At 42.5% G+C, this 233,269-nt stretch overlaps 2 protein-coding genes across 2 annotated transcripts; one reads left to right on the top strand and one right to left on the bottom strand.

Moving 5' to 3' along the window:
• Positions 1–26,259: 26,259 nt before the first annotated feature.
• Positions 26,260–138,261, top strand: LOC120522960 (hemicentin-1-like). The gene is made up of 24 exons (XM_039743818.1): positions 26,260–26,390; positions 41,078–41,113; positions 41,471–41,749; positions 51,482–51,763; positions 52,020–52,316; positions 57,128–57,421; positions 59,302–59,574; positions 64,796–65,074; positions 67,610–67,900; positions 71,667–71,966; positions 76,353–76,637; positions 90,385–90,675; positions 91,186–91,461; positions 95,219–95,461; positions 99,016–99,291; positions 100,539–100,640; positions 100,732–100,791; positions 102,403–102,465; positions 121,082–121,144; positions 122,928–122,993; positions 125,410–125,472; positions 125,555–125,614; positions 129,158–129,217; positions 135,645–138,261. Exons 1-24 carry the CDS (start codon positions 26,360–26,362, stop codon positions 135,752–135,754), a joined length of 4,380 nt encoding a protein of 1,459 aa, XP_039599752.1. The 5' UTR covers positions 26,260–26,359; the 3' UTR covers positions 135,755–138,261.
• A 10,717-nt stretch (positions 138,262–148,978) lies between these two features.
• Positions 148,979–226,122, bottom strand: pip4p1a (phosphatidylinositol-4,5-bisphosphate 4-phosphatase 1a). Its single transcript, XM_039743807.1, has 7 exons — positions 225,957–226,122; positions 183,176–183,366; positions 178,470–178,576; positions 167,510–167,615; positions 158,114–158,166; positions 157,413–157,503; positions 148,979–151,670 (listed from the first exon to the last, which is right to left on the bottom strand). The coding sequence occupies exons 1-7, from the start codon at positions 226,072–226,074 to the stop codon at positions 151,527–151,529; spliced, it is 810 nt and encodes a 269-aa protein (XP_039599741.1). The 5' UTR covers positions 226,075–226,122; the 3' UTR covers positions 148,979–151,526.
• Positions 226,123–233,269: the final 7,147 nt, after the last annotated feature.

Below are 233,269 nucleotides of genomic sequence, written 5' to 3'. Positions count from 1 at the left end.
CTGGGAGAACATGAAACCTCCAACCACGCAGGAAAGACCCAGGAAGCAAACCCAGGTCTCCTAACTGCGAGGTAGCAGCACTACCACTGTGCCACCGTGCCACCCAATGACGTATCATCCCATCACAATTTCAGGTGATTTCTTAATTCTTCTTCTTTGCAAATTAAAGTGAAGCAGCAGATACGGGGCTGTATGGTGAGGGCACTGCAGTGACAAGAATGAGGAGCGAGAAGGTGGATGTGCGGTGGCTTCTTTGATTCACCCGTCCTTGTTAGTTAACCCTTCACTATGCAGATCCAGGAGGAGTGACGTGGATTCCGTCCAGGCTGTGGAACAGTGGACCAGCTCTTTATCCTCATGAGGATCTTGGAGGGGGCATGGGAGTCCGCCCAGTTGGTCTACATGTGTTTTGCGGACTTAGACAGGGGATATGACTTCTCTTATGTGATATCATCCAGCCATCCATCCATTATCCAACTCGCTATATCCTAACTACAGGGTCACGGGAGTCTGCTGGAGCCAATCCCAGCCAACACAGGGCACAAGGCAGGAAACAAACCCCAGGCAGGGCGCCAGATATGTGATATCATCTACTGTTAAATTCTACTTATAATGTTTTTATTTTACTATTCTATTGTATTGAGGGTGACTTGTGTTCTGTCCTGTGTATTGTGTTGTATTGGCCCCCCTTCTTTTTGACACCCACTGCACGTCCAACTTAGCTGGAAAGGGGTCTCTCTTTAAAGTGCCTTTCTCGAGGTTTCTTCCATTTTTATTCCTTTTAAGGTTTTTTTTTTTTCCTTGTCTTCTTAGAGAGGGGAGGCACGGTGGTGCAGTGGATAGTGATGCTGCCTCGCAGTTAGGAGTCCTGGGTTCACTTTCCGGGTCCTCCCTCCCTGCGTGGAGTTTGCATGTCCTCCCCGTGTCTGCGTGGGTTTCCTCCCACAGTCCAAAGACATGCCGGTTAGGTGCATTGGCGATCCTAAATTGTGCTTGGTGTGTGTGTGTGCCCTGTGGTAGGCTGGTGCCCTCCCTGGGTTTGTTTCCTGCCTTGTGCCCTGTGTTGGCTGGGATTGGCTCCCGTGACCCTGTAGTTAGGATATAGTGGGATGGTTAATGGACGAATGGATTCTTAGAGAGTCAATACTGGGGGGCTGTCAAAAGGCAGGACCTGTTAAAGCCCATTGCAGCCCTCCATGTGTAATTTTGGGCTACACACAAATAAACTGTATTGTATTGTATTGTATTGTATTGTATTGTATTGTATTGTATTATATATGACTGCGTTCCCTGAGGGATTCTGTTTAGGACGCTGGTGGAGTACAGGGATCCGTAGCCCCTAATAAGTTTAATCACAGCGGCTGTGGGTCTCCACCAGGGCTGTGCTTTGTCTCCAAACCTGTTTGTGATTTTTATGGACAGGGTATCAAAGTGCAGTCTGAGAGGGGAGAGCGTCAAGTTTGGTGGCCTGAGAATGACGTCACGGCTTTTGGTAGACAATGTGGCCCTGTTGGCTCATCGGGATGCATATGGGTTGCAACTGAGTTTGAAGTGGCAGGGATCTCTAAATCTGAGAGCCATGGTCCTCAGTAGGTAAAGGGTTGACTGTCTTCTCTGAGCGGGATGCAAATGACTGCCTCAGGTTGAGAAGTTTAAGTTCTTTGGGGTCTTGTTCCTAAGGGAGGGGGAAAGAGATGATGAGATCGACAAACAGAGTGGGGCATCAAGTGTAATTATGCAGTCACTAAACCGATATGTGATATGACGGAGTTGAGTCAGAAGGAGAAGCTCTCCATTTACCAGTCGATTTATGTCCCTATGTCACACACCTATGGTCATGAGCCTTGGGTAATGACTGAAAGAATGAGATCGTGGCTAAAAGCAGCCAAAATGGCCTTTCTCTGGCTCTCCCTTAGAGACAGGGTGAGACGCGCCGACATCTGGGAAAGGCACAGAGTAAAGCTGCAGACCCTCCACATTGAGAAGAGCCAGGTCAGATGGTTTGAGTATCTGGTTTTACAGGCACGGCCCACTGCGAGGAGACCCCAAGGTAAGACCCTGGGTCTCTTATGTCTTTCAGAGCACCTTGTGACCCTACAGTATGAGTCGGCAAGTGTGGCTCGGGAAAGGGCCTCCACAACCGTGTCCCAGTTAAGCAATGGATGGAAAATGAATGGATGAATTGTTTGTTGCCACTGCTAGGACAGAACTTACTACTGACAACAGCTTGGTTCTCTTTAGATAATGAGAGGTGACGACTCAGCTCATCGAACCTGTTTGGTTAAAAAAACGTCATGAAGATAATAAAATCAGATGACTTACTAGCTTTATTGCCAGGTGACATTTGTCAGTCATTCATCCGTCTCTCCATTTTCTTGTTCTGTCACAGACTGCCGAGGCCTACACCAGTAGGATCTAACTCCGAAATGAGACGTCAGTCCATCACTGGTCACACTGGTCAGTTTAGTGTCACCAGTTAATCTAACATGTACATGGACACGGTGCATATTCCAGGCAGTAGCCATCTTTAGAGATCACGCCAGTTTATGGCTGCTCACCCTCACTTCATTCCCATCCACCTAAAAATGCACACTTGGTCTGTGGGAGGAAAGCCACCAGCCCAGAAGCAGAACAGAGAAATGTGACAACAATGACCGGAAACTGGAATGCTGCCTGAGGTTTGTGGGTCAGCAAGATTCACAGCGAGCACAATGAGAAGGAACGCATGATAATTAGAAAAACCGCAATCTGCCGACAGGGCTGAAGGGAGAAGGTTGGGCTTTCAAGTGTGATGTGGAGCGATGGCACAGTGAAGAACAGATATGGCAACTCTTAACTGACAGCATTCTCAGGGATTTGTCACAAGTCACAAGTCACAAGTGACAAACACCTGAAGGCACCTCATGATACACTCAACTGAGAGACAACTTCAGGGTTGTTGACTTGCAGTTCAACTCTAAGCCAGGGGTTGGCGCTGCCTTGTAACATTTCTCCTACCCTTGTCACTGTAGATCTGGCGAGCAACATTCTAATGGCATACAATACAATACAATACAATTTATTTGTTGTATAGCCCAAAATCACACAAAGAGTGCCGCAGTGGGCTTTAACAGGCCCTGCCTCTTGATAGCCCCCCAGCCTCGACTCTCTGTGAAGATAAGGATAAACTCCCAAACCTTTTAGGGAAAAAATGGAAGAAACCTCGGGAAAGGCAGTTCAGAGAGAGACCCTTTACCAGGTAGGTTGCAGTGGGTGTCAAAAAATAAAGGGGGTCAATACAATACAATACACAGAGCAGAACACAAGTCATCCTCAATACAACACAATAGCGCAATAGAAATATTACAAGAACAAAATAGAATTCAACAGTAGATGATATCACATAAGACAAGTCATATGCCTTGTGTAAGTCCGAAAAACACATGTAGACTGACTGGGTGGACTCCCATACTCCCTCCAAGATCCTCATGAGGATAAAGAAGCATTCACAGGCCACCAAACTTAATGCTCTCCCCTCCCAGACTGCACTTTGATACCCAGTGCAGAAAAATCACAAACAGGATTGGAGACAAAGCACAGCTCTGGTGGAGACCCACAGCTGCTAGGATTAAACTTATTAGGGGCCACGGATTCCTGTACTCCACCAGCGTCCTAAACAGAATCCCTCAGGGAACGCAGTCATATACTGTACAATACAATACAATACAATACAATACAATACAATTTATTTTTGTATAGCCCAAAATCACACAAGGAGTGCCACATTGGGCTTTAACAGGCCCTGCCTCTTGACAGATAGATAGATAGATAGATAGATAGATAGATAGATAGATAGATAGATAGATAGATAGATAGATAGATAGATAGAGTGAAAGGCACTATATAATAGATAGATAGTGTGAACCCGGCCCGGATACAGGCAGGCGGACATGTTGTTAAAACACCACCACACGTTTATTTACACAATATTTACAATTACTGGTCACAAAGACCCCAGTTCAAAGGTCACTCAGACCCCAGTCACGTGCACAAACACCCCAAAACACACAATAATGGCCACTCAATGCCTTTTCTTCGGGCCGCCTCCACAGCTCCTCTGTGCTTCGTCCTTCCACCTCCCGACTTCAGCCTCGAATGATTGGAGACAGCCCCTTTTAAACAGTCCCCGGATGAGCACCAGGTGTTCCCGGCATTCCTCCTCTGGCCACGCCCCAGCATGGCGGAAGTGCCGGCTGTCCTCCCGGCTGCTCTCCAGGCGCCGTCATAAATCTTCCCCCCAGCACCTCCTGGTGTGGCAGAAGTGCTGGGGTAACAGGTCCCCAAGGCATTGGGGCGCCTCCTGGCGGTGACCACGGGCCCCTACAGGGTAGGGCTTCCATGCCCTGTACCCGTGGCCCCCAAAGCAACCAGGAAGGCGACCCCCACGTGATCCAGGGTGGGTGCAGACCCACATCCAGTCCTTCCTGTCGTCCCAGCCGGGTCATGGCCCCTGGCATCCCTGACAATAGATAGATAGATAGATAGATAGATAGATAGATAGATAGATAGATAGATAGATAGATAGATAGATAGATAGATAGATAGATAGATACTTTATTAATCCCCAAGGGGAAATTCCCCTACTCCAGCAGCAGCATACTGATAAGAACAATAATAAATTAAAGTGTGACAACAATGTAATGCAAGGTAAAAAATGCAAGGTGGCGAGTGCCAGGCAGGTATAACAGACAATAACTTTGTATAATGTTAACGTTTACCCCCCCGGTGGAATTGAAGAGTCTCATAGTGTGGGGTCTCCTCAGTCTGTCAGTGGAGCAGGATGGTGACAGCAGTCTGTCGCTGAAGCTGGTCCTCTGTCTGGAGGTGATCCTGTTCAGTGGATTCTCCATGATTGACAGGAGTCTGCTCAGTGCCCATCGCTCTGCCACGGATGTCAAACTGCCCAGCTCCGTGCCTACAATAGAGCCTGCCTTTCTCACCAGTTTGTCCTTCATCTTTATGCTGCCTCCCTAGCACACCACCGTGTACAAGAGGGCGCTCGCCACAACCGTCTGATAGAACATCTGCAGCATCTTATTGCAGATGTTGAAGGACACCAGTCTTCTTTGAAGTATAGTCGGCTCTGTCCTCTCTTGCACAGATCATCAGTATTGGCAGTCCAGTCCAGTTTATCATCCAGCTGCACTCCCAGGTATTTATAGGTCTGCACCCTCTGCACAGTCACCTCTGATGATTACGGGGTCCATGAGGGTCCTGGTCCTCCTAAAATCCACTACCAGTTCCTTGGTTTTGCTGGTATTCAGGTGTTGGTGGTTTGAGTCGCACCATTTAACAAAGTCCTTGATTAGGTTCCTATACTCCTCCTCCTGCCCACTCCTGATGTAGCCCACCATAGCATTGTTGTCAGTGAACTTTTGCACGTGGCAGGACTCCGAGTTGTATTGGAAGTCTGATGTATGTTGGCTGAACAGGACCAGTGAAAGTCCAGTCCACTGCGGCGCTCCTGTGCTGCTGACCACAACGTCAGACCTGCTGTTCCCGAGACGCACATACTGAGGTCTGATAGTCCACGATCCATGACATATTACAACATTACAAGAACAGAGCAGAATTCAACAGTAGATGATAACCCCTAAAACGATTTGGATTTGTTTAGAATCCTTGAGACCTCAGCCATCAAGCTGCCGCCCCCTATTGGCCACTCCACAGCTGAGTCAGCAATGGGCCAGCCAATCCGATGAAAGGACCCCTCAACTTGACAATTTCTATGACATCACTTCCATCCCTGCGGCTCCTGGACCTGCCCCTTCTCCCTGACTGACTTCATAACCGACACCACCGCCATCTTTCCCAATTCTTATGATAGACTCTCCTCTGTGAAGACGTTACGCACAACACACGTTAACTCGTGCTTATTATTTTTGTTCTGTAATATATAGAGTTTGCCTGTGGGTGCCCCAACCCTTTATCTTTGTTCTGTTTTTCATTTATAATAGAAATTAATTTGAATGAAATTCAGTCATGTGAAAAAGTAAGTACATCCCTTGAAATGTTTTATTTATTTATTTTTATTAACATATGTGGGCATAGTTAAGATTTGATCTTCATTTAAATCTTTATCCATCGTTAAACTACTACCAATTCCGTCTGCAGAACAAGTTAGTCCACCCCTGACTCTAATGGTTTGCGTTGCCTCCACAAGTTCCCTCTAACTGTCTAGCAGCCTCTGGCATCAGCTGGTGGAAAGTGTTTCCCACCTCTCCATGCAGAATCGTTTCAGCTGTGAAATGTCTGAGGGTGGTCTTGCATTCACAACTCCATCCAGAACATCCTGATGGGATTCAAGCCTAAGTTTTGTTTTGGCCTTTCCAGAAAACTCCATTTCTTTCTTTTCAGCTGAACCCTGGTAGATGTATTAGTATGTTTAGGGTCATCATCATGTTGTAAGGCCCACATTCAGTTGAGCTTTAGCCTTCTGACAGAGGGTCTCACATTATCCTCAAGCACCTACTGGTATAATGAAGAACTGCTGGTGGATTCTAAAATGGAGATCTGCCCAGGCCCGGATGCAGCAAAGGTTGGGAATCAGGTTCTTCTGCTCGAATGCTGTCTTTGGTGTCCACCAAACATGCTATCTGGTGCTGTGGCCAAATACCTCTATCTTTGTCTTATTTAAAGTCATGGCACATTGTGCTCTTTGTCTGGGTCTTCATGGTTAAATTCTCTGAAGTTCTTTCTGGTTTCTTCTCAGCACACCTCTCAGGTAGATCTCATCGATGCTGCCTCTTTCTAATGGCAGACTCGTTCACTTTGACATCAACAGTGGCCAAAGCTACCTGGAGATCCCATTGTGAACTTCCGGGCTTTTTCTTGGAGACTCCTGTCAGCAACTTGCATTCTGCTCTCAGACTTAACTTACAGAGATGCCTGGCTCGAACAAGTCGTCAGTTGTCTGAAATCTTCTCCACTTGTAGTTGATCTTCCAGTCAGTGAAATGGATGACTTCTAAAATGTTGGGAGATCTTTTTAAGTCCCTTTCCAGACTCATGGATATCTAGAAACTACTTTTTGAAGGCCTTAGAGAGCTCTTTGGATCTCAGCAGGTTGATAGCACACACACACACACACGTGTTCAACAATAGGTGGGTGGAGAGGAGGACTTTAAGGGACCTTCAGAACTCAGCCTGATGTTATTCTGGAAGACTTACAGTCTTACAGTGGACAGGACTGGCGACCTTTGATGCGCTGAATTGCTGGCCTTCTCTCGACTGACAAATCATTTTCATTTTATTATTGTGTCACTCTCTGGCCTTCACTATTTGTTGCAGATTCGATATTCTAAGACACGGTTTACAAAAGAATCTCCTTTCCTGATGGACTAAGAAAATGTATGCATTATGCAGTTGACTCACCAGACAGATCTGCAAAATCGGAATCTGGTTTGTTGATCTCATAAATGATCCTTGAAGTGAATGAAGTCAGGCAGCAGATGTACATAGTACTGTCCCTTCTAGTGGCAACTAAATACGTAAGACTGTCGCTATTAATAACAGGGCACTGATTTCTTTTGTAAAGTAAAGTAAAAAAACTTTGGGGGCTAAATTTACAGTATACCATACACTTCTCCAGACACCACTACACCACTGGCTACGTCAAAAGCTGAAACTCAGCAGTGTACTCTTGAGAAGAATGAGAGGCAAAGAAGAAGGGACCGGAGGATGAGATCTAAGTTTAAAACTCCAACCTCTCTGTGGTCAAAATGGAAATCAGGAACCTCAAGGAACCTCAAGTCGTAGTTGAAAAGTTCAAAGCACAAGTGAATTTCCCCTTGGGATTAATAAAGTATCTATCTATCTATCTATCTATCTATCTATCTATCTATCGATCATATAGTGCCTTTCACATCTATCTATCTATCTATCTATCTATCTATCTATCTATCTATCTATCTATCTATCTCTCTATCTCTCTGTCCGTTTGCCTCTTGATTGGTGTGGTCTGGGGTGGGCGTGTCTGTGTTTTCGGTCGTCGACGGCGGTGCGTGTTGTGAGTATCTCTCTCTTTCTTTTTTGTTTGTTTGTTTTAGTTTTACGAATACTTTTTCAGTTTTTAAAGAGGACGCGATAGCGGCTTTGCCGCTATGGCGGCATCTAAAGTGGTACGAGATGGCTTATCTCCAGATAGTTTTTCAGGTCTTTCCAGAAGGCACGCCGTAAGGTTGCTTGTTGATCCGGCGGTCTCGGTGGAGGCCTGCGTTATGGAGGTCAGTAGGGTGGTGGGGTGTAAAAATGTGCGGTCAGCCTCACGTATGAATAAAGCTGTAGTAATTTTTGTGGATGATGAAGCGCTGGTGCCCCGACTGGTCGAGCAGGGTGTTGTGCTTAATGGCGGCTGATCTCCGTGTTGCCGCTGTCAACTCCTGCTCGTAAGGTTATCATTTCCAATGTACCTCCTTTCTTGAGTAATGAAATCTTGCAGCACGAACTGCGCAGATATGGTGAAGTGATGTCTGCCATTACTATGATTCCACTGGGCTGCAGATCCCCTGATTTAAAGCATGTCGTGTCTTTTCGGCGACAGCTTTATATGATTTTAAAAAACGCAAATGATGAACTTAACGTGGCCTTAAAGTTCCGAGTGGAGGGTGTGGATTACGTGGTGTTTGTGAGTTCAGAATCAATGAAATGTTTCAGTTGTGGTAGAGCAGGCCATAAAGCGATTGACTGCAAAAGAGAGAATGTTTATTTAAGTGATGAAGAAAGTAGAGAGAGTGAGCCAGAGTCTGAAGAGGAAGAGGAAGAGGAGGAGGAGGAGTTTGAAGAAGGTGAGCTGACTGATAGTGTGAGTGAATTAGATGAGAAGGAAACCGAGGAGCAACTGGAGCCTGCTGACAAAGGTGATGCTGCAATAGACACTAAAAAAGAGCAAGACAAAAATAACAAAGGTGTGCTGGCTGAGGCTGGTGATACACCTGTAGATGAGCCCAGTGTCCCAGGTGAAGGAGCCTCCGTCTTATAGAAGGGCACAGCTGAGACTGAGGAGGCCCTCGCTGGTCAGGCTGCAGAAGTCTGCAGTAATGAGAATGTCACCCTGCTTCAGGATGAAGGGGGCTGTAATGATACAGCAAGAGATGATCCGTCTCCAAGTGGTGCAACACTGCCCACTAATAGTGAGACAAATGTAGTCATGCCTAATGTAGTTACTACTGAGGGCAATCTTGAGTTGGACCTGGGCACTGAACAAAATGCAAGCAGCAGCAACAGTAGGAAGGAAGTCAAAGGTGTAAGGAGAGCAGCAGTGAGTGAGGCAGACAAGATGGAGGTGAGTGTGGAGTCGAGTGAGTGTAAGGAGACCTCACAAATCACCACTAGGAAAAGAAAGGAAGCAGTGGAGTCCACCACGGCAAAAAGATTTTAATGTCAGACAATCGGTCCAAAAACAAATGGTATCAGTTAAAAGAAGGATATTGCAGATAGTGGTGAAGGTGTGGAGGGTGAAGAAGAGAATACCTCCGACATTTCTGATAACACCTTCTCAGTGTTTGGTTTGGAGCCTAAAGGGGGTTACAGCACTAAGAGCATCAGAAAGTTCTTGGAATATTTAGAGGGAAAGAGGGGTGTTCAAGTGCAGGATTATTTTCCAGACCTTGAACTCTTTTGAGCTCAGCAAAAATATAAAGCGCAATGCAGCTAATTTAGGGTTGGACCAAAAGGAGACCACCAGGTTAAAAAATGTAATGAGCAGAGTGCGCAAGATCCTTCAAAATAAGTCCTGATGGATACTGCAGTCATGAAAGTGAATCTCTTGGTCTTCTGGTGTGTTTTGTGTTTCTTTTGTGTTGTACCTATGGCTGAGTTACACGTGGGTACCCTAAATGTCAATGGCTGTCGAGATAATTTAAAGAGGACCTTGGTCTGTGATTTTTTAAAACAAAAGCACTTAGATGTGGGTTTTCTACAAGAGACCCACTCAGATCCACAGAGTCAGGCTGCCTGGGTGCAGGACTGGGGAGGGACAGGCTTTTTCAGTCATGGCACCAGTGTGAGCGCAGGGGTGGCGGTGCTGATTAGTAAAAATCACAAAGGTGACTGAGGTTATGGCTGGCAGACTTTTAGTTGTGAAGGCAGAGGAGGGCCCCCACTCGTTGGTTTTTATTAATGTTTATGCCCCCAATAACGGCACTGCCAGGGTGGATTTTTTTGAATTATTAAGGAAGGTTTTGGATGAATTTACAAATAATGAGATTGTCGTGCTGGGGGGGGATTTTAATTGTACAGAGGACTGGTTTATGGATAGAAATGGGGCCGAGCCGCACTTGGGGTCAGTTAAGAAACTCAAGGAAATCGTCGAGACCTATGACTTGGTCGATGTGTGGCGCTCTCACTTTCCAGCTGACAGACAGTTCACGTGGCTCAAAGGGAGCAGAGGGCACCTCTCGTTTGCTCGCTTAGATCGCTTTTACAGTTCAAAACGGCACCTCAATTTATTAACTAACACTCTCATCACTCCTGTCGCTTTTTCCGATCACTCTCTGGTTTCTGTTACTTTTCTCCTCCCATCTCCACAAAAATATAAATCTTACTGGCACTTCAACACAACTCTCCTTCAGGACAATCACTTTGTGGAATGTTTTAATTTCTTCTGGAAGCAGTGGAGTTCCACCAAACTGCAGTTCGGATCCCTGAGACAGTGGTGGGACGTGTCCAAAGTGCAGATTCGCCAGTTCTGTCAACAGTACACTGAACACGTCACCAAGGCCTGTATTTTAAAAATGAAGAAACTTGAGGAGGAGATCACCGAGATCCATCAGACTCTGCTAAATGGCTACTCTGAAGATCTGCTGAACAACCTGAGCACAAAGAAAACAACACTACGGGATTTATTGGAACTTCGAGCTCACGGAGCTTTAATACGTTCTCGATTTCAAAAACTTAACCACCTCGATGCACCTACAAAATTTTTCTTTGCTTTGGAAAAGAAGGAAGCCCAAGGAAAAGTTATTCATGTCCTCCAAAAAGACACTGGAGAAGAGCTGAGAGAGCCTGAGGACATCCGGGACTTTGCTGTGTCTTTTTACGAGACTTTGTTTTCAAAGGAGCCGCTCAGTTTCTCTTCTTCAGCCACTTTGCTACAAGGACTGCCTCACATTTCTGATGATTTAGCCGAGTTTATGGACAATGACCTCACTTTTCAAGAACTCACAATTGCACTCGAGGGTCTAAATACTGGGAAGACGCCGGGAATTGACGGCTTACCGTTGAATTCTATAAACATTTTTGGCCGTTATTAGGTTTGGACTTCTTCGAGGTGGTACAGGACAGTTTGCAAGCAAGGGAGCTTCCGGTCAGCTGTCGCCGAGCTGTAGTCACGTTGCTACCTAAGAAAGGCAACCTCTGCCTTCTGAAGAACTGGCGGCCCGTGAGCTTACTCTGCTCAGATTATAAAATCATCTCGAAGGGATTAGCGACGAGGCTGAGAAAAGTGATGGGCAGCATCATCAACCCCTACCAGTCCTACTGCGCACGGACAGACAAATCCACGACAATATATTTGTGCTGAGGGACATCATTTCTGCATCGAAAGCTCTCAATATCGATGTTGGCGTTCTGTCGTTAGATCAAGAAAAGGCTTTTGATCGGGTCGATCACAAATATTTATTTACAACTTTAAGAGCGTTTGGTTTTGGTTTACATTTTATAAGGTATATCAAACTGTTGTATTCCAACGTGTTTGGAGTATTAAAAATCAATGGGGTGTTAAGCCGGCCATTCGCTGTGACCAGGGGGATTCGTCAGGGGTGTCCTTTGTCAGGGATGTTATATGCCATCTCCATTGAACCTTTTCTTAGGCAGCTTGATAAACACCTGCAGGGATTCACAATTCCGCTGTCTAAAAATTTAACGTTTAAATTTCTGGCCTATGCAGATGACGCGTGGTGTTTGTGGATTCTGATGCAGACGCTCCGCTGTATGTAAATGTTTAACACTTTTGAAGGAGCATCTTCTGCTAAAGTTAACTGGGAGAAGGGGAATGCATATTTATCAGGGGACTGGGCACATCATCCTCCACCAGTCTTGCCATCAGGGCTGGGCTGGAGTAGGAAAGCTTTCCGTTATCTCGGGGTTGTGCTGGGTGGTGAGGACACTGAAAAGGACAACTGGGAGGGCTTTTTACAACAGATTGACTTGAGGTTAAAGAAATGGCAGTGGATTGCACCTAAACTCTCTTTTAGAGGAAGAGTTCTCATTATTAACAATCTCATGGCCTCCATGCTGTGGCACAGACTGAGGAGTGTTGACCCGCCAGCAGGACTTTTACACTCCATACAAAAATTATTAGTTGACTTTTTGGAATGGCATGCACTGGCTCAAGAAAGGACTCATCAGTTTACCGGTGGAGGAAGGAGGACAAGGGCTGATTGATGTCTGCTGTAAGGCCGCTAGTTTCAGGTTGATGGTTTTACAGCGCCTGTTTTTTTCTTTGGAACCCTTAATTTGGAAAAACTGGCTCTTTCATTTTTCCATAAGATTGAAAATTTGAGTTTTGATGTGCAGTTATTGCTAATGGACTTGAGCAGGTTTGATCTCACTCAGTTACCCAAATTTTATAAGGGAGTTTTACGTACTTGGAGTTCCTTTCTTCAGAGAGTGCCATCCAAATCACCTTCGCTTTTCAATGAACCCCTCATTTTAATTCTTTATTCACATGTCCACTACTTTTTAAAATTAGTTTTGTAAAGACTTTGATTAAAAGTGGAATTGTGGTTTGTTCTCAATTATTGGAGGAAGACAACAAGAGTTTTAAAGATTCAACTGTGTTGGCTTCAAGGATGGGCATACGATCAATAAGAACGGTCAATTATTTACTGTCCTTTATGGCAAAAGACCTCATTAGGCTTAGAGAAAATCAGGGGAACTCGACTTCAGTACATCCAAAGATGGAGGAGGAGGAGGAGGAGGACTGTTTTTCTGATCTGGAGGTGGAACCTAAATTAGACATGAATGGTGTGAGGGAGGACTCGATTTTAAGGTTTGATAGACAAAAAAAATGTTTTTTTCGATCTTTAACTAAAAAAGATATGTATTTGTACTGCATTAAAGTTTTTCATTTTCCAAATCTAAAAAACACCATCATGATGCCCTGGACTGAAAAATTAAATGTAAAGGCGGAGGTCAGGCCAGCATGGAGAGAATTTTATAAACCACCTAATAATAAGAGAGCAGGCGATCTCCAATGGAGAATCGTACACGGGGTCATCGCTACTAATGTGTTTTAAGTAAAATTCAAAGTGATGTGAGCGATAAATGTGCCTTCTGTGGGAGAGAGAGACTGTATATCATTTATTCTTGTATTGTACGAGACTGCAAACTCTGTTTATGTACTTTCAAAAATATGTGAAAATTTAATGTTTCTTTTGATGATCAGAAATTTATTTGGGGCATGAAATACAACAAAAAATCAAAATCAAAACTTCAACTTTTAAATTATTTATTTGGGCAGGCAAAATTATCCATTTTAAAAAGCCGTAATAATAAACAGAGTAGTTTGTTACCAGATGATGTACTGTTTATTTTCAAATTTTATGTAATTTCAAGAATTAGGCTGGAATTTACTTATTATAAAACAATGTGTAATATTGAAGAATTTGAAAAAGTGTGGGGAGTGAAGGGGGTGCTGTGCTCTATTGAGGAGGGGCAACGAAAAATTAATTTGGAATAACAAAGAAGAATAGCGGGTCAGCGATTGTTATGTTAAACATTAGAAGGATTAGACAGAGTACTGAATACTAAATACAGACTTGTGTACTTAACTTAATGTGTGGGGACCGGGGAGTAGTGGAGGAGTAAAAAAAATAACTGGGAATAAAAAGTATTGGTAGGCATCAACAATATGTTTTAATGTGCGGAGTAGGAGGAGCGTAAAGGGGGAAGTAGTGGTGGTTGTCTGATATATAACTTTTTGTTTTATCTTGAATATTGGGATTGTTTGTCTTATGACTGTATATATTGTTAATGTTCAAAATAAAGGTCATTTTAAAAAATAAAATAAATATCTATCTATCTATCTATCTATCTATCTATCTATCTATCTATCTATTATATAGTGCCTTTCACTCTATCTATCTATCTATCTATCTATCTATCTATCTATCTATCTATCTATCTATCTATCTATCTATCTATCTATCTATCTATCTATCTATCTAGTAGTAGTAGTAGTAGTAGTAGTTTATTTATATAGCGCCCTTCACAGACAAGAGGTCACAGAGCGCTGAACAGCAAATACAGAATAAATACAAACAGTTGAAGGAAAAACATAAACAAAAGCAGTAAAAAAAACAATAAATAAACAAACTGGAACTATTTAGCACTAATTAAAAGCTTGTTTAAAAAGAAATGTTTTTAGTTGTTTCTTAAAAGAATAAACAGACTCGACTCCACGCAGACAACAAGGCAGGCTGTTCCATAGTCTTGGTGCCACAGACTGAAAGGCACGATCCCCACGGGTTTTTAGCCGAATGCGTGGGACAACTAAAAGGCCCTGTTGACCAGATCTTAGAGTCCGGCAAGCTGTATGGCGTTGGAGCAGGCTGGTTAGGTACTCAGGGGCCTGTCCATGCAAAGCTCTAAAAGTGAGTACCAAAACTTTAAAATGAATTCTATAAAACACTGGGAGCCAGTGCAGTGTGTCCAGCATGGGGGTGATATGATCACTCCGGCTAGCACGAGTTAGGAGCCTAGATCTATCTATCTATCTATCTATTATATTGTGTCTTTCATATCTATCTATCTATCTATCTATCTATCTATCTATCTATCTATCTATCTATCTATCTATCTATGGCTTTTGGAAGACATCACTGCTCAGTAAGGTTTGGAGTTTCCATCTGCAACCTCAGATAATCAGGAACTGCACGGCACTCACCTTCATGCTGTCGTGTTATTAATGTCACGTGTCACACACTGTTTAAAATGCAAAACTGTTATCAAAGTACACAAAATGGTGACACTCATAATAAACATCAATGGTGTTCCAGAAAGACAGGAACTATTTTTAACAATAAAGAAGAACGCTTTGAAAGTGAAAGCAAATGTTCGTTACCAATGTGCTCTTCAAATTTCAAAAACCTCAGACAGAAGCCACATTGGACATGCAATACATAATGAACACCAAAAAAAAAAAAAAAAAGCGATAAAGAAACCCAAATCATAGCAAAGAGAAGCAAATCTAAAAACAGAATCCAATGATCTGCTTACTGCTCGTCTATTTATATAAAAATGAATTTCTACCTGTCAGTTTGAGCGTCAAGTGAAACCATCAAACCATCACAGCCCTTGAATATGAAACATTGCAGCCTGACTTAGAACAGGAGCTCAGATGATTTCTGATTTTCTACATATAAATAAAACACGAGACCACCACAACTAAAGGATTCGATTGCCGTTTTTCAAGCCAAAGTTATTTCCTCACTGACATGCTTTATATGCATTTGTCATGAAAAGTTGTGTTCTAAAGTTAAGTGTTTTCTATAATCTATGGAGGAAAAACACTTAAAAACGTACCAAATGCATCCATTTCTCAAGCCAAGACAGTTGTCACATATCAGTTCACATCTTGAGATTACACACACACACACACATTGTAAATTAGTTCATATGTGACTCCAATATTACGAGATTCTGACATTTTAATCCTTTAAAATCTGCCTCATTTTTGTCTGTTTTCTGCTGCTTTGATTTAACAAACCATAAAAGGCTTATGGCTGTTTTAAGAGAAGCCATAAGCCTTTTCTTCCTGCCCTAAATTATCCGTTGTAAAGCTCCATTGTGGACAAGGTACATATTTTTTAGTTTATAGTATTCCATCCATCCATAAGAGGACTGTCCAACAAAGTCTTTTGAACTTTCTGATGAGTTTTTCCATACAATGCAGGTCTGTAGTCAGGCTGTCTGTGTCAGTTTGAGAGACACACACAATCCTCATATCAGGCCATAAAACTACACCCTGTTGTAATGTGTTCAATTTTAGTGTGAATTTAACTTCCCATTCTTGAAAACAGTTTATCCAAAGATCTTGACCGGACATTGCTCTCCTTTCTTGCTAAATGAATCTTAGCTTGAAGAGGTCGTCACACACGTGCGAGTAGGAGGCAGCTAAAGGGCCTGAGTAGTTGTAATACCACCACCGACCAGGCGGTGGCAGAGTGTACTGACTGCCTTTCTCAGTTACTTGCAGACCATTCCCGGGAAATCCCGCCAGGTTCCGTTACCCTTGATGACATCAAATCCGGTCCCGAAGACATCACTTCCAGGTCCAGCCCCAGAGATAATGTCACTTCCGGTCCCGCCCCTAAAGATGACGTCACTTCCTGAATGCGCCGTTAAATCCGCCATCTTTACTATATGTGATCAGTTCTGTTTTGGGCTCCGTCTTGTCAAGAACTCTTTACAAATGTCTCCATTTGCAGCCAGGACACATTCTACGGGTGGCTGCCCCAAACCTTTGTGATGTCTGGTGTGTTTATCTGTGACAAGGTCTGATCATTTTTTACATTTAAGATGTCTCACTTAAAGGTTTTCTAATGTTGTATCTGTCCTGGTGTGTATATAAGCACAGGGAACTCCAAGTTCTGTGCTACGTCTCGCCTGAAGAAGGGGCCTGAGTTGCCTCAGACTTGCATATTGTGATCTGTTCAGTTAGCTAATAAAAGGAGTCATTTTGCTTGACTTCTTGCTACATTTATAATGGCTAACATGGTACATCACCCTAGTACTACGGCGCAAGCTGAAAAGCAATGGTGTCCATCATCTGAACTGTAGTTTTCAGAAAGAAGCCGTCCCCACAAATGACGTATCATCCCATCACAATTTCAAGTGATTTCTTAATTCTTCTTCTTTGCAAATTAAAGTGAAGCAGCAGATACGGGGCTGTATGGTGAGGGCACTGCAGTGACAAGAATGAGGAACGAGAAGGTGGATGTGCGGTGGCTTCTTTGATTCACCCGTCCTTGTTAGTTAACCCTTCACTATGCAGATCCAGGAGGAGTGACGTGGATTCCATCCAGGCTGTGGAACAGTGGACCAGCTCTTTATCCTCATGACGATCTTGGAGGGAGCATGGGAGTCCACCCAGTTGGTCTACATGAGTTTTGCGGACTTAGACAAGGGATATGACTTCTCTTATGTGATATCATCCAGCCATCCATCCATTATCCAACCCGCTATATCCTAACTACAGAGTCACGGGAGTCTGCTGGAGCCAATCCCAGCCAACACAGGGCACAGGGCAGGAAACAAACCCCAGGCAGGATGCCAGCCCACCACAGTTTATAGTATTTTAGAACACAATTTTGTATGGCACATTCATATATAGCATGTTTTGTGACAAAATGAACTCTGGCTTGAAATTTTCCAAAGTTATCCTTAAAACTTGCCGTTTTCTCTGGACCATTATGGCTTCTAACCATAATATCTTCAGAACACAACATGATTTTGATGTGACTGTCACAATTATATGCACAAGACATTGAGAAAGGTTTGGAGCAGCCACTCGTATATCGTGCCCTGGCTGCAAATGGGCAGTTCATTTTTGAGTTGTTCACAGGTCTGAGTCCAAAGCAGAACTGAGGGAGGTTGTTAAAGATGGCGGCTTTATTTGCCAAAACAGGAAGTGACGTCATCGGGGCCCCGAAACCGGAAGTGACGTCGTCAATGCTGGTACCAGAAGTGATGTCATCATAAGTGCCAGAACCAGAAGTGACATCACCATAGGCACCGGAAGCGACGTCATCGTAGGCGCCGGAAGTGACGTCATTGTAGGTGCTGGAACAGTGTGCGATTTCCCATGGATGGTCTGCAGAGGACTGATAAGGGACAAAGTCAGTACACCTCGCCACCCCCTGGTCTGGTGTGGAACTACCATTATTCAGGCCCTTTAGCTGCCTCCCAATCGCACGTGTGTGACAATTGCTAGCTTAAAAATGCAATACAACTGTGTAACAAAGCAATGTCAACTTTATGTTTTTATATTGATCACAAAAATTATTGAGAATTTTAAAATTTTTAAACACATTGAAAAAGAACAAATATTCGGCACCCAATAACTCTGACTGACAGCTCATTTTATGTTGGACAAAACAAATGTCCCATTCAATTTTCCTGTAAAACAAATGATACGCCAGGAAATGATCTATTTGTGATGAGATCGATCCATGCTTGAGCTCAAGTAACAAAAGTCTTTTGAGACGGTGGGACTCTTGGTGGAGAGCCAGCAGATGAGCTGTTCAGTGACGAATTGGGCGCGTGTGCCACTCAACCCTCACTTGTCTCTCAGTGGTCGAGTTGTACGTTACGACTGTGGTGCATTCTACAGGCTCTGAAACATTTCAATATTAGTACGGGACTTTTGAAATAGTTACTGTATTATTACTGTCCCGCAAATTGTTTTTTGCGCAGAATTAATTCTATTTCTCTAAATCCATCTATCCAGTATCCCACCCGCTGGGTCACGGAGGTCTGCTGGAGCCAACAGAGGGCGCAAGGCAAGAAACAAACCCCGGGCAGGGCGCCAGCTCACCACAGATTTCTCTAAATCTTTACCACTACATTTTTCATCCCTTAGGAAAAAAGGGTGTGACCACTAGGGGTCGCTGATACCCCTTTAAACCCAACATACAGAGACTCAGGGCGCAGGGTAAAAGCACTGAGAAGTATTTTTATTTCTTTTCTTCTCAGAATAGTGCCCTAAGCACCACAGCCACAATAAACGGGCAATTAACACCACAAGTACAATATTCTTCTCTCTCTTCTTTCTCCTCCACACCTCCCAGTAAGCCTTGTCCACCTCCAGCTGACTCTGACTCGTTTGTTGGGTTCCCAACAGTCCTTTATATAGTCCTTGACCCGGAAGTGCTTCTGCTCTTCTGTCCACGTGACTTGCCAGCACTTCAGGCATCAGATGGAGAATTCAGGGTCTCTAATCAGTACTTCAGGGCTTCCGTCCTCGTGACTACCGAGTACTTCTAGGCGACAAGGGAAGTATGACTCCCAAGGTCCTTTCACAGCACCCCCTGGTGGCACCCACGGCACCCAACAGGGCTGAGAAACCAAACTCCAAGTCCCAGGATGCCCTGTGGAAATCTGGGGCACCGCTACACTCCTAGGGGAGCTGCCGTCTAGTGTTTTAGTAGCTACCTTCCCCTATCCTTCCATTACAGGGGCATCCCGGCCGGGCTGAGCTGCCAGCCGCCTTTCACGAGGGCTTAACAATTTCTGAAGCACTACGTGCTAAATAATACAAAAAAGATACACATCTTTATACCTTGACAATAAGGTCAGATCTGCCTTTTACTTATTTTGCACATGTAATGTATATTTTGTTATTTTTATTGGTGAAGTTGAATAGAACTGCTAGTTATTAATATAAAGTGATTTAATGTGTTTCCATTCAAGTCTTTTTCATGTTTGTGTTGTAATTATACTAAGGACAAACTCTACACAAATACACATACAAACATATAAATAAAAGGCTAACCATGTGCTGTGCAATTTATAGAATAAATAATAACGTGCAACCCTCAAGAAAATGTCCAACAGCGACACCCATCCCTACATCGGTACTGACTGTAATTCAAGTGACATTTCTTGATTTGGACACCTCTAGCTCTGGGGGGGAACATTCAGGGGCTTTTTAAAAAGTAGCAGGGCTCTCATCATAAGACACAAAACTAAAAGTAAATTAAACTGTGAGATGAATCTGAACTGCTTTGTCATCTTTGTAATTTTCTGCTAAATGAAATTCCCAAACTTTTCTCCAAGATGGTAAAAAAATGTATCCAAAAACGCTTATATTTGTCACCACACACTTGTGCAAAGGGTGCAGATGGAAAAGGTGCAATTCCAAAAAGATTGCGAGAGCGGCATTTTCTTCTGTAGCGATGGAGTCACAAGGCCATGCCCACTGTGTCCTGTGCCAACAGCCTACGGTACAGCTTGATACTGTGACCATCTTGGATCCTGGAACAACAGAAGATTATTGGCCAAAAAATATAAATTGAAATGCACAGAGAAAAGCTCAAAAACATCAAAAAAAAAACAAAACATGGGTGATTTATTCTAAAACCTAAGACCTTAATGTGTTTAACTCTAATGAGCAGTAGATCAATCATCTCAAGTCCTTAGATCATTTGTAGTAACATCATGGACCCCGTGATCATCAGAGGTGACTGTGCAGAGGGTGCAGACCTATAAATACCTGGGAGTGCAGCTGGATGACAAACTGGACTGGACTGGCAATACTGGTGATCTGTGCAAGAGAGGACAGAGCTGACTATACTTCATTAGAAGGCTGGCGTCCTTCAACATCTGTAATAAGATGCTGCAGAAGTTCTACCAGACGGTTGTGGACACCTCACGCCTGGACAAACTAGTGAGGAAGGCAGGCTCTGTTATGGGCACGGAGCTGGGCAGTTTGACATCCATGGCAGAGCGACGGGCGCTGAGCAGACTCCTGTCAATCATGGAGAATCCACTGCATCCACTGAACAGGATCATCTCCAGACAGAGGAGCAGCTTCAGAGACAGACTGCTGTCACCATCCTGCTCCACTGACAGACTGAGGAGACTCCACACTATGCGACTCTTCAATTCCACCCTATCTATCTATCTATCTATCTATCTATCTATCTATCTATCTATCTATCTATCTATCTATCTATCTATCTATCTATCTACCTGTTATATAGTGCCTTTCACTATCCTATCTATCTATCTATCTATCTATCTATCTATCTATCTATCTATCTATCTATTATATATAGCACCTTTCACTCTATCTATCTATCTATCTATCTATCTATCTATCTATCTATCTATCTATCTATCTATCTACCTGTTCTATAGCACCTTTCACTCTATCTATCTATCTATCTATCTATCTATCTATCTATCTATCTATCTATCTATCTATCTACCTGTTATATAGTGCCTTTCACTCTATCTATCTATCTATCTATCTATTTATTATATAGCACCTTTCACTCTATCTATCTATCTATCTATCTATCTATCTATCTATCTATCTATCTACCTGTTATATAGTGCCTTTCTATCTATGCAGGGAAAGCACTGAGGCCCATTATGAACCATCAGCCAGGCTCACTAGAACTTCAGACGTGAACGTGCCACTAGCTCTTTATTAATAGTAATAGTAGTTTATTTATATAGCGTCCTTCACAGACAAAAGATCACAGAGCACCGAACAGCGAAACAATACAATTATGACAGTTAAAACAAAACCAATAAAAGTAATAAATACACAAACAGAAACTACTCAGCGCTGACTAAAAGCCTGGCTAAAAAGAAATGTTTTCAGTTGTTTTTTAAAAGAATGAACAGACTCGGCTGCACGCTGACCATAAGGCAGGCTACTCCATAGTCTCGGTGCCACATCTAGAAGGTCCCGTTGCTCAGATCTGAGAGTCCACCAAGCTGTATGGCGTTAGAGCAGGCTGGTTAGGTACTCAGGAGCTCATTAAGTAAGTAATCCAAACTTTAAATATAAAACACTGGGAGCCGGTCCACCGTGTGCAGAATGGCGGTGCTATGATCAGTCCTGCTAGTGCGAGTTAGCAGCCTGGCAGCATGAAGACGTGAGAGAGAGGACTCGCTCAAACCCGTATAGAGAGCATTACGATAATCAAGTTGTGAGGAAATAAAAGAATGAACAAACATCTCCAATTCTGATTTTGAAAGCAGCATTCATTAGATTAGAAAGAATTCTTAAATGAAAGAAACACGAGCAGCTGACTGATCTTACATGTGCATCAAACATCAGAGACTGGTCAAAAATAACCCCAAGGTTACATAAACTCAACTTAATAACAAGAGAGACAGAAGATCATTTCAAGCTGATCTCAGAATAAAGAAGAGGAGGAGCAACAATTGGCACCTCAGTCTTTCCTGAATTCAACTGCAGGTAATCAACTACTGAGCCAGTCGTTAACCTGACAATCCACCAGTGTGACCAAAGTATTAATTTGGTTAGGTTGAAATGGAAAATAAAGGAGTAAATCATCTGCATAGAGATGATACGAGATGTCCTTAAAAGAGTTAAGAATCTGTGATAGGAGAAGAATATATAAAGAGAGACGTGAAGGTCCAATTAATGTAATGAATGTGGTGCACATTGACAGGACTGAGGGTACAGTGGACATCTAATAGTGCTGGAAGGACACAGTAAAGTTAAGACTGACCAAAAACCCCAAGTCGCCACCAGTCAAGTGGTCCTCAGACTTCTGAGGTGCTATATTTAATAAAAATATATTATTTTTATTATTCGAGGGTGTTACTGGGTGCTTCTGTGCTGTCACCTTGTCACAAGCTCAGGGCTCAGGGAATGAGCACAACTCAAAGAAAAATGCAGAAAACGCAGTAAACAGAAACGATCTGCCGACTTCAGTGCGCTGACTTTAGGCGGCTCAAGTTCTCCTTTCACAATTACTGCAGCAGACTTTTACAAGCAGATTCACTTTTAGTCAACTTCAGCCACACAGTTTAGGCTTTTAGGGGTTTTCATGCTTTTGATGAGAGCAGCAGTAGAGTTAGTGAGAGAGGTCAATAGAATGTCATCTGAAGCACACTGTGACTAGACGGGCACAATGAGTTCTGTGAAGAACACCTCACAAAGGTAGCGAATCAATGCCTCGGAGACGTTTCACAAAGAAATACGAAAATGAAAAAGAGCAGTCAGACGGTGCAAGAGAAGAGAGGACAAGGAAATACAAAAAGAGTTAGGACACCAAACCAAAAAACTTCCCAAGAGAATAAGAGCAGCCCCGATAGATAGATAGATAGATAGATAGATAGATAGATAGATAGATAGATAGATAGATAGATAGATAGATAGATAGATAGATGGGCACTATATAATAGATAGATAGATAGATAGACAGTAATGAAAGGCACTATATAATAGATAGATAGATAGATAGATAGATAGATAGATAGATAGATAGATAGATAGATAGATAGATAGATACTTTATTAATCCCAAGGGGAAATTCACATAATCCAGCAGCAGTATACTGATACAAAGAAACAATATTAAATTGAGGTAACGTCTTGTGCAGGCACAAGTCCAGTATGCCTGCTGTGATGGGCAGCACACATGGGTGGGGCAAAGCTCCTTACCTGGGTGGAAGGCCAGCCCTTCAGGAGCACAAAAAGGAAGTCGAGGATCGTCCAGCCTCAGCCAGGAGACAGGCAAAAGATGCCAGCATGACAGTGGGTACACTGGCATCCCCATCTCTGCCAAGAGAGTGGTGTGATGGAAGGACAAGGGTAGACAACCTGTCAGGGCTACATGCTCCCTTGACGTGACTCATGAGGCATGCTGGGAACTGAAGTCCCATAGGGCAGTCTTGCTGAGTTCCATGGGTGCCGCCAGGGGTTGCCGCAGAGACCCATTATTCCTTCCATTTGACCCAGTAGTGCTTCCATCGGGCTGTGCCCTACCACCAGAAGTTCTCCTGGGTCTAAGATAATAGAAGCCGCTCGACTTCATCCAGACGAGCTGGAGTCGAGTGGAAGGACAAAGCCTGCCTGGGAGGAGTGCAAGGAGCATGGAGAAGAGTTGTAGTTGTGATCTGAAAAGCCTTTTTGGAAGGTATTTGTGTAATAAATGTTTTTATTGTATCACAACGTATGTCATGGTGGTGGTGTATGGGGCGTGGGGTGCTGCAATGCCCCCTACTGGTCACTTCTGGTGGTGCTTCAGGTTAAATAGGTGTTGAGGTGGAGGTGGAAGTGATGTCAGTGGTCCATCAGTCAGAGGTCCTCGGATCTGAAGACATAAGAAGGAAAGATGTGAGCAACAGCACCAACACTTGGATCAGGGTGGGTGTACAGAAGCCCTGAAGATGCCCCCTATCCTATCCAGGCATGTATGACAACAGTTATTAAAAATATTACGTACTAGCAGAAGTATCCAGCAAGCCCTGGGTATTACTAAATGGGGAAAAAAATGTCTTTTGAAAATTCAACCTGGCTAAACACAACTGACAATGAGACAATAGGATGTCCTCTTAGGCAAACACTCTACTCCAGCGATACAATGACATTTTTATCTAAATGAGTTGATAAGAAAATGCTTTGTCTGCAGTCTTAGGTGACCAGTACAAAGCTGATAATGGTGTCCTCCCATCAGCCCCAGCACACTCCTACAACCTGATGGGAGCTGAAGTCCCCACTTGGGCTGCCCATTACACCCATTACACCCGCTCTCCCCGCATGGTCTGTATTTTAGGTTTGATCAACAGCAATGCACTCGGTTGAGCCATTTTTGCGTGATTGCTGAACAAACAAACAGACATCCAGACATCTTGTGATTTCATGTGCACATTTCAAGAGGAGGACATGATGGTAAGTGCTGCTGCCTCACTGTTCTAGTAATCCGGGTTCAAATCCCAGCTGTTATGAAGGTGGAGTCCCAAAAACACTTCCAACATGTCCCACTAGAGGGGGATGTCACTGTCAAACCCTGGCTAGCAATAAGAGCAAAGAATCTTAATAAATTAAAAGATGTATTCTTCACAAACTGCTTGCAGCAAGAATGAAGCTCCGTAGGAGCACAAAAGGCAAAAAAGAAGGAGTTGCCAGTAACACCAAAGGCAATCGAAAGCAAACGAATCCCAATGCAGATATTCAAAAAATCTTCAAAACACAAAGTCGAGGGTCGAAAATCTGGAAATCCAAGAAATCAAATAAGCACAAATAAACTCTGACTCGGCAGGAAAACAGGAGAACTGATTACAGGAGTAAACTGGGAGGAGCGGGCAAAAGGCAAAACATAATAAAAAATAAAAATTAAAACCGTTGTGACCCTAACCCAGATGAGGGGAAAAATCAAATAACAGGCAATAGAAGAAGAGGAAACACAAAGAGATCGAAATGAAAATGAGGTTCTGAGCGCCAAGCTGACCTTTTATGCTGGTCGTTAATTAAAATGAGGTCATAACCCCAGAGACCCCACCCCTAGAAACAAAGGATGTGACAACCATACAATATGGATATATTTATATATAAACTCTAATATATTCAAATAATATATGGATAATAATAATAATAATATAATAATAATAATAATATATGTATATAGAATATGGATTCGCTTAAAGATTAGGCTACAAAGCATCAGTTTTCAGTCTAAGTCATGACACATTCGAAATGAACCTGTGGGAGACCCTCCAGATTTATAGGGTGGATTGCAGACCCTAGTTTTGAATGGCAGGTGGTCCCGCCTCTTGGGGAACCTCCCACAAAAAACTTGGGACATAACACAAGCAGCTTACACACAAAAACAATCCATCCATCCATCCATCCATCCATTATCCACCCCACTATAACCTAACACAGGGTCATGGGGGCCTGCTGGAGCCAATCCCAGCCAACACAGGGTGCAAGGCAGGAAACAAACCCCGGGCAGGGCGCCAGCCCACCACAGGGCACACACAAACACACCAGGGACAACTTAGACTCGCCAATGCCACCTAACCTGCATGTCTTTGGACTGTGGGAGGAAACCCACGCAGGCACGGGGAGAACATGCAAAGTCCATGCAGGGAGGACCTGGGATGCGAACCCAGGTCTCCTAACTTCAAGGCAGCAGCGCTACCCACTGTGCCACACAAAAACAAAATCAAAACAAATCATTTTTAGCATAATCAACAAATGTAACATAACCAACATTGATGTAATATTCAAAAATGACATAAAACAAGAATTTGAACCCCAGCTAGTGGAGGGTATCCATGACACCAGCTTGATCACACGTCTTGGTGGGTGTTTCGTCAGGTATCCCGGCTTTTCTTGTGTCATTTAGGCTAATTGTCACCTCTACATTGGCCCAGTATGGCTGACTGCGGGCTCGTGAATGTGCCCTGTGGTGGACTGGCACTTGTCTAGGGTTGGCTCACTCCTCACAGCAATGGAAGTCTCAGCTCCCTGCCCCACTGGAATGGGTTTGATAATAGAAGGGTGGAAAGACGTTATGAAGTTTGAGTCACCTGTGAAGAGGGCCAGTGACAAGTGACAAGTGACAGGATCTGGGCTGAACACTCAAAACACAACTGAACAATAAGAAACCTCAGAGCCGAGTCCTAATGTGGCAGCAGAAGCATCAAAGGTCACCTGATTGGAAGCCCTCATGACATTTGAAAGAAACGGTGAAAAGAAACCAAAATATTCACATTGAAGACGAAACCCTAACAGGAAGTGCGACGGCCAGACGAGAGTATAAACCTGCCAGGAGTGGCCGCTCATTTCTTCATGCGCCTGCTCGGCTGGTCCTCTCACAGTCGGCTATGTGGTCTCGGGGGCTTTTCAGAGTGCGCTGTGAGTATTCACGCCAGTTTAAGGCTTTTTTCAATTATTATTTTTTGTTACATAAAGTGAGCCTTCAGACTTAACTTTTATTTCTTTAACTATTTATTATTGCAGGGGGTGACCCTTTCTTTGGGACGCCTTCTGTATTACATCTTAATGTCTGTTCGGCATGACACAAATTCTGGGAAGGCCATCTGATAGTTTAACATTATTACATTAGAAGTTTAAAAATGATCTGAAGGCTTTTAATTGTATTTATTGTTCAAAAATATGAACTTTGTTTGATAAAGCTGACAATCTTGAAATGCATGATGAGATCTCATATTTGAAATAAAGACGTATATCTTTTTTTAGAGGACGTGATAATAAAAAATGTTAACTTACTGACAAAATAAGATTTTATCTCAAAAGTAAAAACATAAACCTGTTTTGGTTGATTGGCTTAGCAGACTTTGGTTGTTGTTGTTGTTGGCTTTAATGAATTGAATTTTATTAATCAGAGTCGGACAGCCAGCGCTGCATGGATTTTTAACAAACCTCCTGCCTCTTGGTGACATTTTAAACAACACTTAGTGTGACAAAGCAGAACAATGACAGGTCAGGATGTGACACAGACGTGAAGGTTTCGTTATTAAAATGTGATGTGAATTTTAGAAGATAAATTCAAAATAGAAACCTCAGTGTTACAAAGTCTAAAAGAATGAAATTCAAGTGTGAGACGTAAGGCGTGTTAATAACAGCAGCATCAGTATAAAAGGCGACTGACGATTAAAACACCTTTGGTGTCACATTTGGTGACATTGGCGATGCTGAGTGTTATTCAAGAAGGCGCAATCAAGCAGCAAAAAACGTACAGAGATTATCAAACTACAAGCAACTTCACAATCAAGGAAAACAAAAAACAAAGAAAACAAAAATGTAACCTCTGTGAATTTAATATTTAATATTTATATTTAAAAGGTATAAATGTACCATGACATTCCAGTAGCTCTCAGTCTTTTGATCGGATTGTTTTTTGGTCCGATGATCAATCAGCTTGACTCACAGGTGATCGCACTTCAAGAGCTCACTTTAGCTTCATCTTCTTCTTTTTTATTTTAATTAATCTATCTACCTATCTATCTATCTATCTATCTATCTATCTATCTATCTATCTATCTATCTATCTATCTATCTATCTATCTATCTATCTATCCTTTTGTTCTTTGCTTCAAAGTGATAATACCAAGGGAAAAAAAAGGCACGTGTTTGTTTAATACTCACCGTCAAGATAAAATGAGCTCCCTTTAAAATCAATCAACCACCTCTCACTGACCTCGTGGACGCTGGCTTGCACCTTCCATTGATATTCACCTTCATTTTTATCTAATTTAAGTTTACCCTCTTATTCGTGTAAAATCTTCAACAGATGAAATAAACCGATGTTCCCCTAAGACGCAGGAGTGCCATGTTTACTGCCCCATCTTCAAGTTTTCTCCATGTCTGTCTGAACGGCCTTCTCTGTGTTCTTCCTCCCATTACATAGAAGACCTGTGTGGTCGATTAATTGGTGGCCCTAATGTGGCCCAGTGTGAGACTCGTGGACTGGCATCCTAGCCAGGATTGAACGCTGCACACAAAGCAGCCGAGAGACCCCAGCGCCCACCTGTAGCTTTGTATCAAAAAAGAAATTTAAGAAAATCCATGGATAGAAATGCGTGAGGGGGACAGATGGGACAAAGATCTACAGTACGTCTCTACACCAAACAACAACTGTTCAGCCTGTTTGAGTTTTAGTGAATCTTTAAATTAGGAAAAATAAAGAGTGTGAAAATTGAAAAAATCTGGGTATCTAAAATGTAAGCTTTGAACTTCAAACCCTGAGGCCAATGGTTCGGATCCCACTATTAATACCATTGTGAGACCCTGAGCAAGTCATTTCACCTCCAACTGGAACAGCAAAAGAAATGAAACCAGCGGCATCTCAAATGGTACAAGTCACCTTGGGAAAAGACGTCAATCATTAAGTAATAATAAACTTTTAGATTCAGAGATAGAGTGATGTAAAAGGCACTATATAATAGATAGATAGATAGATAGATAGATAGATAGATAGATAGATAGATAGATAGATAGATAGATAGATAGATAGACTCTTTGTCTCCTCTATTTGAAGAGGGCTGTTGGGGAGAGCGTATTCAGCAGAGATGTTTGCTCCCTAGGATTGCATCCCTTTATAGAATGCAGGACATACTTCAGCCTAGATATACTGTATGCACACCTTGAGTAACCATGGTGAAAATAATCAGACAAAAGAAGTATGGTACAAATATATACTGTATATATATATAGACAGTATATATATTTGATACGGTACCTGCCAAATAATACAAAGAGTACACAACGTGTGTTTCGCCCTAATTGGGGCTCAGCAGGTGTACGAACCTTTGCTTTCCTTTACAGAGATTGAACTTCAGACACCAGCATGTGAGGTGAAGCCTCTGACACTGTAGCCTTACTGACATGGTGAAGATCGCCGTATTACATTCATTAGTCTGAATTGTAATCTGATTATCTGGAAGGTTGCCCACCAGGTAATGCATGTGGTTGGTCAGCAAGTTGGCAAAGATCCTCCAAGTCCCCTCAGCTGCTCTCAGACTGGAACTCTTGGTATTATTTGGCTGGTACTCTATCACATATCTGTGCACTGCTTCTCGCAACTGAGAGGATATGGCAGATTTTTTTTGCAGACTACCTGACCAATCAGAATCATTATCTGGTAGGAAACAATCAAGATAATCACATTGTGATTCAGTCCTTTGAATAATATATACAGTCATAAAAAAAGTTTGGGAACCCCTCTTAATTCTTTGGATTTTTGTTTCTCATTGGCTGAACTTCCTTCTAATATCTGACATGCCTTATGGACACAGTAGGATTTCAGTAGTGACATGAAGTTTATTGGATTAACAGAAAATATGCAATATGCATCATAACAAAATTAGACAGGTGTGTAAATGTGGGCACCACAACAGAGATATGACATCAATACTTAGTTGAGCCTCCTTTTGCTCCTTTGAGCCTCTCGACGCTGTCCTCCTATAGCCTGTGATGAGTGTCTGGATTCTGGATGGAGGTATTTCTGACTATTCTTCATACAAAATCTCTCCAGTTCAGTTCAATTTGATGGACAGCCTGCTTCAAATCATCCCATAGATTGTCGATGATATTCAAGTCAGTGGACTGTGACGGCCATTCCAGAACATTGTACTTCTCTCTCTGCATGAATGTCTTTGTAGATTTCCAACTGTGTTTTGGGTCATCGTCTTGTTGGAATATCCAAGCCCTGCTTAAGTAACTTCAACTTTGTGACTGATGCTTGAACATTATCCTGAAGAATGTGTTGATATCGGGTTGAATTCATCCGACCCTCGACTTTAACAAGGGCCCCAGTCTCTGAACTGGCCACACAGCCCACAGCATGATGGGACCTCCACCAAATGTGACAGTAGGTAGCAGGTGTTTGTCTTGGAATGTGGTGTTCTTCTTCCGCCATGCAAAGCGCTTTTTGTTCTGACCAAATAACTCAATTTTTGTCTCATCAGTCCAAAGCACTTTGTTCCCAAATGACTCTGGCTTGTCTAAATGAGCATTTGATACAACAAGCGGCTCTGTTTGTGGCGCGAGTGCAGAAAGGGCTTCTTTCTCATCACCCTGCCATACAGATGAGCTGAATTGTACAGCGATGTACAGATACACCATCTGCAGCGAGATGTTCTTGCAGGTCTTTGGAGGTGATCTGTAGTTGTCTGTAGCCATTCTCACAATCCTGCTCATATGCCGCTCTTGTATTTTTCTTGGCCTGCCAGACCTGCTGGGTTGGTTTAACAGCAACTGTGCCTGTGGCCTTCCATTTCCTGATTCCATTCCTGACAGTTGAACCTGACAGTTTAAACCTCTGAGATGGCTTTTTGTAGCCTTCCCCTAAACCAGGAGACTCAACAATCTTTGTTTTCAGATCTTTGAGAGTTGCTTTGAGGATCCCATGCTGTCTGTCACTCTTCAGAGGAGAATCAAAGGGAAGGAAGCACAACTTGTAATTGACCACCTTAAATACCTTTGACCACTCATGATTGGACACTCCTGTCTATGAAGTTCAAGGCTTAACGCGCTCATCCAACCAAGTGATCAGCATTGAGCAGTGACAGGCATTCAAATCAGCACAATGACAAGGGGACCCACATTTGTGCACAGCCAGTTTTTCACATTTGATTTAATTTCATAACTAAATACTGCGTCACTAAAAATCTTTGTTCAGAAAACACCGCAGTACTCCTAGGAAATGAAAGACACACCACTGTTATCTTTGTTGTTGAAAGGAGAGTCAGTTATTATGCAGGCTGAGAGGAGGTCACAAACTTTTTCATATGACTGTTTATATATATATATATAGGCTACCTGCTATATATATATTTATATATATAAACTTGCTTTAAAATGTAGTTTCAATGCTAACATACATTGTAATCATTTATATATTGTGAGATGTTCAGCCCGGACACAACCAAGCAGACACCGACAGTTCATAAAACACACATTTTTATTATTCAAAGTGTCCTCAAACACAAGTCCCACACACACACAGTGCTCCAGCACCACAACACCCTTACTCAGGCCTTCAACTGTCCATGGGCCGCATTTCTTCCTCTCCTCACTGGAGCTTCATCCTGCTCCCTCTCCCGACTCTAGCTCTCCAAATGTAGGAAGGCAGCCCCTTTTATATCCACCCTGATGTGCTCCAGGTGCTTGCTGATGACCTTCCAACCTTCCGGAAGTGCCGCACGAGCACCCAGAAGCACTCCGGGCATCCCTGGAAGGTCCTTCCTCCACCTTCCCTCATTGCTCCATCCGCGTGGTCCCTACATCATCTAGGGCGCTTGACCTCTCGTGTCCCTGGGGATGTATAGACCGCCTCCCGGTCTTTGCAGGCATCCCGGCTGGGCCTGGCCCCCAGCCTAGTGCCACAACATATAAATCCAGACCAAAGAGAAGCCACTGGAGTAGTACAATCATCATCCAGTTCTTCAGTCGGGAGAGCAGATGATTGCACATGTGGTTCAAAATTAATAAATTCTCTGTGCTTTATGAACTTATTTTAAAATATTACTGATTAGATCCTGCCATGTTTTGAAAAAAGTCTGTACAGATCCTCTAACTGAGTATTTGATTTTTTCCAATTTCAAATTATATAACACATCAGTTTCCCACTGACTTAAAGAGGAGAGTTTGGGTTCTTCCAGTTTATCAGAATGAGTCTGCGTGCCAACAGTGTAGTGAATGCAATCACAATTTGTTTGTCTTTCTCCACTTTAAGCCCCTCTGGAAGACCCCCAAACACAGCTGTTAATGGGTTAGGAGGGATTGTGAGTCCAAGGCTGTCTGAAAGGTAATTAAAAATTTTGGTCCAGAATAATGTTAATTTGGTGCAGGCCCAGAACATGTGACCTAGTGAGGCTGGGACTTGGTTGCAACGTTCGGGTTGGATCATGCCCTGGAAACATTTTGAGAGTTTTAGTCGAGACAGATGTGCTCGATATATAATTTTGAGTTGTATAATTGTATGCTTTGCGCATATGGAGCTTGAGTGAATTCTCTGCATTGCTACTTTCCACTCCTTTTCTGATATATTAATTGAGAGATCTTTTTCCCAGTGTCCTCTTGGATCTTTGAAAGGAAGGGATTGTAAAATGATTTTATATATTGTAGAGATGGAGTCTAACTCCTTGAAATTGAGCAATATTTTTCCAGCATGGATGAGGGTGCAAGATGAGGAAAATCTGGAAGGTTCTGTTTAACAAAGTTCCTGATTTGAAGATAGTGAAAGAAATGTGTAGCTGGAATGTTAAATTTGGAATGTAATTGTTCATAGGATGCAAAGACGTTGTCTATATAAAGATCTCTAAGCAAGTTAATTCCAAATTTTTCCAGATATTAAAACTGCATATGTTTGTGAGGTTGAAAGAGGTGGTTCTCTTGCAGGGGTGCCACAGAAAGAAGCTTCTCCGTCTTAAAATGCTTTCTACATTGGTTCCAGATTCTAAGTGAGTGGAGCACAATTGGGTTATTAGTGTATTGCCGATAACGTGTGTTTATTGGAGCACAAGGCAAGGAATACAAAGAAGTACTGCAGGATTTTACTTCTATTGGGTCCATGCCTGTGTATGTTCTTCTATTTGTGTCCAGGTTCTTATCGCCTGTATATTTGCTGCCCAGTAATAAAACTGGAAGTTAGGTAGAGCCATGCCGCCTTCTGCCTTTTGTCTTTGTAGGGTCGCTCTTTTGATGCGTGGATGTTTTGAATTCCAAATAAATGAGGTTATTGTTGAATCTAATTGCTTAAAAAAAATATTTATTAATGTATATTGGTATGTTTTGAAATAAAAAAAGGAGCTTAGGAAGAATATTCATCTTAACAGTGTTAATTCTTCCAGCTAGTGTGAGATGAAGGGTTGACCATCTATGCAAGTCTTGTTTAATTTTTTCCATGCAGACGCAAATTTTGTTGATAAAGAGCTTTATGTTTACTTGTGATGTTTACCCCGAGGTATTTAAACTGTTCTGCAATGATAAAAGGTAGGGTGTCTAATCTAATATTATATGCTTGAGAATTCACTGGAAAGAGTACACTTTTATTCAGATTAATTCTGAGACCAGAGATCTTTTGAAATCCTGTGAGTGCTGCTAAGACTGGGTCCGAAATATACAGTACCATATCATCTGCATATAATGAGATTTTCTGTTCCAGTCCTTCTCTGCTAATCCCCTTTATCTGATCAGTATTTCGACAATGTATTGCCAGTGGTTCAATGGCAATTGCAAACAGCAGGTGACAAGGGCATCCTTGTCTTGTGCCACGCTCTAGTTTAAAGTAGTCTGAGCAAATGTTATTGATGCAAACTGAAGCTTCTGGGTTAGTATACAGTAATTTAATCCATGCACAAATGTTCGGGCAAACCCAAACTTCTCCAATAGTAAAAGGTATTTCCATTCAATCATGTCGAATGCTTTTTCTGCATCCAATGATAATAATATTTCTGGGGTGTTTGATTTAGTTGGTGAGTATATTACATTAAACAGGCGTCGAAGATTTGAAGATAAGTGTCGGCCCCTAATAAATCCAGTTTGGTCTTGTGATATTACGAGGGAGCACTTTCTCCATCCTTCTAGCTATGATTTTAGAGAGTATTTTAACGTCGTTATTCAGAAGTGAAATTGGTCTGTATGATGCACATTGTAATAAGTCCTTATTTTGTTTTGGAAAGACAGTGATTAGTGCTTGGCGAAAGGTTTGTGGAAGAGATTGGTTATCTCTGGCTTCTGTAAATGTTGCTAATAGGAGGGGAGCTAGCTGAGCGGAGAATTTCTTGTAAAACTCTGCAGGGTAGCCATCAGGGCCTGCTGCTTTTCCACCTTGGAGTGACTTTATAGCATCTAGTAATTCTGATAATGCAGAGGTTTATCAAGTTCCTCTACACTAAAAGCGTCAATTTGTGGTATCTGTAATGTATCCAGAAATGCATTAGATTGTATATTGTCTTCTTTAAACTCAGTAGTATATAGGGATTTATAGTAGTCTCTAAAAGTGTGCATTATATTTTTGTGTTCGATGATTTTATCTCCGTTCGTGTTAGTGATTACGAGATTGCGTTGCACTTCTTGCTTGTGAATTTGTTGAGCTAAAAGCTTATTAGCTTTCTCCATGTTCATAATAATGATGTCTGGATTTGTAAATTAGTTGTTCAGTTTCTTTAGTTGTCAAGAGGTTTAATTCTGAATGTAGAGCCTGCCTCCTCTATGTAGAGTCTCGCTTGGTAGTCTGGCATGTTCTTCATCTATTTTAGTAATTTCGCTTTTATCTCTGCTACTTTCTTCGCTTCGGATTTATTTCTGTGGGAAAGATATGAGATAATCTGTCCTCTTAAGAAGGCCTTAAGAGTTTCCCAGAGTATTCCTGCAGAGATCTCAGGGATGTATTTGTCTCTAGAAAGAATTTGATATAAATTCAGTACAATTCTCGTCAGCTAATAGAAGCGGTTGAGGCGCATCTGCGGGTGAGTGTATGGGGCTTAGTAATTTCAGCTCCAAGATCATCGGTGCATGGTCTGAAATAACAATAGCATCGTATTTACAAGATTTAATCTTAGGCAAGAAGTTATTATCTATAAAGAAGTAATCAATCCTTGAGTAGCAATGATGTACTGGTGAGTAGAAAGAATATGTTCTTGAATTTGGGTTTAAAAACCTCCAGGGATCTGATAAGTTGTGATCAGTTATAAACTTTGTAATTATCTTTGCGGTGTTAGATGCGTTCCCCTGTGGAGGAAGATCTATCTAAAAGTGGATTTAGAACACAATTAAAGTCCCCAGCCATTATAAGTTTATGAGTGTTCAGATTGGGAATGGATGCAAATAAATTTTGTATAAATTCCTTATCATCAACATTAGGTGCATAAACATTTATCAAAATCATTTTACAGTTAGATAAGTCTCCCATGACCATCATATCTCCCTTCAGGATCCAATACTACATCTGATGCTACAAATGGTACTGTTCTATGTATTAGAATTCCCACCTCTCTAGTTTTCTTTGTAAAACTAGAATGGAACATTTGGCCAGTCCAGTCTTTTGCAGCGGAACTGATCCTTACTTAGTAAGTGGGTTTCCTGTAAAAATACTATTTTAGCATTTAGACCTGTTAGGTGAGAAAGTACTTTCTTTCTCTTTAATTCGTGATTCAGGCCTTTAACATTCCAGCTTACGAAGTTAACTGTCCCATCATGGAGACACTGATTCTGAGTTTTTGATGTCATTTTATAGTCTTAACTGGAAGTGAGATAGTTTAGGTCTTAATTTCCTATTCCCCAAGAGTTGTTGCCATGCTGCTTATTATTACGTTGATAGTTATGATTATAAAGATTGAGAGGATAGATTAGGTATAGATCAAGCCTGCTCTCTTTCTCTCCCCTTAACCCCCACCCTCCTTTTTGCCTCCCCAGTGAGGCTAAAACCCACTTCATCAGTCCCAGTCCTCTGACATACCCAGAGACAGAGCACGCCCAAAGCACATCAAGCCCCATGCAGTGGCGCTTTAGGGTTAAAAGATAGAGATATCTGTTACCAATATAGGCTTTAAAAAAAAAGAAAAAAAAGAATTTTGCACTTAAAATATATATAGTCTTCAGCAATTCAAGGGTATGATATTGAACAGTCTCGTTTAGGGTAGAGATGAAGTAATTAGAAAAAATAAAAAAATAAAAAAGGAAAGAAAAAGTAATTAAGCACAATAAAACATAAACAGATAGCGCCCTAGTAATACTAAGTAATAATAAGAATATATGCTGATAAAAAACCCGTATTTTAAAACGAATAGATCAGACAATAGATTATTAATCCTAGCTTTATCATTTACCGCCATGACTCACTCTTATGTAAGAGTATATTACATTAACATGCTCGAAGAGTGCTTCCAATGTTTTTGCATATAGTTTGTCAGGCCCAATAACAGTGGTGACAAGGGCATCCTTGTCTTGCCACGCTCTAGTTTAAAGTAGTCTGAGCAAATGTTATTGATGCAAACTGAAGCTTCTGGGTTAGTATACAGTAATTTAATCCATGCACAAATGTTCGGGCCAAACCCAAACTTCTCCAAAATAGTAAAAGGTATTTCCATTCAATCATGTCGAATGCTTTTTCTGCATCCAATGATAATAATATTTCTGGGGTGTTTGATTTAGTTGGTGAGTATATTACATTAAACAGGCGTCGAAGATTTGAAGATAAGTGTCGGCCCCTAATAAATCCAGTTTGGTCTTGTGATATTACGAGGGAGCACTTTCTCCATCCTTCTAGCTATGATTTTAGAGAGTATTTTAACGTCGTTATTCAGAAGTGAAATTGGTCTGTATGATGCACATTGTAATAAGTCCTTATTTTGTTTTGGAAAGACAGTGATTAGTGCTTGGCGAAAGGTTTGTGGAAGAGATTGGTTATCTCTGGCTTCTGTAAATGTTGCTAATAGGAGGGAGCTAGCTGAGCGGAGAATTTCTTGTAAAACTCTGCAGGTTAGCCATCAGGGCCTGCTGCTTTTCCACCTTGGAGTGACTTTATAGCATCCAGTAATTCTGATAATGACAGAGGTTTATCAAGTTCCTCTACACTAAAAGCGTCAATTTGTGGTATCTGTAATGTATCCAGAAATGCATTAGATTGTATATTGTCTTCTTTAAACTCAGTAGTATATAGGGATTTATAGTAGTCTCTAAAGTGTGCATTATATTTTTGTGTTCGATGATTTTATCTCCGTTAGTGTTAGTGATTACCGAGATTGCGCTATGCACTTCTTGCTTGTGAATTTGTTGAGCTAAAAGCTTATTAGCTTTCTCCATGTTCATAATAATGATGTCTGGATTTGTAAATTAGTTGTTCAGTTTCTTTAGTTGTCAAGAGGTTTAATTCTGAATGTAGAGCCTGCCTCCTCTATGTAGAGTCTCGCTTGGTAGTCTGGCATGTTCTTCATCTATTTTAGTAATTTCGCTTTTATCTCTGCTACTTTCTTCGCTTCGGATTTATTTCTGTGGGAAAGATATGAGATAATCTGTCCTCTTAAGAAGGCCTTAAGAGTTTCCCAGAGTATTCCTGCAGAGATCTCAGGGATGTATTTGTCTCTAGAAAGAATTTGATATAAATTCAGTACAATTCTCGTCAGCTAATAGAAGCGGTTGAGGCCATCTGGGGTGAGTGTATGGGGCTTAGTAATTTCAGCTCCAAGATCATCGGTGCATGGTCTGAAATAACAATAGCATCGTATTTACAAGATTTAATCTTAGGCAAGAAGTTATTATCTATAAAGAAGTAATCAATCCTTGAGTAGCAATGATGTACTGGTGAGTAGAAAGAATATGTTCTTGAATTTGGGTTTAAAAACCTCCAGGGATCTGATAAGTTGTGATCAGTTATAAACTTTGTAATTATCTTTGCGGTGTTAGTTGCGTTCCCCTGTGGAGGAAGTCTTATCTAAAAGTGGATTTAAAACACAATTAAAGTCCCCAGCCATTATAAGTTTATGAGTGTTCAGATTGGGAATGGATGCAAATAAATTTTGTATAAATTCCTTATCATCAACATTAGGTGCATAAACATTTATCAAAATCATTTTACAGTTAGATAAGTCTCCCATGACCATCATATCTCCCTTCAGGATCCAATACTACATCTGATGCTACAAATGGTACTGTTCTATGTATGAGAATTCCCACCTCTAGTTTTCTTTGTAAAACTAGAATGGAACATTTGGCCAGTCCAGTCTTTTGCAGCCGGAACTGATCCTTACTTAGTAAGTGGGTTTCCTGTAAAAATACTATTTTAGCATTTAGACCTGTTAGGTGAGAAAGTACTTTCTTTCTCTTTAATTCGTGATTCAGGCCTTTAACATTCCAGCTTACGAAGTTAACTGTCCCATCATGGAGACACTGATTCTGAGTTTTTGATGTCATTTTATAGTCTTAACTGGAAGTGAGATAGTTTAGGTCTTAATTTCCTATTCCCCAAGAGTTGTTGCCATGCAGCTTATTATTACGTTGATAGTTATAATTATAAAGATTGAGAGGATAGATTAGGTATAGATCAAGCCTGCTCTCTTTCTCTCCCCCCCCTCCTTTTTGCCTCCCCAGTGAGGCTAAAACCCACTTCATGCAGTCCCAGCCCTCTGACATACCCAGAGACAGAGCACGCCCAAAGCACATCAAGCCCCCATGCAGTGGCGCTTTAGGGTTAAAAGATAGAGATATCTGTTACCAATATAGGCTTTAAAAAAAAAGAAAAAAAAGAATTTTGCACTTAAAATATATATAGTCTTCAGCAATTCAAGGGTATGATATTGAACAGTCTCGTTTAGGGTAGAGATGAAGTAATTAGAAAAAATAAAAAAATAAAAAAGGAAAGAAAAAGTAATTAAGCACAATAAAACATAAACAGATAGCGCCCTAGTAATACTAAGTAATAATAAGAATATATGCTGATAAAAAACCCGTATTTTAAAACGAATAGATCAGACAATAGATTATTAATCCTAGCTTTATCATTTACCGCCATGACTCACTCTTATGTATCAGAATAGTCCCGGGATCAGCTTTCTTAGTTCCTTTTCTGCTTCTTCCTTGCTAGCGAGGACATAGAAATGACCTTGCCATTCCACTTTCAGTTTTGACGGATACAAGAGGCTGTATTTGACGCTGGCTTGCCGTAATCGCTGTTTGATGTTGTAGAAGGCTGCGCGTTTAGTAGTTGTTGATGGAGAGAAGTCAGGAAAAATACGAATGTGGTTATTTTCAAATGTAATATCTTCCTTGTTTCTGAGGAGTGCCATCACCTCTAGCTTAAATGACAATCGTTCAAAACGAACTATTAAAGATCTTGGTCTGGGTCTAACGGTGTTTGATCTGCGTACGCGGTAAGCTGCTGCTTTCTCAGATTCTGCTTTAAAGTCGTCCCCGATTATTTTAGAAAAGTTCAGCAGCGAATTTCACCGGGTTTGAACTTTCTCGATTCTCAGGCAAACCCTAAATTCTGACGTTATACCTTCTACTTCCATCTTCCAGAGCAGCCAGTCTGTCTCCGAGTTTTTTGCATTCGTAGCTGACATTTTCTGCTTTTTCTTCAGCACTGGTAGCTAAATTTTTGGCTAATTTAATCCTAGTCGTGAATGTCTCCTTGAGATCCTCCAATTGATCAGTAAGCGTTTCAATTTTACCCAGCACCTGTCGCATTTCCACTTGCATTTCTTGTCGCAGCCTTTCATTTGCCTGTTGCAGCATCAGCCGCCAGTGCTTTCGTTTGCTTGCTGCCATTCCTGTTTCAATTCCAGCAACTCTTGTTTCAGCCTCTCATGTGCCTTTGCCCTTGCTTTCTCATTTGCCTTCTTGGTTTTCTTTATATCTTGTACGATCTCAGCGAGCATCACCTCCAGTTTAGACATTTTAATTGTGCTTTCTTGTACCGTAGGTGTAGCGTCAGGCTCTACTGTAGCCGGTGTCCCCGATATTCCCGGCTTGCGTGGAGTAATTGAGATTGCGGACTGTAAGGCCCGTTCCAGTTTCAGGTGTTCTTCTCCGATCAGCGAGCTATCGAGATCTGCACTCCTGATTGCACCTTTGCTCCCCTTTTCACTCTCAGCCGGCGATGATGTAGCGGACCTTGGTCCCGAAGAGTCTGTACTTTCACCCAGCTGATCCAGGTCTCTCTCTGAAAGGCCATATCTTGAGCTAGGGCTTCCTGATCTTGGCTTGGGTGCAGCTTTAGTTTACTTTTCTTTCGGACCCCCTTTCTTGCTGGCCATATTTATATATGCTTACATATATACTGTAGCAGTCTCCTTGGGTTGAATAAATGCAGGATATCTCAGGATAATAAGCAAATAATATGAAAAATAACACCGCTGCTAGCGGAGCTCCACTTCAGACGTCCATCTCTCGCATCGGACGAGACCAACTCACCCCTCAATTCTTTACCTGTGTCAAGTGATCAAGTTTATTTCTAGTACCCTCATTATATCTGTTTTTGCCAATCACTAAGATTTTTTTTCTCCTTATTTAGTTTGAGGAAATGACTACTCATTTACTCAGAAACACAAGTAAAACATTGGGGTCAGTGAGACAAGAGAGTCGGGGTCATCAGGTGCTATTGATAGATACAGTTGTGTGTCATCAGCATAGCTGTGGCAGCTCACAACAGACCAGACATGACACTGGTAGACAAACCAAACCAAATGACAGACATTATTGACATTGACGTATCAAACACACACAATGTGGCCACTGGGGGGTGGTTCAGCATCTCAAACCCTGGATACAACTACACACATAAAGTCCCGGGTTCAAATCCAGTCCCTTTATTTACAATAACATGTACCTTTTACAGGATTCCTTCCTTCCCTCCTTCCTTCAGTGTCATAGCAGCTGTCACACAACACAGTGAAGGCTAATAATTCCAATAGTTAATCCTCCTGTATTCCTCCAATTCACCCAGAGAAGTGTTGTTCAGCTCCTCTCCCGACTCCGACTCCCTTGTCCGAGTGGAGGGCTCTCATTTAACTCCAGACCCACTGCCTAATCAATTGCCTCCAGGAAGCACTTCTGGTTCTGTCACGACTGCAGTGGTCCTTGTATCATTACTATCCGACAGCTCCTCCCCGCAGCCCCCAAAGAACCTGACAGGGTAGGCCCATGGGACGACAACTCCCATACTGCCCTGCAGGCATCCATAATGGGCCTAGCCGGACTGGATGCTGCCACCCAGTGTACAGGGCAATGCTCTGCCCATAGCAGGCAGTCACTCTCTGTGCTGTCTTTCCCTGTTCCCAAGTCCATCCTGGGTGTTGCTCGATGGTTGTTAGGATTCCAGCCCCACCATAGAAACATTAACGTCCTTCCACATCCAGGTCCTGGCAAAGAAAGGAGATATTGTCATTAACCTCTTTGACCTTCTGTTATCAACCTGGCGATGTAAGGGAGTAGGGGTCCACACCAAGTGGGGCACCAGATAGTCCCTCACACCACACGCAGAACGGACAGAAGAAATACGGAGAGTGGACGAGGTGGCCATTGAGTGTTAAGCGCCTGTTTCTGTGTCCACTCATTTATGTGCTTCTTTGTCTTTCCAGGTCTCTGGCTGTCATGCCTGCTCTTGTTGTATGAAGGTAAGTTGTTTTAATTCTGCAGACATTTACATACAAAATAAAATGAAAGATGAAAAGATCACGATGAGAAGGCCCACTCGAGAGCCTGGGGTCTGCAGTCAAAAGATGGGGTCACTTTTGTTTTGTGATTAGAAGAGTAGATTTGTGAGGACGTCAGCCAACATGAACATATTGCGATAGCTCAAGTGGATGTTTTAGTGGGTCAACCAAAGTGCAACAATCAATAATCAAGGAGACAAAGAGTTACGTGTCAGGTGGGATGATAAATGGGATGACTCGCTCAATGAGAGTGTGTGGAAAAGACTGTGAATTTTATAAAAAATAAAATATTGAGCCGTGGCAAATATGTCTTTTTAGGTGCTCAGTGCAATCCCATCCTGTCCCTGAAGGAGGAAGGTGAAGACATCTTTGAAGGTGACTCAGTGACCTTTGACTGCCAGGCTGATGATCCTGTTACTTGGGAGTATTTGTGGTACAAAGATGGAAGGATCCTTCATGAGGACTGGGATAACAGCAGGGCTCAAATGATGAAGAGAGTCACCGTCACCAACAGTGGGGCATATCGATGTTACACAAGGAGGAAGGCTAATAAAAGTGAGGAATTTTACAGCAACCCTCTGCAACTGCACGTGTCCGGTAAGTTCTACAAGCCCAGGCTCAATTCTGTAGGCCTCAAGATGAACGTTAAAGGCGCTAGGGATATTAAGGATATTAGAAAGTATTAATAAAAATGGGCAGTGATCTCCCCTAGACTTTCTCGTATCCTCAGATCTGGGGAGGGATACTTGAGGAGTAAACTGCAAGAAAATGATCATATTTTAATATTATGTACATTAAAGAACAATCAACAACAAATCAAATTAAAAATATATTGAAAAATTATTATTAAAGTAAAGTTGAATAAATCGTATTTTACTGCTGCATGAATAAAAGGTCAAGTACCACTTCCGGTTAACAAAAATACCTCAAACGCTGATAGAGATCTACGTTTTCTACCTAATACTTGTATGCAAAATTTGGTTCGCCGAAGTGAAAGCGCACTCAAGTTATCGTGTTTACACAGACAGACAGACAGACAGACATCATACCAAAAATGGTAGTGTCAGACTCAGGGAGGTCTAAAAAGCTGAGATTTATTAAAATCTCGACATCAAATTTTTGGGCGATTCCAATACCTTTCCCGTAATTCATATACAAAAAAGTAAAACTGCAGCAGCTGGCTATGGTGCACTGTGAGGGGCTTCTTCAACATCACCAAGGGAAGACTCAAGTAGGTACCTTGTGATAGTGAGCTGTGTGAAGGGCGCTCTACAGAATATGGAAAACAGAAATTGATTAATTGATTGAAGAGGGAGCCAGCTGTCAGAGGGACTCGATATGAAGACATACAAATTATATTAATGATGTTGACAGCGAGGGCCAGTGTGAACAGCCCTGAAAATTCAGTTGTTAAAAAGATGAAGAACATGCAACAGAGAACGAAAAAAAAAACAAGTAAACAGTACACTAAAGGAAGTAACTGTCCAAATTTAATAAAAACATGAGTGAACCACGCAGACCTATAAGTCCTAAAATAAAATCCTACAAAAAGGCAAAATAAAAGAAACATTAAAGTCTCGGTCTGCTGCGCTCATATCTGGAAGGTTGCCAGTTTGAATCCCCATTACTGTCAAAAGGGATCCTACTCTGCTGGGCACTTGAGAAAGGCCCTTAACTCTTTCAGGGTGGATGTCGACTTTTGTCGAAATTCAGGGGTAGAGGGCGGTAATCAGATGTAAACTGTGGCAAAATTCGCTGTTCTTTTTTAGTTTGACTCTCTTTAAAGTTAGCTTTGTTGATTTGATCGAGATTTTCTGCGTTTTTGACCAAAATGAATGCACAAAGCAAAATACTCTGTGGGCAGCGTTTTGTGTTTCATATCACTGAGTCAGACTCTGAGATGTCAGATTTTGATGTAAGCATTCTGGGGACATCTGGGAATGTTGCGTACACCCATTTCCATGCTCACATCGTGATGTATAAAAACTAAACTTAGCGAAGCCACACACATTTTCATGCCAGCTCAATCCCTGGCAAACGCAAGCTCTCTGCTCGGTTTTGCAAACTGTCAAAGCAGTGCTATTGTTCCTGGGTGGTTTCCCTTTCTTTTTTTGATCCACATCCCTAAGGGTGGCTTTATCAAATTCCTTGAAATTAACAGCATATTGCTTTTTTAGTTCAAGGTATCTGATTGCAATCAACCTGTAACCATATAATGGTCTATAATGGTCCATGGAATGGCCAAACTATTCCAAATACTATAGCTGCTTTAGCGTTGTCACTGTCAGTGCACCACTCAGAGTATTTTAACCCACTGCATCTGAGTGTGGAATCACAGCTGCACAGCAGATGATCGGAAAGTTCTATGGCAGATTGTGTCAAGAGCGGGAGTAATATCAGGATAGAGCTTCTAGCACACGCTGCCTCAGCCATGTGCACAGTCTATTTGAACTGCACTCATACAACAAACGCTTCAGAGCCTTTCCTGTATGGACCTCGCGGTTTCATCCCAAGAGCTCTAAACTCACTCAATCAGTCCATCAGGTGCTCCTTGTAGAACTGTTAGTACTTATTAGTGCAATAACCTCACTGTAAACTTGTGATACAGTTATAATATTGCACAGCCTGAGCCACTTGTGTTCTCATATTGTATATTTTTCACTGGTTTTTATCCTATTATTATTATTGTTGTTGTTGTTGTTATTTTACCATTTTATAGGGAAATAAGTTTATGAAAGATTTGCATATTGAACCATACAATAACAATGAAGGCATTTCATTCAAGAGAAGAGAGCGCGTATTTACAGATGATGACGACTGGCTTCTAAGTCGATTTAGATTTCCAGGAGCTATGTTCTTGAAGCTCTTGGTATCATTTTTCAGATGAAATGCAGTAATGTATATATATTACATTATACAGATAAATTTTAAACTTTATTTAAATACTGTTATTAACTCTTTGAGGACTGAATATTTTTTCCAGTTTTCTGAAAAGCACACAAAGCAATGGTTTCACACATAAATCGATATAAAACATCTTTTGCTGCATGCCGAGGCGGCTGTCAGTGCCCATTCGGCGACTCTGGCAGCAGCGGCTGCACAGGGGCAACTCAATGACCAGCAGGAATATGCAATGGACTGGCTACCTGGATGTCTTTGCGCAGCAGTAGCAGTCGCAGTGTGACGCAATCTGGTTTGTACCTTTTGTCATCGTAAGAGGTGGTCCTCCCAGGTGCATTAGCTACACAGACATGTTCAGCACCACGACCAGGTGACGCTGGCCCCTCACTTTCGTTTTCGATCTCGAGGGGTCTCATGCATAACAGCATTTGTAGAATTCACACTAAAACTTGGCATATGGACAAAAGCAGGAATGTGCATACGCACAAAAAAAAAATCTAGATGCATAAATCTGTGCGTACGCCAACTTCCACTCCATACATCCCAGTCAGTGTGAAAAGTAACACCTCACCACAGCGCTCTCAAAATTGCGCCTGTTTTGATTATGCAAATCAATATAAATAGCCCCTTCTATTTTGCATTCTGTGAAAAGACAATGGCAAAAGCACAGGGAAAAAGAAGAATTTCGGTGAATGCCAAGTGGGGGCAAGAAAAAAACGTACTATTTGATGGTTTAAACAGTGGAATAAACAAGAAAAGGAAGCTGATCGAGTGACAGAGTGGCAGAGAAACTCAAAAGTTCAAGTTCACAAAGTCGCACAGTGCCTGAAATAAAAACAAGTGGTCAGAAATCAAAGTCGCCGTGAAAAGTCGAGTCGTAGCTTACCGTCTGAGTGTCATATGAAAGATTATTAGGGTAGAGAGAAAAGAAAAGAAAAGAAATATGGATACAGTGTGAAAAAAGGTCGAAATTTCCACTTTAATCACGTAGTTTATTTTGTCATTAAAGTAGAACATCATAAACGTCATCTTAAAATCGTTTCATTTACTAGTTTCTCAAATCCCTTCATAACTAAAGCAGCACATTAAATGCTTTGTTTTGTTTGTGTTATTCTATGTACTCTTATGTGCTTCTTAAACAGGCGTTCTCTTCTGCCGACAGGACACAGAATCCATTTCATTCATGATAAAACAGCTCTCTGAATAATTTAAATACTGAGATGTATACTTGATAATTTCATGATGAAATAAATTAACCTGCACCTGCTCCAGGGACGCTGTACAATGGCTGACCCCATAGGGTATGCGAAAAGTAGCAAATTCTTAATACAAGAAATTGTATAAGGTGAAATAAAGAACAAATGTTTGATTATGAACTCTGACCCTGGATGGTCCGCGTCCTGCTGGATTTATCAGCATTTGAGCGTGCAGGTCCCTTGTTTTAATTTCTGCCCACCAGTAAAGTGCACACCAGGTTGCCGCTACCTAATTTTTTTTTTAATTCCACTCCCCCACTCTGACGATTGAGCTCAACTCACCAAGGAGGACCACCCAAATGTTGGGTCTTGAAAACACCTACATAAGAAGTAGAGGGTGACGACACCAGAAAGGTTGAGAGCCACTGATCTAAAGTCATTGTACAATGTCATTGACTAGCCCACTCAGTCCTGAATAGGGTGGAGGGGGTACCGGAGCCCATCCAGCTAGCACAGGGTGCCAGGCGGGAACAAACCCCATTACAGGGTGAACACACACACAGACAAACACACACGTGCCACTTTAGTGTCACCAGTTCACCTGACCTGCATGTGTTTGGGCTGTGGGAGGAAACCCAGACAGACACGGGGACAACATGCTGAGTCCACGCAAAGAGGACCCTTGACGTGAACTCTGGTCTGCTTACTGTGAGACAGCAGTGCTACCACCAGGCCACAGTGCCGCCCAAAATGTAACAAATAAAGATGTAAAGTTTTGTTTGTAATAGTAAAGGTCTAAGATAAAAGCCCAAAGGTACAGAATATACTTGGCAGGATTCAAATTGTATTCCGTACATTAAAAATGAAATGAAGTCACTTCTTTCACTGAGTGGTGTACGTTTGTGTGCGCGTGCTGTTTGTCATTTGTCATTCTGTTTCTTGTATTGTGCATTCGCTGCTCTCCTAAAATAAACTTCACAGCCCCGACAGTGCAGGGTGCAGCAGGCACCCAGCAGGGCACATCAAGTCCGCCTCGCCCTTCAGCACAGCGCAGAAGGCGGTGGCAGCGTCCCCCGTCCCCAGTGTTTGACGGGACCACAAGCGTAGAACACCATTGTGACGCCCCGCTTATCGACACACCGCTGGCCTCTGCTTTCACTTCAGCCTGCCTTTCATCTGCAGAGCTTTGCTCCACTTCCTGAGGCACAGGCAGCCATGGCGTCACAAAAAATATTTTCAGTCAGGAAACGTGAGGTTTCGAGACCCTCAGGGAGCCTCTGTCATTCCGCTTTGGTCACATTTTCTATAAACATGCAGCATATTTATTTTTACTTGTCAAATCTTGTAGTGCCTATTTCAGTTCTGCTTGTTTATTGTGGTATAATAAATGGCGGCTTTATTACTTATTAGGCTTATTGATATCGTAACACCAGCGCTGACTACCAACATGGATTCTTTGCTCTGTCCATCGCTCTTTTTGGTAGCTCACTGTCCCGAGATGCTGGAATTCATTTGCACATTGGCACACTCTCTGCCAGCCTGCATTTGAGCGATGGAATGCCAGCTCATAGTGGAGGTGGCTGAACCTCAGGCCAATGCAAATTGTCAGCACTGTCACACACTGTAGCCTCCCTTTGATGTCGCTGTCCCCACTGACCCCTTCCAAATCCTTGAAATGTGATGCACAAACATTTCGAAAACATTGGGTTGGTCTTCACTTCTGCTGGCAATAAATCAACCCTCACGTCTATGATTTCTATGTGCTCCGAGTGTCCGTATGTTTGCCAGTTTTCGATATGGCACAGTAGATGACAAGGCATTCCTTTAAGTTATGCAATGACTTATAACAGAAAATGCAATGTTTAAAATGAAGCCTTAATTAGTAATAAAATCGAACGATCTAATATTTATAAGGCACTCATCTTTGTTGCCTTGTACAAATACAACTACAGTGCAATATCTAGAACTGTCAAACATACGTACGGACACTCTTAGCACGTATAAATTGTCAACGTGAGTGAGGATTTTTTCGTCTCTTTCTCCGTTGTACCTCTCCACTGATAAGCACCTGATCGAGTGTAACATCACCACGGAGCACCATGTTAGATTACAAATAAATAAATAAATACTTTTAGTGATTGTTATTACAATAAAATGGCAGTATTATCTTAACAAACTGGAACAAACTGTCAAGCACAGCACCGCAGGCAAATAAAAAAAGAACGGGGAGCACCTCCAGTTTACTTTGGGGTCTTGCATGGGGAAATAAAGAAATGGATGTCCACTTGTCAATGTGCACACTCATGTACCTACTCCGGGATTTGTGATCGCCTACAATTTAACTGAATAATAATTATAATAATAATAAAGAAGGCTATGTTAACTTTCCCTCACTCACTCAGTACACCACTTAACCAGAAAGTCCCCCTGTGGATTGACAGACGAACCTTTGCCACAATTCAATGTTTTCCTTTTGTTTTGCCAAGGTAACCTACCCTTTCAAAAAACTTTTACTTGAGTTTGTGAGTGCATCATCTCTAATTTTGCTCAGCACCACATGTCATTTTGTGCGTCACCTTATTAAGTGTACGTGTCACCTTTTTTAATTATGCGTGTCACACCTCTATATTTTTTGTCACTTGCCTTTCAGGGCCACCGTAGTAAATGAGTGAATCACTGCTGACTTCAACTTGTTTACTTCAACATGAAGGCCGAGGGAGGGCCCAGCAGCAGTGATGTCAGCGTGGCCCCGCCTCTTGAGGTCCCACCCATAAAACCCAAGGAATATAAGCAATATGAATACATCCACTTATCTTCCCATTCATTCTCCTAACCTGCTTACCCAGGGCAGGGTTGTGAGGAAGCTGGCACCTATACCAGCAGGCATAGAGCATACAGTTAGGTCCATAAATATTTGGACAGAGACCACTTTTTTCTAATTTTGGTTCTCTACATCACCATAATGAATTTTAAATGAAACAACTCAGACGCAGTTGAAGTGCAGACTTTCAGCTTTAATTCAGTGGGTTGAACAAAACGATTGCATAAAAATGTGAGGCAACTAAAGTGTTTTTTTTTTTACATTTTAGGGGCTCAAAAGTAATTGGAAAAATTAAATAACTGGAAATAAAATGTTCATTTCTAATACTTGGTTGAAAACCCTTTGCTGGCAATGCCAGCCTGAAGTCTTGAACTCCTGGATGTCACCAGCTGCTGGGTTTCCTCCTTTTTAATGCTCTGCCAGGCCTTTACTTTCAGTTGCTGTTTGTTTGTGGGCCTTTCTGTCTGAAGTTTAGTCTTCAACAAGTGAACTGCCTGCTCAGTGGGGTGAAGATCAGGTGACTGACTTGGCCATTCCAGAATTTTCCACTTCTTTGCTTTAATAAACTCCTGGGTTGCTTTGGCTGTATGTTTTGGCTCATTGTCCATCTGTATCATGAAATGCCCGCCGCCCAATCAGTTTGACGTCATTTAGCTGATTTGAGCAGACAGGATGTCTCTGAACACCTCAGAATTCATTCGGCTGCTCCTGTCCTGTGTCACCTCATCAATAAACACGAGTGTCCCAGTGCCACTGGCAGCCATCACACTGCCTGACTCCACCGTGTTTTACAGATGATGCTTTGGATAATGAGCTGTTCCACGCCTTCCTTCTCCATCCTTTTTTCTTGCCTTTATCATTCTGGTAGAGGTTGATCTTGGTTTCATCTGTCCAAAGAATGTTTTTCCAGAACTCTGCTGGCTTTTTTAGATGTTCTTTAGCAAAGTCCAATCTAGCCTTTCTATTCTTGAGGCTTATGAGTGGCTGGCACCTTGCAGTGCACCCTCTGGATTTCCTTTCATGCAGTCTTCTCTTTATGGTAGACCTGGATATCGATACGCCGACCAAGCCCTGGAGAGTGTCGTTCACTTGGTGGGCTGTTCTGAAGGGGTTTCTCTTCACTGATTCTGTGATCAACCAGCACTTTAGTCTTCCGTGGACGTCCAGGTCTTTTTGCATTTCCAAGTTCACCAGTGCTCTCTTTCTTTCTCATGATGTACCAAACTGTAGATTTTGCCACTCGTAATATTGTAGCCATTTCTCAGATGTTTTTTTCTGTTTTTGCAGCATAAGGATGGCTTCTGTCACCTGCATGGAGAGCTCCTTTGACCGCATGTTGTCTGTTCACAGCAAAATCTTCACATGCAAGCACCACACCTCAAATCAACTCCAGGCCTTTTATCTGCTTCATTTATAAGACATCACGACGGACTTGAACACACCTGACCATCAAATAGACTTTGAGTCAATTGTCCGATTACTTTTGAGGCCCTGAAATGAAGGGATTGTGTTCATAAAATACTTTAGTCGCCTCACATTTTCATGCAATCGTTTTGTTCAACCCACTGAATTAAAGCTGAAAGTCTGCACTTCAACGTCATCTCAGTTGTTTCATTTCAAATTCATTGTGGTGATGTACAGAACAAAATGAGAAAAAAGTGGTCTCTGTCCAAATATTTCTGGACCTCACTGTATATACTAAATAACAAATATTTTATAAACAAAAGTTACACAACTCCAACAAACACATAAACACAATACTTTAGAAAAACGACGTCACCACAAGCCCTGACTGAAACATAACGGTGATACTTTGTCACACATGTGCTCACAGGAGACGGTCTACAGCACGGGTGTCAAACTCCGGTCCTGGAGGGCCGCAGTGGCTGCAGGTTTTCATTCTAACCATCTTCTTAATTAGTGACCTGTTTATGCTGCTAATGAAGTCCTTTTCCCTTAGTTTTAATTAACTGGACTCTGACCCCTTAGTTGTGTCTTTTTCCTTAATTAGCAGCCAAACAATCACAAGACACAAAACGAGCCACCACATGACCAGCTCAGCTGTGCCCATTACACGATATCTGAAAATAAAGAAAGGTGAAGGCCTCACTATGGTTGATCTCTCAGGTCACCAAAACATCATGACGGTGTTCTTAGAAAAAAGAACAGAAAGTCAAGTTTTGGAAATGTCTGCTTTGGCAAAATGAGAGCAGCCAACAAGCCATGGAATGAATCAACAAGTGTAATTAACAGCAAGAATTTGTGAATTTGGTTGGAGTTTGATGCCCTGATTTAGCTGGTCATCCGTTGGCTCGTTTCATATTTCATTTCTGTTTGGCTGCCATTTCATGAGGAAACAAATCAATTCAAAAGGACTGAAACCTTAAAAACAGGGCTATAAAAATAAAAAGAAAAGGAGTTCATTAGTAGTGAAAACTGATCGCTGATTAGAAAATGGGTTCGAATGAAAACCTGCAGCCACCGCGGCCCTCCAGGACTGGAGTTTGGCACCCCTGGTCTACAGACTCTCATGGTGCTATTTCTCAGCCAGTCCAGGGGTTGGCACTGTCACCTAAACCTTTCTCCTTTTGCCCCTCAGCCGATCAGCTGAAGAACCTGCTTCTCAATAACATCATCACCAGTCCACCCCCTGTTGACTTCACTCCCAGCACTCTCTGATGACATCATATCCGGTACCCAGAACCCATCTGCCTGCCATGTCAGTTCCTGTTCCGGCCTCCCTGACTCCACCTCTTCCTCCGTTCAGCCATATTTATAGAGCAGCTTAGTCAGTTCTGTTTTGGACTCCTGTCTGTAAAGACGTGCTTATTTTTTCCATACCGGTTTTTTCAAATATACGGGGTGACAATTCCAAAAATCTATTACATACTATAGATAATTGACTATTTTTGTTAATCTCTATCCTTCGAGGGACGGAACAAGATTTGGTTTAGTGAAGCCATCTGATTTTCAAGTAGGCTTGGTGGATATTCAGTTTCCTGACTCTCACTTGGCTTGCGATTTCTGAACTCATTTTTGACTTTCCAGTTACGACTTTGTTTCTCATCCCTGCCTGCATATTATTTCCATTACTATTTCCTGGTCTTTTGCTACCCACGATAATCCTCAGACAATGCCTTTGTCCCTTAGCATAGAGATTTTACTATAAAGCCTCAACACTAATTCTTTATATAAAACACACAATTCCTTGAAGTTTTAAACTTATTCAATTAAAGTAACATTTCTTTTTGAACGTTAAAATCTACGTAATGAAAACTTCTACCAACCTACTGATGACTAAAACCGACTGGCTGCAATCCTACAGTTGGTGTAATGAGGTGAATGGACGGCTGAAGACGCCCCTCACGTCTCCTCTTTTGTAACTCTTTGTATTCTTTTTTTATTTCACAGAACTCTTTTCATCTCCCACTCTCTCAGTCACGCCGTTGAACCCGGTCTGGGTTACAGAATTTATCTCACTGCAGTGTCACGTTCACCTAACCGACAAGACCAAAGACACTGCCCTCCAGTACCGCTTTGTCAGAAATGACACCACATTGAAAATTGGGGCCCTGGGGCAGCACAACATCACATTGGCCTCACTGGAGGATGCTGGGAATTACTGCTGTGAGGTAGCAGCTAACAGAAATGGCCTTTCAAAAAGAAGCAGCACTGTCTACGTCCAGGTGAAAGGTCAGTTCTGGGTCTTTCAATCAGTATTTATACTAAGTCGGTTTTCCTAACCCACACAAATGTGAATAAATTGGAATGTTCTTACGGTTTTGTCTTTTCCTCAGACTTATCGTATTCAGATTTCTAGAAGTTTTAAAACACTTTTGTTCATTTTAATTGACACCTGAGGATTCAAAGAGTTTTGAAATCATTTCTTTTATCTGATGTTGTGTGTTAGTAGAGTGACGCTCAAATCTTTTAACGTCTTCTTTCTTAGCTGGAGTACCAAAACCTCGCCTGTCGGTCAGTCCTTCCTGGACTCGTTTTTACGTCGGAGAAGCTTTGAACCTCACTTGCCGAATAGAAGACATCTCCTCTGGATGGTCCTATTCTTGGTACAAAGACAATCAAGAAGCTTCGCTTGACCTCAACATCAACACTAGAGATGACAGAGCCGTGTACGCTCTCAGACGTGTGACTGGGTCTCACAGTGGCGAGTATCGTTGTCGAGCTACAAGGGGCGACCCGCCATTTCATTCACATTTCAGTGATCCACTTGTGTTGCTCATATCAGGTGAGACATTTTAATTTACTCATCAAACACCAGAACTTTCCTTGATCCTGCATTAATGTCAAGTCACATTTGGTTGCTTAGTTTCCTTATCCTGGATGTGACGTGTGACTTTTCAGTCTGACTTTTGTCCTCAAGTCAGGCTCACCGTTCCAATTCATGTATTTCTGGCCTCAGTTATTGTGCACTAAATCTCCTCAGTTGTTTTGTCACTCTTGACTCTTTCTTTCTGTTATGGTCCAAAAATCCAAAAGTGGTAATCCATATCCATGTTAGTAAGAGACCTGCTACCCCAGTGAAGGCCCTTTTAGAAATGCAGCTCAATGAGGGTAGAAGAAATTCACATGAAGGTGGAGGATGAAATGACATTTTGGAATCCTGAGGCTAAAGCTATAAATGACAAAGTGAGCGCCAGCAGTTTCTAACAGACGCTTACTACGATTAGGGCAGTAGGTGCCTTCAGGCCCAGGATGTCCATTACCAGCGATTTGGTGAGATATCATGACCTCCAAGAAAGTGTCTTACAGAACTACCAAGAACAGCACTGAAATTGTCATTTTTAATCTTTAAAACCAATGCATATTGAGTATTTAGTTCATAACTTTACAGATGATCCTAACCCATTGTTTTATCTTGGTAGAGTAACATATTGCTCTACTTTCCCCTATTGTATTATTAATATGTAGCCTTAGAATGCCTAATCTCACAGACTTACCACTGTATATAACTTATCCCCACCTTCCCTTCTATATCTATAACCTCAGGCAATTAGATGTAGTAAAAAGACAAGCAGGAGTTAAGTTACACATAAAATATTGTATTACTGATAATATTCATAAATAATAACAAAATGCAAAGTACATTTGAATATTGGCAACCATACAACCTGATAAAATGGTGATGTGTAATTCAGGTGGCACACAGACTTGCAGTTACTTAAAATGTCTCTAGTTAAGGCATCATTGGTGCTGTCTGTTCAATATGGCTGACGCTGTGCTCTCCATTGTGTTGTCTTCAGTTCATGGTGTGATGGTCTTCTTCATTAGATGTTAGTAATAGAGATGCTTCTTCATCATATGTTGGTTAGAGAGAGATTGTGAGGTTAAGTGCATACATTTATTGATGTTCTGTTCAACCCCTACAGCCAATGGTACTTAAAGGCCTCTGAGACAAGCCGATTCCAAACAGCCATACCTCAGACCAATGGGGGAAACAGAACATCTTAACACCTGCCACCCCCCAAACCATATGTTAAACATCCCGGCTTCCTTGAGTGGGTAGAAAGACAGAGAAATGCTCATCAAACTGGTTTAAGACACATCCCCCAAATCCTGTCGTAAAATTACAAAGAGACCCAGTCGTAAACGGGGGGCAAACACGAATGCCTCTCACCAAAGTAACACTAAATTACATTGCTATGCCTATTACAAATAAAGACATACAAAATTTATCAAGTTATATGCAAAATCTCACATCACAACACCCATCACTAACCTTAACCTAATCTGAAAGAGTAATGCAGAGTCACGTGCCGATTTATAGCCAACTGAGTTGACGCGATTTATACTTACAGCTGAGTGCCATAGGAAAATCAAAGGGTAATAATATGCCAGAAGTAGTATAAAATATTCCATTATTATTAACTAGGGGGCTTTGCCCCCTGCTCACCTCGCTCGCCAACCCCTGTGCCTGTGCTACACGCTAGCCTCTTGGCAGTTCTGCCACTCACGTATGGGGATACGGATGTACAATTTAAACAGATTGTTATTTTCATGGGAATTGTTACATATGTCTGATTGAACTAACTATTTTACAGTTCAGCGAGTAACAATAGTAAAACGTAATACAGTAATCCCTCGCTATATCGCGCTTCGACTTTCGCGGCTTCACTCTATTGCAGATTTTATATGAAAGCATAACTAAATATATAACGCGGATTTTTCGCTGCTTCGCGGGTTCTGCGGACAATGTGTCTTTTTTACTTCCTGTACATGCTTCCTCAGTTGGTTTGCCCAGTTGATTTCATACAAGGGACGCTATTGGAGGATGACTGAGAAGCTAACCAATGAGAGCACGCAGTTAAGTTCTCCTGACTGAGAAGCTAACCAATCAGAGCACGCAGTTAAGTTCCTGTGTGCTGAATGCAGTGTTAACCAGGAAGTCTCGTTTCGCTCATTCAGCATCAACGTGTTTCGCTATGTAAAGAGTTGTGCTCTTTTGTGTTTATCTTTGTACGTAGTCAAGCCCTTCATTATGGCTCCAAAACGATCTGCTACTGACTCAGGGGCCGTGCCCAAGCGCCAACGGAAGATGTTAACGATTGCCGAAAAGGTAAACGTTTTGGATTTGCTGAAGGCTACGATTCTTTTTATTTAAAAAGTAGTAAAGGAATATAAGATCTACGGCCGCAGTGTCCTTTAACCAGGGTGCAAAACAAGTTGTGAGTGGATGTAATAAGGCAGTAGTCTGGATGGAATCTGCTTTAGGGATTTGGATTGAAGAAGAACAACGGCGGTGCTACACAATCGCCTGAAGAGGCTCCTTTAGAAGGGCTGTAACGCTCTCCTTTGTTGTGCAGTAAAATAAAACTCATTGTTATCGGACAAGTCATCGTGTCATTGTTGGTGAGTAACCATAATTAATTTTCTACTTACAGTACTTAGTACATGTACGTACGTTTAGTGTCACTGTACACACATTTACTGTATACTATTTTTCTTGCATTGTACGTATTTATTGCTGGTGGCCTGTCTATCGTAATGGCTGTAACATATGTGATATCGGAGACACTCGATATCTTTAAAATAATATTTAGGTTTTACTGTATATTAACAGTGTGTTTATATACATAATTTCAATGAATCTTACCTAATATCTAAGAGAATACAAAGGGATTATGCTGTATAACTCTGTGGGGAATATTTATAAACAGTGTGGGAGAGTTTATAAGGGCTTCAAATATATAAAAATAGCCAGGAGGAGGGATTACTGTAATTTGAAAGTAAATTATGTTTCATGTTACGTTAGAGTTATTCGTTGCTTAATATGATTTTGTTCTGTTTGGCTTTGAAATTAACACCCAAATACTTTTTAAACGTACACTTTTACTTCAAAACGTCAATAAAAACTATTTTTGGAATAAAATTTTTGTCAATATCTCATTGAAATTTGATTCTGTGTTTGGACTTTCATCGTGACACCGCAACATATAGCTGCCCGTGAGTGAATTTTATTTCTTTCTCTCTAATAAATAAACCGACTTTTTCAAATGCTTATCTCTGTGATTTGTTAACTGTTTTTGCAAAAAGCTATTCTAACAGGAAACTGTAAACGTTTTAATACAAATGGCATATCAAGATCTCCTTTGGTGTCTAATGTCATTAGTGAAGATGGACTACATTACCTTTTTTGTCGCCTGTTAAAATTTTACATGTCAGAATTGTTCAACCAAGTGTGAATACAACTAATCTTGTCCCATTGCATAGCCCATCACTCCGACATAAATTATGCAATAACTTTACAATACAACCTTCTTACAACAGTAATTTGGCCGCTGGAAAAGCAGACAATGTTAATGGTTGCAGATATTCTTCATGATACTGTAAGTTGATGTTTTCATGTTCCACACCATCACCACCAACTGTTTCAGCAGAGTCTATTGATATGCATTTAACCAATTTACAGTGTAATCGATCAACACTTTTCACGTAAATTCATTTGACTTCATCGTTTCTCGGTGCTAGGATTGCCCGTGTACTCATTTCTTCTGTTGATAACCCTTCGGGATGAAATTCTTGAATAAGATTTAGACATAATACGTCTTCATTTATTGGAAAATTAAGGTGAGGAAAATGTAAATAATGAATAGAGCTGAGAGCAGAAACTGAGTCTGACAAAAGCATTCACACCAATGAGAGGTGCGAGGACTATGGTCTTGTTTGAAAATGTCTCATCTCGTGGGGCTTAAAATTATCTCTTTGAAAAAGTCTGGTCTCAGGATTTCCTTTCATAATAGAGAGATTTTATTGAATTTATTAAAAGCAGGTAACATTCCATACAAGCAAGTCAAACTTGACATAACTAAGTTCAAATCAAACCCCACCTATGAGAAAGTGATATGACTTCATTTTCAAAAGGGTTAATAAACAATAGAAACAACACGTATAGAAATATCACAAAATTAAAGTAAATGATTCTCTAAATGTAAAAAAAGAAAATCATGACTCATGAGAAAATCCATGTTGCACTCTATTAGTGGGTAGCACTGGGACTCCCCTGTGGTCACGTCCGAGGCAGGCAGGGTCTGTCATTTCACACACAAGCAGGCCCATCAGATTTTGTCACCAGATTCTCCAGTGGCTTCTGTGGTGCTTCTACACACACTGCGTTGAGTCCACGGTTTGAACTTTACACTTGTTGCTACCAGCTTTGATTTCAGTTTCATGGACAACAACGAGAGGTTAGATAATGGACTCCATACCACAGGGCTAAATGCACAGATCAAGTGGCCCTTTGTCTGCTCCCAAATGTCACAAACCTGCTGAATAAAAAGGCAACATTTTGAAGATGTTATGGATTATGCATTTCCTGGATGTGTTGTCTTTCTCTTTCTCATTTTTGTTTTGCTGCTCTGGGCTCCTTCCCAGGTCTGAACATCAGTATTGTAACTGTAAAGCTCTCAGATGGCCGAACTAATGGCTGAGTCTTTGTGACCTTTAATTCAACACGTCATATAATGTTAATGCCGTTTCTCTGATGTCTCCTCTATGGTCCCTGCACTCTGGTCTCTTAATGTGTTTCCATTTTTCTTGCAGATCCCCCAGTGGCCAGTTTGACTATAGTGCCACAGCAGACCACATTTCATACCGGAGATGGAGTATCTCTGTATTGTATGGTGGAGGGAAGTCCTGATAAGTGGCTGTATTACTGGTACAAGGGAAGCACGATGTCTCAGATCTCACAGCTTCAGACTCGGAGCCAGGAAGGAAAGAACTACACGGTGGCATCGGCCGCCTTGTCTGACAGTGGAGAGTACTGGTGCCGAGCCTCCAGAGAAGATCAGTCATTTTACTTGGGATTCAGTCAGCCTGTCCAGCTGCGTGTGAACGGTGAGGAACACAGCGAAGGGTAAATGAGAAAGAGTGAACTGGACAATCTGGAAGAGAGCAGGCCATTCAGCCCAGTAGAGTTTGCCAGTCCTGTCCACTTAATTCATCTAAAAGAATATCAAGCTGAGTTTTGAAAGTCCCTGAAGTCCTCCTGTCTACTACATTACTTGATCTCTTACTCCACTTGGTGTCTGTTGTTCTCTGTGTGAAGAAAAACTTCCTCATGTTTGTGTGAAATTCACCCTTTACAAGTTTCCAGCTGTGTCCCCGTGTTCTTGATGAATTCATTTTAAAGTCCCCGTCTCGATCCACTGCACTAATTCCCTTCATCGTTTTTAACACTTCACTCAGGTCTCCTCTTCATCTCCTTAAGGCTCAGCTCTTTTAATCTTTCCTCATAACTCATCCCTTGTAGCCCCCCGTAATCAGCCTAGTCGCTCTTCTCTGGACTTTTTCTAATATTGCTTTGCAATAAAAATTTAAAATTTAAAATTTAAAATTTAAAATTTTTTAAGCTAATATTGAATTTCTTTAGCCATGCAGGAAGAGCCATTGTTAAGAGGATCTTCTTCATCTTCTTTCTGCTGCTCCTGGTAGGGGTCACCATAGTCTTCTTCCATCTCTTCCTGTCCTCGTCATCTTGCTCTGTCACCCCCACCACCTTCATGTCCTCTCTCACCACATCCATAAACCTTCTCTTAGGCCTTCCTCTTCTCCTCTTACCTGACAGCTCTATCCTTAGCACCCTTCTCTCTCCTCTGCACATGTCCACACCAACACCATCTCGCCTCTCTGACTTTGTCTCCCAAACGCTCAACCTGAGCTGACCCTCTAATGTCCTCATTTCTAATCCTGTCCATCCTCGTCACACCCAATGCAAATCTTAACATCTTTAACTTTGCCACCTCCAGCTGTGTCTCCTGTGCCACCGTCTCCAGCCCATATACTGTAACATGGCTGGTCTCACTACCATCCTGTAGACCTTCCCTGTCACTCTTGCTGATATCCATCTGTCACAAATCACTCCTGTCACTCTTCTCCAGCCACTCCACCCTGCCTGTACTCTCTTCTTCACTTCTCTTCGCAATTAAAATCCCGAGTTCAGTATTAATTGTGTTATTTCTGGTTGAAAATTAAAATGAAAAGTGAAGGGAATTCATTTGAAACGGAGAACAAAACAGCATTGCATTGCAGGTTCAAATGTGTGTGAAAAACATGGTAACCGGCAGCCAGGAAGCAGGTGAGGCAGTGCAAAAAAACTGGGGTACCATCCTGGTAATCCCATTGACTTCTTAAGTCAGAGCAAAACAGTCCTGACAATAATAAGCACAGACTCAGAAAGAGCTGAAATGGTCATAACTGAGATCTTTAGTAACACCTAATCGCTTGTTGGAGCTCCTCTCTCCGCCATTGTCCTTCTCAAGATGATGCCCTGGCTTCTGCTTTTTTTGTCCATGGGACCAGAAGGGGCAGGCGGGTCCATTCTTCTGACCTTACTGCCAGGTTTGGTTGCCCTCACTGGGTGTGTTTTTTGTTCTGGGATGGGGATAAAGGAGATGATAGAGTTAGTGACAGCGCCCCCTCTCACCCAAAGAGTGGAATTGCTTACCTCAACTGATTGGGGACGCATGTGTGACAACATAAATTCACCTCCTTTACCAACTCCTCTGCATGTCTTTATAGACAAATTGCATATAAAATGATTGATTTGAACTTAAAGTGAGCGAGGTAAAAGATTTAATAAAAGAAACTGTCATGGTTTACAGTGGAGGCCCTGAGCTTTGGTGAGGCTTGGACAAGTCCATCAGTAAAGACCAGTAAGTGAAGCACAGACTGACCAAAAGGTAATAATAACGCGTGTGACCTTCTTCTTTCCACAGAGCGTCCAGCGGCGGTGCTTTCTCTGGTGATGGGCTGGACTCAAATGTTTTTAACAGAAGCCGTGACTTTTGAGTGTAACATCACTGGCATGTACAGCAATTGGCACTTCAGATGGTACAAAGACGGAAAGGCGATTGACATCATTGCAAACAGCCGACTCACGATTGGCTCCGCAGCTGAATCTGACACCGGCTCCTATAGCTGTCAAGGAGAAAGAGCGCAGAATCCAAATTACACCAAAATCAGCGAGGCACGCAACATAACTGTGTCCGGTAAGTCAGAAGTCAAAAATAAATTCAAGAATAGCTTAAAGTCTTCAGAGAAAAGCTAAGCATATTGACAACTTTTATTGGCAAACTAAAAAGATTACAAAATGCAAGCTTTTGAGGCAACTCAGGCCCCTTCTTCAGGCAAGATGTAATGTAATTGTAATCTTATTCGTTAGCCAGTAAAAGGTGTCATTTTGCTTGGCTTTTCTCTACATTCATAATGGCTAACGCGGTACAACACCCTAGTATTAAAGTCTTCAGGAGGGACAGAGTGTAGGAATATCTGCTAGGAATTTTGTGGTCACTGGCAGATTAAAGGATGTTGGTGTGTGAAAGACGAGTGAACGACAACAGGCTGAAGTCGCCGAACCATCAGCATGCCGGTCTCTCTTATCACCATTTGCTGTTGCTGCTGTGCAGCCAGCATTTCATTCCTGGCTCAAGTCTGTCTTCATTTATTTTGTTGGTTTAGTTTTCTTTGCGTTTTGCTTTGTAAATAATGTGTTTGTGATATTTGTCTTTCTCCCTGTTTTGTAGTTTACTGTTTACTGTAGGTGGCGCAGTGGGTAGCGGTGGTGCAGTGGTAGTGCTGCACCCTCTTAGTTAGGAGACCTGAGTTCGATTCCCGGGTCCTCTCTGTGTGGAGTTTGCATGTTCTCCCCGTGTCTGTGAGGGTTTCCTCCGGGTACTCCAGTTTCTTCCCACAGTCCAAAGACATGCAGGTTAGGTGCATTGGCCATTCTAAAAATTGTGCTTGGTGTGTGGGTGTGTGCCCTGTGGTGGGCTGGTGCCCTGCCCAGGGTTTGTTTCCTGCCTTGCACCCTGTGTTGGCTGGGATTGGCTCCAGCAGACCCTCAAGACCCTATAGTTAGCATATGGCAGGTTGGATAATCAATGGATGGATGGATGTTAATTGTAAGGAGTATTTGTGATGGTTTTCTATTCAGTTGCTGTTTGAGTTTTGTATTCTGAGCCTAGGGAGGCAGGGCCCTTTGACATAGCGGCTTCTATTTAAGTGACAGTGGACCACAAAATGGCTGCTGATGCATTAGCATTTGTTTAGGTTGGTTTTTGAACTTTGGATTTGTGCTTCTGTAAGTCCTTGTTCCTCTGGTTGATGTCTGTAATTGATGTTTTGATTGGTTTCTTTAGATAGATAGATAGATAGATAGATAGATAGATAGATAGATAGATAGATAGATAGATAGATAGATAGATAGATAGATAGATAGATAGATAGATAGATAGATAGATAGATAGATACTTTATTAATCCCAAGGGGAAATTTATTCTGTTTTTCTAGCACCTCCATGAAATAAATCTCTTATGGACCCTTAACCACCACAAAATTCATTTTTGACTTTTATTTGGAGTCTCCTGAGAAGATATACTGATGTACTCAATCTTGCTTTTGTTGTGGACTTTGCCTTATTCTGACAACGGCTGTGGTGATGAGTCCCAGAATGCTCTGTGGTTGTGATGTCATTGACGCCGCCATATAAATATCGATGTGTCCTTTACATTGTATTCAAGATTGGATATCCATCCATCCATCCATCCATTATCCAACCTTCTACATCCTAACTACAGGGTCACGGGGGTCTGAGCTTTGTTAAAATACTTGTGATTGTTTCTTTAGTGCTTTTTGTGGTGTAAGACTTCTTTTTCTGAACTCTCGAGTACACTTCTTGTTCTACCCTTTGTTCTTGAGAAAGATTCTTTTACTACCTTTATGAGTATTCGATGTTTTTATTTTCCAGATCTTTACAAAAAAAATCCCCTACCTTTTTTTTTAGACAGAGAAATTGGGTCTCGGCTTGCTTAAGGACTTAGGTTTCTGGTTTTAGGACAGGAGTGGTCCTTTTAACCCTTAAACCGCCACATACTTGAGGGGGTTAATGCACCCCCAGATGCCAAATACTTTTTTGCTACATTTTTTAAGGAGACGTCACAATTCACCAAGAAAAAGTGAAATTTTAACAGAACACATCTTTTCATGCAAAGAGCATCACAATTACTGCAACACTGATCATTTTACACACTGCCAATGAACTGTAAAAACTATAAAAAAGTATTGATACAATCTATTATTATACAGTATGTACAAGGTGCAAGTGACGCCATTGATGAAATTCAGTAAATCGCCGACTGAGCCAACTGCGCTTGAACTGGCTGATGACTGCAGGGTGGTCTAGTGCAGCGGCTGAATCCCAGGGACAGTGATGCTGATTTGCTACGCTAGGGGGCGCCAGTGGTCCTGAGCTGGCTGCCCAATGAATGTACGGCACGGACTGATCAGCTCCGGCATGCTGGAAAATTGCACTGGAAACTGAATTTAGCCAGTTGTGGCGTTTAATGAATGTACATCGTCAAATATACTCGGCTCCCGTGTGCTGGCTAATTACACTGGGGACCGACTATAGCAGGTTGCGGCGGTTTAAGGGTTAAGGTTTGCCTTTTTATTCCTTGTTTGTTTCCGTATTTTCATTTCTCTAATTTTTGTAAATAACTTTTTAAAGTACAAAGAAAATTTGTTTTTGTGCAGTTGGCAAAAAGGGCAGTGAGTCCACAAACTGAAAATGTGAGCAGCAGGAGAAAGAGCTGCGACAAAGGGCAAAGCAGGGGGCCAAGCCCTAAGTCAAAAGAGAGATATGTTAACCAAAAAAAAAGCCAAAAGGCAAAGAGTTCTTTCTAATAACCAGTACAGTGGAACCTCAGGTCACGACCATGATTCGCTCCTAAAACTCTGGTCGTAACCCAATTTGTACGTGTTCCGAGACGTTCGTGACCCGAGGTTTCACTGTACTGTACTGTAATTCAGTTTCAGATACTGATGACTGTTTTGGGGTGAACTTTATATTGGCATGTTAATGACAACATCGCCACACTGTCCCAATGTATCCTGGGATACAATGTCATTGAAACGTAGCAACATGGCGCGGAAAAAGATGTGAAATAAAAGTAAACTTTTAAATGGGGGCTCTCATCTAGAAAATAATAAAAAGAATCCCTTGGATGTAAAAATCCCTAAAACAACACCAGGCTGACTATTCTACCTTCAGGGAATGACAAGAAAAGTTCAAATGAAACTCTAAACATAACAGTTTTTGTCACTTGGGCCTGAGGTTTGATGGTTCCTCTCCCCCTTTCTGAATTAATTATATTTTTTTTTGGTCTTGTGAAGTTTCTAGACTTTGGAGAACAAGCTGCTTTGGTTGTTAAGGTCACATTTGGAGCCTTGTGTTCTAATGTTTGAGAACAGCCCGGATTTGAGTTTAGATGGGTGACGGCTCATAACAGCTATCAGTGGTGTTCACCTCTACTTCTCTCTGGTCTTTCCTACCATCCCTTTTCTTCCACGTGCCCAGTTCTCCTCAGTCTGTTTTTTCCTAACCATAAAATCTTCACCTCCACAGCAAGTCCATCTCTCATCTTTGCCTTTGTGTCCTTCTCCCCTGGTAAATCTCGGCACTTCTCATTTCAGTCTTTATTATTTTCACTCCATTTCCCTCCTTCATTGACCACATCTCACTCCACATCTCACTCCTCTTCACATAGCATTCATCAGCCATCCTTCATTGCCAGAATAGCAGTTGGCTCCCTAAACTTCTCGCAGGCACTTCACAATTTTCTCTCACCACCAAATCATCCAAATGCCTTCCATTGCTGGTTTGTACCTAAGGACCGTAGGCTGTAGACCTTTCAGTCCAGTCTGTCTTTTTAAGTCCAGTTCCACCATCCCCTGAAGTTGAGTTCCCAACACGGGGTCTTAACTCTGCCACCTGTCTTGACTGTCCACCTTCAATTATCATGCTGAGCCGTTTTGACTTTTCCTTAGTCTATCCTACATCACATGCTGCTCTGGCCTTCACGTCCATTACTATTATGAATGTTGTGAGCCTCATGATGGACCCTGACTGAAACCCACCTTCAACTCCAGAAATCCACTCACCCAGAGCTCTTTCTTCACTCGCTTGCATGTTTCTTTCAGGGTTTATTCCCTCTGTTTTATTGTTATTTCATTAGTTTTAATAGGTATTTTTCAAATTGGTATTTAAGTTCTGTTATGTTGATTCATTGTTTAGTACTTATGTAGTCTGTCTTTAAGTTTATAGCTGTGCCTTGTATTCTGTGGGTGGAGCCCCAAGAGGCGGGGTTTCCATGACATCACTCCTGAGCACCCACCAGGACTTGCACTTTCCAAATGAAGTGTTCATTTATTAAGATACTTTGAGTCATCTCAGCTAGCCAGAGGTTTATTATTATCCTCTCCCTTGCACAGTTTTTTTGATATATTTTGAAGACACCATAACATCTACACTTTAGAGCAGGTCATCCTCATGAAGGCTAGCACATTCATGCCCAGTCGGTAATTGAATGGGAGAACATCCAGGGGAAGCTTGGGTTGCAGCTGGAAGAGCTGTTGGTGAGGACCTGTGATCTGTGTGTGGATCCAAATGCCCCAGTGCATTGACGGGCATACTGTGTAGTAAACATTGGTGCCATCCTTTGGATGAGATGTAAACTCAAGATACTCATTTTCTGTGGTGATTACAAGATCCCTGGACATCCTTTGAAAAGAGTGAGGTGTAACCGATATCCTGGCTAAATTGTCCACCACAACCTCATCCATTCTGTCTTCCTAATCATCCCCTCACTCTCTCTCTCACCCCTTGACCACCTAAAAGCTCATGTGGGGTGAACTTATGGGTGCAAGAATGGCTGCCATCTTATCATCCAGGTGGATGCTACCACTTTGGCGGTGGTTGAAGTGGCTTCCCGCTGTGTATGTAAAGTACTTTGAGTACCCAGAAAGGCACTATATAAATGTAATTCAAATTGTAAGATTTAAAGCTTAAGTTTTGAACTTATAGAGCCAGCTGCTCATTCTGGGCCTGGGCTGGCCGAAGTCTGCCGGTAGTGGTTGGAGGCTGGCAGCTTGGGGTGAGGCCATTTCTAAGCAGGTCTGTGAAGATGTTGGCCTGTTTTGTGGATATTTTTGGAGGCTTCACACCCCTTTCACTATATCAGTGACTCCTGGTTATAACATTATTGACATTAAGTATTTAATTTGTATTCTTTTAATAATCTTTTTTTCACAAAGCCATATGTGGTGCATTTCTCAGAGGTTCAATGGTAAACTCCAGGGTTAAATACATAATGGAGGATTTTTGGTTATTGTTGCACTTTTCTTGTTTTAAATGTCTTTTCATTTTGATTTCAGCATCTCTACCAAGGCTGAGCCTCACTTCACCAGAGACAGACGCCTATGAAGGAGAAAACTTCTCTCTGACCTGTGAGGTCAAGGGTGGCACACAGGGCTGGAAATATGACTTCTTTAAAGGCTCCCCACATGACGCTATAAAACATGACAGTGAACTGATGGTCTACACAATCCAGGAGGTGACTGTCTCAGACAGCAACACCTACTGGTGCCAAGCAAGAAGAGGCCCACCATACCTGAAGTTGAACTTCAGCAACAGTCTGACATTAAAGGTCCAAGGTAAAGTGAAACTGAAAAAAAGAAAAATAAGTAAATCAATAAATGTATAAATTATGTTTCCATCTCCAACCCTAACAGTGTAAACCCAACAGACCATCGCATTCCAATTCCAACTCATAGGGAGCCAACATTGTCCATCACCCCAGTCCATCATAGGGCCCTTTCACAGACACACACAGACACATTTGCTCATGTCGGCCATTTTAAATCCGATAATAAGCAATAAACACAGAAAAACACCCAAACTCCACACAGTCCAGACCCAGGACACCTGATTCATGAGGCAGTGGCCCACCCAAGCCAACCGCTGTAAAGAATAAAACGACCTTTAGTGCCCCTAGTGCCCCAGTCGACATGCCAACTGTTCAATGAAAGTGGACGTTCCTGTTTTCTAATAAAGCCAATGTGCTCTTTAACCTCCTTGGCATTAACCCTGAGTGTGCCTTGGGTTTGGAATTTTATGCAATTACGGTTAAACCCGAGTCAGGCTCAGGGTGACACATAATGAAAAGCTTTATAGTGTCATCATCGTTTTACTGTGGTTTGTCCTGTTGGGGGAAATGGGGATTGGTCTGGGGTGGATTGGGCTTTCTGTGGCTCAATCTTCCTGTTCCAGAACTATGTATGGAGGTTCTCTGCTCCCATGTTTGCTCATTTGATCCCAGGCTGGGCATCTGGGTTTCTTTTTATTTTTGATCTGCCGCATGAGGCCTCACCAGTATGTTATAAGGCTTCAGCAGATCCTCATCCTGGCACTTCTGCTCCACACATCAAGGCGCTATATAACCTGACATTCTGTTTGCCTTCTTCTGCACACTGTTTGACAGTTAATAGTTTTGAGTCCACTACAACTCCTAAATCCTTCTCATAAGGTGGACTCTTGATGTTCAGACCTCCTATTGCGTATTCAAACCCCACATTTTCACTTCTTATGTGTAACTCTTTAGGCCACCGAAGTGCTGGAATCAGTCGAGTCGCTCTTCTCTGGACTTTCTCTTGAGCTGCTATGTCCTTTTTGTAGCCTGGAGACCCAAACTGCACCCAGTACTCCAGATGAGGCCTCACCAGTGTGTTATAAAGCCTGAGCAGAACCTCCTGTGACTTGTACTCCACACATCAAGGCGCTATATAATCGGACATTCTGTTAATGGCTTCTTAATGGCTTCTGAACACTGTCTGGCAGTTAATAGTGTTGAGTTCACTACGACTCCTAAATCCATCTCATAAAGTGGACTTTTAAGGAGGATTTAAGTAGTTAGGATTGGCAGATTTTGTTGGGCTGTTCTCGTTAACACTTTTGTAATGTTTCAGTGCTGATTTGCGATGAGTCTCCCAAACCAGACCAAACCACATGAACAAGCTATTAAAATGAGACAAATTCAGGACACACTGGAAATCCTTACAGGTTGTGGTAATTGTAATCCAGGGAAAGGAAGGGCCATCTTAACAGCACTATAGGCCCCTGGGCAAAGCAGTGCACTGTGGCGCCTACCTAGACAACCAGTCACAGGAATACAAATGGAAATGGTCGATACAATTAAACAGATATTTATTGTATTGGTACTTCCAACAAAATCAGCGTTCAAACATTAAAAAAACTTTAATCAACACAAACGTTTAAACAATATAACATGAGCCATGAAAAACACAAAACTATTAACATATAAATGATACTCATTTGGTAAACCATACAGATGGAGATGGCACAGTATGAAATGACTGTGAATTATTGATAATTAATCAAGTGTCCAACACAAGCATTTGCGAAATTTCTTTGCCGAGAATTGAGTTGAAGTGACATTAATGTGTATGCTTTTACGTTATGTAATTAGTGCGCGAGATCCGTAGACATAGAGGCACGTGAGGCTGCAGAGGTGATCAAATGCCACATGTAACACAATCACAAATATTTAGAGTTTAGTTTAGTTTAGTATTTATTTATTTATTTATTTATTGACAGCAAGTCACAACATACATAGAATACCATGGGCTCCCTATGCTCGTGGTGTCCCCGGGCAGTTGCCCTGCTTGCCCATGCGTTAAGATGGCCCTGAGGACGGGGTTTGCCACAGCTGTGAATGCGACATAGTAACAAACACAAAAGTCGATCATGATCTGCTATAGGCCTCCTTTTAGTATGCAGTGGCCCAAGGTGAACAGCAGAAGCTGCCTAGTGGTGCAGTGATGCCCAGACTGCTGGGATTTGAAGTCCTCTCATGCAATGCTGTTACAAATTACAAAATACATAATACTCACACATCAAAAATACACATTCATTTTAACGCATGGGAAAGCAAAGAAATTTCAAACTGATTGGCATGAAAGGATCCTAACAGTTTGTGTCTGTTTAATGTTGTCATTGGGTTACAAAAAAAGCAGCTGATGAAAACTCAAAGGGCCGCACGAGCGAGCTTATCAGCTAATTTGGTGTTTCACGCTTGCATCTCATTTTATTCTTTCTTTTTTTCCCACTAGAACAAGTTCACATGATGGTGTAAATGTCTAAAATCTTTTCCTCACACTTGTCTCCTCCAGAGCGACCCACAGCCGAGATCACATCAGTGCGGGGCTGGAGTGACGTATTCAAAAACGAGAAACTCGTCCTGCAGTGTACCGGTGACAAGAAATACGACGACTGGAGCTACTGGTGGTACAAGAACGGCGAGGAGCTTCAAGAAGGACATGGGAGCGGGATGGCAAACGGCAACACGTGGAGCATTGACCTGATTAACGAGTCACACAGGGGCACATATGTCTGCAAAGGTGAAAGGTCAAGGAGGCCAATGTACACCCAGAGGAGCAAACCGTTCAACGTGACCGTGAGAGGTAAGAACATTATAGACTGACGGGATCAAAAAACATCTCTGTGTCCGTAAGTCACACACATTCAAAGAAGAAGCATAGAAGATGAACACAAACAAAATGGAGGAGTGAAGCTTAGCTCTGCATATCAAGCACACGTATCTCATTCTCCTCTTTCTTAGTATTTGAAATTTTTGACATTTGCTCGTGACGCATGTGACCAAATGAATTTCCCTTTGTTTACCTTAACATGAGGGTCGTTTAAAAAGGTAAAGACACATTTGAAGACGGCTTTATTAGAACGGTATCATGTTTTCTGTTCTAATTATGCAGACTGCTAGGATTACAGCTGAGTAAGAAGAGGAAAATGTGAAAAACTGAAGTATTTTTTAATATGAGGGTTTCATTTGTGACCATATTTTTCACTTTTTGTTTGGTGTTTCTTTCCATCATTGTTGTGTTTTCTTGTTTTCTTTTATTTACTAGACGCCATTTTGTCAGCATATCGTCACCATCCTGCTCATGTTGTTACAGGACTTGTGACTGGTGACATCGTTATTTCTACTATAAATAAGGGGGCGTACGGCAGGCTCGATGTCCCTCGGTGGCTATTCTAAACAACTGTAAACTTTACCAGTAGTTAACTTTGAATTTCACATCAAGCAACACTCAATGACAAAGCGAAAACAACATTTTAGTGTGCGAAAAGACACAAAACCTCGTGAAAGAGTTGGAGATCCACCCCATATACTTGAAGCAGACGTGAAAAATACGTCTTTACAAACCGGAGTCCAAAACAGAACTGAGTAAATGAAATGGCTGTCATACATAATCAGAAAACAGGAAGTGATGTAATGGTAGAGTGGCATCTTGGGACCGGGAAATGACATCAGGAGTAGGTGGGTTCTTGAGACCGGAACAGGAAGTACCGTTAGGTTATCTTCTGGGGATTGGTAGAAGTGTTAGGTTGATGGTCCATCGGTTGTTCTGCTGGAGAAGAGGAGAAAGAGTTAGAGGACAGCGCCAACCACTGGTCCGGAGGGAACATACGTGTGTGACATTAGAAATTTGTGAGCATTTATTTAAAATAGCTGTGTAGGCCTGTGCTGTAAAAAGCCCAGGTTCCTAGAAACTATTAAAATCGTCAGAAAAAATGAAATGCAGAGTCTCCTCGGAGGTTGTCGTTTTGTCGATGTGCTCGCCTCACTTGTGTATCAGCGGCTAAGCAAGTTTCTCTCTCATTTGACTTTTGTTGGTGGTTTCACTTTGGCGACGGAGTCGCTTTCTTCCAGCTTCATGCTGTACCCTCATACTTCTTTCTTCTTCCGACTCGTGAACTTGGGACCACCGTACCAACTCTCTGACCTTCATGCTGTAGCCTCGCACTTCCGGGCCTGAAAGACAGACACACACACTTCCACACATAGCCCTTTATATATAAGATAAAACCCTAAAATATGACATCAGTTCAAGTGTCCAGACCCTTTACTCCGTACTTAGATGAAGCCCCTTTGACAGCCATTCAAGCCTGGAGTCTCCCTGGGTTTGAAAAGACAAGCTTCGTTCACCTGGATTTGGGGATTTTTCTGCCATTCCTCTCTGCTGATCCCCTCACGCCCCATCAGGCTGGAGGGAGACCATCGATGGACAGCTTTTGTCAGGTCTCTCCAGAGGTGTTGGAGTGGGTTTAAGTTCAGACTCAGACCAGGCCATTCAAGGACATTCAGAGCGTTGTCCCCAAGCCACTCCTGTGCTGTCTTTCCTTTGTCCTGTTGGCAGGTCAACATTCACCCCAGTCCAAGGCCCAGAACACACTGGGGCAGGCTTTCATTAAGGATATCTCTGTACTTTGTTCTGTTCAGCTTTCCCACCAACCCTGACTAGTCTTCCAGTCTCTGATGCTGACGCCACCATGCTTTACTGTTAGAATGGTAGTGCACAGGTGATGAGCAGTGCCCGGTTTCCTCCAGACGTGATGCTAGTCTTGGTTTCGTCAGACCAGAGAATCTTACTTCTCACAGTCTGAGTCCTTTAGGAGCCTTTTCTGTAACCTCCAAGTGAGCTTCATTGTGACTTTTACTGAGGAGAGGCTTCTGTCTGGACAAACTGTCATAAAACCTCAACTGGAGGAGTACTGTAGTCATGGTTGTCCTTCTGGAAGTTTCTCCCATTTCCTAAAAGGTTCTTTGGAGATCAGCCAGAGTGTCCGTCAGGTTCTTCGTCTCATCTCTTACCATGGTCCTTCTGTCCCCTAATCACCCAGTTTGGCCAGGAGGAGGAGGAGTGGTTGTTCCAAACTTCTTCCATTGAAGAATTATGGAGGCCACTGTGCTCTTGGGAGACTTCAATGCTGCAGGAATATTTTTGGTAACCTCCTACTGTGTCTCAACACAATCCTGTCTCTCAGCTCTGCAGGCAGCTCCATGAACCTCAAGGCTTGGATTTTGCTCAGCTGTTGGGCCCTTCTTTAAACATCTGTGGGTCTTTCTTCATCAGTCCTACTCAACTGAACTGACCACAGGCGGACTCCAAACAGGGTGTGGAAACATCTCAGTGGTGATCAGTAGAATGGAGTGCACCTGAGCAAAACGGAAAATGGCAAAGGCGTGGAGTAATTGTGTCAAGGGGATATTTCAGATTATTATTGTTATTTTTATTATTATTATTATTAATTGGAATATTTGATCAAGGGGATGTTTCATATTATTATTATTATTATTATTATTATTATTAATTGGAATATTTGATCAAGGGTATATTTCAGATTATTATTATTACTATTATTATTATTATTATTAATCAAAATATTTCTGTCAAGGGTATATTTCAGATTATCATTATTATTATTATTATTAATTGGAATATTTGATCAAGGGATATTTTAGATTATTATTATTATTATTCGAATATTTTTGTCAAGGGTATATTTCAAATTATTATTATTACTATTATTGCTATTATTATTATTATTAATCAGAATATTTGATCAAGGGTATGTTTCAGATTATTATTATTATTATTATTATTATGAATATTTCTGTCAAGGGTATATTTCAGATTATTATTATTACTATTATTGCTATTATTATTATTATTATTATTATTATTATTAATCAAAATATTTGTGTCAAGGGTATATTTCAGTTTATTATTATTATTACTATTATTATTATTACTAATAATAAATACCCATCCATCCATTTTCCAACCCGCTGAATCCGAACACAGGGTCACGGGGGTCTGCTGGAGCCAATCCCAGCCAACACAGGGCACAAGGCAGGGACCAATCCTGGGCAGGGTGCCAACCCACCGCAAAATAATAAATATATTAATAATAATAATAATAAATTTGAAAAAATGTCTACAGTTCTGTTTTCGCTTTGTCATTCTGGGATTTTGAGTTTTGTCTGATGAGGGAAACAATGAATTGAAATGATTTTAGCACAAGGCTGCAACATCTCAACATGTCTGAAAACTTTCTGGAGATTCCGTATATACACATAGATGCATCACAGTGTTGCGTTGATTATTAATTTTTATTTATTTCCATACTTTCAGTGCTAAAAAATTGGAGAACAGAACAGTTAGTGACAGTCATGTGACCAGCTGATGGCTGTCACTCGCTGACTGAACGTAGATATCTCCTGACGTACAGCCGTGTTGTCACCCAGTGAGACCTTCCCTCTCTGTGTCTTTCCTTACTCTTAGTAATGAGTATAAGGGGTGTGAGTTCACCCAGACTGTAGAATCCAAGTCACTAATTCCTCTTAACGTCAACTTCTTTTTTCAGAGAAGCCCCCAAACACAGCTCTCATCCTGAAGCCCCAACAGACCCTCATATTTGAAGGTGACGTGATGACCCTGAGCTGTGAGGTGAAGGACAGTCCTGCAGCTGGATGGAGATTTTGGTGGTTCACTAACAGCAATAAGTCCTCCATTCCTACCATCTGCAAGGACGGAAGCCGGGAGTCAAAGTGCACAATCCAGTCTGTCACTCTGTCCTACACAGCAGAGTACTGGTGTCGAGCCGGAAGAGGGGAGCCTCCATTTTATCTGAACTCCAGCCGGCCGGTGGTGCTCCAGGTACACGGTAAGTGAGTCGTGACTCTGTGAAGTGCAGAATAACGGATGCCCATTATGGTTCAAGCAGACACCTTGGTAGATAAATGGGTTGGATTTACTGGGAAATATAAGGAGTTAAATGAGATACGGGGATGATGACAGTTATTAGTGGGTCCAGGCTGTGGTTTTAAAATGAATTCAACAAGAACACTTGGGCAAAGTTGGAAACTTGTAAAAAATAAATTTTCTTCATACCAATAACTATAGACACAGGTAATAAGAGAGCAAGTAGTGTGGGAGACAGGAGGGCTTTAGGAACATTAAAAGCTCAACTTGATGTTGTTTTGGAGGAATTAAGTGGATAGGATTAGGGCTAAACAGCCTCTCCTTGTCGAAAGTCCTTCTAATGTTCTAATGAGATATCTGTAAGAACTCTGAGACGGAGTGGCGCTCCATCCAATCGCACTCCTGCTTGGTAAGCTCAGGTGTAGTCGACTGATTGATCATTAAAAAAGATGGAACCAAACATGACCCTGCTAGCTAAGTGCCAGCCATACATGCCCACAGAAACAGCACACCTTGTATCACAGTCATGAAATACTCGACCTCATTGAAGAAAAGTCAGTCTGTCTGGCCACACCGTGGCTTTTTGTCATTTAAAGCACAACCGGCTCCATGTACACAGAATCAGGCACTGATCAGGGCAAAGCCAACGATGAAACAGGAATGTTAAAGTGTAAAAATAAATGTTGTTTTATTACACACTTGAATAATCCAAAAACATAAATTAAAAAAAGAGGCAGAAGGTGAGAACAAAGGGAAACAATCACAGATAAAGCTAAAGATGAGCGCAGGTCAAAAACACAGAAGATGAGAGCATTGGGCTGCAGGCCTTCACAAAGACAAGAGGCACAATGCTGGAGCACACACCTCGAGCGAATCCAGTGAGGCTCCCATCAGGCAAGTGCAGCAGTTTTAGTGTTGCTTAGCAACAGACACTGACAGGAGGGGCCAGGGGACAAATGTAGGCAAGAGGAGGGGCTCAAGGGGCGGGGCTCCTGCCAACAGTTGACACATAGCAAGGCGCCAAGAAGGATTTCCTTTTAAACGCACACATTTGATAAAGTTATCGGGTCATCACTGTCATGTCTACAGCGAAATTCTTACACACGTGTGCTAATCAACATTTCGTTCCCTTTCGGCTTTATGCTGCATTTTAAAATTGTAGGGTCAGATTTGTAAGAAGGAATGAGGACTTGTGTTAAAATCAGTGTTGGTGTAACAGAAAAGATTCCAGTTTGAGGAGGTCTGGACCTGCAATCTTCTAGAAGTCTTTACTTATTTGATCTGATAATGGAGGTGTTGACTTGTGGGATAAAAGACCAATCCCCCCAGAGCAGGCTTTGTGCTGATGACATTGTGTTGTGTTGCACCAGAAAAGAGGAAGAATGGAGAAGACGGGCTTTGGAAGACAGAGAGTTGAAGATAAATAGGAAGAAGATGGAATATCTGAGGTTTAATGAGGATCAGGATTCAGAAGTTAGCCTTTGAAAAGAGTGCAGGGGATTAAATATCTAGAATCAGTGGTAATTGGTGATTTGAATTCTTTATTTGCCATATACAATTTCTTTTATTAGGAGTTTGTCATTTTTCGTATACCCAAATAAGTCTCCAAAGATATTTTTGGGGTCAGAGGGCAGGCTCAGTTATTTGTACATCGCCCCTGGAGCAGTTGCAGGATAAGGGCCTTTGCTCAGACGCCCAGCGGAGTGGCATTCCTTCTGTCACTGCCAGGATTTGAACACACAACCTTTGAATTACCAGCCCAGATCCTTTGGCCAGAGAGCCACCACTCCACCCAGCTGCAGGGATAATTCACAGAGTGCAGTGTGGATGGAACCAAAGGAAGAAGGAAGCGATCAGGAGAAAAATTAAGGTGAAGGTTAAACATCAGGTTTTTAAGACCAACGATGATGTCTGGAGCTCAGACATGGACAGTAAAGGGAGCCCAGGAGAAGAAGCTGAATGAAGAAGAAATTAAAATGTGGAGATGAACGTGTGGAGTCACAAAAAAGGGACAGAATGAGAAATGAGACAATCAGAGGTGCAGCTGCGTATGTCCCAAATGAACAAAGTACTGCAGCCTTTAGTTTGCTTCAAAGGATCTTTCAGGCAATAGTGTGACACATGTTCCAATAATTCCACAAACCAAAGATCTTTATTTTAAAAGTTTTAGTAAAGTTTCAAAGCAAAACAATTCACAGAAACATAGAGGAAAAAAGTTGAATAGATCGGACTCTGCAGTTGCATGAATAAAAGGTAAAGTAGCACTTCTGGTTAGCGGAAAGAGCCCAAAAGTTGATAGAAGTCGACGTTTTGTACCAAATACTGTATGCAAAATTTGGTTGACTGAAGTGACAGCGTACTCAAGTTATCGTGTTTATACACACTGTCACAAAACGAGACAAAGACAGATAAAGTGTTGGGGCAGCCACCCGTGTAATTTGGTATCCTGGCTGCTAAATTCGTTTTTCTCAAAAAAACCAGCACTGAAGTGCATACAACAGAGTCCAAAACAAGACTGTCAGAGAAGGGAAAAAGGGAAGGCTTTTAAAGGGGGAGACAGGAAGTGAGGTCATAAGGATCGGGCACGTGTTCATCATTCATTGGATTAGGCTCGGATGTGACATCAGGGGGGCCGGAGCTGGTAAGGTCTGTCTCCATTGGCTCGGCCCCAGAAGTGACGTCAAGAGAGACAGGTGGAACCTCCCGAGTTTTGTCTACAGGGAAGTGAGAAAGAGAGTTAGTGCACTCTGCCACATCCCAGCATGCCTCAGAACTGCCTTCACTCGAGCCCTTTAGCTGCCTCCCATGCGCGCGTGCGTGACAACACACACACACACACACACACACACACACACACGCATAATTCCATACAAGAAAGTCAGGGAGATCTAAAACATCAAATTGTAGGACGGTTACAATACTTCCCATACACTTCATATACGAGAAAGTCAGGGAGGTCTAAAACGTCGACATTTCATCAAACTCTCGACATTGAATTTTTGGTCGACTACAATACTTTCCCTATACTCCGTAAACAAGAAAGTAAAAATGATATTAAAGAAAAGAGATGTTCTTGTTTAAGAAAGTTCTGTTTAAGTATTTATCTTGTTGATATTTCTCTATATTTGGTCCTACAGTCGTACTTTCAAATGCTTATTTCAAAACAGTCATTAAACTGTATGTCGTCTCCTATTTGCAAATGTATCTAGCCGTCCATGCTAAGCAATAAGACTGTTTCTTACTCAAGGAAAATTCCATTTCTTATTAACTTACAGGGGATAGAACACCACATTCTAGGTAGCTGTAAGAAACTGATACTCTGGTGCTGAATTTAAACAGACACTTAAATTAGTTGAACTTTAACATTTGTGACCAGACGAGGGCTCCCAAACCCGACACACGCAGACACCAGGCACATGTTTGACGTTTTCCTTTCGCTCTCCACAACAGCACAGCACACAAACACCAATGAATACGGCACTTTCTTTTTCTGTTCCTTCCTCCTTTCTGTTCTCTCTGTTTCTCTGTCTCTCGTGACCTTCACCTCCACTCCTCCTCTGGCAAGCTTCATGTCACTCCATCCCGACTCAGGTGGCCCATTAGCACATTCCAGAAGTACTCCCAGGTGTGGAAGAAGCCCAACATCATAGGGCTCTTCAGTGTCCACAGCTCCCCCTGGTGGCACCCACAGAACCCAACATGGCAGCAGCGAACTCCAACTCCCAGCATGCCTTATGGGAATCTGTGGTGCAATTGCAATCCAGGGGGTGCTGCCCTCTAACATCCCCGGGGGAGATAATATTTTGCGCCCGCTCTCTCCCCCAGTCCTTCCATCATATAGGCCCCCAGCCGTCCGCCACATGTTACTCTCTAAGATTAGATCTTACAAAAGGTACAACAAAAGTGGGAGAGACATCTAGGAATGTGAGGAGGAGAGACAAGGAATATGTGGAGAAAGAGGGACGGGATGAAAGTCCAAGAGAACAGAAAGCGAGGGAGGCCAAGGTGGAGGTGGATGGATAAAGTAAAAGAAGATCTGAAGGAAAAGGGCTTCACTGGAGGTGTATGGAGGAGGTTGATCAGGCACATTGAACCACATAGAAGTGGGAAAAGATGAAAAAACATTTGAAAATGTTACATACGAGAATTCTTGAAAGTAACGTATGTAATAAGTCAAGACTCTGATGGTCTGTGCATTGTGGACTCCTACTACTAAAGCAGCTCCTCCTTTTTATCTCCACTCACAGTAACTCCACAATTCACACATTCACTGAGTAGGTTCATGAATTAAGTGTGTAGGACGCTGGGCTGTTGGACTTCTCACGTGTTGTTTTTTTATTTTACGCAGTGGCATTTGATAAGCCCGTCCTGTCACCGCTCACCCAGTGGTCAGTATGGATTGGACAGCCCATCTCTCTGCACTGCAAGACTCAGTTGAAGAACACGGCACAGCGGGGACACCTTCGGTATCGCTTTTACAGAAATGGGACAGTTTGGACACAACCGGGGTCCCAGGAGACTTTGACCATCTCATCAGCTGAAATCAGTGACACGGGGCTTTATAGCTGTGAAGTGGAGGCCATGGGCACCAATGTGAAAAAACAAAGTGACACCGTCAACGTGAGAGTGACAGGTAAGGAAGGCCGAGGGTATCGAGGATGGGATGGGGTTTTGTTGTGTCAGGGTCCTAGGGTGACCCGATTCTCCCCTTTGTATTCTTTATTATGCAGACTTGAACTTGATGCCCCCAAATTCCTACGATAGTCTGCGTATGTTACATTACCTTTTATATCTACGACCTTGATTAACAAGATAGAACACCAGAACAGGCAGCAGAAAGTTACACGTCTGTTCATCAGCTATTCTAGATAATCTGCCCAAAATAGTAAATAAAGTAAAACGAATGTGTAGTGGTGCTACGGGCTAGAGAACTGCAGATCCCTTGGGTGTTGCACTATAGGACAGTTTCTGGTCCCAGTCAGATTCACACTGTTGTAGGGACGATGGTTTGTTTCTTTTTTTTTGGTGGAAATCCCAGGAACGCACCCAGCTTTGACCCGACTCACACCAGTCACACACAGAGACATGAAATACAGCAAATCAAATACGTAACTGAGCGATATATTAAATGAAAAGGAAATACAAACAACCAGTAAGCCGATAACCCTCCCCTTCCTCTACGGAGATAACAAACACAACTTCTTCTTCTGCTTTCGGCTGATCCCATTAGGGGTTGCCACAGCAGATCATCTGTTCGCATATGGATTTGGCAAAATTTTACACCGGATGCCCTTCTTGACGTAACCCTCCCCATTATTCCGGGCTTGGGACCAGCACAAGATAACACAACACCTAACAATAAACCCTCACGACGACGTCCATAAGCCAATCCCATGTATCAGCAGTAATTAAAGCTTGGCGAGCGGCAGATCCTGTGAACTGTTCTCAGAGGTCCATATAAAGTTTGTCCTACCGTTTCTGAAGCGGTTAGGGATGAATGGGAGTGTTCCCTGCAACGAGGCACAATGCAGATGGCCAAGAGAGAGGACTTACATCCAATCAAGACAGTATTCCACGTATATTCCAAACAGGCGACGGCTCTGACAGACAAACAACGGTGATCCTTCTTCCTTCGGTCTTACTGGTTCCTGCATTTAAGAGCCCATCTTCTTCTCAGCCTCCCCTGCACCCTTCGAACGTGTCCAATAGTGCGACACCCAAGGGCCAACGGGGATTCGCAGTTCCCTAGTCCGTAGCACCGCTACAAATGTAACAAAAATGCTATTACAGCCTAACTAACAGTTCATCTTACGTTCTTATATTTACTACCAGGTGACTCTCTGTTTTAGCACGCTGGTTGGACTCTGGACCGGCTTGGTCTTTTGCTCCCACCTGGTCTTTAAATGGAGTGGCAGAAATGAGCGTCATGGCCTGTTCTCATCTCCGTAGAAAATGGCAGAGAGAGAGCGAGAGCGTGTGTGTCTTTGCAGGCCTCGTTTCTCCCTTCTGATGATCCTTGACTCGCTTCTTGCATGTACAGCATGACAGTGTGTAGGACCCAGTGACTCAGCTCAGGGAGATTCAGCCCCCATTTCAACTCCTGCTTTGTTCCAGTCAGCATTTTTTCAAGTTTCAAAGGATGTACAAATGTACTTTCAAAAATTCAAGAAAGAAAGAATGCGCAGGTGCATTCAATTCTTATTATCCATAAGGGATTACGTTCCTGAGAGATCCCCTCTGACATGGAAACCACTGATATTGAAGCATTGATCCTACAGGAAAGATGATCAGCAAAATCCAGCGGCATTCTGGCTTAGGGGGAGAACTGGTGAAGGGAGACTTTTGGGCCCCCGCTTTATGACTTTTGGTTGATCATCTTCTAGGCTTTCCTCCCAGAGGTCATGAGCGACCACAACAGAGCCAATCCAGGGACCTCACTAAATCTTTTAATCAGTAGTGATGATGGTCAGTGTGTACAAAGAGCAGCACCTTCATCAGTTCAACCTTATGACCCGCACTTAATTGGAATTCCTCATTCGTGGGGAACACGGCCCAGTCCACCTCACAAATGGGGTTCAATAGATTACCGATACCTCTCTGCACCGGGTAGACATACGTTGATCCGTTTAGTGCAATGTATGTGTAGCCCCCGATATCTAAGGACATCACAGACCTGTTATTGCTCAATCTCACATTTTGCTGCTGCATGATAGGCCTCTGTTGCTACGTGGGGCTCCATCTGGACTGAGACTTGGGTTCTTTCCCCAGCAGCCAGGATGCTCACACTGGGGCTTAACAAGCCCAAAGCCTCCATGACTGCTGCTGCCTTTCAATGACCAGTTGTCTTCATCACCAGTCACTCCAGCTCCTTGATCACTTAGCTGGAGCGACCGTTTCCTTCAGCCCCAACTTGTGTCGGCCTAACACTCTTTCTTGGGGCTCTCCTTCCAGCTGCCTTTGCTCCATTGAGCCTGCTCTCGCTCGCTCGCTCGCTGTTTTGCACCGGCTCTCTCCTTCCTGCCACCTTCTTCTTACTTAACCTCCCTTCCATTTCTTTCGTTCTCTTTTTCTCTCTCTCCCTAGCCACCTTGCGCTTCTATTTATTGCGGAGACGTGGATCAGATGTGGCAATTAGCAACTCCCGGCATCAATTATGGATGTGGACGACTCCTCACCTGTGCACTTAAGCGAGCACCGCCCACATCACAAATTTTCCCCGGAACCGCTCAGCCACACACACCCCCTCACTAAGCCGCGATTATTGATGTAAAAAGTGGCCTTTTTGACTTGAGGTGTGGACCCGCTACACTACAGTATGGCCGCAAATAGGCGTGATTAGACCGTGGGTGTAGGGAAATGTGTTGCACTTTTATAACAGTGGATAAGCAAATCCATGGGAATGGAATCCACAGAGATCTAGGATCTACAGTAATGAGGTCATAGACTGTTCTCACAAACCAGGCCTTCTTTCTTGGATTGATGGAGTCAGAAGCTCATTGGAATTAACCTTGTCAAACTGGTTACAAATAGATCGATAGAAAGCCTTCACGTAAATCCTCCTTACCAGTAGCTGCTGCATTTCCCACCTTAGGCTTATACTCAAGTCAATATGTTTTTCCAGTTTTTCCAGGTAAAATTAGGTACCTCGGCTTATATTCGGGTCGGCTTATACTCGAGTATATACGGTACCTTCCTAAAGTCACAAGTAGGCTGCAGAGCTTCCCATTTACATATACAAAGTACAGCGATGGCAAAAGTGTGATATGCATTCTTTCTCCAATGTAGAACCCTCGTCATCATCTGAGTTCACCTCTGTTATAGGGTGTCTTTATGTGAAAACAGCAGTGTCAGATCAGGGGGAGCGTGAACACGACTGAGAGAATAAAACTGAATTTTAAAAATATTTAGGTTCTTGAAGCGCACTTCTGTTATATTTGTACCTTTTGTGAAAGTGTTCATTTGATATTTGGACTTCTGGCTTCACACATTATATATACACATGAATATATATATATATATATATATATTTGAAGTTCCTCTTGGGATTAATAAAGTATCTATCTATCTATCTATCTATCTATCTATCTATCTATCTATCTATCTATCTATCTCTACACTTCATGTCTACATTTTGTCAATTATTACTAAAACATGAAAAACGTTTCTGTTTTAACGATGTGTTTACATAGACCGTTGTAGACACATATGAAATGCATGTCTTCCAAATAACGATCTTGTTTTTATAAAAGGTGTCATTTTGCTTGACTTCCCACTCTATACAACTCTAAGCAACTGACACGCAGGCAAACAGACTAGAGCTGAGAAAACCTGTGCGGAGTGGGGGGATGTGATAGCAGGCTGCTTGCTGCTTATCAACACATTTAAAGGACAAAAGACTCTGACGGAGAGGTGCGAAGGGATTTAAGGTGGGACGGATTTATGAGTTTTTTCGTAGGCTTTGGTAATTCTAGTGTTAAGCAGTTTCTCGTAGGCCTACCACTTCCTCTTCTAACAGCTGCCACTACCGTTGACTACCAGGTCAGGTAATACAGATCACGGTCTGTAATCCAATATTTGCTCTATAAGACGCACAGACGTTTCCACCCACTTTTGGGGGAAAAAAGCGCGTCTTATGGAGCAAAAAATACAGTAAATACAGCAAAGGAATAAAAACCATCAGATTGTACTTCCCAAAGTGACCGGTACTTGACAACTAGCCTGCACTGGTTTACCCGTCGGGCACTCCACTCCTCAGTGTGTGTGTGTGTGTGTGTGTGTGTGTGTGTGTGATGCTGCTCTGGACATTCAGACTGAATTTAGGAAGAGAAACTTGTAGCAGCTCAAGGCTTCTCCTTCACACAGCGTTTTACTTTTGGTTACAGTGATGCCAATACTAGCTGGCTTGACCCTAACTACCAATTTCAGTCAACAGTTCTGGGAATCCAAGTCAGTGACTTTCTGCTTTGCTCTCGTTGACCTCAGCTGCAGGCGAGGCTTTGTCCCAATTCCTTCAGGATCAGCTTTCTCCAGCACACACAGAAGGACGTTCAGCACTTTATTGTTACTTTGTACCGAATCTCGAGTTTTGTTAGGTGGCAAGCAGAAACGCTTCTGAAACGAGGGATGAATGGAATGAGACCAACACCTAAGCCCTGCCCACCACCTGAATATTAAAAAAACACACCAGAAAAATGTCCCGATAAATTTGATATATTAAAAACCGTTTACAAACAGTAACGAAAATGAATAGCAACCATATAAAATGTCTGCCCCCTAAATAACCCCCCTAAGACAATACAGTAATCCCTCGCTATATCGTGCTTTGTCTTTCGCGGTTTCACTCTATCGCGGATTTTAAATGTAAGCATATCTAAATATATATCACAGATTTTTCACTGGTTCGCCGCTTTCTGCGGACAATGGGTCTTTTAATTTAGGTTACATGCTTCCTCAGTTTGATTGCCCAGTTGATTTCATACAAGGGATGCTATTGGCGGTTGGCTTAAAAGCTACCCAATCAGAGCATGTATTACATATTAACTAAAACTCCTCAATGCTATAAGATGTGCTTCCCGCGCGGTGCTTGTTTGCTTCTCTCTATCTTTCTTTCTCGCTCTCTCTGCCTGACGGAGGGGGTGTGAGCAGAGGGGCTGTTTGCACAGAGGACACGGACGCTCCTCTACAAAATGCCGCTTTATCGCGGTGCTTCTGTATACTTAAAAGCATGTATTGATTTTTGATTGTTTGCTTTTCTTTGCGAGCGCTCTCTCTGACATTCTCTGCTCCTGACGCGCTCCTTTGAAGATAAGATATATTTGCATTCTTTTAATTGTGAGAAAGAACTGTCATCTCTGTCTTGTAATGGAGCACAGTTTAAACGTTTGACTAAAGGGTGTTATTTCATGTCTAGAGGGCTCTAATAATGTTAACAGTGTGGGAGAGTTTATAAGGGCTTAAAATATATAAAAATAACCATACAAACATATGGTTTCTACTTCGCGGATTTTCACCTATCGCGGGGGGGTCTGGAACGCAACCCCCGCGATCGAGGAGGGATTACTGTACACCCGGCCCTAAAAGTCTTTAACATAAACTGTGGTTTATGGAGCCTGAAATGCAATAAACTGTTACTTGCAAAAAGGATGTCATGGAATATTCAACCTTTGTAAACTAATGCCCACAAAATGGATCATACAATGAGGCCCCACCACCAGTGTCCAGAAATTTATAATCTTCTGAGGCGTTCCACTTCCAACCATAAACAGGAATGGGAAAAATGCCCACCACCACTGCCCCTGTATCTGGTGGCAGTGCCAATCCTCCTCTTCTGTGATATCCAGTTCTAAACTGGTCTCTTACTGCTGCTGCTAGAGTGTGTGGTGTCAGGCATGTGTGTTGGGGGGCTCCTCCGCAGGCTTGGCACAGGTATGCAATAAACTGCAGAGATGAAAGGGGGGGCTACCATTAACTTTGTCCTCTTTGTTTTATTCCCTCACAATGCAGAGAAGCTGCCCAATAAGGGCACCTAAAATTGCACCTTCTGGTCCGACCGCCATAAAAGATGGGCATCCCAGGAGGCCAACTCAAGCTGCAGGATGGAGCACTGGCTTGTTGGGATCCTTCATTATATTCTTATGAGAAACCCCGGATCAGCGCAAAGCCCCACACTTTCCTTTCCTTTTTCCGTGTTTTTTATTTCATCTGGCGATGAATAAAAGGGACAATCCGGTTGGCATCCCAAAAATCAGTTTTAAGTTTTCCACTGCCCGACCACAATGGAAAGTAAACAATTCCTCCATATCCTCCTCTGCCAGTTTTATCAGTTACAAACTGCTCATCCACGCAAGCCCAGTTTAAATCCACAAGACCTCATATTGACAAACCAGAAACCTGTGCCATCAGTATTATTACTGGCATATAACTAACATTAAACAGGACACGCTGCATATAAAGAACACTCCACATGGTATGTGCCAACACTTCAACGGTTTTAGACGCTCTTCTCGATCTTCGTGTTCACCGCACCTTGTGATTGGGGGCCGTACAGCAGTTAATCTTTCAGGTTTTACTCACAGAGGTCTTCACTGGCTAGCATGAAAATCATATCTTCTGGGAGGCTGATGATCAGTTGACTCCCTTCTTCAATAAGATGAACACGTTGCACCACGTATGATCTCTCATGCTTTTCCTCAGCAATATTTAGAATTACGTGTGGCACCCATAACCAAATTATGGAGGGGTTACCCTTTGGGGTAAAACTTCAGCTCATAACACCTGGAACGTCGGTTGGCAACTTTGAGGTGGTGATTGATGACCAGCTGTGTCTCCAGGACAATAGTTCAAATTTGTCTTGGTTTTGTAGATTCAGTCTATACAAAAATCAATAAGATCAGAGCGTATCTGACGGAAAATAAATCGGGACTCCTGGTCCAGGCTTTGTTCTTGTCATATCTGGACTACTGCAACCTTCTGCTAGCAGAAGCCACCAAGTTGCTGCAGATGATTCAAAGGCAGCAACATGTCTGGTGTTCAACCAACGAAGGGGGGCACACATCACTCCTCCCTTCAGATCACAACACTTGATTCTCGTCTACAGAGTAGTCTGTGGGTCAGCACCCGCATATATGGAGATACTTGTGAGGTCCTCTGTTACTTCTCGACCTCTCAGATTTGCTAATGAATGGCTTCTGGTGATGCCAGCTCTGCATGGTGGCAAATCTCAATCCAGACTTATTTTATGTGTACCTCCTAGCTGGTGGAATGAGCTGCCCACCTCCATTTTGAAATTCGGGCTCCCTCAAACCATTTGCCTTTTTGTAACCTGGCAATTGTAACTCGCTTGTTCTGAGCTCCTCATTTGTGAAGATCCATTTTGTCACCTCGTCCTGTCACACTTGTCTCCCAGCAGTCCCCTAGATGGATGTTTACTCCAACCTCTTTTGTAAGTCACTTTGGATAAAAGTGTCTACTAAGCAAATACATGAAAATGTAAAAGGCCTTTGGCTACATTCAAAGTATTAAATGACAAAGATGTCCGCCCACACTCACATTTTCACATCGTTTACGGAAGTTTCTCCACTGACGCTAAAACAACCAAAATCACATGCGCCGTAGCCGTTTGTCTAAATGACCTGCGTGCAGCAATGGAGACTGGAAGACAAAGTGTCGTCCTTGAAAGGATGCTCACGCCACCAGCCACAGTATTTATTGGCTTTGTGCGCACTTAACACTTGTGAAAAGATGATCCTTGACACAATATAAAGGTTTGGAGCAGCCACCCGTGTACTTGGCCTTGACTGCAAAAGGCAAAGTTGTAGTGATTGTAACCGCTACGCTTCACTTAGTTTATAGTGGAAATTTAACTAATGATTGCATGTCAACCCCAAACTGTCTTCAGACCCCTTCCCACGGTGCAGAAAATGACATCCGCTAATAAAAGTGATTTTACAAAAAATGTGCAGCAAAAAATATAATTAATACTTTATCTACAATCCCACAAACTCCCCGTACATAAACTGATTTCGAAAACCACCCGCCCTCTCCCAATATACACAGTGTGGGGAACAGCCCGGACACAGACAGGTAGACATTGTTTAAATCACCACCACACTCTTATTTACACTATTTACAAGACAGTGAAGCGCACAACCCAGTGCCGTAGCACCAATCACCCTCAGTCCAGGCCCTCAACACAATGCCTATCTCTTCTTCTGACCGCCTCCACTCCGAGCTCTGACCTCTTCCACCCGAACTCCAGCCATTGAATTTAGGGAGGCGGCCCCTTTTATCCCCACCCAGACGAGCTCCAGGTGCCTCCCGATAACCTTTCGCCGGCCCTCCCTGGTGTGGCGGAAGTACAGGCTGTGCACACAGAAGCACTCCGGGTGTCCCTGGTCTTCTTCCCCCCAGCACTTCCAGGTGTGGCGGAAGTGCTGAGGACCAGGGCTCCTCAGGCATCTGGGCGCCCCCTGGCGGTGACCACAGGCCCCAGTAGGGTTGAGCTTCCATACTCCTTTCCCTTGGTCTTCATAGCCACCAGGGCGGTCACCCCCTCGTGGTCTGGAGGAGGTGTAAGCCCTCCTCCGGTCCTTCTGAGCATCTCGGTTGGATAGGTACCACCCCCAGCCACTCGCCACAGTGCCTCATCGCCAGTGAAGACCCGTTGGGCGCAGCGGCCTGTCCCGTGAGGGCAGGTCTCCAATGAAGCGAGTCCTACTGCATGTCCGGGGTCTGGTCCTGCAACATAAAAGGCAGAAACAGGAGCGGAAATGCTGTGCTACACACAGGCAGCGCTCCCCTTCTGACCGGCACCCCGGGAATTGCGCCTTTGGCACCCCATCTGCGGATTCCATGCCCCTCTAGTTGGGAAAACAGACAGGTCGGCTTGCACCCCCGCCATCTCAGCTGACTTCACTCTGCATCCACAGGGGACGGCCCTTCTCTGGATGTGAGCAGCCTGCCCCAAGTCTTCCCTTATCAGAGGAACTGGCTCTTTTCCTTCAGTTCCTCCTCTTTCTCTGGGATGCCGTGACAGTTTGTGTCTCCCTATGGGAAAGGTGTACACCCTGTCCCATCTGCGTCCCTGTGGTACGACGCGAAACCGCCACTGGCTCGGGGCATAGGGCGCTGGGACCCAAGGCACTCATCTGCCGGCATCCTGCCTCCCCTCTTGCTCTCTCTCTCCTCACCACGTTACCAGCTTCCACCACCATTTCCACTATTGGAGCCCCCCTACTTGAATCCGATCACTCCCGTCACTGTTCTTTTCGGTGGGGTCTCCCTTATCCTTTATGGGGCCAGTTCCACTTACCTGCCCTGCTGTGCCATTCCGGCCGGAGGATCCAACGTCACACCGATCCATCCACGGTCACAGCGTCGTCACGGACATGATTGTCTTCCCCTCCAACTTTTCCGGTTCCTCTCAGAGGGCACATACCATCTGCAATAGCGACTCTGCGGGCTGAAGGCACTCCCCCAGCTTAGCAGAGCCGCCAGAAAGCACAGACAGTCAGCCAATGGTGGATGAACCTGTCGACCAGTCACACACGCTGGCTGCCTTCCGAGGGGCCGTCTCCCCGGCTCAGGATGAACATTTGTTGGTCCCAACTCCGACAAATCATCGGCAGGTACGCAACACACACACCGTCCAATCCCTTGCTTGTCTCAGGGAGGGACTTCTGGTCCGTGGCCATCTTGTTTCCCCTGCTCCTGGTGCGGTGGCATGCCTCCGGACAACTCAGCAGCTGCTGTGGCCATCCGAGCTGCAGTGACTCCTCCTCCTCAGCTCTTCCTGCTGCCACCGCTCTGATGAAGCCCCGCAGATCAGTACGCATCTGCCACCGACGCGGATCCGGGCAGTCCCGGCCTACAACACACAAAACAGAAGGGGCCGGCTGCCGGTGAGCAGGGAATTTGTAATATTAACAATAAGAGCAGCTCACTACTGAAAACAGTAAATATAGGAAGCAGTGGGGATCGAACCACGGACTCTTGAATACAATTCAGCAAATCTTACCGCTACGCCACGGAAGCTACTGTATTGTTCTTGAACCTTTTGTGAAAGTGTTGATTTGATCTTTGGACTTCAGGCTTCACACATTCTAAAGTTTATGCCTACATTTTGTAACATTTGTTACTAAAATATGAAAAAGTTTCTGTTTTAAAAATGTGTTTACACAGATTACTGTAGAAATGAAACACACATGAAATGCATGTGCTCCAAATAACGATCTTTTATTTCTACTCTAAAACTCCAGCACTTCACTCCCAGATAATCAAACAAGGCACGAGCTGGGAGGACTTTGTGAACATTCTGCAGCAGTGGGGAGATGGAATAGCAGGCTGCTTGCTGCTTGTATTTATCGGCACATTTACAGGACAAAAGACGCTGCCGGAGAGGTGCGAACGGATTTAAGGTGGGCCGGATTTACGAGTTGTCTCGTAGGCTCTGGTAATCCTAGTGTTAAATGATGCACCGCAGGGACATCTCTGGATGTCATTTCCCTCTGATCTGATGAGACCCAAAGAGGGGTCCTGTGAGGAGAACTGAATTCAGAAAAGAGGGGGTCTGCCAGGTGCATCAGAGCAAAAGACGTGTGTGCCAAAGCAAAGTGGGTCTTGCCAGCCTGTCCTACACCACCATGACGCCAGAAAATCGCACAGCTCAGTCCTTCACACCTCGCCAATTCAGAGTCACCAATTAACCTGAGGATTGTGTCTGAGGGACATGAGCGCAAAGACCAATGTCCATAGACACACGGGGGGACATTTAGACCCCACGCAGGACTCTGTAGTCGTCATATGGCATCACTGAGGCCTGTGCTACCCTGAAAGCACCTCAATCAGCTCTACTTAGTTAATGAAAATGACAATAAGTGGATTAAGGACGGGTCAGAGATTATAGAGAATGTGATGCCGATGTCACTTACAGTTTGTCACTTGTATTTATATTTTGGCTTCCTCAGTCTGGCACCACGCCTCAGCTCTCAGCCTGATTATTTTCAGCTGCAGATGATTGCTTTTCAAATGGTGGTTTCTGCTGCATTTTGACTGAATCGTTTTTAAAAATTGATCAACCGCACAACTGTTTCTGTAAGACGTGTGCCAGGCCTGAGGAGACGGCTGCATTGACGTCCTTCAGATGGTCTGTGGTGACAAAAACACTTGTGTTCAGCTGCCAAGTACGCTCTTTTTTTAGAGACGCAGTTGGTGAGACAGAAGGATGAAAATATCTGTATCAAGGTCAGCTTTTTTTAGGACCCCAGTGTACCCCATTGATTCTCATTCGTTGGTGTATTTTAAAATGCATTGTTCTTAATTTCTGCATTGCAAGGAGCAGCAAGGGGGGCACAATACAAGAAGTGTGTAGAGAGTGCCAGTCTGTCAAAGGGCACACTCATGTTCACTCATCACTGACAGTCCGCCACTCAACTTAAACTTCCACGTCTTTGAGAAAGGAGAGGTGAAAAATAACTTTAGGGTTAGGGTTTGCAACTTCAGGTGTGAAGTTCTTGTTCAATACATGAAAATACAAAAAAAAAAGCAATGTAAGCAAACAGAAGGTGATGTGTCGCCCCCTGGTGGTCAAGTCGAAGACACACAAGTTGAATGGGTAGCTGCTACCACCTGGCATACTGTATGTAATGGTGTCATGAAACACTCAGACTCCTTTACTCCTCCGCCTCTTCTGGTCAAATGAAGTTGGCCTCTCGAGAGGCTTCTCTGCTGCTCTGGTTGAGCAGAAGATGCAGAGCTGGATGCCTGGTGGAAGTGACGTGAGGCTTGTCCTGGTTGATTCTATGGAGGGAAACTGATATGCGTGTGAAGAAACGTTCCGCCCTGCGGCAACACCTCTGGGGCTTCAGTTATAAAACTTTCTGTGGAATGGAGTGTCCAAATATGCATATCACAAATAGCAGGAAAGTGCATACACCAAAAAAAATATGATTTATATAACCCAGAGTACACAATTTACCCTTTATAATGTAAATCACAAGCACCTTGGAAGTATGCGCAAGGCAATGCACGTCAACTGCTGCCTGAAACATCCATATATGGAGCATGCTAATCAACCTCATACATATGCAATCACGATGCTGCAGAACTTCATTGGCTGGTAGAGCAGCCACAGAGACCTCAGCGCCTGCTTTAAGAGGCTGTGCTCCACAATTAAGCGTGCAAATCTATTAGAATTAAAATTAGAATTTGAATTAGAATTTGAGGCCTTTATTGTCATGTATAACGAAATTACAAAGAAGCTACTCCTTCAGATTCAAAGAAAAGAAATGGCAAAGTGCCACTTCTGGTTAACGGAAATCGCCCAAAGGAAAGCTATGTTTTGTACCTAATACTTGTATGCAAAATTTGGTTTACTTGAGTGAAAGTGCACTCAAGTTATTATCTTTAAATACACACAGACACACAGACATCATTCCTAAAATGGTATTTTCAGGGAGTTCTAAAATGTTGAGATTCATCAAAATCTTGACATCGGATTTTCGGACGGTTACAATACTTCCCCTACACTTTGTATACGAGAAAGTCAGGGAGGTCTAAAACATCGAGATTCATCAAAATCTTGACATTGAATCTTTGGACGATTACAGTACTTTCCCTATGCTCTGCATATGAGAAAGTAAAAAAGAAAACTATTATTGATGTAGTAACTATAAAGTATTACATATAAAACTTATAGTGCCTCTCCTCTGTGCTCTGGGTATCTGGGAATGGCGTAATGCGCCAACATCTGTGCAGGTAGCCACTATCACCACTATCACCTGACTCCTGTAATGGTGTGATTGCCGTTACAATGAATAGTGCGGGCCGCGTGAAACAATGAGGGCTCAGCCAGTGACCTCACCAAGAAGCCATTCACGATGCACAGAGACTGTCACGTCAGCCAATGCTACTTTACCTAAAAGTAAATGAATCACAGGCTGACTCGGGCCACCGAGACATGATGTTTGTCAGTCTCATCTTGGCATCACAGCCTACCTGTGCACTAATGGAAGGTAACAGCTTACAGTTAACAAAATGTCCTCACTAGGTGTCCTTGTCACAATACGAGTGCAGTAAACTACCTTTGTATGTTAGGATTTACGTATGTGAAGCCACGCCATATTCCTGAGCTGTCGGTCGGTTCACAGAGAAGTGACAACAGGTGGCAGATATAAAGTGACAGAAGAGCCAGAAAAGTTCTTCAGGTCAAATCCAGTACACCACATTGGCCACTCAGTGTGTGCGTCACAGTCATCACTTCTGAGGTGTCGTATGTTTGTCACATCAATGCACGTTGTGATAACTCAGTGATATGAACTATTATGTTTATTTACGTATTTATTGGTGTGGCTGATGCTTTTATGCAAAGCGACTTACAAAAGAGGTAAACAGAATCGAGGAACATTAGGCCTGAGCTTCTTTGTTCAGCATATGTAGTCGGACAGGTAACAAAAATCACAAGTGAAAATGTAATAACTAATAATTTAGAATCATAGATTACAATCAATGCCACAATTAAACTTAGGCTGCGGATATTCTTAATGCCACACGTTGTGGGTGCTTCATGACTCTGCAGCCAGGTGGACCTAACGTTGCGCTTTTAGCCGTGATAAATGTCATAACTTTATTGACGATCATACGTGTTTAGCAAGCATGAACAACAACGTCTTTTACCACGTCACATTACTGGCACCCCCCTAGTGTCCTCTGGTGGGTCAAGAGGGCGCAGACAGGTCCTCAGTAATCTGCTTATGTTTAACAATTTAGCACTTGAACTCTACACAAGGGCACAACTAGAAGATCACTAAGAAGATCAACAAGGGGTCTGAGATGTACATTAAGAAGCACCTCTAATTTGATTGTCTCCTTTTTGTCTTCTCCAGATCGACCAAAGCTTTTCCTCACAATGAGACCCTCATGGCAGACGGTCTACTATGGAGAGACTGTGACCCTCAGCTGCCAGATGAATATCGATATCCCTGGACTGCAGTATCAATGGTATAAAGATGGCAAGAGATCACTGGCACCTTATGCTGTGGGTCACATAGTGGAGAGCCACATCTACACCATTAGCGCCATCGTGTGGTCTGACCAGGGTGAATACAAGTGCCAGGCCCACACGGGAAAGCCATCTATTCAGTCGTACACCAGCAGGCCTCTTGTTTTAAATATAAGTAAGTCAGTCCATTTGTTCATTCATTTTTCTGGAACACGTGTCTCCACTTTATGATCTTGGGGAACTGCAGCAAAGAAGGAGCCCACCTAAGGATGATGTGCCTGACCCTCATAGTAAGAACTCTTATGAATCCATTTCAGTCGCCAATAACCTGCAGGTCTTTGACATTTGAGATAAAGAGACCCCGACACAGGGGGGTTTGAGTCCAGGATTTTTGAACTTTGTGATGGCCCCCATACCAACTATAAGTAAATGAGTCGGGGTTATACTTAGTGGTTGTTTTTTATTCATTACGTGCCTGAAACAATACACTTAAACCACATCCAGGGTTTGAGTCAGACTCCCAGCTCTTGTCCGTATTACATTTGCATGTTCTTCCCAGGTCAGCGGGGGACACGTGGGTGAAGTTAATTGCTGCCCTGGGAAGACCCTGAATTGGACTAAGTGGGTTTGAGAATGTGATTTTATAGATTGATAAGGCAATGAATACTTCTTTGGTTCTTTGCAGCTGAGCACCCAGAGGTTTCCTTTCTGCAATGGCCGACATGGACGGTCCTGTTTGCGGGAGAGAAACTTACACTCAACTGCAGAGTAAACGGAGATCCTCAGATTAAGAAATTCCGGTGGTTCATGGCGACAGCAAACCATCTGAGACAAAATCTGTCCTGTGAAAACATCCCAGGCTGCTCCATCACATTTTCAGACAAGAACCAGAGCGGCCTGTACTGGTGTGAGACGGAATCGGGAGAGAAACGCAGCAAAGCGGTCAGCTTCACCGTCACGGGTGAGTCATTGACAGATGATCTCAACTGGGGTCCGAGACATCAAACACACGCTGCTCTCAGTCGACTTTGGCTTGGTAATGACCGTGACCCGTGTCTTATGTTCACCACGAACATCCCTCAGCAGAGCGAAACTCAGAAGGCCTCATGATTCCTGTTGATATTTTGTGCACAGTCACAACATACAAAGATGAATTTAATAATCCATACACTGCATCCACTAGCAATACGATCTGGTCATCTGAGGGAACGTCAGGCTGATACACTCATACATTTTGGGACGGCAACCCATCCATCCCTGTTTACTCTAAGGATTGAATGAAAATAACACTCGATGGCAGGAATCCCACTGAAATAATGTGGTTGCTTCATCTGCCATCAGATACAGTCATATGATAAAGTTTGGGACCCCCTCTCAACCTGCATAATAATTGACTCTCCTTTCAACAGTAAAGATATCAGTGGTATGTCTTTCATTTCTTAGGAACATCTGAGCACTGCGTGTTTTCTGAACAAAGATTTTTAGTGACGCAGTATTTAGTTATGAAATGAAATCAAATGTGAAAAACTGGCTGTGCACAAATGTGGGTCCCCTTGTCACTGTGCTGATTTGAATGCCTGTCACCCCTCAATGCTGATTACTTGGTTGGATGAGCTTGTTAAGCCATGAACTTCATAGACAGGAGTGTCCAATCATGAGTGGTCAAAGGTATTTAAGGTGGTCAATTACAAGTTGTGCTTCCTTCCCTTTGACTCTCCTCTGAAGAGTGACAGACAGCATGGGATCCTCAAAGCAACTCTCCAAAGATCTGAAAACAAAGATTGTTGAGTCTCCTGGTTTAGGGGAAGGCTACAAAAAGCCATCTCAGAGGTTTAAACTGTCAGTTTCAAGTGTAAGGAATGGAATCAGGAAATGGAAGGCCACAGGCACAGTTGCTGTTAAACCAACCCAGCAGGTCTGGCAGGCCAAGAAAAATACAAGAGCGGCATATGAAGAGGCAGGATTGTGAGAATGGTGACAGACAACCACAGATCACCTCAAAGACCTGCAAGAACATCTCGCTGCAGATGGTGTATCTGGACATCGTTCTACAATTCAGCTCATCTGTATGGCAGGGTGATGAGAGAGAAGCCCTTTCTGCACTCACGCCACAAACAGAGTCGCTTGTTGTATCAAATGCTCATTTAGACAAGCCAGAAAGTGTTTTGGACTGATGAGACAAAAATGGAGTTATTTGGTCAGAACAAAAAGTGCTTTGCATGGCAGAAGAAGAACACCACATTCCAAGACAAACACCTGCTACCTACTGTCAAATGTGGTGGAGGTCCCATCATGCTGTGGGGCTGTGTGGCCAGTTCAGGGACTGGGGCCCTTGTTAAAGTCGAGGATCAGATGAATTCAACTCAATATCAACAAATTCTTCAGGATAATGTTCAAGAATCAGTCACAAAGTTGAAGTTACTTAAGCAGGGGTTGGATATTCCAACAAGACGATGACCCAAAACACAGTTGGAAATCTACAAAGACATTCATGCAGAGAGAGAAGTACAATGTTCTGGAATGGCCGTCACAGTCCGCTGACTTGAATATCATCGACAATCTATGGGATGATTTGAAGCAGGCTGTCCATCAGATTGAACTGAACTGGAGAGATTTGGTATGAAGAATGGTCAGAAATACCAACATCCAGAATCCAGACACTCATCACAGGCTATAGGAGGACAGCGTCTGGAGGGTCAAAGGAGCAAAAGGAGGCTCAGCTAAGTATTGATGTCATATCTCTGTTGTGTGCCCACATTTATACACCTGTCTAATTTTGTGATGATGCATATTGCATATTTTCTGTTAATCCAATAAACATGTCACTACTGAAATCCTACTGTCTCCATAAGGCATGTCAGATATTAAAAGGAAGTTGCTACTTTGAAAGCTCAGTCAATGAGAAACAAAAATCTAACGAATTAAGAGGGGTCCCCAAACTTTTTCATATGACTGTAAGAGCGGAGCTCCTTTGCTCAGGTCGCTTGGTTAGGAAGTGCCGCCTCCTCCTGGGTGGTCTCGCTTTTATGATCCAGGGTCCAGAAGGAGTGTAGCCAGTCGCAGTCATTGGGCAATTTCTCTGCACTGTGGAGGAAGAAGAAGAAGACATGGCAGTTAGTGGCACTGTCCCCTCTCGGTCTGGGGTGGCATCATTCGGAGGGTGACCCTCTGACGCACATGCGTGACAATGTCCACTTTGGGCTATAGAAGTCTACGGTACATTGAATGAATTGGCCGATCTTTACTTTCTGCAGTGTGTTCAGAGAGCCCGCCATCACAAAGCAGCAGAGGCTAACGAAACAAGCCATTATTTCATGTAGCGCCTTACTCAGGGGGCTTTCTAAGCTCAATTTCACAGCACGACAGTTTCAAAGTATTTTTCACAATTAGCGATGCGTAAAAAAAGCCATCTTGCTTTGCATACAGTTTTTCAAAATTGACGCTAACATTCACTTTGCATTTGATTTTGCAATCACGGAAAACACAAAACTCACTAAAAAGTGCTTTTTTTGTAGTTTTTTTTTGTGGTCTATGAAGCGTTGTTCAAACTTGTGTGTTTATTCTTACCCCACTGGGTGGCCATCTTCTTCACCAGCCCTTTAAGATGACTCTGACCAGAAGGGAAAACCAACTGATGACTGAATAAGGCAGCCGAGGCTAAGACTTTTCCGCTAATTCTTAAGGCCGTGTCACATTACACGACTTCTCCAATGACAGCCTTCATTTACGTAATCGTAGACACTCGGAGAAAGTCGCAGTGCCCTCTGACTGCCGGTCATCTAGTCTGACCTACCCAGCGATTCACTTCATCCATTCTGCGATTCGCCCCTCAGACAGGTTAGACTTTGTCTTAAGTTGTAGGGACGACTGGGTAAGCATGAGAGCTGATGACCAATGAGTGCTCAGGATCAGCCAGAAATACAACACATGGAGTACAGCGACAAGGGAATAAGGAACGTGGGTGTTTGAATCACACAGATGGAAGAGAGGCTCACCTGTCTGATGTGTCTTGTTTTATGTTGTAAGAAGAATGACCATCAGACATTGCGAAGGTTTGGGGCAGCCACCCGTATAATTTTTCCTGGCTGCAAAACTGTTGCAAAAGCATAGACATGTTCACACAATCGAGTCCAAAACAGAATTGACTTAGTATCCACAAGATGGCAGCTTTAAAGGCCAGTAGGGGAAGTGATGTCATCAGGACCGGAACCGGAAGCGACATCGCTGGCTGAACGAGAGGGAGAATTAGTGCACTTCACCACCCCCTGGTCCGGCGTGGAATTACATGTACTCAAGCCTTTTAGGTGTCTCCTAAACACGCGTGTGTGACAATGTGTCATGACAGAATAGAGAAAAAGGGAAAAAACAACAAAAGAGCCGAGATTGGGGCTGAACTCGCCATTCATGTAAACGTTCAGTCCGTCAGGCTTTCAGACAGAAGGGACGAGCTGAATATCCTTTGGAAATATGAAAGTCTGCTGGAAAGTCATCTCATTTGAGATGGCCAGCGATTTCTAGTTGTATAATGTGAACTGCTCTGCCAGCAAGATCAGCAACTGCAGTCGCTAAGGTTGACATCCCCTCTGAGTAGAAGTGGTGTAAATAAAAGAAATAAGGGGGATTTCGAGGGAAAGGAGATGAAAGAAAGCGGAATTACAGGTCAAAGGTGAATGGCGCTCATGTATCGTGTCTCTTCTTCTTTTTTTTTATTCTCTCAGCCGACATGGTGGCTCTACAGACTCCTCCACTGCCACTCACAGAAGGTGATGACGTGACTCTGGAGTGCCGCACTCGGTACCCGACAAGCCACATGACTAAGGTGTATCATGAAGACCAGGAGATGCAGCCATCTGTATGGTACACTCGGGTCAAGAAGGAGCATGAAGGACGATACAAATGTGTTGTGTTCTCCAGACAGACCCTGGTGGCTTCATCTGAGGAGGTCAACATCACGGTCAGAGGTGAGGCCTACAATTTTAAAGTCAGTCTGAGAACTAACTGCTCTCCTCAGATAAGTACACGGCCAAACCAGAAGCGGCGCAGCGGCAGTTGATTCGTTGCTGTTCTCTTTGGAGCAGTTTTCCTGAATCTTTCTGGTGCCGTCACCTTTGCTGAGTTGAGTGCAGTTGGGAGGGAGGGTTTAATCGGGCGATGTCGTCAGAGCCGGAGGAATGAGTGCAATCGCTGACCCACTGTGACCCACTGCCGTTATAAAGAATAGAAATTCACAACCCGTTAGTGGCATTCCGAGATCCAAAAGTGGGTCACCACCCAGTGGTTGCTTTGGAACTCTGGAATTCTGATCAAGGAGAACTTCCAAAGCCTTCCACCAGTCACCAACACAAATGGGAGTGTTGTGGACATTAATACACAATGGTTGTATTGGAGGACCGCTGTGGCGGCAGGCCTGCTAATGTCTCTCATTAAATTGGTTATTTAGCTCACTGCTCAGACCTGTAAAGACTCACAAATCAACTTCATCGTCTAGAAGTTTGGTTCAATATACCGATGACATTGAGCACAAGTAGATTATGAAAAGAATCACCGCACCTCTAAATAACGAAAGAATCCTGCTGGATGGTTTCTTCAGGGCTCTGGTAAAATCGGTAAATTCACCTCCGGAAAGCAAGGTGGCGCTGTCATTTACAACACTCAGAACAGAAAGTTCCAGAATGGAACATTCGGAGGCCGACACCTCCAAACAGAAAGCCCCACCTCTTTGCCTCAAATCCGATATAAGAAATGAGGACCCCAGAAGTAGAGGAGTCGGAAACCCATGTGTGACCGTGACAGTTCACAGCCAGGAGTGACTGCAATGACCTCCCTGATCCTAACGGCCATTCGTTTCCCTACTAAATGAGGATTACCGTGGAGCGACTGCAACCCTTTATCCTGTGTCTTCGATTCCTTTTATATTGGACTTGATGAAGTTTTACCAATTCTGTACACCTGGATGAGGTCTTCAGGTCATCTTCTGCGCTCGACTAAAGACATTCAGCACCCTCCCTTATATATTAATTACAATTTAAAATATTGTCGCTTCCTGATGTGTGGATTTCAAAGCTTCCATACTTTTTTCCATCGTATTTTTGAGTCAATTTCCTTTGCTTTTAGTGAAACAGTCTGGTTTTACGCCTAAGAAGTTGACCATCGACCGCATCCTGGCACTGAGGGCTCTCATGGAGCACAAATGTGAATATCGGCAGAGTTTCTTTGCAGCCTTTGTCGATTTTCACAAAGCGTTCGACTCAGTTGATCGAGCTGTGGCCCTGTGGGACATCCTGAGACTTGGTGGGATCCCCTCGAGGTTGCTGGATATCATGGCTGGCCTGTACTCTGGGACTGTGAGTGCTGTGCAGAGTGGAGGCAGACCCTCTGCGTTTTTTCCAGTTGACTCTGAGGTCCATCAGCGGTCTGTTCTGCTCCTACTCTGTTCAATGCTTGTATGGACTGGGTGGTGGGTAAAGTCGTGGGGTCCAGCTGCTGGGGGGCCATCTGTTGGTGAAGAGAGAGTCACTGATGTTGACTTTGCTGACGATGCTGTGATCTTCATGGAGTCAATGGAGGCTCTGATCGGGGCGCTCGAGAGACTCAGTGAGGGATCTGAGTGTCTGGGCTTGTGAGGGCCCTGATAAACACCAAAGAGCCAGGCCTGTAATGTCCTCTTGGGCACGGCGATCAGCATGGGGTCTGTCTGCAGAGAGAGTGTCGACCTTGTCCAGAGGTTTACTGACCTCAGCAGTGACAGTAATGTCTCTGGTGACTCTTCCTGTGACGTCAGTAGACAGATTGGGAGAGCACTGGGGGTCATTAGGTCACTGGAAAGGGGTGTGTGGCGCTCCCAATATCTGTAAAAGGACGAAGGTCCAAGTCTTCAGAGTCCTGGTGCTTCCTATCTTGCTATACTGTTGTGAGACATGGACGCTATCCAGTGAACTGAGGTGAAGACTGGACTCCTTTGGTACTGTGTCTCATCAGAGGGTCCTTGGGTACCGTTGGTTTGATGTTGTGTTGCTCATGGAGTCCCGAATGAGGCACATGACCTGCATTGCTAGGGAGCGTCAATTACGGCACTACGGTAATGTGGCGCGTTTCCCCGAGGGTGATCAGCTCATAAGATCCTCATTGTTGGGGACCCAAGTGGCTGGACCAGGCCAAGGGGTTGCCCATGTAAGACCCGGCTGCGGCAGATAGAGAGTCATTTCTGGAGGGTGGGACTGGACCACGTGTCTGCCTGGGGGGTTGCAAACCGAGATCCCGAGTTGCTTCGTCGTGTGGTGGGTGTGGGTGGACGCTGTACCAGTGCATGCTCCCCAACTTGGGATGAGGGTGATGCCATTTTGTGGAGTGCTTGTTACCTCATTACTAGGTAATCGACCTGAAAATTGTGGCCAGTGACATCATCAGTCAAAAGGTATAAAGGTCACGACGTGAACTTTCTAGTCATTTGTGTTTATTTGGTGGGCTGTTTCTGGTAGACTGACCACTGCTGAAGGATTTTCAACAACGATTGAGATTGAGATTTTTGGCTTGACTACACGGCATATTTGAGCTTTACTTGTCTTACGACTCGCCATTCTGGTCCTTTATTTACAACGACAGAAATGTCTCTTGGCCCAGCAGGTGGTAACTGGTTGCTTTTATCTGCACAGTGCTTTCGTGTCTTTTTTTCTTCCTTTGGTGGTCAAACACATGGCGGTCTGGAGGTCTAGAAAGCTTCTTCATAGCATCCCTCATTGACTTAAAAACCGTAGAGGATCGAGGTGATATGATGGCACAGTAGGAGGCTCCATCTGCAGAACTGGTGCATTTTTGTGCTACTCTGGTCTAACTGGAAATCACTCCAAGAGCCGTGATGTGTGCTCTTCATCTGTGCCCTATGGGGACAAAAGTTCCCTTCAAAACATATAAGAGTGAGCCGGCACAAGAAAGGAGGGAAAAGAGGGAATCAAAAGGAAAAAGGCTGATTGGAAGAAAAGAAGGAGGTTAAAAGAGAGAGGGAGAAGAAGAGGAAGGAGGCAGGAGTGAGGGAGAGATCTGGTGCAAGTGAGCAGATGGAAAACGGAGAAGGCAGACAGCCAGGAGGAAGTCCCTCGGAGCATGTGGACGGCGCTCCACGGCTGATGGCCATTGCAGATGAGTGACCTGGGAGCTGGAGTGGCAGTGAAAAGCTGAGAGAAGCATCCTGCGGGTGGTGCCATGGACTACAGGGGTGCAAGTCTGGCAGCGGGAGTCGGAGGCTTGATGGGGTGCCCTGCCTGGAGCCAGAGAGGACTAGCAAGGGGCCAGAGCCCGGTAAGCTGGCACCCCATCCAGGGCCGTCTCTCACTCTTCCTGGCACCGGCTCCCTCATCTCCCTCTGACATGCAGATGGGCATGTGAACAAATGAGAATATGGACCAATGTCTCTCCACTCTGAACAATTCAAATGGACACTTTTCAATCTTGTAGTTATGTGTGGTTGCCCTTTTGATTCCACTGTCATGCTAACGTGTCATCTGTTTCCATTTTCCAGACTTCTTCTCCAGTGTTATGCTTACCAGCGTACCAGGGCTGTCAGTCAAGGAAGAGGAGATGGTTAAACTGACCTGTGAAGTGAAGAATAACAGCTTACAGAAATTGCCAGTCCATTACAGCTTTCTGAAAGATGGCGTGGTGTTGTCGGAGGGAGAGAACATCACTTACACCATCATGAAGATGAACGAGAGCCATGCTGGCAACTACACGTGTGTCGCATCCATAGAGCATGACATCCTAAAGGAGAGTGTGGTTCAGAAGATCTGCATTGCAAGTAAGGAGCAAAAAGTGGTCACACTTCAGTGTTGATTGTGGGCATCTAAAGGCCAAATGTGGGTCATGGAGCAGGACAGCGAGGCTCAGGGTTAGGGGTACAGCTGGAGGTCCTGTAGTACTGGGATGGCATACTAGTAGGTCAGTCGATGGCTGATTGAATTAGTAATGTGGGGTTACGACAGTTTGGGCTTAATCAGAGGGTCATTCAAAAAGTGAAGACAATTTGAAAATGATGCTGTAACTGCAGAAGATAGACGCCTGACGTAACACAACGTGTTCATGGTGGCTTATGGGTAATTCAAACACGCACGGTTCAGCACTCTGCCGTTCATCGAGTTGAGGCCAAGATCCAATGAATAATGGATTGCACCATTGTTGAGATTTCTGTAAAAAAAGGCAGTGAAACCTGTTGAAATTCACTGAAGGACAGTCGAGATCTTCTGGGACATCTTGTCGGCTCAGGAAGATGAGAAACGTTAAATACTTCAACACACACACCTAGTGTTCAGGTTTCCATAAGGCTCAGTGACTGCGTCATGTTTGGCATCTTTTATTTCTGCTTCCTCATAACGGATATGGACGTACGCCTATGGGGTGGTTGAGGGAGAGGGGCTAAGACAGGCCTACGGTGGTAAACGCCACTCAGGACTCATGTTTGTGGAGTGTTTTCTTCCTCAGACACCTACTCAAGGACATTATTCTTGTATGTGCTCTCTTCTTCTTTGCACCCCATAGTCCTGTGGACCTTCAGAGCCGATGGTGAAAGCCTTCTGTCTTGACCCAAGTGGACTGTGCTTTGCATATCCATTGTAGTCCCGCCATCTTCTTTTCTGTCTTCCTTTCTTTCTTGTTCCTTCAGCTCCTTCCAGTCTCCTTCATCCCACAGACACGTCCAGACTTTCCTCAGACTGTTCTTGGCGTCCACCGTTACTCAACACGTCTCTAAACTCTTTATTGCTGACCGTAGTCCTCCAAGTTATCCCCGTTATTCTTCTAAAGCACTTTATTTTCAAAATCATTCAGCTAACAGCGTCGACTTTCTTCAGAGTTCATAGCTCAAATTCATATCTCAAAGCAGACATCACACTGCGTCCGTCATCCTCAGCTTGGTCTTTACATCGTAAGTGTTTTTGTTCTTCCTGACACATAAACATAAAAGGTCAGGTGAAGTCACTAATGAGCCCGTCTAAGTGTCGCATGTGTCATGTTACACACCAGTAAAATTCCTGCTAATCTTCTGTGCAGAACCCTGGTGGCCTATGGTAGCCTTTGTCGGAGGGAGCGTCCTGGTGGTTCTTCTCATCATTCTGGTCTCACTATGGTGTGTCAAGAGATACAAGGCATCAGGTAACATGGCTTTCATTACAAAATGGCCACCTTCTTGTCCTTCCTTTACACATCCTTTTGTAACTCTCCTTATTCTTGATGTTCTTCCTAGAGAAACTTGAAGTGGAGGAGACTACGTATGCCATTATTGAAGGGCTGAAAACAGCGAAAGGTACCAAGTTTGGTTTTGCTTTTCAGTCAGCACGCTTTTCCTGCCAGTTGTGCCATTTCCAGGGTTAAACCAGACGGTTTTAGATGTGACCATCACTTGCTTGTTTGGGGTAGACACCAAACCCACCTGGGTTGCCCACAATTCCATTTTTCAAACTTGCTCACTAACATCTAGTATCACTAACAGATCCTGAGTGTATCGTAAGAGCACTGGGCACAATCCCACCTTGGTCAGCACAATCACTCTACCACAGCAGCCCTGTACAGCAGATCTTCTGAGATGGGTGGTGGAACCAAACAAGACCATAAACCACAACCAGGCCAGGAATCAAAAACAAATTCTTAAACTGCCAGGCAGCAATACTCTCTGGTGTACCGCCCTTTAGTGCCCAGGGTACTGGAATTCTTATTCATGCTTATTCTCTCCGGTAAATACAAAGGAAAATAAAACAAAAGAAAGTTTGAGTCATACAATAGAGAAAAGCCACCCCATATGGAGACTGCAAAGAAATAAGCTGCACATGTACAACAAAATGAAAGGACCACTCGGAGTTGGTGGTCTTGTCCGGTTTGTGTAAAACCCAGCATGCAGAATTCTTAACACGTGACTAAGACCTGCTAACTCATTCAGATGTTTCTCATCTTGCGTTGAACCATCCAAGGTGGACACACGTCACTCCTCTCCTTCAGATCCTTCCTCGTTTTTGCCTCACCTTGTGGTTGTGGTCAGTACTGCAGTTTATCTTTCAGGTTTTACAGGCAGTAGTTTTCTTTCCTTAGCATAAAAATGGCATCTGCTGGAGAGCAGGTGATCAGCTGACTCCCTTCCCCAGCAAGATGAACACGATGCGTGACGTATGACCTCTCTTGCTCGTGCACCTTGCTTTACTTCAGCAATATTTTGAGCTACGTTGGGCACCAACATCTAAATTACAGACGGTCTTCTACTCTTATAATCTGGCTAGCCTATGGAGTAAAAGCTTGGCTCATTATTAATAACCTCCACCAAGTTGGCATGTAACATTTGAGAGGTGGTCGATGACCAGCTGTCCTTCAAGGACCAAGCTGCAACTGTCTTGTGGTCTTGCAGATTCCCTCTGAATTAGATCAGATTGTATGCAGCACAACTCCTGGTCCAGACTTTGGTCATGTCACGTCTGGACTACTGTGTCTAACTACAGGCAGGAGCACTGCAATGTGACACCAAGCCACTGATGATCATTCAAACCACAGTGGTATGTCTAGTGGTCCACCATCTGAGATGGGTACACATCACTACTCTCTTCAGATCACTGCATTGGTTCCCAGTAGCAGCACACATGAAGTTCAAATCCTTGATGCTTCCTGACAGAGTAGTCAACGGGTCAGCACATATATGAACAGTGGCATGCAAATGTTTGGGCCCCCTTGCTTAAAATGTCTGTTACTTTGAATAGTTAAGTGAGCAGAATGTGAACTGATCACCAATAGGCATCAAGTTAAAATTTGTCACCTTGTCCTGTGACATTTGTTCCCAAACTTGTGTTTACTTGATTATTCTGTAAGTCCCTCCAGGCAGGTTGGTAGGTTTATACCTCAAAGCTCTCAAATTGCCTTTTCATTTTGTTTGCAGAGGAAACTTCACCTGCTGGAAATGAAGCAACTTACTCTGTTGGTCAGCAAGAACAGAATCAAGGTAGGCCTCAAGAAGAATCTAAGATTGTCCTTTATCCCCCTTAATTTTCAATGTTTCACTTGAGCCACTTGCACTCTTGACGTGATCACTCCTGCTGCAGCTCAGGTTTCTCTGTGTGCAGATGATGTTTTGCTTTTTCTTGGTCATGCTGCTCCTTCTCATATCTTTTGTAAAATAAGCAGATCAGACAGGAGAAGGTTTGGGGTAGTCCCCCCTTTATAGTTGAAAAAAGGGTGTTGAGTTGACTTTTAAGTTGAAAGATGTCTTCACAGACATGAGTCCAAAACAGAACTGGGGGGTATTTTTCGTACGTGGATTACTCAATTAGCCGGATGTAATTGTTGACGATTTGGCCTGATCCTGGATCTGTCGGTTTTTTGAAACTCTTGCTACTCGGAGCAGGTTTGTTCAATGTAAACAAGGATTATCTCACACACTTAATCAGTGTCCGTGCATGGAATTCATTCAGTCATGGCTTCGCCGTTCCTGAATGAGCAACCCAATTGATATCGGTGTGCAAATTATAAGAAGAGAATTTCATATACAGTGATCCCTCGCTATATCACGCTTCGACTTTCGCGGCTTCACTTTTTTTTCTCATACACGCTTATGTCACTTAGCATGCGCTTTCTGAGAACTTTTATCTAAGCCCTACGATGGCTCCTAAACGTGCTGCTTTTTCTAAGCCTTCTGACAATAAAACTAAGCGCCGGAGGAAGATGCTTACCATCCAGGAGAAGGTGAAACTCTTGGATATGATTAAAGATGGCAATACCCTACAAAGCCTCCTCACGCATATGAAAAGACAGCGCCAGCAACTGCCTATCAAGATGTTCTTCAGTCGCGCACCCAGACACCCACTGCCTACTCCTAGTACTCCTTCACTGAAGACAACGACGCACCTGCTGAAGATACTGCACCACCTGAAGACTCTCCTACTGAGGTTGTGCCTTCATAGGTTAGTGGTTGTGTGTAAGAACTGTGTGTGTGTGTGTAATTAAATGTACAGTACAATAATCTACTATATAGAAGCGGTCGGGATTGTCCTTCCGTCCCGTGAGTGCAAAGCGTAGCGGTATTCCGATTATCACAGACTTACTACTTGCAGCTTGCGGTACGAAGCGACATGATGTGAGCAGAGTTCTGGTGCTCTCATCGTTCCCTTGCTTTTGTGCGCGATGCGCTGGAAAAATAGACAAAATTATGTGTCTGGAAATAATGAATGTTGATGGAGTACAAATGCCTCACCACATAGTAAATATCAGGGGAGATGGTGCTGCTTATTCTCATCTATAGCTTATTTAGTGCATGAAACTCCGTCTTTAGCGGTACAGATTCGGGCTGACGTTGTACGACTTTGGACAGGCACTCGAGGGGATAAAAAAACGTAGGTTTTCGGGAGATGTTATGAATGGGCACTTTGATGTTCTCATTCCCTACACTTACATGCCTGATGTACACGTGGAGCGCACAAAAATTGAGGATAAAAGTCAGTCGCCTTACAAGGCGGGTGAGCCTAGTAATAATATGATATTTGTAACGTCTAATATGTCTTATTTTCTCTTATTTTGTCTAATATATTGGGTAATACGAGTGTAATGGTGACTAAAGGGTGTTATTTCATGTCCAGAGGGCTCTAATAATTTTAAAAAACGTATTTAGAAGGTCGTAAACAGGTTTTCTATACTCTAACTGTGAAAATATTCGATTTATAAATAAAGAATCCTACTTCGCGAAAATTCTTTTATCACGGTAGTGTCTGGAACGGATTAACCGCGATAAACGAGGGTTCACTGTACAGAGGGTTTGGCGTGATCGTCAAAATCCTTTACTGCTCCCAGAGGAAATTCTGTTCGAAAGATACCGCTTTAGCCGAGGGGGAATATTGTACCTCAAAGATTTATTAGCACCTTATAATCGAAGTCAAACTAGGCGAAGTCGGGCTCTCACAACCACACGCACAGTATGCATTGCTTTGAGGTTTTTTTGCAAGCGGCACTTTTTTTTATATACTGTAGGCGATGCAGAAAATCTTATCTAAAAGTGCAGTTTGCCAGGCAATTCGTAAAGTCTGTTCGGCTCTGAAGTATTTCCTTCGGGTCTTCATTGTGTTTCCTGGACACCTGCGTGTGCAGACAGTAAAAGAAGCGTTTCATGACATTACACGTCAGGCAAAAACAGCCAGAGCTCCATAAAGAATCTCACGATCAGCCTAACACTCTCATTACCCGGGATTTCCGAATGTGATTGGCGCACATGGGACTGAGCAGAGTGGAGTTTGATCAAACATTATTTGGAAAATGTCTACCTCACCTCCTGAAGAATAATCAGACACAGCGTCTTCATCAAATATTTGACCTTCGTCAATATCTCGTTCGTCAGGCACAAGGTTTAGGGATAAGATATTCCCTGCAACTGACCCAACAAAAAAAAAATGCCCTCAGAAACAGGGCGATGGGCATTTTGCTGGAGAGCCAACTCTTCTGCAGGGGTGAGGTCTGGACCACGTGGACCGCCACCTGTTTATTTGCTTCTCTGCCTTCTTCTTATTAGCTTTAAAATGAATGTTTTTTATATTATATATGATTCTTTATGTCAACAATTCTTTAAACAGTTATATTCCAATATTTACCTGTTTGAAGTATATTCTTGTACTTCACTTTAACCTGTTCTCATGTTCTCCTTGTGCTGGAATTACGACATATTAAATAATAATTAATCTGACACATAGGAAATGAAACGCTGCATTCAGTAAGTACAATGCACACTACTTACACGTTTAATTTGTCGGCCACTTTCTGCCAGCCGTCTTTTCTGGTTTGGGCAGCTTTTGCAGTGTTACCCTTTGTGCGTATTAAATCTTGAAATTCTTCATATCCTTTGAATAAAAGGTCCTGCTCCGCTTGTGTGAAGAAGAAAAAAAAAATGCGCCCGTTCTTTCGTCATTTTGTTGCAGCCTATCAAAGACTTGCTGATCATGTTCTCTAGACTCAATATATATGTGTGGGCTTTTCAATCAGCGGAGGCGCGCGCATTCATCTCGGATGATTAGATCCAGCTCGACTAATCTACTACACGACTGCGTTTGAAAAACCGACTTATCCCGGATGAGCTTCACCGGCATTAACTCATCCAAGATGAGGCATCTGATCTCGGATGATTTAAGCGACGTACGGAAAATACCCCCCTGAGGTACATAGGCAAAACATGGCGGTTATAAAGCAGATGGACAGGAAGAGGTGGGTTCAGAGGGACCGGATGTGGAAGTGATGTCATTTGGAGGCAGGGTTGGCTGGAGTGGAAGCGGAAGTGATTTCTTTAAAACCCCTTATCAAGCGGGGTCATTTTTGCTAAATCGCTTGTAATTCGACCTCTCCAAATTAGAATCATTGCTGTTATTGAACTATCTGGAGTATAAACACATGTTTGGTCTCTTTGTAAAGGTCACATTCTCTAGTTTCACCCTTAGTAGTCAGAATCACTGTAGGTGTGACTGATTAAAAGTTATGCACATTAGAACTCACAAAAAAAACGAATTTTTTTGTTCTCGCCTAAGTTTTTTTATGAAAATAAAGGCCTCTATAGCTGCGGTAGGTAGGTGAGGACAGAAACACACTATGTACCAACAGAATAACTTGTTGACTACTCACATTTCAAATTTGAAAAGAATACCTGTCAAAATGACATTTTTTTTTATAAAATGCACACAAACTATATATATTTCTTTTATAAACTGTTACAACACAGCTCAGCGTTTTTCCACGTGCCACTTGATGGCAGCAATCACTAGCAAGCAGAAAGCACAAGGGCGTGGCACATGTCGCTCTCTGCCATTAGACGTCTCCTGGGCCGATTGAATACTTTCACGCCGCGTACATGCATCTATTATTTAATCGAGAGTGTATTTACGTTTATCGGTATGTTTATCCATATTTAAAATGCGAAAAAACTTGGCGAAATCACAATAAACAACCACACACCAACTCTGGAGACTGGCACAAATGCCAGCTTCAGCGCTCCTCGATCTTTTGTTTACAAGTTAGTATGGCAAGTTACATATCAAAATGCTCGGCTGCTCATTGGCTGTAAGTTTTGAGTGCCACTCACAGTGTCCAATCAAACTGGTAGATTCTACCAGGGTTTGGAGTTGTACGTCATCGTTCAGCTGTCTGTGACACTCGTTGACTATGCGAGGTGCCAGTCAACCCCAGACCCGTCGTAATTGGCCAACTTAGGTGTCTTTCGGAAGCTAACACTTCCGTGTTTCATGCTGTAGCATGGTTATCGCCGACAGAAACAAATTACGTCTGATATGATCAATATAAATGAAAAAAAAATTATGTAGGTGGTCTCAAGTTATGAAACGTTTTCTGGAGTTTTTGTCCCTTTGAGGATATATCGTGTGTTTTGGACCTAATCGTTTTACTGGATTATATTCGCTGGAGCCTAACGGACACAATGGGATCAATACTGCTCGGAAATATTGATGTTTGAGTTGCAGGGGGTCTTCAAAGGTAGGGACAGTCAACTCTTAAAAGTATGTACTTCTCTGTAAAAAAGGCTTTAGTGTCAGTGCTGTGGTTGTTGTGTGTCAAAATGGTTTATATCATCGGAAAGACGAGACTTTGAAGTTTCATTTGATGGGTAGGGTGTCGAGACGCATGGCAGATGGGCATGCACACATTACTGTAACATTTTAAAACGCTGTTATGTCCCGGGACCGGCATGTGTGCGCGTTAAGGGGTTGGGGGTTCATCTGTTGGTCTACAGAGGGAATCAGGAGAAAGATTTAGAGTACAGTGCCAACCCCTGGTCTGGTGGAGAAATACTATTGTTTGAGCCTTTAAATTGTCCACCATTCGTGCATGTGGTGACAACCCTGAAACCCTGTCTGGCTATAAAATTAATTGATTCAGTTCTGATCTGCTTCTACTAAACTCCCGTTGCCATTGTCTTGTTTTTCCCTCAGTGAACTCCTGTGCTCAGTTCACTTAAATGTGTTGACACTGACACCTAATTGTGTTTGATCATGGTCGTCTCTCTCACTGTCAGTTCATTTGGCAGTCCCACATTACCATAAATGCCACCAAACCCCTCATTCCTCCATCAAACATTGGTTGGAAGTCAAATCTCTTCTCTCTTTCGTTTCTTTGGAATAGTTAGAAACCTTTTGTGAAGTAATTTTGCAGACTTGTGATAGGTCAAGTAGACGTCTCTCTTTGCCTGGGTGGTATCGCCAGGTGTGTGCCATTCCACCATCATGGAGATGTTTAAATCGTCCCGCTAAACCACAGCCCTATACAATTCAACATGGTCACCCACAGACCCCTCTCGGCTTTGCCCTTTCCTTTCCCCGAGGTTTGTAAGCTCTTCAGATTTGATGGAAGGCTCTTCTCCAGTTTGGCACTTTGTCTTAGTGGGAAACTCTTCCCTTTTTCACCCTGGGAAAGCCAAGGTATTAAAAACAGCGGGTGACATTCACCGTGACTCCAGACTTGAAACGTCCCAGTTACTGAAGTCCAGGTTTTCTGTCTTGTCTTCTTCTTCTTTTATTGTCCGGTGTCCCAATGTCCTCCCCACTCCCCTCCCATCCATTTTTCTATTAGTTAACTCCAAGCTTAAAGCTAGTAAGGCATACGCAAGTCCCCCATCTTTATTTTCAGTCTACTGATCTGACCTCCCTTCTTCTCCACCATCTTGTGGAAGCCTATTATACTTGATTACACCTCTCTGTCCCTTAATGTCCAACTTTAAATTTGTACCTCGCCTATAACTGACCCTTCACACACTTTATACCACGCCGGTGTCAGCTGATGGCGTTGAGGTTTAGATCCAGGATCGCTATGCCTTGTTATTGGCTTTAGAACTTTAAATGAATTAAAGCAGTGCTTTGGACAGGCGCTCTCGTTTTACAGGCCGCTGCTTTTGATTTTAATGTGGCTGCTTGTTGTTCACTTGCCTGGCTCTCTGTGGACTAAGGACGCTGTGTTTTTTGAGGGAACTGAGTAAGCGAGCTTTTCTCTTGGGGACATGACGGCTCTGCTGGGCCTTCTGGCTGACTAAAGACCAAATAAAATGACAAAAAGCCTTCAAGGCCCTTAAATTTAAAGAAAACTGAGTAAACGTGCACGCTAGCACATACACACTTCAAACATATGAACATCTTTTAAATGGCATTTAATGTTATATATTAAGGCTTATGAATATTCTAGATAAGGGGGGGTCCAACTCCGGTGCTAGTGGGCCGCTGTGGCTGCAGGTTTTCATTCTCACCCTTTTCCTAATCAGCGACGAGTTTCACTGCTAATGAGCTCCTCTACCCTTCGTTTTTAAGGCTTCAGTCCTCCGACTTGATTTGTTTCTTCATTGAACAGAAACGAGACGCGAGACGAGCCGACAGACGACCCGTTAAACTGGGACATCAGACTCCAGCCCATTTCACTCCAACCAGTTTCTTAATGAGAAGCCGATGCTTGCTGTTAATTAAAGCCGTTATTGAATGTCAGGACTTGTCGCTGCTCTCGTTCTGCCACAGCACACTGTTGGTTTTCTGTTTTTTTTAAGACCACCGCCAAGATGTTTTGGTGACCTGAGCCCCCCAACATGACTGAGACCCTCACCTTTCGTTATTTTCATTTTGTGTCTCATTATTGTTTGGCTGCTCATTAAGGAAAAAGAGACAACTAAGGGGGTCCGAGTCACGTCAATTAAAATGGAGGCAAAACAAGCAAGTTAAAAACTGCTGTTGTAACCCCGGTTTTAAAAAAACCTGCAGGGCTCAGATCCGTTACAGCTACATTTTTATCGCCCAATTTCTAATCTTCTATTTCTGACTAAGATCTTAGTAAAGGTTGCTGCTGCTCAACTCAGTGATCATCTAAACTTGTATAACCTGCTGGAGCCTTTTGAATCGGGACTCAGAGCCCCACAGCACTGAAACGGCTTTACTTACAGTGAGGTCCAGAAATATTTGGACAGAGACACCTTTTTTCTCATTTTGTTCTGTACATCACCACAATGCATTTGAAATGAAACAACTGAGATGACGTTGAAGTGCAGACCTTCAGCTTTAATTCAGTGGGTTGAACAAAACGATGGCATAAAAATGTGAGGTAACTAAAGTATTTTATGAACACAATCCCTTCATTCCAGGAGCTCAACAGTAATCGGACAATTGACTCAAAGGCTATTTCATGGTCAGGTGTGTTCAAGTCCGTCGTGATGTCTTATCAATTCAGCAGATAAAAGGCCTGGAGTTGATCTGAGGTGTGCTGCTTGCATGTGAAGATTTTGCTGTGAACAGACAACATGCGGTCAAAGGAGCTCTCCATGCAGGTGACAGAAGCCATCCTTAAGCTGCGAAAACAGAAAAAACCCATCTGAGAAATTGCTACAATATTACGAGTGTCAAAATCTCCAGTTTGGTACATCATGAAAAAGAAAGAGAGCACTGGTGAACTCAGCAACACAAGAAGACCTGGACGTCCACAGAAGACAACAGTGGTGGATGATCGCAGAATCATTTCCATGGTGAAGAGAAACCCCTTCACAACAGCCCACCAAGTGAACGACACTCTCCAGTGGTCGGCGTATCGATATCCAAGTGTACCATAAAGAGAAGACTGCATGACAGTAAATCCAGACGGTGCACTGAGAGGTGCAGGCCACTCATAAGCCTCAAGAATAGAAAGGCTAGACTGGACTTTGCTAAAGAACATCTAAAAAAGCCAGCACAGTTCTGGAAAAACATTCTTTGGACAGATGACACCAAGATCAACCTCTACCAGAGTGATGAAGGCAAGAAAAAAGTATGGAGAAGGCATGGAACAGCTCATTATCCAAAGCCATAGCACATCATCTGTAAAACACGGTGGAGGCAGGCAGTGTGATGGCTGCCAGTGGCACTGGGACACTCGTGTTTATTGATGAGGTGACACAGGACAGGAGCAGCCGAATGAATTCTGAGGTGTTCAGAGACATACTGTCTGCTCAAATCAGCTAAATGACGTCAAATTGATTCATGATACAGATGGACAATGACCCAAAACATACAGCCAAAGCAACCCAGGAGTTTATTAAAGCAAAGAAGTGGAAAATTCTGGAATGGCCAAGTCAGTCACCTGATCTTCACCCAACTGAGCAGGCAGTTCACTTGTTGAAGACTAAACTTCGGACAGAAAGGCCCACAAACAAACAGCAACTGAAAGTAAAGGCCTGGCAGAGCATTAAAAAGGAGGAAACTCAACATCTGGTGATGTCCAGGAGGTCAAGACTTCAGGCTGGCATTGGTTTTCAACCAAGTATTAGAAATGAACATTTGATTTCCAGTTATTTAATTTGCCCAATTACTTTTGAGCCCCTGAAATGAAGGGATTGTGTTCGTAAAATACTTTAGTCGCCTCACATTTTTATGCCATCGTTTTGTTCAACCCACTGAATTAAAGCTGAAAGTCTGCACTTCAACGTCATCTGAGTTGTTTCATTTCAAATTCATTGTTTTAAAGGACAGAACCAAAATGACAACAAAGTGGTCTCTGTCCAAATATTTATGGTCCTCACTGTAAATGACTTGCTTTTAACCGCAGATTCTGGGATGGCCGCTCTTCTAGCTCTCCTTGACATTTGGTACCGTTACCAGGACATTTTACTGTCCCGTCTTTCAGCTCTTGGTATCTCTGGTGCTGTTCTTTCTTGGTTCACCGAGTTCACTTCCTGGGTCCTCCCTGCGTGGACTTTGCATGTTCTCCTCGTGTTTCCTCCCACAGTCCAAAGACATGCAGGTTTGGTGCATTGGTGGTCCTACATTGTCGCTAGTGTGTGCTTGGTGTGTGAGGGTATGTGTGTGTCCTGCGGTGGGCTGGCGCCCTGCCCGGGATTTGTTTCCTGCCTTGTGCCCTGTGTTGGCTGGGATTGGCTCCAGCAGACCCCCATTGTATAATGGACGGATGGATAAACTAAAAAATATCAAGAACTCAAGTCCCACAAGACGAGCCATTGTGTCAAGAGGTTTAACCAATAAAAGACAAAGAGCAGGACAGCTGCTGTACAGGCTTTTAAATGTTTGAAGTGCCACACGAGATGAAGATCCCACGGCGGTGGCAGCAGCAGCTGATCGAGCAAAGAGGAGGTAAAACAGACAACGTATTTGTTTCCCATTGTATCACCGTTTAAGAGCGGGTTTGGGAGGAGCGACCGGGTCTCTTTGGGGTGCGTTCAGCCCCCCTCTTCACAATGCCAATGGCAGACTGCCCGCAACTGGGGGTTGGCAGCCAAAGGCACCGGGATAGTGTAAATATACGTTATTATCTTGAATAACTGTTACTTGTGTACTTTGATTTGAAGTCAACAGTTTTCAAAGTTTGAACTTGTAAATGATTACAATTCTTTTGTTAAATTGTGGTTCCTGTTAGTCGGCCAACAGTGAATATTTGATCAGTTTGACGCTTTATATGCTCTCGCCATACAACGCCATGTCGGCCAGTAGCAGCAAATCCGGCAAACATTATAAGAGTGCTGCTGCTAAACGTAAGGCACGCCGGCAACAGGAATTGAAAAACGCTAAGCTTACCAAGAGCTGTACCTTCATCAAAACTGAGAAGGGCCAGCAGTGGTAACTGAGAATCCTGATGCTGGTGAATCGTCGCAACGGCCGCCAGCAGGTAGTGTAGGCAGGGCAGCGAGTGAAATGGTGGAGGTAACGATACAACGACTTCAGATCAGGTGCTGTCTGCTGAACCCGTCACAAATGGAGAAACGACTGAAGACAAACGAGCAAAATACTGCGTATGACCAAGCGATCTCCTACCGACAAGGCAGATTCCTTGGGACCATTGACTCCTCACTTTATGATGTCCATTTTCTCAGAACTCGTGTAAAGCAGGACGATGGTGTCGTAGTGTCCTGTCAGCCGGGGCTGTCGTTTTAATTTGGTACGAATTGAAATGGCTTCATTTTATAGCACAGAACAGTTTCTACTTACGCTACATTTTAATAATCTTCCTTCATAAAGTTGTCTTGGAAAGATAAAATACAGTATGTATGTACGACTACTGCCACCCACAACTGCCACATTCAATCCCCACAATTTATTTTATTTTTTCTAACTTACAGCTGCTGTAATAAAGCCATTAAAAAAGTTATTATAAATTCCATTTAGAGAGCCAGTTTGTTGGTCTCCGGCGTGTGATCTGATAGTGACGCGGACCTGGACGCCACTGCCCAGCCGGCCCCTAGGATCAGATTGTGAATAAATTACTAGATAGATAGATAGATAGATATGAAAGGCACTATATAATGATAGATAGATAGATAGATAGATAGATAGATAGATAGATAGATAGATAGAAATGAAAGGCACTATATGATAGATAGATAGATAGATAGATAGATAGATAGATAGATAGATAGATAGATAGATAGATAGATAGATAGATACTTTATTAATCCCACATTCCCATACTCCAGCAGCAGCATACTGATAATAACAATATTAAATTAAAGAGTGATAACAATGCAGGTATAACAGACAATAACTTTGTATAATGTTAACGTTTACCCCCCGAGTCTCATAGTGTGGGGTCTCCTCAGTCTGTCAGTGGAGCAGGAAGGTGACAGCAGTCTGCCGCTGAAGCTGCTCCTCTGTCTGGAGATGATCCTGTTCAGTGGATGCAGTGGATTCTCCATGATTGACAGGAGTCTGCTCAGTGCCCGTCGCTCTACCACGGATGTCAAACTGTCCACCTCCGTGCCTACAACAGAGCCTGCCTTCCTCACCAGTTTGTCCCTCTTCTTTATGCTGCCTCCCCAGCACACCACCGCGTAGAAGAGGGCGCTCGCCACAACCGTCTGATAGAACATCTGCAGCATCTTATTGCAGATGTTGAAGGACGCCAGCCTTTTAATGAAGTATAGTCTGCTCTGTCCTCTCTTTCTCAGATCATCAGTATTGGCAGTCCAGTCCAATTTATCATCCAGCTGCACTCCCAGGTATTTATAGGTCTGTACCCTCTGCACAGTCACCTCTGATGATCACGGGGTCCATGAGGGTTCTGGGCCTCCTAAAATCCACCACCAGCTCCTTGGTTTGGCTGGTGTTCAGGTGTAGGTGGTTTGAGTCGCACCATTCAACAAAGTCCTTGATTAGGTTCCTGTACTCCTCCTCCTGCCCACTCCTGATGCAGCCCACCATAGCAGTGTCATCAGTGAACCTTTGCACGTGGCAGGACTCCGAGTTGTATTGGAAGTCTGATGTATGTTGGCTGAACAGGACCAGTGAAAGTCCAGTCCTCTGTGGCACTCCTGTGCTGCTGACCACAACGTCAGACCTGCTGTTCCCGAGACGCACATATTGAGGTCTGTCTGTAAGATGGTTTCAGTCCTCCCTTCTCACTGCGAATCTCCTGATTGTGTTGGTGTCGACTCCTCACAACACTCACTCTTCCTTTAAGTGGGTCTGACATCAACTTTCATCACACAGATCAATGGATCGTCTCTCCCGATGTGGCAGAGTGGCGTGCGTTTGGTGAAGGGCTGCTCGACTGATGATCAGCGTTCGGTCCCAAGTCTTGGTTTTTGGTTTCTGGCTCTTTTTATTTACACGTCATTTCTGTTTGCAGGCTCTCTGTGTCTGCCGTGTGTCCCTTAACCCGGACTGAATGATCACGAGTGACCTAAGATCTTCTTTTGGCCATATTTTTATGTGGCAGTTGCGGGTTGTGGGAGGTTTTTAATACTTACCTTGACTTGTGGTATTTGGTCTGATTTTCTTGACTGGTGTATTTGATTGAGACTTAATAAAAATGTGCTCTCAAAAGAAGAAAATCTACTATGGCTCCAGTCCAGACAAGGCCTAAAAGTGACACGGGACAGAGGGCAGTCATTCACAGGGAACAGAGAAGTGCACATCTGCCACAATTTCAGAACTTCCTGAAGAACACCACAAAAATGTGGGGAAAAAAAACGAAGGTCACTAAAGCCACTTGCTTCCTTCCTTCTTACCAGCAGGCAGTGTGGCCAAGTGGGGTTGGCACAAGTTCAACTGCCAGCTCTGAGGAGGCTTTTAGTAGTGATGGGCCGCTCGATACTCAGGTTTCGACACTGTGTCGAGCTATCGAAGCACTGGAGATCGAAGCACCGCTTCGAGGCTTGCTTCAAATGCGCCCGTCACGTGATTTTGAGCACGCTAGCGTAATGACGTCATTGATATCCGCGCAGTCAGCAGTCGATTTGGTCAGTAACTAGTCTGCTGAAGTGCTTTGGCTGAAAGCGTAAAAGCGGTTGTCTGTGCTATATTGATAAAATACGCTAACCCGAGTTCAAATCCTAGTTGGGGCTCGCATATGTTGAAATAAGGATTTTGTATAAAACAGTTAAGTAGTACTTGTTTGAAAGTTAACAAATATATTTTGGAGACATTATGAACGATTTACATGGGGCACCTTTTTCCTCGGTGTGGAATTGTGTCCACCAAGAATCTGTAACAAATCGATGAGCATATTTTGCGTAAGGTAGCACGTATTGTAACAATCCAGAATCTATTCTACCCCATGTCGATCATATCACAGAGGCTAAGAAATGCTTCACTAAAGCCGACGTGGTCATTACACCAGTATATGCAAGACATTCCTCATTAAACGTTTTACTATTCAGTGATTCCCAGATCTGTTGCCGATTTGTATTATTGATTTCCAAAAAGCAATGTGAGTAAAAGCGTGTTCTGCATAACTAATCACAATTGTCTTTAAAACAGAATCAGCGCCATCAACAGTGTCTTCTGCAATTTTAGGAAAGCCTTGGGATTTCTGCGTTAATGAGACAAAAAAGTTGTAAAGAAACTTTGCAAATTCATCCAAAGGTGAACGTAAAGATCACTCAAGTACTGAGAAGAAGGAGAAGCTGGATAAGCACATCTGGAGCCAAACTTTCAAAAAAGCACCTGACTTTGTCATGAACATTCCTTTAGTTGTGAATTCATCTTATCAAAGGCTGCGCTGGGGGGGTAAATAAGTAATCTTCCGAAGTGCAGCACAACAGAGTAAATAATTGATGTAAATAGAATTACTGAAAGACTAAGTTTTTGCCGTTTCTGTATTCTTAAACCATCTTCCAGTTACACAATCCCCCGCAGTCAATATCACATTCAATGTTCTCTGCTCCTTAACCTGTCTTGTTACCCAAAGCATCAACACTCAGTTTCATTCAAGGCTTTACCGTCCTTCCTTTCATAGACATAAAATAAAACACATTTCCTCTACATGTCCAATAATAATAGTAAACTTGCAGGAACGAGAAAAGCACAAGATGGGAATATTTATGACAAGAGCCTGGACATCAGGATGAGAATGTGCCTTGTCACCCATTACGTGAGCTCGTCTGCCATCCCTCGGTTACACTGGCACACGTTACACTCGGAGCAAATGCAATGGAGAATATCATTCAATCTATCAATCAACATTTATTTATATAGCACATGTTCATACAAAAAAATGTAGCTCAAAGTGCTTTACAAAATGAATAGAAAAATAGAAGACACAATAAAAAATAAACATAAGTCAACATTAATTAACATAGAATAAGTAAGGTCCGATGGCCAGGTGGACAGAAAAAAAAAAAACTCCAAAGGCTGGAGAAAAAAATAAAATCTGTAGGGGTTCCAGACCACGAGACTGCCCAGTCCCTCTGGGCAATCTACCTAACATAAATGAAACAGTCCTCTTTGTATTTAGGGTTTTCATGGAAGGACCTGATGATGATGGTCACGTAGACTTCTGGCTTTCAGTCCATCAATGTTGGTGCATCATGATGCTTTGAGTAGGTGGTGGTGGCGCAGGCCACCGGAAAAACAGAAGAGAGAGTTGGGGTCAGTATGGATTTTGGAGCCACTGTGAATAGTTATTATGAAGAATTGAACATACAGAGTATCAGTATTAAGTTAAAGTGAAGTTATAAAAGGCCATGTTAAAGTAATAACATGTAATAAAGTAATACCGACAATGTACACCTTCAGAAGTGGAATAAATCGACTGTATACGTAGAACATTTCAGATAAACGATGAATTTTGTTAATCATAAACAATGCAACATAACTATTATATGTGTTGTTACTTTTTATTTATACTCACCAAACGTTACAGATCTACATGGGAAATGAACACAGGTAATATGTTTATAATCATTCTCACTAAAAGACACTGTCAAAATATATTAATGAGAAAATTGAGACACATTGGCCTTTAGGAAATATAAAAAAGTGTGTGCGCTGTCACTTAGGACAGAATGCATTGTTAACGTGACGCACTCTCTACTGACACGATGTCACGAAAAAAAAGAAACAGTGCAGTCCATGCTAACTCAAATCCTCCTTGATGTTTGACCTAATGATTAATTGTCAATATCAAATCGATAAAATCATTTTAAGAAGATGACAAGTCTGCTATAGTCAGTTTAATCAACGCTACTTTTAAAAAGTTTCCTTATACAGAATATAAAACAGAATCTCAATATACGGGACTCGAGTAGTAACGAATAATATGTGACACTGAGAAATTATAATTCCTAATAACGGGAACAAGTAAAACTACGACTTCCTAAAACGGACACTGTAAATGTAGGCATTTCAATAAATAATTTAGGAGACTTGTGTGTGCATTTCAATATCGATTTAAGAACTACGTAGGCCACCTGTTGTACTATAAACGGTAGCTCAAGCAGCACTTAACAGTAAATAGTCTAACAGGACAATGACTGACTGAAACGAAGATGCTGCGCGCAACAATTAAGGTTCACACTGTCGTTCTGCATGTTTAGAAGGTTGGCTGAAACTGTTTATAGCGAATTGTCCCAAGTTGGAAGTGCCATATAGCGATCAGACACGAAAAGACACATTTAGGCATAATGGACAGTAGTATATTTTTCTACAATACAAATTCAGTACGACACCTGGGTCTCCAAACACACAAATATGAAGCTTATTACATTTTACAGTGAAACTCTTTACATACACAATATAATTAGGGGCGTGTGCCACCTGCCCGACTACGGTGGCCCAACCTTCCCTCGATAGCTCGATTCGCTCGCTATCCGTCCAAGCTTGTTAAATGGAGGAATAGAAAAAAAACTTTCACAAGAGGAGGATCAGCGACACGAACCTGAGCGACAACACCACTGAGCCACCTAATCCGGATAATTAACGAGCTCTGCACAACTGAACTACTACTACTGTTCTTACTGCGGCGGATGAAATATGTTGTTTGACATATGCACGTTAAAATGGTTTAATTGATACGAGAGTATCATTGTTGTATTCTCCTAATGAAGACGAAAAATTATATGTATAGATGTATACTATATGACGTACGGTTTTGAACAAAATTAAGTGTTCCATAAAAGGTTGAACGATTTACCTAATCTTTTCATATATATATAAAGTTAATATATGACAATATATCTTTGACACTATGTATCAGACAAAGGAAATCACAGCAATCCACAAGAACAATAATTAATTCTCAGCAACTACCTGAATTGTAGCTTAACCATATCAACTGAAATGTGTAATGTCAATACGAATTACAAAATATAACTAGAGAGTTAAGTGTCAGATAGACTCTCAAAATTAAGAGGTCAATGCCTTTCAGTGTGCTGAGGCTTTACAAAGATTCAGTAACCAGTGACCATGTCTGCTCGAAGCCCTATCATGATCCAATCTCGTTACTACGCATGTCTGAGGCTTCAGTAGCGCGTCATCATCTCAGTAGTACGCATGTCTGAGGCTTCAGTGCCCCGTCATCATCTCAGTAGTACGCATGTCTGAGGCTTCGTGCCCCGTTCAAAGCCTGTCATGACGCAATCTCATTTGTATGCATGTCTGAGGCTTCAGTTGCCTCGTCATCATCTCAGTAGTACGCATGTCTGGGGCTTCGGTAGCTCCGTCATCATCTAACTAGTACGCATGTCTGAGGCTTCGGAGACCCGTTCAAAGCTCGTCATGACGCAATCTCAGTACTCGCAAAGCTTCCACTCATTATTTGTTCAACGAGCTCCCGTTTGAAGTAGGCTACATATGGCATCAACAGAGTTAAAAAACTCAACAGAATTCCCATTGAAATGAAAGTTTGTAGATGATCAATACATGTTAAATGATCGTGCCCGATTATACGTTGTGGCAAAAAATAAAATTATAAATTATACATCATACAAACGCCGACTTGTTGAATGCATAATGCTGCAAAGAAGAGCTTTAGCAATACGGGTGACGACACATCTCTCACTATAATACTCTCCTAAATATCCATTCTTCGCCTCAACGTTTTCATGCAACACTGAAGGTATGTCATATAGTATACATCTATATATAATTGTTTTCGTCTTCACTACATACATACATGTATACATTAAAAAACATACATTATATACCATCCTCCTGAAAATAGTAGTGGTGCAGCGGTAGCGTTACCGCTTCATACTAAAGCATACGTGGGTTCGGGTCCCACGTCCACCCCCTGTAAATTATGACCCAAAAGAGTCTGATTTTCTTTTTTTTTTTTTATTAAACAGCAAATTCCAGCGTGGACCGGGAGCGAACAAGGCGAGAACACTAGTAAAGATATATCAAATGGAAATGGGCATCTTGTTTTATGTCTATAACAAAAAAAATATTTGAGTAACGATTTCAACTGTTTTTGTAGTTGTTGATGGCGGGTTTAGCGGTTTAAATTTTTAAATATTAAATTGATAAGGTGGAATGTGTTCTTACTTTGAGTGTTAATGTGTTAGTAACTGGGATTGCGCCTCTATTACTGGAAGATTGCTTAGGAATGATACAGACTGGACAACTATGTGTTTTAGGAAATGTTTTATTATTGCACTGTGCTGTGACTAAAACACTTTTACTGATCACCTGTCCGGACCTTGAAGATGTGTTCACGAGGGAGGGATGCTGCTGTTAAAAGCAAATGCTTTTTCAACAGCAGGTCCAGATGTGTTTATCCCGCTGCTTTTTGTTGCCTCAGCACTCAATCTTTAATGCCGACCTTGATATGTGCACTGCTCACCTTGGAGTGCCCCGTGTGTGTCTGTGCCGGTGACTGATCTGCGTCGTGTCTCTCAGCCTCTCTGATGTGCTCTGGATTGACACCTTTGAATGTTTGGTGCAGCAGAGCAAATTCAACCTGATCTACCACAGTGGGTTTGTTATCACCTTATTCCAGCGTTTCTCAACCTTTAAGTATTTGCAACCAGAGTTTTCATAACAGTTTTAATCGCGCCCCAACATTTTTGAAATGTAGATGCATATTTGATTATACCTACTTAACTTTTATCGACATTTATCTAACTCTATACAGTATTTATTGTTCTATTATCAGAATGTAGTTTAAGTTAATTTGTTTTGGTTCCAACAGATGTTTTCTTTTTTCACATCTTCGCGCCCCCCTTTTGTTACTTCGCGCCCACAGGTTGAGAACCACTGCCTTATTCAATGGAGGGTTCATGGATGTCAAATGGTAATGAATAGAAATGCATTAATGTAAATATGTGAGCTGCCATCCGCAATTAGACATCGCATTTTGATGGTGATTTTGGTGATTCCCGAACAGATCTCTTATGCGATCCTTCCACAGTATCTCTCAAAATTATTTAGTTCAAATTGGTTATAAAGATTTCAATTCTGATCATTTTTTATTATTGTTAATTTTGATGAGTCTTTAAGTGGGATCGAACTCGGGCTAGCACTACGTTCAGAATTTGAAAAGCAACCACCTTAGTTAATTGTGCCATTGACGGCGTCATTTCGTTGTAGCTAATTCGTTACTTTCGTGCTCCACAAAATATTGTAAAGTACTAATAAATGAAATATTTCAATACTTGATCGAATAATAACAACTGATTTAAGGATTTCACCTTTTCTTTCTCAAATGTGCTTACCTATATCATGGCAAAGTACAGGGATAAACCATTATTTTCCGTCTACTCCATTTTAATTAAGTCAAACCAAGGAAAACATTTAAGGCTATTAAATGTGATCTCAAGAAAAGATGAGGGTTAATTCTAATACTAATAACAGGAGCGATTATAATGATACAGTGCAAAGGTAAATACTAATTGAAAGAGCCGGGAATCCATGCGTGAGGCGTCTTATTTTAACTCTTGCTATCGTATAGTGCATTCTGCTTGTCGGCGTTAGTTATATATATATATTTATATTTTTTAGACATCAGACACTAGAAGTTGCTGACGAACCCTTCTCTTCGTTGTCAGTCTGTAGCAGCGAAAAAATAAAAGCAATAAGAGTTATAACAGACGTCATTGAAGTGGATCATGAGTTTGTGTAATGTTAATGAAAATGGCCAGGAGGGGTCACTAAAGAGGTGAGTGTCAAATGCTTCGAAGCTTCGATACGATTTCCGACACAATTGCTTCAAACGTTTTGATGCTTCATGAGGCTTCACTCCGCCCATCACTAGCTTTTAGTGCTCTCTGTGTGATTTTGTGATTTACCAGGGAAGTGACAGCGGACACACAATGGTGACATTTAAGTGGGTGCCGCCATGAGGAGCTCGCTAACGTTTAAGACCCACAAGCACATCTAATGGTATTGTCCTAATTTCTTTTCTTTCAGATGCCAGTGTGCCAGCTGGGAATGGAGGACTGTACTCTGCCGTCAATAGAAAAAGGAAAACTGGTAAGAATGTACAGCAAGAGGTAAAGATTCATCAGGCCGAACTGACCTCATGTGTCCTAGAAGGGGCGTCGTGTTGTTCAACAATGGCGAAATCCCATAGCGGAGCGTCCATCTTCATTTCACCAAATAGATAGATAGATAGATAGATAGATAGATAGATAGATAGATAGATAGATAGATAGATAGATAGATAGATAGGAAAGGCACTATATAATAGATAGATAGATAGATAGATAGATAGATAGATAGATAGATAGATAGATAGATAGATAGATAGATAGATAGATAGATAGATAGATAGATAGATAGATAGATAGATAGATAGATAGATGTGAAAGGCACTATATAATAGATAGAGGAAAGGCACTATATAATAGATAGATAGATAGATAGATAGATAGATAGATAGATAGATAGATAGATAGATATGAAAGGCACTATATGATAGATAGATAGATAGATAGATAGATAGATAGATAGATAGATAGGAAAGGCACTATATAATAGATAGAGGAAAGGCACTATATAATAGATAGATAGATAGATAGATAGATAGATAGATAGATAGATAGATAGATAGATAGATAGATAGGAAAGGCACTATATAATAGATAGAGGAAAGGCACTATATAATAGATAGATAGATAGATAGATAGATAGATAGATAGATAGATAGATAGATAGATAGATGTGAAAGGCACTATATAATAGATAGAGGAAAGGCACTATATAATAGATAGATAGATATGAAAGGCACTATATAATAGATAGATACTTTATTAATCCCAAGGGGAAATTCACAAGCTATAAGCCATCACAAACGTGTTATCCAGTTGTGGTTACCGCGTAATTTTCTAATTGACTTTACTTTCCCTCGTAATTTCCTACAAGCCACTCTTTCTTGTTGCTCTTCCAAATCCTTTTCAAGCAAGAGAGGCCAAAATGTTGTGTAATATTTCAGATGCGACCTCACAATGCACTGACCTCCCTTGATTTGTAATCCACACACAGGGGGCGCCATTTAACCCAACATCCTAATGCTTGTGCCAATGACTCTCATGCCAGTCTGTTTAAGTGGACTTTCTGTGTAAATATGCTGAATATTTTACCACCCAAACCCTTCTTTCTTCTGTTGAGGACGAGAGTTCAAAAATGCCCACTAGAGGGGGATATCACCATCAAACCCTGGCTACTAATAAGGGAAAGCACAGAATCTTTATAAAAATTATGGATTTATTCTTCATAAAAAATAGTCATTTGGAATCACGGTGAAGCTGGGTGGAGCACAAAGTGCAAAATGGAATTATGGGTAAGAAAGGCAATACCAGTCAAGTCAAATGAAGGACCCAACGTGAGCGGTCAAAAACAATAACAGCCAGAAGGCCAAAACTCCAAAAGATACAAAAGGGCACAAGCCAAGCAAAACACAAATAACTCGCCAACTCCAGAGCGCATTCACAACGAACCACCAGGAACTGTGGGAGACCCTCTGGATTTATGGGGCGGAGGTGATTGGCAGGCGGACCACCCACAAAACACCCGGAACATTACACAGACTGCTTACTGTATATACAAAGACAAAAGTAAAAATAAAGAATGAAAGATGAATTTGAATCCCGGCCACGAGAGGGACCCTGACTTTGACATGATATCTGCACGTCTGCTTGTCCTGAGATGATCATCCTAATTTAAATTCAACTCATAATTTAACCAACTTGTTCGGTTTTCCAGATGAGGATGGTGTCCATTTCTCTTTGAAAATGTTCCTTTCTTTTTCTTTTAGGCTTTTCGCAGAAAATGAACGTTGAGCCTGCTTACGCACTAATCAACCTGATGAGACGAAAGCGAGGTACGTGCCGCTCGTCCACGCCTTTCAACAACAGTAGGACAGCACTGGAGAAGGTGGACATGTTATGGAGGCCACGGGTTGCTGTCCTCTGAACATCTCCAACCCGTTGTAAAAAATGGAGCACACGTCACATTTTTTATGGAAAGGGAAGGAGAAACCAAATGTCGGTATCTGAAGCAGAATGGCTAACGTTAATTTGTTTCACAGGATCAGCCGATGATTTAGGGCGCCGTCCCATTTGTTGTCCCATTTGTTTCTGCAAAATTCACTCTGAATGTTTGTGCCGCTAAGAAGACTCGGGCCTCGTTTGCTATGATCCACGACAACTGGATTTGGTGAATTGAAATCCGACTTCCAGGAGACGCCTGGCAGCACTCTGCTCATAAAGATCACACGTGATGGCAAGAAGACCACAGCAGGACAGGATCTTATTTCTTATTTATTTGTTATTATATATACTTAGGATCTTGGTGATTGCTTTGGATTTTTCTCACTCGCTTATGGCAACAAACTGGTGGTCGACCTTTGCGAAATGCTAAAATCGTTTAAAATAGTGAATACCCCAGAATCACAAAGCGAAAACGAGAATTTTTTACGAATGTATTAAAAACAGGGCGGCATGGTGGCGCAGTGGGTAGCGCTGCTGCCTCGCAGTTAGGAGACCCGGGTGGGTTCACTTCCCGGGTCCTCCCTGTGTGGAGTCTGCATGTTCTCCCCGTGTCTGCGTGGGTTTCCTCCCACAGTCCAAAGACATGCAGGTTAGGTGGACTGGCAATCCTAAATTGTCCTCAGTGTGTGCTTGGCGTGTGTGTGTGTGTTACCTGCGGTGGTCTGGCACCCTGCCTTGTGCCCTGTGTTGGCTGGGATTGGCTCCATGACCCTGTGTTAGGATATAGCAGGTTGGATAATGGATGGATGGAGGAATGAATTAAAAACAAAAACTGAAATTTCCCGTTGACACAAGTGTTTGGTGTGACACTTGAGGTCTGGCTCTGCTGTATCCCATTCTTTTGATCACCACTGAGATGTTTCTACACCTTCTTTGGAGTCCAGCTGTGGTCAGTTCAAGTGATTGGACACACCTGACCATCAAGGGTGTTGTAAAACCCAAGCCATGAGTTTGAAGGAACTTTCTTCAGAGCCTACAGAAAGGAAGGTGCCGAGGTTCCACAAACAGTCCTGCAGTGCTGAAAGCTCCCATGAGTACAGTGGCCTCCATAATTCTTAAATGGAATACGTGTGGAGCAACCACAACCACTTCCTAGAGCTGGCGACCCGGCCATATTGAGCAATTGTAGGAGAAGAGTCTTGGCTAAAGAGGTGCCCAAGAACCTGAAGGTCACTCAAGCTGGGCGAGAGAAACTTCTGGAAGAACAACCATCACTGCAACACTCCACCGATCTGGGCTTTATGACAGAGTGGCCAGACAGAAGCTTCTTCTCAGTACAAAAGAGACTCTGGAGTTTCCAAAAATGCACCTAAAGGACTCTCAGAGGGTGAGAAACAAGATGCTCTTGTCTGATGAAACCAGGATGAGTGTGGTGGAGACCAGGCCCCGGCTCATTATTGGTGCAATTCCACTGAAAACAGTGAAGTACGGTAGAGGCAACATCAGGCTGTGGGGTAGTCTTTCAGTGGCAGGGGCTTGGAGACTATTCAGGGTTGAAGGAAAGTGCAATGGAGCAAAGTACAGAGAGATCCATAAAGAAGACCACCTCCGAGCACTCTGGACATCAGACTGGGCCGAAGGTTCGTTCAAAATCCAACACGAAAATGACCGTAAGTGGAAACGAAGACAACTCTGAGGGAACTCTGGGAGAACTCTGGAAATATTTATGAGTGGCCCAGCCAGAGATGGAACTTGAAAAGTACCTTAATGAAAGACTTGGAAATTGTTGTACACTGAGGGTCTCCATCCAACCTGAGGTAGCGTGAGGGGATGTGCAGAGTCCAATCCAAGTGTGTGAAGCTTGTTGAGTCACAACCCAAGGACATTGGACACCACGACCAAAGGGCTCCAACGAAGCACACGCTGAGTGAATTCGGCTCTCAATGAGATAGTTCCGGTTTTTTTATCTGTAATAAGTTTGCAAACATTTCTACAATCCTGTTGTCGCTTTGTCATTCCGGGGTATTGAGTGTCACATGATGAAGGAAAAAAAAGAATAGAAATGACTTCAGTAGGCAGAACAAAATGTGAAGAAGTCGCTTTCTAAATCCACGGTATATCACATGACTGCGGCTTATGCTCGGTACATTTGACTGTGAACCCCTTGATGAGAAAGACGTCCGAGTGAGGAGACGCACGCACTCTGTCGCCTAGTGTAGCCCATAAACGTGGTCTTCTAGTGTTTCGCCATTCGCTCCACAGTATACTCTGGTAACCCTCCTCTTCTTCCTTTCCATGTTTCTGCAGACAGGTCGTTGGAGTCCGGGGATGCAGACCCCAACTCACCTCCCCATTTAAATGAACGTAGAGGTTTGTTTCAAGTCTTCACTTCCTCTCTGGTCTCACAAATATGACGACAGTTGGGCTAACGTGTGCACTCCTGTGTTGACAGGTCAGCCTGCGGTGGACGGAGCCAAAGATGTCTACTCTACTGTCAGCGGGAAGACAGCCGGTAAGGCTCATGGGGCCCGTGGTTGGGACGGCCCACGTAGACATTGACATGGACGAGTCCTTACTGAAGTGAACGTACAGTTGCCTGTGAGGCTTCAAAAACAGGCCGGGGCCATCCAGAGCCTGTCCAGGAAGAGCTTCACCAAACTCAGCCTGACCTACCAACTCGACAAGCAGGCTTCAGGCCTGTCCAGGCCTCAAAAATGGAGAACAGACTTATAAAGTTTAAATAATGTTTAAATATCCCCAAGTCTATCAAAAGGTCACTCAAGGGAAAACTGTAAAGAAAATACATTTGGCTTGAGAATGAAGTCCACAAATAAAGTTTATAAAACAGAAATGTATTTATATAAACAAAAAAACAAGAAAAAGGGCAAAGGGATTTGGATAATCCACAGTGAGCAAAATCCAAGAATAAAACTCAATATTTCAAAAAACCCGAGAATCAACACTCACAGTAAATGAAGCCCACCACAGACCACAACTGAGAGCCGCTGAAGGATCGGCCCACAGCCTCCAAAGATAAAGGGTGTGGGGGCGGTCCTTCAGCAGTGACATCATGGTGGCCCCGCCTCTTAGGGCTACACCCACAAAATGCAAGGAAGACAAGAGAACAGAGCCTGATATGCAGGCACAAAAATCATAAATAAACTGAATAAGATTAACAGAAAATGAACAATTACAATAAAGATAAAGAAAATAATTGAAGTTAAACAAAAAAGAAAAACAAACATGAGCCAGGAAAATGAATTTCAGTAAATGCTTGAACTTGTTGGTGATTTTGATAGCTCACACCTTTAAATGTAATAATAATAGTAATAATAATGTGTTTTATTTATATACCACCCTTTCCATGCCCAAGTGTGTCAGTCAAACGTTTGAAGTAATTTAATTGTTTAGTTTTCAGTCCATTTATTAGACAGATCAAGTTGGACCACCCACAGGCTAAGACACTTTGAACATGAGCACCATATCGAGACACGACAAACGAGGGAACTCAAATCTCAGTATCCACCACTACAGACACAGCCGGCTTGCTGCAGACATCTCCCGACTACCTACTACAGTGCTGCCATCTACTGGATGGCCGTAGATTTTTTTTTTGGTGGCAACAGCTTGCAGGGAATAGTGTTAAAAACAGACAGCTCATAGTTATGTCACCAGCTCCCCAAAACCAACACAGACGGACACCAGGCACAAGTTCAGCAACACACATTGATTTTGAAATCAGCCGTGAGAAACGCTTTTCAGCCGTTACCTACCAATGCACAGTACAACAAGCACAATATTAACAGCACACAGCACTTCTGTTTCTTCTCTCTGTCTCCTCCGCCTCCACTTCTCCTTCTGCAAGTGTTGTCTTCTCCCTCTCGACTCTATCTATCTATCTCAACGCTGGCTCCCTGAATGAAGTGGGGGACTAGGTGGTCTTGTGTCCTCAGAACCCCGTTCAGATTCTGCTTTTTTTGCCAGCACTTCTGGAGTTTTTTTTTTCTTTCTGTCCTCCTTGGCCATCAGACCTTACTTTATTCTTTGTTACTTAGTATTGCTTTATCTTAATTTTATGTTTTTCAAATTTTTCAAACTTTTTTTCTTCATCTTGTAAAGCACATTGAGCTCCATCATGTCTATGACAACGTGCTCTCGAAATAAATGTTGTTGTTGTTGAGGAAGAGGAGGAGGAACATTCCAGGTGGTCCATCAGCACCATCTGAAAGTACACCTAGGTGTGGTGGAAGCCCTGATGTAGTAGCACCCCCTGGTGTCACCCATGGAAACCACAATCCCATGTAGACCTGTGGGGATCTGGGGCACTGCTGCAACTCAGGGGGGCTGCCATCTAGCACTCCAGGGGAGGTAGGACTGTCTGCTCCCCTAGTCCTTCAATTATGGAGGCATCCCGGCCAGGGCAGAGCCACAGTCTTCCATCACAATATATAGAAATAGATATGAATGCATTTATTTATTTAAAGAACTTCTGTAAAAGCCTAATTTCTTCCTTATACACATCTTATCTATCTATCTATCTATTATATAGTGCCTTTCAAATTTATCTATATATCTATCTATATATCTATCTATCTATTTGTCTATCTATCTATCTATCTATCGTATAGTGCCTTTCACATCTATTAATCAATCTATCTATCTATAGATATATTATATAGTGCCTTTCACATATATCTATCTATCTATCATATAGCGCCTTTCACATCTATCTATCTATCTATCTATCTATCTATCTATTTGTCTATCTATCTATCTATCTATCATATAGCGCCTTTCACATTTATCTATCTATCTATCTATCTATCTGTCTATCTATCTATCTCTCTATTATATAGTGCCTTTCACATCTATTAATCAATCTATCTATCTATAGATCTATTATATAGTGCCTTTCACTCTATCTATCTATCTATATATATATTATATAGTGCCTTTCATATCTATCTATCTATCTATCTATAGATATATTATATAGTTCCTTTCATATCTATATATCTATTATATAGTGCCTTTCACATTTATCTATCTATAGATATATTATATTATATAGTGCCTTTCATATCTATACTATCTATCTATCTATTATATAGTGCCTTTCACATTTATCTGTCTGTCTATCTATTATATAGTGTCTTTCATTACTATCTATCTATCTATCTATCTGTTGTGGCAGTAGGGGGCGCTAGTGCTCCCTTGAACCCTCAGGGATGACTCCAAACACCAGGTAAAAGTTCAATACTTTTTATTGTTTAGTAACAATGTGCACAAAGCACCCTCCACACTACTCATTCAAACCACTAACTACAATACTACAATATTCTCTCTCCTCGCCCAGACACTTTGCTCCTCTCCCACCCAGCACAGCTCAGTGTCTGGATTGAGGCACCGTCCTTTTATAGCCCCTGACCCGGAGGTGTTCCTGTCCAATTAGACCACAGTTCCTTTTTCCCTTCTGGGTCAGGGCAAACAGTCCTGTTCTTCATCCTGGGAGCACGTCGTTCCTTCCCGTCACGTGACCGTGATGTACTCCCGGGTTATAGGGCATCACAGAGCCCATAAGCCCCCACAGCGACTCTTGGTGGTCCCCAAGGTATCCAGCAGGGCTGGACCTCGGGGCACGATCCTGCTGTCGGGAGAGCTCCTCCTGGCGGCCTGGGGGTGAGGACCGGCATGGGAAGCCGGCAGTCCTCCACACTGTCTGTCTATCATATTGTGCCTTTCACATTTATCTATCTATCTGTCTGTCTATCTATCTATTATATAGTGTCTGTCATTACTATCTATCTATCTGTCTGTCTGTCTGTCTATCTATCTATTATATAGTGCCTTTCACATCTATATATCTATCTTTTTATCTATCTCTTATATAGTGCCTTTCCTATTTATTTGATCATAGGCTTGACACCAAACTTCAGAGATGAAGCCTCTTCTTTTTTGATTCCATTCAGCAGGTTATGATTATCGGCAGCTCCTGATATTTATTCTCCTCTTCTTTGGTTTTATTATTATATATTTTGTATTTTTATCTTTACAGGTGTTCCTGATTCACCAAACGACTATTACACAGAAATCGACTTGCAGCCGCGTGGCAGTGGTGAGCCCAGTTTGTTTTCTTTTGTCACGTTGGGGTCGGTGGTCCATTTACTTGGACGTCTTAAAGATCTTGTATTGGAATGAAGTTTGAACAAGAACAACACAAACGGCGTCAACAGGCTGACGTGTTAAGTAACTGGATTGGTCAGATTGAGACGCCTTCAGACTCTTCACATTCTGCACACTTTATTGTGCCATGTATTTCATTTTAAATTGATTTATTTGCCAGTTTTGCCCATTAGTCTACACTGAATGGCCCATAATGACAAAGTGACAACATGTTTTCAGAAAGCTTGCAAATGTACTCAAAATCCAAATCTGTAATCTCTCCTTCCTAGACGTATTCAGAAGTATTTGGTACTCCAAGTTGCGCTCCGGTGCCCACCGTCTGCTGCGATTCTCCTTGAGCTGTTTCTAGAACTTGAAAGGAGTCCACCTGTGGCCGACTGAATCAACGGGGAGACGTTCACAAAGGCACAGGTGTCCCCATGTATAGAAGGTCCCACAATTTGCACAGCATGTCAGGACAAACACCAAGTCTGGAAGTCCAAAGAGCTCAAGGCCAAGGGCATCAGGCCATTTCTAAGCTTTTGAGCGCGTCCACATGTATAGTGGCCTCAGGAAGTTTGCGACCAGCAGGACTTTTATTAGAGTTGACCATCCAGCCAAACTGAGTAACGGTGAAAGAAGGACCTTGGGGTTTAGGAGGTAACCAAGAGCCCGATGGTCACTCTAACAGAGCTTCAGAAGTCCTCAGCTGAGACGGGAGAACCTGTAGAAAGGCCATCATCTCAGTGTCAATCGGGTGTTATGGTGGAGCAGCTAAACAGAAGGCATTGTTGAGTAAAACATCAAGGACAGTTTAAAGGCTTCTGAGAGCCGAGGAAGAAGACTGTCTGGTCTGATAACACAGAAAACAAGGTCTGTGGGCAGAACTCCAAGTGCTATGTCTGGAGAAGACCCGGCCCTGCTGCCTAATGCCAATCCCCACTGTGCTGCATGGTGGTGGCAGAATCATGTTATGGGGACAGGGAGAATGACCAAAAATGACAGAAGGATGAAGGCAGCCAAATGTGACAAAAACCTGCTCCAGAGTGCAGACCACCTCAGACCGGGGTGAGGGTCCACCTTTCAGAACAATAAATGTCCCAAAGTATACAGCCAGGATGACACTGGAGTGGCTTCAGGACCTCACTGTGACTGTCCTTGAGTGGCCCAACCAAAGCGCAGCCTTGAATCCAACAGAACAAGTGTGGAGAGACCTGAAGATGGCAGTGTTCCTGACTAATTGAGCTGGAGAGGATCAGGATGGAATATACAGTAACTGTCCAAATCCAGGGGTCCAAAGCGTGTAGAGACTTACCTAAGAAGAACCAAAGCTGGAATTGCTGCCAAAGAGGTTTCTACAAAGTCCTGAATGAAGAGTCTGAAGGCTTCTAGGACTGAGAGATTTCACTTTTATGATTGTTATGGAATTTGAAAACGTGAATACAGAAAGGTTTGCATTATGGGTAACTAAGTGTAGACCGGTGGGCACAAACGGCACATTACAGTAACCCGCTTCACATGAAATCAAGTGAAGTCAAGTGTGAGGAGCACGAGGCTTCTGAGGACTTTTCAGACTCCATTGTGACTTTAACTCACGTTGTGCCTGATGTGCTGACGTCAAACTTTGCAAACGAGAGAGACAGCTGAGAATTGTCTGCGGTGGGAGAGTTATGTAAAAATATACATTTTGCTCCTGTAAACTTGGGTTTTGGTTGCCGCTAAGAAACTGTGAGGGAATTTTTACAGCTTTTATGTACATTGGGTGTGACGAGGATGGACAAGATTAGAAATGAGGACATTAGAGGGTCAGCTCAGGTTGGACGGTTGGGCGACAAAGTCAGAGAGGCGAGATGGTGTTGGTTTGGAGAGATGAGGGGTATCCTGGGAGAAGGATGCTAAGGATAGAGCTGGCAGGGAAGAGGAGGAGAGGAAGGCCTAAGCGAAGGTTTATGGATGTGGTGAGAGAGGATGTGCAGGTGATGGGGGTGACAGAGCAAGATGACGAGGACAGGAAGAGATGGAAGAAGATGACCCGCTGTGGTGACCTCTAACAAGAGCAGCCAAAAGAAGATGAAGAAGAAGAAGTTTCTTTTGCTTTTTATTCACCCACACAGCAGCAAAACTAGCTGGGCATCTGGAGGTGCACTTGGAAAAGTTATCCTTGTACTTGTATGTGTTCTTGTTATCTGTATTTGAACTACGAGGAAGAGGCAGGGCAGAAAGCAGCAGTAACTGATATCGCCATCTTTAAATAAAAAAGCGTGTTATATAGTAGCAATAAATAGTTCATCAGTAACTGAAACAGCAATTCCTTGGTTAACACAAAGGCCGTAGCTAAGCAATAAAAGGGAAGCCTCAGGGGTGCAACGGTAGGTGGGCAGTGTTAAGACCCCCCCCACCCGATCAGACATAGGGGGCTGTATGAGCAGATAAGGCAGTAAGAAATTAACCAGCAGCAGGTACGCACTAAGTAACTTTAATTTATTTATTTTAGATTCAACAGTTCTTAGCGGTCAGGAAGTAGAGCAGTTAAGTGGGCGACACTGTAATGGTTCAGTAATACAAACAGCGCACGTGGAGAGCTTATAAGTGAGAGGAGCGCAAAGTTAGGAGAACAGACAGAGAAAAGTAAAGTTCACCTCCTAGAAGGACAAGCAGCAGGCAGCTGAGAGGGAGAACAGCACAGGAACTTAAGGGGACAGAAGGTCTAAAAGAGCAGTAGCAGTTCTAGAGTCTAATTTCTTTGGCTTGAACGTTTGTAGTTTTACCATTTAAGTTAAATCATTTAATTTTAATTTAAAAAAAAGGTTAAAGCAGTTTTAGTAATCCTGAATCGAATGCAAGTCCTGTTGGATGTTGGACTTTTTAGATGATGGTTTGGAGAAGCCAGCTGTCTATGAGGGTCACATCTGCAGGAGATGCCAGCTGATCCGGCACCTCGAGCTCAGGGTCGCTGAACTGGCTTGTGTTGTAGTAGAGAATTGGCGGACTTGGCCCAGGTGTCCTTTAGAGAGATAGTGTGCACCCCCGAGGTGGCGCAGGAGGAGATTCCAGACCAGACAGGTAGAGATAGGTGGGTCACGGTCACAAGGCGTAAGGTAAACGGTGCACACTGTCCGGGGGCATCAACCCCAGAATTAGAAGAGTCGAACCGTTATCATGTCCCAGCGGAGCTGGACGGTGACTCTGATGATTCTGAGGTGGTAGGCAGGGATGAGGAGCCCCAACAGGCCACCTCAAAACCAGTTCCCAAAAAGAGAGAGGTAGTGATAGTTGTGGACTCGATCATTAGGGAGTCTTGCATGGTGTGTTGCCTTCCAGGTGCACAGGTGGGAGACCTCCCTGGAAGTGCAGATAGGCTCTTGGCCAGAGCGGGGGTGGATCCTGTTGTCATTGTCCATGTTGGAACAAATGACATACATAAGAGTAGTCTGTCAGTTCTGCGATCCAAATTCAAAAGAGTTAGGTGGTTAGGTGCCAGGCTGAGGAGAAGAACTGATAAGGTGGTCTTCTTTGAAGTTCTGCCCGTGCCACACGCAAATCCAGGTAAGATTCGAAGGCTTAATGTGCGGCTCAAATCTTGGTGCAGGGTAGAAGGGTATAGGCTTACGGGGCATTGGGGCTCCTTTTGGAACAGATGGGACTTGTACCGCCATGACGGGTTACATCTGAACTGGAGGGGCACCAATGTATTGGGGGGGTGCGTATGAGTAGGATAGTCGAGGACTGGAGTGGAGGGCAGGGAGTTTAGGACTGGAGTGGAGGGCAGGGAGTTTAGGACAGGCCAGGTTTAGATCTAAACAATGGTGTAGAAATAAAAATTCATAGTAATATCAATTTGAACCCAACATTTAAATGTAGAAGGAGTAGCACATTAAAAATAACGACGTAATGCTAGAAGTATCAAAAATAAGGTAAGTGAGGCAGAGTCGTATGTAGAGGAGCTTAATCATAATATTATAGCAATAATAGAAACCTGGCCAAATAACAAAGATGGGATGAGTGTAACATAGAGGGGTACACATTATTAGGAAGGAGAGACAGAACAGAAAAGGAGGTGGGGTGCCGTTTACAGGGGGATATTATAGTCATGGGGGACTTTAACTGTCTGGATAACAACTGGCATAACCTTACAGATGGAGGAGCACAAGAAGCACAGGAGATTTTAGACTGTTAAAGCACCGACACGGGGTGAAGCCTGTCTGGATTTAGTATTCTGTAATAATCAGAATAGAATTGAGGGTGTAGAGGTGATTGGACCACTAGGGTCATGTGACCATAATATAACTCTCAGTATGTTGTAAGAGTGCCGATGCAAAGACTAAAATTGTTAAGTTGAGCTTTAGTAGGGCTAATTTTGAGCAGATGCAACAGTCTAAGGAGGGTAGACTGGGATAAGACAGTCAAGGAGCAGTGGAACAGGTTTAAAAATGTAATGCAGGACAGAGATAGACCTACACTTGGAATTAATAGGAAACAGTGGCTTAATAAAGAGTTAAAAAAGAAGGAAAAAATAAACAGACGACTAAGGCATATAAGACTAATAAATGCAAGGTGAATCATAGAGCGTATGAGAACATGAGGGCAACCATTAAGGAGGACATCAGGGAGGCTAAAAGACAGTTGGAGAGGAATAACAGAAAAGGCGAAAGACGACCCTCAGAGATTCTTTAGTAGTAAAAGAAGAGTCAAGAAGTGCATCAGAAATAGTAAAGGGAACTAAAAGACACAGACAGTGAAATAGCGGAAACTTAACATCTCTCTGAGGTTTTTACAAGTGAGCAAGTGGATAACCTCAGAGTAGTAACAGGGACTACTAAGGAGGTGCTGAGGGATTGTAGAGAGAGAAGAGCTGCTCAGATTAAATCAGCTGAAGTCAAACAAATCACCAGGACCAGATCAGATTGACCCTCGAGTTCTTAAGGAGGCCAGTGAGTTCAGATAGAAACCACTGACACAGATTCTGAGGGACTGGAAAATGTCAAATATCATCACGTTATATAAAAAGGGTGACAGAGCAGATCCAAACAATTACAGGCCAGTAAGCTTAACAAGAAATCACAGGAAAATTAATGGAAGGAATTTTTAAGGTTAAGATGAGCAACACATGACAAGGACAGGAGTTATTAGGACAGTCAGTGTGGGGTCAGAAGAGGGAGGTCGTGTTTTACTAAAAGGCTGGAATTCAATGAGGAGCAACAAAAGGATACGACCAGAGAGGAGCAGATGAGATTAGTGATGTGGACTTTCAGAAAGCATCTGATGAGGTGCCACATGAGAGTGTGGGCATCAAACTAAAAGAAGTGGCAGTTCAGGGTGATGTTTTTAGATGGGTGCAGAATTGGCTCAGACACAGGAAGCAGAGGGTGATGGTGTGAGGAACCTCATCAGAACTGGGTGATGTTAAGAGTGGTGACCAGCAGGGGACACTGTTAGGACCGCTGCTATTTTTAATATCTATAAATGATTTAGAATATAAGGAACAAGCTGGTGAAGTCTGCAGATGATACCAAGATAGGTGGATTAGCAGATAATTTGGAATCTGTTATATCATCACAGAAGGACTTGGACAGCAGACAGGCTTGGGCAGATTTATGGCAGATGAAATTTAATGTCAGTAAATGTAAAGGGAATAAAAAATGTGAGGTTTGAATACACAATGGACAGTCTGAAAATCGAGAGTCCACCTTATGAGAAGGATTTAGGAGTCGTAGTGGACTCTAAGCTATCAACTTCCAGACAGTGTAGAGAAGCCATTAAGAAGACTAACAGAATGTCAGGTTATATAGCGCCTTGATGTGTGGAGTACAAGTCACAGGAGGTTCTACTCAACCTTTATAACACACTGGTGAGGCCTCATCTGGAGTCCTGGGTGCAGTTTGGGTCTCCATAAAGACATAACAGCACAAGAGAAGGTCCAGAGAAGAGCGACGAGGCTGATTCAGGGCTACAGGGGATGAGTTATGAGGGAAGATTAAAAGAGCTGAGCCTTAAGGAGATGAAGAGGAGACCTGAGTGAAGTGTTTAAAATGATGAAGTGAATTTGTCCAGTGGGTCGAGACGGTGACTTTTTTGCACAATCATCATGAAGTTTTTCTTTCCACAGACACTTTCAATGAGCTACTAAGTTGTGTGGTGCACAGGAGGACTTTCGGGTCTTTCAGAACTCGACTTGATGTTACTTTTGAAGAGTGAAGTGGATAGGACTGGCGGGTTTTATTGGGCTGAATGGTCCGTTCTCGTCCCGATTGTTCGAATGTTCAAAGTGGACGCACATGAAAGGACTGCTCAGTTTGCCTTCCTTCACGTTTCACTTGTTTCTTTCCAAGCGTCCATTACTTCAACTGATTTCTTTCTTCTTTTTTTTTTTTTAAACCTAGCTGCGTTCATGACCTCTGCGTTCCACAAAGTGAGGAACAACTCCAGGATGTCCAGACGTAAGAAGAGCCTACGGCGCACATTATCGGAGCATCACTATGAAGAAATATAGCAAACCTCATCAAGGGAAGACCACCCCAAGAAGGACCTCTGTGTGTAAAACCTGAGCCCTCGGTGAATGATGACATGGAGGTTGTGTGGCTTTCGGAGGGACCGCAGACCAGAACGACCACTTTGTAAGCTAATGGACCACGTTGGGTGAACGGTTGTGGTGTTGTAAAGGACAGCCAGACATCAGCACAACTCTTTTAATGAAGAAGATGGAACGCAACACGTCCTGCAGACAATGCACATGGGGGGCTTCGGGCACCGGCTCCCCTAAGTGAACAAAATGGAAATTCTGAACAGCAGAGGAGAGAAGCCGAGGCTTCACAGCAGTGGTCTGCTTCACCCGATGGCGGTGGGCTTCCTGATTTTTATGAGGAGCCGGTGCGGCTCTTTGGAGGTTTGGGCGTTTTTAAAAACCAGCAGCAACGACAGAACCTTCAAAGGCTCATTGGACCTGACAGTGCGGCGGTTTGGAACGGAGTTGTGAGAGTTTTATTCACGTGTTTATCTTCTTCTTCTTCCTCTTCCTCCTCTTTTTCTTTCAGCTGATCCCATTAGGGGTCACACAGCAGATCATCTTTGTATATTCATGTAAAATACGCACACACAATTTTGAACGTTTGACCCCCAGGGTTCCCCACCTCTTTAGAAAGCGTCGTAGTAGAACTCACGTCAGTCAGTCGACGGGCGTACAGTGGTGTGGGCCTATTGGTGATTGATAAAGACGGGCTTTGGCAGTTCTGGGGGCTTCTTTGGGGGGAAAAAAAAAATGGTGGCATTTAGGTGACCCTCCTGCTGTCTTCAAGTGCTGACGCCATCAATGTTCTTCTGATGACCCAATTTTGACCCCTTGGATGTCCGATGTTTCAACCCACAACCTCTTTACGAGGAAGCTTGGTCCAGACGTTTGTGATTGATTTGTTCGGGTTGGCCGTAGTCATTCACACGTGGCCATCGTTAGCAGTACGTTCTTCAAGACGATTTCTGAACGCTCACATGACTCATTCGGCCATTTCAAGGGGAATAGCTGCAATTTTGTGGCGAATGGCATCCTGGAGGGCATCAAGGTTTTGAGGTCTGTGTGTGTAGACCTTCGACTTGAGATAGCACCACAAGAAGAAATCGCATGGAGCGAGATCAGGCGAACGTGAAGGCCACCCGACATCAGCTTCCCCGGAAACATCTCCTGCAAAACTTGCATGGATCACCACGCAGGCCGTATGAGCGGTCGCTCCGGGAATCCAGCACATCCATTTCTTCCAGTTCTCTAGCATTTCAATGTCACGTTTTGAAGTGACGGTGACCGTTGCTGCCCCCTAAGGGCCTCCAATGCCAAATTCTGCAATGGCCACCCAAACTGTAGCCCGTGTGCTCGCCGTGTGGGGGTCTCTGATGAAGTTCACCAGGGTTGGTTTCAGCCCGATAGCCAAAGTTTTGCTTATTTACTCAGCCATTCAAATGGAAATGTGCCTCATGGCTGACGTCACATGACAAACATGACAATGGCATCTCGATGAACGGGACACAACTCTCTACGGCTCTGCCAGTCTCTCTTAGTTAGTTCCTGCACTGCCGTCATTTTGTATGGATGGAAATTAAGATCCTCGTGCAAAATCAGAGACGTGCTGGAAATGCCGAAGGCATAAGTGCGCTGAACGGCGGGGAGACTACAAAATGGACGCCCTTACAGCTTGGAAGTTTTCAGGTGTTCATACAGTCCAAGGGCGGCCTGGAGATTTTCTGTTCAATGTTGTCTAAATTTAGATTTGTTTTCCGATTTGGGACGTCACCCTTAGGAGGAACGCTGACGTGCGTCCAGAAGGCGCGTTGTGTGGCGACGATGGATTTATTATGACAGTGAAAGCACCGGACTAAGGCATGTGGCCGACTGAAAATGACAAGAGATCGCCTATCAAAGGACCCCAACACCCCAACCCACTCGGCCGCCTCCACCTCACGCAGAGACTTCATTTTGGCTCACCCTGTACAAGACAACAACTAACAACTGTGACGTGAAATGAAGCTTCCATACGTACTGTAAGTTTGCAGTGAAGCATAAAATTACGTCCATCAGAATGCTTCAGTGACTGGCTGATGAAATCCGGCAAACCAGCTCAATACGGGCGTGGAGCAATGGAGGGTCTCCAGGGAGAGCTGACTGTACAAAAGTGAACCAATGAGCGTGCCTCACTCGACGCTCATGTGACGCACTTTCAAGGGTGACATTCCCATACATGTGGTCAATTTTTAAAATAAATAAAAGGCCAAGCGTCTGAGATCTGTGTGTCCAGCTGGTTTCTATGTCTGCCATTCCAACAGATGGCGCATCACAGACATCCACCGTAAGAAAAGGACAAGTGTCTGTACACCTGTGTGTGAATCTGGCTGCCAAGTCTTTGTCTTTCCAACAGAGGGAGCATCACAAACATTTTTAGCAATACAACAGATGGCAACATCACAAAACAATAAGTTTGCTTTTACAAATTCCATTTAATAAATTTGCCAAGATTTCTGAAAGCCTGTTTTTGATTTGTTGTGTTGGGAGACTTGAGTGCTGCTTGATGAAGGGAAAAAAAAAATCAGTTTAAATGATTTTAGGACAAGGCTGCACCCTCATAAAATGTGGTGAAAGTGAAGACCTCCTGATGGTGTACCCTCAATTATGGGATGCACTCTGGTGCCCCAGGAGGTCGTAACAAAGGAGAGAATTAAAGCAAAAGTGAGCGCCGCTATGAACAACGCTGCACATCTGCGACACAGACAATCCATTTTTCAGCAGAAGTGGGTCAAGTAACACTATGGGGGGCTCTTTTATACCTGCAGGAATACACGTATATAGCGCCTCACTGGGACCGCCAAGTCAGAACTTTTCCTTATTTTTAATTTCCTTCCTTTCGAGACATTCTGGTGTGTGTTCAGACAGTGAATGTGTGTATCTATCTTCTGTCTTCATCTCCTCTTCAATCAGACCCGTTACCTTCAGATTGTCTTTTACTTTATCCGTCCACCTCCTCTCTGGCCTCCCTCACTTCTCTCTTGTCCTGGACTTCCACTCCCATCACTCTTTTGCCCACCTATTCTTGTCTCTCCTCGTCACGTCTTTTCTATATTTTCTTAGATATTCTCTCCAACTTCTGTTGCACTTTTGATGGTCTCATTTCTCATTCTGCCCCTTTTTGTGACTTAACTTCTTCTCTTAAACTCCTTTTACTGTCCATGTCTCACCATCACACGTCATTGCTGGTCTTACTGCTGACCTTTAACCTTTGCCCTCATTATTCAGTCACATAACACTCCTGGTATCTTCTTCCCATTGTTCCATCCACACTGTGTTTAATCCTCCATCTTGGACTCCCACTGATCTTTGATATTTAAACGTCTCCACTCACTTTAATGGCTCCCCCTGCAGGCTAACATCTGAATGCTGATCCCCCTTAAACTTCAGGTATTCTCTCTTCTTCTTCCAAAGCCCTTCTCTATCCTCCCAAATTCCTCTTTTCCGGCGCCACACAACACAAAGTCATCAGCACAAAGCCTGCATTTGCTCTTTTATCAAACGACTCAATACATCCATAAGCAGATCAGAGAGGTAAGAACTTCAAGAAGACCCCTGGTGCAGACCTCCTGTAACTGGGATCTTGTCCGTTACCTCACTCCCTTCTACGTATCCTGGACAATCCTCACATAATTCTCTGGTGGTCCTCCTTTCCCTCTCTTGCACCTCCAGACCTCCTGACGTGGCACCTTCTCCAAATCAATGACCACCATTTGCAATCCTAAAAGGGCACATTTCCCTCAGTTCAGTCTACTGTCACACCATCAGGGCTCATCTAAGGTATGCAATGCCCCACCAGGACCTGCCGCTAACAGTCTGGTCTGTTTTCTGTTCTTCAGCATTGAGAAGACCCCCCCGCCCCCCGCTTTCTTGCTGGTGAACTATAAAAACCTGACACCCCCTAATGTTGGTGCCCAGGCACCTCTGAGGATGGAGATCCCTTCCCGCTCATAAGGACCCATTTTGTTTATTATCAGACACAAATGGAAAGGAGGCGACCCATCCAGCAGCTGGCACCCCAACACTTCATACAGACCTCCTGTGTTCCTTGCGCCTGACCACACCTCACACACACACACACACACACACACACACACACACACAGTACATACATATAAATACACCGACAGTATATTCATATACACACACGGTGACATATACAAGTATTCAACCTCTTAGCGTTTGTCTAGTTTTTGTCACATTACAACTTGGAGAGTTGGCACCATTTGATTTACACAACATGCCTATCGCTCTGAAGATGCTAAATATTTTTTAGTGTGACACAAACAGAAATCCTGAGTGTGTGTTAAGTATTCACCCCCCAAAATAGTCAATAATTTTGAGATGCCCCCCTTTCGCCTCAATTCCAGTGCCAGTCTCTGGCTGAAGGCGACTCTTAGCTTTGCGCATCTCACCACTGAGACGGTCACCCCCTCCTCAAGGCCAAACTGCTCCAACTCCTTCAAGTACGACGGGTGGCGTTGGTGTCCAGCCATCTTCAAGTCACGCCACAGAGTGTGGCTTTAGTGGTACGCTTATGGTCATTCATATGCCAGCTGGAAGGTGAACCTTCATCCCAGTTCTCAAATCTCCAGCAGACTGCCCTTCAATCTCGACCAGTTTTTCTGACCACCTAAACACCACCCCCATGTGGTGGGAATGGCATTCATGGGGATATCCCTTACACGTGACGCTTCCCATGATGGCCAAACAGTTCAGTTTGACTCTCATTTAACCAGAGAACCTTCTTCCATGTGTTTGGGGAGTCCACAACATGCTGTTGGTCAAACTCCAAACGTGTTTTCTCATTGTTTCTGTTCCCTCTTCTATAAAGGCTCACTCTGTGGAGTGTACGGCTTCAAGTGGTCCTGTGGGCACAAACTTTCATCTCTGCTCTGGGTGTCTGCAGCTCCTTCAGTGTCCTCCTTGGTGTCTTTGTTGCCTCCGTCCTTGCCCGCTCTGTGAGTTCCCTGGTCAGGTCTGTAGATTTGCAGTGGCGTCATATTCTTTCCATGTTGTTATCATGGATTTGAAGGTGCTCTGTGGGATTATATTTAATAACCCAAGCGTAATCTCTACGTCTCCACAATGTTTTGTCGCTTTACCTGTTCGGAGTGTCCCTCGGTCTTCATGATGCTTGCCTAGTGGTGTGGCAGAGTTGGGAGCCTTTTTAGAACGGGCCTATGTGACAGATAAACGTGACACGATGACTGGACTTGATTAGGATTAAGGGACTTCTGAAACTCATTGGCTGGACCAGATCTTATTGAGGGATTTCATATCAAAAGGGAATGAATGTATAGGCACTCACAACTTTCATTCCACAATTTGGACTAAATTGTTATGTCCATTACATAAAACCCATTTTAGTTCCAGAGCACAATGTGACAAAACAGGACAAACCCCAATACTTTCGCAAGACACTGTACATTCCTAAATTACATAAAGGAAGACTCACTCAAAAGTATATTCTGTAATAATTCTCGCTAGGATGAAGCAATCTGAATAAAACGACGTGCAACGCGCTCCTCAGGATACAGAGCTTTGAACAAGCCAGGATGCCCCTGCGTCGGAGCGATGAGGTAGGCGCCGGACAGCCGTCGCGATGTTTAACAACCTTTTGCAACTTCCTGGTGCCTACCACCCATACCCCTTCTCTCAGTCACTCGACTTCTCATCAGGACGGCCGGTGCACAGTATTGAGCAGCACATCTTCATGGTGCCAACCTACTGGGTCACCAATTCGTTTAAGCGATGTCAGAATCAACTGGATGATCGCAAGTTAACGGAAGGTTACTTCCAGCAAGATGGAGCAACGTGTCACACATCGTAAGGCAAGGAGCATGGCAGAAATAGAGTCCGTCTTCTGCAAAGGGGCCACCAGGGTAACCGGATTTGACACCACCAGACTTCTTCCTTTGGGGTTTGTTCAAACGAGAAGTCTAATCGGAACGAGCCAGCACTGTGCAAGATTTGAAGGACGTGAAATTGCTGCTATTCCCAAACCCAAGACATTCGGGTACATGGAGCGCCGCGCCGAAATGCCACTTCCAGCATCGCATGTCATGTAATCGATTACACAGACGTCAAGGTCGAGAGCGGACTGTTTGGGTTCAGAGTTACAACAGAATATTGGGGGCCTCTTTGGAGTGAATCTCCCTGTATTGTTGTGCACTCGTTTGCATATACAGTGCTGTGAAAAACTATTTGCCCCCTTCCTGATTTCGTATTCTTTTGCATGTTTGTCACACAAAATGTTTCTGATCATCAAACACATTTAACCATTAGTCAAATATAACACAAGTAAACACAAAATGCAGTTTTTAAATGATGGTTTTTATTAATAAGGGAGAAAAAAAATCCAAACCTACATGGCCCTGTGTGAAAAAGTAATTGCTCCCTTGTTCAAAAATCACCTACCTGTGGTGTATCACACCTGAGTTCAATTTCCTGATTACTGCCACACCTGTTTCAATCAAGAAATCACTTCAATAGGAGCTGCCTGACACAGAGAAGTAGACCAAAAGCACCTCAAAAGCTAGACATCATGCCAAGATCCAAAGAAATTCAGGAACAAATGAGAACAGAAGTCATTCAGATCTATCAGTCTGGTAAAGGTTATAAAGCCATTTCTAAAGCTTTGGGACTCTAGCGAACCACAGTGAGAGCCATTATCCACAAATGGCAAAAACATGGAACAGTGGTGAACCTTCCCAGGAGTGGCTGGCCGACCAAACTGACACCAAGAGCGCAGAGACGACTCATCTGAGAGGTCACAAAAGACCCCAGGACAACGTCTGAAGAACTGCAGGCCTCACTTGCCTCAATTAAGGTCAGTGTTCACGACTCCACCATAAGAAAGAGACTGGGCAAAAACGGCCTGCATGGCAGATTTCCAAGACGCAAACCACTGTTAAGCACAAAGAACATTAGGGCTCGTCTCAATTTTGCTAAGAAACATCTCAATGATTGCCAAGACTTTTGGGAAAATACCTTGTGGACTGATGAGACAAAAGTTGAACTTTTTGGAAGGCAAATGTCCAGTTACATCTGGCGTAAAAGGAACACAGCATTTCAGAAAAAGAACATCATACCAACAGTAAAATATGCTGGTGGTAGTGTGATGGTCTGGGGTTGTTTTGCTGCTTCAGGACCTGGAAGGCTTGCTGTGATAGATTGAGCCATGAATTCTACGGTCTACCAAAAAATCCCGAAGGAGAATGTCCGGCCATCTGTTCGTCAACTCAAGCTGAAGCGATCTTGGGTGCTGCAACAGGACAATGACCCAAAACACACCAGCAAATCCACCTCTGAATGGCTGAAGAAAAACAAAATGAAGACTTTGGAGTGGCCTAGTCAAAGTCCTGACCTGAATCCAATTGAGATGCTACGGCATGACCTTAAAAAGGCGCTTCATGCTAGAAAACCCTCAAATAAAGCTGAATTACAACAATTCTGCAAAGATGAGTGGGCCAAAATTCCTCCAGAGCGCCGTAAAAGACTCATTGCAAGTTATCACAAACGCTTGATTGCAGTTATTGCTGCTAAGGGTGGCCCAACCAGTTATTAGGCTCAGGGGGCAATTACTTTTTCACACAGGGCCATGTAGGTTTGGATTTTTTTTTTCTCCGTAAATAATAAAAACCATCATTTAAAAACTGCATTTTGTGTTTACTTGTGTTATATTTGACTAATGGTTAAATGTGTTTGATGATCAGAAACATTTTGTGTGACAAACATGCAAAAGAAGAAGAAATCAGGAAGGGGGCAAATAGTTTTTCACACCACTGTACTATACATCTAATTATACACACTCTTAACATACCAGTAACAATTTAGTTACTGCAAAAAAGTATCGATTACTCATTTATTCTTATTTAATGAAACTTCTTCCGACCTTCATAACACTTTGAAAACGTCAGCAGATCTTTCATTCACGTCTGTGCCGTGTGGAGCATTGACATGCTGGTAAATTTACATGAGCGATTCCCAGGTCTGACACTAAATATGGAATATCGACAGAAAAGTGTCTCAGTTAGACCACGTCAGACCACCCTGAAGTGACGTTTGGTTAACAGCTCACACTGCACAGATAAATACACACTTTGTGTCTGTGTGTGCGTGTGAAGGCCCAAAGACGCGTTTGGTGACAGAACAGTAAATGAGCGACAGACAGTAAGAGCAGTTATCGAAACTGAGGTGTCACCAGAACATCAGCTGTGTCGACGCCAACACCACGTTGTCTCTTTAGTTTTATGGCCTGTGTATTCGTGCAGCGGACATTCTTACTGGAGATGATGCTCACTTCCTTTTCAAGTAAATATTCATTTTGATAAACCTTTCAATAGGTTCAACGTGTGCGTACGCTTTCGATAACCAGAAAGGTTCGTTGTGAATCAAATCAGCCCAGAGGCTCAGGCCAGGCAACGCCTAATTTGTGTTCTTTGTATAAAGATGCAGAAGTCCACTTGCGACAGAAAATTGTGATTCCAGTTTATTTGTAACATATTTACAAGTCATGATTACCTACAGCCATTTAATGTTGATGCCAGGTTTTCATTTCTCATTAAAGGTCATTATTAGTCAATTCAGCTATTCAATCAAATTAAAAAAATAACATTGAACAATGTAAAAAATAAAATTAAAAAACTAAAAACAAAAGCAAATTCTCTGTATAATGTAGTGCAGCAATTGAAGAGGGAAAAAAAAAATTAAAATAAAAGAGATCAACACTGAGACGACCAATAAATACAGATATTTACAGACTGGCTCTTGGCTCGTATGTACATGAGGACGGTTACGTCAAGTAAGGAATTCCTGTTAGTGTACAAGCTGATCGGGAGAGAAAGCGAGACGACTCGATTCTATCGATATACCGTGTATGTACAGCAGAAGACAAATCATCGACTCCATTGGAACTGTCACCAGGAGCTCATTTGGCAGAGAATAAGGCTGGGCAAGAGGACAAAGGGGGGGATTGTGCTCTTCTCAAAGGGATGGCCTTTAAAAAAAACCAAAAAAACAAAGCACACGCCGCAGAGAACTATGGGTACACGCTTGGCAGCCTGGATCCCTGTTCGTGTTTTCTGATGGGAGTTACAAGGTACTGAAGACACATGAAGATGAAATGCAACCCCTGGCAAAACGGACGGTATCACTACTCTCGTCGGCAGTTCATTAAGCGGGTTTTACTCTGTGACCGAAAAAACAAATCACAGATGTGACACAAAACTATTTTATTTAACAGCTGAACATTCTGGCATTGCAAAACATACCTCAAAAAAAAAAAATGACACTGTTGTAATTAATGGCATGTGTTTTGTTCAGACCAAAAATAGGAAAAATGGAATCATGCAACGATAAGGACGAGATGTTGAAATCACCTGGTAATCTGTAGTCTAAAGTGGCCAATGAGAGTGCAGTTCAAAGCGAGTGCTGGCAGACCTCACCGAAGTGTGGCACCGGGCTGATTGGCAGCAAACAAAAGAGCTGTCAGTTAAAACAATGGAAAGGATCATAAAACTCCTTCAACATGGAATGTGGCAAAAAAATGTTCGTTGTTCCCATTCAGCTCTGGAGCAAGAATAAACAAAATGGGGAAGACCAAGGAAGACATGAAAAGTGCCAGGCCAAAAAACTCAAAGCAATTATGCCTGGAAAATGCAAAACAAAAATGGGCAGAAACGGGAGTCAATATTTGTGAGTGAACCGGAAGAAAGTGGCTGAAGCAAATGGGATTTAAATACAGAAAAGCCAAACGTAAACCATCATTAACGCCTAAACAGAAGGAAACAGTGGGCTAAAGAGAAGAGAGAACCCTAACCCTAATCCTAACCCTAATGATTAAATGAAAGTAATGATGAACCACAAATCCGCACCGGCCACGGAGAGGACGCTTTTATTTGGTGCTGATCCAATGAAACGTATAAAGAGGGCTGCCTGAAGAAATAAACTGCGGTGGGCTGGCGCCCTGCCCGGGGTTTGTTTCCTGCCTTGCGCCCTGTGCTGGCTGGGATTGGCTCCAGCAGACCCCCCGTGACCCTGTAGTTAGGATAGAGCGGGTTGGATAATGGACGGATGGATGAAGAAATAAAGCAAATTTCCACACGCATTGCTGATATGGGGTTGAATGTCAGGTAAAGGAGTCCTACAGTAAATACACAGGTGTACGTTGAAAATTTGGACGGTTTTTCTCATTCCATCAACCGAAAGTAGGCTTGGTGAGGATGAAGTCATTTTTCAGGATGATAACACCTCTTGCCACAGCGCAAAGAGCTTTCAAACCTTTCTTCAGGAAAGGCAGATCAGCTCAATGATATGGCCAGCAAGTTCTTAACCTGACCGAAACTTTAACGTGGAAATTGTAATGGTTGATGAAGAGGCTCCAACCTGCAAAGCTCATCTGTCAACTGCTATACAAGAAAGTTGGCACCTGATTGATGAAGAATATGGATTTTTATTAGTGAAGTCCATGCCTCAAAGAATTCAAGCTGTCATAAAAGCCAAAGGAGGTGAAACAAAGTACTAATTAGAATTTTGTGTGATTAATGATTCCATCATTTTTTCCTCTACTTGGTCCGAACAAAAAATTAGCCATTAATTACAACTTAATTTAATTCCTGGAGGTACATTTTACAATTCCAGAATGTTCAGCTATTTGTGCCACATCTGTAATTTTTGATTTTTTGGCAACAAACATCCTCTACGAGTGCTGATTCCATCATTTTAGCCAGGGGTTGTAGGTTTCAAAAGCACTTCCCAATCAACTTCAGTTCAGAGGGGTCTCTGCATGAACCATTTGTGCGGCCCTTCTAGAGGCTCCTCTAATCTTTACCCATTAATTCCACTGTAAACGTTTTCTCGTCATTGCAAGACCACTTAAGTGTCCCTGCTGTCACAATGAATTCTTTTACACTGAACTCCTTCATTTATAAGTTTTCTAAATTGCCCCCCGAGAACACAGTCAGCCACATATTCAAATCTTGTGCAAATTTCATGAAAGCCATCTACATATTGTAAAATTTTAATCCTACGGAATTTTTAATAAAGTAGGAACTGTTACACTAAAGCTTGAAAAAAGAAAAAAAAAAGTTATCCAAATAAATAAATAAAAAAACTTTTCATTTGTAATTTTGTGCAAAATGACACATTCTAGTGCACTCTGAAAAAAACAAAACTGTGTACTTTGCTTGTTTTATCCTTCAACTGAAAGGGCATACAAGGTGCTCGCTAGCAAAGTCTTAGCCTGCCAGTATACTTCAGTTTCTCGACATGTGATTTTTAGTGCATTTTGGTTCACATCCCACCCGAGGAGGGTCTCGGCTCACAGCAGAGCTACACATGCGCTTCATCTGCTCAACATCAGAGCTGGAAATGCTGCTGCAATGTAGAGAACGCACTGCTGCCGTGTGCTGTAAGTGTCACACTGATACAGCAATAGCAAACTGTGCTGGCAATGCCACATTTCACCATGGCAAAGGGGCAACACTAAAAGCTGGAAGAGTTGACAGAAAACAACATTAATGGCATGTTATGTACAATATCTCGAGAAAGAACTGGAAATACACCGACATTACACCATCCTAATACATACAGTGGAGGAAATAATTATTTGACCCCTCACTGATTTTGTAAGTTTGTCCAATGACAAAGAAATGAAAAGTCTCAGAACAGTATCATTTCAATGGTAGGTTTATTTCAACAGTGGCAGATTGCACATCAAAAGGAAAATCGAAAAAATAACTTTAAATAAAAGATAGAAATTGATTTGCATTTCATTGAGGGAAATAAGTTTTTGAACCCTCTAACAAAAAAAGACTTAATACTTAGTGGAAAAACCCTTGTTTGCAAGCACAGAGGTCAAACGTTTCTTGTAATTGATGACCAAGTTTGCGCACATTTTAGGAGGAATGTTGGTCCACTCCTCTTTGCAGATCATCTCTAAATCCCTAAGGTTTCGAGGCTGTCTCTGTGCTACTCTGAGCTTGAGCTCCCTCCATAGGTTTTCTATTGGATTAAGGTCCGCAGACTGACTAGGCCACTCCATGACCTTAATGTGCTTCTTCTTGAGCCACTCCTTTGTTGCCTTTGCTGTATGTTTTGGGTCATTGTCGTGCTGGAACACCCTTCCACGACCCATTTTCAGTTTTCCTGGCAGAGGGAAGGAGATTGTCGCTCAGGATTTCACGATACATGGCTCCGTCCATTTTCCCGTTAATGCGATTAAGTTGTCCTGTGCCCTTAACAGAAAAACACCCCCAAAGCAAAATGTTTCCACCCCAAAGCTTGACGGTGGGGACGGTGTTTTGGGGGTCATAGGCAGCATTTTTCTTCCTCCAAACACAGCGAGTTGAGTTAATGCCAAAGAGCTCTATTTTGGTCTCATCAGACCACAGCACCTTCTCCCAGTCACTCTCTGAATCATTCAGGTGTTCATTGGCAAACTTCAGACGGGCCTGCACATGTGCCTTCTTGAGCAGGGGGACCTTGCGAGCCCTGCAGGATTTTAATCCATTGCGGTGTAATGTGTTTCCAATGGTTTTCTTGGTGACTGTGGTCCCTGCTAATTTGAGGTCATTAACTAACTCCTCCCGTGTAGTTCTAGGATTCTTTTTCACCTTTCTCAGAACCATTGACACCCCACGAGGTGAGATCTTGCGTGGAGCCCCAGAGCGAGGTCGATTGATGGTCATTTTGTGCTCCTTCCATTTTCGAACAATCGCACCAACAGTTGTCACCTTCTCTCCCAGCTTCTTGCTAATGGTTTTGTAGCCCATTCCAGCCTTGTGCAGGTCTACAATTTTGTCTCTGACATCCTTGGACAGCTCTTTGGTCTTTCCCATGTTGTAGAGTGTGGAGTCTGCTTGATTGATTGATTCTGTGGACAGGTGTCTTTTATACAGGTGACTAGTTAAGACAGGTGTCCTTAATGAGGGTGACTAATTGAGTAGAAGTGTCTAACCACTCTGTGGGAGCCAGAACTCTTAATGGTTGGTAGGGGTTCAAAAACTTACTTCCCTCAATGAAATGCAAATCAATTTCTATCTTTTATTTAAAGTTATTTTTTCGATTTTCCTTTTGATGTGCAATCTGCCACTGTTGAAATAAACCTACCATTGAAATGATACTGTTCTGAGACTTTTCATTTCTTTGTCATTGGACAAACTTACAAAATCAGTGAGGGGTCAAATAATTATTTCCTCCACTGTACAAAGGGATACAACAAAAACAAGATGTCAGTGCCACTCAGGTAGAGCAATTTCTGAGACACAAAACAACCTGGCCATGATTATTGGCACCCTTATGAACCAATTAAACAAGCTTGAACTAAAGGACTCCATCCCCATGGCAATGAAACCAAGGGTTAAGTACTCACATGACTTGAATTAACCAATGAATGATGGCTTTAATGTTTAAACCCTGTTCCTTTCTCACAAAGGTGATGACAAAAGATCTGCATGAGACAAGTCAGAAAAGTCCTTATGACCAAACATAAAAATACCAAAAAGGGTAAACGAACAACTCCAAAGACCTTGGGATTTTTGGGTCTAAAGTTTGCAATCGTAGTAAGAAGTTTCCTGGTCATTGGACTGTCAAAAACCTCCCAAGATTTGTTGGGAAGAGGAAAATGAATCCAAGAAGTCTTTGAAGGTTAACATGAGAGGTGGTTTCAAGCAGCTCCAAGTCCATATACTGTGCACTAAACAATAAATGGCAATGGCCAAGGGGGTTGCCACTTCAAAGCCCGTTACTGCCAAAAGGGATCCTACTCCATTGGACCCTTGAGCAAGGAGCTTAACTGGAGAAATGCTCCAGGGGTGCTGCACAATGGCTGACCCTGAGCATTATCCCCAATGGTCATATGAAAAGACAAATAACAAAATATATTAAATCAAAAGAACTATACATATCTTGAGAAACCACAATACATTTGGGAAAATGTTCTGTGGATAGGTGAAACCAAAACTGGCCTCTTTGGCAAATGTAGACAAGCTATATGTGTATATTTAAGGAACAGAAGAGCCTTTCAAGAGTTAAACATGGTGGTAATTCCATAATGTTCTGGGGTTGGTTTGCTGCCTCAGAAAATGGAGGCCTTTAACCTATTAGAAAGAATCATGAAGTCAGAGGAAATGTCAAGTCATTGTCAAATGTGTTATCTAGAGTCAGAAAGCAAGGTCTGGGTCAAAGGTTATGGGTTCTCCAACAGCACAATACATCCAGTGGTTAAAACTGACTAGCTATGAATCCAACTGAGGGCTGAAATCCACCATTAGTAAAATGAATCCTGGAAGCACAACTGAGATGGAGCAAATCCTACTACTGGCAGACAGACGTGTGAAACTTATGGGTGGCTATGAGAATCATACGGGGGCCATCATCACTGCCAATAATCATATCCAGGTCAGATTTGCTTTATTTTCCTCATAAAGAACTACATCCGAGTTGCACTGACATCTTTGTTTGTTTTGTACCTTTGAACACACTTAAAATATTATGATGCTATACTGTACTTTCCAGTTATTCCTCAAGATATTGTACATAAAATGTAAGGGTGGCGATAATGTTGACCAATTTTCAAACCAGCCGGGCAGCAAGTATAAAACCACCGGTAAACGTACAATAAAGGGGAAGGAATTTAAGAAAGTTTTGTTTGTTGCCTTCTGATCTCATTGGCTCTTTCATAAATTGAGCCTTTAAAAAGTGAAACATGAACGGACCTTCTAATGCTACCGAAAAAGCCTACAAAGAGTTTCGCCGACAGCTAAAAATTCATCTGACGGGGACTGTCCGAGTGGATCTAAGGTTTTGAGAGTCGTTACAAACCGATCAGTCCCACCCGTCAGCAACAGAAAGTGTTAAAGAAACGCTGAGCGGGACAGGTGCCAACGCAGCAAATCAAGTCAATCGCTTTTAGTGCAATACGCGAGTAGTAAAGACTACCATCCACTATACAAATGGTAAATTGTTAAAAAAAAAGACATTACTGCATATTAAAAATAGATTGGACTTTCATTAAAGGGTTTGTACGGATGAATAACAAAGGACGGATAGGAGATATCATTCATAGCAAATGTCATTCTTCATAAAACATACGTACAACCTTCCATCTGTGTTGCTTTCTAGGGAAAGCAGTAATTTTACAAATTTTAAAACTTAAAAAATAATGCCCATTTTATTTACATTTTGACACATGAGACGCCTAATTGTGTCGCTTATTACACAACTCTGGCTTTGCCAACGGCTCTAAACTAGAAAACGCCACAAACTGACACTACAACTAAACGGAGGGGCTGATCCAGGCTGACCAACAGGAACTCGTAGATGTTTTTCTGCCCTTAATAAAGTAATTGGTGGATATGTCCATATCTGTAGCTGAAACATTGGCTTAGAAAACAAACTGAACCATAAAGAGCAGCCTTCAAAAGCAGGCGGGCAATACATGGATGCAAGAACGGAAGAATGGCTTAGAGCACTGGACAACTCCAACAGCATGTGACACGATATGCATGACCTTTTTGGTAGAAAAATCCGAGGGATGTTGGGGTCAGGACTTTTAAATTGCTGAGAATGAAGACTAAAGGAATGGGTTTTAGTTCACCGACAATGACATCTTACCACTGGGGAGAAGAAAAAAAAAAAAAAGGTGCAATGAGACTGCTCTCTTCCCTTATGTTGTTCTCTGATACCTCCAGCCTAACACATCACATTTGTTCAGGTTTTATGAGAAGTTCTGAACAGGCTGACTGACCCTCATACAAGCCCAATAGCAGCCACGGCCTAAACAAATGAGGGCCAGCAGCATCACCACAGCCCAAGATGCATAAATGCCTCCATATTTTTGAGCAGGTTTCCATGTGCCAGCCTGCAAGAAACAAAAGAGAGAAAGATAAGAAATCAAGAAGAATGTTGTAACCAGAGTTGAAAAGCAACTAGTGAGTAATGCAGCAATGAGGTCTGTGAGCCTGGTGGCTTTTATTACACGTATATATTTAGCATTCATTTATTCATCTTACCGAGATACTTTATTCCAATGCATAAATGAGGCCAAGCAGACAAATCTTTCCAGGCAGTGGTGATAATCACAGGACTATAAAAGAAGGTTCTTAAGGTAGTCAGGGAAGAAGATGCACTGACCAGTATTTGGAATCGGACAAAAAATTGGGAAGGATATGGTGCTGCTCAAACAGATAGTTAAATATAATAAAATGCCAACGCTGTATGGTCTTGGTCACCGTGCTGCAACTCAGTTTCAGGACGCTGGCAATCTTCTTATAGCCTAGGTCATCTTTATGGAGAGGTACAATTCTTTTCTTCAGATCCTCAGAGAGTTCTTTGCCATGAGGTGCCATGTTGAACTTCCAGTGACCAGTATGAGAGAGTGTGAGAGCGAGAACACCAAATTTGACACACCTGAGACCTTGTAACACTAATGAGTCACATGACACCGGGGAGGGAAAATGGCGAATTGGGCACAGTTTGGACATTTGTCACTTAGGAGTGGACTCACTTTTATTGCCAGCGGTTTAGACATTAATGGCTGTGGGCTGAGTTATTTTGAGGGGACAGCAAATTTACATTGTTATACAAGCTGCACACGGACTACTTTACATTGGATCAAAGTGTCATATCTTCAGTGTTGTCCCAGGTGCCACGGCCCACCTGCCTATGGTAAAGTCATCCCTGATGGAGGATCACAGGAATCATGGGAAAGAGGGGTCCTTTCATCGGAGCAACGTTTCAGCCGTGGCATGGCCAAATGGAGAGGCAGTTGATGGATGAGGTCTCCAGGACTCTAAAAATATCCAAACCTAATTATGTCATATCATCTACTGTTAAACCGTAATTCTAAAATTTTTATTATTATGCTGTCTTAAGGAATTGTTCTGTTCTGTGTATTGTATTGTATTGACCCCCTACTTTTGACACCCACTGCACACCCAACCTACCTGGAAAGGGGTCTCTCTTTGAACTGCCTTTCCCGAGGTTTCTTCCATTTTTCCCTACAAGGTTTTTATTGGGAGTTTTTCCTTGTCTTCTCAGAGAGTCAAGGCTGGGGGCTGTCAAGAGGCAGGGCCTGTTAAAGCCCATTGCGGCACTTCCTGTGTGATTTTAGGCTATACAAAAATAAACTGTATTGTATTGTATTGTATTGTATGTAAAGATAGAATAAAATATTTACATAAATTTGAGGGGTGTACTGACTTTTGTGAGATACTGTATATGTAATATATATATATATTATATATATATTATATATATATTATATATATATATATATATATATATATATATATATATATATATATATATATATATATATATATATATATAAATGTAAGGTGACTGACCGGGTGGCATATCAACACCCAGCCTCAAGTATTGGTCCTACAAACATGACTTGATTTGTAGAATACGTTCCTTTATGACGTAGGCACCCACTAAGAAATGATTTTTCCAAATTAAGGGGTGAAAAGGGAAAAGTAAATTTTTTTACAAATTTGATCATCATACATAATAAAGTAATTTTTTTTCGACAAAACTAACAATCAACGTTATCAATTATTGATGAAATCTGAGATATAAAAAATTCAATAAAAAAAAAGATTAATCTCCATAATAAAAAGTATAATGGGACCCTTATGGAAAAGATGCAATCAAAAATGTGATTTAGCACATATAATTACAAATAAAGACCTGATATATTTTAAAATATTAAAAACATACTATGTGAATATTTATCATTTTTTTTTTTAAATATTGTAAAGAAATTCAAGTTAAAAAGATTTAACTAATAGCATATTAATTTACATTAACACTGTTGGTAATTATTGTTTAGTTATTTATGAGAGATGTCTCTTATGAATGCTTCATATGAGATATAAAAAGATGTTAATAAATAAACGTGTTTTATAAAAAATTGTATTTAGCTCACATTGATGAGCAGATCTCTACTATCTATTTAAAATTAGTGATAACTGAGACTCCAATTTGTTGTGAAGTAATCCCAGAAGGGGGCGAGTTCTTAGTATGAAAATGATGAGAAAAAAAAATCAATGTATCTTTAATTTCAAATAAAACATCAGGAAAAAGTATCATTTTCTTGTTTGTTATACATTTTACTTTGTAAACTTAGTGTGACAACTTTTTAGTGAAATTATTGTGAAGCCAGCGAAGTGGCGGGTATCAGCTAGTATAAATATAAAATCCAACGTCTGTCTGTCTTTCACATTTACTTAACGGATTTCGATCCGTTAGGAGTTTTCTTTTATAATTTGCTTGAACATTCCGGTTGATTTTGTGACTTCTCTCATTGCGCTACGTATCATAGTTCACTTGTGGTACCAATTTATTTGCACAAACCCGAGAGAGACGCAGCGGGTCGAGGGGAACGGGCCAGGGCCATCCTCACTCACAGCCTCGGGCAGTGTACCTTAACCTCCACTTAGCTAGCAAATGACAGAACTACTTGAGGATTTAGATCTTTTTTTTTTTCTTTAATTTGCTTGATCATTCCGGTTGATTTTGCGACTTCTCTCATCGCGCTAAGAATCAGAGTTCGCTTGCAGGAGCGATATATTTGCACTAATCCAAGACAGTGACTGCGGGCCGAGGGGAGTGGGAAGCGTGACGTCAGGAGTGGGGAGCCGGTCAACCTCTGTGCTTTGGAGCGTACCTGGCCTCTGCTTAGCTAGCGATACCTTTTTGTTTATTGATTTTTAAAGTTTGTCCAGTTTCACTACTACGCAGGCGGAGCTGCCGGCGATAATCAGTCACATATATGTACTACTCTGTAGGCAAACATCAAGGATTTGAACTTAATATGTGCCTCTACTGTGCAGGGAGCCAATGTAGTGATCTGATGGGAGGAGTGGCATGTGCCCACCTCGACTGGTTAAACACCTGATGTGCCACTGCATTTTGAACCAACCGCAGTGCCTTAGTGACACATGTTAGTACTGCCACCAGCAGACAATTGCAGTAGTCCAGCCATGACAAGGCCATAGCCTGGGCTCGGTGTTATGCTGCATGTTCAAGCAAAAATGGCCTGATTATGCAGTTGTGATAGAGAGTGAATCTGTAAGACAAAGAGACCGTTTTAATATGGTCAGTGGTTGTGGACAGGCTTGGCGGGTGTTAGCGGTAATGAGCACAGCTAAACAAAGAACAGATGGATGACTTGGGATAACAAGAGCGTCAATCTTGGCCAGGCTGACCTGAGGATGGTATATACACTTTGTTTCTTTCTACTATATTTCTTGTGTGTTAATATATTTCAGTCAAGCTTATAGATGAGGGAGGTGTATAGATTTGAGATTGAGTTGCAGTTCTACAAGAACGCATTCCCAGTGGAAGCAAACACTGAAAGGTTGCATCCACTATCATTTGTACACTATCATGTACATTTAAACGTTCGACAGCTAACACCATCCCATGGATCAGTAGAAGAAGATGGGCGCCATGTGCAATTGAATCAAAAAGGTCCAATTCGCCTACTAAACATTTTGATAATATATTTGTGGAGTTGTGAAACATGGAGTTTCAAACATTCCCGGTGTCAATTAGGGCGTCTATCTGCTTTATTTCTGTAAGTGCAAATGTCAAAATAATAGCCGAGACAGACTGATTTCAGCTTTTATTTAATAGATTGGATTTTTAGTGGATCAAAAACTGACGCACACCAAGTTGAATGTCTGCTCAAACAACCTGAAGGGTCACAGAAACAGATGTGAAGCTTCTGATTGGCAAATTGAGTTCACTGGGAGTGCGCCTGAGGTTGTATTTAAGGGCTTATCTTTAGAGCCAGTGCCTTGTTGCCTTAGGAAAAATCCAAGAAACGCAGCCGAGACCTCAGAAAAAAATGCAGAAGTTCAGTTTCTCCTTAAGAGTGATTTCTAAACCACTAAAGATACCATGAGCTTCTGCACCGACGACTGTATGTAAAAACAAAATTAAAAGGCAATGCCAGCAAATAACTAAGAAAATCTGATGTGTAAATAAAGGCTGAAATCCATCTGTCACTTAGCTATCATTTTGACAATATCACTTATGGAAATAAAGGCGATACACTAACTGATTAAACAGAGGGAATGTATGCAGAAATGACGAGTTTGAAAGTCTTGAGCCGAAGTGGACGGGAGCGTCCGGCCTCAACTGTAACTGGAGTACAGGCAGGTTAAAGGAGAAAGTGGTATTTTTCAAGTCAAAGTTAATATGACTGCAGTATCCTTCATCTACACTGGCAAGGTACTTTTTAAAATGTAAAAAAAAAAAAAATGCTGTACTTTAGAACACAATTTCTAGCAAATATACCGTCGTGGTTTTGAGAATGACACAAATATTATATTTCACAAAGTTTGCTGCCTCAGTTATTATGATGGCAAGTTACATCTACTCCAGAACATTATGAAGAGTGATCAATTAAATTGCAATTAATTTCAAAATTCCTCATTGCCATGAAAATGAACTTCATCCCAAAAAACCGATTTCCATTGCCGTTGTGAAGGTGGCAAGCGCCAGGAGTGTCTCCTAAAGTTGATTCAGCTATGGGCACCACCAGTGCAGAGAGCTTGTTCAGGAATGGCAGGTGTGAAGGAGGCGAAGACTTTTGGACGATGGCCTGATGTCAAGAAGGGCAGCAAGAAAACCATCAGGGAACAGACTGATATGCTGCAAAAGTTCCAGGGATTGAACAGCTGAGGACTGCTGGGGGGAAAAGTAATTTTCTCCAATGAATCCCCTTTCTGATTGTTTGGGGCATACGTAAAAAAGAAAAGGTGAGCGGTGCCACCATCAATCCCGTGTCATGCCAACAGTAAAGCATCCTGAGACTATTCATGTCACGTCTGGTTGCTTCTCAGCCAAGGGAGTGCAGGGCTCACTCACAATTGGGCCTAAGAACGCAGCCATGAATAAAGAATGGGACACAAACATCCTCTGAGAGCAACTTCTCCCAACCATCCAACAACAGTTTGGTGACCAACATGATGGAGCAACGGGCCATAAGGTAAAAGTGACAACTCAGGGAACAAAACATCAGCCAGGATACTCCCTAGATCTTAATCCCATTGAGAACTTGAGGTCAATCCTCAAGAGGTGGGTGGACAAACAAAAAACCACCAATTCTGGCAAACTCCAAGCACTGATTATGCCAAGAATGAGCAGCTGCCATCAGTCAGGATTTGACCCAGAAGTTGATGGACTGACAGCCTGCCAGGGTGAATTGCAGAGGTCTTGAAAAAGAAAGGAGGGCCAACGCTGCAAATATGGACTCTGTGCATAAACTTAATGCAATTGTCAATAAAAGGTCTTTGAAACTTTGGAAATGCTTGTAATTCTACTTCAGCAGACCATAAGAAACATCTGACAAAAAGATCTAAAAACACTGACGGAGCCAACGTTGTGAAAACCAACACTTGTGTCATTCTGAAAACTTTTGGCCACGACTGTACACCTTGACTGCAAAGAAATAACTTTGCTTTGAAAAATTACGAACATAACCTTCAAGTGACTTACTTGGGACTACACCGCGACCCAAAGGTGGAGACCGGACCAGCAACCCTCACTGACACAAATAAATGACATTAGAAAAAGAACTTGAACTTACAACAAGGCCACCAGCGGTGACAGCAAAAAGAAGACCCAGAAGAAAACACCAGAGACATCTCTTCCTTGGGTACCGTCTACCAATTGAGGACCTGCAAACATACGAATAAGGCTGATGTTCAAGGCATACGTGCACAGGCACAGCAAACACAGTATTCAAAATAAAAGCATGAAATATCTCGTCTGGACAGGCTCTGCTTTAATTTCATGATAAAAATCAATGCCAGACCTTTGACTACCATAACTTAGTGCCGAGTAATACACGCTGTCACTTAAAAGAGTTTAGCTCTAGCTGTGAACAATGCCAAATATAAGGAAGTCTTCCACCACAAGCATTAGATTACTTCAGAGACAAGAAACCACAATGCACTAGAAGGGACACAAGCCAGTATCACAAGTAAAAGTGATTATGAAACTGCAAATAAGGAATAGTTGGACTAAACAAGGTCTATCCCAAAAATGCACTTTGAAAATCTGCAATAGAAATAAATGCTGTTAGGAAACTTGAATGCTGTGTGTATCATTTATGTCCTCTTGGCATTATTCCGGGTGAAGAGAAATACCACAAAAGCCCTCAAATTCTCCTGCCATCCACAGGTAATTTCATGTGAAAGATAAAAGTTAGAAACAAAAGGTTTTAGCAGTGTGATCTTTATCAGAGAGTGAGGAGAAATACTCAGAAAATACAAAAACTGCACTTACACTTTTCTGCAGTGTGGGCACCTCGCTAATGTCCTATCTGTAAACTCTGTCCACTAGAAGGAGAGGAGAGGAAAAAAAGAAATTTAAACCATTCTCACTATTTATTAAAGTGTATCACTCACATAATAAAGAACAGCAGCTGGTCACATGGGAACAACTTGAATCCAGCTGTTTTATACAAAATAATTTATTTATAAGGCACTTTACATCAGTAGTACATCTACATAAAAATATGTAACAAAGACAAACCAAGATAAAAGAACAATAAATTGTGGCATTCTTGTTAATATGCTTTCCTAAATAGAAAAGTCTTTCCACTGCTTTGTTAAAAGAGCCCACAATCTGCTGTGTTCTCAGGTTCTCATTCCAGAGCCGTGAAGTAGCGGCTGTAAAGGCTCAGTCACCCATTGAACAAAGTTTGGTCATCGGGGGGCAAAGGTGGTGGGTATTTACAAAATGGAGGCTTCTTGTAGCGGATCGTAATATAAGGATTTCCTTAAGGTGTTGTGGAGCAGTTCCATGAATACACTGGTGAGTAAGCAGACAAAGTTTGTATTCAATACGGAGGTGAACAGGGAGCCAATGAAGTGACTGAATATCATCATGTCAGATATTCAAAGAAAATAATTATTTAGCACAAAGTTAAATCCATCTTTTTTTTTTTTTTGCTAAAACTACAGTATAATAAGTCGTATACGGTGAGCAGCCAAGGCAATTCAGTGAATAAACTAATGCAATGGCGCCCCCTGCTGTCTTTTCTCTGCCTCCACTTGGCAAGGGGATTTTTGAATTTAAATTAGGACCAAGCAGTATACTGAAAAAACAAATACTACAGAAATATTATTACTGGGAATCACACTACATTAAATATAGCTGTTTTCTGACAGATGACACAACGTTTAATAATCAAATAATAAAATGTTTTTTTGTTTTTATTAAGCAATTGCTCAGTAAGTGAGATTGGGGATACAGACCACTGGTGCCAAGGTGTTTTAAAGGAGTCAGTTGCAGGTATTTAGTGGGTGGTTAAATGTGGCACTGATCAATAATTAATGAAAATAATTAACAGCAAAAGAGGAATACTCACCAACCACAAAAAAAAAATACAGTGTCTCAAGGAGGACATTTATCTTTTTACAGTAGCTCAAGAAATATTGTAACAGACAATAGCAACCAGCAGCATCCTCACATACACACCACAATACAACGCAAATTTCACACACATATTTATTTGGTAAGCATATTACCATTCACGTTGAACGAATATTTAAACAGGTCACCCACCAAAAGCTGAGCACGTTTGAGCCCAGCCACTACTTTAATGGATGGGAGATTCTCTAGGAAAAGCTTGGCTTGAAGCTGGAAGAGGTGTTGGCGAGGAAAGCAGGGGGTGCTTACCCTGTGGTCTGAGTGTGGATCCCAAAGCCCCAGTGTAGTGACAGGGCCACCGTGCTGTAAAAGTTGTGCCGTCCTTTGAATGAGACATCAAGCCGAGGTCCTGACTCTCTGTGGTCATTAAAGATCCCTGGGCATCTTTTGTAAAGAGTGGGGTGTATCCCGATGTTCGGGCTAAATTGCCCTCCATGGCCTGGTCATTCTGTCCCCCCGATCCCCTGTCTGTAACTGCCTCTCTCACCAATTCAGCACTTAACAGCTAATGTGTGAGAGTACTAGTGAAATAATAGTAGTATTGTTGAATATCTGTGCACTTGTGAATATAATATTATTTATATATATATATATATTCATGGGTCTCTTTGGGATAGTGGTGGTTTGTGCGCACATATACAGTATTAAGTATTTGTCTGATCTTGTGGGTGTACATATTTTTTCACTTACAATATATCTGTATTTGATTTTACATTTCTGTCCACTATTTGCCTGTTATTTCATCGTGATGGGAAAAAAGGACAATCTGTAAGTAATACGGCTTGTTATCTTCTTGAGAGTCTTCATGTTAGCCAAGGCAATAGTCTTGGTAGTGTAGTAGCCAGTCTGGGAAAAGAAGTCGGCCATTACAATCATCCATCCATCCATTATATATCCTAACACAGGGTCACGGGGGGTCTGCTGGAGCCAATCCCAGCTAACACAGGGCGCAAGGCAGGAACAAACCCCGGGCAGGCTGCCAGCCCACCGCAGGGCGGGCGGGCACACACACACACACACACACACACACACACACACCAAGGACACACTAGGGACAATTTTGGATTGCCAATGCACCTATAACCTGCATGTCTTTGGACTGTGGAAGGAAACCGGAGTAAATCCACGCAGACACGGGGAGAACATGCAAACTCCATGTAGGGAGAACCCGGGAAGCAAACCCAGGTCTCCTAACTGCGAGGCAGCAGCGTTACCCACTGCACCACCGTGCTGCCCTGTCATTACAACCTTTCAAGAAAAATCAGTGCCTAATACAACTAAAGCTAAGGCTGCCTGCCACTAATCTGATTTTGAAAAGGACATACAGTGCATCCGGAAAGTATTCACAGCGCATCACTTTTTCCACATTTTGTATCTTATTCCAACATGGATTACAACATGGAATGACAACGTGAAAAAGTTTACTTGAGATTTTTGCAAATTTATTAAAAATAAAAAAAAAAACTGAGAAATCCCATGTCCATAAGTATTCACAGCCTTCACCATGAAGCTCCAAATTGAGCTCAGGTGCGTCCTGTTTCCCCTGATCATCCTTGAGATGTTTCTGCAGCTTCATTGGAGTCCACCTGTGGTTTCGAACTTCTTCCACTTACGGATGATGGAGGCCACTTTGATCATTGGGACATTCAAAGCAGCAGACATTTTTCTGTAACCTTCCCCAGATTTGTGCCTCGAGACAATCCTGTCTCAGAGGTCTACAGACAATTCCTTTGACTTCATGCTTGGTTTGTGCTCTGACATGAACTGTCAACTGTGGGACCTTCTATAGACAGGTGTATGCCTTTCAAATCAGGTCACATCAACTGAATTGACCACACGTGGACTCCAATGAAACATCTCAAGGATGATCAGGGGAAACAGGAGGCACCTGAGCTCAATTTGGAGCTTCATGGCAAAGGCTGTGAATACTTATGGACATGGGATTTCTCAAGTTTTTTATTTTGAATAAATTTGCAAAAATCTCAAGTAAACTTTTTCCACGTCGTCATTATGGGGTGTTGTGTGTAGAATTCTAAAGAAAAAAATGAATTTAATCCATTTTGGAATAAGACTGTAACATAACAAAATGCGGAAAAAGTGATGAAGTGCTGTGAAGACTTTCCGGATGCACTGTATCAGCATAAAATTGAGGATTATAATGCACTATACCCTATGATACCACAATACACTTTTACTTTCCCTTATGTTCTTTTAGAGATGTTATTTTGTGTTGGCCAAAGTTCATCGCAATCTCAAAAAAAATGTGTTATGTTCATTTATAAGCTAATAATAGTCGTAGCCATTTAAATCCCACTTGCTCCAGTTCAGAGAGCAAGAGCCTAACTTGACAGCACTGGGCACAGTTCAGGAAAGAGGGTGGACAGGGTACCTGCTGTTCACATTGTACACGGGGATAGCGTAAGCGAGGCGATGTTATGCGAGAAAGCCAGGAAGATTCATGGCCATTTGCTGCAAGGTTAGTTTTCTTGGTTGTTTATGGTTAAGTTTTTGCATAAATTACGGATTTTTCAAATTTTCATTTTTTTCCCTAAAACTCATTAAAAAAAAGGTGTTTACAGGGACCGATTCATAAGACTGTAGCGTGAACTCCTGCAATGTTAGTTTTTTCTGTTCAAGGTTTTCTCAATGTTATTCAATGTGTTTACACTTAGTTTACTATTAAACTGCACATTCTATGGTATAATTAACTATTTATGTGCTTAAAAACCTTTAACAAAATATATTTCCATACAGTTTGTACGGTCTGGAACGGATTAATTGTATTTACATACAATCCTATATGGGAGAAATCATTTTGGGACGAATTACGGTCATGACCAGAAGTTTCAACTCTGTGTGTGTGTGTGTGTGTGTGTATGTGTATATATATATATATATATACTGTATATATATATATATATATATATATATATATATATATATATATACTGTATATATATATATATATATATACTGTATATATATATATATATATATACTGTATATATATATATATATATATATATATATATATATATATATATATATATATATATATATATATATATATATATATATATGAGAGTGAGAGATTATTTAAAACTATGCTATCGTAATACTAGTTTAGAGAAGGGTTTTCATTTGTGCCTATGTGCCAGTATCCCTCGTGGATTTCATTGGTCATTTCAGCCATCGGTCAGCTTTTCCTTCTATAACTGAGAGTGAATCCCAAGGCCTCACCACTTATCAGTGATTTATTCTGTGGATTTCATTGGTCATAATTAACCATCAGTCACAGATGCCCCGGTGACAGCGAGAGGCAGCCTTCAGTAAACTTCAAGGAGAAGGCTCTTAAAACATGCCACCTGTTACTTTGGAAGGTATGGATGGTTTGTCAAGCACAAATACATTACAACAATCTGGACGAGAACAGGCCAATCAGGACAACTGCTACAGTTCTGAGTCAGTAAGAACTTAGACTAAAATAAAAAAGCAATTTTATACATATATAACATATATACTGCTCAAAATAATAAATGGAACACTTAAAAATCACACATTGGATCTCGATGAATGAATTCAAGTGGAAAAACTTTACTGTGTAATTCGTTGAGAACAAAATTATGTAACAATGATCAACGGAAACCAAAATCACCGACCCACTGAGAGCTGATTCAACATCACACCGAAAATCAAAGTAAAAAATAACAATCCCAGGCTGATCTGACTTGTGTAAACTTCATCACAGCAACTCCTAATGTGACTCAGTCGTGTGTACAGCCACCATGTGTCAATATGCACGCCCGACAACATCTGGCTATGTTCCTGATGAGATGGTAGATTGTGTTTTTGGAGAATCTCAATTTAATTGGGCTGGTACCGGACTTTGACTGGGTCACTGCACCAACTTGATTCTTTTCTTTTTCAGCCATTCATTTCTAGATTTGCTGGTATGCTTGGGATAATTGGCTTGTTGCATGACCCAGTTTCAGCCAAGATTTAGAGAGCCTCACATTTGACTATACAGTAGAATACTTTGGTACACAGACAAGTTCAATGACTACAAGATGCTCAGGTCCTGTGGCTACAGAACAAGCCCAAATCATCAGCTCTCCCCCACCTTGCTTGGCAGTTGGTTTGAGGTGTTTGTGATGATACGCTGTGTTTGGCTCTCGCCAAGCATGGCGCTGTACATTATTGCCAAAAATCTCCACTTTGGTCTCCTCTGTCCAATGGACATCGCTCCAGAATTCAGATGTAACTTTGCAAACCTAAGCCGTGCAGGCATGTTCTTTTTAGAGAGAAGCAGCTTTCTCCTGGCAACCCTTCCAAACAAGCCATACTTGTCTAATTATACTTGTCTATGAACTTTAACATGCTAACTGAGGCCTGTAGAGCCTGAGATTTAGCTCTCGAGTTTTTTGTAGTTTCTCTAAGCAATGCACAGTCTGACCCCAGGGTGAATTGACTGGGACATCCACTCCTGGGAAGATTGTCAGCGGTCTTGAATGTTTTCCACTTGTGAATAATCTTTCTCAGTGTAGAATGATGGACTTCAAATTGTGTGGAAATGGCCTTATATCCCTTCCCAGATTGATGGGCAGGAACAACTGCTCCTCTGAGATCATTGCCTATTTGTTTCTTTCCTCCTTGGCAATGCGTCAACACACACCTGAATGCTCTGGACCAGCAAACTGCTAGAACTTGTGCTTTTATTGAGGTGGTCACACTTGCTGATGATCAGTTAATCAAGTACACCTGGCTGCTACTGACCTTCTTAATTCCTGTGGAAGCAGGTTGTGCATTTTGGCTTAATTCGTGTTAAATCGATAATGACACAGAATAATGTGTCATGTGCTGTTGTTCATCTGAGGCTATAGTTACTTAATTGTAAGACCTACCATGGACCAGATGGTTTTAATTATGTCCTGATATGTAAAACCTAAGAACCGAAAGAGGGGGTACTTTCTTTCTCTCATGTCTGTATTATAGCCACCCCACCATTGGGGTGAGGGGGTTGTTTGATGGTCATTGTTTAATATGTTTAGGTAAGTGATTATTAATAGTTTATTACAAACTAGCAAAATACCCGCGCTTCGCAGCTGAGAAGTAGCGTGTTAAAGAAGTTATGAAAAAGAAAAGGAAACATTTTAAAAACAATGTAACATGATTGTCAATGTAATTGTTCTGTGACTGTTATGAGTGTTGCTGTCATCAAGGATTTGATTCTCATTATTTCTTTCAATCAAGTTCGTATTTGGAGGATGTGTTGTGTTCAAGTTATATTCCATGTCTGTCAACCGTTGTAAAGATAACAGGATTCATTCATCGAAATGTTCACTACCCAAAGTGGTACTCGTGAATCTAAGATGTTTAACAGGCATTCCCGGTAGTAAGTTGTGGATTTGCCTGCGAATATTTAGCGGCAGCGTGTCTATGAACTTAAATTAAACTTAAGCTTTACACCTTGCTTTCCTATTGATATGTCTACAAAGGCTTTTTCAGCATCAGAGGGTCGTTTCTGTCCTACTGCATCAATAAGCAGCTCGTCTTCCTCTTTATCGGAGACATCACACACTGCATGCATGGGTTTATCTTTCCCAGTCCCACAAAGTCAGTTCACGTGAGCCGCTCGAAGTACATGCATCGAAGGTTCTCAGCTGTGCTTGTGCTATCTCACGCGATCTTGTGATGTCCACGGCTTTATTTAATGTTAGCTCAGACCCGACACTTAAAAGTTTTTCTCGCACTTTCGCTGAGTTTGTGCCAAACACTATTCTATCCCTGACCATCTCATCTTCGTTTGCATAAGCACAGTCCTTCACCAGCAATTTTAACTCCGTTACAGCAAATTTAATTCCATCACAAAGTGATCAAAAGTCTCATTAATACCCTGCGTCTTCTCATTAAAATTGTATCTCGCGAATATCGTATTCGTCTCAGGCATGACAAATGCCAGCGACAGCATGTCTATGAACTTAATTTAACCTGAAGGTTTACACCGTGTGCTTTGTTTCCGCAGTAGCTGCACTTATGAATATGCTTGTATGCGTCACTCGCTTCATATTCTTTTGCTGCCTTCTCAATTGTGTAATGCGTTTCTTGTTCAGCCCTCCTTGGAGCTCTCACTTGTTCTCTGCGCACTGCATTCACAGTCAGTTCACGTGAGCCACTCGGAGTACATTCATCGAAAGTTCTCAGCTGGGCTTGCACTATCTCACGCGATCTTGTGATGTTCACGGCTTTATTTAATGTTAGCTAAGACCCGGCACTTAAAAGTTTTTCTCACACTTTCGCTGAGATTGTGCCAAACACCACCCTGACCATCTCATCCTCATTTGCATAAGCACAGTCCTTCACCCACGAATATTTAGCGGCAGTGTGTCTATTGGATTGCTGCTGATGGACGGCCTTATATGGGCAGGCACTCAATTACGTGGGAGGCATGACGATGAGGGACACAACTCCGCCTCACACGGCGACCGAGCTGCAGGCTATGGCCGTATATATGTACGTAAGTAGGATTCAGTTATGACCATTATGCGTAGAATTTCGAAATGAAACCTGCTTAACTTTTGTAAGTAAGCTGTAAGGAATGAGCCTGCCCAATTTCAGCCTTCTACCTACATGGGAAGTTGGAGAATTAGTGATGAGTCAGTGAGTGAGTCAGTGAGGGCTTTGCCTTTTATTAGTATAGATTAATCAAGTTATTTTTGTTTTACAGAAAATTAGGAACTACGATAATTGTGATACATATGAGGTAAATTTTGATTACAAATTTTAATAGTATGATTAATTGTGATTAAACTTTTTTTTTTTAATCGAATATGAACATTAATATATTGGTTAAAAAAGTATGTTTTAATTTAAAAAGTATAGGCAGTCCCCAGGTTACGTACGAGATAGGGACTGTAGGTTTGTACTTAAGTTGAATTTGTATGTAAGTCGGAACAGGTACATAAATTTAATAAAAGCTATTGTTGACCGACTGTAACCAAGTGCTCTGCCAATGAATGATGGAGTTTCACCTCTCTGACCTTTTTATTATTTCTACTTTATTTTCCAGGTGATGGTTTTTCTCTTCTTTACTGTATCACCAGATTTGTGTTTCAAAGACATTCTTGAAGTTTGAAGACAAAAAGGTTACGATGAGCTGTTCTGCACAGCACTGTACACGTTATCACAGCAGGATGGCACCCGTCGCCAACACGTCTGATATACTGACAAGAGACAACTTCCTGCTATGTGTGTAATGTTACAAGTAGGCTTGCTATCGAGAATAAATGGGGGCGGCGAGGGGTGATTCATCACCAGCCCACTCACAGTCACCTCCACTACAGTATGCAGCCTGCAGCGTTCGCCCACCGAGAACGAACACGATGCGGCCAAAGGCGGGTAGTGAGTCGCCCACCATCGCCCCCAATTCAACAGGCAGCCATCTGAGGCTGTGGTGGGTGGGCAGTGAAACTACTCGCCCCCCTCCAGCCACCGCTTGCAGCGTCCCCAGGCCGAAGATGACAGAGCGGCAGTTACTGAGGCGTTGCAGTTGCGGCCCCTTTTGTAAGTCATAGGTCGGATGTCCGTAACCTGGGAACTACCTGTATAAAAAAAAATGCATCATACTGGAGTCTACTGTAAACATCGGAATTTGGAAATATACCCTGATGTGGATTTTTGGCCAAACCACCAATTCCTTAAGTTCTGGCAAAATGTAGGTTTGAAAAGCACATATTTTTCTGGCTTTGTCGTCTTGCTTGATGGTACAGTACACCATGTGGGCCGATTTTACTATTTGCATGCATTTCCAATAATTTTCAGCATGACAGAACAGCGTAACATTTCTGCAGCTAATTTATTCTTCCCTTGGGGATGGCTGTGTGGCGCTGGCACTCTGTAGCGTACACCAAGCCGTCAGGACTGATTTATGAGCCAGTGCGCCAATGGCACGCTATGAACAAAAAGCAAAAAAACGCTTCCATGACGCTTTTCATTGGCTATCCACTTGTCTAAACAAAAATGAAAAAAGAAATGAAAACATTTATTCAGACGAAAGGGGTGAAAAGTGAAAGAGTCTGTGCTGAATGCAGTTCAGTGTCACTGCACAGGCACAAAGGAATAAAACAAGAAAAGGAGAAGCAGGATGCAAGCATTTCCTGAAAGGACACAAATGCTCAGCAAGTTTAAAAATAAATAAATCAGAGCTTCGCAGTCAGGCGCATAGACAGAGAGCCGAGAGTGTGCACCTACCAGGAAAGTGTTTTTACAATGGCCACACGTCACCCTTGCTCCAACTGGCTGAGGTTCAGGACTGACCGGACCAGGATGAACAGGACCCAAGTTAATTATTCTTTTACTGTAAATTAGAGGAAGACACAAAACATGAAAAACACTGATAAAATAGGCAAATGCATAAAAACCACAGGCAATACTGAAAAACAAGAGGCCTTGCTGTAGTATCACAAGATGAGGGCTCATCTCTCAGCTCAGCTCAGCGTCGCGTCATGATGTCAGCAACACAAAACCTGCTACTTCAGGGGCATGAAAGTCAGCCAAGGAAACTCCACTTAGTCATCAAACAAATGCAACTCAAGAAACAAAAGTGAACAGCGTCTGAAAGAAATCCGACTCTTCTAGAGCTTTCCACTAGAACAATTAATTAGAAATCCTCCCAAGAGTCATGGAATAAAGTCACTGGGGTGAACACAATTTGAAATAAGTCACCCCTCTTCTTCAGGGGCGAGGCCTGAAATGACAACCTGGTGGGCAAGCCATAAAACAAAGATGAGCAAAATGTACTCAATGTGCATTAAAGTAGACGTTATTGGTGAAGTGAATTTATCACATCAACATTGAATATTCAGGACATTTAAAGAAGACAGGAAACTGGTGTTCAAAATCATTAACTTTAAACAACTTCAATAACTACACCTTCCTACAAGCAAAATAAAAGGATGTACAGGGTGGAGAAAATAATGGAAAAGGTATGTAACTTTGAAGTCACTAAACTCCAACTACAAACAAAGCTGCAAATGTAAGTCCTGTTAGGTCGCCTGCCAGTTCACAGTATCTGCCAGCTAAAGTATAAAGGAGGTCTGACAACTGACACTTTGAGATGGGAGCTTTCAAAGCAATATGAGGCACCGAACAGAAGTCCATAGAGGATGAAGAGTCAGTGCCCGAAACTGTGGCTGCCTACATTTAAAAAAGCATCATTTCATGTCAAGGGACAATAATGACGGCATATGGACAGAAAGCACTGGCAAAGAGAAACAGTGACCGCAGGTGAGGGATAAATGGATATACCACAAGATAAGTTTCTAAATGATGAAAGAACTTAAGAGATCTGACAAACAAGAGGAGACCATTCAGTCCATCAAGCTCGTTAGTTTCTCTAATAGCCAAGATGTGCCACAGGACCAAATCGCCATATTTCTGAGCCCATCTCAACATAAACAGTACATTGTAAGGTTCACAAAATTGCCAACTTTATTAATACCAAGAGGAAATTCAGATGTAAACAGCGAAAGAAACAAAAAGATACAGACTCACATGACTGATAATACAGCCAATCAATCAATAAACAAATAAATAAATAAAATTAAATACATGTACATTGTGCAGGTATTTCAAAATAAACTTAATCGGGAGGAATCACTGAATTGCCAGATAGCAATGGGCAGTAAAGATCCCCACAGGCGCTTCTGAGCACACCGTGGTGGAATGAGCCTATGGCTAAAAGTGCTCCAACAGAGCGCCTCCTGGAGGGGAGTTTTCTGAAGATGGCACCCAATTTTGCCACGACATCTTCAAGTGTGTCTGTGGTTTGCCCTGTGATGCAGCAGACTTTCCTGATAAGTTTGTTCAGGCATTTTGCGTCTATGGAGCTCAAGTTGCTTCCCTAAGAGGCTGTAGCGTAGAACACCACACTGGCTAATATGACCTGGTATAACATGGCCAGAGTCTCTTTAGCAAGTCCAGTCTGCTCTGACCCTTCTTGTCCAGCACCACTGGGTTCTCTATCCAGTCCAGTTTGCTGGTCCTTGTAGCTCTGTACCACTTCTACATCCTCCTGTTGAATGGTGAACAGTTGGAACGGCCCCTTGGCACGCTAGAAGCCCAACACCAGCTATTTTGCCTTACTGATGCCGAGTTGCAGGTTGTTGTCCCTGCACCACAAGACAAAGTCCTGCACAGCCTTCCTACACGCTGACCCATCTCCATTATTAATGTAGACTATAATAGAGGACTCGTCTGAAAGAGGAAGGTAAACAGGATGGTTGACTGAGTTGCTCCAGTATTACACATGACCATTTCTGACAAGATCACCTGTTTGAAGTGGAGTATTATCTTCAAAACATCTGGTTAGCACAATATGAATGGACCATAACGAAATGCAAATACCATTATAAATGAAGGGGTTTACCGCACTGGCTAATATGGGCAGGTAGAACATTTCCAGCTGCTTGCTGTACATGTCAGAAGACCCATGTCTCTTTAGCAAGTCCAGTCTGCTCTGACCCTTCTTGTCCGGCATCACTGTGCTTTCTATCCAGTCCAGTTTGCTGGTCCTTGTAGCTCTGCACCACTTCTACATCCTCCTGCTGAATGGTGACTGGTATCAATGGCCCCTTGGCACGCCAGAAGCCCACCACCAGCTCTTTTGCCTTGCTGATGCCAAGCTGCAGATTGTTGTCCCTGCACTGCCTTCCTGCACGCTGACCAATCTCTATTATTAATGCAGACTATAATAGAGGACTCGTCTGAAAGAGGAATGGAGACAGGACGGTTGTCTGAGGTGCTCCAGTATTACACAGCACCATTTCTGACAAGATCACCTGCTGAAGTGGAGCATTATCTTCAGTACATCTCGTTAACACAACAGGAATATGAACGGCCCATAACGAAATACAAATACCATTACAAATTAAGGGTTTTTTTCCACTGAAAATGTTTTTTTTACTCTTGAAATTGACTAACTGGTTTGCTTTGTTCAATGTGTGATTATATTTTTTTTGTCATTCTTTGTTGATCTGTAAATGTAGGAAGGAATGGAAATGCTCGTATTGCTCCTGAAAGTACAGACAATAGCCATTGATTTATTTGTTTTCCATTTGCCTTTTGCTAATGCTGTTTCATTTATCTTGGATTGTCATTAGACATGTTTGTCTTTCCTGTCACTGGCCATGGAGAGGGTAGAGGAGGGAATCAGGTATATCTTAAGTTGACTAATAAAAGAAACAAATCAGGGAATCTAACAGGAAAAAACAAATATTCTAAACTGAAAAAGGGGGAAACAGCAACACAAATAGTTCAAACGAGCCCTATAATTTACATAACAATGATTCACTGCAGCATTAATTGCAGAAGGCATCTGCAGCAGCTGGGGGAGATGGGTGCAGGGCCTGATCACTGCTACATGACTCCCTACTACAGGAAATCCTTTTCAGAGTTTGCTTCCTCTAAGGCAGCGTCTCTCTGTCTTATATTTATCATCAACGTTCTTTTGTCTACAGGTAGCGCTTTTCAGTTCTACAGATTTAATTTTTTTGTGGCCTCCTTGGCAATCTGCTATCTCTCCAACTTTAGGATCCCCAGCAAATGTTGAAGATTTACGGACTATTATTGGAATCTAAGTCATTAATATGAAACAGAAAAAGTAGACAGACCCCTGCGAGACCCCACTGATGAACTCTCTCCGCATGCAGCATTCACTTTTCACCTGTACTCTTCATCTCCTACCGTTTACCCAACTCAAAACCCAGTCTCCTCTGACTGTAACAGCTTCAACATTAATATTTGGCTTTGACAGAACTTCTAAGGATGTTATACACAGGCTTATTGTTATCTTTATTTAGGACTATAACTATATTATGCATTGAAATTGACAAAATGCCATTTATGTTTTCATTTTCGCCATCATTAGACTGAGCACTTGTGCTTTAGCTGACAAGTTTCTGAAAGTCGCGTCAATCACAACTTAGCGCCATCAGCAAGGAGCTGCTGCCATTTAAGATGGCGGACACATCTCTAAAAGGTATTGTGCATTTTTGGTTGAGATTTTATGGAAAATGATTGAAATGACTGCATTTCTGTCTTCAATTTTAGGGTTACATTTTGGTTCAGATGAGTGGCAGGACTGATTTTCTTGTTTTGACTTTGGCACGTTTACTGCACTTAATTATGCTTCCTCTTCTGACCCTCCTTTCTCAGCCTTTGTGGCCTGCCACTGTCTACATCTTGGCGGTACAGATATAGGACTGTATGAACAGTACATTATGCTGTTCTATTATCAACTACTCTAGTAGCCTGCTCAAAGGACCCTAAAAGTGGTTTGAATAACCTTTGACACATTAAGCCACACTGATGCTTTGCATAATTGTCTGTCTTAAAACTGAAATATTCTGTGTGAGTTAATTCGTTATTTCAAATTCTCTTTGAAAGAGGTTATGCAACTTGTGTATTTTGTTTGCGTTCCTCTTTAACTTGACCCAAATACTCTCCTGACGGCTAAACAGAAGCTAAATCCAAGATATTTCAAAGCTACAAGAGGGGTGTGCATGTAACAGGCAGGGAACACGCAGTTGGTTGTTAGCCCAAATCTCTGCCATTCCAATTAGGATCTTCTGCTGAGTGAAGACCTGCCAGAAAAGTTTAATCATCTTTGGCAACACAACATTAAAAAAAGAAATGAATGCAAGGACAACAAAAAGTCACTTAATTTATCCAGAAGTGAACTGAAGAGGAAACAAGCTCTGTAAGCACCATGTGGCCCGGCAAGTTACACAAGGGTAAAGTTTCACCCCTGACATCCTCATGATTGCAGTATCTGCGCATTATAATAATGGTAGCCACTTGTAGAGTTTTATTAATCAGTAAGTGTGCACAACGCGGCTGTCATCTGTAATGACAAGTGTTTTTTTATAGAGCATTAGGATTTGCTGCTCTCTACAGAGCATCTATTAGACATGTGCTGCTACACCCAAGTCCAAAGGTCCACCTTGGCTGAAGACTTTCAAACTCCCTTCACGTCATATTATCACATGTTAAGTCAATGAGGAAACCTACTTAACTTCCATATGTGCTAAAGTCAAAATAAACACTAAGAGACAGATTTGTTTCAGTCTTTATGTACCAGGTCAAGTTTTCAGTGGCCAAATGCTGACATACACTTTGTTAGTATTTGGTGGCATTGCCCACAGCGTCACGTTCCACAAGCTTCTCACAGTACGTGGCAGGAACTTTTGCCCATTCCTCTTGAAAGGACTGCTGTAACGTCAGTTAAGTTTGGGGAGAATCCGTGCTTGCTGCAAAGCTGGGTATGTTTCTGGAATCCGCAGTGAAAAAATAAATAAATCGACGCCCTACCGACGGTGTGAATCTTAGCGGCACCAGATCGCTACATTTTTAGCCAAGGTGAATTACAACAGCAGGATGCATTACATTTTTTTTTTTAATTATTTATTTATACATCCACACACACACACACACACACATATACATACATACAGTACAGGCCAAAAGTTTGGACACACCTCCTCATTCAATGTGTTTTCTTTCTTTTCATGACCATTTCCAGCACTCCGTCACTCTCCTTCTTGGTCAAATAGCCCTTAGACAGCCTGGAGGTGTGTTTGGGCTCATTGTCCTGTTGAAAAATAAATGATCGTCCAACTAACCTGACTTCTGCACAACACAACTGCTGGTCCCAACCCCACTGATAAAGCAAGAAATTCCACTAAATAACCCTGATGAGGCACACCTGTGAAGTGAAAACCAGTTCAGGTGACTACCTGTTGAAGCTCATCGAGAGAATGCCAAGAGTGTGCAAAGCAGTAATCAGAGTTTTGAAGAAACTAGGATATAAAACATGTTTTCAGTTATTTCACCTTTTTTTTGTTAAGTACATAACTCCACATGTGTTCATTCATAGTTTTGATGCCTTCAGCGAGAATCTACCATGAAAATAAAGAAAACACATTGAATGAGAAGGTGTGTCCAAACTTTTGGCCTGTACTGTATATACATACATACATATATATACACATATACAGACACACACACACTAGGGGGCTTTGCCCCCTTCTCACTTCACTCGCCAACTCCCTGGGCCTGTGCTACGCGCTAGCCTCTTTGCAGTTTTGCTGCTCGCTTATGGGGACGCGGATGTACAATTTAAACAGATTTTTATTTTCTTGGGAATTGTTACATTTGCATCAACGCAATGTACAACTGCCTAGGAGTGAATTTCGTTTCTCTCTCTATTAAATAAAATGACTTTTTCGAATGTTTGGCTCTGAGATTTGTTAATTGTCTTTGCAAAAGCTATTCTAACGGGAAACTGTTGATGTTTTAATTACGAATGGTGTATCAAGCTCTCCTTTGGTGTCTAATGTTATTCCCTGATGATGTGGAAGCCCCGATGGTGTTAACGATTCTAGATATTCTTTGTGATATTGTAAGTTGATGTTTTCGTCTTCCACACCATCACCACCAACAGCTTCAGGAGAGTCTACTGATACGCATTTAACCAATTTACCGTGTAACTGATCAACAATTTTCATGTCAATTCATTTGACTTCGTTTCTCGATGCTACTCATTTGCTCATTTCTTCTGTTGATAACCCTTTGTGATGAAATTCTTCAATAAGATTTGGATATAATAAGTCTTCTTTAATTGCGAACTTAAAAGTGAGGAAAACGTTAAAATTTAAACGAGCTGACAAAAGCATTCACATGAATGAGAGGACCGTGTGCTGGGCGTGACTTAAAAAATTTCAATACACAGGTCTCGTCTTGTTGAAAGATTTTTTTTTTTTATATAATAGAGATATATATTTTTGTAATTGGGAGTGTAAACGAGTCACATGACCTGCTCACATTCACACAGTGAAATCAGCAACATTTTAGGGTCTGTTCACACGTAAATATTTTTCTACCATTTTAACACCAGAATGCTCCTAAATCACTTTTACAGTTATTTGCCATTCCTTTTCCAATGACTTAACTCACGTCTAAGCATTTTACCAGCAGTAATGCTCGTTATATTGAAATGAATTGTAACATCTGTAAAATGCCATTTAAAATAAAAAAAAAACAACATGTAGCATTTTTACAAGAAGTCACGGCGGCCTCTTACTGTTGGATGTGCCAGGAGTGAAGCAGGGAGTTTCTAAACACGTCGCACCCCTCGGACACTGTAGTGAAGAAAGTCTTCATCGACACTTGGTCAAGAAGCGCCCTGAGCTCTATCACACAGTTCACCACACTTCAATAAACGTGTGTTGTTTGGGTGTTGTATCATCTCAGGTTGTGCTTGATGCATTTAAGCAATAAATTGTTGCCCAGTTAACGTAATTATTCCACAAATTGAAAAGGAATGTCAGGTGATAAATTGGGTACTTGATGCACTCCATTATTAACTTTGGGATGACATGTTTGTAATGGACCATGTGCTGCTATAATGGCTTTGTAGGCAAAATGCACAAGATTCATTAGATGTGTAATGGAGCTGCTGTCTTAATTTCTTTGTTCAATGCCGTCCCAGTAGAGAACACGTTAACACAAATGTCCTTTTCCGACTTGCAGATCAGGTTTTAGAAAGTCACTTCACAAAACAAGTAAATCAAGCTAAGAGGGAGGGTGTGACGTGCCAGGCTGTGCTCTCATTTTCTAGAGCTGCATCACTTACACAGAAAACACACTTTCACACTTTTCACATTGAAAGCAATGCTGGATCAACGGTGGCCATGCACAAGTCTCATATCTCATGGTAATAGAAACTTTTACACGTGACTGACTGTCTAATACAAAGCAGGTCTTCCCCGGGCTGGGGTTCTTGCGTCTTGCAGAGACCACTCACTGAGCTTCTGGCTCCAATCCTCTGATGCATGACAACTGTGAAGACAACACCTTTGAATTCTTTCAATTCCTAGAATGCATAAACAAAGTTTAAGTTTGTGGTTTGCTTTTGAAAGACTCCAGTGTTCGACAAGTTCAAGAACAAGGGGGATTAAAATGCAACTCTAAACCCAGTACACGATGAATAACTTTGCACAGGACGTTGATGACACCTCCTCATCAGCATTCTGACTTCCAGGATTAAAAACGCTAAAGTCATAGAAGACATTCTGGAGCTGCAACAGTCACCTCACATCTTACAAAATGTTGATGGGAAACAATGTCAGTCCCAGCAAAACAAAAACCAAACACCATAAAATAGGTTGAAAAATGGCAAGTCAATGCTGGAAAATTATAACACTCAAGTGTAAATGGACCTTTAACTCTTTGGGGGCTGAATATTTTTTCCCCAAACAACTCAGTTTTCTGAAAAGCACACAAAACAATGCTTTCACACATAACTCAACATAAAACATATGTTGCTTTGTTCTAAATAGTGGTCGCTGCCTGTTTGCCGTTTCTGCCGGCTGTGTGGAGCAGCAGGCTAGCTGCCTGCCTGGCTGTCTTCACGTCGTGGTGGCAACCACAGTGCGATGCAATCTGGTTTGTAACTCCTGTCATTGTAAGTGGCGGTCCTCCCAGGTGAATGTTGCCATCGACGCATCAGCACCACAATCAGCTGGGGACCAATCAGGCGATGCCAGTACTTCACTTTCGTTTTCGACCTCCATCTCCAGATCACTTGCATCAAAATCCGATTCAACGCCAATATGCAAAATGTCGTCCACAGAGTATTTTGCTTTGCGTGTTCGCTTTGGTCTCTCGCCAGATGTCGATGCCATTTCAGAGGTTGTTTGCTCGTCAATTCTCATGCATGTGCAGGTAATCGAGGTCAGATCAACCAAACCGTCTTTCCTTCTAGCAAAGAGAGGCAAACTGAAACATAACATCGAGTTTTGTCGCAGTTTACAGCCGATTATCGCCCTCTACCCCTGGATTTTGAAAAGAGTCAACATTCACCCTAAAAGAGTCCAATGTCTAAGCCACAGCACCTCAAAATCTCCACTATGTAGAAATATCAAGGATGCATTGTGCCCTTGCATTGTTTTTGTGTTGTTGTTCTAATGAAATTAAATACATACGGAAATCATGAAATCCTTTCAGAGGCTGGTCCTAAAAGACCTATGACCCCAGTCTTAGACTATCTAGACCCTCAGCAGTTAGCCTATCAGACACATACAGGTGTGGTGGATGCTCACATCTCCAAGCTCCACAGAGCTACTCCCACTTGGACAAAGCCAGCAGCACAGTCGGGATAACATTGTTTGACGTTTCTAGCACTTTTAACACCATTCTGACTCACGGACTGGAGAAAAGGCTTAAAGGTTTGAATCTCCTGGATCATGAACTCCCCGATCAAGAGACAGCAGTTTGTGAGGCTGAGGTACTATGAGTCAGAAAATGGTGGAGTGTAATACTGGAGCAGCCTCAGTGAAATGTCCCGTCTCCCTTCCTGCTCACCCTCCACACAACAGACTTCTGGCACAATACCAGTGCTTGCCACCTACAGAAATTTACAGATGACTTCTCCATCATAGGCTGCATTAATAAAGGAATTGAGTCAAGTAGAGGAAAGTCGTGGGGGACTTTGTCTTGTGGTAAAGGGTGGATCACCTACACAAAGGAACTGATGGTGGATTTCTGACGTGCCAAGAAGCTCCTAAGACAAGTCACCATTGATGGGGAGGACGTAGAAGTAGTGCAGAGACACAAGTACCTGTGGGTTTGGGGTTCACATAAAGTAAAACAACAAACTGGACTTGTCTGAGAACACAGTGTCGCCATACAATAAGGGCCACAGCAGACTGGACTTGCTAAGGAGACTCAAGTCTTTTGATGTATGCAGCAAGCTGCAGGAAATTCTATCAGTCCTCAGTAGCCAGTGTGCTTTTCTAAGCTGTAGTCTCCTGCAAAAGCAATCTGAGCTCAAAAGAAGCACAATGACAAAATAAATTCATCAAGAAAGCCTGCGTCATCGCAGGGCGAACCCTGGACATGCTGGAAGCTGTTGTGGGAAACAAGGATGGAATCAAAATTAGACACCATCCTGAAAAATCCCTTCCAGGAGGGGCTGTCTTGGAGCACTGTTAGCCACAGGCTTATTCCACCACAAGGTGCTAAGATGCACCTCTGGGGTTATTACTGGGCTCTGCTATCAGACAATTTAATGCTTGCAATAGATGTACTCATTTTTATTTACTTACTTATCTACCTAACTATTAATTAGCTGTATTGCTTGTCCTGTTAGCCTGTATCCTTGTTTTTTACATTTCTGCTGCTGTATACACCTGAATCTGCCAATGGGATTAATGAAGTCTGTCTATTTGAAATTAATTCAAAAAAGAAGAATAAAAAATACACAACATCCAATTATACCTTAAAAATCAAACTTATAAGGTGTCTTTCTCAATAAACACTATGGCAAATTAAAACACAAGTTAAAGATATCAGGATGCATCTGATAGTTAATGGTGCTACTTAAAACCTGCTGCAGCCCTTTATGGGTGGAAAAGAAAACCTTCACATGGGAGGACGAATTTAGAAGAGCTTTGGAAGACAGAAATAAAACTTAAACAGTAAGAAGACAGAACATCTGAGGTTTAATGATGAGCAGAATTTAGGGAGAACTACTGAAAAGAGGTGATACATTTGAAGATCTGGGATCAGTGGTAGCTTAAGATGGAAAATTAGATGCAGAGCTAACCCATAGAGTGCTGTGTGGGTGGAACAAGTCAAAGAAGGTATCAGGAGTTTTGTGTGATCGATTAATTAAGGCAAAGGGTGAAGGTCTGGCTTTTAAGACCAGCAATGAGGCATGGAGCCGAGACATGGGCAGTAAAGGGAGTGCAGCAGAAGAAGTTGGGTGTAGGAGAAATGAGAATGTGGAGATGAATGTGTGGACAATGAAGAAATGAGACAATCAGAGGTACAGCAAAAGATAGGAGGATATCTAAGAATGGACAGGAAAGGACTTGTGATGAGGAGAGACAAGGAATATTTGGGCAAAAGAGGGATGGGAACGGAAGAGTAGGGGAAGAGAAAGCCAAGGAAGCTGAAGTGGAGGTGAAAGGATAAAAAGCAAAAGAAGATTTAAAGGAAAACAGTCTGACTGGCAAGGAGATGCAGGACCAAGCTGCTTGGAAAAGGCTGAGCAAGCACATTGACCCAACATAGAAGTGGGAAAAGATGAAGACGAAGAAAAAGATAGGAAATGAAAATTAGATAAAAGCAGAAATTGTTATGCACCTACCAGTACGGCCGGGGACAAGCTATCCTTTGTGATGTTACTTTACAGATCAGCAGACAGTTACAAGGACAGCGGACATACTTCTTCCCAGCTGGAGCATTTTTTATTGGCTGAAAGACAAAGCGCAATATTTATACTCCACATTTACCAAAACAGAAACTTGTAAGGGCTGTAAAAATTTTACTTTTTAAAAAAAGTGCTCACGATCTTCTGAATTTGTACTAGTGGTGCAGTAAAGGAGTGTGGAAATACAAAAAAGTGCACTAGAAAATAAATGCCCCATTAACAAATTTAAGACAGACAGACCACCTGGGGTGGAAAGTGTATAATTATTTCCTCTTTGACAAAAGGCAAAATCCCCGCCTTCATAACTGGGAACTGAAACTGAGCTGTTATTTAAATTCTGAGAATTAATGGCATTTTAGAACTTGTGGAAATAAACTTTAAGATGATAGCAATTAACACTGCTGAAAAAGTTCAATTCAGAATCAAAATAAAATCTCTGAAGTTTCTACTACTGCAAACACGAGCTCACTTATAGATCTCCAAGTTCCGGGCAATGTACCCTTTAAAATAAACATATAAAGGCAAAAAGGTTTTTCATTTTTAAACTTCACTCAGTAAGAAGGAATACTTCAGGCATTTTTCATTCATGCCTTTTGTTTTCTCTGTTCTGTTTACTTATTAAATATTTAACTTACGTGTCTTTTGCATAATTATTAATCTTCTCTTGTTAAGCCAAAGGAAAGTCCTGATGAAGTGTGTTTCTGGACCTGTGTTAACATGTGCCCAGTTATTATACCACATACTGTACAGTGCATCCGGAAAGTATTCACAGCGCTTCATCACTTTTTCCACATTTTGTTATGTTACTGCCTTATTCCAAAATGGATTCGTTCTCCATAATGACAACGTGAAAAAAGTTTACTTGAGGTTTTTGCAAATTTATTAAAAATAAAAAAACTGAGAAATCCCATGTCCATAAGTATTCACAGCCTTTGCTCAATACTTTGTCGATGCACCTTTGGCAGCAATTCCAGCCTCAAGTCTTTTTGAATATGATGCCACAAGCTTGGCACACCTATCCTTGGCCAGTTTCGCCCATTTTCTCTTTGCAGCACCTCTCAAGCTCCATCAGGTTGGATGGGAAGCGTCGGTGCACAGCCATTTTAAGATCTCTCCAGAGATGTTCAATCGGATTCAAGTCTGGGCCACTCAAGGACATTCACAGAGTTGTCCTGAAGCCACTCCTTTGATATCTTGGCTGTGTGCTTAGGGTCGTTGTCCTGCTGAAAGATGAACCGTCGCCCCAGTCTGAGGTCAAGAGCGCTCTGGAGCAGGTTTTCATCCAGGATGTCTCTGTACATTGCTGCAGTCATCTTTCCCTTTATCCTGACTAGTCTCCCAGTTCCTGATGCTGCCACCACCATGCTTCACTGTAGGGATGGTATTGGCCTGGTGATGAGTGGTGCCTGGTTTCCTCCAAACGTGATGCCTGGCATTCACACCAAAGAGTTCAATCTTTGTCTCATCAGACCAGAGAATTTTGTTTCTCATGGTCTGAGAGTCCTTCAGGTGCCTTTTGGCAAACTCCAGGTGGGCTGCCATGTGCCTTTTACTAAGGAGTGGCTTCCGTCTGGCCACTCTACCATACAGGCCTGATTGGTGGATTGCTGCAGAGATGGTTGTCCTTCTGGAAGGTTCTCCTCTCTCCACAGAGGACCTCTGGAGCTCTGACAGAGTGACCATCGGGTTCTTGGCCACCTCACTGACTAAGGCCCTTCTCCCCGATCGCTCAGTTTAGATGGCCGGCCAGCTCTAGGAAGAGTCCTGGTGGTTTCGAACTTCTTCCACTTACGGATGATGGAGGCCACTGTGCTCATTGGGACCTTCAAAGCAGCAGAAATTTTTCTGTAACCTTCCCCAGATTTGTGCCTTGAGACAATCCTGTCTCGGAGGTCTACAGACAATTCCTTTGACTTCATGCTTGGTTTGTGCTCTGACATGAACTGTCAACTGTGGGACCTTCTATAGACAGGTGTGTGCCTTTCAAATCATGTCCAGTCAACTGAATTGACCACAGGTGGACTCCAATGAAACATCTCAAGGATGATCAGGAGAAACAGGATGCACCTGAGCTCAATTTGGAGCTTCATGGCAAAGGCTGCTAATACTTATGGATATGTGCTTTCTCAGTTTTTTTATTTTTAATAAATTTGCAAAAATCTCAAGTAAACTTTTTTCATGTCATTATGGGGTGTTGTGTGTAGAATTCTAAGGAAAAAATTAATTTAATCCACTTTGGAATAAGGCTGTAACATAACAAAATGTGGAAAAAGTGATGCACTGTGAATACTTTCCGGATGCACTGTATACCTTTATTCTGGTTACAGAAACTGTGATATTGATCTCTGACAAACCAAGTTAACATATGTAAATTTCTCCACCAGTAACCCAGTTACGTGGCCAGCACATGATTAATGGTCCAAGCATGTCCGTTCAACATATGGTCTTTGCTTTGCAGATGCAAGCAGCAGCCATGGGCAGAAAAAGGTGGAGGAGTCTACTCAATAAATTTCCTGAGTCAAATGCTTAGGGAAGTCCAATTGTTTCTTCTTCTGGTTGAAATAATTTGCGTCAAATGTTTCTGAAATTGCTAAAATGTATGTCAATGAGCTTAATGTACTCAGCAGCACTGTATTGGGAGACACGGCTCCATGCCCATTGTTGGATTGGAGGAGGACATCGATGATGCTTAACTTTTTTTTTTTAAAAACCACTTTATTAAGAGATTGGTGCCTTTTTGCCAAAACAACTACTCCACAAGTGGCCTTGGGCATATAAACGGGGTGGGAGTGGGAGGGGTTTGTAACTCGCCTACTCTTCACTTTTGTGTATACATGTAATCACACGTAAGGGTCATCCTCTCTTCATGCACCACTACTGGTTCCTCTTGAGTCGGTGAAGAGGCAATACTACTCTAAGATGGTCCCATATCGTCAAGCTCTTTGCTTTATCACAAAAGGGGAGCAAAGCCACCCAAGTATTAGAAAATCATTCCAGATAGTTTAAGTCATTGGTCTCATTCTTTTCAGCATAGATGAGGAGTTTGTGGTTTGGCCACAAAAAATTCTCAAAGATGCCACTCAATATCATATACCCAGAGGCTAGTTAGAATATCCGCAGAATGGCACAGTATCGAGCTAAACGAATGCGCGTTTCTGGTATTTAATGTACAATCGTGCATGTGACTTGATTGATTTTTTTTTTTTTTCCTACAAGTCACCATGTCGGATTTTCAACAGACATTGACAATCATGTTTTTTTTGTCATTGACAGACTTGATCATCATAATAGTTACAGTTCATATATATCTCTATCTATCTATCTATCTATATATATATATATATATACAGTATATATATATATATATATACAGTATATATACAGTATATATATATATATATACAGTATATATATATATATATATATATATATATATATATATATATATATATATATATATATATATATATATATATATATATATATATATATATATATATATATATATATATATATATATATATATATATATATATATATATATATATATATATGGCCCTTATCTGGGCTCATCAGGCGTACACACTCCACTGCTCCCCTTGCTGTGGTATTGCGGTCCACATTCAGGGCACAGCACCCCCTTGCTTTGCAAGATCTCACTCCCAGCATACTGATATTAAAATTGGGACTGAAGTGAAGAATTGCTACCATGGGAGAAATCCAGGAAAAACTGGCATGATAACAAAGGATTAATACATGGAATGTTTTCAAGAACGGGACAAACGCCAGAACAAAAGGGACTGTATCTCAATGAAAGCATTGCTGTTTTTATACATTATATATAAATATATATATATATATATATATACACTCTGTATATACGGAGTAATTTATAAGGTATTCCTCTTACTTTTACTTATAAACACAGATGAAAGATAACTCAAAAATAACTTAAAATGTATTTTTGTTGCACAGCATTTCCTGAGTGCAGGCAAAGAGAGCTGCAACAAGTTCACAGGTAATATACACTTAGAAATGTCACAAATTACATGATGCGTACACATAAAAATAGAGACTAAACAGGAGCTTCATGAGCTGGGTATAACAAACAAGAAAATGAAATTCTAGCTACAAGGGACCCAAATCTGATTCCTGCACTGAAGACGAAGAACACACAACCGAATGACCACCGGCACCGAGTTTTTGTGCCATTGGATTGTAAGCAGCGAGTGGAGGTGGTGTGGTTATTCAGTAAGAATGCCTCTTTGACTTCTCCCATACTGAACACAGTCCATTGGAGACAGATGTGATTTTTCAGACCCAACACACACACACACAACAGCACTTAGGAATTCACTAGAAGAAGTTTCTAAACCATATGGCCTGGATTAGGGAAGTCTGTGCAGAGTCACCAGGGGAAAAAACAGAAGGGAAAGTGATAGAAAGCAAACACTGAGCCTGCTCTTAAAAGGAATTTCAAGTGAATTATTTCATGTACATTTATCTTTCAATTTACACATTTTTAAATTTTATATCATTTTTAATCCCCCTCTCAGAAAGCCCTTTCTAAATAGCTCAAAACGTTCACAATAAAAGTCCACTTCAAAATCTTGAATGTCCCTTGAATGTGACCCTCTACTCACCGTTGCCTCATTGCACACCCCGCACTTAACAACATGTTGGTGCATCTTGCCTTCGACATTGATAAGCGACTGGCACACTCTGCAGCTGATCATGGGTGCACTGCCACTCTCTGGTGACGTCATGGGAGAATATGGTGGCGGGTCCTCCCCGGGAAGCACAGATGGCTGGGAACTGGGAAAGCTTGGAAAACCTAAAGCAAAACAAATCAGCAGGGTTAAAATGAATGGCCTGGTGACTAGTTTGTAACGAGCAAAAGACTGGCACACGTGGCTTGTATACACACAACAGCAGTTTCAAAGCCGTCCCAGAAGTGGCAGCGACAAACCCTTCCGTCATCGTTTTTGTTTGCACAGCCCTACCTGAGCGTCTCTGCAATCAGCTCCCCCTCAGAAATTAGGGTTTAGCTCAGGAGGTGACACGGTGACCCTGACAGAGCAGCTTTGAAACCCGTGAACAGCACACAGGCTTGTCTTCCTTGCCTGAATTTTGTAGGAAAATGACCTTGTAAATTGTGCATGAGGACATTTTAGTGTTTTATTTTTGTTTAGAAATGCAAAACAGTAAATTTGTTTTTTTTTTTTTTTTTTTTGCAATTTCAAATATGATAAAGGAATTTACTTTTATTTATTTGACGGTTTTTCAGTCCAAGATGATCAAAAGTTCCCTTTATTTAAACTTGGAATTTGTATATCTGGGATAAGCTCTGGTCATTTTCTTAATTTAATTTGTGTTTTAGTCATTTAGTCAACAGCATATTCTATTTGTGGAAAATATTTGTTCGTTGATCTTTAACAGACAACTACATTTGAACAGAAACAATAAAAAAAACCTTGAAAAGCCCAGCATATTGGTGTGACTACGTGCAAAGGCCCCAGGTATCCAAGTCTGTGTGTCTGTACAATTTGGTATCCTGTGAATTCTTCAGCGTCATTAGTATTTATGATGACAAAACTTAAGATTTTAGATTTTTTGTGTGTCATTTTTAATTAAAATTTGGCTCACGTTGGCAGTCCCTTTAATTTGTTGTAATTTTTTTATGTTCACATTAGGGCTACAACTAATGATTATTGGTAGTCGACTACCAAACCCCCGCCCCCCCCCGCCACGATTAGTCACGATTATTTCATGCCTGACTATTTTGATACCTGTGGTTGCACATCCTGTTCTGGGCTCTAGTGCCCATCTTGCCTCATCTGCTCACGTCTGTCCACCTGTGAATGTCACCCTGATGTCTTTGCATTAACACGATCAAAATTACTAATAATCAAATTAAAATAACAACCAGTGAAACATGAATCTGAAAATAATCAAGGTTTTATATTAGTGTGACCATCACAATAAAAAAGAAATACATTAAACTGGGGTGCCCACACTTTTTCAGCTTGCGAGCTACTTTAAAATGACCAGGTCGAAATGATCTACCTACATTAAAAATGCTATACTTATACATAAAACATATGTTGTCGTACCTTACATAACTGAATAACCTTTATGGCACAATAACAATTCAATCCATTTATGGTCACTACAGTATTTGGATTTAATAATCTTCATGTGGCAAAAGGCTGACTCTTATAAATAAGCAGAGCCAAATAATTCAGTCAAGGAGCTTTTGAATTCAGCCGAGTGAAAAATGGCGGCTGTCCGATTAACTGCGATTTTAGTTCCCTCTCCTTTCTCTTTCTCAGATAGCTTTTTGGAAGGACGTCAGTTCTGTAGTTTTTATGAACAGTTTGAAAGTGTCTTTCCACATTTTCCTTATTTGGAATAGCAATGATAGATTGACAAATCAGACAAACGCACTTCGATTGTGACATTATCAGAAAAAAATCCTCTTCCAATTCCACATCCAACCCATAACCAACATTTTTTTAAATCCCTTCTTTAGTCGATATAAATTGGAAGGCTAACTAGATCACTTAGATAGCCGGAGTTTTGCAGTAGCTTGAGCGTGTGATCGTGTGTACGGGATGACCAGTGTGTTAGAAGAGAAGAGATCTCAGACTGGACGCCCTGCATGTCAATCAAGTGGCAAATGCCATAGGGAGGATATGTGATAGACTAACATTTAAAAAAAATGTTTTTGAATTCAACGCGATCGACCTGCACTACCTTTGTGATCTACCAGTTAATCACCTGCATTAAACAATACAAACTAAAGTGCACACAGTCTTTAAACAAAAAAAGTGCATTTAACTTAACCAAAAATGGCCACTGGTGTGTCTTAAAGTCCAAAAGTTTAAATAAAGCTTCAATACAAATAAAATAAAACAATAATGTACAGTTTATAAAAGATTCAGTTCATATATTCCTGATTGCAGTGCAGGACGTGAGCATTTCGACAGGCTCTGGTGTGAGGCTGGCTCTCTGCTTTGAGACGATGGCCCCAGCTGCTGAGAAGAGACGCTCAGAGGTAGCAGGAATACACAAGAATGATTTTGCAGACAGAGAAAGATGTTTTAATCATCACACTCTGAAGGAAAAGTGTTATAGTACATTATGTGATAATCTACATTATGCCAAAATAAAAAAATAACGGACTAAAATATGTAACAACCTAATTACTGATATACTCCAAAACACAAGTTACCTTGGGGTGGCATGGTGGCGCAGTGGTAGTGCTGCCGCCTCACAGTTAGGAGACCTGGGTTCGCTTCCTGGTTCCTCCCTGCGTGGTTTTCTCCCCGTGTCTGCGTGGGTTTCCTCCCACAGTCCAAAGACATGCAGGTTAGGTGGCACTGGCGATCCTAAATTGTCCCGTGTGTGTGTACTTGGGGGGTGTGTGTGTGTGCCCTGCGGTGTGCTGGCGCCCTGCCCGGAGTTTGTTTCCTAGCTTGCATCCTGTGCTGGCTGGGATTGGCTCCAGCAGACTCCCGTGACCCTGTATGTAGGATATAGCAGGTTGGATAATGGATGGATGGTTTACTATTCATATGAACTCAAATATTATACTCCTATTCACTCTTTTACTACAGTATAGCTCCAAACGTTAGCAAGCATAACTAAAGTTATATGCGCTTAACCGGTTTCCAGTGCAATTTGGAAGCACGCCGAAGCTGACGTACATTCATTGAACTCCACAACCGGCTAAAGTTGTTTCTCAGTGCAATCTGGCAGCACGCCGGAGCTGATGAGTCACTGTGAATATTCGTTGAGCAGCCAGCTTACAAGCACTGCCGCCCCTGCAGCCTCACTGTCTCTGGGATTGAGCCGCTGCTCCAGACGAGCCTGCAAGCATCAGCATCTACCTCTGTGTGTTTGCATGAAGCCAGTTCAAGCGCAGTTGGTTCGGTGATTTACTTAATTTCATCAATGGCTTCAGTTGCACTTTGAACATATAATAATGGATTGTTGCAGTAGTTTTTTTTATAGTTTTTACAGTTCATTAGAAAATGTGTAAAATGATTCGTGTTGCAGTAATTGTGACGTTTTTTGCATGAAAAAAATACGTGTTCCATTAAAATTTCACATTTTCTTTGCGAATTGTAACGTTTATTTAAAAAGCGCAGCAAAAAAGTATTTGGTGTCCAGGGGTGCATTAACCCCCAAGTATGTGTCGGTTTAAGGGTTAACCGTCATTGTCGAAGCCTTGATATACACAGAAAAGAAAGCTCCACTTTACATAATTAGCGTTCAACTTTTTTTTCTTTTTTGGCAAAGTGCTCCCAAACTTTTGAAAGTTTCTGTCTCAATTTTTTTCCATCTCCTTTCCCCTCCTCTATCCGACTCGCCATTGAAGCCACGTTTATTTTCCTCTACATTCTTCTTCGTCGGTAGGACTGTGTGCAGTCTTGACAAACAATAACACACGATACGCTCCCTAGACGTTCATGTAGTGCATTGCAGTTACACAAACCAATGTGGATCTTTGTGACTGGAGCCCCTATTGAAGGTTTTGTTTATGACTCGTCAACGATTTTTTGTAGTCGTCGTCGATTACGTCGAATAATCATTGCAGCGCTAGTTCACATTCCAATGTGTAATCCTAATGGAAAAGTCGTTGGATGGAATAAATAACGACTTGACGTTATATTGTGATAACCATCAATATCAACTGATATGAAAAACAGTTGTGATCAAATGTTATTATATCGCCCAGCCCTAATAGTTTGTGAGGCGGATATTAACTGCTGAATTCACCATAAATGTATTACACCTTCAAAAGTTGATCAAAATATCAAATGTATTTATATAGCACCTTTAAAAAACAACAAAAGCTGACCAAAGTGCTGTAGAACCAAGAACAATGCAGGACATAAAAGACAATACGCAACAGGACAATAAAAGAGACTAACAGCCCTTATGATTACAATGAAGTAAAAGCCAAGGATTAATAATGTGCCTTAAGAATTGATTTATATTTTTTTGGCGTTTTATTAAAATTAAATAACATTCCATACCAGCAAGTCAAGTTTAACAAAAGTAGGTTCGAAACAAATCAATCCCCACCCATGAGAAAGAGAGCTAGTTTAAACTTAGATAAATCAATAAATGAATAAAAATAAATAGAATAAGAAAGTGCGGAGAGAATCTGCTTCCTCATTTTAAACGCTTATTCTAAGATGTTATTGATCAGATCCTACCAGGTTTTAAAAACGTTTTGTACAGATTATCTACGTTAGAATTAGATTTTTTTCTATTTCAAATAATATATACTACTAGTAACGGCGCACTGCACAATAACGGCAGTGAGTACACTTGACTTGTAGTTTTCATCCTCGTTCTCTGTACGTCTATCATTCTTTTGCTCAGTGGTTGTTGCGCTTGATCCTCCACTCTAGTGACCCACTTCTTCTATCAGCATCTTTCTGTGTAAAAACTGATTAGGTCAGTGTTTGTGTTGCAATTACTTAGTACGTTCTCTTAAATTTTTCACTTAAGCTGGCACTTAAGTCTTCAGTCTGACTCAAGAATGATTTAAGATATGAAGAGGTAAGGGAAGTGACGGCGAAGGTGGTAGGGATGAGAACGGTGCCTATACGCACGCACCTCCCTGCTTCCAAGAGTTGATTCTACAATAAAATATAATAAAAATAAAAACAGTAATAAAAATCATCACCTCGAAAGAAGATAGTAGAGGTCACGTAGCAAATTTCAGGTCAATAGGTCATATATCCTTCTATATAATTTGATAGTATCCGTATGTATGGTGTTCGCGTCAGTACCTCGACTCAATACAAGTTAGAACCCTGCAATGGGACTCTGCCTCTGTAGTTAGAACATAACGTGACACACGTGGACGCAGTATTGCATGATTGGCTAAGAATGTTCGAATGCTTCAGGGACGCCGCTGGACGGCCGAGTATAGTAAGTCGGTGTTGGTTCGAGCTGATATCAGTAAGTTTGGTTGGTTTTTGGAATGTTGGTTTGGTGGGGCGTACTTTGCAGGACTAACATCGTCGACGGACTTAAACCCTTCGACAGCTCCGGAACCGTAAGTAATGTAGAACGTATCGCCATTTCCTTGGTACGTCCAAATCTATCTTTGGGCAGTTCAGTTTTGGCATCTGTCCTTCTGATATCTATTGGCAAACTGAGTAATGACGGCTGGGTATTAACTACGGTCCTTGTTTAAATTTTAGCCGATCTCAGATCTAAAATGACCACGCCAACATAATTATTACTCTGACTCTGATTAGAGTCGTAAAATACGGTTTTGTTTTGAAAATCTGTTTGCCGGAAAAAATCAAATGAGGTGCGCCGAAGAGCTGAGTTCACGTCTCACAGCCCCATTTAAACAGGAAACTCTTCATTACATCGGCCGAAAAGGTCTATTTGAAGCACAAATCAGTGCCATGATAACAAAATCATTTCAACGACTTAAAAAAACAAATAATTCTTTCCAGAGAAAGTATGGACTTCACAAACGTAGAATTTGTAGCCCGATTCGATCGGGCTCCCAGTTGCTAGTTTATATATAAAGAAATGATGTGTAAAAACCTATATTTTGTTTAAGGTATCTGCAAGTAATTTTTTTTAAAAATACATTTCAGAAAATTTTACACAGACCTGTTTTAACTGGTGAAAGATTCCATAGCTTGCATATCGTAATCTTTTCAGTTAGCCAATAAAAGGTGCCATTTTGCTCGACTTCTCATTGTGTTTAATTTCAATTTTTTTTCTTTTTTAACAATCCAACTAATTAATCGACAAAATAATCTCCATATTAATTGAGTATCAAAATAATCGTTAGTTGCAGCCCTAGAATGATCAGTACCGTTATTTCTCTCTCAAATCTTTTCCTGAACTTATTCCATAAGGAGATAAAAGTGGCAACGCATTGAAGCAGAGCTGCAGCATCACCGCCATGCGCCATTTTTTGATGCAGTTTTAACCCACGTTTTTCTCGAGGACTTTTCAGCTTTCCGAAGTAATTTGTTTTACGCACGAGTACGCCACTTTCTTAGAACTACCAATACTGTATGTTAAAAAAAAAAAACACTTGGTACCATTACATGTTTTTAACTTTGGTACCGGATTAGTACTGAAATATCAGTTCTTGTGACATCACTAACCTCAGATATGAACACTCCTCTATCAAACATTAATTTTGGCCAAAGACAATTCAGGTCATCTATCCATGAAGTCACCATGCCCTAAAACCAAATCAATGGCACCGAACAACAACATCATCATCTACTTTTACGTGGCCCGTTTCGTGTTTTACTTGGTATGCGGCTGTACCTTAATTCGCTGGAGGTAGAAATTGCTAGACACCTCATGAATGGCATAATTACAATTCAGATGCTGGAAGTCTAACGTAAATGGCAAAGCATCATAACTTTTGACTTCCATACATGGTCATTTTTTTGCTTATTGTGTAACCACTAATTGGTTTTAAATCAAAATCATTATTATTATTCACCATGAAAATACGTGGACTTATTAACACAACACAGTAAAAATGGAAGGGCCACGTGACAGGCTGCCTAACGTGTCTGCGTACTTTCAGGATTGTATAGTGGTAATGCAGCGTTTCCCCCACACCAGATGTTGAATCACAAGGGTAGCACGGGTGCCAGTCAGACTTGAAGATGACATGGAAACGGGCACATTGGGGGCACCTTAGGGTCACCAGAATCATTACTGAACGAGATGGATTTGAGCAGAGTTTTGTTATGTTAGGGTCCTAGGGTGACCCTATTCTCTCTTTTATACACTTTATTAGAAGGCCTTGACAGAATGTCCCCAAATGTTACACTACCTACATCTATGACGTCAGGCAAGACTGAGTACCAGAACAGGCAGAAAAAAGGTTACACATACATGTATGACAAGTTTTAATCTGGGTGGCATGGTGGCACAGTGGTAATGCTGCTGCCTCAGAGTAAGGAGACCAGGAATTGCATCCCGGATCCTCCCTGTGTCTGTGTGGGTTTCCTCCAGGTGATCCAGTTTCCTCCCTAATGTCCAAAGACACGCAGTTTAGGTGGCTATGCTAAATTGGCCTTAGTGCATGGACTGTCACGCTGTCCAGGGTTTGTTCCTACTTTGCACCCTATGCCAGCTGGGGTAGCCTCCAACACCACACCCATGACCCAGGCCTGGATTAAGCAGATTGGAAAGTGACATGTTAAGTTTTAATCTTCAAATATCAGAATTAGTGCCATAAAAAAAGCAACTAGAAAGTCTTTGTAAATCAGACTAGCTGGCTGAGGCAGATAGAGGGTCATTTCCGGAAGGTGGGACTGGACCGCGTGTCTGCCTGGGGGGTTTCCAACCGGGATCCCGAGTTGTTTCGTTTTGTAGTGGGTGCGGCAACACGCTGTACCAGTGCATGCTCCCAAACTTGACTAGATTTGCTTCAATCTCAGGCCCAATGTCGATGCCATTCTAGACGTTGCTTACTCTACGCTACTTATACACATGCAGGGTTTCATCGTCAAGTCAATGAGTCTAACGGTCCTCCAAGCAAAGAGGGTCTACCTATAACGTAACAGTCAGTTTTATTAACATATACAGCTTTCTTTTTGACCTCTGGCTCTGATTGCCATCCTCAACATGTTGTGTCAACAAAATCCGCCGTAAAAAAGTTAATTAGTCCCTCAAACAGGTGACCAAACTCCATTGATAATGAGCCTTCGCTGACTGAATACAGTCAGCCCTGTATAATTTATACCTCACCATATTGACTTTCATCATGAAATGTCACCACAACGTTTCTAGACCACTCTAACCAAAGAAAATTAAACAAGACACGAGGAAAAATGTTGAAACGTATCTACCAAAAAAGGGTGACAGGCCGTACCACAGTGAGAGCCATAACCTGAAATGGAGGACATTAGGCACTGTGCAAAGGCCTAACCTACCCAAACATCTCTTGAGGACATATCAACAACCCATTCAAGAAGTCACAGTGGATCCCCGAAGAACAGCCAAAGAACTGTAGACTTCTCTAGCCTCTGGTAGGGTCAATGTTCATGAACCAGACAGAGGTAAAATGGCAGAGGAGCAAGCTGGAAACTTCTGCTGTTTAAGAACAACACTGATGCTTTCCTTACATTTGCAAAGAAACACCTGAATAATCAGGAAGCCTTTGGTCAGGTAAAAGTCCTAACCCAATCGTCATCAAGCCAGCAGCCATACCACATGTCCAGTACTTCAGAAGAGGCCATCCACCTGAAGCTAAGCATGTTCAGGCCAAGGCCAGTATTCAGATGGGGGACCAACCAGGAAAAAGCTTAGTGAAGCCAGCAGGGGGAGCCAACCCTGTGCTGTAAAAATGGTGCCCGAGATGTAAAACCACAGTCCTGACTCTCTGTGGTCATTAAAGACCCCTGGCCATCCTTTGTAAAGAGCAGAGTGTATGCCAATGTCCTGGCTAAACTGTCCACTACAGCCTGGTCGTTCTGGTTCACTAACCATTCCATCTCTGATTGGCTAACTGTCTCTCACATCCATCCACCTTCTAAACAGCTAATGTGTGGCGAGTGCAAAATGGCTGCCGTCACATCACCCAGGTGGATGCTGCACGTTAGTGGTGGGTGAAGCGGCTCCCCACTCACTTTGTAAAGCACTCCGATTACCTTGAAAGCGCTATACAAATATTATTATAACTATTACTAGGGGGCTGTGCCCACCCCAATCCCGCGTCTCTGCCGCTCACGTTGTGAAGGGGGTACAGTGGACTGAACACACACTAAGGAGATCCGGTCGGATCAGCTGCTGCCTTGCTGGTCCTGCCGAGCTGCACGTCGATCATTTAAAAGCCCGTGCAGCAGCTGTCTTTTTGTCTCACTGCCATATCCCGCATGATGTTAAAGTGTCTACAAGAAAATCACGTATTGTCTCGTTCCAAGCCTTCCAACATTTTTTTTTTTATAACAGGGAGATGTGCCTTACCACACTGACTGCCAACACGATAAAACATGGCCACTCTTCTCGGCTTTTGGCAGCTTGTCTTCCATTCCAAAGAATGCCAAGTCCGCTTCTATGACGTCATCCCAGCAATAGAGATGCTGTAACAAGAAGTTCCCACCCACAAGCCTACCAACGTGTCCGAATTAAAGCAGTTCTTCAAAGAAGAGGGGTGCTAAAACAGCGATGGGACAGGCTTCAGATCAAATGACTGGAGGTGGTCAGTTGTGATTATTGCTGCAGAAGAAGCTGCAACCAGGCACTGAAACTAGCAGGGTAATTACCTTTTTTTTTCCCCCAAGTGGACGACAGAGAGGTTGAATAACTTCCTTCCTTGAATAAAGAAAAAAGATTGAAATGCTGTGTTCACTCAGGGTGGTTCTCCTCATCTAATGTGGCACTTTGTCTAAAGGCCTGAGGCCATTCATTGTGTCAAATATGAAGAAAAATAAAAACAGGATATTAGGATGGGGGCACATACTTTTTCACAGCACCGTACACTTCACCAATGTCATTTAATCAGCTTTCTAACATGTCCTTGAAACAAACGTATCTGTGAACAACCCGAAATGCACACGGACAACGTCCACCCCTGCAATGTGAAGATTTGTCGACACTTTGTTTGACGAATTCACGGAATGCTAATGAGAGAAGAGCAGCCATCACAGCACACACGGTGCTCCATCAGGAAGCCTGGCAGCTTCTTTTACACAGGAGGTAGAAACAGCAAGGAAGAAATCAATCAATCAATCAAAGAAAAACCCAGCTTTCTAGGCCACCTAGCATGCTTAAGATAATATGGGGAACAAAGACCTCGGCCCGGGAGATGTAACATGTAACAAGCTGACCGTTTTGGTGGTGCGGCTGTGCCGATTCTGCCCAGCACTGGCTGACCTGCTGTTACTACTGGATGTGAAGAAGAATTTGGTGTACTTTAAAGTTTCTCTGATGCTGTCTTTAATTAGTTGTGTTAGTGAAATTAAAGGAGTGGACGGATGAGTGTCTTTAAACACGATAAAACAGAGATGTTAATTGTTGGAGGGAATGACGCTGATCACAACAATACTCTGTCATCGTTTAACTCAGTTGGAATCTTCATTAATTTCACTAAATCAGCCCGAAATCTCGGAGTTCTCTCTGACTCTAGCAGGTCATTTAAAAAGCACATTACAGAGTTGTCCAAATCATGTTCCTTTCATCTTAAAAATGTTGGGAAATTAAGGCACTTTCTAAATAAACAGGATTCTGAGAAATTAATTCATGCATTTATTTCTAGTAGGACTGACTACTGCAATGCGGTGTTCACTGGATGTTCAAACTGTTCTTTATTCAGCCTCCAGTTAATCCAAAATGCGGCTGCAAGAATTATTACAAGAACAAGAAAATATGAACACATAACTCCAGTTCTTAAATCTTTACACTGGCTCCCGGTTAAGTTTAGGGCAGATTTCAAAATCCTCCTTTTAACATATAAAGCACTAAATGGCCAAGGTCCGGCTTGCTTGTCTGAACTTATCATGACTTACAAACCCAAGCGCACATTAAGATCTCAAGTTGTTGGTCTCTTTAGGATTCCAAGGATTAATAAAATAACAGGAGGAGGTCGAGCTTTTAGTTACAGGGCCCCTAAACTGTGGAGTGGTCTGCCTGGCACTATAAGAGATGCCCCTTCACTCTCAGGCTGAAGACTCACGACTTCAGTTTAGCACACCCTGACTAGAGCTGCTGATTAACTGTACAGTTAACATCTCTGTTGTCAGTCATTAGCACTATAACATAAGTAACATGATAGTTAGAATTTGTTACTAACCCTCACCTATTCTGTTTCTCTTCTCGGTACTCAAATGTGGCACTTGGTGCCCACGGCCCACCTGCCAAGTTGTTGTGCCTGCCTATGGTAAAGTCATCCCTGATGGAGGATCGTAGGAATCGTGGGAAAGAGGGGTCCTTTCATCAGATTGGCTGGCCCAGCGCTGTTTCAGCTGTGGAATGGCCAACAGGGGGAGGCAGCTTGATGGATGAGGTCTCCAGGACTCTCTGAACAAATCCAAATCATATTATGTGATGTCATCCATTATTAAATTCTGCTACGTACTTCTAAAATTTTTATTTTTATACTGCATTGAGGATTTGTTCTGTTCGGTGTATTGTATTGAATTGTATTGTGTTGTATTGACCCCCTTCTTTTTAATACCTACTGCACGCCCAACCTACCTGGACGGGGGTCTCTCTTTGAACTGCCTTTCCCCAGGTTTCTTCCATTTTTTTCCCTACTGAGGGTTTTTGGGAGTTGTTCCTTGTCTTATCAGAGAGTCAAGGCTGGGGGCTGTCAAGAGGCAGGGCCTGTTAAAGCCCATTGCGGCACTTCTTGTGTGATTTTGGGCTATACTAAAATAAATTGTATTGTATCAAATGTACTTTATTTGCCCCAAGTGGAAATTTATATTTTACAGTTTACAAATTCCATGTAACAAAGCTCAGTTTTAGGAACCTCACTACAGTCGCATTAAAAAATTATTCATATTGATTAAGAATGTAAACAGAATTAAAATGGCCAATTAACAAGCAGGATGTAAATACTAAAACAAACCTTCTTGTCACACATTCCATTCTGAATTTTCTGTGGCTGCTATTTACAGATTAGAACTCAGCTTTCAATAGCAAAGCTCCCCACAGACTCTCGACCAAACTAAGGGCTGTAAACGTATATTGGACTTCCTCACAGGCAGACCCCAGATAGTGAGAGTGGGAGGCCGCGTCTCCAACATTATTATCCTCAACACAGGAGCCCTTCAAAGGATGTGTTCTGAGCCACCCTGCTGTATTCCCTTTAGGCCGGTTTTATACTTCACACGACGCGACGTATGCTGCAGCAGACGCTCCTGCTACGCAAGTGTTTTACTGTTTATATTCGCTCGCTCGCGCACATGTACTTTACGTAAATCTGGAGGAATCCACCAGGTGGCAGTGCGAGGTATCATCACGGTGAGAACAGGTTCGGCTTCACTGTGTTGTGAATTGCCTGGACCACCCATTAAATTCCGATGTCACCTTACCACAAAATCCCTGAAAAGGATGGTTGTTTGATGAGTAAATCCATCAATCCAGGGATGCACCCATTCCAGCAAGCATTAGGCTCGAGGCGGAGACAATCCCTGGTTGGGTCATCAGCTCATTGCAAGATGAACAGAAACACACACAAACACACTGGCGTCATTTTAGCGCCACCAAATCTCCAAACCTTCAAGTCTTTGGAAGGAAACCGAAGCACCCATGAGGAAAACATGCAAACTCCAGGCAGGGAACACCAGGGACGCGACTCCCTGTGAGACAGCACCTCTACAACTACGCCATTGTGTGTAATTATTATCAGCCTTCATTGTCTAAATGCAGTTAACGACTTATCTGTAAAATGTAACACACATACTTTAATGCTTTTCATCATGAAAGTGATATCAAGTATAAATGTAAGGATTCTAAATGTGCAGTGCACTGGAAATGTCATAAATGTAATGAGTTCTGTGTGGCGATTGTTGCCTGCCGCTGCTGTCAGTTCAGGACGAAGCCCCAGCAGCAGGTAACGATTAACAACTGGGTCGGTTTGAAGATGACGTTTATGGCGGTCTACTTAAATGATAAAATAAACTATGAGATAAAAGTGGACATTTAGAGACATTTTCATTGTGTCCCTAACTTTTTTTCTCTATGGCTCAAATACGCCGCCGTATATAACATGGCACAGAAGATGCTATGTGAGACTTTTAAAATGTATCGCGTCATTATGATGGGGAATATGCGATGCTTGAATATAAAAGCACCACAAATGTATCTGTATGTCGGCATTTTGCTTCACCGCATCGAACCGTTGATCACACATCGAAGCAGGCACATCGACCCCGGAGGATCCTCAAAGTGGCTGTCACTTGTATATTGTAAACAGGGACTCCAACGTCACGTTCCAACTTTATCACACTACGCCCACCGACTTTCTGCTAGTATTGCAACTCGCGTACACGTCTCGTTAATTTCTGAGGACCTGCTCATAGGACGTGTCAAATGAACGCAGGGAACGCGTGGAAGCCATGATGTGTGTGCGTATAAACCGGCCCTTAGACGAATCAGGAGTAAACATCAATTATTTTCCTCCTTGGTGAATCGAACATGATCATCAGAAAGGCTATCCGGGATAGTCTGCGATCCACTTGCATGATATGCTGCCACTGCGAAATGTCCGCGGCCCAACCACAATGCTGTCACGGCCAAACCAGTAGTTGGGAAATGGCGATGCAGAAAATACAAAATTAATTCACTCAAAAACTTATTCATGACACCTATGCGCTGGCCTCACCAGAACACGTAAACTTTCCCACTGTATGTTGCACCTTGTATATTTTAAATTTTATTTAAAATGTAAGCTGCTTCTAATTAGCCATATTATCTACTATGGAAGATGGGTCAGTTTGGCTTCGGTGACGTGACGAAGGAGGAAGTGCGAGAGACGCATAAGGAGGAGAAACGGCATGGGAGGAACGCGGATTGCCACCTTCACAGACAGCAAGTGTAAACGTGGACAGGACGCAAAAATACCGTCTCAAAAACAATGAGAGAGTCTGAGAAGCAGGCTTAACGGGGACGTGCTCGAGAGAGGGAGAGCCGGCGAAGAGATATTAGTAAAGGCATAAGACGCATGCTTTCAAAAACGGAAAGTATAAAACCAGATAGGCAGAGGAAAAGGTGCCTTGAGGATAATGAGAATCTGAAAAGCAGGCTTAACGGGAATGCCGGTGAAGAGAAGACACACGGACACTAATACAGAGGAAAGTAGCGGAAAGTGTAGGTAGGGCAAATATTTTAAACTACTCTATTACCTGTCACAGCAGCAGGTTGGCTAGAATTTAATATTTAAGCTGTTCTATTCAGTTTTACTTGCTTTCCCATTTCTTATCGTTTTACTCTTTTGCATAATCTCAGTAGCAAACCAGGTCGACATTTCACTGCACATCATACGTGTATAACTGTATATGACAGATAAAAAAATATTCCTTTAGTGAACGCCAACCCAAGCATAACTAAAAGGCACAAAGGCATAAGTGGCCTTCCTGTGCCCCTTTTTGCTAACTTGCATGGTGGACGAGCTGGCCATAATGGCTAATCACGATGCCCAGACCTTTCAATATGATTTTGCTTTTCTTCAAAACTGGGCCATTAGATTGAAGATATTTTCGTTTAGCAGCATTTGCTTTTTATTTCTCTCTATTATAAAAAATATTTTGGGAGGGTGACGAGACGTGATCTTCTCGGAAGACACTTTGACGTCATGTGAGGCCAGCTGCTGTACAGGCTTTTAAATGATTGACGCACAGCGCGACAAGCAGAACACGCAGCTCGCTGGGATCCACTGTACCATTTTCGTTATACTTTACAACAATTCAATTATGTTACCTCAATCTCGGCCTCAATTAATCTGAGAAGGTTCAACTCTTTAAATCTTTCCTCATAGCTCATAAACACAATAATCAGCCTAGCTGCTCTCCTCTGGACTTTCCCTAGTGTTAATGTCTCTTTAATGAGGAAAGTCTTCGGGGGGCAGACGTGGAGTCCAGTTCGATGAAAATGCCACCGTGACAGATCTAATGTTAGCGCTCTCTACAAGATCGCCCGCGTCGCCCAGTCATATGGATTGAAGACAAACATTGAAAAGACAAAAGTGCTGACAACAGATGGATCACCTGCAAATGTCCACCTAACGGCATCCAAATACAACACGTTCAGCAGTTCAAATATCTTGGCTCACTGATCAAACAGAAGAAAGTCGCATCCACGGCGGAGATCCAAAGTCGAATAGGTCAAGCAACCACAGCATTCGCTTCTCTAAAGTGGTGCTTGTGGAAGCGAACAAATATTTTCACTCCGTCCAAAATCCGCCTTTTCCGGACGCTGATCCTGCAGATTCTACTTTATGGATCCGAAACGTGGACAATACTCAAGGCGGACCTCAACAAACTCGAAGTTTGCCAGATGCGTTGCCTCCGTCAGATATTACGAGTATCACTCCGAGACCGCCTTCGAAATGAGGACATCCGACGGAGAAGTGACAACCTACCACCAATCGAGGAACAAATTCAAACACGTCGACTGCGATGGTTTGGTCATGTATGCCGAATGGATGCGAGCAGACTACCACACTAACTCCTCTGGCGTGAACGACCCACCCAGTGGGGAATCCAACGAACGGCACCGAAGAATACATGGCTAAAACAGGTCGAAGATGACATCAGAAAATCGCAGAATAAATCTCGACGAGGCCAGAACAATCGCCAACGATCGTTATGCATGGAAGCGAGTTGTGAAGGAGATCCGAAAACCATTGGCACCCACAGCAGCGTATGGGCTTAGGAGCCGATCTAGACCCAATGCCAGCTAGGGATCAGAGTGAGAGAATATCTCTTTTAATATGTTCACATATAATGCGCTCAGCACCTATTGTGGTAGCCCTGTCTATCCATCTCATCCATCCACATGAAACAAATCAGCCAGCACCTGGGGACCAATTTTGTCGAAATGCAGCACACTTATACTTCAGAGACATTTGACAAAACAGTTCAGTTTTAATTGACGTATCTTGAGCAGATCGTGTGGTACATAGCTTTAACATTTCAAAACCTTCCATTGAAAAGCATTGGTGATTGTGTCTGTCTTAGAACGGAACTTCAACTATGAATTGGTTTACTGTTTCAATTTTGTGCTGATAGTGGTTACACCAACTTGAATATTTTGTAGATTTCCCTTTTTCACTTCAGATAGCAAACAGATCCCCAATTCAAGTTAACAAATACACCAGTGGATTTTCGTGCATGGCAGGAACTCGTGATTGCTGGCTGACTACACGTGGACAGGATGGCAACCTGCTATTGGCAAGTCGATCTGGGTGTGTGCAGAAACCACTACATGCATCTCCTTCCTCCCACTGCTTTAAGATGTAACAGGTAAGTTAAATGACCTCACTAATCACAGTGAAAAATGCAAGCAAGCAAAAACAAAGGGTTATCTAGAGATGAACGAAGTACCCTGTGGCATGTTGTGCACAGAGCAAATAAATATTTAGTCTAGACCGGGGTGGGCAACATCAGTCCTTGAGAGCCACAGTGGCTACAGGTATTCATTCTAACCCAACTGCTTAATTAAAAACCAATCCACGCTAATCTTGGACCTTATTTAATTTTATGACTTGATAGTCTGCAATGTAAATGTCTTATATCGTAGCTTTTTTCCTTTCCAAGGATATCATCCAAATGATTTGAAGCCTACAATGTGTACTTTTCAGTCTGTCACATTTTTTTTTTTTATCAAGTATTTTTTATAAAATCATACAGTGCACGATGAACACACACAGATGGAAATGGAAACAAGCGAGAGGGAAAACTTCTGGCTGCTTTGTCATTAATGAGCCACTAAAAGCACTGAATGCAGCTGTTTAAGATGGAAATAAGCAATTAAGGGTGGGGAACCTAATTAGTAAGACCACTAAAATGAAGCCTCAAAATGTCACTTAAGTGCTTCATCAGCAATATTTGACTTCTCATTAAGAAACTGGGTTGCCCACTCCTGGTCTAGATGATGTACCTTACACTCAACCAACCTCACAGCTCCATTATCTAGGGCCCTATGGAATCCATTTGTTTTTCACATACTCCATTGTATTTTTTTTTTCTGATTTTATTTTTCCTTGATTTGGATTTTTGGATTTTAATGTATTTTTTTTTTTTTACTGTAAGTATCAACAGCTACAACAAAACAAACACTAATGAAAAGACCCTTTACATTCCTTTTAATGAAACGGCACACTAGCCCAACTGAACTATTTTGCAGCTCCATTCTTCAGGTAGAAGCCCAGATCCTCCATGATGCTGTATACCAAGACTGCAGTAGGACAGCAAGTGCCCTCCACAATTGTAAGAGCTGTCACTAGTTTGATGCGTCCTTCAGAGATGAAGGTGAACTTCACTTATAGAGTCTAGGATTTTTGTTACAGCCTGAGCTGATGTGTTCTCGGCCAGAAAGAACTCTTTGTTGAGGTGAATATGTTCAGAGGGGTACCCTACTGACTCGAAGCAGCTATTCCACCTGGCATTTCCTGCCTCAGTGGTTCCTGGCCGACATCTTGAAGAAGGCAGACTTTACTATCACTAGTGATGCAGCCTCACTGAAGTATTTCTAGTGCTGCCTGGTCTCTCCCACCGAACTGATGACATGACACAAGCAGACTGAATGTACACTGCTTGGCAGGCATCACCCCTTTAAAAACTTCTGGTCTGCTTTCAGGCAGTATGGTGCATTGTGGGTAACCACTGCTCAAATGGCATTAAGATTCAGCTGCTTGTGAAGGGGCTGAAGTGCTGCTGCCTGTGAAAAGGTGGAAAAGTTGTAGCATTCCATAAAGGTAACATCTTCTAAAAAGTACTAGTCTTCAGTACCTGTGTTTATGATTCTTACACATTTCAATCTAAACATTTAAAGGTTTATCGTTACATCTGTAGCTTCATCTACTGCATACCTTAAAATATAATGAATTACAAAGCAAAAGCAAATTAATCTGCAAGACGCTAAATCCGGGAATTAAACAGAAAAAAAAAGAAATTGAGACCCGCTTTTAAGGGCTAATTGCATTGGAGGAGACGCCTGCTCTTCTGGCCATGTTTGTAGGTGCCGAGGTGCATTAACGGAAGAGTCAAATGTGGACCGTGGGTGCCTCGTCACCACCAGGCAAAATATTTATTAAATCCAGAAATATTGATATTAATTTTTAGAAGGGAACCCATTAACCAGTGCCGTCCACTAAAAACATTTTCTACGGGAAAGACTCTTCATATCGGTTAAATATAATTTCATGTACAATTAGAACTGCCTACATAAAAGAATTACCATACAGCCAGATGTTTACTCGCCTATCACTATGATGAGAACTACGTGGTCTTGGCTATCGGTGGTTTCATGAACTACAACATATTTATTTTCTTGCCAGAAATCTTTCGAAGGACGGCATCCATATGTTGTTCAAAGACAAGGGGCAAATGAGTTTGATGAAGACTGCTCTCATTTTCTGGCAGAGTACCTCCTTGCTTACAATACAGTCCTCACAGGTGGCACAGTGGTAGTGCTGCTGCTTTGCAGTAAGGGGACTGTGGAAGATTGTGGGTTCGCTTCCCGGTTCCTCCATGTGTGGATAGCGCTTTGAGTACTGAGAATAGCGCTATATAAAATGTAATGAATTATCTATATATATATATAATTCACTAAGGGCATGCAAGACAGAGAGGTCCGCCCACCAACTCTAAGACCATGGAATACGCACGACAGAGCCCCGCCCGCCATCTCTAATCCTACTTCCGCGTCCACAGTCGCTCTTGATCAAAAAGCAATAATTAGCAAACAAACAAAGATAACTTGCAGTAACAGGTAACAAGTTTTAAGGGTAGTTGTAAAATGTGTTATTGAATCGAGCCGACGAATATGAGAGGGAAGAGAATTCCGAGTTGAGGAGCACCATGAGAGACGCTCGAGCTCCCATAGCACAGTTTGATGTGTGGCACAGAAAGTCGAGCTGCAGATGACGAGTGTCAGTCTGGAGGAGATCAGTGAGGTTGTGGAGAGCTTTAAATGTTAAGAGCGGGATTTAGTACAGTAATCCCTCCTCGATCACGGGGGTTGCGTTCCAGAACCCCCGTGATAGATGAAAATCCGCGAAGTAGAAACCATATGTTTGAATGGTTATTTTTATACATTTTAAGCCCTTATAAACTCTCCCACACTGTTAACGTTATTAGAGCCCTCTAGACATGAAATAACACCCTTTAGTCAAAAGTTTAAACTGTGCTCCATGACAAGACAGAGATGACAGTTCTTTCTCACAATTAAAAGAATGCAAACATATTTTCTCTTCAAAGGAATGCGTGTCAGGAGCAGAGAGAGAGAAAAGCAAACAATCAAGCACCGCGCGGGAAGCATATCGTATATCATTGAGGAGTTTTAGTTAATATGTAATACATGCTCTGATTGGGTAGCTTCTAAGCCATCTGCCAATAGCGTCCCTTGTATGAAATCAACTGGGCAAACAAACTGAGGATGCATGTACCATAAATTAAAAGACCCATTGTCCGCAGAAATCCGCGAACCAGCAAAAAAATCTGTGAAATGGATTTTAAATGTAAGCATATCTAAATATGAGATGGAGTGAAACCGCGAAAGTCGAAGCGCGATACAGCGTGGGATCACTGTATTATATTCTGTAGTTAACAGGGAGTCAGTGAAGTTGAGAGAGAATAGGTGTAGTATGTTCAGTGGATTTACAACAGAAGGTTATTATCCTGGCACAGGGCTCTAGAGTGCGACCAATTTGGTCGCACGTGTGACCTAATTTCTGAATGGTGCGACTAAAAAAAAATCAAAGGTTGCACCGGTGCGACCAGCCGTTCGAGGGGGGAAAAAAAAACGAAACTCCGTGACTCTTAAAGTCTCCCTGTTTTTCAACAACAGACACACATTAGGCCCATATCGTGGTCTAAACCAATCAGAGATAGTGAAGGGCGGATCCCGCCCCCCCCCTCTGATTGGCCATGGTCCAGATATTCCTGTACGTGTGTGTACGTTTGAAAATGCATGTGATGCAGTCAGACAGAGAGAGGTGAGTAGCCCATCAGGTAAACAGTGGATGTAGCCGCGGATTATGAGAGAAGATGAAAAGAACGATTGACAGCTTTTTTGTTAAGAATGTTAAGTTAAGGCCTGATCCATCCGAAAATCATAACCAATGCTCTGACACGGAGCCATCAACCTCCCAAGTTATAGCAAGCCCTGGTGCGGAGACGGCATTAGATAATGAGCCACATACGATCGAGTCCAAGCCCACTGAAATTAAAAGGGGTAAAGTGTATACATTTCGAAATGAGTGGCTTGACCAGTTTCCCTGGCTAAGATACAGTAAAGCCGATAATATAATGCACTGTATTTACTGTAAAGAGTGTGGGAAGACCATGGCCGGCAGTAGTGCATTTGTGACTGGTTCTAATACATTTAGAATTGAAACGCTGAAAAAGCACAATGCATCTATAAAACACATTACATGCCTCGATAAATGCACTGCTCAAGTGTCCTCTCGCCCCGCTGCCTTTCAGCGGCAGGCAGCAGCAAACAGATCATCAGACGAGGCCGAGATGATAATTAAGTTTAACGTTGCCTACAATATTGCAAAAGAAGAACTTCCCTTCACTAAATTCAAGTCCAAAATAATTCTTATGAAGAAAAATGGCTTGAACGTAAACCCGACGTACAGCAATGATGTCGCGTGCGCCCAATTTATAGGAGTCATTGCAGATACATTGAAAAAAAAAGACGTCTGTGCAAATTGCGAACAGTGCGCTCCTGATCGACGGAGACACAGATATCGCCACAAAGGAATGAGTCATTGTGTACAGTCGTATCTTGCGGAGAGGAAGACCGGTGAATATACAGTACTTATTGGACACACTGAGGTCGAGCATGCTCATGCCCAAGTCTGGAAGATTTTGATGCTAGAGAGAGTGTGGCCAGCTGGTTTAGTCAAGGCCAAAGATCAAGAAGGCCAAACTACAGGAGTTGGCCATCCAAGGGGCATGTGACTGCAATGGAGGATAGTCCATAAGACATTGAGCCATGAGATGTTCAGTTTGAAGCCCTTAAAACGCTTAATTTAGATTTTCTTTTAGTTAATTTATCTTGAGATTTTTTAAGTTTAAATTTCAGCTCAGTAAAGCACTTTAAGCACCAACACTTTTTCAGTAAGTTACCTTTCTTGTAGAATTGTGCTTGCCTTCAAATAAAGAACTTTATATTGACCAGATTGTTAGTTAATCATTTACAAGTCAATATTGCCTATATGGACAGCGATAAAAAAAAAAACAAATAAATAAAAATGTGATGCGGTTGAAAATTTTGATGCACCTAACTTTTGTGCTGGTGCACCTAAGAAAAAAAGTTAGGCGCACCAGTGCAACCAGTGCAAAAAGTTAGTCTAGAGCCCTGTGGCAGCAGAATGTTGAATAAATTGTAAGCGATGGATACGTTTTTGTGAGATGACACAGAGAACAGCATTACAGTACCCTATACGTGAGGTGACTCGGGCATTAAACAATACTTTAGTACTGTGTCGTGGAAGAAAAGGACGAAGTCTAGAAATGTTTCAGAGATGGAAGAAAGCAGTCCGAGAAATGTTACTTATACGGGAGGAAATATTTCATGATAATAATAATAATTATTTAATAATTGCCATTATTAGTGCATAAATGGATATAAATAATTGCATGTAAACGATTCACCAAAATCTGTTGTATGTAAACGATACTGTTTAAAACGTTATTGTTTTTTCATCAGAAAACCCGGTTTCCATGTCTACCTGTATTAGTTTAAATGGCACTTTTACCACTCGCAATATGGCAGACGCGCTGACGTATCGTGTCGACTGGGCAACACAGTGAATGCGGCGTCTACCTATATAGGTCAATGTTTTCCGTAGCCTGCTACAGGAAGGTACTCTCTCGACCATTCGCATTGGTTTCGCTCCTCGCTATTTTCATTATACTGCGACGGTGGTTTCCTAAGCCTTTGTTATACTGAATTCCTTTCTCACGGTTTTCCATTCCAATTCTTACACTGCCATATGCTATGGCGGGCTTTGGCTAGTTATTATTAATGCTTAATAAAGAAAGGACACATCTTCAACATTCCCCCCGAAGAGGTATGTCTGACTCGCATAGCCACAAAGTCCTCCACAAACTGGCATCTTGCATCTGATGATTTTGGTGTTTCCTCTGTTGTTACCGGAAGGGGAACACTTTTTGATTTTAATGTCTCCTTGTTCTTGTTCTCCGTGGTCATTGCAAGTATCTTTTCGTGTCCATTCTATGGTATGCTGGCACAACTTGTAGAAAAGTTGTTGTCCAGATTTGTAAAAGTCGCTGGGATATTGTTGTGCCCTCAGTTTTGCAGTTAAGCTCGTGTTTCTTAGGTTTTTTTACGTAGTTAGGGTATCCGATACTACTTGCTTTGACATTTCTGCCTCATGGAGCGGCTAATTTGAGTGTCTTTAACGAGAAAGCATAAAGGAAACACGCACACAAATACACAGAGGCACGACTGAATTTCTACGAAGAATTGTGATTGATTGAAAAACACACTAGAAAACTAGCAATGTTTCTTTTGGAGAGCAGTGGCTTTCTCCTTGTAACCCTGCCAAGCACACCATTGTTGTTCAGTGTTCTCCTGATGGTGGACTCATGAACATGAACATTAGCCAATGTGAGAGAGGCCTTCAGTTGGGGTCCTTTGTGACCTCGCCGACTATTACACGTGTGCCTTGCTCTTGGAGTGATCTTTGTTGGTCGGCCACTCCTGGTCTTGAGTTTCCTCCATTTGTACACTTGTATCTGTCTGACTGTGGATTGGTGGAGTCCAAACTCTTTAGAGATGGTTTTGTAACCTTTAACAGCCTGATGAGCATCAACAACTCTTTTTGTGAGGTCCTCAGAAATCTCCTTTGTTTGTGCCATGATACACTTCCACAGACATGTGTTGTGAAGAGCAGACTTTGATAGATCCTGGTCTTTAAATCACACAGGGTGCCCACTCACACCTGATTGGCATCCCATTGACTCGAATTTCACCTTCAAACTAACTGATCATCCGTGAGGTTCACATACTTTTGCCACTCACAGATATGTCATATTTGATCATTTTCCTCAATAAATAAATGACCAAGTATAATATTTTTGTCTCATTTGTTTAACTGGTTTCTCTTTATCTACTTTTAGGACTTGAGTGACAATCTGGTGATGTTTTAGGTCATATTTATGCAGAAAAATAGAAAATTCTAAAGGGTTCACAAACTTTCAAGCACAACTGTATAACATCGTTTAATTAACCACTGACTTAACGGAGGAGAATTCAGATGCTTCCAGTTGAGCAAGACAAGTCTACGTGCTAATAGTCAAGTAAAGGCCATGACAGTTTGTTTGTCCTTCTCCACTTTAAGCCCCTCTGTAAGCCCCCCAAACACAGCTGTTAGTGGATTAGGAGGGCTTGTGACACCAAGGCTGTCTGATAGGCATTTAAAGATTTTGGTCCAGAATGATGTTAATTTGCTGCAGGTCCCAAACATGTGGCCCAGTGAGGCTGGAACCTGATTGCAATGTTTGCAGGTTGGATCTCGCCCTGGAAACATTTTGGACAATTCTAAATGAGACAGATGTGCTCAACAGATGATTTTAAGTTGAATAATTATATGCTTTGTGCTTATGGAGCTCGAGTGCTGAATGCTGAGTGACTGTACTCTGGGATCTTTGAAAGGGAGGGACTTAAAAATGTTTTTGTATATTACAGAACTGCTGTCCAAGTCCTCAAGACTGACCGATATTTTATCCAGAATAGAAGTAGGTGGGAGGTGAAGAAAATTGGGCAGGTTTTGTTTAGCAAAGTTTCTAATTCAGAGGTAAGATTTGAAAGTTAAATCGGGAGTGTATTCGTTCATAGGACGCGAAGACGTTGTCTATGTACAGATCTCTAAGTGATTTAATCCCAAATGTTATCCAGACATTAAAAACTGCATACGTTTGACGGGGTGGTTCTCGTGCAGAGGTGCCACAGATTGAAGTACTTGTGTTAAATTTGAAGGGCATCTCAAAGAAGACAAAGAAGCAGACAAAAACCAAACAGTGCTGCCATGTTATTTGTTTCCACCTCAAGCACTGTGTGGATTCATTAGTGAAAGGCTTTCATTTTTTTTTTTCCCAGTGCCCTGAGCCCTTACTGTTGGTAACAGGCATTGAACAAATGAGGATGGGCTTTACGGGGTTGTGCACATATGCTACACAAGTGTCCAGGTTTGTGACTTTGAAACTTTAGTCACCTTATAATGTACCATCAAAGTGACACATTCACCTTCTGCACATATTGGTCACTCATTCTAATGAAGTTTGCCTTTCACTTCTGCTATTCCCGCACATTTGTCAAGTCCCACTTCATGAAAATTACAATGGCCAGATATGCACAAGCTAAGGAGGAATTACAAAAGGTTTTTGTTTTTTCAATTTTGGTTATGGTAATAGACAATTTAAAATTGTCAAAGTGTGTGAATATGGCGTGTACCTGGGTATGTGTGAGTAAAAGTGGTTTTTGTGATGGACTACACTCCTTGTCCACAGAGATTTCAGCTTTTTGCCCAACTCTGGTGAAATAGTCTTTGGCAACCCTGAAACAGACTGAGAAGGTTCTAGAACCGACCGACTGAATGAACTCAGTCCACTGAGGGTCACATTGCTTCTACAACCCTTGAACACACCTGAAAGTTTAACCATGCATACGATCGCACATTTTCTAAGCCTGCAGGTCAGGTCAGGTTGAGGAGCACGCACTGGCACAGCGCATTGCCGCACCCATCACATGATGAAACACGCGGTTCAGTCCCACCCTCCGGAAATGACCATCTATTTGTCACAGCCAGGTGTTACGTGGGTGTCCCCTAGGGCTGGTCCAACAGCTCAGGTCCTCAAAAACAAGGATACTGTGAGCCGGATAACTCCCGGGGAGATCGCACCACATGGCCAGACCCCAAGGATTCTCCAAAGAGACACACATGAAGGAGTTCAGTCTTCATCTCAGGTCACTGGATAGCGTCCATGTCTCACAAACATGGAGCAGCAGGACTTTAAAGACTTGGACCTTCGTCCTTTTGCAGATATCGGGAGCACCACACACCCCTTTAAAGTGACCTCATGACCCCCCCATGCTCTACCAATCGGTCTACTGACTTCATAGGAAGAGTCACATGAATGTCACTGCCAAGGTAAGTAAACCTCTCAATGACGAGGTCGACACTCTCTCCATAGACAGATACACTGCTGCTGTTGGCTGTGCCCAAGAAGTCATTAAAGGCCTGGCTCTTGGTTTTTATCAGGACCCCCGCAAGCCCAGACACTCAGACTCCTCGCTCAATCTCTTGAGACAAAGAGCCTCCATTGACATCATGAAGATCACAGTATTGCCGGCAAAGTCAATCAGTGAATCTCTCTTAACCAACAGACGCCCCACAGCAGCTGGACCCCACAACCCTGCCCACCACCCAAGTACATGCAAGTACTGAATAGAAGTGGAGCAGACCCCTGACAGACCACAGAATCAACTAGGAAAAACACAGAGGTTCTGCCTCCACTCTGCATAGCACTCCCAGTACCAGTGTACAGGCCGGCCAGGATATCCAGCAACCTTGAGGGGATCTCGTGGCCTCAGGATGTCTCACAGGGCAGCTTAATCAGCTGAGTCAAACTCTTTACAAAACTCGACCAAACATGCAAAGAAACTCTGCCAATATTCGGGTTTGCGCTCCATGGGAACCCTCGGTGCCAGGATGTGGTCGATTGTAGACTTCTTAGGCGTAAAACCAGACTGGTAGGTGAGCAAGTGTTCACGGATCCTATCGAGGATGATCCTAGCAAGGACCTTACCCGGCACCGAGAGCAGTGATAACCCCCTATAGATGCTGCAATCCAGACGATCACCCTTCTCTTTCCAGATAGGGACAACAGCATATGGAAGGCCAGCTCAACTGGACTGAAATCAGATGACTGGCTTAGCCGTTCAAGAATTTTATAGCTTTGAAAAATCTCCCGTAAGGCCTCAGCAGTACATTTGGCTCATTATTTTCTTGTAGGATGAAGTGCCGTCCAATGAGTTTGAAGGTATTTGCTGGAACTCAAGCAGATCAGATGTTTCTGCATACCTCAGAATTCATTGTGCCACTGATGTCAGCAGTGCCATCATCAATGAAGAGAAGTGTATCAGCAGCTGTGGCAGCCATATATGCCAACAACATAACACCCCCAACACCATGTTTAGCAGATGAGGTGGTCTGCTTTGGATCTTGGGCAGTTCCTTGTCATCTCCACATTTGCTCTTGCCTTCACTCTGATGAGGTTCATGACCACAAGACCTTTTATCCCCAGAGGTCCTTTTTCACAAATTGTAACCTGGACATCCTGTTTTTGTGGTCTCCATCTTGCAGTGTGTGCTCCTCTGTGTTTCTGTTTATGAAGTCCTCTGCTGATAGTCGCCTCTGACACGTCCACATCAGCCCCCAGCAGACTGTTTCTGATCTGTCAGACGGGCGTTTGGGGCTTTTTCTTGACCACAGTGAGGATTCTTCTGTTGTCAGCAGTGGGGGTCTTCCTTGGCCTGCCAGTCCCTTTGAGAACTAACTCCACTCACCAGCAAGCTCTTTCATCTTAATGATATTCCAGACAGTTGGTTTAGGGCATCCTAAGGTTTTACCGATATGTCGAATGGTTTTATTCTTGTTTTTCAGTCTCATGATGGCTTTTTCGACTTTCATTAGCACATCTCTTGTCCTCATGTTGCACAATGGCAACTGCAGACTCCACAGGGTAGAAGCATGAAACCCATCTGAGGAATCAGAAACACCTCTGATGCCAACTGTCCCAAACATTATGGTGTGCTGAAACGTGTGGTCGTTTGGGCAGGGAGGTGCGTAGAGAAAGTCTTGCGACTTATGAAATGCCTGCAAATCCTCTTAAATGAAATTCTGCAATGTCTGGATTGCTTAATTTGAAATTTTAAATTGTGGAGCAAATCAAGGACAAACGTGTCTTTGTTCCAAACCTTATGGAGGGCACTGTACATATAATGAATCTATTAAAATATAACTTTGTCCTTTGTTCAAAAGTACTGTATGTACTTGCGTATCAGTCGGGTCTTGAAACCCAAAAATTCGATCATAAAAATCAGACTTCGACTTACGAGGTGTGGCAGAAAAGTAATGAGACTGGCAACACTGCAAGCGATCTGGCAACGCTGCGCTGTTGTCCTTGATAGAGCACGTGTATCAGTACCCTCCCATAGCTCAGTGCGAGTTTCAACTCCTTCCGTTAACTACGTGATTTTTGTGACTGCTGTTAGCGAAGTTGTGTTTTTGGTTGTCGTCACAAAATGGAACAGCGGAATTTGGAGCAACGTTGTGCCATTAAACGGCAAGTGTGACGTTTGAAAAGTTAAAACAGGCCTAAGAGGAACATTCTTTATCCCAAGCTCAAGTTTTTCAGGGAGGCCTTCAACTTCGAAAACCAATGAAAACATCGAACGTGTGAACACTCTTGTGAGATCAGACCGTCGTTTAACATTAAGAATGTTGAGTGAACAATTAAATTTGAACAGATTTACCGTTCATCAAATTTTGACTGAACATTTGCACATGCGAAAGGTCTGTGCCAAAATGGTGCCGAAAAACCTCACAATTGATCAGAAGGACAATCGAAAAAACGCATTCCTGTGGTTCCCCAGCCCCCTTATTAACCTGACCTCAGTCCGTGTGACTTTTTCCTTTTTCCTAAACTGAAAAATGTCCTTAAAGGACGTCATTTCGGGACTTTAGAAAACATCCAAAAGAGTGTGACGGACATGCTGAAGACCATACTGGTTGAAGACTTCCAGCGCTGCTACCAACAGAGGGAACAACGTCTCCATCGGTGTGTAGTTGCCCAAGGGAACTACTTTGAAGGGGATAACATTGATGTTTGAAAAAAATAAAACCTTCGGTAAATAAAAAATCAGTCTCATTACTTTTCTGCCACACCTCGTATATACCCGTTCAAAAATACGACACCCCCCCTTCTTGCCTCCTCTAATCTCGCACCAGTTTCTCAGACATATCGAAATTTGTTGCAGCAGCACAGTTACCAATTTCTTTCGCTACGTCAACGAAGCTTAATTTAAAACCAGCTTCATATTTTCTTCTGATCGAACGCTCCATTGCAGATAACGGATGTTCTTACGATAAAGGTGTATGAGGGTGCGAGATACAAAAAAACACAAAACAGTGCAAACATCACTTCCGAATAGTCTGGGTATCACCGCGAGGTCACGTAAAAAATCCCGTGTGCTCTGTGGTTACTCTCTCAGGTACCGAAGCGTATTAGGGCCACGGAGAAGAAGAAAAGAAAACAAAAAGTACATGTCGAGAATAAAGTCAAGGAGAGGAAGTCAGTTTAAGAAGTATGTACCAAGTAACATGGGTCAGGGAACACTTAACACAAAGCCTTTAATGTGTTACGTTACCTATGACGGGGTTTGAGAAAATCAAGTAAATTAAACACTGATTTTAAAATGACATTTACAACGTTCTACTTTAATGAGAAAATAAACTATGAGAATAAAGTCAACATGTCAAGTTTATTCTCGACAAACTTTTTTTTTTCCCCCCACTGTGTCCGTATTTTTTTTTTCTTCTCCGTGGCCCTAATACGCTTCAATACTCAGGTAGGTGTTAGCATATCATAATCTCTGGGACCAATAGCGTGAGTTTTCAGCATTATATGACTGACATTATAAAATACTGAAAATTAAACGGTCAAATCATGCCCTGACTTATCTGCGGGAGACCTTAAACACGCGTATATATGGTAACTCTTATTACTAATGACTTATTGTAACCTGTAAGAAGTCTCTCTACACTGCTGTGATCTGTGATTTATGCCAAGCATAGGAAAACTTTCAGTTTGTTGAGTTTGGTGATGGCTTACTGAAGCCAACTCTGGCAGGTCAGGCCGGTTTCATTTGCTGGTCCTCTGTGTCACATGAAACCAGGATTGTAAAACGGACTGCAGAAAGGAATCACATTCAGTGCATATTAATTATTACACAAAGGGCGTATTCTGTACCTTCTTGCCATAAGTCTTATGCAAACAACCATCCTGCACTTGAAACTTCAGCAGCTAATTAGGATGTGTTTAATATGTGAAAACGCGATATAAACTGAATTATACAACCGCAATCCTCATTGGCTAGGTTTGAACAAACCACGTGACACACTGGCGGTGGATCGTTGTTTTCATTTATTATTGTTAATACATTCTTTATTTGCCGTTTTATTTCCGGTTGCTTTTTGTCTCTGTGTGTGAGGGTCGGGCCAAGGCTGGTGGCGTCCCTGAAATCTCCACTAAACAAATAAATAAATCACCGTCAAAGTGGCACCGGACTGCTACAGCATCTTAATTACTCCAAAATACACAAACGTGATACTTGGTTGCCAAGCCTGGTAAACACTTTTAAAAGTTAGTGCTGAGCTCTGGATGAGAGCTACTTCTATAAGCAAGGTGCACACCATAAGCCTGTCTTGTTTATTTGCCGATGCACTGCACTTCTGGGTGGGGTGATCAATCACTGGCTGTCACCAGAGTTGGCCAATAAATCTCTTATTGTTATTATGATAGAGTAAAAACATACATTTGATTTGAGTCTGTAACAGCTGCTCTAAGTTTATGGTACTTGTAAAGGTTAGCGTTTTATTCTCTCAGTCGAACTCACGCTCGCCCCGATCTGACACCGCTGTTTTCAAATAAAGACGTGCTATACCAGAGTTGAACTCCGATGAGGATGAGGGTTCTACATCGGAGAAAGAGAACAGAAGCCCTCCCCGCAAGAAACGTCCACTCACATATAACAACGATGCAGCTGCACCAGGCGTAAAGGCGAAAGATGGCACCGTTGTGTCATCCTGCCAGTCAGTCTACACCATACCCAGGGCTGTGGAGTCGGTAGATAAATCCTTCAACTCCTCTGTATTTAATATGCTAGTGTATTTTCAATGTCGATTGAAGGAAGGCAACAAGCACGTTGTCATTTAACCACAGAACTACTGGCTAGGACGCGGACTCTCTCTGCTGTATCGGCCAGTTTAAACAAAAGACCCCTGAACACACATCAGGCCATCGCACACACCTCCACCTCCATCATTACGCTTGTTAAACACATTATATCTGAAATCAAATGAAAACACTTTTTGTAATGTACCATAATCCAGATTACAATGTGTGAATGTCAGGCTGTATAATCGCTCAGCTGAACTTCACACCTTTATTCTTACATCGCAGATGGACTTCACTATGACTACTGCTTGTGAAATGGGACATTTGAACTTGCTGTATTTTTTTTTTTTTCATTACAATTTAAATTTATTAGGAGTCGGTACATTTTTGCCAACTCCAGGTACGCAAAATGGTCTCCGACTCCGAAGCTCTGCCCACACCTGTCCTTCAACGAAACAGCACGGCCTACAGAGCTCGCCAACGTATCATGCAAAGTTCTGTTTGCAATTATTTGTGATGGTCTTTATATGTAAAACATTTCTGTTACTTATATAAATGCCACATGGAATGTTATTTACCTTGATTTATTTGTCTGCCTACAGCATAAAGTCACAAGTATAGGGTGGTCCAGATCTAATTATGCATTTGTCATTACGCTATAACATATTAGGTTTATTACATAGAAAATCGACTAAAAAATCCCAGACCATCGAGAAGTGTACGAACTGTTTGCGCCGAACTGGAATCGTCCCCGCATAAATCGAAGTCATCCAGACGATCTGGATCTGCATAATTAGATCTGGACCCCCCTGTAGACTGCAGAGCGTATTGGGGTTTGATGCCGACACAGTACATGTGCAATGCCACTGCTTATTCAGGAAAAGATCAGTTATGAAAAGGGCGACGGCAGCTTCCACCTGCAGCTGTAGACACTTCAGTACACTCTCAATCTACATGCTTCCGTTAGGTCAGATTATCTCAGGGCACAACGTGAGCTACCACAGCTATGCTGATGACACACAGCTGTACTTATCAATAGCACCTGATGACCCCGACTCTCTTGATTCACTAACACAATGTCTGACTAGTATCTCAGAATGGATGAATAGTAATTTTCTCAAGTTAAATAAAGAGAAAACTGAAATTTTAGTGATCAGCAATAATGGATACAATGAGGCTATTAGAAATAAACTGGATACATTAGGATTAAAAGTCAAGACAGAGGTAAAAAGCTTAGGGGTGATTGTTGACTGTAATCTGAATTTTAAATCACATATTAATCAGATCATTAGGACAGCATTTTTTCACTTAAGAAACATAAGTAAAGTTAGACCTCTTATATCACTGAAAGATGCTGAGAAATTAGTTCACGCGTTTGTTTTCAGTCGACTAGATTACTGTAACGCACTCCTCTCTGGACTACCCAAAAAGATATAAATCGTTTGCAACTAGTGCAGAATGCAGCTGCTAGAATCCTAACTAGGAAAAGAAAATCCAAACACATTTCTCCAGTTTTGATGTCACTACACTGGTTACCTGTGTCATTCAGAATTGACTTTAAAATTCTGCTTATGGTTTATAAAGCCTTAAATAATCTCGCCCCATCTTATATATCGGAATGTCTGACACGTTATATTCCAAATCGTAACCTCAGATCCTCAAATGAGTGTCTCCTTAGAATTCCAAGAACAAAACTTAAAAGAAGTGGTGAGGCGGGCAGGCGGCCTTCTGCTGTTATGCACCTAAAATCTGGAATAGCCTGCCAATAGGAATTCACCAGGCTGATACAGTGGAGCAGTTTAAAACACTGCTGAGAACACATTACTGTAACATGGCCTTCTCATAACTTCACTTTAACTTAATCCTGATACTCTATATGTTCAATTCATCATAATAACTATTTATGGTGGCTCTAAAATCCGTACTGACCCCTACTCTCTTTTCTGTTTCTTTTTCCGGTTTCTTTGTGGTGGTGGCCTGCGCCACCTCCACCTACTCAAAGCTTCATGATGCTCCAACAATGATGGACGGATTAAAAGGAAGAAGTCTACGTAACCATCATCATCATCAAGCCCTTCCGTGAGAACCCTAAATCCAAAGAGGACTGTTTCATTTATGTTAGGTAGAATGCCCAGAGGGGACTGGGTGGTCTCATGGTCTGGAATCCCTACAGATTTTATTTTTTCTCCAGCCGTCTGGAGTTTTTGTTTTTTCTGTCCCCTGGCCATTGAACCTTACTCTTATTCGATGTTAATGTTGATTTATTTTTTTATAATTATGTCTTTCATTTTTCTATTCTTTAATATGTAAAGCACTTTGAGCTACTGTTTGTATGAAAATGTGCTATATAAATAAATGTTGTTGTTGTTGTTGTTGTTGTACGCGAGCGACTCTCCACGCTAGAGTTTAGATCTGGCAGGGCCATGCTGACGGTGTGTGTGCCCAAAAACTACAAGTCTGACTGCATTGTCGGTACCACTGCTCGTGTACTGAAGTCCTCCCAGATATCGGACCTTATTTTATTCTTTGTTATTTAATATTGCCTAATCTTAGATTTTTATAAACTTTACTTTCGTCTTCTTACAAAGCACTGTGAGCCCCATCCTTTGCATGAAGAGGTGCTATATAAATAAATATTGTTGTTGTAAAGGTCACAGGCTTGTTTTATTGGAGAGCCTGGGCTTCAACTACAGTATAACCTTAACAATCAATACTAAAGTTTTCTAAATGCATTGAACTTCTTAAAAAATGGAGTGCTTTGCTTTCAGGAAATCTAGAATACTGCACTATTTCTCTTGAGATAATTATAATCAAACATCTTAACATTTACTGAATGTGGAAAAAGATCTTAAATGTGGACTAAACTTCCTCACAGCTAACTGCAGGCTCTTCCTTTTAAATGTACCATGATGGTGGGGACTGGTGACGTGCTGCACGGTGGTCGAGCATGAAAGGACTTTGCCGTACTCAGTACATGTGACAAGTACAGCTACTCCTGCTTTGTTAAAAACCTAAAGAATACAAACTGCACCAACACACAAGTCGCGTACCTCACGGCAATACAAGTCCTCAGATCTGCTTGCTTCTCTAACACAAGAGGCCGAGATGAGGCACCTCTGTTCGTCACCGCTGGCCAGCATGACAGCAGCTCTAATAGATGACACCTTTCAATTTCACTAAATTTGACATAAATTCAGTCTTTTGTTGAAGATTCACCAAGTTCTCTTTTGTGTTCTTAACTCTTTTACAGCCAATTTTTTTTTTTGGTTTCTTTTCTCCCTGGGTGAATATTTTTCCAAAAACTAACTTTTTAAAAAAAAAAAGAACAGAAAGCAATTGTTTAACATATCAAATCAACAAAAAATATTTATTTTAGACAAGTGTTCCTGTCTTGCATGTTGTATGAGCCTGCATACTCTATGATTTCACATACACTCACCTAAAGGATTATTAGGACCACCATACTAATCCGGTGTTTGACCCCCTTTCGCCTTCAGAACTGCCTTAATTCTACGTGGCATTGATTCAACAAGGTGCTGAAAGCATTCTTTACAAATGTTGGCCCATATTGATAGGATAGCATCTTGCAGTTGATGGAGATTTGTGGGATGCACATCCAGGGCACGAAGCTCCCGTTCCACCACATCCCAAAGATGCTCTATTGGGTTGAGATCTGGTGACTGTGGGGGCCATTTTAGTACAGTGAACTCCTTGTCATGTTCAAGAAACCAATTTGAAATGATTCAAGCTTTGTGACATGGTGCATTATCCTGCTGGAAGTAGCCATCAGAGGATGGGTACATGGTGGTCATGAAGGGATGGACATGGTCAGAAACAATGCTCAGGTAGCCGATGCCCAATTGGCACTAAGGGGCCTAAAGTGTGCCAAGAAAACATCCCCCACTCCATTACACCACCACCACCAGCCTGCACAGTGGTAACAAGGCATGATGGATCCATGTTCTCATTCTGTTTACGCCAAATTCTGACTCAACAGAAATCGAGACTCATCAGACCAGGCAACATTTTTCCAGTCTTCAACTGTCCAATTTTGGTGAGCTCGTGCAAATTGTGGCCTCTTTTTCCTATTTGTAGTGGAGATGAGTGGTACCCGGTGGGGTCTTCTGCTGTTGTAGCCCATCGGCCTCAAGGTTGTGCGTGTTGTGGCTTCACAAATGCTTTGCTGCATACCTCGGTTGTAACGAGTGGTTATTTCAGTCAAAGTTGCTCTTCTATCAGCTTGAATCAGTCGGCCCATTCTCCTCTGACCTCTAGCATCAACAAGGCATTTTCGCCCACAGGACTGCCGCATACTGGATGTTTTTCCCTTTTCACACCATTCTTTGTAAACCCTAGAAATGGTTGTGCGTGAAAATCCCAGTAACTGAGCAGATTGTGAAATACTCAGACCGGCTCGTCTGGCACCAACAACCATGCCACGCTCCAAATTGCTGAAATCACCTTTCTGTGCCATTCTGACATTCAGTTTGGAGTCCAGGAGATTGTCTTGACCAGGACCACACCCCTAAATGCATTGAAGCAACTGCCATGTGATTGGTTGATTAGATAATTGCGTTAATGAGAAATTGAACAGCTGTTCCTAATAATGTCACACAGCAAAGTCTGATCTCGCTCAAAGCAGCCAACTGCAGGCATTGCCACATTGCACTCCTCACAATACGTGTTGCACTGCTGCCTTCTTTTCAATTGTCTGTTGCTGCACTTTCTCACATATATCGTTAGTGTGTACTGTAGAGAGACAAGTCACCCGTCTGACATCGTGCCATGCCACTGCCACCAAATTATCCGCCCGCATGAAAACCATATTGTCACCTCTTTTCCTCTTCAGCCTCTGAAGGCCAGTGTCTCCTGTTCACCCTCACTGTGCCACAAGCTCCAGTTCCCCTGCTCTGTAGCTCCATGAACAATTCTGGGCATGTAGAAAAATTGTCCAAATGTACACAACGTGACCCAAATGTTCAAAGCCCTGAAGCAGATCCAGCACAGCCTGACTTGTCAAGGGACAGTTCTCTCTTTGACAGGAATGCTGTCCTGTACATGCAATTACTTTCAGGAAGAAACCAGTGTTTGCTTCTGCCAGTACAAAATTCTTTATGCCATACTTTGTGGGCTTGTCTGGCATATACAGTGGTGTGAAAAACTCTTTGCCCCCTTCCTGATTTCTTATTCTTTTGCATGTTTGTCACACAAAATGTTTCTGATCATCAAACACATTTAACCATTAGTCAAATATAACACAAGTAAAAACAAAATGCAGTTTTTAAATGATGGTTTTTATTATTTAGGGAGAAAAAAAATCCAAACCTACATGGTCCTGTGTGAAAAAGTAATTGCCCCCTTGTTCAAAAATCACCTAACTGTGGTGTATCACACCTGAGTTCAATTTCCTGATTACTGCCACACCTGTTTCAATCAAGAAATCACTTCAATAGGAGCTGCCTGACACAGAGAAGTAGACCAAAAGCACCTCAAAAGCTAGACATCATGCCAAGATCCAAAGAAATTCAGGAACAAATGAGAACAGAAGTAATTGAGATCTATCAGTCTGGTAAAGGTTATAAAGCCATTTCTAAAGCTTTGGGACTCCAGCGAACCACAGTGAGAGCCATTATCCACAAATGGCAAAAACATGGAACAGTGGTGAACCTTCCCAGGAGTGGCCGACCGACCAAAATGACCCCAAGAGCGCAGAGACGACTCATCCAAGAGGTCACAAAAGACCCCAGGACAACGTCTAAAGAACTGCAGGCCTCACTTGCCTCAATGAAGGTCAGTGTTCACGACTCCACCATAAGAAAGAGACTGGCCTGCAAAAACGGCCTGCATGGCAGATTTCCAAGACGCAAACCACTGTTAAGCAAAAGAACATTAGGGCTCGTCTCAATTTTGCTAAGAAACATCTCAATGATTGCCAAGACTTTTGGGAAAATACCTTGTGGACTGATGAGACAAAAGTTGAACTTTTTGGAAGGCAAATGTCCCGTTACATCTGGCGTGAAAGGAACACAGCATTTCAGAAAAAGAACATCATACCAACAGTAAAATATGGTGGTGGTAGTGTGATGGTCTGGGGTTGTTTTGCTGTTTCAGGACCTGGAAGGCTTGCTGTGATAGATGGAACCATGAATTCTACTGTCTACCAAAAATCCTGAAGGAGAATGTCCGGCCATCTGTTCGTCAACTCAAGCTGAAGCGATCTTGGGTGCTGCAACAGGACAATGACCCAAAACACACCAGCAAATCCACCTCTGAATGGCTGAAGAAAAACAAAATGAAGACTTTGGAGTGGCCTAGTCAAAGTCCTGACCTGAATCCAATTGAGATGCTATGGCATGACCTTAAAAAGGCGGTTCATGCTAGAAAACCCTCAAATAAAGCTGAATTACAACAATTCTGCAAAGATGAGTGGGCCAAAATTCCTCCAGAGCGCTGTAAAAGACTCATTGCAAGTTATCAAAGCGCTTGATTGCAGTTATTGCTGCTAAGGGTGGCACAACCAGTTATTAGGTTCAGGGGGCAATTACTTTTTCACACAGGGCCATGTAGGTTTGGATTTTTTCTCCCTAAATAATAAAACCATCATTTAAAAACTGCATTTTGTGTTTACTTGTGTTATATTTGACTAATGGTTAAATGTGTTTGATGATCAGAAACATTTTGTGTGACAAACATGCAAAAGAATAAGAAATCAGGAAGGGGGCAAATAGTTTTTCACACCACTGTATTGGCATAAAAAAGGTGTCCCTTGTATTTTATCATGGATTCATGCACAGACAAATCACGGCCAGGCTGATACAACTGTTTCTATGTCGGTCCCACAATGTCAAGCAGGGACTGAACTTTATACGTGGGGTTACAGACTGGCTCACCCCTTGGGATTTGCTTCTGGTTATCACAGAAGTGAATAAAACTTTGCAGCAGCACGTACCTATCATCACGCAGCATAACCTGTCCAAAGTTAGACACCAGGAGACAAAGCACGTTTGGACCAAAGCTCTCTGAAGTTATATCGCCAGTCCAGTCCCATCTCTATTTGTAAGGCCACAAAGCTCTTCATCTTGTCTTTAGTTGTGGGCTTCCATTTTGAATTTCGAGAATGCGGTGCAAGCGCAGCCCGCGATTCAAAATATTGCTCTGCCTACCTGTTTGTCTCGTCTGACAGTAGCTGAAGAGCAGCATCAGGAGAGAGCAGCCTGAAGTAGTCCAGCGGCTGGTAATCTGTCGAGTCCAACAGCAACCCATGCTGTCTTGTGAAGTTCAGTAGCCAGTTTGGCTCCCACGGATCAGTGTCTGGGTATTCCTCCCACATGAACCTTACCGTAGGTGCGTCGGCTGCGTGAATGCGCTCAGCTGGGGCGGCATCGGCTGGAGTCCGATCAGCTAATGCCAGTTCCTCACTCTCATGCTCGATCTCCAGATCACTCTCAACAAAATCAGATTCTGAAAAATCCGAGTCCGACTCAGCGATAATGCGCAAAACATCGTCTGCTGAGTATTTTCTTTTCTGCACTCGCTTCGCTCCCTCATGAGATGTCAATGCCATCTTGCCTTTGTTTACATTTCGTAACTCACGCACACGCAAGGATTAGATGGCGAGTCAAAGCGTCTAAAATTCCTCCAAGCACAGAGGGAATGCCTGTGACGTAACAGTGAGTTTTGTCACCATTAACAGCTGATTGTCGCCCTCAACCCCTCCTGTTGACAAAAGTCAACATGCGCCCTGAAAGAGTTAAGTAGCAACTCCACATTTGCATTCATGAGCCAGGAATAAAGTTCTTTAGGAAAAGACCATTGACCGGCGTATTTGCACAATGCTGAGCCCCGAATCTAACACCATACTTCATGAACAGCAAAAGAGACAAGGAAACTCCACCACACTGAGTTAACCAACCAACCCACAACGATCAGACTTTACATCAACCTCAGAAAGAATGTGTCAAGTGCCCAGTAGTCTACAAAGAACAAAATCATTTTAAATGAGATCGCTCTACCCTACGGCAAATCCATGTGAATGGCAGTCAAGAACAACAATGTACACGGCATGAAGAAATGACTTTCAGGTCAAGATCCAGCATCTGCAGACCAAAGGTGCACCTCAACAATGTGACTCACGATGAATGCAAATGGCACTCATGACCCAGACATTAAAGATACAGTAATAAGTGTAAATATTTAATATGTCACTGTGCTCTGTACAAATATAATTTTAGAAATCTACTTTTCTTTCTATTCTCGTGCACAGCTAACACAAAGCCAGATTTAGCACAGGGGCTCCTCATTTAGAACTGCTAGGCAAGCATTAGAAGACAAGACCGTTAGGGACAACTGCAAAATGGGCATCGCGTACTATCTCTGTGTGTCAAACTCAGCATGAAACTGTCTCCTCTGTGCCTTGTTTGGAATGGCGTGATTCACCGAAGTGGGGGCCTGCACGTGGAGAAAGGGTATAAAGCCTTGGCACATTGCCCGGCACACCTTTGAAGCCGACGGACAGATGGGACAGAACGTCATCCAATCCTGAAAATCCTTCTAGCACAGCAACGAAAGTGGCAGACTCTACACATCGGACCCCCACTCCCAAACTGGGTTCTTGTCATGGATTCCTTCATCTGTTATGGCGCGTAAACCGTCATTAAACAAAGCTGTTATTTCTCCTATGTGATTTATTACCACCGTATCACTAAGGGGGGGGGATACTGCCTTTTTATATTATATCTAGTGAAAAGTCAAGCAAAATGACACCGTTTATTATATCTATATATCTGCCATTACAAAAGAACTCATTCCAACAAGGGAGCTAGCGCCCCCTGCTGGATACAGATACCTGTAAACATCAACCAATGAACTCAATAAAAAATTTGTGAAATACTTCAGCAAACGTATAAATGTCAGATTTAAAAACAAACACTGCATACTCTGAAGCAGACTGGTCAGGCAAGCCAAGTAACGCATAAGCAGAAGACCAGGCAAGCCTCCCACAAAGCAGGTACGAGACAAGAAGAACAGCAACAGCTGTCTGTGCTGCTAAAGGATGTGCACAGAACTCAAACACAGACGTAGTCAACATGACTGGCACCCTTGTGCCCTCACCAGAAGGTGTTATGTACAAGATGTTCAGAATCACTGTAACTATATCAACCTTCTATCTTCATAACAACACGTAATAAATGTAATGAATAGGTCCTATATCATTGGAGGGCGGCACAGTGGCGCAGTGGATAGCGATGCTCCCTCGCAATAAGGAGGCCTGGGTTCGCTTCCTGGGTCCTCCCACAGTCCATTGACATGCAGGTTAGGCACATTGGTGGTCCTAAAATGTGCTTGGTGTGGGTGTGTGTCCTGTGGTGAGCTGGCACCCTGCCCGGGATTTGTTCCTGCCCTGCGCCCTGTGCTGACTGGGATTGGCTCCAGCAGACCCCCGTGACCCTGGTGTTGGGATATAGCGGGTTGGATGATGACTGACTATATAATTGAAACGATACCAACTTTGATATGTTAACGGTATATTCAAAGTTATACCACAATAAAGCTGGATGTGCAATTTAGATGTAGTAATTTCTAAGCAAAATTACTAGAAGTAAAATATGACCTGGTCGCGATTAATGACACACTACAAACATTTCTTATAGCCATAAACAGGCTTCTTACATCTATCTGCTGAATTTTCTCCCACTACTTCAGCTCATAAATGTTTCTAGGAGGACTTTTACCAATGGCAGATTTCAGCTCCATCCAAAGGTTCTGAATTAGAGATCTGTGCCTCACATGTATCAAGGGTCTCAGAATTACTCCTAGGATCTGCACTAAAAGTCTTGTTAGGATAACAATATGTCCTACAGCAAAGTAAGACACGACAGGTAGTTATGAAGCATCCTGCACCACTGCCAGCAACGAGCAGATGTCCGTGTGTGAAAATGAATGACGTTACAATTTTAAGGTTCAAAGCCTAAACCATCACGCCAGACTGACAGCCTTAAGCCAGGACTGAATTTGTGGGTAAGTGAATTTTACTTCGAGTGGCTTTTTCTGTGTAAAATTTAATGCAATATGAATGACATTACCCACACTCCACTAGACTGGTTCAGATCCTCCCTCTCGGGCCGCACTCAGTTTGTTCAGCTTAAAACTTCCACATCCCAACCCATCAGGTGGGCTCTGTCCCTCTTCATCATTGACCTCCTTCCCCTTTCGTAATTATAACATTAGCTTCCACTGTTGTGCTGATGACCCCCAGCTCTGTCTCACTAGCAAACCTGCTGCTTCCTTTCCATCTCCTCCCTTACTGATTGCATAGCAGAAATGAAATCCTGGTTTTCTTCAAACTTTCTTAAATTAAATAACAAGTCACAAAACTGAGGTTCTCCTCATTAGTACAAAATCCCCATTATCCAAACCTGATCACTTTTTCTTTGCTATTGATTATTCCTCTGTCTCTCCTTCCCCACAGGTGTCATCCTTGACAGTACTTTATCTTTTCAGTCCCACATCTGTAACATCTCCTGGCCTGCGTAACGTTAATCGTATTCGCCCCCCGTCACTCACTCCCCACACCACTGCTATCCTCATTCATAGCATGGTCACTTCTTGTCTCGATTATTGCAATTCCCTTTTCTTTGGACTTTCTCGCAAATCTCTTTATAAGCTTCAACTGGTCCAGAATTCAGCTGCCCACATCATTACTAGAACCCCCTTCTATCCGATCGATCGATAGATCGATAGATACTCCTGTCTTGCAGCAGCTTCACTGGCTTCCAGTTCAGTTCCGAATTCAATTCAAAATCCTTCTGTTAACTTGTAAGGCTCTCCACAACCTCGCCCCTCCATATCTGTCTGACCTCCTCCATGTTGCCGTATCCTTAGATCCTCTTCCTCCATCCACTTGACTGTCCCCTTCGTCTGTCTTACCACCATGGGGAGCACAGCATTCAGTTGCTCTGCTCCCCAGCTTTGGAACTCGCTACCACCTGAGCTTAGAAATATTGAATCGTTCTCACTTTTCAAATCTAAACTTAAAACTCATTTGTTTGACTGCTTTTTCTCTTTAATTACAATTGCTCTGTCAGATTTTAACTTCTGTGTTTTACTTTTGTTTATAATCTGTGTTTTGTCTATTGTTCGGTGTCCTTGAGTGTTTAGAAAGGCATCTACAAATAAATAAAATGTATTTTTATTAATGGTCTTTAAATAAATTAATTGGCAGTGTGAAGTAACGATTAAAGCTTTGGGCTTCGACCCCTGAGGCTGCGAGTTCAGATCTCACTACTGACACTGTGGGACTATATGACCAGGTTACTTCACCCACCTGTGCTCCAATTGTATCCCTCAGATATTGTTAAGCGCCCCTAGATCAATAAGTCAGCTAAATAACTAACTTAGCAAATCACTGATCATTTCAAGCTTAGATACATGTTATCCTGATCAGTAATTCCCAGGCCTTGGGGACCCACTAATCTGTCAAGGTTTTTGCTCATTCTCAGTTCACTCGTACCAGGCAATAATACGTCACAGTGTACCAACAAATATGGGCAATATATGAATGTTGGGTGCACAATTTGAGGATCCATAGTTTGGCCCACATGGGCATGTAACCTTGGTTACGGACGCCTCAAAGTAGGATCCACGAGGTCACTTCCAAGCTTAAGTCTTCACAAGGGAAGACTAGCGCTACATAAAACAAAGCTGCGTAGCTGATGCTGTTAAGCAGTCACCGCATGCACCCACGTTTCACAACAAGTCCAGAATTCTGATGAGCGAACGTCTTCGTTGAAATTCTAAAGAAAAAAAAACGGCACTGTCTTTGAGCCCCCCAAACTTGCAGTAAGTCACCCCAGGATGCACTAACGTATGGTGGTATAGTTCGAGTTCCACCTCTGCCGGTGAATCGCGAGGAGAAAGCAGCGATACTTAACGTCAGAATCGCTACAAGAATTGTGATTGGACTGCAAGCCATCGGACTGCTAGGACGAGCAACTCTGATTGGCTAAAGGATACAGTCGATCAAATCAGGTGTTGTAGCAAAATTCGCGCAGTCAGAACGAATCGAAAATGAATCACTAAGCGTTAAGCATCCAATACGACGTATCCCGAGCTGTATTACGAAAAGCGACTTTGTTTTTTTTTTTTTGTTCCTTTGTATTAAAGATGCACTTACATGAGCATCTGGAGGTGAACTGTAAAATGAAGCACTCCCTACAAACCTGCACGTTACCGGCAAGCACGGGTAAACACAAGTCCGCGGGCTTCTCGCGAATGAGTCGGCTTTTTAGTAAACTGCACCATACATACAACGTATGGCTTCAACGGCATGCCGCCATGTGTCCATCGCACAGCTGAGAGATCCACGAGCACACACAACACCACACGTGTGGCTGTGTTTACTGCTCCGTCCGGTTACCAGGGGCCAAGCCGCCCACTGTAAATACAGACGTAAAGCAGAATGAATGCGCTGCTAGCCACGCATCGCAAGAAAACGCCGCAGTCTTCTTTCTTTCACGCTTTTGTATACAAAAGAAACCGATCATCAAATCACTTTTATAACGCGAATGTTAAGCCCCCCTGCCCTGCGCGGGAACTGCGATCGTTTCTTTAGTCCTGAGTGGCTCGTCTCTCCCCTTCTCGCGATGCAGCCTCCCTTCCTACAGGGAGGATTGGAAGTCCGCACGCCGGCAAATGTGACGTGACAACATGGTGTTTACAAAAAACAAAATTAAAAAAAACTCACCTTGCGGTTTGTTCGGATGGCCGAATGGTGGGGCTCCCGGCAGCATCCCACCGGCCCCGCTGCTAAGAGCTCCATCGCTAAGATCCGAGAGAAGAGGAGAGCGCTCCCCGTCCGCCATACCAGGATACAGCCAGACGATTCAGTCCTGCACCAGGCCGTCACGTGACAAGAGCGTGCGTGAACGCGGCTCGCTCGTGTCACGTGACCCTGCGTGTTGCGCAGTCTCGCTTGTGTCATGTGACGAGCGGGCCTCGTATTTCTGCTTCGACCTGTTGATGTCTACATATCGCAATAATCTCAGTCTTCAAAACAGTAGGAATTGGTGATAATTGAATTAATGAGTGATGCCATTATCCCTGATGATTGTGTGAAAGTTTTTTTTTCCGGTTTCCTTCCCGGTAGATATTGTACCGCGTTAATGACTGCGGATTATAGCGCCCTCCGATGGAGTGGCATTCTGTGCATCAGTGGTTACTTCGACCGATGGGCGGCGTTCAGGTGTCAAAGCTTGCAGATAAAATGACTGAGAGGATGGAGATGTACATGAAAACAAGGCGGTAGGAACGTGCCTACACCACCTGGCACAGGTAAAAAAAGTATTTGCGCCCTTCCAGATTTCCTCCATTTTTCCTTATTCATAACACTTAATTATTAGTGATATCCAAATAAATTTAGTATAATGCAAAAAAAACAACAACCCGAGTAAACACAATACACAGGGCTTAAATGATCGTTTGATTAGCTGAAGGAAAAAAAGTCCACACTTCTATCGCAGAAATGAAAAAGTAATTGCCCCCTTAGTCACTCAATCAACCAATGAATGAACAAAGCGTAAATGATAACTTTTTTAATGATTTAATTTTGTTTCAAAAAAGTAACACAAATACAATCAAGCAGATACAATTTTCAGAACATACAATAAGTAACTTCAAAATCAATCATGAAAAAGAAAAAAAACTCAAAGAAAATGTGGGAAAAAAAAACAAAACCTAACAGAACAATAATTCTTCTTGAGAGGAGAGGAGAGCCAAGAGCAGGAAGAAAAAGAACCCAAAATAAATCTTTAGTGTTTACATAAAACTTTATTTGTCCCCAGAGAGAAAATTGGCTTTTTTACAGAAGCTCTTTAGATAGATAGACAGGCACTATATAATAGATAGATAGGTAGGTAGATAGATGTGGTGTGCCTGACAGAAAGTCCATTATCCAGGACCCCATAGGCTCATCTACCTGCATATCTCTGAGTTTACCTTTAAACAAGGATGGCTGCATAGTACTGATGGTGCTGGAGAAATCAAAAAACATCACTCTCACAGTGCTAACAGCGTTCTCCAGCATTGTAGAGCAGAGATAATTGTATCTGCCACTCCAGTCTTTGACTGATAGACAAACTGCAGTGGGTCCAGGTGATCTACCACAAGTGGACTCACACAGTCCGGGACCAGCCTTTCAAAGGTCTTCATGATGTGAGACGTGTCACTGGCCTGTAGTCATTAGGTGAAGAGATGTCTACCGTACAATGCAGGATGTTTTCCACAGCAGTGCAACTCTCTGAAGCCATAGGGACAGATTGAACAGGTGACAGGTGACACCACAAAGTTCATCTGCACAGGCCTTAAGAACTCCAGAACTGACTCCATTTGGTCCCGCAGCTTCTCCTCTGTATAGCTTCCTCAGTTGTCTCCTTATTTGGTCTTTAGTTATGGACATCTCATACTAATGGTCAGAAGTGGACTCATCACTGGCCATAATCATAATCATCTGCCAAATGGCTTATATTAAAACTTATGTTTGGTTCTCTGTTGTTCACCGCCATCCATGAGATTCACTCTTGCCATGCTAAAAAAGTTCCCCATAGTCCTATCTATCTATCTATCTATCTATCTATCTATCTATCTATCTATCTATCTATCTATCTATCTATCTATCTATCTATCATATAGCGCCTTTCACATCTATCTATCTATCTATCTATCTATCTATCTATCTATCTATCTATCTATCATATAGCTATCTATCTATCTATCTATCTATCATATAGCGCCTTTCAAATCTATCTATCTATCTATCTATCTATCTATCTATCTATCTATCTATCTATCTATCTATCTATCTATCTATCTATCATATAGCGCCTTTAACATCTATCTATTTATCTATCTATCTATCTTATAGCGCCTTTAACATCTATCTATCTATCTATCTATCTATCTATCTATCTATCTATCTATCATAAAGCGCCTTTCACATCTATCTATCTATCTATCTATCTATCTATCATATAGCGCCTTTCACATCTATCTATCTATCTATCAATCTATTTATCTATCATATAGTGCCTTTCACATCTATCTATCTATCTATCTATCTATCTATCTATCTATCTATCTATCTATCTATCTATCGTATAGTGCCTTTCATATCTATCTATCTATCTATCTATCTATCTATCTATCTATCTATCTATCTATCAATCTATCTATCTATCATAAAGTGCCTTTCACATCTATCTATCTATCTATCAATCTATCTATCTATCTATCTAGTGCCTTTCACATAATCTATCTATCTATCTATCTATCTATCTATCTATCTATCTATCTATCTATCTATCTATCTATCTATCGTATAACACCTTTCACACTATCTATCTATCTATCTATCTATCTATCTATCTATCTATCTATCTCTCTGCTTCCTTCCTGTTTCGCTGTCGCAGTGCTTGTTGGGTGTTTGTGTTGGCGCGGATGGCGGTTGTGGGGTGTGAGAGCGGATCCTGAGGTATGTGTTGTTTTGTTTAAACTTTAAATCAATATTCTTTTCTTTTCTAAATTTTCTTACTTTTATTTCTAAGTGTTGGTGGAAAAGTTTTAAAAGTACATATTGTGTGGCTTTAGGCCAAGGCAGCCAAAATGGCTGCAGGCTTGGAAAAATTGACTCGCCGGCATGGCGTTAAACTTGTATCGGAGGATTTTATTCCTCTAGAGAGTGGAGTATTGGCCGTGGGAGAAGTTATAGGGTGTGAAAACATTAAATCAGCGTCTCGTATGAATGGATCATTAGTATTATTTTTAAGTTCTGTTGATTTGGTATCGACACTTGTCGAAAAAGGAGTCGTAGTCGATGGTGTTTTTGTACAGGTGTATCCGCTGGCGCTCCGCCCGTAAAGTTATTTTGTCGAATGTACCGCCATTTTTAAGAAATGAAGTACTTGAAAGAGAATTGGAGCGTCACGGTCGCCTGGTATCAAAGATCCGATATATTCCCCTTGGGTGCATCGATCGAAATGGAAGAAATTAAAGATCCTGAAAACAATGACGGTTTTAAACGACCGGCTCAAAAGCGCCATTATAGTACAGTAGAAGGAGGTTCTCTGAAAAAGCGCAGCAACGTCGCGGCGGAATCGCCTGTTGCTGACCGAGAGCAGTGCGCCGCCTTTCCGTCACTGAGAGCAGCTTTGCAGTTTTAGCAGCTATGACGGAGGAAGACGCCGCGGTAGCTAGTGAAAGTGAGGAAGAGGAAGGCAGTATTTCTGATTCATCCACGGTGTCTGAAGCACAAGACCTAAAAGACAGGGGGGGTCACAGTGCCCAGAGTATAAAAAACTTTCTATTAGAGACCACTGGGCGAAAAGGAGTCGATGAGTCCGAATTCTTTCCTGACATTGATCTGTTTGTCTCTTCAGTCCGCAGTTTAAGAAAATGTCCGCAATGTTCACCTCACAAGAGCTGGTGAGATTAAAGAACATATTAAGTAAACTGAAGAGAAAGTCCAAAATAAATAGTCAAAATGAATAGGAATAGTAAGATTAACCCCTTCTGAACTGGGGTCTTCTCGTGAATTGTTTTTTTATATTATCTGTGATTATGGCCAGTATAAAAATTGGGAGCTTAAATATCAATGGTGGTAGAAATACTGGCAAGAGATGGGCTCTTTTTGAGTTTTTAAAACAGAAAAATGTGGATGTAACCTTCTTACAAGAAACTCACATTGATAAGGAAAACCAGTGGGAGTGGAGCCGGGACTGGAATGGTGGGATATTTTATAGTAATGGGTCCAATGTCAGTGCCGGGCGTGGCTGTGCTGTTGACAAATAACATAAATGCAGACATCTGTGGGGTGGATAACATACTGGAGGGGAGATTATTGAGAGTAAAGGCACAGATCCAGGGGAAGGTTTTTAACTTCATTAATGTTTACGCTCCGAATGATGGAAATGAGGGAGTACAGTTTTTTAAGAAAGTTGAAGATCTTTTAGAGCAGTGCAGTTCGGAAGAACTCGTGGTGTTGGGAGGCGATTTTAACTGTACCATCAACTCGCCATTAGATAGGAATAACGGGATTGAGCCTCATCCTCGCTCTGCCCAAGAACTGCTGAGGATACTGAGGGGAATGGAGATGGTGGATGTATGGAGGAGGAAGAATGGGGAGAGCAGGCAATACACGTGGGGGAGAGTAAGTGGTGGGGAGGTGTCACTGGCCAGACTGGACCGTTTTTACACATTCAAACATCACCTTGGACTGTTCAAATCGAGCTCCATCACACCCACTGGGCTGTCAGATCACAGTTTACTAACCTGCAGTGTGCTGCTTACAGCCTACACACCTAAAAGTGCTTATTGGCACTTCAATTCTACTTTACTTCAAGATCAGAATTTCAAAGAAATATTCAGGTTTTTTTGGAACACATGGAAACTTAAAAAAAGGGAGTTCATCAGCCTGCAACAATGGTGGGATTTAGGGAAGGTGCAGATTCGAGGGTTGTGTCAGCAATACACTAGAAATGTCACTAAATGTTTAAAATCTGAGATGGCTGAATTAGAAGCTGAGGTCACAGAGATCCAGAGGCTTCTCGATTTGGGCCCAACCACACAGCTTACAGAGAGCCTCAAAGATAAAAAGAGGGTCTGGCCCAGCTGTTGGACACCAGAGTTAAAGGGGCTCTGGTGAGATCAAGATTTCAGAGCCTAAATGAAATGGATGCACCAACAAAGTATTTTTTTAATCTTGAAAGAAAGAACTCAAAGTAAAGTTTTATATTGTTTGGGGCAGCAGATGGGACAGAGAAACAGCAGCCAGTGGAGATCAGGGAGATGTGAGGGACTTCTATAAGACTTTGTATGCTGCAGAGACGGCTCAAGATGACAAGGACTGCCATCAGTTGTTACAGAATCTTCCTCAGCTTCCTAAAGGAGATGTCACAAACCTGGAAGCAGCTATAACTTTATCAGAACTTTCTGATGCTTTGAGGGGGCTTAATGTGGGCAAGGTTCCGGGTATTGATGGGATCCCAGTTGAATTTTATAAAGAATTTTGGGATCTCATTGGTCCAGACTTCCTAGAAGTGTTCACAGAGAGCATCAGGACGGGTGTCTTACCCCAGAGCTGTCGGAGAGCAGTGATAACCCTCCTTCCTAAGAAGGGAGATTTGAGTGAAATTCGAAACTGGCGGCCTGTGTCACTGCTGCGCAGACTATAAGTTTTTCTAAAGCGCTGGCCAACAGACTCCGGACTGTCCTGACTAAAGTGGTGCATCCAGATCAGAGCTACTGTGTCCCTGACAGAACCATTTTTAATAATATTTTTTTAATTCGGGATATTTTGGCTTCCTCAGAGCTTCTTAATTTTAAAGTTGGCTTACTCTCCTTAGATCAAGAGAAAGCATTTGATCGGGTCAGTCATTCCTACTTATGGGGTGTGATGAGGGCTTTTGGTTTTGGGGAAAAATTTGTTAAAAATATTCAGTTACTCTATAGTGACATTTCTAGTGTAGTGAAAGTCAATGGTGGCTTGTGCGGCCTTTCACAGTTCAAAGAGGAGTTCGTCAGGGCTGCTCACTTTCTGGAATGCTGTACGCACTGGCATTGGAGCCATTTGTGAAGGAGTTGCGGAGAGTGCTGAGTGGATTGTCAATCCCAGAATATACAGTGGAGCCATTTAAAGTTACGGCTTATGCGGATGACATTGTGGTTCTCATCAAGAATCAGGAGGATGTGGATAAGCTGACAGCTTGTCAAAGGATTTATGAGAAAATGTCATCGGCAAAAATAAACTGGGCCAAAAGCAGTGCTCTGCTAGTGGGAGACTGGGCCGGAATAAGTCCACCCCAGCTTGAGGGGCGTCTGCAGTGGAGCACTGGAGGATTATTATACCTGGGAGTCTACCTTGGCAATGGACACTTTGTAAGTAAGAACTGGGAGGATTACTCCAAAAGGTTCAAGATCGACTGGCAAAATGGCGCTGGATCCTCCCCCAGATGTCCTATAGGGGCAGGATGCTGGTTGTTAATAACTTGGTGACCTCCAGCCTGTGGCACAAGTGCATCTGTTTGGAGCCCCCATCACAGCTGATCAAGCAGGTACAGGAGGCTATTGTGAACTTCTTTTGGGACGGTATGCACTGGCTGAGACGGAGTGTGCTGTACTTACCACTGGAGGAAGGCGGTCAAGGACTTATGGATGTTGGGAGTCGAGTGGCTGCTTTCCGTCTACAAACAATACAAAACTGTTATATTCACAGGAGCAGCACCCATGGACTTTTTTAGCTCGGTTCTTTCTTGACCAGGTTTGACAGATGAGACTGGGGAAGAACATAGTGCTGTGTGAAGTGGACAAGATCAATACCTCACAGTTTTTATAGCCTTTTATAAAAGTTTATTAAGTGCTTGGTCTCTACTGAAGGTCACAAGGGATTTTGAAAGGACTTCTTTGTTTTGGGTACTGGAGGAACCGCTGCTGTTTAACCATCATGTCAGCTGCTCTTTGGAATTACAATATTTTGTTCATAATTTTGTACACTAAACTTCGTCACTTAATTGATTGGGACAGATTTGGTTGGAAGGACACAACAACAATGGCAGAGGAGACAGGAGTGCACTCTCTGCGATTATTAGGAAAATTCTTGAATAGACTGAGAACATCATTGATCAGGAACTATTGTACACAAATAGAAGACCTGTTTGTTACAAAGATTTGCCCTTCCAGTGACTGTGATTTTCCTGCACTTGTGGTGTCCCCGGCATGTGACTGGACTGACAGTAAAACTAATGGCTCACTGTCCATAAGCAACCTGCTGGACTTACCACTGCAGTGTGTGACAGGAAAACAACTCTACAGAATGTGTGTGACTGTCAACCATCAAACTCAGCTGAAGACGCATCCTGATACACCGTGGAGAGAGAAACTCGCTGTTCTAGAGGGAGCAAAGCCGGCCTGGAGGTCGCTGTACAGGCCACCATTGGCTCATCGGGTGGGAGATCTGCAGTGGAGGCTGTTGTGGCATTTTAGCGGTGAACTCCTTTTTAGCAATAATTA

Source organism: Polypterus senegalus, chromosome 1 (assembly GCF_016835505.1).
Source record: "Polypterus senegalus isolate Bchr_013 chromosome 1, ASM1683550v1, whole genome shotgun sequence".
Classification (NCBI taxonomy): domain Eukaryota; kingdom Metazoa; phylum Chordata; class Cladistia; order Polypteriformes; family Polypteridae; genus Polypterus; species Polypterus senegalus.
Note: the sequence above shows the minus strand (reverse complement) of the source record. Positions and strands in the feature narration are given on the sequence as shown.

What these genes read in the sequence shown, in the direction of transcription:
- pip4p1a (XM_039743807.1), bottom strand. Translation starts at nt 226,074, where the DNA reads ATGGCGGACGGGGAGCGCTCTCCTCTTCTCTCGGATCTTAGCGATGGA. An exon ending in GGGTGTGCAATGAGGCAACG is followed by an intron (nt 178,577 to 183,175) that starts GTGAGTAGAGGG and finishes TTTGTCTTTCAG; the next exon opens with CCAATAAAAAATGCTCCAGC. An exon ending in GCTTGTCCCCGGCCGTACTG is followed by an intron (nt 167,616 to 178,469) that starts GTAGGTGCATAA and finishes TCTAATTTACAG; the next exon opens with TAAAAGAATAATTAACTTGG.
- LOC120522960 (XM_039743818.1), top strand. Translation starts at nt 26,360, where the DNA reads ATGTGGTCTCGGGGGCTTTTCAGAGTGCGCT. An exon ending in CAAGAGATACAAGGCATCAG is followed by an intron (nt 100,641 to 100,731) that starts GTAACATGGCTT and finishes TGTTCTTCCTAG; the next exon opens with AGAAACTTGAAGTGGAGGAG. An exon ending in TCAGCAAGAACAGAATCAAG is followed by an intron (nt 102,466 to 121,081) that starts GTAGGCCTCAAG and finishes CTTTTCTTTCAG; the next exon opens with ATGCCAGTGTGCCAGCTGGG.